This window comes from Leucopleurus acutus, assembly GCF_964270905.1.
Source record: "Leucopleurus acutus genome assembly, chromosome: 15".
NCBI classification, from domain to species: Eukaryota; Metazoa; Chordata; class Mammalia; order Artiodactyla; family Delphinidae; genus Leucopleurus; species Leucopleurus acutus.
Genome location: NC_139157.1, coordinates 32,095,861 through 32,345,527, shown reverse-complemented (window position 1 = coordinate 32,345,527; position 249,667 = coordinate 32,095,861). Strand labels below are relative to the sequence as shown.

Here is a 249,667-nt window from a genome sequence, read left to right as displayed (position 1 = left end):
TCAGGAACTTTTAGGAGGATGTTGTCCATGGGCACGCCTGTGACATGACACCTCTGGCCTAGTAACCAGCTGGGAAAGGGGCAAGTAAAAGAGTGAACCTAATAATTCACATGATAGTATTTCCTTAAGTCACTGAATAAATATTCATTGCATACTTAACTGTGTGTAGGTACAAGTCTGGGTGTTAGGAATATTGCAGGGAACAACTCAGGCAACCCCCAACTCACAAGCTAACATTTATTGATTACTAACCACATGCCAAGGTTTAGTCTTCTATTACTCCATTAAATCCTAACAACCTCATGAGCTAGGTACTGTAAATATTCCCATTTTACAGACGTGGAATCTGAGGTAAGAGAGGTTCAGCAACTTGCCCAAGATCACACATCAGCAGCAAGTGATGGTGTTGGGATCTGATCCTTACCGTCTGGCCTGCATGTTCCACTAATGGGCACCAGGTGATTGGGTACTGGGCTGACTACACTGACTTTCTAACATGGTCCCCTTTAAATCTGTAAGATTCAAAAGAAGAAGTCATACGTTCTGCTGTTGCTGGGGGTCTTTTGTTTATCTACTCAATTCAAAAAACGACTCAATTTTTCATAAGGGATGGGGAGCTATCATAGTGATACTAGTGAAGACAGAAATTCTAGCTATGTAGGTGGTTTTCATGATGTCCCAAAGTGGCCAGGCCTTTCCAAGACTAGAATGACATTTGGGGATAGGAGGTCATGTAGAGCCCAGGGCAGCTCTAGCACCTTTATCTGGCTGGCTAACTTCTGCTCTGCCCTACCGTATGATTTCTACTTATGCATAGTTTCTAATGCCTAACAGCTAAGGTACCTGCACTCTACCTTTTTCTCTTTGTGAATCATTTAGTTTAGTTTTTGTAATGCCTATCAATTAATTTCATCTTCAATATTTCCGGTTCAAGCGTGAGAATAGACTGTTCCATTTCATCACTTTTACTCACATGGGGAAGCACTCCCTGCTGACTCATAGGCCACCCCTACTTGATTCAGTCCTTGGATTAAATGCCCACTTCTGGACCAGTCAGCTGTGGCCAGGAGGCCAGGTCAAATGGAAAGAACATTCTAGAACCAGGGTCTAAGTGTATCAGAGGCTACTGTCACAGACATGTTCTGAAGTCTGGCTTGTTCCTCTAATACTGTTTAGTTATAAGGCTTTTAAATTTAGGCTTTAAGTGAGTAAGTGTGTTATGGAAAATTATAAACTCTCTTTCCTTTTAATTTAGAAGTCAGTTTATAGTCCCATATTATTCCACTCTTTTGAATATGCCTGTCATATTTCTAACTTTACCTTTGCATCTAAACAAAATTATAATAAATATTCACATCTATCCAGAATTAATTTCCTCAAGATGTTGAGGATTTAAGATTTACGTTATGATCCTTTCCTTACCTGATGAGTAACAGATCCTTTTTCTTTTACTCTCAGCATTTCAATTACATCTCACTATCACAAGCTCTCTGCTAAGAATGTATACAGATGTGTCACAGTAAAGATTACCAGTATTACATTTCAGTGTTATCTAGAACACTAACAAGAAAATCAAACTCAGCTCTTATAAATAAATATCAATAATAAGAATCTTGGCCAAATCAATGTTAATGTCATTTTTATACTTGGAAAAACATGGAGCACACAATTATATAGGCTAAAAAAATAAATAACGTGACTCACACTTAAAAGTAAGATAATACATTGAAAGAATGATTTCAAGTATTGTTCATTTTAGAAAATTTCTATGGAAAGATTCAATTTTACCTTAAGAATTGTGACCAATAGCACATGTTACAACATGGGAAACTGGGGTTAGGAAAGAAGTTTGTGGCTATGAAACAGATCAAAACTAACTAGCCATTAGGGAATGGAACTCATGACCTTCATCTCATTAGTACCGGGCCTAAACCAACTGAATGAGCTATAAACTGATAACATTCTGATACCTAGCAGATGGATGGATTTTTCACTCCTTACTTAAAATTCTTTCCTTGGTTCCATATTATTTGTACTAAAATGTGGCAATGTTACTGTTATGTGGAAGGATGGAAAGGGACATGGCTTTCAAAGAGATCTCAGAAATCAATTACTACTCTCTTTTCTTTGTGTAACTAGTGAGAGAATTCAAACCCTGAAATATGAGGTGACCTGCCTAATAGTTCCCAGTGGGTGGTGGCAGAACTGGATTACTTGGACTTCATTCCTGGTCACTTTCAATTTATGAGGGGCTGGCTGGTGGAGGAGGTCCTCCTTGAATTGTTCCAGGAAGGAGGAGTGTGTCCTATCAATGCAGAACAAGCTTCGTGTTAGGAAAAGGGAATGTAGGTTTCTAAATTGAATTCACACAGAGTAGAGGTTACAGGATGGAGTATAGTGAGAAAGGTTTTGAATGACCTTCATCTGGGAGGTGATGAGAAGCCTCAAAAAGTGAGTACAGTGATTTAAAACATTTCCCATGTAAAATGGCTTAAGCTTCAGAATATTTAGAAATGGAATAGCCTGAAGTCATGGGGGCAGGGCACAAGTATGGGTATAAATAAATAAATATAAAGAAAAGTAAAGGAGTGGCTAATACTTTAGTTTGGGACATCAGGGAAGTTACAGACCTGGTCTGAGGATGGATTAGGTATGTTCGTGTGATAGGGTAGAGCAGGGTGGGATGGGAAGTGGGGAGAGTGGTGGGGAGTGATGCGATTAAGGGATGCTGGAAAGAAGGGATTCATCGTGAATTACTAACCAGTGACTGAATGGTGGAAGTGTGAAGGAACAACAAAAAGCTTCTACTAGTATATTACCATTTAGGGAACAGATGGAGAAAGGTTCTGTAAATACTACCAATTTATATAAAGAATAATGCAGTGTTATTTAGATTCTAATATCTTATTCTGCCTCTGTTTCAGGTGGTAACACTGATGAATTCTTTGTAGAAAAATCTGGTAGCATTACCCTTACATATGAGTACCTTCAAAATATTTCCCATCCAGAACCACATCTTGGGAACAATTTAGATTAAATCTTTGAGATTTTACTGATGATCTCTGGGGGAGAAAGACACATATTGTAGACAGCCTCAACTAGACCTTATTTTTGTTAGTGAATCTCGACATGTGCATAGGTCTCAGGCAAGCCTTGCTCTCCAAACCCTTGGACCTTTACTCAGGCTTCCTCTGATTGGATCATCTTCCCAGAGAAAAAAGTAGAACCACATACCCTGGACACTTGTCCTTCACAAATCAGGTTAGTTACCACCTTTTCTGGAAAGCCTTTCCTATTGCCATAGGTGCTCCTCAGTTATAATTGTTCTGCATACCCCTAGTACAACATCTTCCACGCTGTACAGCAATGCCCAGTGCACTAGACCGTCCCCTTTGCCAGACTGAATTCCTTGTTGCCTAGTTTTGATCATCTGTTTATCCCCAACACCTTGTAGCATGATTAGCACAAGGTAGGCCTTTAAGATAAATTTATGGACTGTGGAAATCTCTGAAAATATATGTGAAGTAGAAACATCATCCAGAAATTATCTAGAGAGAACAAATCTAAAATGGATTTTTAGAAAGAGGAATCTAAAATTAATTTTAGTTTCTTTTGGGGTAAGGTCTTAGTTTTGCACATAGCCCCTGGCTTTGCTTCCTTTCTCCTCCTGTAGTCTCTCTCCCTTTGGCCATTTCACTGCTTATTCAAGGGCTAGGGAGAAAAGGAGAGAAGCTGAAATTCAGATCAGTTAATTAGGCTGTTTGGGAGCAACTCAGAAAAAGGTTGGATGTGGTGGGTGAAATCAATGATATTATCTATAGTTCCCACTAAGCCAGCCTTCCCCACTTCTCATCCCTAAACCAATTGTTTTCCAAAATATGAAGTGTATTTTATGAACTCATTTCAGCTTCACAGAGTTTGTTCCTTTGTTTTGAGTACATGTCAAGCCATATATCCTGGGTTTTGGTTTGGAGAATTTGGTCACTATACCAACAGAAGACATTGTCGGGTAGTCTGCTTCTCTAGGGTAATTTCATGGTCCTAAGGAAAGAATTTAACAGTTTATTTTCTGAAACTGGTTCAAAGAACATTCTTTAAGTGAAAAAATTCAATCAAGAATATTATTACTTACATTTTGGAGAAGGATTTTTAATACAGAATTTCCATCTGTGATATATTTAAATTCTAGGCCTCAGGCAGCAATTTTGGAAAAGGGCCTCCTTTACCCTTTATTAGATGCAAACTAAATAGTCCATTCTGAGATGGGGGCATTACTTTATCTCCCTACCCCAGCAAAATGCAAGACCTGCTTCCACCACTCCTGAAGTGCTACTTTTTTTCTCGCGAAGCAAGCTCCGTTATTGACATAGAGGTGTTGATCACAATTTCAATTTCTTTAATTATTTTCTAAGTACTTGTATCTAGTAGAAAAGGAGAATGGTGAGCGGCCCAAAAGGGGGCCTGTAGTCAATAAGTGGAAAGCCGTCAATACCGAAATGCAATACCCTCGCTTGATCTAGTTTTGATGCCTTAGCAAAGACAGGTTTTGCTATTTAGGACCGCTCAGCAATCTTGACTGAATACATTCAGAGGGTCGTCCTCGACCTGCTTATTGCCAGAGGACAGAGGACTTGAACACTGATTTCTAAGTTGACATACGTGTCCCAACATATTTCACAACAGAGGCCTAACACGTTTAAGCTGTCAATAAAGACCAGCACTTAAGAAACGCAAAGCACGTGCACACCTCACATGCACACTTTATAATGTATTCTTCCAGTCCTAAAAGCGGGGGAGGTTCTAGGGCGTAAAAACTTCAAACTTTCTTATTTTTCATGACCTGTAGCATGCATTTAGCCTTTGGGTTGTGTTCCTATAAGACTAATCCCACTCTTTAATGGCTGAAAGCATACGTTTAACAGTATATGGTGGATTAGCTGCTCTGAGAAATGCCTTTTTAAAAAAGTAAAGTGAAAAATACACAAAGAAATTTATAACCTTAGCAGTCTTTCATATTTGTTTTGATTGTGCTTGAACCAGCCCCGAGCCGGTGACAAGGGTATTGAAAAGATGCACCTGAAACAGTGTCTGCGGGCTGCTGCATTTGCCAACCCGCTTTACTGCTGCTTTCCAGCGGCGAAGGCGCAGCAGCATTCCCAGGGAAGCCAGAGCGAGCTTTCCCAGCAGTGGCGGCGGCGGCGGCGGCGGCGGCGGCGGCGGTGGCGGTGGCGGCGGCGGCGGCGGCACCGGCACCAGCGCAGTTTCCCCTCTCCCCAGCCCTGACTCTACGCGCACATGCGCAGTGCGCCCGCAGCCCTGGACCATTTGTCAGGACTACTCGTGAGACGGAGAAAAAAAAAAGAGAAAATTTGGGGGTAAGAAGCGGTTGATCGGATCTAATCTCTTATTAATCTGAAGATTTGTCCCTGCAAAAGCCATTCATTTATTTTTCTGGGTGAGGATGAAAGTTAAGAGACCTATAGAGAGAAGGAAGCGCACCCTCGTCTTGTGAAACAGATCAGGGGAGGGGAAAGGACAGAAGGGGTTTCTCCCCCACTTCTCTGCGCCTCTGGGAAAGAGAAGAAAACTTAATCCTGGGGAAAAAAGTGGGCAAGTGACTCGGAAACGGCTGGAGGGGGAGTCTTTGGGCATCTCACTCTGAAGTAGTGAGTGCGAGTGTGAAAGAGGAACAAAAGAGAGAGAAAAGAGAAAGGAAAAAATGGGGGGAGGAGAGACTTGTATTTTTTTCTTTGCGCGCACACGGGGAAGGGTGTGGGGGGCCGTGCGGAAAGGAGCCGGGGCGAGGCGGCCGCGTCGGGCTCTCGCCCGCGCGCAGGCGGCCAGATGCGTGTGTGCCCCCTCCCCCGCGCCCCCCGAGCTTGTCACTTTGGTCGCTTTCATGACACCGGGCGCGGGGTGGGGAGCGCGGCGGCGCCGGGCTCCGCCGGGGTGCGTGCCCGAGTGGGCGCCGCGGAGCCGCAGCCCGGGCGGCGAGCGCGGCGGCCGAGGCTGGGGGCGCCGGCGGGGGCGGCCGGGGCCGCGGATCGGTGCGGCGAGAGGCGCGAGCCCCGCGCGCCGCCCCTGCGGCCCCCTCCGCCCGTGTGGCCTTTGTGCCGGGCGCGCACCGGAGAGCGAGCGAGCGAGCGCGAGAAGTACAAGTACGGGAGACCGAGGCAGTGGGAAAAGAGGCCGGGCCACTTTCTACCCGCTCGGGCTGCGGAGAATGGACTGGTTGAATGTGCAGGCGCGTCTCCCCGGCGTGTGCTCTGTGTGTGTGTGTGTGTGTGTGTGTGTGTGTGTGTGTGTGCGCGCGCGGCGGAAAGGCCTCCCCGACTCCCACCGCGCACACGCACACTCACACGCACGCACACACTCACGGACCCGCGGCGGGCTCGGCGGCCGAGAGTTTGCGTTTTCTTCCTCGCCGCCTCCCCCTTCCCGACCGACTGTGTGAGAATTTCATATAGATCAGCTCCAATTTCCGCCATTTTGGGAAAGTTGCACAAAAATAAACCCTCCGGTTTATTTCTGCCCGAGGCAGGAAAGTGCTTCGGGAAGCGAGGCGGCGCGGGCCCGCGGCGGCCGTCCGCGCGGGGGAGGGCGCAGGGCGCGGGCTCGCGGGCCGGGCCGGGAGCCCGTGCCGTCGCTGCATTCGCCCCGCGCCGTGCCGCGCCGGCCCGGGTGCGGGCGCGGGCGTGTGTCTGGAGGCGGCGGCCGCGGCGGCGGTAGCGGCGGGCGGCTCTGGCCGCCGCGCCGGGGAGGCGGGCGGGGGTGGGGGGGGTGGAGGCGCGGGGCTGCTTTTCCTGCAACTTGTTTACGCTGTGCTTATACTGGGGAGGCAAAGAGGGGTCCGAGGCGGGGCCGCCGCCCGCCTCGCGCCGCGTGCGTGTGCCGTTCCGGGATAATGGGTTTTGCACACTAGCGTCCTGGGCCCGGCGGGCCGTCCTCGCGCCGCGGCGGCCCGGCGGGGGGAAGTAGAGGCCGGCGGGGGTGGGGATCGGGAAGCGCAGGAGCCGAGGCATCCGCCGCGCGCCCCGCGAGCTGGTGGGGCGGGTTGGGGGGGGGGAGGAGCGGGAGGAAAACTTGTGAGCCCTGGCAGCGGGGGAGGGGGGCGCAACTTCTGTGCTGGTGGTAAAACTTTAATTACCTTGAAAGAAAAAGGCCCTCCAGTCTCCCCCACCCTTTCTGGTCAAAGCCCGGCCCAAGCGCGACCGTGAGAGAAAGTTTAAAAGCGGGCACTTTCCTCCCCGCCTTCCCCGCGGAGGGGTGGGGGTATCTGTTTGTCCGTCTGCGCTCGGAGAGAGGTGGGGGTAACGAGCCGCCCTCCGGGGTCGCGAAGATCGTGGCTGTTACCCCACCCTTACACGGGGAGACGAAGGTAAACGTCGCTTCGGTTTCCCTCCTACCTCCCCCCTCCCCGCTTCCTTTTCCTCCCCCTCCCTGCCGATTTTTTGAGGGGACCCAAAAAACGGAGTCTCTTTCCTTATGCAACTTCCTCGGGCGCTGTGAGCACGGCCCTTCCCCCTCCCTGCATCCCTCGGCCCGCTCCTCTACCACCTCGGGTCTACCGCCAGAAAAATGCGTTAGAGATCGTTCAGAGTGCACCGAAACAAAAATAGATTTTTGATTGTTCTGAGTTTAAGTTCAGGGAAACTGAGATGAGAAATAAGAATGGGGCGGGGGGGGAGCGGCTGGAGCGAGTGCGTCGAATATTAATTTTGATTTTCCTAGAGGGTTGTTTGTAATAGCTTTATCGGTTTGGGGAGCCCGAGAGTCTCTGTACTGGCTAGCTCGGTCGCGTGGATTTTTGCGCAAGTTTTTAGAAAAACACTGACTCGAGTAGAGCATTTCTCCGGAAAGTTTCAAGTGCAGCAAAATAGCGAACGTACAAAACTGGCCAAGGGGAGACCTCTAGTGGTTAAACGCATCTTTTTAAGTTCGGAAGGCCGAGAGCAAACTTTGGCCTTTACTTTTAGCTACGTAGTCCGTTCAGACGTGGAAGTAATTAGACGACCCGAGTGAGCAGCCAGATGTTGTATGAGAGGATGCTGATCAGGAATAGAAAGTTTAGTACATTGGAGAGCAAATGAGATCTGAGGACCCAGACTCTACAACTTCCACTCTTCATTACTTCTATGGGAAAAAACACTTTGCTTTTATGCTGGGATTTGAGATTGGTCACTCTCTGGATTAGAAGCAATTTGTTTGTTTTTTATATTTATCGTTGGCTACACATTTGATCTACTTTTAATCAGGAGTCACAGCGGATAATTTCATTTGAACGTTAATAAAAATGCAAAGTGCAATTTGTGTTTAAAACTTCGAAAAAATGAGAAAGACCTTTGGTTGAAATGTGCCTTTTATGTAAGCTGATCATTTTATTCTCTAATAAATATAATTTAAGGCTGGTATTTAGTTGCTTAAACATACAGTTATATATAGTCATAAAATAAATGGCCCCTTTTAGTGCTAAGAGTGTAATTTTGTTTCACTGCAAAATACATTATTTCTGAACGCTTTGTATAGTTTGTGATTTAAACGCTTAAATATTTGATATACGGACAAAACTTGCTTACATAGAATCTATTCTTTTGCCAGTGTGTGTTCTGCGTAGTAACTTTAGTTTTAAGAAAAGCAATGAGAGAAATGGAAGTTGAACCAAATGACCCTTGTAACTTTCATCTGCTTGTCATACAATGGGAGAGACTTTAATGGGGGAATTTAGGGGAGGGCAATGATATAAATGATAAAATCTAGTTCATCTCATCCAGAACTAGTTTTTTTTTTAACATATCAAGTGGTAATGTATGAAATTATGCAATAAATCAGCGATTCAAAATTTATACATATTAGTTGCGGGTTTGAAGGCTTTTTTTAATGACAATATTTTGATTTTATTTGTCCTCCTTTTAAATCAATGCTAGACCTCCGGAAGAAGTCTTGAGGGTGGACGACAGTCTTAAAGACCATCAGACAGTTATTTCTTCACTGCAACTAGGTAAGAGTTGCATGTTGAAACAAATTCCTTGATATACTTGCAAATGTTAAAAGCTGCATTTGGGGATGAGGGAGGAGAGTGTGGAACAAGGTTGGCAGAAAAACATCATTTTGTGAGGGCCGCTTTGAACGCATGGAAGTCTTGACACTGAGTGGGCTTGAGGCTCTAATTAAAACATTAGGAAAAGTTAGGAGATTGTTCTGGATAACCTTTGGACTGGCTTTTTGCTAGATTCTTAATTCACGCTCCAATTGCACCTGTTTTCTGCTGAAAATAAATAGTTTTATTCTTTGGAGTTGAGAAAGTGGGAAAACTAGAACAAAGCAATTGTGAATTAATATAACTGTTGTATAAGTACACAGTGATATGGAAGGTTCTGGAACTTGGTAAAATTTTGTAGGTGAAATTCACAACAAGATCTTTGGGGATATTTAAGTAACTTATATTCTGTGACTCAAGTCCAACGGTGGTCTGACTTGTGCCAAATATCGAATCATAGGTTATAGTGAGTTTCCAGTGTGTTAGCATAAACTTGTCAACTTTTAAGCATATCACCACAGGGAAGACAGCTGTTGTCCAGTAAAGATCCCTTTGGTAATTTTGGAGGGTGCTGGTTTGTCTCCAATAATCCAGGGCCTACTTTCAGGACAAAGGTCATTCTCAGGCAAAGGGGGGCCCTCTCTGGGTAGAGCATCAAAGTACATTTGTGCTACTGTAGTGCTTTCTACTATGTATACCTTTTTTCTTTTGATCTTTCCCTTTCTTTTTCTGCCTTTCATTTTCCTTCTCTGTCTTGAGTATTAAAGGAGTTACTAATTCTTGTTTGGCAAAAACAAAAGAAAACAAAATAAATTAGCAGGACTAATAATCCCTATTGAGCCACCTTATAACCAGGGTAGATGTGGTCTCGATGTCATAACTGAATAAATACCAATATAAAAATGATTGTTAAAAGGGAATTTATTGTCATTTTCTGCTTGTGGATTATCTTGAGTAGTATAATTTAGCAAAATAAATAGATGTCCACATAGGTGATGCAGCAGAGACAAGGGGGCAAGAACAGCTCCAAGAAGATCACCCAGACAGAAGTAGAGTTCAGGCAGAGTGAAATGTGTTTCCTAGGGTGGTGAGTTTCATGTTTAGATGTGCTGAGTGGAAGACAGTGATTATTTTTTCTTCATTTGGGGAATCACCGTGAGTGTAGATAGAGTACTAGAATAGGAATCAGAAGACAATTTAGCCACTGAATGTACCACTTTGTGTAAGTCACTTTAACTCTTTCAGCCTAGATTTCCCCATCTGGAAAAGTGGAGCAACAATGCTTGCCTTGATTTCTTTGTTGAAGGGATCAAATAAAATAAGGTTTTGAGCGCTATGAAGAGCTATTCAGATGTTTGAAATGGTTGTCATATTACCATTTCACCTTAGCCACGTTTTCTGGAAAGGGCAGGAGGTAGGTTTTTAAGAGCCGAACAGAGTGATTTAATTCCTGGCTAAAATTATTAGATTAGTTTTTGGTGTATATATTATACGGACTTGTCACAGTACTTCTGGGGGATATTTCTTTTCTATAGGAAATTAGTAGTTTCTCTTTTACAACTTTGGCTCCTTGAGAGAAGGGACCATGTTTTTAACATGGTGTGGAATACGAATTGATATTTATTTATCCCAAACTAGTTATTTGCTAGGTAGGAGTAGATGAAATAAATACTTTTAAATATAAAATGATGCCAAACTGTGGAAATGGTAGGGTGATGAAAGTAGAAGGGTTGGTGTGAGGGGAATTCATGTGCTGTAATTAATAGTTTAGTTGTGTGAATCTGCTGGGAAATGAGGATGAGAAAATAGGTAACTGGAGTAGTAAGAATTTAAACTCTCGGGGCCAGAAAATGGGTACTGCAAATGACTGGATTTAGGGGAAGCTACCTGTAGGGCTTCCCCCCCCCCCATGTTTTCTAGACCTCTTTGCTGCTTTATTCTAATTCTAATCAACTGTTATCTAGATAGAAAAAAGAAAACCACAAGTACTATCTGTCATTGTTTTCAATTTGATGATACTGAACTTGACAAACTCTGAAAAGTTTTAGTTTATCTCACTTCTCTTGTAAATTATCCAATCAATATGCTAAGAACCCAAAAACCCAATAGTGAAGGAAAGAAAAAATATATGTCCTGTTTAATTCATCCCTGAGGAACTGAAGGTTGGTTCTTGAAAAATTCCACTGGTTTGTTTTGTTTGGTAGTTTATTTCTAAGAAATACATATATCAACAAAAGCTGTTTATAATAGGATGGGAAACTTACAAAAGAAGTTACTTTATGTGGTGTGGACAAGGGTACCTTTGGGGTCCCAAGGCTGGGTAACCTGAGTAATCTCTCTAGCGATGTTTCTACTAGTTAACTCATTTTTATTGAGCTCTTACAGTGCTGAACACTGAAAGACTAGGTCTTTGCCCTTGATGAGTTCCCTACACGCTTACCCCAGGAGTTTGATTTATGAAGTCGAATTGAAAAAAGCCTTTAAGAGAAGTCCTTTTGTAGGAGACAGGGTGGTTTGAAGGAAAGAATGAGGACTTTTGAGAGGAACTTGTATAAAGTTGGGTGATCCTGGATGTGGCTCCAGTTTCTTCCTCAGAAGTGGATGGACTTATAGTTAATGACTTGGGTAGTGATTAGAAGAATTACATGTGTATTATAATAAAACCTTTTTTTTATTATTTACTATTCTTTCTGTAAGTCAGTGTTTTATGTCAGTCCACAAATATTTATTGGTATCTATTTTGTGTAAGTCTCCATTGGGAAGTGCTTCACATAATGAATACTGAGAATAGGGTGAAGTGAATGAATTTGTTGAGGCTACAGAGAAAGCAACAGTCTTTGGCCTCAGTGTGTTCATAATCTAGTTGAGGAGATGATCTATACACATACAATGGTAATTACCAAAACAAAGCCATGGTTCAGTGCCAGTGAAAGGTAGATAGAGGTAAGTACTGTGGTGGTACTACTGGATGTGTTTCCTAAGGTACGGTCCTGGAAGGTAGGGTGTCTCTGCAAAACACTGTGAAGTGTTGATATAGTCAATGTAATTGTGTATCGAGTGCCTTCTGAATGTCAAGCATTAAGCTAGATATTTTATATTCATTCATTGATTCACTCATTCATTCATCTAACAAAAACTTACCGAGTGCCTTCTGTATGCCCAGGTATTGTTCTAGACACTGAATATTATCCCTAATACTCTCACTAACCTTGAGCATTTGGTATTATTAATTCTCTTTTAGAGCAGACTGGTGCTCAGAGATACTTAGTAACTTGTCTTAGTTCATATCATGTACTTTGAAAGGGGTGGGACCAGGGAAAATGACACTGGGTTTTGTTTTGTTATGTCTTTAACTTTCTAATATTCCAAATAGTAATTCTTAGAATATTTCTAAGAAAACACATTTCCAGATTAATGTATTTGCTCTTATACGTTGGTTCACTAAGATGAGCAATAGCAAACTGGTGTAAGAAAAAATTACGGGAAGAAAACACTATCTCTTCACTTTCCTCTTTTTTTTCCCTTTTTTTAAAAGTTGGGGAAAGGCTGAGTTATACTGAAAAGAACACCTTGGTCTAGTTCATGGCCTTGAAATGATCACTAACTGTTAATAAAACATTACTCAGATTAGTTTTGGGAATTACTAGGCTTATATATAAATAAGATTTCACTTGTTCTGTATAGGAAGAGACCTGATAAGGCAGTAGGGTGTGTTATCAAAAAGTGTAAATCAATCAATCAATCATCAATCAAAAGATTGGGACCTAAATTTACCATTTTGTGAACTCAAAACATGATGGAATTTATTGTGATTATAAAAGAAGAAAATTAAAATGAGGGATAGAGATAATGGTGGTGAGAAGCTGGGGGTAGGGAGGAATGTAGTGTTAGGATCAAAGTTTAATAAAGATAACAGGGAATATGACTAAGAATATACTCACCAAAATACGATAACTACTGACATTATACTCTTTAACCAGAAGAGTAGGCCCATTTACAAAATGAAGTGAAGAGCTTTTGATTCATTGGGCGGTTCTGGATTACAGTGGGAGTCACATAATATTTCTATCATCTGAGTCGTGGTCCCTCAAGCAGAGCTTTTGTCTGACTTAGAAGGATGCTACTGCAGGCATTGATTATAGGGTGATGGGCTGTTTCTCCTTTGTTTTTCTTTGTTTGTTTTTGTTTTGTTTTTTACATTTGTATTGGGGTATAGTTGATTTACAATGTTGTGTTAGTTTCAGGTGTACAGCCGGTTTCTCCTTTGTTGAAACACTGTCATCCAGTACATTTTTTTGAGTACCTGCTGTGTGCCAGGCCTTTTCAAGATTGGACTATAGCTTTATGTTATGTGAAATTTTATAGAATTAAACCAGTTCAGTTCCTAAAACACTTTTGGTAGGATGGTTCAGGCACCAAAATCAGTTGATTATTTTTCTCCCATCTGTTAACACTGCTTGAACCCTGAACTGTGAAGTGAAATCCCTGGTCTGGTTGTTAAATGGTCTTAGATAATTTCACCCCATTGGTTTGTGGTCTTATTTGTCAGATTGGAGGCCTAGCTGTTCAATCTATTGATAAGGAGTTTAGCTACAAATGGTTATCAGGGTAAGCCCTGTAGACATGACTTCCGTGACAGAAATAAAATCTGGTCAAATCTAATTTATCATATACAAAAGAGAAATCAAGTGTAAATCTTTTAATTCTAGCTCTATGTTCTATAAAAATATGAAGCAGAATAAGAAAACAGATACTGCTTTTAGCATTTAAAAAATTACGAAGTGAAATAAGAAAAAAGAACAAGATACTACTTTTAGTTTTCTTTTTTAATTTAAGTTCATGCATATTTTGCATAAGCAGGGAAATATCTGTGTGAGACAGGTTCTTGCTCTTTTTATTCCCCTGAATCCCTCTAATGGGTGTAAAATTTCTATTATTACGCTACTAGTGTAATATGTTGATGACGTGATAGCACTTTTCAGGATATTTTTGCCTCAAATTGAGATATAGTCTGTACACTGAAAATGAACTTCAAATAAAAGCATTTGAAGAGAGTGTATTAAATATGCTGTAAGACTGTTAATGTCAGTTTGTGATTTCATTTTCTATGTACATTTTTTCTTCTTGAAAGGCATTTTTAATTTTCTGTTCCTCCTTCAGAGGAAGTAAGTAGGTTAGGCCACAGACTCTCAAATAATTCATCCTTCTTACAGTAACAAACGGAAGGGCAGGAAGTTGAGATTTCGTAAAGGTTGCCTTCAGTGACTACCCCTTTGCATGTAATCTCCGTGGCAGAAAAGGTAGCAAATCAGAGAAACCATCAATACGTTATAACTAGGGTCATTTTCATTAAAACATGACCAGTAGATAACTACTGGTGGTGGTGGGGTGTTTCTGAAAAAGTATCAATAAGAAGGAACTGTCCTAATAACTGATTTCATATTTAAAGGAAGGCATCTACTATATAAGCATATATATGGACAGGAGACCCAGATTCTCAAGGATTTGTTCTTGATGCTACCGAGATTTCAATTCTCACATTGAAATGATCTAGAGTTTTACCTGCCTAAAAATCTATGAACTTGGGCCCTCAGGGCAAAATTTCACATCTCTCCTCAACAGATCTCAGTTCCAGTATGTGTGCGATTCAGAGTTCTTGCCAGTCAGGGTGAGTAGAATATCAAAGCTGGTATCTGTCATGCTTGATTTGAAAGGAAATTTTTTCTTTGTAGCAAAATGTGTTTGTTGAGAGATGCTTCAGGTGTGAGTTTAGATTTTTCTCTTATCCTTATTGAATAAGCCTGTTTAAGAGGTTTGAATTTAACTTCTTTTCATGTATTCTTCACTGACACTTAAATAAGGAAGGTTTCTTGGAGCAGGAATGTTATCCTTCTGCCAAAGAGGTAAATAAATACTTAGCAGCCTCGTTGTTAGTTAGAATTTTCACTGGAGAATAAGAGATAGATGGACAAATGAAGATCGTTTCCTGATTTCCTCTCTCCCCAGTGCCTGCCCACAACTAGTCTGTTATATTTTCCCCTTCTATTTTATTCATTCATCTGATAAATTTTTATTGATTCCTACTGTGGATAATCACATCGGATAGGGAAATGAAGAAACCCAGTTTTCTTTCCTCCAAAACCTCCTGTAAGTAAATGATCATGATATGATGTAATAAGTATTATAATTGGGGTATAGATTCTGCCTTTCCAGCCCCTCTTCTCCTGGCATCTTACGTACACATATTCCAGTATTTGTACAGAGAAAGACTCACTGTAGTCATTTGAGTCCCCTTTGGAGAGGATCCATAGCGTTCATCACTCTTTCCTCCTGGCCTCTTGCTGGGATCTCTTACGGTGCTTTCTGTTGGCCTCTGCACCAGCTTTCTTGAAAGCAGGTCCTGGAACCACAGTTGGTATGCAAGGAAGCTTTTATGCCTCCTCAGCAAAAATGTCACAGTAAGGTTGCCAGTGGCTTAGTCTTGGGTCGCTGTTCAGAGATTATGTCCTTCATACTTGGTTCCTTGTTAACATGTTCTTTGTAAGAGCTTGGGAAAACTAATACTTATTGACCTTTCATCAGCTTCCCAAATTCATTTTGAAATTTGATTTGTCCATGAAATCCCAGAATCCTACCACAGTTCTTAACTTCCACTTTTCTCCACCTTCACCCCTGGACTCTTAAGAAATCAAATAGGACTTTGTGATGCAAAGGTATTGGCTTTTGCAGAGTTATCAACTCCTCCACCCTGGGATACTTCAGACATCTGGTAAGCCCATGTTTGGAGGGAATGTGGACACAGGAGAGCAGCTTGTTTCTTTTCTTCAAAATAACCGTAACTGTTGTGGACTGAGTGTCCAAAAAGTACAAACCACTTTAACATGCATGATTAAAACATTTTTTAATCCATATGAAGTAGATATTTCTATTTCATTTTTTTAGATGAAGGAGCTGAGGCTCAAGAGAGGTTGGGTACCCTGCCCAAGATTATACAGCGAGTAAACTGTGAGGCCAGGATTCAACCCAGGCACTCTGGCTGCTGTGCTTTTCACCTTTACATTAGGCTGGCTTCTTTATTGACTAAAATACAATGTGTTGGGCAGTATGGTATAGTTTGAGGGGCACTGTCTTGGGAGGTAAAAGTCTGTTGATTGGTTGGGTGATCTTCTCTTATCTGTAAAATGAGGCTAAGAATTCTTGGCCATCTTAAAAGGTAGCTGTGAGGGTCAACTAGTCTAGTATTGGTAAGAGCCTTTAAAATGGCAGAGCATAGAAGAAAGCCTCCGGCTCCAATATGTTTGTGTCTCTGGAATGGGTTAGGTGACTACTCCTACATGGCCGTGTACTTGTGGGTATGTGAGTTCCCCCGTTATAGGCTGTGTACCTCTCTGGTGTCATGAAAGTACATGGGAGGCCATTAGAGAATAAATCAGAAAACCATAGATGGGAGGCAGAGGTTTTGCCTGTCTCAGGATCACTTTCTCCAGCCTGGACTCTAGGTCCTGAGGGCATTCCCCAGGGTTAGACACTACAGATCTCCACACATGCATGCAGATGGCGAGCTCAGCCAGGAGGTAGCACCTCTGTAGTCGACTCTAACCTGAAGATGGATAAATTCTACCCTGTAAAATACTGCCTGCTCTCCTGTTGTTTCTTGAATTTATTTTCTGTAACTCAGCATCTTCCGAAAAGGGGATTCCATGGACCTCGCTATACTGTGATAACAGAGCCACAAGGCTAAGTGACTGTGGGAAACTTGGGCTCAGACAGCGCTACACAGATTGCTGCGCTGGTGCTGACGTGCGCCATCCGTCTCCTAAAGACCCCGGGGGGGGGTTACACATCTCCCTCACCACAAAACTTTTATCACGGGACATGCAGAAATGGTCTAAACGTTTTGAGGGGCAGACTTTGAGAAATGTGGCCCTAGCCTTTCATCTCGTCCTGTTTACGTGCCTTAGCCTGGTGCACAGTGTGGTGCCAGCCCAGCATGGTGGCCGAGAGAGCCTGGCCTTCGGATCCAACTCCCTGCGCACACAGCAAATCCCTCTCCGTTACTTCAGAGGCATTGTTCTATGAAGAAAGCTAGTCATTTCTGGAGCCATGTAAATATAGGCATTATTATTATTAACAATGAAACATGTCCTTTTATGTAGTGATCTTGACATCTTCTGATGGAGCTTTGAATACAGGTGGCTTACTATAAGAGATGCCATTGAAATAAAATGAAGGGAAAGGGGGAAAAAAAGCCACTGACTAATCTTTTGAGGTCACAGAGCGACATTCATGAGCGCAAATAATTGTTAAGCCAGGTAATTAGAGCAGAAAGTTAAGATTTTATTGGCTTCTTACTATGGGATGGGCACTGTGCTGAGGTATTACCTGGCTTCTCTCATGTAATCCTCACCATTGCCCAATGAAGAAAAGTTATATTATTTGCCACATTTTACAGGTGGGGAAATTGGGGCTTCAAGGGATTAGTTGGTCTTACGTCACAGAATAGGTAATTGTTAATCTTTGGAAAGTGAATTGAAGGGAGGAAAGGAAGGCTGTGGTTTGTTTAGGAAAGGGAGAGGGATGGAAAGAGGAACTTGAGACAGTGTGGCAGGTTTTGAGGATGATACATGACGTGTTTGATTTGCGTCTGTCTATGAAAGGATGACCAGGGGCAGGGTGAGTGGGGATGCGGAGGCCCAAAACAGTTTTATACGCCACTTTAATAATGTGTTTAGCAGTGGGCAGAGGCCTTCTTGATGATATTACCGAAGACGACGCTTAGGACGTTTTTGAGAACGTCACAATGTGCCGACAGCGTTTGGTTAGTGATCGATGATTTCTACAAAGTACACCAAAAGCCAGCTTCAGTTGATGGTATTAATGTGGGCATCAAAGCAACAAGGCATTGAATCCCCACAGTGAAGGCTGACTTTTCTTATTGCCGTCTTACTCTTCTGCATAGCTCTCACTTTTGTTTCTTTCGTGGTCATGGTTTTAGGGTTAACATTCCTGACTTACACTTCACAAAAGATAACATTGCCCTCTTGAACCCCAAACTGATGAGTTTAGTCCGTTGACACCAGGCACTGAGATCTCAGCCCCGGCATCTCTCTGAATGACAGAATTTAAATCTGATTCTCAGATGCTGCTTCTGAGGTCATGTCTACCCCCATTATACAACTACTACCAGCTCTTGGCCTTGTCATCTCTTTAACTCATTTTTGAAAAATGCACCTATTAACTGTAAAGCTGTAAAATGGAATTCTAAAAAGGCAGCTTCACGTAAAATTATTAAAACTATTTAACTGGTCTTAGTGAACAGGAACTAGCCGTTCTTTTAAATACTGTAATATTTTGAAAACAATAGTTTGAGCAGGCATGGCCAGGCTACAGTTAGTACACTTTCTTTAGTAATCTTTAATTCTCACCTTATCTGCAGATCCAGACTTTTGGTTTATAGGCAAGGCCCACTCTCTCACTTTATGTTGGGACGTACTAGATTGGGTTGCTTATCTTTCAGGGGACTGTTCTCTCCATCACAGCCCCAGGAGGCCTCTTCACCTTGAACTCACTGTAGAAGTGCAGCCCTGGGGGAGTCTCTGCTCCCACTCTGAGCCACCATTTTATCCTCTCCTGGTAGTTGTGAGGGAAGGAATCATATGAAGGGAGGATTGTGAAGGACTCTGTTTATCTCCAGTCAAAATAAGATACAGTAGATTCTTGACATTTGTGAGGGATACAGCCCAAGACCATCGCCAAGCCTCAACCTGAAAAAAATCATTGTAGCGTGTAATTCCTCCCTTCAAATTACTAAAGTATAACTGAAAAATGTAAATGATCTCTCTAGACCTTAAATACTTATCTCACTTAATGAGCAAATTTTGTACTGTCGAGAGCACTTGTGGAAACAAATTCACACATCTTTTCTACTTATTTCCTTTTGGAGCATTTGGTAGTTTTGTTCACATAGTGTGTCTGAGTCATCATTGCATTTGACATTTCAGCCTTTGATTTATCCGAAACTTCTGTTTTGTGGCTGGGACCTATCACTTTCATAAACATTTCCGTATTCTCCTCGTTCTGTCATCAACACTAGAATCAACTAGCACTTGCTTTTGTTTCATTTCTTAACAAGAAACAAAGTTTTTATCACTTTATTTACAGTGGTCATAGCACTCAGACAAAGCACTGTGACTCAGAGCACACCTGGACCTTGGCCGGGACTCCCAGTTTATGGAGTGTTATTCAGAATCATGTCTCTGCAAAATGGCAAATTACTAAATGTCATGGGAACTTCAGCTGTCACTCAGGAATGGTAGAAACCATAAATAGTCTGTGAATGCCAAGGTTCTACTGTATGTTTTGGATACCTCAGTTGTGGAGAAGTGAACCCGACCCTTTCTCTCTTCACCCATCTGTGGAGCTGATACATTTGCATATATAGTTAAATACCTACTAGTTAAATTACCCAAGAGCTTTGGGGAAGTTGATTTTCCTAGCACCTTCTAGTCTATAGCTTCATTTGTTGGCATCAGTAACAAGCTAAGTATTTTTCGTAAGAAGACGTGCCTTTCAAAACATGGAGTACTTTAAATAAATGTGAAACAGGATTTTAAAACATTTTTTTTAATGTAACTTTTTTTCTTCGAAAAACCCCACACGTTTAAACATTCAACAGGTACTAAAGGGTACACTACACAGAGAGAAGGTTCCCTCCCTTGGTTGTCTTTCAGTCAGTCGTTTCTCCTTCCTGGATGCAGCCAGTGTTACCAGCTTCTGACAAATCCTGGCAAAGAGAGGCTATGCATATATAAGCAATACATGTATTTATATATACCCCATTTGTTTTACACGAATGGTAGCACACAGTTTTTATACCTTGCATAAAATTTTAGTATTAATAGTATCTTGGAGCTCTATCTATATCAGAATGTGAAGAGTTTCCTCATTGTTCTTTGGGGGTTCTTTTGGTTTTTGTTTTTTTATTTATGGCTGTGTTGGGTCTTTGTTGCTGTGCGCGGGCTTTCTCTAATGGTGGCGAGCGGGGGCTACTCTTTGTTGTAGTGCACAGGCTTCTCATTGCGGTGGCGTCTCTTGTTGCGGAGCACGGGCTCTAGGTGCACGGGCTTCAGTAGTTGTGGCACGCAGCCTCAGTAGTTGTGGCTTGCGGGCTCTAGAGCACAGGCTCAGTAGTTGTGGCGCATGGGCTTAGTTGCTCCGTGGCCTGTGGGATCTTCCCGAACCAGGGCTCGAACCCGTGTCCCCTACATTGGCAGGCAGATTCTTAACCACTGCGCCACCAGGGAGGTCCCCCTCATTGTTTTTTAACCATTGTATTTGGCTGTACCACAACTGTCCTTTACTGATGGACAGTCAGGTTGTTTCCAGTTTTCTAACATTACAAACAGTGCTGTAGTCCATGAATCACCTTTTACCTTTTTTTATACATGTAAGTATCTATAGGATAAATTTCTAGAGGTAGAAGGGCTGAATTGGAGGATATGTTCTTGAAAATTGATCTCCATGGAGGTTGGTTCAATCAATAGCACCACCATCGGTATGTGAGAGGGCTTGCATCTCCATATTCTTATAACATAGGATTTTAAAATGTAAGGAGTTAACTAATTTCATCACCGCCTAATGTTTCTAGATTACTAGTGGTACAGGGTAGGCTAGGGCTTCCAGAGATTTCTTTGCATGAGAGATGGAGGAAGTGCATCCATTCGATACGTGATTCCCAGGGAGAGCCACGTTGCACAGCTTTGGTTTAGAGACAAGGAGCGGTGCAGGAGAGAGAGAAGAGGTAATTCTGAGGACAGTGTTAAAATGTCATTTAGTCTGTCCTCCAACCCTTTTGCTGAATTCTTAGGGCAAGGAAATTGTAATAAAAATGAGTAAAAGCTAAGTGAACTGTTTCACAAAAGAGGGACTTTGGGAGTATAATACATTTGCATTGGAACCAGCAGTAATGGTCTTCACCTTCAGTAAAATTACCAGCTCCTTGATGAGGCCTCCGCAATGGGCATTGGTGGGAGCACATTGGGTGTCAGTACCCTTGATATTAGCCATTGTCAGCCATAACATAGGTGAGTGGGAATCAGAAGCTGCGTGGATGCAGTTGCTGGGTATCTGATCTCGAAAGCTGTCGCTTTTGACATCAGCAGTGGCTGGAGACCATTAGCATTTAGAAGAGGTTAGGAGAAAAGTGGTAGATCTTGGCTAATAACACAGAGAACCCATCATGGTACATATTTAAGATACTTCCTTAGGAAATCTCAGCAGCATTAACAAGAGATTTGGGGTATGATTTTCTGCAAATGAGAAATTCTGTTTGTGACTTTTATTGTGAGTGACCGTTACCTACCTGGTTTTCAGGCCCGTGGAATACAGGTTACACGTGGGATGATGGAACAGTACCAGGTGAAATTTAAAGAAAATATAAAGCATAGCATTTCTAAGTACTAAAAAAAAAAAAAAAATTGCTTAACTCTTAGAAGCACAATTTGTTGAAGTGAAAAGGCTTTGTATGTTTGTATACAAGTGCACACACTTAGAGAAGATGAAAAAGGAGGATGACTTAGGGTGTCATAAAACCAGCTTCTGTTCAAATAATATTGGTTGCCGGTTGTTCTACCTGATTAGGAGATGGTGGGAAAATGCCTAATCTATTGTAGCTGTTCAGACTTCATGCGATAGTGAAAGTAGCCAGTGGCTTCAAAATTGGATAAAGGAAAGGACAATGTAGTGAATATTTTTATGCTATAATATTTTATACAAAATGTCCACAAGCCTTAGAATGAAACAATGGATGGAAACAATTTTTATAAATTTTAGATATGTGCTTGCAGGCAGAGCATACTGTATAACATTACCAGTGTTTTGTATAGCAAAAGCATATTCTAATTATTTCCTAAAATATGTCATAAACATTTACTGCAGCTTTTGTACAGTGATAGCTTTTAGATTACCCCGATTTTCTATTCCTCCTCCTGGTCACAGTCAGCATTTTTGCTCTTGTAAATTTCATACCTTTATGGTTTTTAGGTAGGAAAAGACCAGAAATCTACTTGTGTTGAATATGTGTCTCAATGACATTTTGTTAATGAGCGTGTATTTGATGGCACTTAACTAAAAAGGATACGTGTTGTACTGATGTACATAAATCGAGAACTTGGGACCTAGTAAACTGCTTTCTGGACTTGCTGTGTTCCAAGGAGTAAAATGGGGAAAAGTAGGCTCAGCCAGATTCTCGGAGGGGGTAAGACTTTGAGACAGCACAAGACGGTGGTTGAGAAAAAGGCCCAGGGTTGGAATCAGACTGACCTGGGTTAAAATCCTGGGTATGCAACCAAGTGTGGTTTTGGGTGAGTTACTGAACTCTGCACTTTTTTCAGTGTCGACTAGAGGGATGATAGAACCCATCTTTCTGTGAGAAACAAATAAATGAAATAGTTTGTGTAAGTTTTCTGATGTTTTGAATGCTTTTCTGGAAGAAGATGCGATTGAATTAATAAATGAAAAAATTTTCTTATTAAAGGATCACTCAGGTTTTACCTGGTTTATCCACCAGGGGGAAAATTATTCTGTCACTCTACTATCTATCAGGAAAAGCTGCCACTCCTACCTTAGAAAGTCAGGTTTGTTGCTGATCTTTATGTATTTAGTGAGGTAGGAGTCATAGAGAACTTCAGTATGAGTCTTAATTTATTTCATATTTTTACTGTTTCTTAGATTAATTCTTCCTCAGGCCTTTACAACCTATTTCCTGTTTTGAGGATTAAGTCTTAATGATAAAGGAAGAAAGAATATTGAAGCATCTAGTAAACTCCAACAGACGATAGCTGTAATTCAAAGAAACACAGGGTTTTGTTTTGGTTTTTTCCTATTGACTATTTAAAATGTGGAATGTAGTGTAATAACCACCCTGGACCCTTCACTCGTCTTTATCTTCACAGTTTCCAACATGTTGCCGGTCTTATTTCACCATTTTACCCCTTAATTAATTTGTAGCAACTTCCGCACCTTATATCACTTCATTTCACAATTTCAGCTTGTATCTCTAAAATACAAGGAAGACCTCCTCTCTTTAAAGTATGTATCATCATCATCCCTCAAAAAAAAGCAATGGTATTTCTCTAATATCATCAAATAGTCAGTTGGTGTTCATATTTTTCCTCCTGTCGAATCATCTTTTTTTTTTTTTTAAGATTTTTTGATGTGGACCATTTTTAAAAAAATTTTCTTTATTTTTATTTTTGGCTGCGTTGGGTCTTCGTTGCTGCGCATGGGCTTTCTCTAGTTGCGGTGAGCGAGGGCTGCTCTTCGTTGAAGTGCGTGGGCTTCTCATTGCGGTGTCTTCTGTTGTTGCAGAGCACAGGCTCTAGACGTGCGGGCTTCAGTAGTTGTGGCTCGCGGGCTCTAGAGCACAGGCTCAGTAGTTGTGGCACATGGGCTTAGTCGCTCTGCGGCATGTGGGATCTTCCTGGACCAGGGCTCGAACCTGTGTCTCCTGCGTTGGCAGGCAGATTCTTAACCACTGCGCCACCAGGGAAGCCCGATGTGGACCATTTTTTAAAGTCTTTATTGAATATGTTACAGTATTGCTTCTGTTTTATGTTTTGGGTTTTTGGCCCCGAGGCATGTGGGATCTTAGCTCCCCAAGCAGGGATCAAACCCACACACCCTGCATTGGAAGGCGAAGCCTTAACCACTGGACTGCCAGGGAAGTCCCTAATAATCTTTTTTTTTTTTTTTAAATAATTTAAATCAGGGTTCAAGCAAGATCTATGAAATGCAGTATTGCGATTGGTTAATATGTCTCTTAATCTAAATTTCAAATTTCCTCTTTCATTTGTTTATTAGTTATTCCTTACAATTTTTTGTATGTGCCGAAAACAAGTTTTTAATCCTGTATAGCAGTGGCTTTCAGACTTTTGGTCTCAAGTCTCTTTTATGCTCTAAAAAATGAAAAACCCAAAGATCTATTGTTTGGTTATATGTATCAATATTTACTGCCTTAGAAATTAAAGTATATTGGTTATTTATTATGACTTATAACATAGTAAACTGATTACCTTAGTATGTATAAGCACAATTTTTATGAACTTTAATCACAGTTTCCAAAATTTAAAAGAAAAGGTGAGAGAAGTAAGACTTTTACATTTTTGAAAATCTCTTTAATGTCTGCTTAATAGAAGAGAGCTGGATTCTCATACCTGCTTCTCATTCAGTCAGTTGCAATATTTTGTTTTGGTTGACGCATATGAAGAAAATCTGCTTCACACTGGTATGGGGTTGGAAAATGGAGGATTATTTTAAGTTTTTCATTTAATGATGGACACTCTTCTTTAATATTACACCAAAACTTGACATGTGGTAGTTTCTTAAAGGTTAGTTGCAGTGTGCAATTTGAAATCCTATCAGTGAGCTTTCTGTACTCTGTCACATTAAAATCCATCAGTCTGTGTTGCACTTTGAATGGATCCTTTAGCCATGCATAATTTTGTAACTGTAAGCATTGGTCATTTGGAAAAATCACTTCACTGAGTTATGTAGATCTTCCAAATGTTGACGTATTTCATTATGAAATATTTTAAAAAATCATATTCATGAATATCACCACCCATCTCCTTAGAAAAGTCTACAGCTTTGGGGAAGCTGTCAGGCTCATGGTGGTGGATACAGGTTTTCCAAAATGCTGAAATTGTATCATTAGTAACGAATGCTGTCAGTGTGACAGAATATTTTCCAAATATCCAAACTTGAATAAACATCGTTTTTTAAGTAAAAGTGGGATTCCATAAAAAAAAAAGCAGCTTGTTCAGCTTGCATCTCAAACAGTTCACAAGTGCTTTCCCTTGAGACAGCCTTGGTATTTTGCCATGCCCGAGCACTTTGTGTGTACTTCTGTTTCATCACACAGAATATTAAAAAGATATATATTCAAATATCGACGTAATAAAATTTATTATTTTACTTCATCAAAGGTGGTTCTTAGTGAATCTGACATTTGTTTACTGTGAGTGCATGCTGCTGAAGAATGAAATGACTGCTACTGCAGCTGGGTACCACAGCTTCAGCAGTTTTATCCACTATTGCTTTGCACCATCAGTGTAAATATCAACATAGTGAAGAAGGCAAATAACCTGTTAATATTTTTATGAAAGTAATTTTGACTTCTTGGACCTTTTGGAAAGGTCTCAGGGTTCCCAGTACAATCCATGTTTTGCTTCTTATGTCTTTATGGTGTGATTTCACATGCTCCTTTGTCTCTGGTATTTCCTGTAAATAGACTTGATCACAACAGATTTGATTTAGTTTTTTTTCTGGCAAGAATACTTCATAGATGGTGTTGGGTTGGTAGATATTCTTAGAAGGCATTGATGATCGTTGCTAGAGTCATTATTTTAATGGTTGCAAATGGCTATGTTTCAGTTCTATCATTCCTTCTCTATTTATTAGCAAGAATTTTTTTCTGAAAGGAAACTTCTTCTCACCAATGATTTGGTTACCCTGAGATACACTTTTTATCGATCTCATGCAATATGGGCAGGATAAGACCTTGTTTATTTTTCCAAATAATAAGTTGGTTGGTTCCCTTGTATAATCAAAAGGTGATCAATGAGGTGTTCTTTGTTGGTTTGTTTGTTTTGAATATCGTTGTGAACTCATAATGATTTAAACTTATTTGATGTGTTTCAGTTCACTGCAGCTAATATCCTTACTTTGGCCAACAGAAGCCTCTTCAAGTTTGCTTCTGAGTCCCTTTGGTATGACCTCTGCTGTCTTTGATAGCTTCCTTGCTTTTTTTTTTTTTTTTTAGCGGTACGCGGGCCTCTCACTGTTGTGGCCTCTCCCGTTGCGGAGCACAGGCTCCGGACATGCAGGCTCAGTGGCCATGGCTCACGGGCCCAGCCGCTCCACAGCACGTGGGATCTTCCCGGACCGGGGCACGAACCCGTGTCCCCCACATTGGCAGGCAGACTCTCAACCACTGCGCCACCAGGGAAGCCCCTTCCTTGCTTTTTTATTTGACAAGATGTTCCAGGCTCACCTTGCACATTTCCTGCCACCTCTGGGAAGGCCTGGGAGAAATGGTATTTAGAGACCACAATCTGAATACTAGGCTGTTAATTACTATTGATTGGTGGTTGTTTCTAGAGTTTGTCAGTGGGCAAAGCTAGAAAATATGCATATTTTTTAAACATAAAATGCATCATGAAATTATACAGATACTTCCATTCAGATTTAGGACCCATTGATCTTCGATCACTTGTCAGTGACACCAACATAATTATTTATTTGTTTTATCCCATACCACACAGACAGCAGTTTCAGAATAACAATACTACTGCCAATGGATATATGATTACGAAAAAGTTTGTTTTGAAAATGAAAATGAAGAGCATTATCACAGTGTAGCTAGCCAAATTGGTTATCTTAACGTAGCCTAATTGTGTTTGCTGTACATTTTGAGACTGTTTTCCTGTTTCTCAGAACATCAACTTGGCAGATATTTCAACTGAGTTAAATAAATCAATTTCATGAAAGAATCAATCATACTGTATATTCATTGTATTGATAGAACAGACTTACCTGTCAAATTTAGTGTAGATGGCATTCAATAATGGACTGAATTTTCTTGTTCTTTTTTAAAGTCTAAATGGCCTCTTTTTCAACATTTTATACTGGATACTATCCTTTAGCCACATCTACTCTCTTTTGAATGTCTTGGGGTGGGGGGAACTCCTTAGAGGGTGAAGAATTCTATCCATATGTCATCATGATTTTTTGTTCTAAGTGAATATGCTATGAAACAGTGAATTCCTCTTCTAACAAAGCAAAAATTTACCACGGCACTTTTTGTTTAACCTAGAACTTTTATTAATATATTTTCTCCTGTAATTTACCATGGATTGCACTAGGAAAAATATGTTTGAAGCAATTATTTCTAAATCTCTGGGTATGGGATATTACGATCAAGAAAATTATGTAATTAAGGGAAATTGAAGCAATGACCACTAAAATAAAAACTGATTTGTATGTAGAATATTTAAGTGATATGCCCTTTTTTCCTTTTCCAGGTTAAAAAAAAATCATGACTGAATCTGCCTCTAGCACAAGCGGTCAAGAGTTTGATGTATTCAGTGTTATGGATTGGAAGGATGGAGTAGGTACATTACCAGGAAGTGATTTAAAGGTAAGCTGTCTTTATTACATAAAATTGTGTGTGTGTGTTTATTATTAAAATGAATTTGAGCACATATGTGAAATAAGGATTAAAAGCATTAAGCATAGTGGCTGTAGTTTTATATGATGCTTGGTCCTCAGCATCTCAAGATGATAAACTGCTGGTGGTTTGGCAGAAGCCTTTGTCAACTGGGGTAGGGGACTTAGAAGTATTTCTGCAGTCTGTACGCATTTTGTAGAAATTCATGTATAGCTTCAAGGAAGATGGTTTCAGGTTTTAGTCTATCAGGATGGCCAATAAATGTAAAAGTGGTAGACTTAGAAGGTCTAGCTTTGTATATTTTTTGTAGTAATGGGCTTTGTAACTTGAAGTGAAAAACCACACTCCCTGTGTCCTAGTTTTCTTATTTTAAAACTGGATAATGTTAAAATATTGAATAAACAGGACTGTTCACCTCCCTTAAATTATTTATACTGTAAACTGTAAATATGGATTTTTGTGTAATCACTTGTTCAGAAGCTGGTCCTTCCTGTAAATGAGACTGCTTTTGTATAGCTGAGAACCCTCCTCAGAGAGCACTGCTTCAGTCTGCTCCTTTTCCCCAGCCCCCCAAAGCCACTCCAGGACCACATCTGCTGCACCCTGGGACAGGGTTGTGCAAGCACCCACCTGGAAAGTCAGCCACCCCACCTCTCATTTCTAATTTGCTTTTGCTCTGATCCTGTCTCTGGGACCTTGAACCTGTCCGTGGCCCTTTAGACTTTGTGTTTGTACTTAGTCACTCAGGTGTTTGAACATCCGACCTCCCTCACTGGCCGTCTCTTGGCTTGCCTTGCTGATGCTTGGCGTTTTGGCCTGTTCTTGAATAGAAATTCCTGCCCCCTAATATTGACTTCTTGGAATCCAATCCCTTTTAGTGGCCGCTTGACAAGTATCTGAGCCAAAACTGTTCTAATCCATCCTCAGTGGTGAGATTTGGACAGTTCACCTCTTGTTGGAAAAATACTTAGATTTTAGTTGGTTTAGGTTTAATTAAGTGCAGTGTGCCGACACATCTATCTGAGTTTAGTTTAACAAAAATATTGCAGTGAGGTTTAGTGAAATATGGAAAGGAGATTCAGTTTTTAGTTTTAGTTCTATGTGACCTTGAACAAGTCAGTTAATCTCTTTGGGGCCAATTTCCTCTTTGGTAAAATAAGGAATTAAATGAATGCCAAGGGTTTTATCTTCTCTAACATTCTCCAAATGTTCATCTGGATTAGATATGATGGAAATAGAGTGCTGAAATTTTTGAGAAAGAAAAACTCTTCAAGATTCTGATAGTGTCAGCCACATAATTAGCTAAATGAGCTTTGTTATTTAAATTCTAAGTTTCACAATCTTTATCTGTAAAATGGGGTTATAGGATCTATGTCATAAGCTGGTTATAAGGATTGAAAAACATAATATATGTAAAACACTTAACAAATTGTATCTTTTCTTGCTTTATGGTATATTATGTAAACTGCCTTTTTTTTATTGCTTCAGCGTCTTATTTTTCTTATACATTTTTATTCCTTCTGAATGGCTTATTTTTTTTCCCATGTAGGTGGATGATGAAATTTATAATTTTTGTTCAGTTAGATTTTGACAGTAGAGGGAAGTCTCCATCCCTAAGAAATTTAGATTGCCTAAAGGTTTTCTAAGCAATGGATTTTAGGAATTAACCTATTACTTTTATAAAGGTAATCAGATAATTAAGCCACTTAGTGGGTATTATCATCTGGGTTATTTGATTTGACTTTTAGACTCATCTAATTACTTGGGTAATTGCCATGTATCCAATTCACTTTATCTGCTGTTGACAGATACCCTATTTAAAAAAATAATTTAAAAAAATTTTCTACTTTATAACCCTTTTTATCTGAGGAGATTCAAAGACTAGCCAGTTGATTATATTGCTTAGGATATCTGACTCATTTGCTCCTCGTATTACAGTTTGAGCTGCCTAAGAGAACTGATTAAGCAATTGATTTTTCATAATTAAGTTATTGGAAAGAACTTTGAATAAATCATGCAGTTTACTCTCCTGCATCATGCTCTGCCTATTTGACACTGGAAGCTTCTCTTTTTTAATGGGCGAAGGCATGTGGCTTTCTTAATGTGCGATCCCTAAGACAACCCAGCTGAGGTTAATTCAGCTAATACGTAGAAGTTGGTTTCTTATCATGGGAACAGGTTTTAATATGCTTCAGTTTATTGCCATTTTTTTTTTATTGCCATTTTGAAAGAACTTTTCTCTGTAAAAGCCTCATGACTGCTGGTCAGTCAAGTGATATCGCTCTTCTGCTTAAAATCCTTTAGCAGTTTCCTGTATCCTTCGGGATAAAGTTCAAACCCCTTAAGTTTAACACAAGAGTTTTTTGGTGGTCTAGCCCCTACTTTCCTCTCCAGCTGCATCTCATTTCACTTCTCTGTGCCACCCTGTTTCCAGCCCAGCCAACTAGCTCACACCTTGGTCCCTTTTTACTGGTCCCTGTTGCTGGCATCCCCATTCCCCCCTTCACACTGGGCTAACCAACCCTTATATAAAACAGAGCACAAAATCTCCTTATTTGGGTGCAGTAGCAGAAAGAATAGAGAATTTATTCTCTGGTGGGCACTTAACCTATGTCTTTTAATTCTCTTATTTAACCCATTTGGGGGAGTTTCTGTCACTGTTGTCAGTTTACAGATGGGGAAACAGAGGCCCGGAGTGCTTAAGTCACTTGCTCAAGCAAGGTCAGACAGTGCGTTACTGGCAGAACTGGGTCTTAAAACCAGGCTTTTCTGATTTTAAAACTGATTTACTTACCACTACTATTCTACTAACAAGAGAAACGTTTTCATATCAAAAGAGATGAAAGGGAAATGTTACAGCAATTTAGAGGAGGTATTATGTTAGCTGGAGGGATCAGGAAGGCTTTGGAAGCAGATGTCATGTGAGGTTTAGGTGCCTGAAAATAGGTGGGAAACTGTGTGAAGACTTTTGGGGGCAGGGATGGGAGGAGGGAGAGAAAGGGGCATACAGAAGAGGGGCTAGCATCCAAAAGTATAGTGTTAGGGAAGAACAACAAGTGTCCACCGGACCTCTTGAAAATATTGTAGTCATTAGCAAGACATTTTTACTTAAACAAACTTTGTAAACTTTACTGTTGCCTAATTTGTTCCTTTAAAATGCAAATCTGTGTTTGTAGATTAATATCTCAGGGCCAGCTGTAAGAACAGGCAGGCGACTAAGTGGTAAGGCTTGTGGAAAGATGCATGGTAGGGCTTGCTGTCCCTAAGCGATTCTCTGCCTAAACTTCTTATGATTTCTGAAATTTATCTGCAGAGAATTATTCCTCTGGGTTATAAGGATTTAGTCTTCCAGAGTCCCTCAGTAAAATGTCAGTACACTCCTGAGAGTGATAGCATCTTATCTCAAAAGAATAGTTGCCACTTAACCAAGAGCAAGACCCAGCACCAGTGATGCAGAAACCCAACTGGAAAATTCACTGCGCTCTTATTGCAGGGTTTTGCCTTGTCTTGTTTGACGTTCAGAACAGTGTAGTTACTAAATATCTTTGTCCTTGAAACAGATTGCTAAGTAGAACTCCTATTTCAACACTGAAAGTAATGAAAACAGTAATCTCAGCAGTGTCTTTTAATGATCTATTATTAAAGATAGGCACAAATAGGCTAAAGATCCTTTGCCTCTATAAGCAAAAATAAAGAGAATGAATCAAATAAAAGGTAGCTTAAGCCAAGACAAACAAACGAAACCTTTTCAACCCCTTATATATTTCAGGCGTAATTGTTTTCTGATTGACCTACATGTATCCACTAACCGAAGTTACAGTGTCAGCTGATATGCTTGATTTGCTTAATAAAGCCCTTTTGTAAAGTTTATAATTTTGACATTCTTGATTGTAGAATGGAGTCAGTTGCTAATTTTTTATAGTGCTTTTTAGATGTCTAGGTTAAAAGAACTAATAACTTAAAAAAAAGTGATTATATCAAGTTTCTATAGTTGCAGCACCATTCATAAAAGCATTACCAATTTCAGAATTTGAGTATTTTATTGGGGAAAAAAATGTTAGGAAATGTGTCAGTCTTTCTGGAATTTCATCAGTGGAACTCAGTAATGTTAGCAGCACCTAACTAACAGCCTATGCTGTCCAACATTTTTTACAGTAGTAATATTGTGGAAGACAAAAAAATTGAGTTGTCAAAAAATTGATCCCTGTGTCTTTTTTGCATATGATAGGATACTTTAAAAACACTTTGAGGTTAATTTTTTATTATAAGTTACAGGTGTACACTATAGTGATTCACAGTTTTCAAAGGTTATACTCCATTTATAGTTAATATAAAATATTGGTTATATTACACATGTTGTACAATATATCCTTGTAGCTTATTTTATACCTAATAGTTTATACCTCTTAATGCCCTACCCCATGTTGCCCCTCCCCCCCCACTGGTAACCACTAGTTTGTTCTCTATATCTGTGAGTGTGGTTCTTTTTGTTATATTCACTGGTTTGTTGTATCAATATTTTTTAGATTCCACATATGAGTGATACCATATAGTATTTGTCTTTCTCTGTCTGACTTGTTTCACTTAGCATAATGCCCTCCAATTCCATCCATGTTGCTGCAAATGGCAAAATTTCATTCTTTTTTATGGCTGAGTAGTATTCCATTGTGTGTGTGTGTGTGTGTGTGTGTGTGTGTGTGTGTGTTTTATATGTATATAATATATAGTATGTGATATACATATCTCCCTCACATCTTCTATATCCATTCATCTGTTGATGGACACTAGGTTGCTCACATATCTTGGCAATTGTAAATAATGCTGCTATGATCATTGGGTTGCATGTATCTTTTCAAATTAGTGTTTTTGGGTTTTTGGATATATTCCCAGGAGTGGAATTATTGGGTCATATGGTAGTTCTATTTTTAGTTTTTCGAGAAACCTCCACACTGTTCTCCACAGTGGGTGCGCCAATTTACACTCCCATCAACAGTGTAGGAGGGTTCCCTTTTCTTCACATCTTTGCCAACATTTGTTATTTGTATCCTTTTTGATGATGGCCATTCTGACAGGTGTGAGGTGATATCTCATTGGGGTTTTGATTTGCATTTCCCTGATGATTAGTGATGTTGAGCATCTTTTCATGTGTCTATTGGCCATTTGTATGTCTTTTTTGGAAAAATGTCTATTCAGTTCTTCCGCCCATTTTTTTAATTGGGCTGCTTGTTTTTTGGTGTTGAGTTGTATGAGCTGTTTATATATGTTGGATATTAACCCCTCGTTGGTCATATCATTTGCAAATATTTCCTCCCATTCTGTAGGTTATCTTTTCCTTTTGTTGATGATTACCTTTGTTGTGCAAAAGCTTTTACGTTTAAATAGGTCCCCCCTTTTATGGCCTTTATTTCCTTTGTTTTAGGAGATAGACCCCCCAAACTATTGCTATAATTTATGTCAAAGAGTGTTCTATGTTTTCCTCTCGAAGTTTTATGGTATCCAGTCTTACACTTAGGTCTTTAATCCATTTTGAGTTTATTTTTATATATAGTGTTAGAGAATGTTCTGATTTTTGAAATAAAGTAACTTTGGTTAGAGTAGATTTTTAAATATTTTTCAGGGTTATAGGATGCCTTTGAGAATATGATAAAACTTATAAACTCTATCCCCAGATAAATATATATGTGCCCTTGGGCTTCCCTGGTGGCGCAGTGGTTGAGAGTCTGCCTGCCGATGCAGGGGACACGGGTTCGTGCCCCGGTCCAGGAAGATCCCACATTGCCACGGACTGGCTGGGCCCGTGAGCCATGGCCGCTGAGCCTGCGCGTCCGGAGCCTGTGCTCCGCAATGGGAGAGGCCACAACAGTGAGAGGCCCGTGTACCGCAAAAAAAAAAAAAAAAAAAAAATATATATATATATATATATATATATGCCCTTAACCATAATTTTGCATATATTTCCTGAGATTTATCAACCCCTTAAGTCCGTCCATGGGTCCCTGGCTTACGGGAGTTAACTGTTTCCCTAAGTGCACTGCATCTTTACTTTGTGCTTAGACTGTAGGTCAGTTACTGTCAATAACTATCACGAGAGGGAAAAGATAACTGGAATTAAGTGTTGTGATGTGGGAATATTACCTTTTAACTTTGAAAGTATTGGAACCTAAAACTCCCAGGTGTCATAGGTCTGAATTTTGATTTGAAGATTCCACTCAGCTGTGTTCTCTTTCTCAGTGTTTGAAATGCCAAGGTGTAGTTTAGCAGCAATTTGAAAATTTAAGCCACAGGACACTTTCTGTGTAATGTAAATGTTTTGTGCTATTTCCCACATTTTGTATTTGTCAAAAAAGTTTAAATTAGCATCAGCATATAATAAAAGTAAACTTACTTACCTGGGCTGATGCCAGTTTTTAAAAATTTTTCATTCAGAATTGATTTTCTGCCATAGTTTTTAACATCATCAATTAATAATCATGATGGCTTGGCTTTTCTACTCTTGCCCAGTAGATGGTACTGTCAGCTTTATTTTGAAATATTCTGGTTTCAGAGTTGGTCATTTAAAATTTTATTTTTTTTAAAAAGTAAAGTTATTTTTAGCTCTTTCCCTTCCAATTGACTTTTTACCACCTCCTAAACTGACATTTTTAGGTGAACCCACTAGGTTTAGTATATACATGTTACCTGGGAACTTGTATCTGGAATATGAAATAGGGAGAAAACATTTTCACCTTCCGTAACTATGTCACTTGTTCAGTCTAGAAAGCTTTTAATAATTGTAGACTATGTGCAGAAAATTGTTTAAGGTGCTATTTTCACCTGGTGGAAAGAATAATTAGTTGTAAATTTTGCTTATGATGTTTCTGACTTGTAGTCTGAATCTAGTTTGGTAAAATAAATCATTCTGTTGGCATGTTGACCAAATAGATTTTTAGACTGGGAAGTGGAAGGCCTTATTTAAATACTTCATATTTGCATGCTCATCTATATTTCTGTGAGAGATCTAAAAACTTTAAGCCGAAAGTTTTATAATCCTTTTGAATTTTGAGCTTTCTGGCTCTTCATCCCGTCAAGATTAGTGGATCCCTAATGTCATTCTGTTTTATGGAAAAACAGAAGGAATACAGAATAACTTTGACCTTCATGAAAGTGAGAGTAAACCTAGCTGTTTCAAAGAGAATGGGGCCCCTGCACACAGGTAGTGGTTAAAAGTCTTCAACACGTAAACTGTATGTCCAGGAGATTGCAGAAGAATACTTGGTTTGAGGCTCTCCATGAGGTGAGAGGAAATTTTCAATATTTGGGGTCAAAAATGCCCATGAAATCAAGATGCCCTTACTTTTTAGTGATAAAATTGGCCTGAAGCTAGTAAGCTTATTCACATCTCATAGATATTACCAGTGGTTTAGTTTAGGAGGACTAGAAGTGAATGAATATAACAGAGAATTCTAAAGAGCAGTGAAAGAAAGAGGAGGTAAGGGCCGGGGGTCCCATGACTCATGCTTAGCCTTCCTTCCTCATATCTTGGAATATGGGGATAGGGACATGCAAGTCACAGTTTCTAGAATGATGATTTTCCTGCTCTTTGAACTAGGTGAACTTGGGTGAGACAAGTTGATTCCTGGGAAAACAGTAATTCTCCTTTTACTAACTTTGATCATCAAATAAGCAGTAATATGAAACAAGAAAAACAGTCGTAGCAAAAAAAAAAAACAAACAGTGTTTGAAATTATAAGCCATATAAGTGAGCTGGCAACTCCATAGGACAGTGCAGGGGTGGTTGTTTGTATCCTTAAGAAGTTCTTTGTTGCATTGTTCTATTCCCCCTTCCTGAAATTCCAAAATTGGTCAATGCAAAGGGCTTAATAGTGGTAGTGGGCTTTTCTGGATACAATTGTTGAAATTAACTTTATAAAAACGTAGTTCATTTGCTTAAAGACTACATGTGCCAGCCATTAAATGATGACTTTTCTGAGCACTTTTGTCAATTTTGCCTCTTTCTACTATTATCGCTAGTTCCGTGTAAATGAGTTTGGTGCCTTGGAAGTTATTACAGATGAGAGTGAGATGGAAAATGTTAAAAAAGCAACAGCTACCACAACTTGGATGGTACCAACTGCTCAAGAAGGTAAGAACAGGTCATCTGCATTGTCCTTTCTTTTTTTTTTTTTTTTGAAGAGTTTTAATGTAAGAATATCTAAGGTTTTATGATAGGCTGGAACTTTGAAAATCCTGGGTGATCTTTGTGTCACATATTCTTAGGTAAATTTCTATGACGAAACTAATATGGAACCAGCTTTTATATTTTAAAATAACTATAAAGTGTCTTCTTTCTTTATGCCAGATCTGTCATAGCATTAGGTTAATTGGAAATTATCAAGTAAATCCATGTTGTGATAGCCTACCCAGGTGATTTAGCCAAAAGCCTGCCACTTTTTTCTCATCTACTCCGATGGTTGTAACTAACACCTATATGCTGATGACTCCTAAATCTATATCTCCAGCCCCGACCTCTCCCCCGAGCTCCAGGCCCGTATTTCCACCTGCCTACTGGACATCTCCACCTGGATGTCCCACAGGTACCTCAAACTCCACATGTCTGAAATGCGATTCACTTTCTATTTCTTTCTCCCCTCCCCCCAACCTGCTTTTTCTTCTGTAGCCCGTAATATCAATTGATGGTAGCACCATCCACCCAGTGGACAAGCAAGAAGTCTAGGAGTCATCCTGAATTTGTTCTCTCCCAGCCCCATAGGCTGTTACCTAATCCTCTTGGTTTTTATTTCTTAAATACATCTCAGATCTGGCCTTTTCTACCTGTTATCACTGCCACTGCCTTAGTTGAGGGCCTAATCACCTCTCACCTGAATTACTGCAGACGGGCTCCTAAAGAATCACTCTGCTTCTGATTTCCCCCAATTTATCCCACACACCGAAGTCAGAGGACCTTGTGTAGATTGCTTATCTGACACTTCACCAACTTCTTATTGTCTCTTTAGCAAAACAGACAAAGATCTGGGTGACGCGCACCCACCTGCTTGCTTTGTGTCTTTGCTCTCTGTTCTGTTCTTTGTATGCTGTGTTCTGACAGGGCCAGCAGCACTGAATTACATAAAATTCTCCCAACGTATCATGCGGTTTCATACTTTCTTGCCTTTTGTGCTCATGCTGTTTCTTCTGGCTGGGATGCTGTTTCTCTCTTTGTCCAGTTGGTAAATTCCTCTTTGGCCTTCAAAACCCTGTTGAGGCTTTATATCAGAAAATCTTTCCTTGACCTCCCCCCGGGAAGGATGAGTCACTTCTTCCTCTGTACTACTTCTGGAACTTGTTCATGCTTCAATTATTGCATGTATCACATTTTATTATAAATATTGGTTTTCTTGTCTGTCTTCTCTTCTAGACTGTGAGCTCTCTTGGGCAAGGTCTCTACTGTCATCAGTGTCTAGCGTAAATTGGTGCCTAATAAATGTTTGCTGAATGAATGATTAGCCTAACGATTCAAGCAAAAGGAAATGTGAGCTCCTAGACAATATGGATAATTATGATTTAGGAGATCTTCTGCATTAAAAGTAAAATAGAAAGATGTTGATTCAGCCCATTAAGTAAAAGAGTCACTCATCGAAAACACGATAGAACATAGATAACCCTTTTAAAATTTTGTCAAAAAGGTACAGCTGTATAGGATTCTATGGATGGTTGGTTTCATCTTCTGAATTTAGTGACTAATGAAATTTTCTTCATTTTACTTTGAACTCTGTAGAAAAGGCCTTGGACAAGCTTTTGTTTACCTGTTCTGAAGAATTTTTTTGTGTGTTATGTAAATAATTTGAGTGATTCCTGTCAAGCCCATCCTCTTCTCCCTCCCAAGCGCTGTGTGGTTTGATCATGCATTCATTCATTCAACAAACATTATTCTTTTATTGTGTTGCTAACAAAATTATTAGAAGAAAAAGTCTAAATGTGTTTTGCAATGATTTCTGTCATGGTTTTAACTTTTTTTTCTTCTTTTCGTCTTCTAGTCTTTTCCGAGAAGACTGGGATGCCTTTCAGGTTGAAGGATCCAGTGAAAGTAGAAGGGCTTCAATTCTGTGAGAACTGTTGTCAGTATGGCAACGTAGATGAGTGTCTTTCTGGAGGAAACTATTGCAGCCAGAATTGTGCTCGGCATATCAAAGACAAGTAGGTTTTTGCCCCCATTCCATCTATAAAATGAGTTTTAGAGTCCAAGGTCCTGGTGCTTGGGAATACAGAGGTTTTGTGCTCTCTGATGTCTGTCATCCAAAAATATCTTTTTTCCCCCAGAGACTTTCCCTTTGGAGACACTTGGACCCTGATCCCACTACTGGACTGGTGTCTTTGGTCATGTCTGAACTGAGTTGTGCTGTTCACGTCCTAGCTGCAATACAACCTCTGCCTCTTTCTTTATAGCCTTTTGTTTACATTAATTTTATCGCTCCCCAGCCAAGAGTATTTAGATTTCTTTGGGCTACATACACATTTTAATGATACTCATGCTTGTGGAAACACACTTTTGTTTATATTTTGGGAGGTCTTAGGTAATTCAGCTAAAACTCCACAAATGGACTGAAGCTTCCCCTGACTGAGAATCCGCTGAATGGCCATATTGAGTAGTGTGGTAGTTGTGTTACTGCTGATCTCAGGATGGACTGAGGATTCCGAGTCAGGGCCGTCAGCTGTGACTGACGGTGGTGTGACTGCCGTTGGGAACTGTCTGACGAGGTCAGCTTATCGCCAACAAGGTGTATTTCCTGTGCCTACTTGTATACTACAAATGAATGACTTGGCATTTTATGTTTGAGTGGAGTTTCCCATGTGTTTCAGTCAGAACAGGCTGGAGAATTGTCTGTTTTCGTTAGCCACCTGATGTTTTACAAAGTTACACTTGGCCTTTTTCAGTTGGACTTGGCATTCTTAATAATTGCTAGATCCTTGCTTTAAAATTGCCCCTGAAGACTAGAATATCTCTAAATAATCGATTCTTTCATTAGTATGGATGGCAGCTGTGGAAGACAAATAATTTTAAACTTGTTAGAACCTGTTTCACCTGTAGTGCTGGTGCCCTTTTAAAATTATATCATTAATTACATAATTATAATAATTATATAAATTAATACGTAAGCTAATTTCCACTTTCTGTCTTGACAGTGTTATACATGAGGGTGGTTTGAAGTGTCTCTTATCTATGATCTGTACACCATTCTCCTGGTGGTTAAATATTTTTTTTAATGAGTTTTGCGTTGCTAATCAGCGCGCAGATATTTGATGGGTATTGTCTCCTGTCACTTTTTTGGGTTTATAAATTCAGCAGAGATCAGAAGGAAGAAAGGGACGTGGGAGAAGACAATGAGGAGGAAGATCCTAAGTGTAGTCGGAAGAAGAAGCCCAAGTTATCTCTGAAAGCGGACTCCAAAGAGGAGGAAGAGCGAGATGAGGAGACGGTTAGTACCCACAGGGCCGCGCCTTCGCGGGTAGCACCGCGGCCCAAGGCACCGGCTCTGGAGCCAGTTACCCGAGTTCACATGTTGGTTCCGTGACCTTGTTTTACCATCAGGAGGTTACCCACCTACCCTCTCTATGTCACTGTCCTCATCTCGAGGTGGGAGTTATAAATAGTAGTACCCCTTCCTCAGGGTGAAGAAGTAGGATGTTCTGGAATTTACTGCTGCAGTGAGAGAGGCACCAGGAGAACCTTCAGTTGCGCGAATGAATTTTAGATTCCTCTTGACAGCAAAATGCCAATCCCATTTTGGTAAATTGCAGACAGATCTCATAAAACGATGTGAGTAGGTATAAAATGGCAGATGAATGTCAGGTATATTTAGCTAAAACTAATTCACAGTATGCTAATTAAAACATAAACATCTCCTCTCTAAAATATTTATTAGTAACTCTATATGAAAAGAGAGCTTTGAGGTCTCAAAGCATTTTCCTTAAGATCAATATTGAGCAACGATGATTGGCTAGTCACTGTTTTAGGAGTTGGGAATGCAGGGATGAATAAGACAGCAGGAAGACAGGGTTTCTTTTCTCAGGGACATTACATTCTTGTTAAGGGGACATAAAATTAACAAAATAAACAGGGGCAGTATCAACCTGTGATGAGCGCTATGCCGAGAATTACAGTAGGGCATTAAGATGATCTGACTGCTCTAAGTTGGGTTATCAGGGAGGCCTCCTAGGGAGGGTGGCTTGGACAGTGTGATCTGAATGATAAGAAGGAGCCTGATGTACAGTTGGGAGTGAGAAGCCCCGTGGGGCAGTGGAATTGCTAGGGAAAAGACCATAAGGTAAGAATGCGTGTAGCATGTTTTGTTTAAGGAAATAAAGAAGACAAGGTAGTTGAGCCTTGAGGGCTAGGGGAGAAGGGAGTAAGATGAGGCTGAAGAGTTGTGTGTGGTCCAGGGCTTTATGGTAAACCAGAGTAATGGGTTTGCACTTTATGCTGAGTATGATAGGAAGCCATTGGAAAGTTGAAGGCAGGGGAATACTTTGATAGGATTAATGTTTTAAAATGATCACTCTAGCTTTGACATGTGAGAGCAAGAGTAGAATCAGGGAAACCAGTCAGGAGTTTATTGCAGTGACTAAATAAGAGGGCTGTTTAAGATAGAAGTCGGCCGGATTTGAGATAGATGCTAAAGGTAGGGTTGTCAGGGTGTGTGAGGGAAAGAGAAGAATCAGAGATAACCCTTAGCTTTGGGGCTTGAACTACGGACTGGCTAATCATGCCATTACTTGAGACTGGGAAGGCCAGAGTGCAGTATAGCGTCTAGAGTCCTTTGGCCATCGTGAGTTTGAGATTCTTGTTAGACATCCAAGCGAAGATCCCAAGTAGGCATCTGGATACATGACTGTGGAGCCAGGGAAGAGGTCAGGGCTGGAGATGCGGATGAGGGATGTTCGGCAGACAGACGATCTTTAAAACCTAGGGAGAATGATTAGATAAAGAAGAGAAGGGGATTAGGTTGCAGGAGATGTCAGCAGAGGGACTGCGAAAGAGGGGCCAGTGAGGTGTGAGGGAAGCCAGAACAGAGTGGTCCAGGAGCTGAAAGAAGAAAGTGTTTCAAGGAGGTGGGAGCTGTATCTGTACTATAACAGAGTGTAATTCTTGGAAATGTTCTTATTTTGTAAGGACCTCAGGCCAAAAGCAACACAGTTCTCAAGTGACCTATATTCTTACTTTCTTTTAAAAGTTATGAAGTGAAATTGAAGAAGAGTCCAAAAAAAAAAATAATGCTTTCTGACAGCTCTCTAACTTTTCATTGGTGCCAATTTCATGAACTTTTTAAAATCATAAACTTTTCTTCCTTATTGTAGGAAAACAAACAAGATGGAAGAATCCTGAGGGGTTCGCAGAGAGCCCGAAGGAAAAGGCGAGGTGATTCGGCTGTATTAAAGCAGGGTGAGTTGATGAAAGGAAGGTTTTATTTGTAACTTTATGAAGCTGAAAATATTTCACACAGGTACACATTTTAGTCTTAATTGTAATGCACACTATGGCAGTTAAAGGATTGTTTGGGGGTTCTCTTTGATTAAATTGTGTCAATAAAAATTAGAGTTTAGAAGAAGTAGATAAGGGGGAAAAGTGGAAATTAGCAACTTTTGAGTAGTGTCAGGGCAAACTTGAGACCACTTTCCATTATTTATTTTTCCATCCAGTAGGTATCTTTCACTTACGCACTTTGACTAAAACCTCTGTTCTTATTCATTTCCTAAGGTTGTAGATTTTTAAAGTTTCCTCTCAACCATGACCTCCTGACCTGGTACCTTTTTTTTTTCTTTGTTCCTCAAGGAACACTTTATTCTCATGAGGAATCTAGTCCTTTATGCTCATGAGGCCCTGCCCTTCAGTACTTGGTGGATGAACTCGCTGCCTTACTCATCGTGGACCTTGGGTCATCTCCATAGAAGCCTCCGTGTGCCCCACTAGGCTGTATCCAAAGGAAGGACCTGCCACATCTGCCTGGCCGGTCCTCCACGTTAGGTCACTGTACTTTGCACAGTCCCGTTCTGACCTGCCAGTCACATTGTCCCTGCAGATCAAGGCCTGAACCCAGCGCTCCTCTTCTGGGTTTGGCTGCGTTCCTCGCTCATTCTGCTCTTAATTCCTCAAAAAGAGTTTGAGATATTTCTACCTGCGTCAAGCACACAGCCTAACTTTTACATTTGGGGGCAGATGACCTTCTATCTTACGTCACTGAAATTAAAGGGAGTAAATTCTCAGTTACTCTGCACTCTGCCTCAAAAGTGTCTTTATCCTGACTCTCCCTTCCCCTTCATTTCTACTCTCAGGGCTCTGGCCCTTCTGTGACCTTGTTCCTTCAGTCATTTCCCCCTCTAAGGTGTTCCTTTTTTTTTTCCTCTTCATGAGCTTCATCATTGCCTGTTGCAATCTCATCCCCAAAATACCATTCCCCCAATTTTAATACCCATCAAGCTGTTATACCCTTCCTTTCATTTTCATTTTTTGTCAAATTAATCCCAAATAAAATGGATATTAGCCGACTCCATATGTTTATCATTTATGTATTCTTTTGCTACTTCAATTTGGCCTTTGGCACCTTGATTCCCCCCCCCTTTTTTTTTTTTAATCTTGGAGAAAGATTAACAGTCAGTCCCTAACCACTCAGTGCACTGACCTTTTCTCAGTCCTCAACTTCCTCATTGCTTAGGAAAAAGAAATTTGAGCATCCTGCTTCTAGAAGAAGCTCTTACTTGCTATAGCTTCCATGGTACTGTTCTTTCTTGGCTTCCTACTACATCTTCTTCATTAACCTTAAGTTCTTCTGCTTCTTTTCTCTACACTCATACCTGGATATACACACAGTTCACTTGTTAGCTCTCATTTCTTTGGAAGAGGAGCCAGGAAAAGAGATTGAGAAATACCCCCCATGGAAGTAAGAGAAGAGCCAGGCCCGGGGATAGTTAGGGAAGTGAGAGTTCATAGCGCACCACTCTGATCTCTTAGATTTGGAAGTTCTGTCATTTTAGTTTCATTCGATTTTCAGGTTTGCCTCCTAAAGGAAAGAAAGCTTGGTGCTGGGCGTCCTACCTGGAAGAGGAAAAAGCTGTGGCAGTGCCAGCAAAGCTGTTCAAGGAGGTACAGGCCCTTCTAGAAACACTGTCCATAACGCTTCCCTGGAATTGGTACTGCCGTTTCTACTGTCTGTTTAGGAAACGTGACTTGGGATAATTTCTCAAACATATTATTTTTCATATGTGGAGGGGTGCCTCCGAGGGCAGCTAGCATTTATACGCACACCTTCCCCAGTGCCATGTGCGTGAGCACACCTCATGCGCGCACACGCGTGTGCTCTTTCTTCTCAATATTTACCAGGCTTTCTCACTGATTTTAAAAAGGATGTTTCTACTACTACTGAAAAACTAGTAGATGAAGAAGAACTAGCGTAAAATTTCATGTCAACATCGTGTCTTTGGGAGAATAAAAATGAGTTACTGTGGTTTATGTAATATCACAACAAAACATTGAAAGATGGGTTACTGTATAACTATGGAAAAATATTTTATCATGAGTGACTTAAAGTCAATAAAAGTAGTTCTGAGTGGGAACTGCTGTCTCTGGGCTAGACCACGGGTCAGTAAACTTTTTCCATAAAGGACAATAGAAAATATTGTAGGCTTTATGGGGTATGTGGTCTCAGATGTAACAACTCAACTCTGTTCTTGTAATGAAAGTAGCTAGAGACAATACATAAATGAATGAACATGGCTGTATTCCAACAAAATCTTATTTACAAAAACAGGTGGTGGGCTGGATTTGTCCCTTAGACTGTAGTTTGCTGACCCTTGGTTTAAATGATTTAATTATATTGAATCATGGTATGTAATAAATCTGCCATCAATACTTTGTTATATATATGTATGAACACAGAGTTTTTAAGAAGTGGTGAGTATTCAATAAAATTTTTTTTAAAAGTGGTGAATAGTAAATGTTGGGATGATTACATCTACATTAAAATATTTAATATGTAATAGTAATTGCATATGACTTGTTCTGTATAATTATTTTCTGCAACTTTGGTCCTTTGCAGAATAGACTTTTTTACAATTTTTTTAAAAAAGCTTAAATACAGCTAATTACTTGAATCAGTAATACATTCATGTGATTAAAACATGAAGGAGCTATAAGAAAATTGTATGCATATATAAGCAATATATAGACACAAATCCTCCCCTCCCTGTCTTTAACCAAATGATAACATATGTCACATACTGTTTTGGACTTTGCTTTTTGTCTAACTTAGCTTGGAGATTATTCCATCTCAGTTCATCTAACCACTTCATCAGTCTTTTATACTGATGCATCGTATTCCATCTTATGTTTGTTCCATAATAATGTAAGCTGCTCCCTATGGATTGACATATATGTTATATATGTATGTCATATATATTACATGAGTATGACACACATATATGTGTCTGTCGGTAGGGACCACCTTAAATTATCATGGAACAGATATAAGATGAAATGCTATCTGTATGTATGGACTATATAATATATATACATGAGTCTTTTGGTAAATAAATGCTTTGGTGAATAACCTCGTACGCCTCTCCTTTAGCACATATGTGGCTATCTCTGTTGGATAATTCCCCAGGATTAGAATTGCTGAGTCAAAGAGAATGTTCTTTTTTATGGATATCATGAGATTGCTAGAGGTCGTACAAGTTTATGTCCCTATTAGCGATGTATGTGTGCATCTCCTTCCCTAGAGCCTTGACAAAGCACTGCAACCAAACTTTTTGCTCTTTATCAGTCTGACAGGTGAAGTATATTTTACTGTAATTTTACTTTGTATGACTCTTATGGGGGAGATGGAGCATCTTTTTAAGTCGATAAGACATTTAAATTTCCTCTTCTGTCACCTGTTTATAGCCTTCGTGCACTTTTCCATGAGATGACCCAGTGATCCTTTTCTTCTGGATTTTTAGGAGTTGTTTATGTATTTGGTTATATAGTCTTTATTGAAGAATGGTGATCACTCACTAAAACTGCTGTCATTTTGCATTTTAGTATCAATCTTTTCCATATAACAAAAATGGGTTTAAAGTTGGCATGAAATTAGAAGGCGTGGACCCTGAGCATCAGTCCGTGTACTGCGTCCTCACTGTGGCTGAGGTAAGCTTTGCCTCATCTTTATTTTTAAAACAAAATAGTGATTATAGGGACTTAATAATGGGAAAAGGTGCCATTTGTTGAGTGCTTACTTTATGCCAGGCGCGGTGCTTAGCATTTTGTAAACATTACCTCATTTAATCTTTGCAAGAACCCCTTCTCATCCCTGTTCTATAGATGAAGGAACTGAGGCTCAGAGAGGTTAAGTGAGGTATACAAGGCCACACAGCTTCAAAGTCGTAGAACCAGGATTTGACCCCTGGTCTGTCTGACGCCATAGGCTTTACCATACCATGTTCCTTAACATAAGGAACAGACCAACGGATATTTATATTACTTTCAGTATTTCAAGGTATCTCTTTGAAATTTTTCACGAAAAGATGTCCAAGTCAATTAGGTATATCTTAGTCCAATATATTACTGAAAGCTCTTAGAATTTTTTTTTTTCCTTTATGTGCTTCCCTCCTTGTTCTCTTCCTTGAGTCAGGGGTATGTATCTTTTAGAATTTTCCTCAAAGAATAAGACCATCACGTGTATTAGTTTTAGTTATCATAGTTTTCCGTCAGTGACTTAGTGGATTTGTAAGAAGTTTGGCTCCTACACAACACAGTCTCATCTGATAGCTGGATGGTGACAGTCACCATACATAATAACATACCGTCACATAGTGTGTACCATGGGACAGATGCTGAGCTGAGTGTTTTCCATGTATTAGCTTATATAGTTCTCAGAACAGTTGAGATTTATGAAAACATTCAGTAAGTATAGACTGCTTTTAAGAAGTTGGCTGTAAAAGACAAGGGAAACTTTTTAAGGGAGGGGTGTGTGTGTGTGTATGTGTGTGTGTGTGTGTGAACACTCGGTTTTCAAGGAAATTTATTTTAGTTTGTCTAGTTTTTTTTTTTTATCATTACAGTAATGTTTGCTCATCCTGGAAATGTCAGCTGGTGTAAGAGTATATATAATTAAAAAACAGAAGTTCTGTGTCCACCCTGTTTTCCTCATTCTGTATCCCAAAGATAACGACACTTATGAGTTCATGGTGTTCCTTCCAGATGTTTTCTCTGCATGTAAAAATATGTATAAATATATTTTTCTCTTTTTTACATGTAAGTGATATCATACATAATATTATGCAACTTGCTTTTGTGACACTGTATCTTATATATTATATTATACATATATAATATTTTTAACCAGTGAGTAGTATTCCATTTCACTGAATTGCTGCAGTTTACTTAATTGTTCTCATATTGATGAACAACTGAGTGGTCTTCACTTTCTCATTATTACAAACAGTGCCTCTGTGAGCATCCTTTTATATTTCGGTGTTTTTTGTTGGCTTTTTAAAAATTTGTTTTGTTTTGTTTTTTGCATAGTGAGTATGTCTGTAGGAGCCATCCCTAGAATTACCAGGTTGAAAGTTAAGGATGTTTAAATTTTGATGCATATTGCTATTTTGTGCTCCAAAAAAGTTTATCAGTTGTTAGATTGTCACCAAGAGTGTACAAGAATTTGTCTAAGCCTAAAAGATAGTTTTTTCTTTACTTTTTCTTGCTCTCTCCCTCATCCCTCCCTTTTTGTTGTAATGAGAAGAGACTGGCTAGAGAATGCTTGAATTCTGAAGAAGTCATTGGGGAGCAGAGGATTGGAAGGCTCAGAGAGAGCAGATAATTGACAAAGAAGGGATGGGAGAAGATGGGATCCAGAGTATATGAGGAGATCCAAGCCTTCGCCAGCAGGGGGAGTCTCTCCTTGGGTTCTGCAAGGGAGAGCAGGAAAGGATGGGTGTGGTGGGCGTGGGCAGGTTTGCCAGTTTGGAGGCAACTTCTGGAGGTAAAGCGTCAGCTGAGATTGAGGACAGAGATAGTGGGATTGGTAGCTGAAAGAGAGGGAGGAGGTTTAAAAAGGCCATTGTGAAGAATGGGAGAGGGAACTGGCCAGGCATGTCTAGAAGGATTGCTGTGCAGTAGGGAGAGTGCGGTAAACAGGTACATTTGATTCACGTTATTTATGGTAGTTATATTCCGTAAATACTACTGAACCATTGCACTTAGGGGAAATACAGGGTTAGGTTCCTGGGAGCCTCTGGTCACAACATTCTCGTCAGCCGATCAGCACTAACTTGTTTTATGTTTCTGTGTGAAGACAACCTGTATGTCTATTGTTGATTCCGTAACATTGAACTCATGGCCACCAGCGCTGTAACTTATGCCTGATGAAGCTTATCTGTTACACAGATCTTCCCTGTCAGGCATTTGCGGGCCTTCCTGTACTTAGGAACACTTCCTAGCGCTTCAGTACTAGGCTTAGGGCCGGTTTTTTTTTTTTTTTTTTTTTTGCGGTACGCGGGCCTCTCACTGTTGTGGCCTCTCCCGTTGCTGAGCACAGGCTCCGGACGCGCAGGCTCAATGGCCATGGCTCACAGGCCCAGCTGCTCCGCGGTATGTGGGATCTTCCCGGACCGGGGCACGAACCCGTGTCCCCTGCATCGGCAGGCGGACTCTCAACCACTGCGCCACCAGGGAAGCCCCTAGGGCCGGTTTTAAATAGCAAGATCACAACAAAAAGCACAAAACATGAAAAAACGTGACACTAAATAAGTAGGTAACATAAAGGACACTTGCTCGTAGGGTGAGGTACGAAACACGAAGGCAGAGCATCTTGCCTTGTTCAGCCTCAGCTGGAAACTCGCATGATGGGTGAGTCAGATTTTTCACCACTCTGTGCATGCACATGTCCCAAGACCCCACAAATATTATTTTGGGGTTACAAATGTATGTAATCAAGGTGAATTTGCAAATACGGAAACCATGAATAATGAGGATTGACTGTGTGTCATCTTTTTCCCTTAGCGCCAGTCCCTAGACCAGGTATAGGTGCAGACTGGGTGGATCCTTGGGATAATGGAATTTTGTCAGACAACATTTTAGGGCAACAATTTAAAATGTTGATAAAGTATTTTAAGTGACTGCTAAGGAAGGAGGCTCCAGAGAAAGGAGGATGCTAGGGAGAAAGTAGAGGAATCAAGGTGAGATGCTAGAGTTTTCATTGAGATTCAGAAGGAAGTGTATCGGGAGTAACTGGGTTAGCAAACTGAACGGATGTGTTAATTTAATCGTTGAAAGGCAACGCAGTTTCTGATGGGACAAGATCCATGGGAGAAGAGGAAGTGCAGGGAGAAAGAGCTGCGGTACTGGCTGAGTCACCCATGTGCCTGGTGGAACTACTCAGGATGGAAAGGAAGAGAGTGAGCCAATGCTTAGTGTGATGAGTGACAAGGGATGTTTGGGAGGTAGTAGGCAGGATGATGAGGGCGAAGTGGTGCAGCCACAGGGCACAGGCCTCAGAGGAGCAGGGTGGAGAACAGGCCCAGGAGCGTGGTGTGGCCTGAGGCAGGAGGCCACGCTTGGGCCTCGGAGGGATGGAGAGTAGGAGAAAGAGCAGCCTCCACTTGAGGGAAGGCTTCAGAGGGAAGAAGCAGATGTGCCTTTGGGCAAGGAAGTTGAGGGTGGAGGAGGCTGTTTACCAAAGGGTTTCGGAGGGCGTGAGCTATAGTAGAGAGATTAGAGGGGGAGTAGTGGGAAGTTGACAGTGCATGGGGCAGAAGCTCAGAGCAGTATGACCCTGAAGAATTGAAGGGATAAATTACTGAAGGGGCTTGTTTCGTAGGCATTGACCAGAGACAACTGAGGGTAAGGCAGGGTGGGCCTGCCTAGCTCCAAGGATTGTAAGAGAAGCAGCCCCTGAGCTCCTCCTTGGCACGGGATGGGTGGGGGGCAGCCACCTACGCTTCTCGAACGATCGTGCTTCTAGAGACCCCAGTCTCGGCTCTGCAGGGTGTTCTTATCTCTCTGGGGGGAGTCAGCTTATTTTAACTTTTATATATGTAGCATTAATACCTTCTATTTTTTAATTTTTATTAATTTTTTTTTTGTTTGTTTTTTTGCGGTACGTGGGCCTCTCACTGTTGTGGCCTCTCCCGTTGCGGAGCACAGGCTCCGGACGTGCAGGCTCAGCGGCCATGGCTCACGGGCCCAGCCGCTCCGCGGCATGTGGGGTCTTCCCGGACCGGGGCGCGAACCCGCGTCCCCTGCATCGGCAGGCGGACTCTCAACCACTGCGCCACCAGGGAAGCCCTACCTTTTTTTTTTTTTAATGCTAATATATAAGATAAAATATTTAAAAATCCATCTTTCCCTTTTGCCTCTTCTTTCCCACTTCTCAAAACAAATCATTGTTAATATTTGGCATCTGTCCTTCCAGACTTTTTTTTTACTGTGAATTTACATATATATGTAAGTATTTATATAAGTGTGTGTGTCTAAATACATATACTTTTGTGTGTGAGTCCATATATGTATTTATATATGTGTGGGCATATGTATATATGTATACACACATAATAACATACATATACCCACAGAAACATACATAAATACATACATGGACTCACATGAATATCATTTTTCTCATAAACTGTGACTCACTCTGTAAGTTTGTTCTGCCACTTGAATTTTAACAGTATGCCCTAGAGAACTCTTCATGGCAGTAACCGTACAGCTTCCTGATTACTTTGGGATTGTGAATTGCCCTGGCTCCGTGCTCTAATCTCAAGCTTCTTGTTCAGACTTCTGCAAGGCAGGTGCCCTGGAGTGGTTAGAGGTCTGATGTGGCGTGTGGTTCCACTTGAACACATCTGCTGTGCTAGTGGGAAGGAGACTGAGAGGCTGAACTGTCTTGAGAGCCCAAGGCCAAGTGTGACCCAGCAAAGGCCCCAGAAACCCACATAACCTTTTTTTTTTCCAACTGAGAACTCCCCCGAGTGGGGCCCTAACTTAGGCAGATATGTGGCATCAGCATTCGGCATGCATTACACAGAGTGAGTTTTCACTGGATTCCAGGGAGCCTGTCTCATCTGAGTATGAACTGGGGAGGCTTTTCTTTCTTTCTCCCCACTCTGCTACTAGTGGAGAGGAGAATAAGTTGACTTCTCCCCGTGTCTGCACCAGCCATGGTCTGGCTGGATATCGCTGTGTGTGGAGCTTTATAAAGGACAGAGAGCTAGCACTAAGCCAGTGCACGGCAGGGCACCCACTCCGGCACCCTGCAGGAGCTGTGCACCCTGTGCTGCCAGCTCCCCTTGGTAGCATGTGCTTGTACAATGTAGGGAGTGAACAGAGGACTTGTCTGCATAGGAGAATTGTCACCCAGGATGCATGTGCTCCTGGTGGAACTGAGGATGATTCCAGAACACTGTAGCTCAGCTCTTCCCAATGTAATAGCCTTTGCTTTTAGATTTTGTTATTTGTTCACTTGTTTTTGTGGCTGTTAACAAGGGTGCTTTGATTAACATAATCCATATCATACTTGATATCCATGTTAATGTATTTTTGTACATGTGCAGAAATATTCTGGGCTTTTTGTTTTGTTTTGTTTTTTAATCGACCTCCTTTACCTGTTTCAGGTTTGTGGGTACCGGATAAAGCTGCACTTTGACGGATATTCTGATTGTTACGACTTCTGGGTAAATGCAGACGCTCTGGATATTCACCCAGTTGGGTGGTGTGAGAAGACTGGCCACAAGCTCCATCCTCCAAAAGGTATTGTCACTTTTTAGTTTCACATTTTATATTCTGAAACACTTATTTTCTTATATCTTAATTTAGATTTTTAAGAATTCAGACTTTATGATTATTCAGGTGGGCCCAAATTTAAGCTTATTGTTAATGATGAAAAATGTTTATTAAAGTGAAGGAAATTTAGGGCTTCCCTGCTGGCGCAGTGGTTAAGAATCCGCCTGCCAATGCAGGGGACATGGCTTCGAACCCTGGTCCGGGAAGATCCCACATGCTGCGGAGCAGCTAAGCCCATGCGCCATGACTACTAAGCCTGCACTCTAGAGCCCGTGAGCCACAACTCCTGAAGCCCATGCACATAGAGCCCATGCTCCGCAACAAGAGAAGCCACCGCAATGAGAAGCCCATGCACCGCAACCAAGAGTGGCCCCCGCTCGCCGCAACTAGAGAGAAAGCCTGTGCGCAGCAACAAAGACCCAACACAGCCAAAAATAAATAAATTAATTAAAAATAAAATAAAGTGAAAGAAATTTTAAAAATAGGATCCTACTTAAGAGAATAAACTATGTCCATGTACTTACTTGCATGTCACATAACATCTGCTTGATACTTAATTTTGACTACAGGTTTTAGCTACAGATTTCTATTTCATACACACACACAACACACGCACAAATACATCCTTGAAATATGATTGAAAAGTTAGTTCTAACCTGTTTACATAGCTAACTGTTTACTGACATTTCAGTAAATAAAAAATCTTGAGAAATTATGCATTGAACTTACATATCTGAATATTTAGGAGACTGGAAAGGAGAATATAACACTGAAAATCAGTTCAGCTGGGGGCTGGACTAATAGCAGTTATTCTTTTATTATTAAATTCTTTATATTACAGTCTGCCAATGCTTCTGTCTGTTTCATGTATACAAAACATCCAAGAATAACAGATCCTATCTTTTTCAGTTCATCCCTAATATATTTAATAATTTCTTATTTCCTTCCTTTTCATATTACATTCAGTATTTTTTGCTTGATGTCAAAGAACCAGGTTACTAGTTTGATATTTTTGGCCTGTCTCAGGGTTATTGGGTTTTAATGGACAAGCTCTCCTTTGGTTTTAAGTGAAAAATTAATGGCAGAATGGCATTTTCAGATAACTGAAGGATCAAACAGAAGCACCTAGAAAAGTTAAGGATGAAAAAGAGAATCTGTAAGCCTTTGTATAAATTGGCCTGTTATATATGGTGAATTATTAGCTGTTCCTTTCACACCAGCCTCTGGACTTTGATGGAAGTAGAAGCGAGCACATGAGTAGATAAAATTAAACGCTCAGTTTCCTTTTTGAAGAAAATGTTGGTTTTACCAGCATTAAACATGAAATTGTGAAAATTAAGACAAGGACGTTTCCATTGTTGTAATTTGCCAACATGCTTACTTCATAAATCTTGAATTGTCATTCTTGTGGTGACAGGCCAGAAAGATTTTATCTGTTGTTATTACCATTTTTTCCAGCTTCCCTCTTGTTCCTACAAGTTAGTCTCCCAGAGTAGAACGGTGAGGGAAAAACAAAGAACTCAACTACTCTAGCTCACTGCTGAGGAATTCTACCTAAATACTGGTAGAAATGGTCTGGTAATAAAAAGAAGTCCATCTGAGTACAATATATGTTTGCTTTCTCACACCTTTTCTTTTCATCCATTACCATTCATTCAGAATTGAAAAACATAATATAATTTGTTGGAAATAAATACCTTGTGTATAAAAAGACATAGATGTAAGTTAAATACTGTCTATTTAAAGAGTCACCTGATTGCTTGATTTTGGCATGTTGGAGTTACAGATAAAAGTAGGAAGGGAAAGCTAAAGTGTGAAATATTTTGATATTTTACTGTGTGTTTATATGTGCTTACCCTAGGGTATAAAGAAGAAGAATTTAATTGGCAGGCTTATCTCAAGACATGCAAAGCTCAGGCTGCTCCCAAGTCATTATTTGAAAATCAGAATATAGTAAGTACCTCCAAAATACTTCTCCTTTCACAGGAACTGGCTTTTGAGTGTTTCACTAGATAAATTACAAGGGATAACAAGAAACTATAATAAATTTTATAGCTTTGGTAAATACAGTGCTCTTGTCTTAATTAAACTTTAAAATTAGCTTAAAATCATCCTGAATAAATATCTGTTTTTGGCCATAACATGGCTGTCTTTTTTTGTTAAGTAATAAAAGGCAACATAGTATAAAACCTAGCTATAATTTACAATTAAGGTGCATAAGAAAAATTGTGACATTTCATTGTTATTGTCACTTGGCTTTAGGAGTGCTGTTCAGATGGGATTCACATAGTGAGATGCGTGTAGCCCCATTTAGGTTTGCATGCTAGGGACTATCATTTAAATCTTCTCTCCAGCTTCTAGCTCTGTTCCGCAGTGTAACAGAAGCGAAGTCTGGATGTGTTTGTATTTTCCACTTCTTGACCTGTTGGCGTCTCTGAGGAGGCCTGATATGTTAGTCTTCTTCCCTGCCCTAGTTCTGATCTCATTGGAAAGAACAGAGAGCAAGCAGGTGGAAAACCAAAGTCTCATCTTCGTAGTTGGTAAGGGCTCAGTTGGCGTACATGCATGGCCTGTATCTGCTGGCAGATGTGTTTCTCGATTCTGAGCCCTGGGGTTGAAGAGATTTACTGGCCCTTCCCGCCTCACCAGCCAAGCCCAGGAGCGCTGGACCAGGGCAGACTACCCTCCTGTAGGACAGCTTTTGCTCCTAGAGGGGCAGAGTGGAGACTGTTATGTCCTGTAGGCCAGCTTACTCTTAAAGGTGTGACCAGTTCCTCTTTCCAGATTCACCAGTTAGGGACAGTGAGTGAGAGCGTAGAGAGAGGCAGCCATGTTTCACTAGGGATTCCCTCCAAATAAATATCAGGAGTGGGGAAAACCTTCTCACACACCCCAAATACCCTCATTTGGGAAATGACATTAACCGGGTGTTTTGAGGTCATCAGTCATGGCTGAAACATTCTCTAATCGAATTGTGAACATAAGCCAGGTTGAGTTAGAACTGGAGAGGGAGTGTGTGTGTGTGTGCGCATTTAGGTAATTAATAGAGATAATGAGCCAGGCTATTATTTTTAAATGTCTTAATTGAGAGGATAACTTAATTGCTGAAATGTAAATACTGCGTAGTCATTCGGCATCATTCTCTGTCAAGACAAGGAAGGAAGATCAGTCAGGTGGAAAACTCAGCAGCCTGCTTGCTGTCACTGCTCCAAGTTTCCTAATCCTTGTCTGGTTGTCTGGTGATGAGTTCAGTCAGGGATTTGATCCACTGCCTTGAACCATCGTCTTAAATTCTGTGCATTGCTAGCACAAAACTTAATCTTGGGCTGTGTGTTCGGTATCTAAGAGGCAATTAATTTTTCTATTTCTAGATTCCTCTACCTCAGAATACTCAAATATTTACGGTCAGAACATTGATAAATAATTTCAGGGCTTAAGTGTGTAGTAACAGTATCTGTGTAGCATTAGTGCCTGATCCTTCGACTCAGAACTTCACTCTAACATATTCAGATACATGGCTGTCCACGTTTTTCTAATGATAGCTGTATAATTATAGTAAAAAGAGAGATAACATCTACTTTGCTTAAAGTGATTAGAATGGTATCTGTGCGCTTCAGTCTGGACAGAAGGATTTTTTTTAGAAGGGCTGAAGTGATTTGTAATGTGTTGTGATTGGTATAACTGATATTCACGTACTTCTCTGAGATTCAGATACTTTTCCTCACAAAAGATTGTAAGGAATGTTTACACCTGCAGCACCTCAAGCACTAAGTCTTACTGAACTTATTATTGTCTTAGTCTCATGTCCCAGATGGCTGATAATCTGTGGATTTCCTTATGTTACAAACTATTTTGAATGGCTGTATGTGTTAACAGCCAGTTCTTTTCGTGCTATTGTGAATAATATCTGTATTGTTGAATCAAAGTTGTAATAATTTGTAGCCTTTTGTATAGGAAGATGACCTACTTTAAATAGAGTACTCTTTTGAAAGACCTTTTCAGAAGTGGGAGTGAATTTATACTGACTTACACACATTTTTATCTTAAGTGCTTATTTTGTGTGAAATAATTTTCATTGTTAAGTCTGTAATAAAGAAAAACTGAAAGTAAACTCTACAGTAAATAAAACTTGCCTAACTCGTGTAGTCATCTAAAGTATCAGGACACATGTTAAAATTAATTAACTTTGCGAGGCTGTGGGTGTGTAAGTTTTAAAGGTCCAGATAGTTAATTGGGTGTAGCAACAGGACATTTTTCTTATTGCTACTTGCTGGAAAGCAACTCTGCTGTAAAAGTGGTTCTTGATTTTTAAATTATGTGAATACAGTTGATGGATGCCAGGCCTTCAGGCAGAGGTGCAGAGAGGGTGCAGGTCCTTGCTGTTAAGTGTGTAAGTGTGTGCTTATCTCTAATTAAGTCTGTATGTTTCATAGACAGTGATCCCATCAGGCTTTCGAGTTGGAATGAAGCTTGAAGCTGTAGACAAAAAGAACCCTGCATTCATCTGTGTTGCTACGGTAACAGATATGGTGGACAATCGTTTCCTCGTACATTTTGACAACTGGGATGAGAGCTATGACTATTGGTGAGACATTTTTTCCATTGCTGTGTGCTTTATTAATTGAGTGTTTATCCAAGTACATGATTTAAAAACAGTAATAATGCAAAGCTTATGACTAAAGTAACAGTGCTCTGTCCCACTCTTTCCCATTTCAGATTTTTAACTTTTTACCTGTTCCATATGGCGTATATTTCTAAATAACATCCTTTAATTCTACTTCGTGATTTGTATTTTAGTTGACTTCCTCCTGTGGAAGTGCAATTCATACCACACTCCCAACAGATACTCACATGCGAATGTATGCATGGACTCACACTTCCCCTTCATCTCATTTTTCTGGAAAATATTTTAATCTTCCTTTCATGTTTTCATGCCCAGTAGCTAACTTAACTATTTATAATTGCTGAAATACAAATTATTAATTGAGGAATATTGTTTTTAATCCTTATGGGTGTTGACTATACTACATAAAGTGGTGGGAGCAACATAATTATAAAATTACATAATCATAAAATAATTATAATAAAACCATGAGATTTTGATTAAGCAATTGAAATAATGACTTTTCATACCAAATTCATGTTCGTTGATGAAACTACAATTCATTTTGCTGGTGCAAGTCATTTCTGCACTGTTTGGTTCCTTCTGGAGAATACTTATAACGAGAAGTGACAGACATCTTTATAAAATAAGGCTAATGTTACAGTAGCAAATGGAGTTTAATTTTTATAAATGTAGCTCAGTTTCAGGAAAGCTTGTTTCCTGTCTTTTTCAGTGTGTGTATATTTAAATATTCAGTAGAGCCATCAATAATTTCCATTAATCCTCAAATTGGATTCTCAGACAGGCATCAGTTTTACTTGCATTGTTTTAAAAAAGGAGAGACAGTGAAAGCCATTTGCTATTCAGACTTTTAAAGGGTGAATTTTAAAAATCTGAATTACATGTTACATATGGTTTTCACAGAATTTTTTAAAGTAGTTCCATGATCACATCGCATAGAGTCAAGTACTTGTCAATATTTTAGTATGTTTAACCCAGCTTTTTTCTGCAAAGCCTAATTTTCCTCATAGGATATCTTTTTATTCAGTTTGCTATCAAATTTATTATTGAAACATAAACCATTTCAAGTATATACAAAAGTGAGAATAATAGCGTGACCCTCCTGCAGCCATTAACTACCACCAGCAGTTACCAGTTTACATCAGTCTTGTTTCCTGTGTTTTCCTACTCCTAAATTCCCAACACCAGGTTGCTTTGAAGCAAATTCCAGATACCATGGCATTTCATCTGTGAATGTCTCTTCTAAAGATATTCTTTTTCTTTCTTCAAATATATAAAGTTATAAATGGCATAATGTCACTAACATACTTAAACATTCTCCCCCAGTTGTCTTGGTTTTCTTTCTTGCTTGCTTTAGGTCCAAATAAGATGCACATTTTATGATTGCTTTGATGTTTCTCTTGATCAGTTTTAATTTATAGATTCCTATTCCTCCATCATTTTCTTCCCCTTGTAACTTTTATTGAAGAAACCGGGTGGTTTTTCCTGTTGAGTCTCCCACATTCTGGGTTTGCTGATTGAATCCTCATCGTATTGCTTACCATGTTCTTCTCTTTTTTGTATTTTCTGCAAACTGGTGGTTTTTGTTTCATTTAAAATTATGTGTACCTATCTTGAGTGAGTGAATAGATGAGAAAGCTGTAAATTTAGAAATATTGTAATCTGTCCTGGGAGGAACATATTTCTCCCTCCTGTGTTTGATGTGCTGTGATGGTGGCAGTACCAACTTGATGACTAGGATCCAGTCCTTTTATTAATAAATGATACTTTAAAACAGTAGTTAGAATTTGTTGAAATGAGAGCTTTTTGTTTTTAAAGTTCTGATTCATTTAGGGAGAACTTTTTTTTAGAGCCTTTGCCTGATTTAAACAAAATGGGTGGATGTTAGTTTCAGTTATTTTTGTGGTCTTATAAGTATTATAGGGTTTAAAAGTTAAGTTGCTTATTTGACGTAAGATGCATTTCCTTTAAAAACATTCTTCTGGAAAAAAGTAATGAGGAATTCTAGAAGAATTTGTCACATTTTTCTTTGATGGCAAATGCCTAGGGACTAGGAAGCATCCTGGGTTCTTATTAGAAAGAGCAGGGGGGAAAATTGATCTCTTTCAGCTCTGATTTTGCACTCTTATGAGCACAACCAAATTATTTTTAGAATGGAATGTACTTTGAGGATATACTTATACTTCTAACTCTTGAAGTTATATTTTATTAATTGTCAGAAAAAGAATAGCAGTGTGTTCTCTGCCTCAATATACAATTAAGGCACATTGAAAATTGCTTAAGTGCACTGGAATTTCTCCAGCCTTATTAAATATTATGTTCTTTGATCTTCGAATTTTGGAATGGTTAGTATCTGCATAAATTACTTAGGTGTGTAATTGAGGATACAAATTGGATTGCTTTCCCAATTTAAAATAGTTTGGAAATGAGATTTTTTCCCTTTGAATTGGACAGTGATCTTATCTCTTTCTACCTTAGTGGGAATTTGAAAGCGCTCACGCACGCATGCACACACACACATTTGTGGTACTGCATGTTTAATTGCAGTAAAACATTTCTTCCTTCCAAAGAGGAGTGCTACCTGGGATTTAAATTTATGTAGGATTGAAGTAGTTTTTAATGAAAGGAAATAATATACATATATTAGAATAATAATTGGTTTACCTCTGGGTTTCCTCTGTGCTTTTATTACTGGTAGTTGGTAGTCGTTTAATTCTATCCCCTTGACAGTGATTAGACTTAGGAATAATCCTAAATATCACAGAATATTGGAATACTGGAAAGAACTTTAAGGATGGCAGAAGGAAAGCCCTCCCAGTGAGGATGCCACCATCCTCCAGGCGCAGCGTGTGGCCTCTTTCCCTCAATCATCTTCCGATGCCTGAGGGCTGGGCTCCACAATGAGGAGTCACCCCCTCTCGTCCCTCAGGCCCTGGGAAGGAATCTTGCTTTTAAGAAATGTTATTTTCGGAATAGATACATGTATTTGTATAACCGAATCAATCGCTTTGCTAGCACAACATTGTTAATTAACTATACTCCAGTATAAAATAAAAAGTTAACAAAATGATAATATTAATAATAATAATAAATAATAGCAATATGTGACCCAACCCCACCCCCCCCAAAAATGTTATTTTCACGTGACCTTGTCTTTTGGGAACCAGGAAGCCATGACAACAGGACTTAGGCGACTGTGGACTAGCATGAGGTTGCCACTTCAGCCGTCTTTGAATTTCAGTCCAGTATCCCAGTGAGTTAGGCTGAAAAATCATCAAACAGATCTATGAAAAAGAGAAGCATTGAGTTAGTGAATTAGAACAAATATGGGGCTGGGACATTTTACTGTTGTTTCCAAGTGGATTGCACACTTCTTCTATTTTTTTTTTAGAGATGGGGCTCTTTCACATTTGTACAGTGAGAGTAATATTAGTTTTATGTGTCTCCCCAAAATAATGTTGAAAAGCTGCATTGCGTTGTCAGTTTCTTAGAGCATTGTCAAAGTTAACAGTTTGTCATCAACCATTAAATTTGGAAAGCAACCCTTGATGGTGGTGATGAGTCTCAGAGATGACAGGGACCTAGGTAGCTCTGCACTTCAGTCTTGAGGGGCTCAGTGTCTGGGAACGGAGAGAAACGCAGCACTACTCTCTTGGTTGCTGGAGAGAAACGCAGCACTACTGTCTTGGCTGCAGAGTTGATGGTGGTTAGTGCTTAATAGAACCAACTGCTTGCTGTCTCTGGTGGCAAATGGAAGGAAAGGCTGACTGACTCACTGGAGGGTTCTCGGGGAGGTCTTCCTGGGGACATGGGATTTGAACTGGACCATGAAGAATGATAGGAATTAGTACTTAGATGTTGGGATGAAATATTCCCGGAAAGCGCTGCTTATGTTTAAGCCCATGGGGCAAAAATGGTATGTTTGGGGTATGGCAGCCCGAGGATTCAGTAAGTGACTTAACTCCTCTAAGCTTTAGTTGCCGCCTTTGCAGAAAGGATTAAATAGTCCCTATCTCACAAGGTGGTGTGAGGATTAAAATAAGAATTTTAGAAACAGAAACCAGTTTGCAAAAGGTTAAAGAGATAGCTGTAAAGGACAGCAAGCAGAGAAGTTTGGCCCTGAAGGTGAAAGTGGATTATTGCCTGAGGGGGAGTCAACCCTTAAGGAGAGTTTCCTGCACACAGAGAGTGTTGAGCTTAGTTGAAGGAAGGAAGCCACCGTAGAGGGAGAGCGGAGATATCTGAGACTGAATAATTGAGGATACCGCGTCCTGTAGGAGGGGCTAGCCTTGGGAAGAAATAAGCTTTATTCTCACTCATGGAGGAAATGAAGACATGAAAGGAAAATTGACGCTAGAGTGATGAGGTGGTGGGACCTCCTTTATCTGTTCCTAGTAGTCACTGTGTTAGTGAAATCAGATTTTAATCTTGAAGCAAATTACGAATATTGAAAACAGCCACTGTGGGGAATGGGTTTGGAAATGAGTTAGGGATGAAAAGAACTACGATGACTCCGTATGATGAGGTTCGGGGTTTAGTAGTAAAACAGAGTGTTGGAAGCCCTGAAGAGTGAGCGCAGAGTGGGAGCCAGGAAAGTGGGCCCTGGGAAATAAATTGACAGTCGTCATGCTCTGGATTTAGGGAGTGAGAGAGACCAAGTGTGCTGTATTTCTTCAAAGAATCTAAACCATTGCTTGAATGAAGACTTTGAGGTTTTCCTTAAGTGAGCGTCTTGAAATGTTCTTGTTTGACTCTCCGCCGAGATCTGGGGAGCCCAGCGTGTGCGCCTGACTTTCGTTTAGCTTTTGGCTGTGACTGATAGAACCAGGGTCCCTTTCTTCTTAACCCCAAATCGCTTAACCTCTCAGTGTTTCCATAAAATGAGGATCTTAATGTTTGCTCGCTTTATATTACAAACATGGATTTTTCATGAATTATTATTTCTATTATTATCTACCAGTCTAGGTCTGATTGGATCTTAGCAGCCTTCATAAATAATTTGCACTTACTTGTGAAAGTGGACTTAAAAAAAATATTTTTTGGAGATGGAGTTCTTTAACAATACACAGAAAAACCCCAAAGAAAGAAAGGAAAGGCACAGGGAGCAACGGTTTGCCAACCTTTTCACCATTAGTTGTTCTTCAGTATCTTTTCTTGGTTACATTTCTGCTTCTGAACACTAGATGGGACTAAGAGATGACTTGTGTTTCAATAGTAACAAAGGATTTCACAGCCTTCCAACTTCTGAACGAAGTGGTGTTTGTTTATTGAGGAGCTATAAGCAAACTAGATAAAAATAGGGCTATTTTTATTTTCATTATTGAGACAGTTTCCTGGTTTATTTTAGACGGTGACTTTGATCAATATTTAAATAATATTAAAACCTTATATAAGGTTCAGGCAGTACAGGAATGAGTGGCCAAAATACGCTACAGTCTTTTCCTCGCTTATAATTTATAGAGAAATCCAGTAAAATCAAAAGAGTTAAGTATGTCTAATGCTTGTATTTCAATCAACGCGAACCTGACAGATAATTAGAAGTACTTGATAGTTGTCTTAAATTGGGAAGGAAAAAAATTAAAGTATTATATACTTATTTTTTCATTTTTAAGGATCCCTATATCAATTAACAGCTTTCCCTAGAATAAAATAAAAATTTCCCTAAAATAAAGGCTGCATCATTACTAATAATGCATAACCAAATAATTGTCTAGGAAAGAATAGTACAGCTGGAAATCGAGCGCCACAGTTTTGCTTATACAATTTATAATAACGCCTCAGAAGGAATTGGGTATTCAAATATCTTTTATGACAATGTATAGTGTAAGAAATGTACCAATTGCCATATGAACGGCGGCATTATGTCTTCCTTTCATATTTCTAAAATAATGACATACACATACACGTGTAACCCTATATAGATTAAGAAAAATAATAGTGTCAGGGAGGGTGGGTAGGAGATATTCAATAAGTGAATAAAAACCTTCAACTATAAATTTAAAAGTATTTTATACTGAAATAATTTTGAGAAAAATCAGCATTAAGCTGGGGTTCCATCAGCTCATCTTGTGTTACTGGTCAGAGCTGCTCACTTGGAAAGATTGACTTGGAAAGTGGTGACTGGATGTTAGTTCACTTGCAGCATTTCCTAGAAAGTTCTCTGTAGTCTGTTAAGTGTGCAATAGCATTATGTCTAAAAAAGCAATGTATATACCTTAATTTAAAAACACTTTACTGATAAAAAATGCTAACCATCTTCTGACAACACAGCATTGCCACAAACCTTCAATTTGTAAAAAACGTGATCTTTACAAAGCACAGTAAAGCAAAGTGAAATAAGGTGAAGTATGCCTGGTGTGGAATAACTTCAGTCTTTAATATGCCAATGATGTATTTTGTAAATCTCTAAGAGGGAGATGTGTTATTTTCCTCAAATATTTGATCATAGGGTCCTGATGTTTTTTTTTAAACTTCATGATTCCTATCATCTTTGAGAACACAGATGGGAAATGTTCTACCAACTTTTTTTTTAAGGTTTTAATTGTAATATGCCTCTAGATGCTTGTATATTTTGCAATACTGTTATAACTACTCCCTTGTAAGTATAGCCTCTACTTCCTTATATTGTGTTTGCCTGGCAAAACCCCAATTCTGGTTGAATCTGACTTTCTGCCTACTCTCTGCCTGTGCCTGAGCGGTTGAATATAGCTGGAGAAAGACGCAACATGCTGACTGGCCTAACTCACTTTCATGGCTGCTAACCTCAACGGGGCCCTTAGTCCTGCCCCATAATCGTGCTACATGTCCTTGTCTATTCTGCCAGTAAATTTCATTCCCCTTTTTATTCCCTCAAATCTTTCACAGCCCCTCTCGTTTTCTCCCACTCAGTTGATAAGTTTTCTTCCTGTATCACTGACAAAATAGACATGGTCAAAAGAGAGGTCCACATGCTCCCACCATGTTGTCTCCACACCTTTCTGATCTCTGTGGAACCTTCTCTCTAATTGTGCCTGATGTCCCCCTGCTCTCACGCTTTTCTGTTCCCTCGCACAGAGTGAGTTCTCTTCTGCATTGATGGGTCATCCCTCTCTTTTGAATTATTCCTATGGTACCCAAGCAGGAGAAAGGATTTTTGTTTGTTTTGATAGTTGTTGTAGCCCTAGCACCTAGAACAGTGCCCTGATCATGGTAGTCGCTCAGCATATATGTCTTGAATAAATGAAGTAATATTTCCCATCTTTTTAAAAAAAGTTTTATTTTGAAGTAATTCCAAACTTAATGTACAGAGATATCCATATATGCCTAATCCAGCTTCCCCTGAGTATGTCCCAAATTTAAAAAAAACCAACAACCTCCCTTTTTCTAATTTCTCATTTCTCTGCTTCCTTTTAAAACACAACCCCTTAAATGTATTTTCTGAGTTAGCTATTCCCATCTCCTTCCACTCTCTCTCTCTCTTTTTTTTTTTTTTTGGCTTTCCATTTTGTTTATTTATTTTATTTTTTATACAGCAAGTTCTTATTAGTTATCTGTTTTATATATATTAGTGTATATATGTCGCACCCAATCTCCCAATTCATCCCATCACCACCACCACTGCCCCCCAGTTTTCCCCCTTGGTGTCCATATGTTTGTTCTCTACATCTGTGTCTCTGTTTCTGCCTTGCAGACTGGTTCATCTGTACCATTTTTCTACATTCCACATATATGCGTTAATATACGATATTTGTTTTTCTCTTTCTGACTTCCTTAACTCTGTATGACAGTCTCTAGATCCATCCATGTCTCTACATATGACCCAATTTCGTTCCTTTATATGGCTGAGTAATATTCCATTGTATATACGTACCACATCTTCTTTATCCATTCATCTGTTGATTGGCATTTAGGGTAGCTATGACCTAGCTATTGTAAATAGTGCTGCAATGAACATTGGGGTACATGTGTCTTTTTTCTTTTTTTTTTTTGCGGTACGCGGGCCTCTCACTGTTGTGGCCTCTCCCGTTGCGGAGCACAGGCTCCAGACGCGCAGGCTCAGCGGCCATGGCTCACGGGCCCAGCTGCTCCACGGTATGTGGGATCCTCCCGGACCGGGGCACGAACCCGTGTCCCCTGCATCGGCAGGCAGACTCCCAACCACTGCGCCACCAGGGAAGCCCTACATGTGTCTTTTTGAATTATGGTTTTCTCTGGGTATATGCCCAGTAGTGGGATTATGGGTCATATGGTAATTCTATTTTTAGTTTTTTAAGGAACGTCCATACTATTCTCCATAGTGGCTGTATCAATTTACATTCCCACCAACAAGTGCAAGAGGATTCCCTTTTCTCCACACCCTCTCCAGCATTTGTTGTTTGTAGATTTTCTGATGATGCCCATTCTAACCGGTTTGAGGTGATACCTCATTATAGTTTTGATTTGCATTTCTCTAATAATTAGTGATGTTGAGCAGCTTTTCATGTGCTTCTTGGCCATCTGTATTTCTTCTTTGGAGAGATGTCTGTTTAGATCTTCTGCCCATTTTTTGATTGGGTGGCTTGTTTTATTAATATGGAGCTGCATGAGCTGTGTATATATTTTGGACATCAATCCTTTGTCTGTTGATTCATTTGCAAATATTTTCTCCCATCTGAGGGTTGTCTTTTCGTCTTGTATGTAGTTTCCTTTGCTGTGCAAAAGCTTTGAAGTTTCATTAGGTCCCGTTTTTTTATTTTTGTTTTTATTCCCATTACTCTAGGAGGTGGATCAAAAAAGATCTTGCTGTGATTTATGTCAAAGAGTGTTCTTCCTGTGTTTTCCTCTTAGAGTTTTATAGTGTCTGGTCTTACATTTAGGTCTTTAATCCATTTTGAGTTTATTTTTGTATATGGTGTTAGGGAGTGTTCTAATTTCATTCTTTACATGTAGCTGTCCAGTTTTCCCAGCAACACTTACTGGAGAGGCTGTCTTTTCTCCATTGTATATCCTTGCCTCCTTTATCATAGATTAGTTGACCATAGGTGCATGGGTTTATCTCTGGGCTTTCTCTCCTGTTCCATTGATTTATATTTCTGTTTTTGTGCCAGTACCATATTGTCTTGATTACTGTAGCTTTGTAGTATAGTCTGATCCTTTTAATGTGCTGTTGGATTCTGTTTGCTAGTATTTTATTGAGGATTTTTGCATCTATATTCATCAGTGATATTGGTCTGTAATTTTCTTTTTTTGTAGTATCTTTGTCTGGTTTGGGTGTCAGGGTGATGGTGGCCTCATAGAATGAGTTTGGGAGTTTCCCTTCCTCTTCAGTTTTTGGAAAAGTTTGAGAAGGATGGGTGTTAGCTCTTCTCTAAATGTTTGATAGAATTCACTTGTGAAGCCATCTAGTCCTGGACTTCTGTTTGTTGGAAGATTTTTAATCACAGTTTCAATTTCATTACTTGTGATTGGTCTGTTCATCTCTTCTGTTTCTTCCTGGTTAAGTCTTGGAAGGTTATACCTTTCTAAGAATTTGTCCATTTCTTCCAGGTTGTCCATTTTATTGGCATAGTGTTGCTTGTAGTAGTCTCTTAGGATGCTTTGTATTTCTGCCTTGTGTGTTATAACTTCTCCTTTTTCATTTCTAATTTTATTGATTTGAGTCCTCTCCCTCTTTTTCTTGATGTGTCTGGCTAATGGTTTATCAATTTTGTTTATCTTCTCAAAGAACCAGCTTTTGGTTTTATTGATCTTTGCTATTGTTTTCTTTGTTTCTATTTCATTTATTTCTGCTCTGATCTTTACGATTTCTTTCCTTCTACTAACTTTGGGTTTTGTTTGTTCTTCTTTCTCTGGTTCCTTAAGGTGTAAGGTTAGATTGTTTATTTGAGATTTTTCTTGTTTCTTGAGGTAGGATTGTATTGGTATAAACTTCCCTCTTAGAACTCCTTTTGCTGCATTCCATAGGTTTTTGATCGTCGTATATTCGTTGTCATTTGCCTCTAGGTATTTTTTTATTTCCTCTTTGATTTCTTCAGTGATCTCTTGCTTATTTAGTAACATATTGTTTAGCCTCCATGTGTTTGTGATTTTTACGTTTTTTTTCCCGTAATTGATTTCTAATCTCATAGCGTTGTGGTCAGAAAAGATGCTTGATATGATTTCAGTATTCTTAAATTTACTGAGGCTTGATTTGTGACCCAAGATGTGATCTGTCCTGGAGAATGTTCCATGTGCACTTGAGAAGAAAATGTAATCTGCTGTTTTTGGATGGAATGTCCTATAAATATCAATTAAATATATCTGGTCTATTGTGTCATTTAAAGCTTGTGTTTCCTTATTAATTTTCTGCCTGGATGATCTGTCCATTGGTGTAAGTGAGGTGTTAAAGTCCCCCACTATTATTGTGTTACTATCGATTTCCTCTTTTATAGCTGTTAGCAGTTGCCTTATGTATTGAGGTGCTCCTATGTTGGGTGTATATATATTATAATTGTTATATATTCTTCTTGGATTGATCCCTTGATCATTATGTAATGTCCTTCCTTGTCTCTTGTAACATTCTTTATTTTAAAGTCTATTTTGTCTGATGTGAGTATTGCTACTCCAGCGTTCTTTTGATTTCCATCTGCATGGAATATCTTTTTCCATCCCCTCACTTTCAGTCTGTATGTGTCCCTAGTTCTGAAGTGGGTCTCTTGTAGACAGCATATATATGGGTCTTGTTTTTGTATCCATTCAACAAGCCTGTGTCTTTTGGTTGGAGCATTTAATCCATTCACGTCTAAGGTATTTATTGATATGTATGTTCCTATTACCATTTTCATAATTGTTATCAGGTCTCTTTTGTAGGGTCTTTTCTTCTTTTGTGTTTCCCACTTAGAGAAGTTCCTTTAGCGTTTGTTGTAGAGCTGTTTTGGTGGTGCTGAATTCTCTTAGCTTTTGCTTGTCTGTAAAGCTTTTGATTTCTCTGTCGAACCTGAATGGGATCCTTGCCACGTAGAGTAATATTGGTTGTAGGTTCTTACCTTTCATCACTTTAAATATATCATACCACTCCCTTCTGGCTTGTAGAGTTTCTGCTGAGAAATCAGCTGTTAACCTTATGGGAGTTCCCTTGTGGGTTATTTGTCATTTTTCCCCTGTTGCTTTCAATAATTTTTCTTTGTCTTTTATTTTTGTCAGTTTGATTACTGTGTGTCTCGGCATGTTTCTCCTTGCGTTTATCCTGCCTGGGACTCTCTGCACTTTCTGGACTTGCGTGGCTATTTCCTTTCCCATGTTAGGGAAGTTTTCGACTATAATCCCTTCAAATGTTTTCTTTGGTCCTTTCTCTCTCTCTTCTCCTTTGGGGACCCCCATAATGTGAATGTTGTTGCGTTTAATGTTGTCCCAGAGATCTCTTAGGCTGTCTTCATTTCTTTCCATTCTTTTTTCTTTATTCTGTTCCACAGCAGTGAATTCCACCATTCTGTGTTGCCGGTCACTTATCTGTTCTTCTGCCTAAGTTATTCTGCTCTTGGTTCCTTCTAGTGTATTTTTCATTTCAGTTATTGTATTGTTCATCTCTGTTTGTTCTTTAATTCTTCTAGGTCTTTGTTAAACGTTTCTTGCATCTTCTTGATCTTTGCCTCCATTTTTTTCCCGACATCCTGGATCATCTTCACTGTTATTATTCTGAATTCTTTTTCTGGAAGGTTGCCTATGTGCACTTCATTTAGTTGTTCTTCTGGGGGTTAATCTTGTTCCTTCATCTGGTACGTAGTCTTCTGCCTTTTCATTCTGTCTGTGAATGTGGTTTTCGTTCCACAGGCTGCAGAATTATAGCTCTTCTTGCTTCTGCTGTCTGCCGTCTGGTGGATGAGACTATCTAAGAGCCTTCTGCAAGCTTCCTGTGGGTGGGACTGGTGATAGGTAGAGCTGGGTGTTGCTCTGGTGGACAGAGCTCAGTAAAACTTTAATCCACTTGTCTGCTGATGGGTGGGGCTGGGTTTCCTCCCTGTTGGTTGTTTGGCCTGAGGCGACCCAGCACTGGAGCCTACCCGGCTCTTCGGTAGGGCTAATGGTGGACTCTGGGCATGCTCATGCCAAGGAGTACTTCCCAGAACTTCTGCTACCAGTGTCCTGTCCTCACAGTGAGCCACAGCCACCCCCTGCCTCTGCAGGAGTCCCTGCAACACTAGCAGGTAAGTCTGGTTCAGTCTCCTATGGGGTCACTGCTCCTTCTCCTGGGTCCCAGTGCGCACACTACTTTGTGTATGCCCTCCAAGAGTGGAGTCTCTGTTTCTCCCAGTCCTGTTGAAGTCCTGCAGTCAAATCCCACTAGCCTTCAAAGTCTGATTCTCTAGGAATTCCTCCTCCCGGTGCCAGACCCCCAGGTTGGGAAGCCTGATGTGGGGCTCAGAGCCTTCACTCCAGTGGGTGGACTTCTGTGGTATAAGTGTTCTCTAGTTTGTGAGTCACCCACCCAGCGGTTATGGGATTTGATTTTATTGTGATTGTGCCCCTCCTACCATCTCATTGTGGCTTCTCCTTTGTTTTTGAATGTGGGGTATCTTTTTTGGTGAGTTTCAGTGTCTTCCTGTAGATGATCGCTCAGCAGTTAGTTGTGCTTCTGGTGCTCTCGCGAGAGGGAGTGAGAGCACATCCTTCTACTCTGTCATCTTGAACCAATCTCCTCCTTCCACTCTCTCTTAAACCCACTCTATTCAGGCTTTTGCCCTTTCCCATTCCCAGCTCCACCAAAACAACTCTTTTCAACTATACTAATGACATTTATGTTGGTAAATCCAGTGATCAGTTCTTGTTTGTCTCTTCTTTGACCTAGCAGTAGCATTTGACCCAATTGATTTCATCTTTCTTTCTCTCTCTTACTTTACTAGTCATTCCTTCTTGGACTTCTTTGTCTCTTCTCTTCTCTTTTCTGTTCTCTGTACTCATTTTCTGGATGGTTGCATCTCTGCTCATCTCTGCTCATCTCAAATGCTGATGACTCCTAAATATGTGTTTTTAGCCTTGATCTTGCCCTTGAACTCCAAATTTTTGTGTTCATTATCTACTTCTTGACCTGTTTATTAAACATGTTAGTAACAGAACTCTTCATTCACTGTGTGGAATGTCAGGCTGTGTTTGCATTCTTCGTGTCTCAAAAAATGGTAAGTATACTCTTCTAGTGGCCATGCCCAAAACATTGCAAATGTCCTGGACTTCCCGTCACTCATACTCACGCAAATTTATAATCTTTTAATTTTTGCTATTTTTGAAGTTGCGGAATATAACACAATTTGTGTGGGAACAAAAACTATTTCCCTGGTATCAAGTTTATACGATATGTATCTGATAAAAATCTACTTGGTACTAATATATTGGAAGAGTGAAAAATCCTTTGGTATAGCAAATATTTTTTTCAAATTAGATAGATTGTAAAAAATAGAACTCTGTATAAGGTGTTCACAATCTCTAACATTTTTGAACTTTTACTAGTATTTGAGAATTTATCCTGATAATTACGATTTTTAAATTTATATAACCTACAGGTGTGAAGCCTCTAGCCCACACATTCATCCAGTTGGTTGGTGTAAAGAACATCGAAGAACCCTTATTACTCCTCCAGGTTTGTGTTGATTATGGGTCTACTGTTTGTTATGTCAATTTGAGTTTATTTTCATGTGCTAAAGAACAGATTCTGTGGCTTCATCCTAAGGCAATGAGTTTTTGAGCATATCACTAATGTGCCGTGGCTACTGCTTATATGAAATGACGGGGTGGTTAGCTAACACAGAGCATCACTGTGGTATATGTGGTTGCTTGTGGATACTCCTGTGAGTGATGAAGACTGTCATTATCACAGGGAAAGGATGGCTCCTTGGTTTGTTACAGGAGCTGTTGTGTGGTTGTTGCCTGCAGCATGTAAGCATAAAGACGCAGCTTGGAGCTTCAAATACTTGTCTTATTCCATTCTACCAGCTGGTGTCAGTTTTAGGCTTGTCCCCAGTTCCTTGATACTGCGTCTCAGTTAGTACCTGATCATTTACTCACTCAGGGCACCAACCCTTCCTGTGATGGGAGAGGCGAGTCCCTTCCACTTTCTGAGTTTTCTTCTATGTTCACAGATAAAAGCTCCTGTCCTTTACTGATTTACAGAGCTGTTTTGAAGATGAAAAGAGCATTTACATAAACTGTAAAGTGTTAAAGCAAGGTATTAATGGTTTTGTGGCCCAAATGTGTTGCTGCCTGGAAGATTTCTCCCATTCAGTCCTCCTGAGTCCTGTGGCTTATGTCATATTAGGAGTGGTGAATAGTGATTGCCACTATCACCATCTGAATTGCTGTGAGGATTCTTTTGGATTTCCCAGTTTGATAATGATCTTCTTTTTCTTATCATCCTTTTAGTGATCATCAGGGATCCAGTAAATAAACAGGACCAGTGAGCAACAGGTTCCTGGCTGTGTTTTCACAGCACTGGGTTAGGTACCCTGGGAAGGGGTGGTGTGAGGCATTATTAGTGACTTCTGATGTGAGGCAGATTACCAAGTCTTCTGTCTCCTTTCATGGACTTTTATAATTCAGTAGAATGAACAGAAAAGTTGCAAGAACAGTAAATGGCCCATCTAAACCCTTGAACCAGAGACCCATTCAAGTTTGGCAGTTGTACCAGTGATGTCATTTATAGCCAAAGGATCAGGCATATTACTCGGTTGTCATATTCCTCTGGTCTCCTTCACTTGGCTCTGCTTGACTTTTATGACCGCCATATGCTTGAGAATTAATGACTACAGAGTAGTCATTTTGTAGAATATTACTTAATTTGGGCATGATTGGTGCTTCCTCGTGATTAGACCCAGGGTATGCATTTTTGGCAGGAATATCCCAGAAACAGTGCTGTGTTCTCATCGCATCCTCTCACGTGGCAGCTGACGTCCGTTTGTGTCATTACTGGTTGACTTTTACTAGTAATTGATCAAGGTGGTAGTTACCAGGCTTCTTCACAGATGTCACTTTTTTTCTCTCCGTAATTGATAAGTATTTGGGAGAGACACTTTGAGATTGTATAAATATCCTGCACTTCATTTCCATGTCACTCACTAGTTTTAGCATCTGTTGATATTTCTAGTGTGAATTATTATTCCGACAGTTGCTAAATGGTAATTTTTCTTATTCCATCATTCCTTGTACGTAATTAGTTGACATTCTTCTGCAAAGAATAGTTTTCTCATCTTCCTATTTATCATTCAGTTTATTTATATCAGCATGGACCCATACATTACTATTGTCATCAATGGGTTATAATCCATTACTATAGTACCTCATTTATTTTTATGGCCAGATTTTCTCAGATTTGGCCAGTGGGAGCCCTTTTAAGCTGGGTTCTGTGTCCTTTTGACATGTTTTTTTTTTTTTTTTTATCATTTTTTTGGAGAATTTCCTATTTTCTGCTACAGCTAGGCTTATCTTGTGCTTTCCCTGACCCAACCCTGAAGTCACCCATTTCTCCCAGACTCCATGGTTCCTTTTCATAGAGAATGCTATTTAGACACTAAGACCTAGACACTAGGTGTGCTCACTGCTACTGGACTAATGCTACTTCTGGCCTCTCAGTAGACATAGGAAATACAGTTACGTAAACATATAAAAAATTTATGTGTATTTCTATATCCATTTGTAGATATTGAAAACCATGAATTTATACGATTAGCTTCAGTTCACATCCAACACCACTGAATTCATTCTGGTTTTCCACTTTTCATATTTATACCTCTCTTTTTAGCTATTGAGAAATCTGGCTTCTATTGTCTCCAGTATATTTACTTATATTTTCAGTCCCCATAAAGGGGACTATATAAAGTAGCCCATTTCCTACCCTACTGGGCCAACATTAATTCCTACTCATGTCTTCCTACTGGGTTTTGGACTCTGGAGGAAGCAAAAGGAGGGTGGGAGGGAGGAAGGATATTTGTTTTTAGACATTTTGTTAATACTGTTCCATGATTTATTTTAACTTATTTGTTTGGCCTAACAATATGACCATCTGGAATAGTTCACATATTGATATATATAAACCTGCCTCATTCTTTTTAGTAAATGCTTTCTATTTTACACTTACTGTATATATATATATTTTGCACATTTCTGTATTGATGGTCATTTAACTGGTTTTTACATTTTCACATTTACAAACGATGCATTTTCTTTGTATACACATATGAAATTTTTCCTAGATTATTAGAAGTAAAATTGCTAGATTTTGAAGGGTAGTTATGTTTGTGTGTATTTTGTGTTGTAAGACTTTCCTTACCTGAGAATGAAAATTGTATATATTAAATTTTCATTTAAAAGTTGATAAAGAAATCATGATCTAGATGAAAATGATTTCATTATTACAAGTAGCTCTGAATGTGTAACCAGTTTAAAGTTATTTTGTGTAATATGAACATAATTTTCTTCATTATAATGATAACAATATCTCATAATTTTATAGGTCAGTTTGTGGTTCTCACTATCATCTTGGTTAAACCTGACAGGATTTACTGTTTTTATTCTTAGGTTATCCAAATGTGAAACATTTTTCTTGGGATAAATACTTAGAAGAAACCAATTCTTTACCTGCTCCTGCAAGAGCTTTCAAAGTGGTGAGATATTATATTTTACAATATTTGATTAATTTGTGTTGATGATAGTGTTCAGTCATTGAAATTTAAGAACAGAAAGAGTATTGGTGAACAGGAATAGGAGAGAAACAGAAGACCAAAGAAGTTGTTTCTGAATTTTTACAATTTTGAAAAGCAAAATTGTTACTGGGGGTTTTGTTGTTGGCATCTAAAAAATACTTCCATTTTGGACTTTAAAGTCTCCTTGGAAAATACTTATATTTGAATTGGTTTGCAGTGAGTTGGTTGTACAGCACACTTCTGTTTTTCCAGCTAGATATTCTGAAAGACCAAACAGAACGAGATATTGCTTTATAATGAAAATTATATTTGATCATTCCTTTGGGTTTGTTTATGGCAAGCTGAGATGCTGGGTTTTTTTTTTTTCTTTTATTGCTGTAAATCAGCATGTTTGACTACCAAAATGCAAGGTCGTCTGTTTTTATAATAGTAACTTTCTAACTCAGGGTCATTGCTTCTTCCATATTAAGATTCAGAGTTAATCTCAGTTGTGTGCAAGGGAGGAGTAAGAAATGAAATGTATTTAAAAATTTTTTAAATCTCATGTATCTTTATAATTTGTATTTTCCCATGAATTTAAAGGGAAAGAAAGATATTTTAAATACTTTATTTAAAAAAAATGTGAACAGTCTATCATAAACAACATTTTTATTTAATGGATCCTTTTGTGCATAAATTTCCAGGATGTTTAATGATAGAATTAATTAGTAGGCATGGACCCAAATACATAAGAAAAGAACATCAAAATTTTTGAGAGAAAAACTATACTACATGAAGAAAAGCCATATCAAAGAATATGTATGATTTCATCTCAGAGTAAATACTCCATCTGAGAGTAGATTCAGGATTTATAAATGAGTAATGTTTAGAGTCATGTCATATTTATGGATTTTACCTGACTCTCTGACTTTAACGTAGCCTCGTACAAAGAAGAGCTCCTTTGCACTTTGCTTTGAACTGGATAAAATTACATCAAGCTCAGTCTGCATATCTAGTGTCACGGTGATATCAGAGGGAAAATTAAGATTTCTCTCGTTTGGTCTTTAGGTACCTTGCATTAATTGTTCTGCATCCTTTACATAATTTTCACACTTGATTTTCACAGTAAGACTTTTATTACACCCATTAGCAATCACCTTGCCTTCTGCCCGTAAATTTTTCAGAGGCTGATGGGCTTTTGCTGAGTATTGAGGTGTGGGTAGCTGTAGGTCCTCATTCTCATTCTTGTTCTTAGTAGAGCAATTCCATCTTGCATGTCTTGATTGCTAATTCTCTTCTTAAAAAGACATCTGTTGCTTTTTGGTCCCACTACCACCTCTAATCTCTGTGTCTTATCTTTGCCACTTGAAGCTTCTTCCCTCTTTTTTAAAAATAATTTTCATGTTTGTTGATTTTTGCCCAGACACCTCCAACCAATGAGAAGAAACTCGTCATCCCTATGGCTAATCAAAAAAACCATAGTATTTTGAATTTCATCTTAAGATCATTGGCTTTCTGTTTGCTCCTGTGACTAGTTAGTTGCCCAGGCTGTTTCTGTTGCCTGTGGGCTTGACCATGTGATTTGGGATTATGTTTGCAATAGGGAGAGTGAGGTCCAAAGCCATTCTAGGAACTTGAGTTTGAAAAGCTAGTTCCCTTAATAACTCATCTTTTTTTTAAAAAAATTCTGTCTTTGTGACATAGAGCTCACCTTCCCTTCCTCTGAATCTCACTGTATAAAATTTTCTGTTATGGCAGAAACCTCCACATGGATTCCAGAAAAAAATGAAGCTTGAGGTCATAGACAAAAGAAATCCCATGTTTATTAGAGTAGCAACAGTTGCAGACATGGATGATCACCGGATAAAAGTAAGTGTTCTGTTGTGGTTTTGTTTGGTCTTTTGTTTTCTTACAGGACATCTTAGACGAAAACTTTAGCAGATATTTAATTTGTGAAGTCCGAGAATTAAAGTAGGAAAGCCATAGAAATATGCAAATTAAGTGGCTGCGCACATCCTTGTGAGTCAGTATTTTTCCACTTTTTCACTTTACATAAGTATTCTCTTTAATTATGACTGACTTTTAATATTTTAAGTATATATTTGGAGGAAAAAAGTAGATACATCATATTAAGGTCATCTATTCAGGAGAAGATATAATATTTCATTTTCCAGTAGTGTGTTCTTTTTAAAAAATATTTAAGGTCAGTGTTTTCTTATGGTGTATAGTGCATGTCGACTTTTCAGAATATCCTGTTTTTTAATACAGGACAAGTTAAGAGAAATATTTTTATAAATAAAGTCCGATTTTATTAGAGTTGGATTAATAAAAGTCAAGTACCTCTCATAAAGTAAACAAACGTGTAAGAAGATGGGTTCAGCCCACGTCCAAATGTGATAAAGTGAAGTGTAGTAGCGGTTCCCAGTGAGGAGCCTCAGGCTCTCGTCTCTGTTTCTGGCTTCAGCGTTAACTTCACTCTCAAACCAGAATGATGTGCCTTCTACTTACCTCACAGGATCATTTAGAATTTCTGTTAAGAATAATACTAGTTATGAGAGCAGCAAGACGTTAGATTTACATGGAGTTTTACAGGGTAGGAGTATTCTTCCATCATCTGATATTTGTGGTGATAGCAGTGTGGGAGATTTATGTTATTGTCATTACTTTATCAATGAGGCTGAGACACAGAATAAATTACTTATTAATTATGGGCAGTGGCAGAACTAAGTCACGGTCCTAAGCTATAGGAGTCTAAGTTCATGTTCTTTAAGTAATAATAAATCAGATCTTCATGTATCTCTAATGAGATAATATATAGGAAAGTAAATTATAAAATAACATGGAAAACCTGTACACATGTAGTATTTCCATAAAATAGAACTTTTAGCATTTAATTCACTGTTTTTAAGATTGCGTAATCATATAACATTTTAGAAAATTTTATAAGTAATGGAAGACCTGTGTTAATCTTTTTCAAGTGTGTTTTCTTGTTAGTTTTCCTTAGAAATTTAGAATTAAGTAATACATTATTTTTATAAATCAAATTGGTCAGAATTGATAAAAAAAAGTGTTTTGGCTTGGGTGCAGAAAGTTTATTCCCATATACAGCTGGTGAAAGTATAAAGTGTCTCAGCCTTTCTGGAGAGCAGTTTGGTGATAGGCATCAAAAGTCTTAGAATGTTGTTTATCCTTTAATTCAGGAATTTCAGTCCTAGGAATTTATGTTAAAGGAATAACCAAAAGGAATATGCAAAGATAAAAGCTGCCAGGAGGATATAACAGAGCCAGTGGTTTATGGTATTTAGCATTGAGAATAAGCAGAGTGGGAGATGGGTAAATATAAATGACTATACATCTACATGCTGTTTCATATTTTAGAAAAATATTTAATTTTGGCAAGTGAGAAATTCGGGTTTAATACTATATATAATGTCTGGTATTGTCTTTTAAAAGAATATATATATGTATGTGTGTGTATATATATATGTATGTATGTGTATATATATGTGTGTGTGTGTATATATATATATATATATATATACACACACACACATACATAAGCAGTTATGGAAATAAACAAAGCAAAATAATGACAGTGATTTTCTGTTAAGATTATACGTGATTAGGTTTTTCTTTTTAATTATCAGGTTTCAGGAACACGTATTACTTTTGTGATTTTGATCCAGAGGGGTCAAATACTCTAAAGTGGATGGTTCAGTTAGTTAATGAGAAAAGTTTAGACTAGAAATCCAGCTCTTTTTGCTTCTGGCTGAATTCTCTTTCCAGTGCAACATCCGGGTCAATCTTTACTACACAAAAAAGAACTGGCTAGTGAGGTATATAGTTGACAATCATCTTTTAGAATACTGGAATGAATTTCATAGCTAAACATAAACCAGTGGACAAATATCTGTGTTTTTATGAAGTCCACAAAAGTTTAGTGAACAGGTGACAGTAACTCAATTTGAGGATTCATCAGAGACTTGTGAAAATACAGGTCGCTTTCAACAGTAGAAGTTTTTCTAATAATATGGGAGATGATGTAGCAAGAACGCTTATTTTTTGTTTTTCAGGAAGGACAAGAAAGCGGAAAATAGAGACGAAGTCATTAGTGTAGTGTAATATTTTAAGTTTCTCAAGGATAAAAATCAACTCTTAAGTTAAATAAAATCAACTTTTTAAGTTATGTAATACATAATATTTCACACTGAGTTATTACGGTTAAATTTTTTTAAACCTGGTATATTTTGCTGTTGAAGAAAAATGACAAGAATATTTTTGCTCTTGTCTTTTATGTTTTCGTGACAGAACGTAAGATTGTTCTGCCCTCCCCATCCCCGCCGCCAGGTCTGGTTCCCCAGAGGCAGGAACTTCCACCTCTTTTGGCTGTTGCTTATGACATTTGATCGGCAGTTTAAAAAAATAGTAGCTGCATTCTGCTGTTTCTGAATCCATCAATTTTAAATATATTTATTTCCTTCCTGTTTTGGTAGTTCAGGATTTAGGTCTTGTCATCCTTCCCTTCCGCTTATCCTTTCAGTAATTATTTCACAGTGTTTGTTCTTTTTTTTTCACTCTTCCATGTTTACTGTTGTAAACAAATCTTGTCCACTGCTGAGCCAAGGAGTCTTTTTCTTATGATACTTTGTTTTTCTTAGAGTCAGTAATTAATTTCTATTTTGATTTTAAATTGTCTGTGTTCTTACTAGATTTTAACAAATGCTCCAATAAATCTGACAAGTCTTTTGGTCAAAAAGCTCAAGTGTATTTTTGAATCTTGCATCTATATCTTTCTTTTTTTCCTGAACCCTTCTTCCCACAGCTTAACAGCCACCTATTCTGATCAGCGTGGTTAACCCTCTCAGTCTCACACACAGCTTTCATCCTGAGACTCGCCTTTGCCAACACACTATATTGTATATTCATTTTTCCTGAGTCTCATGCTTTATACTTCTTTGTATACTCTCTTACCTTGCTGAAACACATCTTCTGTAACTTTCTGAGGAAGGGTGTATGAAAGGCATATTTTTCGACTCTTTGCATATCTGAAAATGTCAATATACTAGCCTTTCACTTGATTCATACTGTGATGGGGTAGAGAATCATTTCCCCTCAGAAACTACAGGCATTGTTCTGCTGTCTTCCCACGTCAAGTGTTAGGTTTCTTTTGTTTTTGTTTTTGTTTTTTTGCGGTACGCAGGCCTCTCACTGTTGTGGCCTCTCCCGTTGCGGAGCAACAGGCTCCAGACACGCAGGCTCAGCGGCCATGGCTCACGGGGGCAGCCGCTCCGCGGCATGTGGGATCTTCCCGGACCGGGGCACGAGCCCGTGTCCCCTGCATCGGCAGGCGGGCTCTCAACCACTGCGCCACCAGGGAAGCCCAAGTGTTAGTTTTTGAGACATCCAAGGCCACTGGGTTCCTTCTCTCTGGGTGATGTACCTTTTCTCTCTGGAAACTCTCAAGACCATCTTTGTCCCTGATATTCTGATGTTTTGTGGTGACGTGCCTTGGTGTGAGGGTGTTTTTTCATTTATCATGCAGGGCACTAATACCCTTTCACTGTGGATTTTCATATCCTTTGGGTTTTAGAAATGTTCTTACATTATTGCTTTGATGACTTCCTTCTCTCTAACTGTTCTCTTTTGCAAGTCCCGCTACACTCTGGTATTAAACCTCTGGGATGGACCCCCTATTTTTCTTATATTTTCTTTCTTATGCTTCTCTGTTTTTTTTTTCTACTTGCTTAGAGATATCCACTGTTTTTTAAATCCTGTATTGCATTTTTAATGACAACTATGTTTTTTTTAATTTTCAAGAGTTTTTTCTTATTTTGTAGTCTTTTCCCTTCCCCCCTTTCAAAATGGCATCCTCTTTTTATTTCCTGAAGCAATATTGTTTCTTATCTGAGGACACCAGTGATAGTTTTCCTTCTGTTTCCTTTTATTTTCTCTAAATTCCTCTTTGAGTTAGTTTGGCTTCTGCTTTCACATTAGAGCCTCTCTTCAAACGTCAAGTCCTTGGTTGGCTGTTCACAGTAAGAAAAGGCGCTTAACATTAGTTGTTTTTAGTCAATAAGGTGGGCTTTATTGGCTGTTGGGCTTCATGTGGGAAAAGAGAGCAGAGAGTCAGCTTTTTCATAGGGAGGTCCCCATTCTTCAGCGTCTGGATTCTTGGTCTAGAGCCTTTCCGTTTCTTCTAGTCTCCTCCCTAGGGAGGGGCAAACTTGGGGGCCGCTGTGTGAGGCAGGGAGAAGGATGGGGTTGGAGGATACAGGCTCTCACTCAGTCCGTGTGCTTTCTGTCCTGCCCGTCACCATTGTCCTGGAGTTTAAAACCTCCATGCTTATGTCTCTAGAAAGTAAACCTCTACTCTTGCGGGGTTGCTGAAGGGGCAGTTACTTTGGTGGGTGGCATAGAGGATCAGACCTAGAGGTCTAACCACTCCATATTCAGAGTTTGAGCCAATCCTGTCATTTTCCAGACCTCCTCACATACCTGCTGCCTCCACATTGAGTCCTTCTGGGTTCTGCAGTGTGAGCCAGTTCACTCTGGGCCTGCATTCCCTCTCTAGGCATCTGGGTTGCAACCCACCCACTCTCTACCAGTGGGTCAGCACTCCCTCATCTGCTTCTGCCCTCCACATACATCATTGCCACTTCTCACCTATCAGCTACTTTCCTTCTCCATTTGTCCTTTGTCCTTCTGGGTTTGTACCTTTTCAAACATAACTTTCATTTCAGAAGAGAGCAGAAATAAGCACCTGGGTCTAAAATGTGTTTTACTGAGTTGCAGTTGAACAGAAAATACAACCAAATCATTTTTTTAAAAAAGAAATAGTGTGCTTTCTAAAAATATTATCTGTCTTAATCTTGAAATTTTCAATAACGAGTATTAAGTTTTTATAAAGCATCCAAATTACACTCCTAGGTTAAAAATATATTCAGTTTTCTAAACTATAATTTTAAATCTGTGTAAGTTAAATCATCTGTACTATGCTTTGATACATAATAGTCTGTTTTCTTTAGAATTTTAATTAAATTCAGCCTTGTTGCTGAGTTGCTTTTATATTTAATTGTTTTTATACTGGGACATTTCTATTATAAATATTTTTGGATGTCTTTTTATGTTCTGTACAATGTTCAAATATTTCGTGTCGTACGTTTATGTATCTTCCTCTCTTGCTCTGTCAGGCATTTGATTTCATTTCAAAATAGGACCCAGCAAGGGAAAAGCCATCAGTTGCCATTACTAGAGTGTCTGACTTTTTTGTTTGTTTAAAGCCTCTTAATGTGCCAGGGACTGAAGTAGTAAAGATGAAATGAAATTATATAAACGTTAATAAATTTATTTCATCTGGGCTTCCAGAGTAAGAATATTAATTAGGGTTAATGTTAATTTTGTATATATTATTAATGTTCACATAATTTCAGACAGCAGTTTTTTAATTGAAGTATACTTGACTTACAATATTTTATTAGTTTCAGGTGTACAGTGTAGTGATTCAGTATTTTTGCAGATTATACGCCAGTAAAAGTTATTACAAGTAATGGCTATAATTCCCTGTGCTGTACAATATATCCTTGTTGCTTATCTATTTTATACATAGTAGTTTGCATCTGTTAATCCCATACCCCTAATTTGTTCTTTCCCCCTTCTCTCTCCCCTCTGGTAACCACTAGTTTGTTTTCTGTATCTGTGGGTCTCTTTCTGTTTTGCATATATATTCATTTGTATTATTTTTTAGATTCCACATATAAATGATCAGGTAGCAGTTTTTAAGTGCATTTGCTACTTAGGGAATTGTATTGTTACCTCTGTTCATAATATCTAAATTAAGTTTTAACTCTGAAATTTAACCTTAAAGTACTAGGATTCTCCCGATTGCCGGCCAACCTAGTTTGTAGGAGATGTTAGACTTATTTACAGTAGTAACTAAGGTATATCTGTCATCTAAGATAGATGACTTTTCATTGCCAAACTGAGAGGTCAGTTTTAATGAAAAGTAGGAAGGGGTTATGGTATCACCAGATATAGTAGCTCCAACATATTCTTGAAGGTATATGGGAGGAAATTTTTTAAAGAACCCTATTATTATGATATTAAGATTTTTGGAGTCTGTATTGCTGTACAGTAGTGTCCTGTTTAGTGTCAGTGGGACTCAATTCTGAGTGCACAGCAGAGTTACTTAGAAGTTAAATAAACATATAGGTGCACAGAACCCAAGCTATAAGTTCAGAACCTCCTTGGTGGACTCAGCCATTTTTGTATTTTTTTTTCTTCTTTTCAATAATCATGAGTAATTCTAGTGTATATCCAGGTTGGAGAACCACTTACTTGTTAGGATTGAGTTTGTTTGCTATAGGAAGATAGCTAAATTTTGTAAAATTTAACAAATGGAACATGAGATATGGGGACATTGATTCCAGTATAGAAGAAGTGAAATTCAGGAACAGCAAGATGAGAAAACATAAGAGTTTCGTGTATCCAGTAAAATAGAGCATTATCACTTGATGATTAGTTGAGAATTAGAATGCTTAAAACTTAACTATAATGCTGTGAATTATGACTGCTCATTTATTGGTGGCATTGATAGCATAAACTTTAGAAAATTACCATGAATATCATTCTGTGTTATTTGAACATTATTTTTGATCAGAGGAAAGGAAAGGGTTGTTTCAAGTTAAACAACTTTAAGTGCTGCTTTTATATGCAGTGTATGTGAATGATGAACCAGTTTATTTTGGATCCATGAATTTTAGCCTCTTACTCCTCCTAACTAGCTCTGTGATCTTTTCTCCTCTTTAAAATATTATCCATGATTTCCTGCAGGTGTGGAATTCTGTGGGATTTAATTCTAGGATTAATTAATTTCTAAGCTTGAGAAAGTGGAGTCATTGCAATGGACATTATATTGAACCCATATATACATACCTTAATAACTCTGTACTATTCCATCATATAAATATACCATAATTTATTTAACCAATCTCCTGATGGTAGACACTCTGGTTGCTTTCTACTACAACGAGTTGAGTTATTTAGATTATCAAGTCCAAGATGATATATTTTAAGTGTTGATCCATTATTGCCAAATAACTCTCCAGAAATATCTCACCAGTCAAGACTCCTGTCAATGGTCTATGAGAACGTCCATTTATTCTCATACTTATCAGCTCTAGAAGTCACCAAAATGGAATATTTTGGCATATTGAAAGAAGAATTTCATCCTGTGATTTTAATTTGTAGTTTTTTAGTTATAAGTGAAATTGATTGTCTTTTCACATGTTTACTAACAATTTATTTTCTTGTTTATGAGCCGTTTATCTTTTCCATCTTTTCTGTTGGATTTTTCATCTTTTTATACTGATATATGGTGTTTTTACAAATTAAGGAACGAAGTACATTGTCACATGTTAACAAATGTGTTTTTCAGGTTTCTTTTGGGTTTTCCATCTTGCCAGCAGTAATATTTGCCATTGTGAATATTTAAATTTTGATGTATTCGAATTGATGCCTCTTTTCTTTTATGGCTTTTGAGTTTGGTGTCTTCCTTACAAAGGCTACTGCACTCTAAGATAAATATATTAATGTATGCTTTCTTCTAGAACTTCTATTGTTCAGTTTTCAGTGTTCGGATTTTTTTATCCATCTGGCATCTATTGTGTTTTTAGTAGTAAGAGATTCATAGACTTTAAGAAGGAAATCTAGCTGGCAAACTTGATCTAAAATAAAATATAGCTAACATTTTAGTATATCCTTTCCGTCTAAAAGATAAAAACTATGTGATACTTGAAAGAGATGTAGCTGATCCTCAGTAACCATGCCTGAAAGACTAACTGCCCTTTTACATGGTGGCCAATAAAGTTGGTAGCCCTGACCACCCTGTAAAATCTCTTTGAGAGATATTGTAGTTATTTATGAGAAAAAATATTTTAAAACGCATTTGATGGAGGCATATTTTGTAAATTGGGTGTCCATCTGCTGAATTTTTTTAAGTCTTCTTTAGCATAATTCTAGGAGACTTGACATTTATATGAAAGGTCCTGCCTCTCTACTCTCCCTCCTCCTCCCTCCCTTCCCTGATTTATTCATTACTCAGTAATATTTACTGGGTGTTTAGTGTTGCTCATATGAAGATGTTAGGTACTCAAACTGCTTATAGTAGTGGGAGATACATGTAATATGTCTGTAGAAGTATTACCCAAAAAGTGCCCTTGGCAAGACATTTAATTATGGTTAGATAATGTAGTTCAACAGTACCTCATTTTTTTTTTTTTGCGGTACGCGGGCCTCTCACTGCTGTGGCCTCTCCCATTGCGGAGCACAGGCTCCGGACGCGCAGGCTCAGCGGCCATGGCTCACGGGCCCAGCCGCTCCGCGGCATGTGGGATCCTCCCGGACCGGGGCACGAACCTGTGTCCCCTGCATCAGCAGGTGGACTCTCAACCACTGCGCCACAAGGGAAGCCCCAACAGTACCTCTTTTCTCATACTAGGATGAAGGAATTTGAATAATTTATCTGGATATTAAATGTACTAAATAAGTTAGAAGAGAATGAAGATGGTTATGGTGGGCAAAACTTTTACTGTAGGAATTCTCGTGACCTAAATTATACTATTAATTTCTTTTTGTTATCCAGGTTCACTTTGATGGCTGGAATAGTTGCTATGATTACTGGATAGATGCAGATTCTCCTGATATTCACCCCGTTGGTTGGTGTTCAAAAACCGGGCATCCTCTTCAGCCTCCTTTGAGTAAGAGACACAGTGATGACCTAAAGAGATGTTTCCATTTCCTTGTGTAGTGTGCTTAATATTTTCTTTTCCTCTACCTTCTCGTTCTATTGGGTTGGCCAAAAAGTGCCTTCAGTTTTTAAGTAAAAATAAAAGACACATTTTTCATTTTCACCAAGAACTTTATTGACAATGTATTCACCCTTTTTTTCCACTACCTTCTGCCATTTTTCAGGCAACTTCGTAATTCAGTCTTCCCAAAACTTAATTATCTTTTTGAGCAGAGAACTGTTCCAGGTGCCTTTTACAGTCTTCCAGTGAATTGAAATTTTTTCCATTAAGAGAATTTTGTAAAGACCTAAAAAATGGAAATCCGAAGGTGCAATGTCTGGTGAATACAACAGATGAATCAGAACTTCCCAGCCAAGATGTAACAGTTTTTGCCTGGTCATCAAAGAAACATGTGGTCTTGCGTTATCCTGATGGAAGATTATGTGTTTTCTGTTGACTAATTCTGGACACTTTTCATCGAGTGCTGCTTTCAGTTGGTCTAATTGCGGGCAGTACTTGTTGAAATTAATCATTTGGTTTTCCAGAAGGAGCTCATAATAGACGACTCTCTTCCAGTCCCACCATATATACATCACCTTCTTTGGATGAAGACTGGCCCTTGGTGTGGTTGGTGGTGGTTCATTTCACTTGCCCCACGATCTCTTCTGTTCCACATTATTGTACAGTATCCACTTTTCATTGCCTATCACAGTTTGTTTTAAAAACGGAATGTTTTCATTACGTTTAAGAAGAGAATCACATGCAGAAATATGGTCAAGAAGGTTTTTTTCGCTTAACTTATGTGGAACCCAAACATCAAAGCGATAAACATAACCAGGCTGGTGCAAATGATTTTCAATGCTTGATTTGATATTTTGGGTATGTCAGCTATCTCCCACCTGGATATATATAATGTTGATTGTTCTCAATTAATGTCTCGATTTGATCGCTGTCAGCTTCAGCTGGTCTCATGGAGCATCGTCCAGTGAGAAATCTCCAGCCCGAAACTTCACAAACCATTTTTGACATGTTCGATCAGTCACAGCACTTTCTCCATACACTACACAAATTTTTTTTTTGCATTTTGGTTGCGCTTGACCTTTCTTGAAATAAAAAAGCATAATATGCCAAAAATGTTGCTTTTTGTCTTCCATCTTCAGTATTAAAATGGCTACACAAAAATTCACCAATTCTGATGTCTTTTTTTAAATGCATGCTAATATGACAGCTGTCACATAAAATCTAACAAAATTGTTTTGAAATAAGTTAAAGACAACTAAGTACTACTAGAGACATCTTATGGGAAAAACCGAACAAACCTTTTGGCCAACCCAATACTTCTCTACTGTACATTTCTTCTTTGGTTAATCCTTTTGCCTCTTACTGCATTTTTAGTTACCTGATAGTCAAAAATACATAAAAGAAAAAATTTAATATTTGAAAAAGTAGAGTGTTTCTAGACTTTAACAGTATCATCATCTTTTAAAACTAGTACTAAATTTTGGAAGACAATTTGTCAGACTATCAGAATTTAATGTATCAATGTCAATATCCTAATAGTGATTTTATCTTGTAGTTTTGCAGAATAGTACCATTGGGAAAAACTGGGCAAAGTGTACGAGGGATCTCCCTGTGTATTATTACTTACAACTGCATGCGAAGCTACAGTCACCTCAATAAAAATTTCGGTTAACTTCAATTTTTTAAAAAAGGTACACTGAGAACTTGACATACCAGATCTCAGTTTTGGAGGAAAATACATACATTGTAGAAAGAAAAATGTAGCAAATACATTATTGTCGGGTTTCTTAAAAATTTAACATGCCTTCCCCACCTGGTGGCTTCACTTCTAGATGCCACATAGAAGCTACATAAGGGCACCAGAATACACAGACATGGTATCGGTTACAGTATGTTTAAAGTAATAAACCTTGGAAACAAATATTGGTTAAATAAATTATGGTGCACTCATGCTACAGCTACAATGCAACAGTCATAAAAATATTACTGTTGAGATGGAAAGATTTATAAGACGTGAAGTTAAAGACCAAAGAAGAATGTTTCAGAATCGTACATATCTATGTTGTGCCTTTTATGTGGCAAAATAAAACAAAACCAAAAACTTGATACATGTATATATACAAATATAGATACATGTGGGAATGCTTGGAACATCCAGGAAGGTTACACATTAACATGATTAGTCAGGAAAAGGAATGAAATGTGAGGAGAGTTGCTTGAGGGGATCTGTAACTGTTCTTCTGTATTCTGGTGTATTCTCTGAAGTTTTCACAGTGTGCAGGTATTCATATATTAATTATGTTATTTACTTGATCAGAATGTTCAGAATCATCTCATTATTTTAGATTTCGGTATCTCTGGAATTTGTGACATTTTGGAAGAGGGTTGGATCAAAGGTTACCATTTCACTGTTGAAGTGTGAGCAAAGTCCTAGGGGAAAACCTTTAGAAGTAGAGACTTTAGACATATTTTTAATTTTGTAGGACCTTCTTTTTCTGTTTATACATGTTGATTGAAAAATTGGATTTTTTTTTCCCTATTCTGATCCAAGACATTTGACTCTTATAGCCTTAAATTTTTGCTTTTTTTTTTGGCTTTTTAATAGGCCCCTTAGAATTAATGGAAGCCTCGGAACACGGTGGATGCTCAACCCCAGGATGTAAAGGGATTGGCCATTTTAAGAGAGCAAGACACCTGGGCCCTCACAGGTATGTGGTGCTGCCACTCAGGTGGAGATTCCTTATGTGGTCAGAGGGTGCCTGTCCCTTGTATGTGGAAGATAATGATTGCCATGAATACTAAATAGATATTAACTAATTCTGCATTCAGATCCATATGAAATGTGGTTACCATGGTGACCATGTAAAAATGAAGCGTGCATCTGTAGTTAAATTTGCCTGGGAAAGAATGCGTTCATGATTTAAAATAGATTTACTCTAGGTACTTGGCTTTTCTTGGCAACCTGATTAGTTTTATAGATACTGAACTTCTGAGATAGTCATTTTGGGTTGATTATTAATAATGAGAAGGGGGCAGGCCTTGTTGAAAGTATTTGGTAGAATATTCTATGATTGGGTGACTCAACAATTTGAATAACAAGAGGTGAGATTATTGTAGATTAGCAGCAAAGATCACAAAAGGCACAAATATAAGTAGACAAACATCAGAACACATTGTCAAAAATAAAGTTTTTCAATATTTTTCTCTCACATCTAAGTAACTTAAAAGAAAGAAACCAAATTTGTACATTTGAAATTTGATGTATTGTTTAGGCAATTTGGGATCTTTGTAGACACGTTAAGATATTACTGAAATAGTAAGAAATTTCTGTGATTTAACTGGGATTTTTAGAGGACAGAGGCATCACCTAATTCACGTACATAGTAGAATAATAATTTGTTGGTATAAGTATTCTAACTATGTTAATTGGATGGCCCAGTAATAATAATGATTCCTTGTTTACCTAGTTTATACAGGTTGTGAATCTAGGTCTTTAAAAAATCTGAAGATTTCACTACCTATTTCTCTAAGAATTAATAGGAATTGTTAAATTGGTGTGATTATTTTATCTTTATATAATTTCCTCTTTCTTAAATCTCTGCAGCCTCAAATGCTGCTTATCTTCCTTTTGCAACACTCCTGACAAGTTTTTTTTGTTGTTGTTGTTGTTGTTGTTTTTTTGCGGTACGCGGGCCTCTCATTGTTGTGGCCTCTCCCGTTGCGGAGCACAGGCTCCGGACGCGCAGGCTCAGTAGCCATGGCTCACGGGCCCAGCAGCTCTGCGGCATGTGGGAACTTCCCGGACCAGGACACGAACCTGTGTCCCCTGCACCAGCAAGCGGACTGTCAACCACTGCGCCACCAGGGAAGCCCATGCCAAGTTTTTTTATGGGGTTCAGTGTGTTCCAGAGTAAAAGTCTATGCATAGACAGAATAATGATTCCATTTGCAAATATCCATTTAAAAATCCTTTTCATGGCTTGTATGACTGCAAACCAACAGCTGTAATGATTAAAGGGACATAAAAATACTGCATCTTAGAAGTGATTCAGTATTGGCAAGTGAAAGCAGCTGGATTACTTTTAGGCATTACAGTAGTATCTCCCTTACCCCTCTTATCCCTGTGGGAGATATGTTCCAAGATCCCCAGTGGATTCCTGAAACCTCAGATAGTACCGAACCCTATATGTACTATGTTTTTTCCTATACATACATACCTGTGATAAAATTTAATTTATAAATTAGGCAGAGTAAGAGATTGGCAATAATAAAATAGAACAATTATAACAATATATTATATTAAAAGTTATGTGAATGTGGTCTCTCTCTCTAAATATCTCATTGTACAAATTTAATGCCTTTTCCATTTTAACTCAATGCTTATTATACACTAACTTTCGCAGTTTGAGGTGTGACAGCAGTACTAACATGAATTTCTGTTTCTTTCTTCAAAATTTCACAGATAGAAGATTTGTTCTTACTGTAGAGTTTAGCAACCTCAGCATATGATTTTTTTCTTTCTTCATGAAGTCGAGAACTGTCACTTTTTCACCTAAGGAAGCACTTCACGGCTTCTCTTTGGTGTACCTGGATTGCCAGCATCACTACTGTTGCACTTTGGGCTGTTATTAAGTACAGTAAGGGTGACTTAACACAAGCCCTGTGATACCTCGACAGTGGATCTGATAACCTAGGTGGCTACTAAGTGACTAACGGGCGGGATACACTGGACTAAGGGGTGATTTGCTCCCTGGCAGGTCAGAGTAGGACAGTGTGAGATTTCATCACACTACTCAGAATGGCGCACGGTTTAAAACCTATGAATTGTTTATTTTTGGAATTTTTCGTTTAATATTTTCGTACCTTGGTTGACCTCAGATAAGTGAAACCACAGAAAGCAAAATCACGGATAGGGAGTGACTACTGTATATATAAGTCCAAAAACTCATTAGTATGCTAAATTTCCATTATATATCTATAAATTCTTCCATTTAGTACATATTTTTGAGCAGTGGGTTTATTTTTTAGTAAGATTTATTGAGCATTTATTTACTCTCTCTGGGCTTTGCACTAATTGTTTTACATGTATTGGATAACCTTCAAGCGACCCTATAATACGGAACTATTATTTCCGCCATTTTTTGATGAAGCCACCATGGCACTCTAGAGGTTTTTCTAACTTACCCACTTGACTGCTGGTGACGGGGGAGCCAGGAATGGTGCCCAGTCTAACTGTGCCCTTGACCACCCCCCTCTCACTGACTCTCAGGGCACGGCTCCCTGAATTAGTCACAGATCCAGCCTTCAAAGAACTCAGGGACTAATGGACCTATAAAAGCTGTACATAATTTTATTAAAATATAAGATACAAAATAGTAACTAATATTGAAACTTTGACATATGTACCTCTCTACTGTACAACCCCAAGATGTTCATTGAACCAAAGGCAATTTGCTCAAATTATGAAGGAAAAAAAGAAATCTTAAAAATGGGTGAACACTGACATTATGTTTTGGGGAGTACAATGAAAAATGTACAAAGAATTTTTTTTTTTTTTTTTTTTGGTCTTCTGGGAAGAAAATCCACCTTGTAACAATGTCCATAATCTCTTTAGGAGTGCTGTAGGTCTGAGCAGAGAGGTTTGCCCGTCACAGCGAGGTCTGTGGTGACAGTCCTGTCCCCTGCCTGATGGCAGCAGCCATTCATTAAGGCTGCCTTTCCCTAAGTGTGCTGTGGACCTCTGAGGGTCCTTCACCTGGTCCACACCCATTTCACAAAGTTTCAGTGACTGTCTCTGGGATCTTTTTTCAAAGATGCAGTGTTGTGTTTGCTAAATGAAGGGAGAAATTATGGGGAGGATCATGAAAGATGTTATGGAGAAATGTGATCCAAAAAAAAAAAAATCCACCAGTATAATTGGAACCATAGTGGAGAATGACTCATTGTTTTCTGGAATGAGAGAGGAAGAAGTACACCTCATGGCTTAGAAGCCATGCATTGATAAAGAAGTCGTGTTCATTGTGTTCATTTCCTTGTCACGTATCAGACATAACCGGCAGATCTGTATATAACTCTGGGGCAGGGATGCGATCCAGAGAACTAGTGTCAGCTCCTGCCTGTGTCCTATATTCCCTTCTTTACAGCCCTCTCAGCTGGCTTTTCTTAGTCTCCCTGAATATGCTGTTCTCTTTTCAGCACTCAAAGCTCTTTATCTGGCAGGATATTAATCCTTACCAGTCACAGCCTGTTTTCCATTTCCTTGGTAGGCTTGTGGACGAGCTGCTGCATCATGGCTGTTCTTTAAAAGGTTCATTTCCCTGGCGCTTAGTTTTGTCCTTACTGAGAATGCTGTGCTTAGGAAAACAACGAGAAAATTCTGCTTGGATTAATCTACTGAGAAACCACATAAATCAAAACATGCATTCTTTGCTTAGATAACAAGGAAAGTTGCTCTTTTGGCACGAATAATCAATTTTATGGACGTGTAAGCAAAAGCCTGTGTTTTGACTAGCATGTGTTGTTAGAGTCTCCAGAAATTACAATAGTTGAATTTGATCTAAGAAGTGTTAGAAACAGAAATGTGTTCTCAACAATGAAATGTAAGAATGTGATGTTTTTAATGTTGAAATGTAAACAATCAGTGAGTGAGTTGGATGTGGATACGGTGTTCTCATTTCTAGGGATGTTCAGGAGCCAGATGACTTAATTCTGTCTCTAGCAAGGCAGCATTAATATTGGTTGTGTCATGGTGTTTCCCTTTGTTGATTCATTCATTTGGCCTACCGAGAGGTCATAATGGGAGGAGATTAAAGGATAACTAAAGTTATATAAAACTAAATGTTCTACATATCTAATGCCTTCAGAAGTAAATGTTTCCTATGTAAGGTTTATCTTGGTGAAATTAAATAAGAAAAGAAAAAAACAGAGTACTTCCTGCAACCTTAAAGGATATTTATAAAGTCCATGGAGAGTTTTAAAAAATTAGTAACTCTGGATTTATACCTGCAAACTAGAGTCATCATATTCGTTCAACATCCATCCATTCGTGGAACAAACACTTACTGAGTGTCTGCTGTATGCAGATACTGGGTTAGGTGATGGGCTGTACAGAGGAGAGGGCCCCTACTTCTAAGGAGAACAGTGTGGTACAAACAGATTTTTGGAGAGGCATGAATGAGTAGCACTCGGAGAGAAGCATCAACTTTTCCTGAGGGAAGCAGAGAGCCTCCATAAATGGGGCATATTATGGAGTTTTTAATGCTATTGTTTATTTTTGCTGGTGGTCTTTTACACAGTAGGGGTTAAGTGTTACTCTTCTTCTCCTTTTAAAATAATAATCCTAGGCAAGATTTTTTTTGTGGCTTCCTATTTGTGAGGCACTTAGATCTGTTATCTCATTTAATTCTCTCAGCAGTTCTATAACGCTGGCACTGTTCTAATCTCTGTTTTACAGAAGTGGGAGGAGAGATTTAGAATGCTTGAGAAAGTGCCCAGGATCAGAGAGTGGCAGACCAGGTATTCAGCCCGGGCTTTTTTTTTTTTTTTTTTGTGGTACGCGGGCCTCTCACTGCTGTGGCCTCTCCCGTTGCGGAGCACAGGCTCCGGACGCGCAGGCTCAGCGGCCATGGCTCATGGGCCCAGCCGCTCCGCGGCATGTGGGATCTTCCCAGACCGGGGTACGAACCCGTGTCCCCTGCATCGGCAGGCGGACTCTCAACCACTGCGCCACCAGGGAAGCCCGCAAGTTCCCTTTTTAAAGCCTCAGTTTCAACATCTATAAACTGAGCATTAGAATAGGAGTGACTTCCCAGGAGTTAGACGAGGTCATGCAAGTAAAGCACGCAGCCCGGGTAACGCGCTCAGTCTGTGGTAATGTTTGTCGTTGTCATCTTCATTTTACAAATGAGAAAACGGAGTCCTCCAAGTTGTGCCCGCTCGTTGTGGATAAAGCTGCAGAGCACATCTAGAATCCTGAGTGCTTATTCTCAGTTGTAAATCAAACCATATCATTTCTTTATTCAAAGGTCCTCCAATGGCTACAAATTGAACCTAAAATAAAAATAGGAACTGGTGACTATGACCTGCTAGGACCTACATAATACTTCCCTGCCTGCTTCTACACCATCTCCTGCCCTTGATCACTTCACTCTAGCCTAGCTGGTCTGTCCTTCCCTTACTCATGCCTGGCTTTCCCTGTGTTGTATTACTCTTCCCATTTCCTGGAATGCCTTCTTCAGAGAGGCCCTTCCTCACCGCCTCCCTTGCAGCCCCGCAGTCTCTCTTACGTTATATTCTGGCTTTTGTCACTATGCGGGGTTGTCCAGTTTATTTACATGAATCACGTATAGCCCATCCCCTTCTAGAATATCAGCTCCATGAGAGCAGACAGCTTGTCTTTTTCATTTTGACTGTGTTTCCCATGGCTAGAAAGGTAATTAGCACATCGTAGTTACTTGATAAATACTTGTCGATCAAATGAATGAAATAATTCAAGAGTGAAGATATCTAACCATTTTAAACTTAGTTTGTCACATGAAAAGCCTTCCTTGTGGGTTATTGTAAAGATCAAGTAAAATACTGAATGTAAAATACTTAGCATGGTGTTCTATATATAGTAAATGCTCCATAAATATCACTGGTTTTGTTTTTGTTATTGTTGGGTTAGCATTATATACATTTATGTCAACACATGGTCAAATGTTACTTACTTTCCTCTTTTGCGTAGATACCAAAGTAGCATGTAAGTAAAGAAAATAAAGATTGTACTTTTGCTTACAAGGTATCTGTGATAAATTTTATAGACCATTATCAGAATCACTTGGGAGCATTTGCAGACTCTTCTCTCCTCCCAGGAGGATGTGTCAGATTCTCTTCATAGAGGGCAGAAAGTCAGTGTTTAAAAATTTTCCCTAGGTGATTATCAACATTCCAAATAGTACCTCACCTGAGGAAAAGAATATGCAAGACACTAATATAATTTACCTAAGTCCCAATCATTTCCAGATTTCAGGAGGCTTCCTAAAAACCAAGGGGCAGGGATTCCCTGGTGGCGCAGTGGTTGAGAGTCCCCCTGCCGATGCAGGGGACACGGGTTCATGCCCCGGTCCAGGAAGATCCCACTTGCCGCGGAGCGGCTGGGCCCGTGAGCTATGGCTGCTGAGCCTGCGCGTCCGGAGCCTGTGCTCCGCGACGGGAGAGGCCACAACAGTGAGAGGACCGCGTACTGAAAAACAACAAAAAAACAAAACAAAACAAAAAAAAACCAAGGGGCAAGATAGGGAGTTAGTTGGAGGGGCTGATTATGTATTGAGATAGAGGCTGCCCAGTTTTTCTGGAGACTGGAAAGCTGAGGCCCACGCACATGAGTATGCTGACTTAATGCTGAATTAACAGTTAGTGACCTAGATTCCCTTTGCTTGGATAACAGGAGTGATCCCCCCATGGAATCTGAGAGACGAACCAGTGGTCACAGATAGAAGGGAAGGGAGCTAGATGGGTCATTATCCAAGTTGGCTTCTGGTCCGTTTTCATATTAGGGATGGGAATAGCTACAGGTTGATTTTTTTCTTCTAGGATATCAGGTATACATATGGGCCTGGAGACAGGAAATGGGGGGAACCTCCTTCCTTTGGAGGGTAGCAGCTGTTATAAAGGAAATTAAACAGTTTGTGATGGCCCTGGGCCTGGAAGATCACTTTAGGAAGGGATCTGCTCCATCTGTCAATCACTCTGTCTCTGTCCCACCTCTATCACCCACCCTTCTATTTAAGCATTTCTCTCTTGGGCTGATGGTTCCTAGAGATATGCACAGGCCCTGCCCTTGGACAACACAGGAGGGAGTCCTTCGGTGACCATCGCACACTTCCAAAGACTGCATTTAAAAATCTAATGCAAAGACATATTTTCTATCAGAATATACTTAAATTATGTTTGTTTGTTTGTTTTAATTAATTAATTTATTTATTTATTTTTGGCTGTGTTGGGTCTTCGTTTCTGTACAAGAGCTTTCTCTAGTTGCGGCAAGCAGGGCCCACTCTTCATTGCAGTGCGTGGGCCTCTCACTATCGCGGCCTCTCTTGTTGCGGAGCACAGGCTCCAGACGCTCAGGCTCAGTAGTTGTGGCTCACGGGCCTAGTTGCTTCCCAGACCAGGGTTCGAACCTGTGTCCCCTGCATTGGCAGGCAGATTCTCAACCACTGCGCCACCAGGGAAGCCCTTAAATTATGTTTTAAAGATAAAATATTTCATACTGTATGTTTAATCTATGTAAATATATATATCCAGTTAAATTTTTGCATTTTATATTTTTAGCTTGTCATTTTAATTGGAAGAAGTAATTATGCTCTAACAGGAGTGTTCTTTTCTTTCGTTTTTTTTAAAATTTTAATGTTTTAGTGCTGCCACCTGTCCCTATTCAGAAATCAATTTGAATAAAGACCGAATTTTCCCAGACCGCTTAAGTGGTGAGATGCCTGCGGCTAGTCCATCATTTCCAAGAAGTAAAAGGGCAGACACAAGTGAAATCTCTTCTTCTCCTGAAACCAGGTAATTAAAGTGGAAATATTAGTGTTATTTAGAGGTACTGTAGTTGGAAGATTTTTTTTCCTTAGGTGATTTATGTTCTGTAGTGATGTCTTCTAGTACATTATTGAAAATGCACCTGACTTAACGTGAGGCCGATGGTACTTATAAAAGTGTGTCCAAATCAGGCAGGATATCATATTACTTGTTCATCTTTTAGTTGAACTTGCTTGATGTTAGAAGTTTGGAAATCCCCTTTTTATTTCATGCCAATTCATACTCTGAATGAACGGATCAATATTTGTATAAAAGCATCCTTTACAAAGAAGACGGTAGATTCCCTGTGAAAAATGGACATTATTTCTTTTTAGTGCTCATTATATGCCAAGTACTTGCATCTACATTATTTCATTTAATGATTAGGATATTTGTTGTACTGTATGCCCAGTCATTTGGTTTTGATATAACTTGTAGAGTTGAGTTGGAATGTTTTAACCTCCGTGGATTATTAGGTAAAGAACCAAGTTTTGTTTGATGTTTTAAGTAAATGGTCTCTGCCTTTATATTAACTAAAGATATTACTAAAAGAAAGCATTAATAGAAAGATGATACTTAGGTTTTGGGGCTTTCTTTTATGGAGAGTTTTTAAAATCTAGGACAATGTAGTTCTTTGATTATTTTAATATTTTGTAACTTTTGTTCTCATGGATGAACCAAGTGAACATTTGAATTAATAAATCTGATTCTTGGACTTCCCTGGTGGCCCAGTGGTTAAGAATCCACCTGCCAATGCAGGGGACACGGGTTTGATCCCTGGTCCGGGAAGATCCCACATGCCATGGAGCAGCTAAGCCCGTGCACCGCAACTACTGAGCCTGCGCTCTAGAGCCCTCGAGCCACAACTACTGAGCCCATGTGCTGCAACTACTGAAGCCCATACACCCTAGAGCCCGTGCTCCGCAACAAGAGAAGCCACCGCAATGAGAAGCACATGCATCACAACAAAGAGTAGCCCCTGCTCGCCGCAACTAGAGAAAAAAGCCCGCACGCAGCAATAAAGACCCAATGCAGCCAAAAATTAATTAATTAATTAAAATTTTTTTTTAAAAATCTTATTCTCAGCTCACAGCAGTGTTATTGGAGTAATGGCATTTAAAGTATCAAAATCCTTGAGAGAAAAGCAGTTTCGCCCTATGGATCGGGGAGAGCTGTAACTTCTTTAATTATCAACAACAATGTTTTTTTTTTTTTTTTTTTTTTGGCTGTGTTTGTTCTTCGTTGCTGTGCATGGGCTTTCTCTAGTCGCGGCGAGCGGGGGCTACTCTTCATTGCAGTGCATGGGCTTCTCATTGCGGTGGCTTCTCTTCTTATGGAGCACGGGCTCTAGGCGCGTGGGCTTCAGTAGTTGTGGCTCGAGGGCTCTAGAGCGCAGGCTTAGTAGTTGTGGCGCACGGGCTTAGTTGCTCCACAGCATGTGGGATCTTCCCAGACCAGGGCTTGAACCCGTGTCCCCTGCATCGGCAGGCGGACTCTCAACCACTGCGCCACCCGGGAAGCCCCATTTTTTTTAATGTTCCTAGGTTAGACTTTGAGTAGAGAGTACTCAAACAGATGATTCTCATCATGCCAGATTACGGTCTCTCCTCTTTTTCCATAATCATTGCTCACGTAGATGGAATTTCCCAGTCAGGTTTTAACACATTTTCTTTGCATCCTTCTTAATAACTTGCTAAAAATTGGTTGCCAGACTCTACTTTTTAAAAAAAAAAAAAAAAAAAAGGCATTTGGCACAGCAAGAGACAGTTGCACCCCCAGAAGCAGACCTTGAGACAGAGATTTGACGGCAAGTGGTTTACTTAAGAGGTGAGGAAAACGCCACTAGGGGAGTGGAGAGGTGAGACCGGGAAGGAAAGGCAGCCAGTAAAAGCTTCATTGTCACCCCAGCTACCACTGTGGACAGCGGGAACACAGCCCTGCTGGGGGCACTGTGGGAGGCTGTGTAAAACACACATCTCAGGTTTTCCCACCATAGGGATGAGGGAGCTGAGCTATTTTAAAACACGAGTTCCTCTTTGGTCGCGGAGCTAGGCTTCCAGGGGAGGAAGGATGAGTTAATTTCCCCAGCACGTCCCCTGCCGCACAGCAGGCAGAGCGGTCAGAGCCCCAGTAAATCCTGTGGGAAGGCAGAGCAGGTGAGAGATCGGTAGGAGTCGGCCGCTGTGCACTGAAGGGGTAGCGTGTGGCTAGGAGATATGGGCCAAGCCCTGACAATGTCTGCTGCACCAGCCCATTCACCCATTTCAAATGCCAGCCGGTCCCCAGAATGAAGTATGCTGGCGTTGCTTGTGATCCAGGAGCAGACATAATAGGGCCAGATAAGTGAACAATGCAAGGAATATGTATGTCCTTTCCATACCATAAGTGGTATTTTAAGGGCCAGTTCACAGGCCACCTGCTTGGGATAGACCCATGGACAACCAGTGTTCCATAACAATGCTTCCCAAACCTGACTCCACGTCTGATTCCCTGAGATCTCTAAAATTCAGATTACAGGGCCCAGCCCAGGCCGCCAGAATCTTTCAGGCTAGAGCCTAGGAGTCTGCATTTAAAAAATTCACTTGGGAGTATATCTTCCTGCTTAAAATTTTCCACGACTTCCCCTTACCCTTGGAATTAAGACCCTAATTCTGAACATGGCCTACAAAACCAGTGTTATCTGGCCCCTGCCGAACTCTCCAGCTTTTTCTCTACTAGGCTGTTTTTTTTTTTTTCGCAGTACGCAGGCCTCTCACTGCTGTGGCCTCTCCCGCCGCGGAGCACAGGCTCCGGATGCGCAGGCTCAGCGGCCATGGCTCACGGGCCCAGCCGCTCTGCGGCATGTGGGATCTTCCCGGACCGGGGCACGAACCCGCGTCCCCTGTATCGGCAGGCGGACTCTCAACCACTGCGCCACCAGGGAAGCCCTCTACTAGGCTGTTTTTAAACTTAATGCTTCAGCCACCTTGGTCCTCAAACATTCTTTTGTCTCTACCTCGAACTGCCATTCCTACACTTTCCTAGCAAGTCTCTTACCTCTCAGGCTTCAGGTTAACTCCCGTTTCCTTAGGGAAGCTTTATCTGATCCTCCAGACCGTGGGTCAGATCCCTCATTATTATGTGCTTTTGTGTCACACATCCCAACACAACTGACACTTCTGCGTAAATACTTTCTCTGAGTCTGTGTACTTTGCTCGATGATAAGCTCCATGAGGGCAGAGGCCACGTCTTCTGTGATTCTGAGACGCCCTCAGCACCGAGCACACTACCTGGCACTCAGTGAGGTTGGAAGGCCACCATGAATCATCCACCAGCCTTCAAAGGAGATGTTATCAGTCACATGGCCTAAGAGGCAACTGCTTCATAACCTTCTTTTTATTCCAGTAAAACTTCCTACTTTCTCAACTTTGTGAAGTCCCCACACTGGATATCTAAGAGGTAAATCCCCCAAACACATACCTACGCTTGTATAAATTAGGGCAGTGTTTCCCAAACTGTTGTTTAACTACCTGCCCATGTAGAAAATGGTACTGCGGAAATGACCACATTTGTATGACACAGAGGGCTGCCTCTGGCTGTCAGGAGCTGGGGCCACAGGCAACAGTATCTCAGAGCACTGGTACCCAAGGGTCAGGGCATCCTAGCTGGGAAGCTCTGCCTCACATTAAGAGGGCTCTACCTTGAGTCCTTTTGTGGGTGTGCTGAATGTTTGGGTCTATTTTCCTACAGACACTTGTCAGATGGGTGGTCAGCTGATGAATGAATTCCCAGTGTGTATTTAGATAGAAATGTGAGGATGTAATCCTCTCCCAGTTATCCATTCATTCATCAGACGCATAAGAAGTGTCTGTGCCGCATCTAGAGCTTTCAGTGAGATGTTCTTACTTGGGAGAGCAGCAGCTCATCTCTGCCCTTGCCGTGCTGCTGGCAGCAAGGTGGTTAGTCTGGGCTCTGCCAATCAGTGGAGGAGCTTTTCCTGGGGACCAATAACCTTAAGTCTCTATGTGTCTACAGCTGAGTAAAAGAAAGTTTATTTTTCTCTGTATATCTGTATAAAACCTGTGGGTTTCAAACTTTGTGTTGCATCAGAAGTATCAGATGCTTGTTAAAATCCAACCTTGGAGGTACCATCTCCAGAGATACTGATTCAGAAAATGTAAGCTGCATCCCAGTTCATTTTTAACAAGCATCCCCAAGTGATTGGATGCAAGTGATCTATAAACCAGGCCTTGAGAATCATTACTGAATATAAAGACCCTTTTGCGGAGTAATAGTTCACAATGTGTTACCAAATAGAGAACATCAGCGTCTATCCCACATAGTCTTATACTCATGAAATATGTTCTAGAGGTGCTTGTAATTGTGTTTCTAAATTAGATGCTATCGCTATTAAAAACCACATCATGTTTTAAGGTTCCATGTTGTTTATGCCTGCTTAGGGATAACCACAGAAGTACAATAAAGCATTTTAAAAATACCTGCTAATACTTGTATTACCTTGCAAGGCAAAGGTAATTACTAACCTATATCCAATGAAAAAATTCAATTCATTTCTTTATAGGCCATTAAAACCTACAGCTTTTCAAGTTGTAGGTCTAGTGTTTGTACTCTCAGAATTACATGGAGCAGTTACAGGAATTGCAGCTTCAATCTAATTCATATATTTAGGATGCATCAGATTTGCCCATCTGTATACCCCATGAGAAGGGCCCTGTGAAACAGATGGGAATACAGGCTAACATAAAATATGGAACTATAAGCATATATACATCTCTTTATTTGCAAAACTGTAAAATCTAGTAGTATAAAATTAATTTAGAGCCAGAAGTTCTAAAAGATTACAAAAGTTAATTAGGACTCTTCAGAAACTTTGTTTTGCTTCCTAAGGTTTTCTGGTCCTGAGGGCTTGATGTTGACACTCAGAAAGTTCCTTTAATGATTGGTCATTCCCTGCCTATTGTAAAGCCTCTTTCCCCCTTTTGTTGATGGGCTGCCAGATACGGATTAGGAGCTGTGGAAATTTTCAAATATTCCAGTTCTTGGGAATCTGAGTCAAATCTATGTAGTTGTTTGTGTGCACCAGAGAGAAGCTGGGTTTTGGTTAAAACACAGTCCTGATGCCAACGGCTGTGACACAGGGCAACCATTCAGAGTGTAAGGAAGAGATGACTGTGTTACAGTTGATGCCCGGGAAGTTGTTAGAACAATATTGTAACAGAGTCTGATTTTCTCTCCTTGAATAGCACTTATTCTTGACTCAGGAGACTCTTGTATAAATAGTAGAAAAGCAATGATATCTGTTCTTTTTCCTATGACAGCAGCGTGAAAGCAGTGCAGTCCTGCTCTTCTTATGCTACATGATCTTTATGTCCCAGATCTCACCTTATTGGTTAGGGCTTTTCATTTTATAAGAGAACTGATTAATTAATTGATGAATTCATTTTACTGGGGAGTTTCCTTGGCATCTTGATAACATCCACTATTATTTACTTACTCATTATATCCCTTTCTTCACTAACATATGTTCCTTATGCTAAATTTTAATTTAATAGCCTTATTAATCAAAATGTTTTATTTGTAGTCATTAGATAAACAGTAAACTATGCTTATCTCTCCTGGGCTGTGTTTATGAAAACTCCATTAAAACTATTGTTCATGTATAGTCTCAAAAGGGATTTAATTATAAAAACTCTTTATTCGAATGTTACCTGTAGACATGGAAGTTTTAATTGCACTGGTTCTATTTGCCATCTTTTCCAAATCCCTTTGAAGATGGTGACCTCCTTATCCTGAAGCCATAAAGCACAGTCTTCTCTTTATTTGTAGGGGGCATTTTGGAGACAATTCAGGTTCTTTTACAGTACCTCTAATATACAACCTTGAGATTCCCATTCTCTGATTTTTTACCTGTGAGTGACCTCAGCCCAGAATTTTTTTTTCCAAATGCTGGGGGCATGCAAAGACACATCATTTTAACATTCAAAATAGGAAACCCTACATTTTTTATAGCTCTCTGTACATTCACTGTGTCCCCACTTGTTCCTGGGGAGTACAGGTACTCTGCAGCTCTGACAAAGCCCCTGTGAGACTAGAATAAGCTCTTCTGGAAAGAGAAGGATGGGGAGGTTTTAAGGTACGAGCCAAGCCAAACTCATGCTGGAGTCAGAGAGCTGGCTGAAATCCCTGAACTGAAGCAAAAGAATTGTTTCATATTGTTTCAATATTATTTTTAACAAACTGATGACTGATTGAAACATAACGGGCTAGGGATTGTTTTTAAATGAAAAATAAAATTGAAGAAACAGCTGTTGGCATTCAAATGTGATCCTGTTATTATGTATTTACTCTTCTAATGTTTGTTTCACTAATATTTACCAAAAATCTCATTTGAGTAAGATAGTAAGACATCTAAAGCATGACACATAATTACACAGAAAAAGAGAATGCTGACTCAAAAAGAAAACATTTTTTCATTTGAGTGTATTCCACTGTCTTAATTAAAAGCCTAAAGAGTATTGTTGAGTAAGATTTTAGTTATGATCATATTTCAATTCAGGCTAAAGAAATGCTGAAATAAATTGGTTGTTGAACATTCTAAAATCCCAAGAGAAATTGCTGTGTTCCAGACACTCTTCTAGGTGCTTTTAGCTATGTTAGGTCATTTAACCCTCATAATGCCTATGTGGGTATTACATCCCCATTCAGCAGACAGACCTCTCTCGGTTACAGGTTACACAGCTAGTAAGTAGCAGCCTAGGCAGTCTGACTGTAGGCTGGCTCATAACCATTACTCTAAAGGCTGTTTTAAAACTTGAGGGAAACAGGTTACTTAAAGAAAATAGGTGTCAGTAGATAATTTTATCCTAAAATATAAGTAATTCTTAAATAGTAATAGCTGCCACTTATCATGCTCCTACTTATGTGTCTGGCTGTATGCTAAGCACTTCCTATACATCGTTTTATTCAGTCCTCAAAAAGCCTGTGAGGTAAGGGATTTATTATCCTTGTTTCACAGAAGATGCAGCTGAGGATTAGGGAAGTTCAGTAACTTGCTGAAGGTCATATAGAACTTGTAAGTAGCAGAGCTGAAATTTGCACCAGGACTCTTCACTTTCAAAGACCATCAGCGTCACCACTGCTGGGCTGCTTTCTCCATGTTACGATGCACTCCCCTGTGCCTAATCAGCTTGTATTCCCTTCCTAAACAAAATTGTTGGTAATGAAAAATGTTGATCAACAGGAGAAGATAAAGGAGTTTTAAAGTAGAGGAAAATTGTCATATTAAAATACAACGAAAATATTTTTGGTTGTCATTAAAAAAAAAAAAAATCTGTCAACAAGCATATCTTGCACTCTGTTCCAGAGTGTCACAATATTATCACAGAGTTTTGACATTGTGATATAAACGTGTTTTGTTTATAATTGGAAGACTGTGCAGCTAGAATAACTTTTTGCTTGGGAAGTCGATATCCTAGATAAAGCATTTCATTTTTGCACAGAGAAATTAATCACAGTACCTATTCAGTGAGAATTAGCAGTGAAATTTCTAACCTTATAGGTGAGAGAAATATTGGTTGCCCAGTTGAGAAAGTGACTTTTATTTTAAATAAAATATAAAACAAGTAAGAATATTAGTGAGTCAGATTCCTCACTCCTGACCTTATCAATAAAAGACGGTTTGAAAATAAGATTATGACACCAGAAGGCCAGTTCCCTTTAACTGCATGTAACAAGGATATGGTACTGTATCCTGGAAAAACACAAGGGTAAAAAAACAAATAATAATTAAATCTAATTATAGATTTTGGTGTCAGTAAGACCTGGTGCTATACTTGCCCTGAAAATTTGGGATTAACCTCTTTAAGTTTCAGTGGATATAACAACAGAACATTCTTTCAGTGATTGTTATGAAATAATGGACATGTAAAGAACTCGGCCAATCTTTGGTGCATAATATGTTCTTAAGTATATTGTTTTCTTATTATTACTTCTTATTAATACTGTTTCCACATTTCTGGATGCGCTTGGTCAGGATTCTGTTTCCTTCAGGGGTTCTGTTCATCCATCTGTTTCGTAATACCCCTTCTAAAAGACTATTCATATTGACCCCACCCTGCCAACCCTCTAGCTAAAGGAAGCATCAGAACCCAAAGGGGCTTAGTCACTTTTAATTTTAAGGAGTTAGCAAAATCAATTTATTGATTGGAAATAAAACTTTCAGTGAACATTTCTTGTGGAGTCCTGCATTGGAATTGTTTTTCGGTGAAGATAAATATCCATATGTATATATTCCCAAGTGATATGGGTTAAATTTAATGAAATATCACGAGTTAAAATAAGGAAGGTAAGAGCTGAACACGCTTCTATAATGAAGGAACACGAATATACAAGCAGAAGGCTGTTTTTGTGCTTCTCTTCAGCGATGGATTATGGCACATTTAGGATGAAGAAACTTTTGGGGTCAATCATCTTATTTTCCTTTTCTATCTCTGTTCCCTCCTAGAAAATGATTCTTTTCCTACATTTCATAAAATAAGTCATTGGCATTGTATTTGGGCATAAGAATACAGAAGAACTTTCCTCATACTTAGGTCTTATAGCTTTAGTTTACTAAAGTTTACTTTAAAGGAAAATATAATATGCATTACTGAAACCACAAACATGTAACTGTTAATTATCAGTGGACAGTTTCAATCATGAAAAATGAAATATACAGAAAATTCTAAGATATAATTTTAGCCTTTGGGCTCAGTTTGGTTTTTTGTTTGTTTGGGGTTTTTTTTTGTTTTTTTTTTAACCATTCACTAAAGCTTTTAGGCAATCTACAGTAATTAATTGGGAATTTATTTTCTTTGACTCTGAAAAATGCCAATTTTAAGTTATGTCACTCTGATGTGTGATTGTTTCTAATAACTATTAATATAGCCATCCACAAACCACTTATTTCAGTGGCCACAGTACTTACTGGGATAGATTTGTGGGCTCAAAGGTTATTATTTCCAGTTTAATATGAAACAAATTCAGAAGATCACATAAGCTAATTTTAGCATAATAAGCTGATTTTAACATGTTGTAATTACCAAGTCTAACTTCAACACTGTTTTTACAGAGAAGACAGTTTTCTACTATCACTTCAACTAGTGTCCTTTCTCCAGTTATCAGCAATTTTCTTATTTTCACTCTACCTCCATCTCCCCACTTTCTATGGAGTAAGAGCCTCCATAGTAATTAATTGATTTCTCTTGGAAAAAAAATTTTTATTGCATAATAACGGTGATTCTTCCCATTCTCAGATAAGCAAATATTCTTCAGCAGTTGTGATAAGTTGTTTTTAGTATGAAGTAAGCCAGGGAGCTCAGATTCCAGTGAAATTTCATGTGTCCCTGGAAATGATCTTTCTAAGAACTAGTGAACATTTTATTTATCTCATGCTTACTGTGTTGGCATCATTGTGTTAAATTATTATTGTTACAAAAAGGGAGTAAATTAGTGCCTTGGTAATTAAGACTATAGAACTCCTTTATATTTTGTTGGGATATTTGGTTTCAAAGATATTATCCCTTTTCTTGACACTGAACAGAAGTGTGGTCTGAGTCTTCAAGAAACTAAGGATATATTTGTAAAGGTAACAGCATTTGAAACAACAGAACATCGTAAGTACAGAGTATTATAGAGTATTATAAAGGATTTATTTTGAACCCTGAGAACGGAATACATTAGGTTAAAAATTTTAAATCCCTGAAGTTTAGTTTTAAAGAAAATATAAGTAGCCTGTGCCTGGTTTCCTTTAAAGCCATTTTTGTCACTGACTTCAGGGTAAAGCTCTGAATTAGGATTGGAATGGGTCCATTCCACTTTAGAGCATTCTTGGCGTGGTTAGATTAGCATTAGTTCATTCCTGGTGAGAAAGAGGTGGAATCAGTTCAGCCTATGAATTTGACCTGATTAAGTCAGGAAAAGCTTCCTAGAATTGAGTTTGATTCTCCTGGACAATCTCAGCCTCAATCGCAAATTCTGGAGCTGAGTAGTATATAGTGACTTGATTAAATGGTATGGACTTTAAAACCATTTTCCTACTTAAAATTGTAGTCTTACCATACAGTACAAGTAAAATTCCTCATGGATACATGTCCCAATTTGAAGTTGAAATATTCAGTGGCCACATTTTCTGGAATAGTTAACCTTAATACCATTCTTAGCTTTAAAATCTTTCTGAACAGTAAATGAAAATTGATAATGAGGAAAATGAACATTTATAGGTGTTTTTATTTTTTTACTTTTTTGCAATACGCGGGCCTCTCACTGTTGTGGCCTCTCCCGCTGCGGAGCACAGGCTCCGGACGCGCAGGCTCAGTGGCCATGGGTCGTGGGATCTTCTCGGACCGGGGCACGAACCCGTGTCCCCTGCATCGGCAGGCGGACTCTCAACCACTGAGCCACCAGGGAAGTCCCTATAGGTGTTTTTAGTATTAACTGCTTCTTAGTAAAACTGAAAATCCTTTCTAACATTTTAATGGTATCATTTGTTTTTAAATTAAAAAAAAAAAACAGTTGCTGAGGTGCAGTTTTGAGCCATTCCCTTTTTCTTTGTACTTCAATTTTTATTTTATTTTTTTTATATACATCAGGTTCTTATTACCTGTTTTATACATATTAGTGTATATATGTCAATCCCAGTCTCCCAGTTCATCCCACCACTACCACCCACCCCCACTTTCCCATTTCTTTAAACGTTTCTATTACAAAATATTAAAACACCTGTTTTTTCTCAGAGACCAGCATGCTGATGATGTCAAAGAAGACTTTGAAGAGAGAACAGAGAGTGAAATGAGGACATCACATGAAGCCACAGGTACCCATAATAATCTCATATTATTGATGGGTATTATTGATGGGTATTGATGGGTATTACTATTAGTACTCAACAATCAAAACTTAACTGGAATGTAGCAGTCCCTTTTATATATTAAAGATAAACTTCATTTGGTTGGTTCTGTTACCACAGGCAATAAAAGTTTATTGTTCAGGATAAATTTGGTGTATACTTCACAATGATATGGGTCCATCTGTGACCTGTAGTTACAGTCTGTTTCACATATCTGTACAATATTGTATATAAAGTTTGGATAAGGCATTCTGTTCGGTCCTTGTCGTAAATTTTTTTGATATTGTTGATATCATTTGCTTCATATGTTTCAGACTCATCTCAGAATGTGTTGAAATTCCAATAGAACTAATATGGTCTTAATCTAATACCACAAAATGAAAAGGAAATTGCTTGAACAAAAGTTTTAAGTTGTATTGGAGAAAGTAATTTGTCTTACATCTTGGCTGAATAGATATTACAGTGGTTTAACTGAACAATGAAGTCGTAATGACTGTTACTCATAGTATAAATGGTATTTATAATTTATGCATAGTGTTATAATTATTTTTTATAAGAAAATGTTGTCCCGATTATGAGTTTAATGATTGTCCCTGGGGACTTTGCTTGTCATGTGCTTTATTTGGTTTAGACTGTTTATAAGATTGTAGAATGGCACCTAAGGACTGTTTGCCTATAATGACCTATTGCATAAGTGATGCTTTGATTTCCATATCTGATTGTCATAAATCAGTAATTTATGATTAATTTAAAAGTTATATTCTCTGCTGTCCTCAGCATGTTTTATGGTGTTTAGTCTTGCACCACATACAAACCCTTCAGATGGCCAGGGTTTGCATCCCTGATCTATTACCACCTGCTAGCTGTGTAATCTTGGACATTTCACGGAATACGTTTCAGTGCTTGTTTCCTTATCTGTCCAGAAGGTTAATGATGGTAACTCCCTCCCACAGTTGTTATGGGGATTGAGTACAGTAACATTTGTAACTTGCTTAGAACAGTGCTTGGCACATAATAAGTGCTATAATGTTTCTGGTCATTTAGAAAGGAAGAAAAACATTTAATTTACGAAGCTTTTGTCATCAGGGTATATCGGGTTCTTAACCAAAGGCTTCAGCCTTTCTTTGTGAATGGTGGTTAGGAGCATGGCCTTCATTCTCTTCTCAGCTCCACCAGTACTAGCTGTGTGGCTGGCTTTGGGAAAAGTATTTAACTTCTCTGTTCCTCAGTTTCTTAATAGTACCCACATCACTGGATTATTATGAGGAATAAATGCATCAGTGGCCAAAGTATTAGCTGCTAGTGGTAGTAGTAGTAATAGCAGAAGTAGTAGTAGTACTGTGAAATGAGTGTCTATTGCATGGAATTAGCTGATCATTGCAAGGTTTAGATAGATTCATAATAAAATCTTCTGGGCTCTGAACTTTTTGAGGGAGTAATAATTTGACAACCTTTTCAGTTTCTTCCTAATTTCGTGATGCAATTCACTTTTCATTTTATTTGCTGAGCTGATTTTGATCACTTTTTTCTGAACATAGTCTAATTAATGGAGAATTTCAGGTTTATTAACATGATATGCATGGTGTTCTCTCTTTTTCTGTGATAGTTTTATGTCTTTTCAAACTTTGTATATTTTTATCCTATTTTTTAAATTTGAATTGCCTGAGTTTTTCTGTTTTACAATTCTTTCCAAAGAAACATTGCTAGGATCCATATATAACTCTGTTATTTTTGTCACCCATAAAACCTATAGTTCAATATGCGTATTTTACTTACTGTCTTATTTTTCATTAGTGAAAGGGAGCCTCATAAAAACAAGCTGCTTTGAGAATTTTTGCACATATGTTCCTAAGGAAGGTTCGCATATTAATATCTCATCCAGTTTTAGCCTCCTAAAATGAGTCTGATGACTTCCCTTCTCTTTTGAAACATTTTATGTAAAACTTCCATAAAGTTAATTTTTACTGTAGTGAAATAATGTTATTATGATTGTCAGCTTTTATTTAACTGCTTTCTCAGCTTTAGATTTCCTTTCTTTCTTTTTTTTTTTTTTTTGAAAATTTTTTCCAGATTCATGTTGTATGGAAAAGATTTGAATTTCACTTCCTGACGTTACCATTTAAGAGTTCATTGGTTGTCTTTCCCTGGACCCCATGATCCTTCAGTCCAAAATGAGATCTTATGGTGTCTGAGGGCTCCTGTATCTTGGTGATGTTGGTGATATCTCAGATCCTAGTCAGTGGGTGGATGCGTTTAGTTTTTTCTGTCCTCCTGCCTCTCAGGTCTCAGTAGAGCCATGACCTAGTGTCTCAGATTGGGCTCTCTGGAAACAGACATTGGGAGTGCTGTGTGCAGGTTTTTGGTGGGTACTTTTGGGAATGATACCAATGAGAGAGTGAGAGAAGCAACAGTGGGCAGAATGAGCTGTGACGCAGTTAGCAGAAGCCTTAGTCGATCCCACAAATGAGCTCCAGATGACCCTTCTGAGTTATCCCGAATTTAGGCATGAGGACCAGGCCTTTGTATTGACCAGTCCTTGGATGTTGGCTGAGACGGGCCGTGTCCTTGGGCAAGGAGCCTCCCTTTGGCTTAGGGCAGTTCCTGGACAGGGAGGTAGCTCTGAGGCATCAGCAGTCAGCAGGTAGGAGAATGAATCTCTGGGTTCGGAAGGGGGAGCCCACCACAGTGTCCACTACACCTAGCTAGTCATTTGGTCTCTGACTTTCCTTTAAGAAAAATCAAACAGAACTGAAAAAAACTGAACAACAAACCAGAACATCCTTTCACATATGTGGGATTAGGCCCAATTCAATCCAGTCTTTTTGTTTTAGACAATGAATCTGGCTCCTAAATTCAGTCTTTTCATTATTTTGCCTGAGATGTCATGCGCTTTATATACTTTTTCTTTTTAGATCCAGGATTTTTTTTTTAATCCAGAAAAATTCCTTCAGTTATTATTTTTGTTATTACTTTTGTTCTTTTCTCCTTTTTGATTGGTAATACCTTTTACTCTTGGGTTAGAGCCAAAGGATGTTATTCAAAATATTTAACAATTGGTTTGACAGCCAACATTGCACAGGACAGTTAAAACAAACACCCGCCTTAGTGCTGGAGCAGAGTTTGGAAGCTCCCTGCTGTACTTCGGTGCAGCATCTGGAAGTCCCGCAAGGGCCTGACTGCTGAGGATGGAGGGGACTATTACCAGCCATTATGGAAGTATTTTAATATTTCAACAGCTTATGCATTTTTTGATATTCTAGACATATTTCTCAAGTTGAAATGTCTTACTCTAGCTCTGTCAAGTCACTAGTTACTGCCTTTAACATGAATTTTAATAGTGGTTTTTATTTTCCTTTAATTTCCTGCGCTGGCTTGTTTTTTTCTTTTCATAGCCTGTTTTGTTTTGTAGACGTCATGTTCCCTTGTGCCTTACTAAAATCATGAAACGCTTCTGTCAATAAATCAATGGTCCTCTCGCAATGTTTTGTAGAACTTATCAGAGGCCCCTGGTGATTGTTTTTTATTTTATCATTTTTGAGTGCAGAGAAGTTTCCCCAGGTTTTCTGTGAAGAACACTTACCCCGCAATGCTCCCATTTGGGTGCCAGTAGAATTCCTCTTTCACACCTGAGCCTGAGGGTCAGGTCGATATGCTGAGCCTAGTAGGTGCTCACCAGTGTTCATTCACAATATCATTCACCAGCGGTGGAATAGGGGAAAGGAGAGAAATCTTCTTGCAGTTTGTGCCCTATTTAGTATAGAGGAGTCTGAAAAGAAGCCGCCCTGTATTCCTTATAGCTAGTAGGATTTAAGATTCAGTAAGCCCATGAGAACTATTTTGTTTGGAGTCTTAGAGCAAATTGATTTTTAAAAGCACTTCCCCCTAGAAAAACATCTTCCTACCTTGTTTCTTCAGTTAATTCAGTTTAATTCCATACAATATGTGTGATTATGAGCCTTTTTGATTTTTTGATGATTGCCACTGTGCTACCGAATTTGACCTTTGGGGACCTTTACTGAATACAGTGCATCACTTTTTCTTCTTTTTGTTGGCTTCTGTCTCCTTTGCCTGAAAGATAAACTAATTCATTTCCTCCATTGTAGGAAGTTCCATTGATAAAGGATCCTATAAATTGACCTTCAAATTTAAACTCCTGTATTCCTGGGAAACGTGTAATTTTCTTTTCCCTTCTGCAAACATTCTCTCTCAGGGGTGCTGATATGCAGAAAGAGTTGAATTTTATTTTGTAATGTACTAGATTCTCACTTGAAGAATCAGGTTTGCCTTTTGCTTCCATAGCAAGTGGTTTTTATTTTGGTTGTTCACCTTGAAATGATCCTCAAATATTTTTCACGCCTGCGTTTAGGATCTTGGAGCTAGTTTTATCCACATTCCTTGATGCTGTGATCCATTTATTTTACCCAATCATTGTTATTGTTCATCCTTTTTATATTTAGTCACCAGTTAGTAACTCCATTAAAAAAAACTTGGTTGACAGATGTATCCCATTTCTCCTGGCTTTTTTCCCTTTCACATTAAGAGCATTTTTTTATAGGCTCATGGAATACTAGCTTAAAAGGGTCACTGATTCCTTTTCATCTTTGCCTTTTTATATCCAGGATACTCTCAGTGGCATGCCTTTCTTTCAAGATAGGAATAAGTTTTCCCACTTGCTGAGTCTTTACTATATGTCAGACACTGGAATAAGCATTTTTTAAAATATCATGTAGTCGTTACAGTGATCCTGTCACATTGATTTAGCCAAAATTTAGAGCTAGTTAGTGGCAGAACAGGGACTTGAATCCATGTATATCAGACTCTTAAACTCACCCCCTTGACCATGACCCTATACTTTCTTATTAGGAGACAGAAGATCCAGGGTCACTTTCTGATGCTTCCCCTATCTCACACGGTGGCTTTGGGCTTTGCCCTATCTCACAATGTGTTTTCCTCATCTTCGGGTTAGCTACCTCCTAGCATTGTTTTGAAACTAAAATGAAACAAGGCAGTTGGAGATTCTGGTCTCACTTCTGTCACTGGCTTCAAGGGATAGGAATGAGTCAGGACAAGTGGAAAGTCATGCTGTGGCTTGTTGATTTAGCATTGTTCAGACTTGGAAACAGGAAGCAGAATGGGATCTGAGTCCGAAAGCAGCAGGGAGCATGAAGAGAACATTTCCTTTTCTCTGGATCTTGCCCTCCCTGTGGTTCTACTGGGCCCGAATGGGAACAGTCCTGTAGGAAGCAGGTTCTCATGCTCCATGGTAGTGAAGACATCTCTTTCTACTGGGAGATTTCATGTTTGGTTTAGATGGTGGTCTCTATTCTGAAGATTTATTGTCTTGATTCTGCATGAAACATTGGAGGATATATTTCTTCAGGATCACCTTTATCAGACCTGTCTTCTCACAAGAGTTAATCTTCTCCTTCACTTTTTCCTACCCTATGCCAAATCAAGGATTTTAATACCTCTATTCTCAGCCAGAACTGAGAGACATTTGTATTTGCAAATATCTGCTTTGGATAACTACATTATTATCTATTAAACTTCATTTCAAGAAAGTCTACAAGAATATGCTGTATTGATGTAGCCCTCCACATTGCATTGTAAGTGCTGAATAAGTAATTGCTGAATGAGTGATTTCCATATTATAAACAATATATGTAAATGGTAGAGGCAGGGCTTTACTATCCATCCATAAAGTATCAACATAAGAAAAATATTCCTCATTTGATAATTGTCTAGAGAGATGAAATAGCAGTAAGACCAAAGATCCACAAAGTTATTTCTCTTAACGCTACTCCCATCTAATATTTTCTTGCTTCTGTTATTAAGGGAGCCCAGCAATTGATGTTTTAATAATTATTTCCAAAAAAGCATTAAATTGCTTTCCAAGTCACCAAAGTGAGGCTTTCATTTTTTTGTTATTATTTTTGAGTAACAATAAGTATGTTATCCAATATCAGCTTCTGGTTTTATATAACTTATTGTTAAAATAACATATTTATTATAGAATAATTAGAAAATACAGGGAATCAAATAGCAAAAAATCAAAATTATCTGTAATTTTATTTTCTAACACCATTTTCTGAATTTTGGGGAGTTTTTTGGGGATTTTTTAATATCTGAAATATTGTACTAACTACTTTGTAACCTGCAGTTTTCTAACTACGTAATATTGCAATCATTTTTACATAACTATTTATACTAATTACAAAATAATATTAAATATTCCCTCTGTGGATCGATGATCAATGCAGCATCATTTAATGGACCAATCTCTAGTGGGTATCTAAGCTAGTTATTTCCTGTCTCTCACTATTATAAACGCTCTTGCAGTAAACCTTGGTAGTGATTAGGATTAGCAGGGTGTGTGTGTGTGTGTGTGTGTGTGTGTGTGTGTGTGTGTGTGTGTGTGTGTGTGTGTGTGTGTGACATAAAACCCATACAAGTGGTTTATATCAGGAAAAAGCAGTCTCTCTCTCTCTCACATGGAGGAGGCTCAAAGGTAGGTGCTCCAGGATTTAATGGTGCTCAACAGTATTAGGAAGTCAGGTTCCATGTATCTTGTTGCTCTCCTTTGCAGAGTGTCTTTTCCCAAGGTCTTATCTTGGTCAAGGGTGGTTCTGGGGGGCTAGTTATTCAGTTACTGTTCTCCCCCAGGAGGAAGGAGAGTCAGGGTGTGGGAGTAGTGAGAAGAAGTTTGACCATATACCTTGGGTAAATTTTCTTCTTGGGAAACTTCAAAAAAATACATAGAACTCCTTAAAAAATATTATTTTTCATGCAGCTAAATCATTTGAGAGGAGGGTGGTGACAAATCTGACCCTCATAAAATGCTATTGGCAGAAATGTCTTCCAGAATAAAAAAGCTTTGTTTTCTAAAGCACATTATACACATTCAAGCCTACTCTTCCCTACTCTTTGCACTGAGCCAGCTACTTGAGCCAGAGTCTCTGTGCGTTTATTTTAGTCTATATCACATGTTAAAATAAAAACCTGGAGTCACATTTCTGTGCATTTCAAGGGATCCAATACATATCCACTCAAATGAAGTTGTTTTCTTTATCCTTTTTGGATTGGGAGCGTGTACCTAAGATCTTCTGAGGAGATGGCATATTCTGTGGTTGGTAAATGCTACAGTTGCCCCATTCGTCAGAAAATAACACTGGGCATCAGTCAACATGAAAGAATCAGCAAAAGGAAGGGGGGTCTTAAGGTGAAGGATGCATAGTTGGTATTAGTATTGGTGTATGAGTCTAGGCCTATGTATGATGTCAGCTTCGAAGGCATGCAAACGCTACCAGAAATATAGGAGCTTTAGGGTTTTTAGTCACTTCTTTAGAATGGCTCAGTTATTTTTCTAAGGAATAATGATGGAGGAGCATTAGAAATGAACTGTGAATAATACAACTTTAGCAGGAATAGAATGAACATAGAATGGAGCTTCAGTGAAGGGAAACAGTGCCAAGTGTCAACAGAACATAAATAGTTATAGAAGAAAGTGTATGGCTTTGGAAAAAACTGACACTCTGTGGCAGGCAATCCAAATACAAGTTACAAAGGAGACTGTGTTGTTTTACTCTAGTGTGGAACTAGAACTCTTACCATTTCATGTAAGTCCATCTCCTGAAGGATTTACAAATAATGTGTTGCAAATAATTGCTGAACTCTTGGGACTGTCTGAGATTAAGGAATGTTTTAAAGTTACCCCATATTTATGCAAAACAAAGCTTTCTTGAACTCTGGGCAATTTTAAAAGAATAAAAACAAACTGGTACACGTTTGTATATTTGGCTCATAATAGATTTTCAGTAAAATAGGATGAAGACCTAAAACCTTAAAACCAATTATATGAGATTCGGTGGATGAAATGTGGAAAGAGGGACCATGAAGGGATTTTTATAAAATATTTGAAGAACTGGAAGGTTTCATGGGGAGCAGACACAGTTTTCTATATGAGCTCACTCAGGTAGAGCAAGGACCAGTGGGTGTTAGCTCCAGTAAGATAGATTTTTTTTTCTTTTAATTCAGTATAGCGACTTTTCTAACATTCAGAGCAATTCAAATTTACATTAGGCTAGTTGAAGAGAAAAGTTATCAAAGAGCCACAATAAAACAGTAGGAAGTAGTTTTTAAAAAACTATTCCACTTATAATAGCAACAGAAAACATCAGACACACAAAAATAAATTTAACAAAAGACATGCAAGACCTCTACATGAAAATGACAAAACGTTGAAGAGGGGTATTTTAAGATCCAAAGAAATGGAGAGAGATTCCTTGTTCTTGAATTGAAAGGCTTGATGTTGTGAAGATGTTCTCTCTCACCGAATTGATGTATATTCAGTGGTTTTCCCAATGTAAATCCTAGCATTTTTTTTAACAAGCAGATCCTAAAGTTGGAAATGCAAAGGGGTAAGGATAGTCAAGGAGTCTTGAAGAAGACCTAGATCACAGATATCAGTACACTCATAAAATGAGAGTAATTAAAGCCTGTGGGTCGGTGTGAAGAGACCAGTGGAACAGAAGAGAATATTTGAAAACACATTTAGATTTATTTTTAAGCTGGCACTGCAGTACAGCAGGGAAAGGATGGTTGGTCTTTTTCATTAAATCATGGTTGGGCAATTAGAAATCCATGTGGAAAAAAACCATGACTATTGATCTTTACCTCATACCATAACAAAAATAAATTTCAGACGGATTGTGATCTCAACGTGAAAGGTAAAACATAAAGTGTTCAGAGGAAAACAGAGGAGGCTATCTTCAGGACCTTGGGGTGAGCAAAGATTTCTTCAAAAGTACTATCCCTAAAAGAAAAAATTAATAAATTTTACTACAATTAAGAACTTCTGTTTATCAAAAGACCTTTTTAAGAGAGTAAAAAGAAGACACAGAGTGGGAGGAGATATAAGTAATACATATTTTCAAGAAAGGATTCTTACCCTGAGTATATATATATATAGATAACTTCTACAAATCAGTAAGAAAAAGGCAAGGTGGCCTCATGGAAAAATGGGCATAAAATAGATGAGTACTTCACAAAAGAGGTTCTCCATATGACCCATGAACTTACAAAAAGATTGTCAACTTTGTCATCAGACAAATGCAGTTGTAACCACAATATGATGCCATGGCACCCGCACCAAAAGGGTTACAGTGAGCAAGATAGACAATACCACATGCTGATAAGAACATGTGTGGAGCATTTGGAACGCTTATGCTGTTAGTAGGTGTGTACTACACAGCTGTTTCGGAAAACTGGTGGAATTTGCTGAGACTTAATGTACACAAACGTCATAACCACAAAGTCCCACTCTTCAGTATGTATGCAACAGAAAGGCATACATATATTCAAGAAAAGATATGTACGAGAGCGTGCACAGCAACACTGTCGGTCTTAGCCAGAACTTCAAAACAACTCAAATGCCCATCAGCTCCAAATTAATTGTGAAATATTCATAACAATGAAAAACCACACAGCAAAGAGCAGGTGAGCTACAACTACATACAGCAATGTGGATGAATCACACAGATACTATTGAGAGAAAGAAGCCAGATACCAAGTTTCCATCAAACTTACAGTTCAGAACCAGGGCAAAAGAAGCGAGGGTGTTCAAAGTCAGGGAAGTGGTTTCCTTGCTGGGTGGGGTGTGATTGGAGGGGGTTCTAGGTGTGCTGCCGCCTTCAGTTCTTAGCTGAGCTGGTGGGCAGAGCGGAGAGTAAGTGTGGGGAGGTGCCTTCTTCTGATGGGCTTTGAGTCAGTAGTTTTCAGAAAAGATTTCCGTTCTAAAGGATCCGATCTTACGGAGATAGTGATGGACAAACTCTAAGTCAAGAGTCCCAAGGAAAAAAAAAAAACATTGGCTAGAAAACAGCTGTTTTAGAAGAGCAGCAGGTAAACTAGGTTTGGATACAGAAGAACTAGCAGATAAATAGAATATTCTGTAGTTTTAACTTTGATCTTCACAAGTGAAGAATGACAAAAGCCTTTGCCTTTATGCTCTTTTATTTTTATTTCAATAATTTCATATCCCCTTTCAAAAAATATAAGTTGGCTATTTGAAAAATCGATGTGATTAGTAAATAGAAATTGGAAGAACAGAACAGGGCTGAAGTAAAAGGAGAGAACAGGTATGGTAACTGCAGGGTAAACACAGCAGCTGGACTTGAGCCTGCAACTTGGCTCTTACTTTTAGGACATGCAAAGCCAAAAGGGAACCAAATATAATTTCGTAGGGTGAGAGTTATTTTCCTTGTCACTAAAGCTCGGGGGCAGATTTCTTATCTGAAGCATTAAAGAGGGAACGTTGAATGGTGTGATGATGCATGTCTTCAGTGATGGGTGATGTGGCAAACGTGTCAGTTGAACTTCAGGTTGTTTCTTATGGTGACTTTCCGTAAAGATGAACGAGAGTGTAATTATTCAATGAATGTAATGTTGAACCAATGCTTTACCTTGCTTCCATGCTACTCATTGTTTGGGGACGACACATGGCATTGGGGGCTTTTTTGGCTGCTTTTCAGAGAGTGAATTCCCGATTGTTTCTGTCAACCAGGTGCCCGGGAAGAACCCAGCGTACAGCAGGCACAGCGGCGGTCGGCGGTCTTTCTGTCCTTTAAGTCCCCAATTCCATGTCTGCCCTTGCGTTGGGAGCAGCAGAGCAAACTTCTCCCAACTGTAGCCGGCATCCCTGCCAGTAAAGTTTCCAAATGGAGCACAGATGAGGTATATTTTATTTTCTTGGTCTGCCAGGGGCCAGACGTAGGAGTACTGGCTTAAGGAGAGGGCAACATGAATGCATGTGGGATTTAGTCTTTTTTTTCTGAAAGAGAAGAAATTATTCTGAGAGAAACAATGGAAGTATAGGTTAAATATTTTGAACCTGTAGCATTTAGACTCTGGCTTCTTTTTTTTTTTTTTTTTTTTTGGCGGTACGCGGGCCTCTCACTGCTGTGGCCTCTCCCGTTGTGGAGCACAGGCTCCGAACGCACAGGCTCAGCAGCCATGGCTCACGGGCCCAGCCACTCCGCGGCATGTGGGATCTTCCCGGACCGGGGCACGAACCTGTGTCCCCTGCATTGGCAGGCGGACTCTCAACCACTGCGCCACCAGGAAAGCCCCCGGCTTCTTTTTTTAAACTGGAATTTTAATCATATTTTTAACAGGTGTCAGAGTTCATACAGAGCTTACCTGGATGTGAAGAACATGGAAAGGTATTTAAAGACGAAGTAAGTATTCCACTAAATTGCAGTATGTTACTTAAGGGGGGACAAAGCACTGAATGGCAGTGAATGGTGAAATGTTCTAAATTGGCAGAGGAAGGAAGAGACGGGTTATGTTGAAACTGACAAAGTGATATCGAGTTGTCTAACAAGCAGCATTAATCAGTTGTATAAAATTGTGTTTGTATAAAACTAGATGCAAAGGAAATTGTGCCATTTTATTGATGCCCCACAGCAGTAGCACTAAGCTCATTATTTAACAAAACAAACACAAAACTTAAAAACATGCATTTATATAGTGTATAGCACAGAAAGAAAGCAACGCAAGAAAGAAGCAACGTTTCATTTTTAACAAAGTAAAATTAGTTCCCATTATTTTATTTTCAAACATCATTTTAACACCAAAATTAACTTCATTTGATGCTGATAATTAATATTACCATTATTGCTAAAACAATCCCTTAGATCTTATACAGTTCTCAGTGATGTTTATTCTAACTGATATTCATTACATCTATTACCGTCTGCTGTTGGAAGATGATTTTATTAGTTGTTTTCATCTGCCTGTCCAAAACTTCAATTATAAGGGATGATTAATAATGATACCACCTCTAGTGAGCATTAGGACAAAAAAGGAATTCTACTTCTAACTACACTAGAAGCAGGAGACTCTTTTCACTAGAGACCTTTAAAAATAAGCCACTTGCCTGTCATCTCCTCCAAGCAGACCAATCAGTTATCACCCTGATCTCAGAAGGTACAATGAGGACTAAGTCGTCTCAGAAGGCTTTGTCTGGCATCTGCTGTCTGCAGCTATAAGATACCTTGTTTGCTCCCATGCTTAGCCTCCACTGTTCAAATAGCACACTTTCAGTTGAGAACACTGCAAGAGTGTCAGCACAGCCAAGAATTGAGCCGCCGGTCGCCAGTGTCATTATACTGTTAGGGATCATTTCTGCTTTATGTGGGTGCCTGTTAAAATGCACAAGGATCTGATTGTCATCAGCCCGAATTGAGCCGCCGGTCACCAGTGTCATTATACTGTTAGGGATCATTTCTGCTTTATGTGGGTGCCTGTTAAAATGCACAAGGATCTGGTTGTCATCAGCCCTTTTCTGATTTATGGTCTTACGTTCAGAAATGTTCTGTCTTCTTTCTAGTTGAAGGTCAAATTAAAGGATTTGCAGTTATTCAGATTTTGAGTTCCTTAAAGCCCAGGTCCCAGGTGTCTTTGTGGGTTACTCTCAGTCGATTTTCGATCCCTGAGCAGACTTAGATTCCTGCAGGGAGCTGTTGCTCTTTCTTTGAAAGAGCCATGTAGTAACATTACCTTTGAAAATGATGAAACAATTTTAACAATGAATTTCTAGCACATCTATTTTATAAATTCTACTTTTGCTTCTGTTGATATCTAGCCAATCCATATAGATTTGCTCTGTTATTTAGGTTAAGTAGGATTCAAATTCAAATGATATTTCTTTGAATAACTTTTTTCTTCATATTATCTTTGGAGACACTCCCCAGGCACCTAATATCATCAAAGACAGAGCCTTCTTTTAAGAATGAGGCGATGAATGTTCTCTGTCAACATGTATCATTCATGTGTTCATTCCACTATTCACTCACCCTGTGAAATCTTGTTAAATTCCTACCATTTGTATGATACTCCATGTAATGCTCTAGTAAGAGGGTTAATTCAGAGATAATAGGACATGATCCTTGCTCTCACATGTCTCACCAGGTCAGCAGGTGTGGGTTTTGAGTCCTAGATGAAAATGAGAAAACAAATCTAGCTGAAGTCTTGTAAGTCATCTCTAAAAGGCAAAGTGCAGGTGTGGGCTATTATTTGAAACCATCCCAGATGACTCCTTCTCTTACATACTCCGCATTTAATCTGTTGAAAACCCTATTGGATGTATTTTGAAAGCATTTAAGGGTCCCAGCTCCCTCTCCCCCCTCCACCGCTACGTGTGGTCAGAGCCACCATCCTCTCCTGCCTGGATTAAAGCAATAACCTCCTAGCCGGGCTTCCCGCTTCTACTTCTGCTCCTCTGTAATCTTTTTTTTTAATAGTATTTTATTTATTTATTTTATTTTTGGCTGTGTTGGGTCTTCGTTGCTGCGCGCGGGCTTTCTCTGGTTGTGGCGAGCGGGGGCTACTCTTCATTGCGGTGCGCGGGCTTCTCATTGCAGTGGCTTCTCTTGTTGCGGAGCATGGGCTCTAGGCATGTGGGCTTCAGTAGTTGTGACTCGCAGGCTCTAGAGCACAGGCTTAGTAGTTGTGGCTCTTGGGCTCTAGAGCGCAGGCTCAGTAGTTGTGGCTCGCGGGCTCTAGAGCGCAGGCCCAGTAGTTGTGGCGCACAGGCTTAGTTGCTCCGCAGCATGTGAGATCTTCCCAGACCAGGGCTCGAACCCGTGTCCCCTGCATTAGCACTGCACCACCAGGGAAGTCCCTGCTCCTCTGTAATTTATTTCCAGCATAGCTGGGCTGATTCTGCTACAAGATAAAGTCAAATCATGTCACTCCTCTGTTCAGGTCTTTCCAGTAGTTAAATCAGAGCAAAAGCCAAGAGCCTCACAAGGGCGACAGTCTGACACCTCATCACCTCTCTCACCGCCTGACCTCTTCGTCCACTCTGTCCCCTGCTTGCACTGTTCCACACACAGACCTCCTTGCCATTCCTCAGATTATCCAGGTACACTCTGGCTCCCCCCTCTGCCTGGGATGCTCTTCCTCTAGGTGCTCACGTAGCTTACTCCACTTCTCAATATCCTATCCTATCCTCCTTCAATCTGCCACCTGCCACCACACATCCATCCTGGCCCTACTGTCCACTCATCTCCCCGACTCGCAGTTTTTTCATACCACTAATCACCTTTTAGAATTAGTTACTAATTAATTTGCTTATTATGGTTTTTCTTAGAGTCTGTCTCCTACTGCTAAAATGTAAACCCTACAAGGAGTTTTTATTTGTTTGCTTAGTTTTGTTTTTATCTGTTTTAGTCTGAGCTATATGCCCAGGCCCAAGAATAATATCTAGACTCTAATGGGTATTTAATAAGTTTCTGTTGAATGAATAGACTCATACCTTTACACTCTGAGAAAGACATTCAAAGAGCATATCGCTGTGATTTGCAGAGTTACAACACTGGAAAAGAACCATGAGTGCACAGTGGAAAGAGCAATGAAATGGAAGGCAAGAACCCCAAGTTCCAAATCCTCCTTCAGAGTTTTGGGCCTTTAGCAAGATACTTAATCTCTGGAGCTAGACCAGTTTATATACATTACAAAAGCATAAACCAAAAATAAACGCAGCAATCCATTGCAGTAATTAGTTTTCAGAAAGTACTTTCTTAAATTATTTACTTCTTTCCAGTTGAGGCCTATCCTTATGGCTACACATCAGAGCAGCTTGTATGTAATATACTAAAGTTTGGCTCTAGCCTCAAGATGACTTTTTTCTTCCCAGGTTAGCTTTAAAAATGATAATCTACCAAAACTTATCCTTCTCATCCCACTCCTAGCTTTTAGACTCCAGCCTCGTTCTCTGCATGTTCCTTTTCATCAGTCATCTGTCACTTTAAATTCTTACTTAGTCCCAGAAGAAGACTCAGTAGGGCCTAAGGTTATAATAAACCATTCACTCTTTGTAGTGAGCTCCCTGGGAACCCAGTATGTTGACATTTTAGTTAATGTCTTAGACGACTTCTATCAGACCCTTCATTCTACCAAGGTCTGTCTGGGTTGAGTGAAGTGTTAGTAGATCTGCCTCTGTGCTTGGACTTGTTTATCAGAGACCTGTCACAGCACAAGCAAATGAGACCAAAGCAAATGTTTCCAAAAAACAATAGAACATTTCTCATAGCTGCCACTTAACTTGTCTTACACTTAGAAATTAACACTGCAGTGTCTTTACTTCTAGTTTATGACAGCAGGGTGTTTCCTTGCTGAAAATTAGCAAACTTTTTCCACATGATTGTTACTTAAAGTTGTATAAGATGACTCTTGTTCTTACTGATTAAGCATATAAGCAATTTAGACTTACAGGTTTTTATTTTTAGAGGAAAGAGGAAAATTTCAAGAAACGGCAACTTAATTACATTAGGCTTTATTTAGTGAACTGCTGACAGAATTTATAGTAGTATTTGTTTGCTAGGGCTGCTGTAACAAAATACCATAAACCAGTAGCTTCAACAGCAGAAATGTAATGCCTCCCAATTCTGGAGGCTAGAAATCTGAACACAAGAAATGATGGCATTGGCAAGTAGCTTCCTTCAAGGTCTGTGAGGAAACGAGCTGCTCCAGGCCTCTCTTTGTGGCTTGCAGATGGTGTTCTCTTGTTGTCTTGTGTGTGTGTCTGTGTCACAATTTCCCCTTTTTATAAGAACACCAGTCATCTTGGATTAGGGACCCACCCTACTCTAGTATGACCTCATCTTAACTAATTACATCTGCAGTGACCCTGTTTCCAAATAAGGTCACATTCTAAGGTTATTGGAGGTTAGCACGGCAACATAGGAATTTGGGAGGAACACAGTTCAGCCCATAATAGTACACTGCTGTCAAGGTTTCTAATGTCCTCCAAGGCAGAGAGCAAAAGTGTATTTTACTTTTTGTACAAAATGAGAAGACTGAAAGAGAAGTGAATTAATTTTTTTAAGATGGTGGACTCCCCAAGAGCTGAAAATTATACAAAAAGAAGACTACTCCTTTGCTCTACCCACTGAACCAGACATCATCTTCACAGAGTTGTATCTTTGAACCTCATAGTATCCTATTCTGTAGAAATGTAGACTTTTAGTCTTAGAAGGGACCCAGAGAGAGGAAGGATGCTTCTCACCGTTACCCAAGTAGTAGAAGAACCAGCCTAGAGTGTACACCTCTTCCCACCAGGCTTACATTCCTTCAGCTATACTGGTGGTTGCCATTGTTGGTTGTTAGTAATTCCTTTTCTTCTGTATTTGAAAAATAACTGTGGCTACTCTAAAAATGAATGTTATCACTGATTTTCTTTTCTTCATGGTGGAAGGCATGTAGCCGATGTGTTTGCCTGAGTTCCTTTGTTTATCCACAAGTATTTATGTACTTATTCTCATCTCTCATTTTAAAACCTGCCCTGATAAGAACTGGATTTGAGGCACCCTGGATTTTCCCAAATTATTCTTGACTCAGCGCCTACGTCAGCATAATCACAGAAAGATACGAGACCTTCCACTTTCCTATGAGCTGATTCTTCAGATGAATGAATTTGACTTTGTTCCCAGTCCACATTTGGGGGTGTTGTTGTAGATAAGAAAGGTCCACTTATGAGGAACTGTTGTTTGTACACATGAACTGCCCATCTGTGCCGTTTTAGTGTTACTGTGTAGAAGAGAGCTGATAATTGAACCTTGAATATGTCCCATAACCCTACATCCGATTAACTCACAATCTTTTGTGTTTTTCCTCCCATTTTAGCAAATTGATGGAGAAGCATTTCTGCTTATGACCCAGACAGACATTGTGAAAATTATGAGCATTAAGTTGGGCCCTGCCCTCAAAATTTTCAATTCTATCCTGATGTTCAAAGCCGCAGAGAAGAACTCCCACAATGAACTTTGAAGATGGTGAATTTTGAGCACCATCAGCTTTCTGCTTTAAAGCTCATGTTTTACTCAAAGCACAAAGACAGCAGTAACTCCTAAGCGAGAAGTCTCCAAAACTCTAAAGAGCAACGCTGTCAGATTATTTATATTCCTTAAGGGACAATATATACGAATTCTTACGAAAGTGCTTGAGCTTTTAACCAGGTACTGTCTAACAACAGTACAACAGTCCTCTTTCGGTTCTGTTCACTGAGCTAAATTTATCTTTGTAAATCTTTTTGAGGCTGGGGGGTGGGAGGGAAGGGGGACTTCATTAATTATTTATGGAAAAAGCGGGGGTGGGGGAGGGCAGAGTAAGAACTTTTGGCATTTTGTAAACATTGTTGAATTCTCTTTCATGTACACTGTTTCTTTTTCAACACTTTCAGGAACCTTTTTATATAATCAAACTTCAACTTAAACCAAATTTGTGAAAACCTGGCTAACTTTAGCCAGTGGGACTGTTATCTGTCTTGTTAATTCTGTGCCATATTTTGAATTGCAACATTATGCTAAGTATAACTTTGCAAGTCATGATATTGCCTAACTGCTTGTCATAATTTGTTGGGGCTGAATAGTTGTAAAAATTACCTTTCTTTAAATCAGTGTTTTTACTTTTGCACGCAATTATGAAATGTTAAACAAATTACTTTTCACCAGCATCTTGACTTAATTACCAAAAACATGTATATAAATAATGGAATTGAAAAATAAAATATATAAACATAAATAAATTAGGTGATGTATTTGAATGACATCAGTCTCATACATCGTGGTGCCCTGTGTGTTTACAGGACTCCAGTGATATCAAAGGAATATGCAGTTATATTGGGGGGCTGTTTGTATGATCTTAAACTATTTATGAGATGATCTTGAGCTTCTAATTGTCATTGAAATAACTGTGGTGCTCTTCAGAGATGAAGGGCTCATTCTATTGACATAAACACTAACCTGGAAAGAGCTCTGTCTCAGACCTTGCAATGTCCTCCAAACCCAAAGGTTTTTTTTAGGATTGGCTGAAGAGAGAGTGTATAGATTTTACCCAAGAGGCAAGATTTGAGGGAGCAGCGCCAGTCAACACAAAGATTCTAAATGCTCACAGATGAGGGAGGCGACCTTCCCAGAGCAGTTATTCAAGGAGCTCTGTTTTGGAGAGACTCTTTTCTCCTCAGTATAGAAGCATACAGATGCACTTTAAATGAAAGCCCTTGATGACCTATAAACTGATAGCTGGTAGTGTTACTTTTGCAAGAATGCATCTCCAACGCAAAAGGTAAATTATTTTATCAGCCTATGTATGTAACTTTTAATTCCAGGATTGGATATTTATTTAAGAACTATTTTAAAAGTAGAAAGTAAGTTTGTAGCATGTTGTCGGAATTCTGGGGAAAGGTCCACCTCTTTCCTTAGTCGCTTTCATTTTTTCTCATGTAGGATTCCCTTGATATTCTCCCCTGCATTGGAAGTCTATGAGTGGTCCTTTGCTTTTGTCATAATTCAAGGTAAAACAGGGCCCATGACCCCCCCACTTCATTTCTTTGCATAAATCTGCTTTAAAGAAAGTTTTTTGTTGTTCTTTTCTCCTTTTTTGTTCAGAATTTGTACATTCAAGTTGCACTTGTTATACCTGACATGAATGAAATAAAATCTTAATTGCAGATACATTTTTATATATGTATGATTCTTAAGAAACCTTGTCAGATAGGAGGGGCATATGAGAGCAGGAACAATATCAAACATATGGGCATTAGCTACCTGTGTAATGAATGGACCTGTAGGATTTGGAATTGTTTGTCAAACTATGTCCCAGATGATGTGAAGAGTGACAAAAAGGAAAAAAAATCAATTTTATGGTTACGTCAAGTAGGATTCACACGCATTGAGAACTTTTCCCTTCTAGTTTAAAGCACATATTGTAACAGAGGAGCCTTTTAAATCTTACTAAAAACATCTACTCATTCTAAGAAGCATGTTGTTGTATGTTAGAGGCGAGGCATTAAGCATCCCTATTAGGGTGGAAGAGTCTTCCACAAGAAGAGGAAACCTTTCACCATTCCATCCCTGGGATATAGTCTAAGTATAGTCTAAGTTTTAACAGAGGAAACAGGGAGCTGTGATGACAGGGAGGTCCCTGAAATGAGAGAAGCAGGCTTGGAGTAAGACAAGAGGGAGGGATGGGGAATGTGGAACTTGACAGAACCTTCCCATCTCTAAAGGCATTTTAAAAAATTACAAACACTCTGCAAGCCAAAGGAGTCCGTCCTGTCTACCGGTTGAAATATTACCCCAGGTTGCTATTTTGCAACTTCTAGATTCAGTGGACTCAGCTTCCAAAGAAAATAGGATTAGGTTGGTCAAGAAATATTGAATATTTGCCAAGTGGCATGGCCATGCTGTCCACTGGAGACAGATACACCACTGAAAGAGACAATAAAGAGACAATAAAGCTCATGGTCAGACAGAAAGCTCATGGTCAGCGCATGTCTGAGCCAAACTTCACTGCAGTTACCTTGCAGCTCCACCCCTATCTCTCCGGCCCCCCCCCCCACCCCTGGCCCAAAGGAACAAAGAGAGGCTTTCTTTCAAGGCTAACCCTAAAAAGAAAGATGATACAAATGAACTTATTTACAAAACAGAAACAGACTCACAGACTTAGAAAACAAACTTATGGTTACCAAAGGAGAAAGGTGGGGGGAGGGATAAATTGGGAGTTTGGGATTGACATATACACACTACCATATATAAAATAGATAATCAACAAGGACCTACTGTATAGCACAGGGAACTCTACTCAATATTCTGTAATAACCTAAATGGGAAAAGAATTTGAAAAAGAATAGATGCATGTATATGTGTAACTGAATCACTTTGAGGTACACCTGAAACTAACACAACATTGTTACAACTGTACTCCAGTATTAAAGAAAAAAAAAGCCAGCCGTAGAGACTGTGGACCTCCAAGGGAAAGGACTCCTTAAGAACTTGGTAAATTCATTTGGGAGAAGAGGAGTAAGATTTTGAAATTTAAAAAAACGGGAGGGGGAGGTGTAAGCTGGGATGAAGTGAGAGAGTGGCATGGACATATATACACTACCAAACGTAAAACAGATAGCTAGTGGGAAGCAGCCACATAGCACAGGGAGATCAGCTCGGTGCTTTGTGACCGCCTGGAGGGGTGGGATAGGGAGAGTGGGAAGGAGATGCAAGAGGGAGGAGATATGGGGATATATGTATATGTATAGCTGATTCACTTTGTTATAAAGCAGAAACTAACACACCAGTGTAAAGCAATTATACTCCAATAAAGATGGTTTAAAAAAAAACACAAAAAACGGGAGTGGGGAGAGAATAATTGGAGGAAATAAAAGAAACTTTTTTTTGTAAGGAACTAAAGGCACATTGTAGTGAAAGGGAAGAAATGGAAACTGTAGAATTGGGACTAGTTATTCGAAAATGAAATGTACCAAATTGTTATTGCCTGTCCATTTTCTCATGTAAGGAGCGAACAGTCATTGCAGAGGTGAGCAGCTGATCTTTCATTTTCTTTTATCTCTCACTGACTTAAGCATTTTAATGAACAGTTAGATATTAGTATTTTGCAGTATTTCTAGAGACGTGCTATAAAAATATTTCTTCAGTAATTCATATGAGCCCTTTTCTTATTAAACTTCAAAAAACATTTTATTTGATGAAGTAACCCAGGAAATGTCCATCGCATTGTGGTGCAATATTAGCACACTTAAATTCTTCAGTCTCTAAACCCACCAGTTCTGTCAAAACTAATGTTGAGATTGTGATGATGACAAGGGGCACCTTAAAACTAATGTTGGATGAATTACAACATGGCGCTTTGGGCTGGGTGAGGCACCAGGACTAGGGCTCCTGAGAGAGGCTGGAGAGCCAGTCTAGGAAGGGTCCTAACCTGGAAGCTAGAAGCTGGGGCCCAAGTGGTGCTGGGAGTGAAAAGCAAGATCCTTATCACAGATCAAAACAAGCCCAAGGGGCAACCAGGGCAGATGAGGTCAAGGTGAAGGAAAACCGGAAACCGTGTGGGGAGACAAGAACCAGGCACATCACTGTATCTCAAGGGAGGGAAGCAGAGAAAGATGAAGACGGGTCACAGATGATCAAAACCTGTGCCAGCGAGATTGGCCAGAAATGAGACCTCAGGAATGAAGCAGCCCGGGTTCTCAACAGGTCTGAATGAAGGAAACCAAAACACCCCCCGGGGCAGGTCAGCTGAGGGAAAGAGGAACTGGGGAGTGTAAGCATCTTCTTAAAATGCTCAAAATGTTTCCAAGCAATGTTCAGACCAGAGGCAGAACCGCAGGCCCCAAGTGTGCAGCTCCTGGACATTAAGTCTTTCAAAAGTGGGCACGTTGACTTAAGTGCAAGGTCATATCCTAATCTGAAGGATTTAAGAAAATGTGAAGCGTAGTGTCTTTTAAAAACTAATGCACCCTTGAAAGTGTTAACTTGGACTGGAATTGCTTAGAACTCAAAATAAACATCTCTTTAAGTAGTATTTTATTACAGAATTTCAAGAAAGAAAGTATTGAAGTGTAAAGATAGAAGGCATTGATATTCATTCAAATCCTAGAGACAAGATGATTTTCTAATACCTACCTCTACTAAATCAAAACAATCTTTAATAGTTTCAGCCATCCCAGAGATCAATTCTGATAAAATATTTGGCATGCTATTAAGTGACTGGGTGTTGAAATCCTACTTCCTTTTCCTTTCCTTTCACAGAAGGAAAATATGGACTGTGCGTATCAAAAATCAGTGTCTCTAGGAAGTTGAGGGTTTGGGACAGTCTTCTTGGACACTCGATCCCAAATACATGGAAGGCAGCTATGAGAGTGGCCAAGGCTGTAATACAGTCATCCACCTTTGTGAGTCTCTCTTTTTCTAAATACAAAGAAAATTCACAGACATCCATGTTGAAAGGGTTCTTAACTTCTAACACGGGAGTGGACACTTGCACCTGGAAAAAAAAAGATTACAGTAGTCACCACCCCATGATGTGTAAACTAGCTAAATAATACAAGATGCCTCAATCTAACCATGATATTACAATATATGAGCTTGTTGCAATTTAGCATTATTTGTAAATATGACAAAACATAACTTCAAAATAGGCCACCATCCTGCTTCAAATAAATAATCATATAAAGATATGAAATCTCAAACCAGTGATCATTGAAATACCGCATACCTTCTCATTCACAATGACAAAAAGGCTGGGATCCTCCCCGAAAACATCTGGTAGGAGTAAACAGGTGGCTGTCATCTTCATATCTGTCAAAGCAAACAGGCTCACAGTCCAAGTAAAAATAAGCTCTTACCAATTGTTGTAAGTAAAGCCAGTATCAAAACATGTGGATTATTTTTTGTTACCTTCTACAGAGAACAAACGAGACTTCTTAGATCAGTGTTTCCCTACCATTTTTTAAACCAACATCCCCTTCTAATAAACATTCAAGATCTCCTGTTCTACCCTCCAGATCACTGCCAGGAGAAGAGAAGAGTTCTGTACTCTCTGTCCCTCAGCCAGGGTGATTTCATTGTACTCTACCTTGTGGCTTGTAAATTACCTTGTGTATGAAATTGACAGGTTACTAGTTTCCTAAATATAATTTTACAATATCAAGTGTACTTTTAAAATCTACACCTCAACTCCTCCTAGTTGAGAAATTCTTTTTTCTTTCCCACATGTTGTTTCACTGAATTCTACAAAGCATGGCTTTCCTAATTATCCTGAATTACACAGATAACTGAGACCAGAGCACCCTATCCCTTACGTTTACTAACGTTTCAACGTGTCTTCATCCGTATGCTGTTTCATTTTTTCTTGCAATGCAATATTGATTGGATTGTCCACCAAAGAAAAAGAAGCCAGTATATTTTCTGAATAGGATTCCAAAATGTGCCTTGTTTTCTTATAAATATCTGTTCTTGTAAGAAGCTGGAATTCTCTGAACAGCTGAAAAAAGAAAAAGATCACAAGAAAAGCTAATGTATAGAATGTAAGGAAGTAAATTACTCTTTAAAATTATATTAAGCTCTGAATGTTAGTTTATATACTAGATATTTGATTAGCTTTAGTGGAGAAGTATAAAGACTTAGGACGGAGGAGGAGAAAAGAATGAAAGCCTGAAGTGAACTGTCAGATTTCAAGAAGCAAACCTTGAAAAATTCCTGACCATGGTATCCTAAAGGGAAAAGAGCTTTAGAAACTGTAAGATCAGACAGAACTAAAGGGTGAAAACCAAAATGAGTCTAGGAGATTTGACTACAAGGTGAAAGCAAAAACAGTTTACCTGTGTGGAAACCCCTTTACTCAAAACCACCTTTTCTTGCCACTGCCTAAGTTCTTCCCTGCGGAGAAGTCCACCACCACTGTCCCCCTCCCAACTTTTCTGACAGAGTGGCATTATAAGAAGACTGTTCGTCACCAACACTAGTAGGAATTATGTAATTATCACTTTCCTTAAAACACTATAAGGAACAGTTATATACTACCCACTGGGTCTCATCATTTCCTGAGTATCTTGGTGGATCCTAAATTGCCCAAAGATTAGGTCCAAAAGTTAAGTTATTGGAAAACTGGCATTCACATTCTCATAAAGACATAGCGGCTCTACTATCAGGCAACACTCAGTGGACGACTAATTTAGATTAATACCCTACAAAGAACCTCTCTCAGCAGGGAGATGTGAAGTGAGGCATGAGGAAGGTAAATATTGTCCACTTTCCTGGGCGCACAGCTTAGGAATTTTTTTAACCTTTTTCAAAAAAAATTAATCTCAGGTCGACCTTAAAGTTGCAGAAAGAGTAAACAGAGCTCGCAACTTCCCCCAAGGCTAACCCTTCTGATCCATTTGAAAGTACGCTGTAGATACCCCTTAAAGCTTCATTGCATGTTATTATTCCTTGTACTTAGCTAGAAGTACAAGGATGCTCTCCTATATAACTACAGCATAACCATCAAAATCAGGAAAATCGAATCCATTCAAACTTGCCGGTTGTTGCAGTCATGCTCTTTATAAATCCAGAACCTAATCCAGGAACACGTGAGATTTAGAGATCATGTTTCTTTAGTCTCCTTCAATCTGAAGCAGCATCTTGGTTTTCTTCAATTCCCTGACATTTTTGAAAAGTAGAGGCCGATTACTTAGCAGAGCGCCCTTCATTCTAGGTTTGTACGATGTTTCTTCATGATTTATGAATCATGGCAAGAATGCTGGCACCCCTCCATCAGAAGGTGGTAACTGGTGCCAGTACTGAAGACACTAACTTATCACTCGGTGGAGATGGAATCTGACGGGTTAATTAATATATGTTATTAACATATAGTTGTAAGTGTTTTAAGGGGGGTTTCCCTTGAGTTGATGTAAATATATTGTTTTTCCTGTCTTTCAGCCATAAGATTTCACATCCACCAATGATTCTTGCCTGAATGAAGTATTACTGTTGAATATGATAGTTGCCAAATGGTGATTTTCTAATTCCATAATTCTTTCTAAATTTATTGGCTTTCTACTCTACGGTGTAGCTTTCTCTTCTCCTACATTAATTTATTCATTTATTTGTATCACTACAGAATAATAAATCCCTCTTTACTCAAATGATCATAACTCTAATCCTTTCATTATTTATATTAATGCTCAGATTGTCCGCATTCGGCCAGTAGGAGTTGACCCCTGAATCCTCTTGACATAGCCTCTTGGTCTGTGAGCACTTCCTTAGTTTCTGGCACTACACAATATTTCAGGCTCGTCTCGTATTTTTTCTGCCTCAGCCTTGGAGTCAGCTATTTCTCCAAAAGCCCCGGGTTCCTTTTAATGGAGAATGATATTTAAAAACTAAGATTTCAGCCCTTGATGTGCTCATTGCTTCACTGGTGTTCTAGGATTTCTTACAGAACAAAGCTAGGAAATACATATCTGCATATACATGCACACATACAGACATACATCTATCTGTTTAAATATCTATATATACGTATTAAAAACCATGAGTTCACACTGATACCTTCAATTCCAACCCAGCAACACAGGCCTTATTCCAACCTCCCTGCTTCCCATACATCCTCTCTCAACAGCGAAAACCTGGCTCCCATTATCCCGGATGTATTGATATTTACTTATTTGCCCAAATCTTCCCCAAACCTCATGTAGCCAAACCCCCAGTCGTGAATGGTCAGTCACAGAATAGCCCCTCTCTCTACAACCCCAGGTTTTGTCCCAAAGGTTATTAACCTTAATCATTTTTCCTTTTCTATTCAGATTGGATCATTTCTATCTTCAAGTTCACAGACCCTTAGTTTGCATTTCCCAATAAGCATTTCCCTATCCAATGATGTTTTCATTTCAGATAAATGTTCTTTTCAGTTCTGAATTTCAATTTGGTTCTTTTAAAATATACATTCCATTCTCTGCTAAGATGCCCCGCAGTGCTGCTGCAAGGAATTCACTGGTTTTACCGTGTTCCCACCACCCTGAAGCAGCTGGCTTGATAGAACGGTGAAATGGCCTTTTGAAGACTTCGTTACAGCACCAGTTAGGTAGCAGTTCCTTGTAGGGCTGGGGAAAGGTTCTCCAGGAGCTGTATATGCGCTGAGTCAGAGCCCAATATATGGTGCCGTTTCTCTCATAGCCAAAATTCACAGGTCCAGGAATCCAGGGATGGAAAACAGAGCGGCACCACTCACTATTACCCCTAGTGACCACTAGCAGGGAGTCTGGATTAAACTGTGTTCCTTTCAAGGGTGTTAAATTTTGTTGTGGCAGGCAATTAAATTTCTGGTTGATCCTTCTGGTTCTGTCAGACTTAATCTTGTTGTTTGTTTGAATGAGTTTGTTTCGGTTTATTTTGGTTTTTGTCCTTATTTCTAGTCAATGGCCCCAACTCAAATCTAGGACATAAAGTATGGACTTCCTGGAGTCTCAGATGGACGCCAAGACTCTCAGCAAGGTCTTCCCACTCTGATTGGGCCGGAATTCTTATTTTTCAACACCGTGTCGCCTCTGCTTTCAGGTTGCCATCCTGTGGCAGCCCCTCTTCGCAGCTTTGTGGGGTCTTGTCCTGTGCAGTCCAGCTCTCAGCCAAAGACCTGTGGGGGATCTCTCCATGGACTTCTGCCCTCCATCTTTCCTCTAGGACCTTCTCTCGCAAATACCAGCTACTTCATCATTCCCAAACTCCCACCTCTAACTATTCAACTCTGTGAGACCACCATTCTGCTTGGCTTTCACCTTTTTGTGCCATGATCTAGAAAGTAACCCCAAGGAAGAAAACTGAGGCACATCCTGTATGTTCCCCTTTAATCAAGATCAGAGTCCTACGGATACAGAGAACAAACTAGTGGTTGCCAGAGGGAAGGGGATGGGGAATGGGTGAAATACATGAAGGGGACCAAGAGGTAAAAAATTACTAGTTATAAAATAAATAAGTCACAGGGATGTAAGGTACAACACAGGAAATATAGTCAATATAATTGTAATAACTTTCTATAATGCATAATCTATAAAAATATCGAATCACTATGTTGTACGCCTGAAACTAACATAATGTTGTAAGTCAACTATTATTCAATTAACTTATTAAAAATAATCAATTTCATAAAACAAAAACAAGAGCAGAGTCCTGCGATGCCTACTCTCCAATGCCTGGAAGCAGTTGCCTCATAGATATTTTTCCCAGTTTTATCCATGTTAATGATGGGAAGGTAGGTCCAGGACCACTTTCTCCATCATGGCCAAAAACAAAACTCAGATTCTCTTGTTTTCCTTTGAAACTTTATATTAGCTGGTGATTCTTAGGCACTTCACTTAAGTTTTAAACAATGATTGTTGAAATAGTTTCTCAGTAATGTGAAAACTATAGCATTTCAAAGGATTTACTGGAAATTTGAGGAATTATTTAAATTTGTGTTTGGTATTTTCCCCTCTTCAACTTTTCTTACTTGTCTTGTGCCACATCCACTAGGTCCCAGTAACAAATTCCTAGTTGATAATATTCTACTCTCAGGAAGTACATTTTAAAAGTTTAAACTTTTAAATTTTCTGTTGAGAGAAAGTTTTTTGAGAGGAGGACGTTGATGAGTACAGGTGGTAATTGAGGGTCCTGGGACCAGCTTCCCACACTGGCTGCTTCTCTTCAACCACCCTGCGTCCACCAGCTCCCTAAGCGCCAAGTGTTTTCACATTGGCAGTAGAAACAAACAGGTGATGGGGGAGGTCTGAAGCAGAGGCAGCTGTCCTACTACAGGGATTGTTTGTTAGCCGGGTATTTGTAAGCAAGGTCGAACTTGCTTTTATTTTCAGAAGCACCACAAGGATTTTATGAATTGTTAATCCCAGCTAGCTACCCAAGGCTGAGTTAGGGACGTACTTCCTGAAGAAGCCTAAAATGTTTAATCCTTTTTTTTACAACAATAAATAGGGCAACTTTATTCAGTAAGTACAGCCATTACCAAAACTATACCCCAATCCACATTTTGAATATAAAGGTGAAAGACCTGAGGGAATAGGAAGAAAAGACTTACAGATGCCACAATGGGAGACTTAAACAAAGCAGGAGAGATACAGCCTTAGGTCTGAAATGTCTCTACTCTTCATTAGAGCTATAATGAACCCCAGATTCACTATCAACTATAGTTCTTTGAAACGCCACTGAACCATAGCTCATCTGTTTTAATCACTAAAACTTTGTAGGCTGCAGTCCAGTGAAAACCTCAAAGGTTGCCACATCAGTGACCAGAGCAGCCTTACCAACCACTGTTGTAAGTGGGGAATGGGGAAAATACATGAAGGGGACCACGAGTCCCCTTGGTTTGTGTCCCCCACCAAATGTTTGTGTCCCCCACCAAATTCATATGTTGAAACCTAGCAGTGTGATGGTATTAGGAGATGAGGTCTTTGGGAGGTGCTTAGGTCATGAGGGCAGAGTCCTCATAAATGGGGTTAGTGCCCTTATACAAAAGCCCCCAGAGAGCTAGCTTGCCCTTCAGCCATATGAAGTTACAGCTAAGAAGCACCATCCATGAACCAGAAAGTGGACTCTCACCAGACACTAAATCTGAAGGTACCTTGATCTTGAACTTCCCCGACTCCAGAACTGGGAGAAATAAATTTCAATTGTTTATAAGCTACTCAGTCGATGGTATTTTTGTTTACAGCAGCTACTAACTCACCTACTAACTCATCCAGCATTCAAAAAAATCAATACTTCATTTATATTTTACACACAGTACTCTGCTAGGTATTCTGGGAAGTACTACAATGTTCAGAACATGCTCCTTACATTTAAAGAGTTTACAGGCTATCAGTTTAACAGTTTTTCGCTTTAAAAGTATACTTTGTACGTGTGTCAATCTGGCATACTCTTCTAACAGCTAGAGGCTACCGTATATTACTGTTCCTAGCAACCCAAAGATTAAGGAGAAAGCAAGCAATAAATAAGGTAGGGTTGCTGAGAAAAAATTAAATAAAATAATCCATGTAAAGCACTGAGAACATAGCTGCTATGTAGCAAACACTCAGATGTTTGCTATAGACATTATGTTTAAAATAAAGCATGTAGGCAAATTCTTATTTCCATTTCTTTTGGAAGAAGAAAAGCCTGTAAAACTTTTCATTTCCAGTTTGGTTGACTGCACCTACAGAATTCCTCCATGAAATGTATTCTCAGATAAAAACACTGAAAAGTCTTTCATTATACACTACAGCCAAAATTACACTAAAATTGTACCAGGACCCTTTAATGTCCACCTTAAATAAACTAAATGGCAGGGTGTCTGATCTACCCATACACTTCGTATATTTTAAGACCACTTTATGAAATGATTTAGGATCATAAAGGAAATAGATTTTGAGTAATGTTGCATGCTAACAGTTATCTCATAAACTATCTTGACTGTCTAAATGCATGGAAAGGGAGAATGCTGCCCACTGTCAAAATACCCCAAAGTAGTGGTGCCCCTGCCTCCACAATGTGTCCAGTGATAGAGAACTCTTCAAAGCTGAAGGCAGCCAGTGTGCGCTATCAGAATATGATTCCAGAAATTTTTACCAAATGGTCCTACTTGTACCCCTTGGGCCTCACGCATTCTCCTGAGATTCATAAGCACCGTCTTGCTGCACAGTCTTGTTAACACTCCAAGAGGAAAGAGACAAAAATCAGTTTGGACATTATAATCAGACTATTATAAGCAAATAAAAATACCTGATAGGGGCACTTCAGGAAAGGAAACATTTTAAGAATGACCTTGAGAGGTGCTCTGCTGCCGATCAACTTTCTTCTTATTTCCAAAGTCTGGCTCATCCTCTTATCAATTTCACTCCAGTCCTTTTCTGTTTTCACATATTCTTGCTGGAACCAGTTAATATGTTCATCTACCTCAAAATCTAAACAAACAGCTTCCTCCTACAAAATATTTTCAAAATGTTAATATGTTCCATGTTTCAAGTGGCAGTTTAATGCTTCATGAAAACCTGAATTATGGGCTGTATGACATACTCAACGATTCACTCATGGGGTGAGCACGACTATGTAGCATTATGCTTGGCTTTGAATGTGGTTAACAAATGTCTTTGATGCTGTGAACAAATCAAAGAGTTAATTACTGACTCTGGAATTATAATCTGTTCTCTTTTTTAAAAATTTTATTTATTCATTTACTTAATTTTTGGCTGCATTGGGTCTTTGCTGCTGCAAGCGGGTTTTCTCTAGTTGCTGAGAGCAGGGGCTACTCTTTGTTGCGGTGGGTGGGCTTCTCATTGCGGTGGCTTCTCTTGCTGTGGACCACTGGCTTCTAGGTGCACGGGCTTCAGTAGTTGTGGCACATGGGCTTCAGTAGTTGTGGCTCGCGAGCTCTAGAGCGCAGGCTCAGTAGTTGTGGTGCACGGGCTTAGTTGCTCCGCGGCATGTGGGATCTTCCCAGACCAGGGCTCGAACCCGTGTCCCCTACATTTGCAGATGGATTCTTAACCACTGCACCACCAGGGAAGTCCCATAATCTGTTCTCTTGACAGATCTAAGAGTTATTTCATTTCCTACATACCTTTTTACGTGGAAACCTAGATTACCCAGAATGTTCACACTGAATAGAAATGTCATTTATTTCTATGCATTTAAATTTTAGAAGACAAAATATTAAGAAGAGATAAAAGGTTTTAAATTAAGTTTTTGTTATTGTTATTGCTTGTACTTTTCCTTCTTAAATGCTTTTTTAGGGCTGCAGTACCATGCCATATAATCCAAATTCAAAATAATTATGGTGGGTATTTTGTGATGCTGAATCATGAAGCTGTCAGTTATATTCGCTATGCATTTGGGTACACTGGATGGGGTGGGGTGGCTAAAAGTACCTCACATATTCTCATTAAGAATCTAAGGTAGGGACTCCCCTGGTGGCGCAGTCGCACCTACTGCCCGCAAGCCTCAACTACTGAAGCCCGTGCACCTAGAGCCCGTGCTCCACAACAAGAGAAGCCACTGCAATGAGAAGCCCATGCACGCAATGAAGAGTAGCCCCAGCTCGCCGCAGCTAGAGAAAGCCCACGTGCAGCAAGACCCAATGCAGCCAAAAATAAATAAATACATAAACGTATTTTTAAAAAGTCTAAGATAATCAACAGGCTTTGAGAAGAAAAAAATCTTTCTAGAAAAGTTAGTTGAGCGGACATTTGGCTGAACTACACTTGAATCAACAAGTTGACAAACTGTCTAGCTGACCAGAATGTGAGCAGATGTTACCTGTAAAAGATGGAAAAATGGTAAAGAGCCTAAAAGGCTCCTATATCAAGACTTTTACAAGCATTTTAGGAAAGCGTCAGGTAGATCCACTATCTGTGAACATAGGATGATTAGCAAGACACAGACCAAGTGAACAAATTCCTAGAAAAATATACAAACAGACTAAAAAGAAATTCCTAGAACCTTACATAAATTTTATTAGAAGACAAAAGTCTTTCCACAAAGAAAATACCAAGACCTGAAGTTTTCACAGACAAATTCTACTAAACTTTCAAAACAGAGGGCATACCAAATTTATGCAAATTTTTTCAAGGAGTCAAAAAGAAAAAGAGATTCTATGAAGAATTCCAACCCATTCTATGAAGCCTCTATGTCTACTACATTGATTCCCAAACCTGAAAGAACTGTATGAGAGAGGATAATTACAGGTCAATCTCATTCATGAACAAAGTTGCAAATATTAGGAACAAGGAACAACTAACTTGGATCTACCCCAGAAATGCAACAAGGGTTTGACGTTAGTAACTGGTCATGCTCCCTGCTAACTATGGTGTTCCCCAGAGAGTGTCTTTAACCCTCTAACTCCTCTAAGGGGGTATTTACCTGAGTTATCCGGTCTAAAAGCCACTAGCCACATATGGCCATGGAGCATCTGAACTGTGGCTAGACCAAATTAAGATGTGTGCTGGCAACACTGAATTTCAAAGACTTAGGATGAAAAACAAGAATGTAAAACATCTCATTAACAATTTTTCATAATGATTACATGTTGAAATGATAATATTGGGTTAAGTAAACTATACTCTTAATGTTATAATTCCGCCTGCTTCTTTTTACGTTTTTTAATGTGGCTGCTAGGAAACCTTAAATTATATCTGTGGTTTGTATTATATTTTTATTGAACAGTGCTGTGTTAGATGCTAGAGTTTTCTTCATACCAAATTCCAGTCATCCCTGTTTCCACTTCTATTGTCATCGGAAACGATATTTCCCTGTGTAACTTGAACAGTCTCTTTCCTTAACATTCAGTCACGTGTCTTAGTCAATCAGCAGGGAAACTGCTTTGACTTTGCCCCGTGTTTCCGAGTGCACGGCTGACTTGTAAAACTTCACAGTATTAGCAAATGTGCCACCTGCTGATGGCAGTAATTGCATTATATCCAGAATGCAATTAACTGTCAACGTTTTTCTTCAACTTTTGCTTCTTGTTCAGTTTTGCACCATGAGAGAAACATCTGTGGAAAAGGCTGCAAAAATGATTAGTATTTATACAATAAATCATTATGTCAGGTGCAGTAAGAAACAAACAGTAAATGCCCTAAAAGAAATTAAAAGAAACCTAGTGCTATGTCCTTAGCACTGACTAAGCAGTTTTTGCATGACTTTCAATTTCATTGTATTTGTAAGCCAAAGAAAGCTAACACACAAAACTGTTTCATGACTTTCAAAGTCACTGGGTACATATATACCCAATAAGTAGGAAAAGAAATGTTTTAAGAGAGAAATGAATTACAGTAGCCCCCTACTTATCTGCGGGGGATACGTTCCAAGAGCCCCAGCGGAAGCCTGAAACCACAGATGGCACTGAACCTTATATATACACTATGTTTTTCCCTTAATACGTACCTATGATAAAGTTTAATTTATAAATTAGGCACAGTAAGAGATTAACAACAATAATAATAAAATAGAACAATTATAACAATACACTGTAATAAAAGTTATGTGAACTCTCTCTCAACTTAAAACTTATAAATTGTTTATTTCTAGAACTTTCCATTTAATATTTTCAGAACAGAGTCGACTGAAGGTAACTGAAACCCCAGAAAGTGAAACTGTGGATGTTGCGGGGGGCTACTGTATAAGTATAGTGTTAGTAATTTAACACCCGGCAGTTTGTTTATTTATTTATCTATTTATTTATTTAACAAAAGTCTGGAGGACTTTGGATGCAAGGACACCCCACAATCACTTATTAAATCCCTGTGTTCCTGTCCTAGATATAGCATAAGTTTAAAAAAAAAAGCATAAATTAACCCCTCTACAGAAACTGCTGCAACATTCCCAGTATATGTTTGATAAGATATTTCACATCAGAATCGGGCAAAATATTGTGTTTTCTTCATGTTTCAGACTCTGAGAAAAGTCCATAATACTCCATCACTTGATGAAGCCTGCCCTGGAACAGGAGAATCACTGAGATGTGGATCCAAAGCCTGACGTGCTGTACTTGGAGCCGCTGGTATTACTCAGGATAGGCAAGATGCTGCTGCTCTATCTAACAACGCCCAAACGTCAGAGCAACAGACGTTTATCACTCATGTGAACGTCCCTCTCGGGGCCCAGCTTCTCATCCTCTTCACCCAAGAAACTGGCTCCACCATCTAGAATATCAGTCATCATTGCAAAAGCAAGGGGAAAGATGGGGCACTGCATACTGGATCTTCAATGCGCTTGACATTTCTTCTCACGTTCCATTGATCAGTCAGTCTCATGGCCACATCTCACTTCAAGGGAGTGGAGATGTACCAACCTGCTGATTGTCTGGAGGAGATGAGCTGATTAAATTGGTGAGCAGCAATCACATCCACACTCATCCACCTCTGCGTTTCTTACTATGTGAGAGCACAGCTCTCCTTATAGCTTTAGCCAATTTCAGACAGGGTTTTCTGGTAGCTATAGCCAAAACCATAATAATTGAACACTGGAACACCCAATTCTCAAACCAGAAATCAATTCCCTAGATGAATTCTATGTCTAGCAATGAATCCTTCAAATACCAAGGAGAGATTTAAGACATTCGCAGATAAATAAAAAGTGAGAGGATTGATCACTAGCGGATCTGCCCTACCAGAAATGCTAAAGATGGTCTTTCAAGCTAAAATGGAAGAACACTGACTGTAACTCAAATCCACAAGAAAAAGAGCAGTGGTAAAGGTCACTACATAGGTAAGTACAAAAGACCGTATCAATGTATTTTCAGGTTGTAACTCCTTCTTTCTCCCATCTTGTTTTAAAAACAATTGCATGAAGCAAGAGTTATAAATTCTGTGTTGATGGGCATACAGGGTATAAAAGGAAGACAAGTGTAGTTATACAGGGGCAAAGTTTTTATATGCTGTTATAATTAAATGGATATTAATCCAAACTAGATTATTATAAATCAAGATGTTAGCTGTAATCCCCAGGGCAACCACTAAGGAAACAACTATGAATGTTTATTTACTAAAAGAAACAATAGGGAAATTAAATTAATACACTAGAAAATATTTACTTAACACAAAATAAGGCAGTAATTAAGGAATAAAGTAACAAGAAAAAGATGACATATAGAAAACAAATAGCAGACATAAATCCTAACTTACCAGTAATCGCATTAGGTAACTGACAAAATGGATTTTAAAAAAATGATCTAAATATATACTGTCTACTAGAGACACACTTTAGATTCAAAGACATAAGTAGATTGAAAGTAAAAAGATGGGAAAAGATATACCAGTAAGCAGTAACCGAGAGACAGAATAGCTATACTAATATGCAACAAAATAAATTTTAAGACAAAAATTGTTCCTAGAGACAAAGGAAGATATTTTATAATGGGAAGAGGGCCAATCCATTAGGAAGATATAACAATTATAAACTTATATACACCTAGCAACGGCATCCCCAGTCACGTGGCAAAAACTGATAGAATGGAAGGGAGAAAGACAATTCAGTAATAATAGTAGCTGGAGATTTTAATATGTCACTTTCAATAATGAACAGAGCCACTAAACAGATGGTAAACAAGGAACTGGAAGACTAGAGTGACTGCTATTCCTGGAGAAGACATGGATGGTAAGAACTTGAAGCTGGATATAATAAATCATGCATGAAATGAAAACCTCCAAGAAGATGGTATCAAAAGGAATTTTGAAGAAACTGATTGATAGGATTAAATTATTTACTTAAAACTCTTTACAAAAACCAAAATATAGACTACATTAACCGATAAAGATAAAATAATCTGTGCACTTAAAGATCACATTAATAGCCTCCAAACTGAGAGAACTTCATTGCAATTAGGAAAAAAAAAAAAGAAAGAAAGAGAGAAAAGCAAAAGCCCCTGTGGGAAATTCAAAGTCCTTCCTGCACTGCTTCAAGAAACCAAAATAAATGTTCACCACATATCCATGTCAGAGTTAATCTACTCCATAAAGACAGAGGAGAATCTTTCCAAAGTGGATGAAAAGATCAGGCATAAATGTGAAGGACTGGACACATGAAAGATTCAAGCCAGGTTTTTATCAGAAAAATTTGAAAGAAGCAATGACTATTATTAAAGTCAGCTTATATCCCAAGAGTGAAAAGTTTATGGTAGTAAGTCAAAGCCTCTATTGGCTGAAAGAAACCTCAATAACTTAAGAAAATAAAATGCGTGCATTAGTCAAAAAGCATTAAAGACGAGTTTAAGCATTTCAAAGTATGTTTGCATCCTGATGTTTCAAATGGGGCATGGAGGGGGGAGGGATAAATTAGGAGTTAGCAGAGGCCCAAAGGGACCACCAAGGAATCCTCTGGATGGAGAGATTTCTGAGAAATGATGTGCATCAGGCTGGGTGAGTGTGAAGATCGGGGTCCAGGGCCCTATGTCAACTGGCTGCCATCCCCACCCCACCCCAGGGTCAGGATGACAGGAGCAGGATGCCTCCACAGGCCATCTCCATCCTGCCATAGCAGGTTCTCCACAAGGGCAAGACAGAGCTTATCCTGGTGCTCCTTGCACTGGCAGAGGCTCGGAACCTTCCTTTGGTCCTACCCTCCCACCTGAGCGCAGCACCCCTAGGCCAGGCTCTAGTTCTCCTATGAGAAGGCAGGTGCTACAAAGGAGTCCCAGGGTTGGTTCTTGAGACAAGGAGCCCCTGTCCTTCCCCTTATTCCAGAAACTGAGGGTGAACCACCCCAGAAATGTCTGTACACTAAGTGCTAAGTGATACTAAGTAATAAACACTAAGTAATCAAATGTAATGTGACAATGGCATAAGAGTAGACTGAGAGACCAGTGGAATAAGGGACAGTGCCCAGAACACACCTAAGTCTTTTGGGGGAACTTAACATACAATAAAAGTACCACCATAAACAAATAAAAAAAGGATGGATTGTTTAGTAATTGGTGTTGTAAGAGCAACTCACCCTATGGATACCCTTACTTAATAGCATATACAAAGACAGACTCCAGATGACTTAAAGATCTAAACATGAAAATGCAAACTATAAACTTAATAAGAGAAAGAGTAGGAGAATATCTCTGTGACTTAGGGCATGGGAAGGACTGCTTCCTACAAATTAACAAGAAAAAGATGCCAACCCATTAAAAACTGGGCAATGGATCTAAAGAGGTAATTTTCTAAAAGAAGAAACTCAAAAGTCTAACGAACACATGAAGAGATGCTCAGACTCATCAGTTATCAAGGGAAATGCAAATCACAAGAATCAGATTGCACTTTATACCTATTAGACTTGGCAAAACTCACAAGGCTGGCTAGTGCCAAGCAATGGCAGGAAGACAAGGATATGCAGTATTATGGGAGTGAGACTAACAAAATCATCCTAGAAAGTAATTGGTCAGATTAACTACATGCATGCCCTCTGCCCCATCAGTTCCACTTCTTGGTGGACAAGCCAAAGGAATAACACACAGGTGAGTCCATAACCAGACAGGTATAATGGCGTTCTCTGCAGTACAATCTGTTGAGGGGCTTGAGGCAAGGGCTTGTAATAATCGTTACAATCATGGGCTAGAAATATACATAGTAACATGAATGAGTCTTAAAGAGTGTCGGTGAAAAAGTGAAACACGAATGAGGTATAGAGTACATGTTCACTGGGTCAAATATGTATAAACCCAAAATCATAGTACACATTTTAGAACACCTTACAAACAAAAAGATACAGATGAAACACAATAGAAGGATTGCCCAAGAGCAGAGGTGGGGAAGAGGGCAGAGAAGAACGAGCACAAAAAGAAGTGAATAGGGCTTCCCTGGTGGCGCAGAGGTTGAGAGTCCACCTGATGATGCAGGGGACGCGGGTTCGTGCCCCGGTCTGGGAGGATCCCACATGCCACGGACCGGCTGGGCCCGTGAGCCATGGCCGCTGCGCCTGCGCGTCCAGAGCCTGTGCTCCGCAAGGGGAGAGGCCACAACAGTGAGAGGCCCGCGTATCGCAAAAAAAAAAAAAAAAAAAAGTGAATAGAACAAGAGAAAGGCCTGGCACAGAACAATGACAATAATGTGCCATGAGGTGAGGAGTTTGATTCACTCAACTTTAACACCTGAGGTTTTGCACAAAAAATAATACAGTACAAAGTTAATTCCACTACTCTGCATGCAGCTCCACACAATTCCTGTAAGCTTTTATTTAAAACCAGTGTGTCTTCATCATTTAAACAGGACAGTGTTTTCAGCAACTTAAGAAATTACTCAGTTAAGATACAAATGAACTTATTAACAAGACAGAAATAGACTCACAGATATAGAAAACAAACTTATGGTTACCAAAGGGGAAAGGGGCTGGGGGAGGGATAAATTAGGAGTTTAATAAATACACACTACTATATATAAAATAGGTAAACAAGGACCTACTGTATAGCACAGGGAACTATATTCAATAGCTTGTAATAAACTATAATGGAAAAGAAACTGAAAAAGAACATATATATGTGTGTATATATATATATATAAATCATTTTGCTGTACACCTGAAACACTGTAAATCAACTAGACTTCAATAAAAAAAAGAAATTACTCAGTTAATTCTGTTTTGAGAATCTAATTATGTCTCCATTTATAAATACTAGAAGAAGTATAATAAAAGGCAATTAAGCAAAGGAAACAGATTTATCAATTCACAGGGCTACAAGTTGCTTGGACCTAAAGCTAAAAGTCAGATGCATAAGAAGCAATGTCACTTATGTTGCATTTGACAGCATGATTTACAAGCAGCAGTGACATGAGGCCGTGAGGTTGGCAAAGGATTTTTAAACATTGCATTTAAAACCAGTATTTTGTAGGACTGATCTGGAAACAGTCTGGTATTCTGACAAGTATAGCCATCTGCATACCATGGTTATAAGTTTCTTTAAGAGCAGAATATGAGGAACCCAGGCATTTTTAAGACTCATGGGTGGATGCTTTGATGCTGCTGAAGCTTTGGGTTTTGTAGCACAGTTTAAGCAGTGCCACGCTGACCTTGAAGACCGAGGTAGGAGGAGGGTTGGGGACAAAAGGTCTGTGACCTAGGCTCAAACTCACACAAATTCTGCAGCTGCTTGGTTATCTGCAGAAGCCCACGTGACAGGACTAAGAAACACACTGTCCTTCGCTGAGGCATCTACCATCAGTTCTTTGGTAAATTCCTTCCAACCACCAAAGGACAAACAACAGAAACAAAACAAATGAAAAATCTCTTCCTCTCCCTTACTCCTTCCCAAAACCTTCCTCCAGTTTAGCCAAACCCACTTCCCTGCCTTTGAGGGAACGGCCTGCCTCCTGGCTTCTTGCCTACATCAATATTTTCCATCTCTACAGCACAGGAGATAACTTTTTTTCTATATTATGGAAATGCTGTGCCCAGTCAAGAAATTTGAAAAGATGTGAAAGTTGTCACAGTGTATCTTAATTCAACTATCTTTAATTTTCAGAAATCATAAAGACATTAAAAAGGAGCTATCAGAAATTCAAAATGAAGCCCAAAATAATTTAGGCAATTCATCTGAAGTCTAAAATCCCATGAGATAAGTGGTATATTCAATGGATTTGTCCCTCTGCTCTTCTTAGTGTTTTTCCATTTGCTTAATCACCATGGAGGGTACAAAACACAGAAACACACTGTAATGTAATATTCTAGTGTAAAGTCTTCTCCATCCTGTAAAGCTTTTGGCTTTACAGAACCAGAGGTCATAAACAGGGATGCTACAGTGTTTAAAAGAATCAGCAATTTGTAGCTCCATTTGTAAGAGGGAGGAAAGTAAATCCTTACGAATTAGATTTGCTTGGCAGGAAAAATGTTGCCTCTTCAGATGTGAACAAGGACCTCTTTTTGCCCCAGTTGGCAGGAAGGTCAAAACTAAATTCTGTTGCAACTTAACTCATCTTGGGCCCTGGTACATTCAATCCCTGTTCTTTTTGTAGCAAAGACCCCTGCATGGGCCTTAGTAGGATTCAATTTAGAATTCTGGCACGTCTACGAGACTCCAAGATAGGAACAACAAAAGGTGTAGTTACATGAAGAATTGAGGTGGTTTTGAGAAAGAACGGAAAGATGATTGTACAAACTGGGTCAGTGATGATGTGTCAACATAGGAGAGGAGCTGCCATTTAGCCTGTGTCCCTCAGGGTGGCCTGTGACCCCCTGGGCTCACCCTTGCTGGGGATAAGTGCTACTTTTCCGATTTTACCATTCATCCATTCCAATGAATTTTGGTGGGACGTGCATCAATTTTGGTGGGATGTGGTGGGAAAGAAAGAAAACTGAATTTGTAAAATTTTAATTCATTTATAAAGGAACTCCATTTGTAGTATATGGAAAATCACATATTTTGAAAATATGCACAATATAATTATGTTCCTTTACAAAGTGGCTTTTTATTTTAAGAATATAAAAGATATTTTAAAATGAACGTAATTCTATCTTATCATGATTTTAGTTTATAATTGCAATATTGCAGTTAAAGTTTCTATAAAATTACACTAAATTTAGGTAACTTTCATCTGTCTTGTCTTTTCATCAAAGAGCAGACATAAAATTATATTATCTTAACTGGCTGTCATTTGAAAATCTCTTTGATTTTATAATTATATATAAAATTATATAAAAAACTATAATAAGGTATTTCTTTTTATTTATTTGGATCTTTTAGTTGCAGCATGCGAACTCTTAGCTGCGGCATGTGGGATCTAGTTCCTTGACCAGGGATTGAACCCGGGCCCCCTGCATTGGAGTGTGGAGTCTTAGCCACTGGACCGCCAGGGATGTCCCAATAAGGTATTTCAAAATACTCCTTCATCTAAAATTTTTCTTACTTCTAATGTTGGGATGAACGGTTTACAAAATATGTTAAAAAATATTCCCGTCCCCTGGTGCTTATAAGTAGTGATAATAAAATTGAGATGATCTGACAGGTTGCTCTATTAATATCAAATAACTATACCAGCTGAAGAAGAAAATAGAATATTTACACCAAGTATATTCACTAACATAAATGTGTCTGTAGTGAAAAATTATATTTACATATTCATGTTCGATTGATGTGAAAATAGGTTTTGGGGAGGACATGAGATTTAGCTTCTATAACTTGATAGTTTGGACATCCTTCCTAAGGAGCTCAATCTACTTTATTAGCAGGGGACATTTTTGTTTCTGAGAACACTTGGGGGCTGTGAGGTAGATAAGGAATATTTATAAAATTTCAGATAATTAGGACCCACGTGAACAGTATGTACAGCAAACCCACTGCAGAGGGAGGAATCTCCAGGCCCTGCCTGGGGCCCTTTGCCTGTAGCTCCTCATGGCCGCCTCTGTACACAGCGAGAACAGTGTGGGGTTTTGGACCCATGCATGTGGAGTAGCTTCCACCCTGAAACCTTGAAACCAGAAGCAACTTGACCCCTACAATATGAGTATCAAAAACACTTTCTGTAGCAATAAGAACAGCAAGAATACCGGATACATTTTAGGATGAGAGGAAAAGAAATTATTCAAAGATCCAGAACTTTAGGGTTTCTCCAGGTTTTTTGAAGACTGTGAAAGAATAAACTTGCGATGCTCAATAACACTCTCTGCTCCGTTTTTGGAAGTCCTCTTTTGGAAATATTCTCATTCACAAAAACAAAACAGATTTTTTTTTTTGGTTTCTGACCCACACCTCAAATTTTCAAAAGGATATTTTATTTTGTTTTCTTTTAAATGTTAGTATTTATTATCCCTTAATCAATCAACCAACCAATACATTGTCAGAACAATTAAAGATTCAATCTTACTTTTATCTGGACAATTTTAATTTCATCAAATCTTGTATCAGCAAGAGATTTCCTTGTCTGGCCTCTTCGGTGTCCAAATTTACACTTATTTCTCATCACTTGTTCATCATCTTCTATGGGTCTTCGAACATATTTAAAACGATCTTTGAGGGCTCGTTTCCATAAAAACTGTGTAAAATTATAAAACAGGGCAGTTAATCTTCAAAGAGATTGGAATAATCCTATATAAACAAAATCTCTGTCTACCACCTTTGGGCTTGAAATTATTTTCCCATCACAGTAATAGAAATAATATATCTATTCTTCTATTTATCCTCACAATAATCTTGTGATAACACTATAAATATATACATATATTGATATTTTGTATAGTACATAGCTATATATGTGTGTGTGTGTACGTGTGTAGTTATATACAATGTCATATAGCTAAATATACTAGCTCTTGAGTCTAGATTTCCTAATTCCTAAAATTGAATACCTTCCACTTTACTCTAGTGTCTCCACAATGCACTCCACTTTCCTGTTGGATTCTAGAAAAGAACTGGTACTGGCTCATGCATATATGGACTGACACGCTTTCTTTAAATGCATCATCAGATGAAGCAGCCTGTGCAACAGAGGAGAGGAAGAGATGGTGCCATTTGGGGAACTGCCAAGAGTTGTGCATGGCAGGAACAGAGAGCTCAAGGTGTGGAAGGGTAGAAGATGCAGAAAACAGAGAAGTCAGCCCCATCCTGAAGGGCATGGTTACCCCAAAAAGAGCTTCAAGGTAATCTGGAACCAGATCCTTCCAAACCCCTCTCTGTGGACAGAGAAGTTCTCTTCTCGAGCAATGGTTCTCAAACTTCCGCCTGAATCACAATTCTTGGAGGATCTGTTAAAACACAGGTTGCTGGGTCCTACCCTCAGAGCCTCTAATTCAGTAGGTCAGGGGCAGGGCTGAGGATCTGCATTTCTTCCAAGTTCCCGAGGGGCGATGCTGATGCTGCTTACCCAGACTCTAGAGGTTCTGCTTCCGCAGGTCTGAGAGGAGCCCAGATGTCTGTAGCCTTTAAAGCTTTGTAGAAAATGGCTGCAGAGCTGGGTTAGGAAGTCCTCTTAGGCCACATTGAGTGGGAAGTGTGGATGGTCAGACTGTGCTCTGGGAGAATCTGTCTGGCATGTGGACAGCTTGGAAGACCAGAGACATGTTTAACAACTTGGGGACACACCTGGGCTTCTTCCTCAACATACCAACACTGCTAACATTCTTTCCCTCTGCTGGGCCTTTGGTTTTGGCCTGAAAAGCTCTGTCCCTCTCCTCGCCTACCCTGCTGGTATCTAGGTAAAGCTTGCTCTGTTTCCAGATCTCAGCTCAGCCATCACTCCCTTACAGCCTCCCTAACAGTTCACTTCCCTTGGTTTTCAGGCTCACCTTTCCTTGTCAACACTTATCACACTGGTAGTTTACCCTCATCTATGTGATGTTTTTGTTTCTTTTCATTCTTCCTCTATTCAAATTTCGCCTTCCTTTCTTCCTTCCTTCCATTCTTTCCTTCCCGTAGGCTGTGAGCACATGAAGAAGGTCTTCAGTCTACTTTGCTCACCAAACCCAGCACAGTGCTTGGTGTATCTTGGAAACTATAAACACTAGATGCCTTGTGTCTGTCCTCTGTGAAGTACATGGGCCCAGGTGTTGAGCAACAGACTAGAAGCAAGACTCTGAGTCTTGATCTTGCTTGGTAAGTATTTCACTGTGTGAGGAGTGGCCAAATCTAGCCTCAAGGCTTCTTTTCAGCCCATCTTCCCTGCAATGCCATGCAGCACTTGAATAGGCCCAAGAGTGGGTGCAGGGAAAGAAACGGCCATTTGTAGCTACACAGGCCCATATTTGCCTCCTAGTCTTGGCCACTAGATGGGTTAAGTCACTGGGTGACTTTGGGCATATCTTATGAGCTCAGGCAAATGGGAATGCCACTGAGATCACGTTAGTCCAGTGTCTGGCACTTAGATTTTGTCATTCCCGGTTCCTCGGTTTAAGTCTCAATAAGAGCTATTCCCTGCCCCTGAGAAAGCACTGGGACCTAAGTTGGAAAGACCCAGGATCCTGGACTAGCTCCAGTACGTATTAGCTAAGAAATCTTCAACAAGTAATCCCTCAGCCTTAGTTTCTTTAACTATAATGGAATAAGAAGATTAGTCCTGTCAACTGCACTGGGTTAGGGGGAGACTCAAATGAAGAGCTACTTCATGGAAGACATTTGTAAACTAGAATGTAAAACCCTTGGCAGCCCTGGTGAGGAGTTGGGGCTTGGGGGTTGGGAAGGCAGCTTCGGCCCCAATTAAGCGCCTGGGTATGTATGAGTCAGAGATGCTTCCTCACCTCCCACAGGCTTGTGGGTCTGGACACTGCCGCTGCTGTTTCACAACAGCACAGAAATAATGGATGGCTTGTGTTTTTCTTAGCCCTGAAATCTCAACTAGTACAAATACATTTTTCCCCCTCATGTTTCCCACAGCTCTTAAGGGCTTCTACACCTGCGGATTTGTTGGGAGGTATCACAGCAATCAACTGCTAGGACAGTTTTAAATTGCCAATGTCTTCTTCCCAGCCTCTCCCTTCTCTCCTTAGCAAGTATCGGATAGGAACAAAAAAAGGGCCAGTCAATGCAGTGGTCTACATGAGCACTCGATCAAGGGGTGCGCCCTGAGCATCTGCTACCTGCGTGGCACAGGGAAATCCTGACACAGATGCCACAATAGAAAATCTTTTTGTCATTGAACAGTCATCCTTCTTCTCCATGCTTTTCCAGCTACAGGGGGTGTGGAAAGAGCTACATAGACACAGCTCTCCTCCAATCACTCTGAAATAAAACACAACCCTGAAGTTATGGCCTCCTGAACGGATATGTGAAAAGTCCACATATCACCAGCAGATCTTCCCCTAACATTGTAAACCCAAATATAATCATTAGGAAATATTTAGACAAACCCAAAATGTGAATCATTGTACAAGGCAACTGGACTAGGCTTGTCCAAAAAAGAAAATATCATGGGGAAAAAAAAAAAAAAAGGTAGGGAAACTATCCTAGAGGCAAAAAGAAATTAAAGAGACATAGTAACTACATGGAATGCATAATCTTTGATTAGATGTTACAGCCAAAAATCCATTTTAAAACTTTGTTTCAATAATTGAAGAAACAGGGATATGGATTGTATATGACATTATGCAATTATTGTTAATTCTTTTGGTATAAAAATGGTATTGTGGTTAGGTAGGAGATTGTCCTTATCCTTATAAGATATATGCTGGGGTATTTAGGAGTGGCAACTGTGACTTGCTTTTTTTCAGATGCTCAGTCAAAACAAACAAATAGATATGAGAAAGGAAAAGTAAATGTGGCAAAATGGTGATACCTAGTGAATCTAGATCAGCGAGTTTCAGTCATCGGAGACTTTGCCCCCGCCAGGATACATTTGGCAATGTTTGCAGACACGGCTGGTTGTTACATCAGTGTGGGTGAAGGGGTGCTATTCACACTTAGTGAGTGCCAGGGATGCTGCCAAGTACCCTACGAGGCAGAGGACAGCCCACACCACAAAGAAGTATCCACCCAAAACGCAATACTGCCCAGACTAAGAAACCCTGAGCTACATAAAGGGGGCTGTTCACTGCAGCAGGCTTTCAACTCCTGTGTAGATTTGAAAACTTTTGAAATAAAAAGTTGAGAATATCAGTATCTTGTAATAACCTACGGTGGAAAATAATCTATAAAAAATATATATACATATAAATATAACTGAATCACTTTGCTATACATCTGAAACTAACACAATATTATAAATCAACTATACTTCAATTAAAAAAACTTGAGAATAAAGTTAGTCCTAAAAATGACCAAATGCTTCCTTGCTGTGTGCATGCTCTCTCTCTCTCTCTCTCTCTCTCACACACACACACACACATACACACACACACACACACACGGTGTGTATCTTGAAGACACACACTATGTCTTCAAGAAAGTACAGCAAAAAATTTTTCTCAGAGATATCTGCTATATTAGGTGCAAAAGACATCTATCTTATTTAGATAAGACTACCAATGTATGCGCATACAGCATATAGAGATATAAGGACTAATAGACAGCAAATCTTATGTACACAAAGCTATAATTCCCCACAATTGTCCCTTAAATCATATAGCTCCAGTGTCACAATACACTCAATTTTTTTAACCATCTTAACTATTTTTAAGTGTACAGTTCAGTAGAGTTAAGCATACTCACATTGTTGGGCAATGGATATCCCAGGCTTTTAAAGCCAAGAGACTTGCAGACCCAGAGAACAAAGCTTGTATTGAAACCTCTAGAGCAGTGTTTCCCAGCCCTGACTGCACATCGGAATCATCTGGGGAACTTTAAGGTGCCAGGGTCTCTTCTCCAGACCAACTAAACCAGAATCTCTGGGGATCCTGATGTGCAGCCCGAGTTGAGAACTGCTGCCCCGGAACACCTTCAGGATCTGTTTTTGTCAGAACAGCAGAGATGTGAGAGGGCCAGGTGAGGCTGCAAGTCAAGACCTCAAAAGCAGACCACTTCTCCACTGGGTCTAAACAAAGGCAAGAACCACTTTATTGATGAAAGCACTGATGTAGGTGCAGTCACAGCCTTCTCTTTCCACGCATCGCATCTCTTAAAGACCCTTCCTAGAGACTCATCTTTACACATGAGATTCCAAACAGCTTTCAGAGAGAGACAGAACGATGATGACAGAGAGACAGAAAGAAGATGAAGAAGGATGAGGTGGGATGAACAGGGGCACACAGTGGATTTTTAGAGCAGTGAAAATAGTATAGATATACATGATACAATAATGATGGATACATTTGTCTAATGGCATAGAATGTACTACACCAAGAGTGAAACTTAACGTAACCTATAGACTTTGGGTAATAACGATGTGTCAGTATAGGTTCATCTACTGTAACAAATGTACCCCTCTGGTTGGGGATGTTGATAATGGGAGAGGCTGGCATGTGTGGGTCAGGAGGGAGATGGGAAATCTCTGTACCTTTCACTCAATTTTGCTGTGTACCTAAAACTGCTCTAAAAAATAAAGTGTTTTTTTTTTTTTAAGAAGACAAAGGAACACAGAGAGACACAGAGAAGTCATCAAAAAGAACAGAGCTAGAGGGGATAGAGAGAGATAGAAAGAAAGACCAAAACTTAGAACAAAACAGGGACTGACAGCAAGAGACAGAAGAGACGGCCAAAGGAACAGAATCAGAGAGAGACCAGACACAGTCAGAGAAATTGACAGAGAAAGAGAAACAGACAGACCCAGATAAACAGACAGAAAGAGATTGAGCAAAGGGGAAAGAGGCATGAGATTACTGGACAATACAAGGTTCTTATTCTAAGAAAGGTTGAGAGAAACAGAAGGGCCCCACGCTGTCACTTACAAAGCCACAGCCGTCCTCATCCAGGAAAGGGTGGGCCTGCAGCAGGGCGCTGACCACGTCGTTATACTGCTGGGTGGTGGGGTACCTGTTCGGTGCGACAGGGAGGATATTTTTCAGTTCAAGAAGCCCACGTTCCTCCTCATAAGATGAGTCTAAATTATATTCACTTTTCTTCAAATCGTTCTATATGACAATGTAGACATTCAAATATTGGGCAATGTTGGACTTACTACCAATATGTCATGCAAAATCTGAAGAGAATTGGTTCCAAAGGAATTCAAGTCTACTCTGAAAACACACCCTCTACCGAAGCAGCAAGTCTGCCCTGTTATTACTCACAGCGAGCCTTCCAGATACTTCGTCATGTCAGCCTGGAGAAACTCAATGATCCGTATCCTCATGCTGTGATCAGGACACTTCTGTTCTGCTAACATGCATTTGACATCATAAGGAAACTCTGGTAAAACATAGGACTTAGTCCATTGTAAGGCTTTATTCCCTGTTAGAACCTGTTTCACATTCCTTCTGTTAAATAAAAACACACAAAGAGTGAAATTCTGCTTCAAATATATGCAACTTATTCTCTACACCCTGAGAACTTATGACAGAAACCACTTTCTTGAGACCTAAATATATGGAAGTCATCAATCCATCTTCCATCCAATCATCTACCTGCAAATGTTTGAGGCCTCATCGGGTATCTCTGTTTTCTTTCCCTTTGCACACACACGAATACTTGTCATCCTGGAGAAAAATGTCATAACAGTATAGACTATAGAATAAAGTCTGAAGTTGGAAAGAATATTGATCCATATATCTTGAAGAGTGAATATGCAATGCATAGCTCAAAACTAAACAAGGTATCTAACTAAAAGAGAGTAAATTGCAATTCAGCAAAGCAAATGAGGCATACGATAAAGTCTTAGCCCCTGATTCAGAAAATTCTAACTTATTTGGCTTCTGTTTGCAGTGAAATACAAGAGTCACTTAATTTAGTTGTTCTTGGCTATTTTAATAAGGTAAACTTGGTCTCTAAATTTAAAATAAGTATCAGATATTCTGATCCATTCAGAATAAGTTGCTACAAAAGGCTATAGAAAATGATAGCTACAGAAAGCAGATCATTTTGCAATCCATGGTTGCCTGGGGCTGGGAATGGAGTGAAGATTGACTGAAAAAAGGACACCAGGGAATTTTTAGGGTGATGAAAGCATTCCAAAATGGATTGTGACAATGGCTGCACACCCGCGTAAATCTGCTAAAATTAACTGAGCTGTATACTTTAATGGGTGAATTTTAGGTTATGAAAATTATACCTCAATAAGGTTTTTTATAAAATTAAATATCAGAACCACTTTAAAACCTTAAAGTTAGTGATTGATCCAGTGTGTAAAAAGTAAAATTTCCAAGCAAGTTACCAGAGACAATAGATAGCTTTTAATCCATTTCACTAATAGGATTGATTGGAATGGAAGTGAAGTAATAGAGGCAAACCAAGCAGAAGACAAAGAAAGATTTCCTAAGTTAACTTAAGCAGGTTAATTTTCTGGTACAGGCGTGGAAGCCTTAGTAGTCCAAATAAAATTCAGATGAGCTTTGAAAGGCCAGGTTTCCTTTAGAATTTTAGGTCATATTTTGTAAGAATGCAGGAGGTATAATGAAACATGGGGAATAAAGAAAAGAGGAGAAAGAACTCTCCTCTCTTTTCATGATAAGCTCTTTCTCCTTTTTTTCCCTCTTTGGCAATAACTGCATCAGCAATGAAAATATGTCCTGGCTAAATGAGCACACCGATAATTTCAACGCTGGCTTCAGTACAGCAACAGGCCGTTCCCAGAAGAAATTTTTGCCTCAGCCCAAATTATTTTCCAGTGTTCCTCTCTCATTTCATTCATTTACTCAACCAATATTTATTGGGGGTGTACTAGGTGGCAAATACTCTTCTACAATCCCTATTTCCTTTACTATTCTATTCTATTATTTCTTTCTCCCATGATCTCTCCCTTATCTTAAACCGAGGGTGTAACGTAATGGCAAGTTTTGTTTGCTGTATTTTGTGCCTTCCCAAGATTTTTGAAAGGTGCTGCAACTGTGCAGGTGTTACACTTGGCTTCAGTACAAGATTTTAACATCTATCTCCTTTTCCTCAGGAGTTTCAAGCTAATTTAGCTGCATAACCCCTTTAGACTTGTGAGGTTGCCATGTCTTATTTAGTACCACATCAATGGATAACTTCCACATTCCAATGCTGTAAAATAAGGCTGGAGGCAATTTTTACCTTCTTGTTCTATATATTTTTTCTGTATGTCTTTTCAACATCAGGGTAGGCACTATATAGCATGGTCTTATTTCTGTCAAATACCTAGAATGTAACTAGACACATACAAGCTCTATCAAAGCCAGATAGTCCATCTTGCTCCTAATTAGACAAAATCAGGGGCATCAAATTTTCCTTTTCTTTACATTAAAACAATTTAACAAGATATTTGGGGAGTGAATAGAATACAAGCTATGCTAACTAATACAAGTCAAAACTAGTATTACACAGAATACTAGAATCAGAAATTAAAAATACACTCTAATTTAGGTGCAGATAACTGCAGGCACAATCACTTCCCATCCATAAAACAATATTTGCACTGGATTTTAAAAACTTTACTGTGAAGTTAAGATTATTCATATCTTTATTTAGGTAGAGTTGGGCAGAACACCCTAGAAGTCAGCTTAAAGTAAGTGCACAGAGCGGAAAAAATTCCCAGACTAAGAGGATGCTGATATCTCTGTTCCTACCTCAGAACCAGTGCCCTTCAACAAGATACCACCACAGAACAAAGATCTTTAATCCAGTGGGTCTCAACCCTGGGTACACAGTACAATCATCTGAAGAGCTTTTAAAACATGTTAATGGCTAGGATTGATCCCAGTCTAACTAATCAGAGTCTATTGCACTAAACACGCAGTATGTATGTAGAGTTTGTATTTGTTATAAAATAAAACTTACAATAAGGTTAAGCTGACACATATGATAATTAATAGTATTATTACTGCAGTATGTGCTAATTAAAAAAAATTATGAGGTGGAGGTTCTCATGAAAAAGCTCATTGACTGAGTGGAGTCAAGACGGTGTACTAGGAGGACGTGGAATTCGTGTCTCCTCACAACTAGGGCACCTACCAGGCACCAGTGGGGGACCACAGACACCTAAAGGGATGGGAGGAACCCCCAGTGTCCGGGTAGGATGTGGGGCATGGGGAGTGCAGGAGGAGGAGAAGTGGAGGCAGGATTGGACTGGTGCCCCTGAGGGGTGGCTGGGGGAGGGGAAGGGATCCCATGCCTGCAGGGGGAAATTCGGGAACCACTGGGAGGGCAGAGGATCAAAAGGGAGCATGGCCAGGTTTCCCCTGCCCACTTGGACCCCCAGGAACCTGCTAAGATCCCAAGCCTGATCCTCTGCCCACCTAGACTCCCTCCAGCCGCATGGGTCCTAAGGGAATGGGAGGGAGGGAGGGGGAGCAAACGTAAAGGCCGGTCCTGCGGGACCAGCACCCCTGAGGGGTGGCTGGGGGATGGGGGGAGTTGCTACACCCAGCGGGACCCACCCATGGTTAGGGGTCCAGGGTCGACAGGGGAGACCCTGGTGGAGACTCTGGGGGAGGCGTGTGAAGAAATGGAAAGGAATGGAGCCAGCGCTTTCCCTGTCCACTTAGGCTCCGGGGAGCCTGTTGGGTCTAAACCCCACCCACACACCCTCACCCACGGCCCTACCTCCAAACTCGGAACTCCACACTCCAGAGGCCCTCCTTTCCATGCACTGCCTCTCCCCTCCCATTCTGAGCAGGTCCTAAGCAGAGGCCTGGCCCCACACTCAAAGGTCACCCCCTACCTGCCTAGGTCCCGCCCCACCTTAAACCCCACCCCCTGCTTAAATTCCCCGCCCATAGCCAAGGTTTTCTTTGTTTCTTTATTTTTTCTTCTTTTAGACTGGGGTTCTGTTTTACCTTGTTGATTCATTGTTGTTGATACTTTTATATTTTTATTTTTCCTAATAAATCTCTTATTTTTCTAATTTTATTTTATTCTTTTTACTTTGTTAGTGATCTTTCCTTTTGGCTTGTTCCCCGCCCCCACACACACACCTTTTTTATTTTATTTTTTTCCTTTTTTCTGTTGTGGTTTTATTTTACCTTGTTGTAGTTGTTTCAATTATAGTTTTATTTTTCCTGATATATCTTTTATCTTTCTAATTTTATTTTATTTTTATTCTTTGATATTGCACTGGTCCTTTTTTTCTTTCATTCTTCCTTTTTTTTTTTTTTTTTTAACCATGCCAGGAAGCTTGCAGGATCTTGGTTCCCAGGCCAGAGGTTGGGCCCGAGCTCCTGTGGTGGGAGCTCTGAGTCCAAACTGCTGGACTAACAGAGAAACTCAGACCCCAGGGAATATCAGAGTGAGGCCTCATGGAGGTCCTCATCTCAGCACCAAGACCCGGCTCTATCCAACTGCCTGCAAACTCCAGTGCTGGACGTCTCAGGCCAAACAAGCAGTAAGAAAGGAATACAGTACCACCCATCAAAAAAAAAAAAAATGAAATGACAAAAAAATTTATAACAGATGAAGGAGCAAGGTAAAAACCTACAAGACCAAATAAATGAAGACAAAATAGGCAACCTACCTGCAAAAGAATTCAGAGTAATGATAATAAAGATGATCCAAAATCATGGAAACAGAATGGAGAAAATACAGGAAACATTTAACAAGGATCTAGAACAACTAAAGAGCAAACAGTGAGGAACAACACAATTACTGAAATTAAAAATACTCTAGAAGGTATCAATAACACAATAACTGAGACAGAAGAATGCATAAGTGAGCTGGAAGATAAAATGGTGGAAATAACTGCCAGGGTGAAAAATAAAGAGAAAAGAATAAAAAGAATGGAGGACAGTCTCAGAGACTCTGGGACAACATTAAACACACTAACATTCGAATTACGGGGTCCCAGAAGAAGAGTAAAAGAAAGCGTCTGAGAAAATATTTGAAGAGATTATAGTCGAAAACCTCCCTAACATGGGAAAGGAAATTGTCAATCAAGTCCAGGAAGCACAGAGAGTACCATACAGGATAAACCCAAAGAGAAACAAGACAAGACACATATTAATCAAACTATCAAAAATTAAGTACAAAGAAAAATATTGAAAGCAGCAAGGGAAAAACAACAAATACCATACAAGGGAATCCCCATAAGGTTAACAGCTTATCTTTCAGCAGAAGCTCTGCAAGCCAGAAGGGAGTGGCAGGACCTATTTAAAGTGATGAAACATAAAAACCTACAACCAAGATTACTCTACCCAGCAAGGATCTCATTCAGACTTGACGGAGAAATCAAAAGCTTTACAGACAAGCAAAAGTTAAGAGAATTCAGCACCACCAAACCAGCTTTACAACAAATGCTAAAGGAATTTCTCCAGGCCAGAAACACAAGAGAAGGAAAAGACCTGCAATAACAAACCCAAAACAAGAAAATGGTAATAGGAACATATATATCGAGAATTAACTTAAAGGTAAATGGATTAAATGTTCCAATCAAAAGATATAGACTGGCTGAATGGACACAAAAACAAGACCCGTACATATGCTGTCTACAAGAGACCCACTTCACACCTAGGGACACATACAGACTGAAAGGGAGGGGATGGAAAAAGATATTCCATGCAAATGGAAATCAAAAGAAAGCTGGAGTAGCAATTCTCATATCAGACAAAATAGACTTTAAAGTAAAGACTATTACAAGAGACAAAGAAGGACACTACATGATGATCAAGGGATCAAGAGGAAGATATAATAATTGTCAATATTTATGCACCCAACATAGGAGCACCTCAGTACATAAGGCAAATGCTAACAGCCATAAAAGGGGAAACTGACAGTAACACAATAATAGTAGGGGACTTTAACACCCCACTTTCACCAATGGACAGATCATCCAAAATGAAAATAAATAAGGAAACACAAGCTTTAAATGACACATTAAAGAAGATGGACTTAATTGATATTTATAGGACATTCCATCCAAAAACAACAGAATACACTTTCTTCTCAAGTGTTCATGGAACATTTTCCAGGATAGATCATATCTTGGGTCACAAATCAAGCCTTGGTAAATTTAAGAAAATTGAAATCATATCAATCATCCTTTCCAACTACAACGCTATGAGACTAGATATCAATTAAAGGAAAAAAACTGTAAAAAATACAAATACATGGAGGCTAAATAAAGCACTACTAAATAACCAAGAGATCACTGAAGAAATCAAAGAGGAAATCAAAAAATACCTAGAAACAAAGGACAGTGAAAACACGATGACCCAAAACCTATGGGATGCAGCAAAAGCAGTTCTAAGAGGGAACTTTATAACAATACAATCCTACCTCAAGAAACAAGAAACACCTCAAATAAACAACCTAACCTTACACCTAAAGCAATTAGAGAAAGAAGAACAAAAAAACCCCAAGGTTAGCAGAAGGAAAGAAATCATAAAGATCAGATCAGAAATAAATGAAAAAGAAATGAAGGAAACAAACTGAAAACTCGTTCTTTGAGACGATAAACAAAATTGATAAACCATTAGCCAGACTTATCAAGAAAAAAAGGGAGAAGACTCAAATCAACAGAATTAGAAATGAAAAAGAAGTAACAACTGACACTGCAGAAATACAAGGATCATGAGCGATAACTACAAGCAGCTATATGCCAATCAAATGGACAATCTGGAAGAAATGGACAAATTCTTAGAAAAGCACAACCTTCTGAGACTGAACCAGGAAGAAATAGAAAATATAAACAGACCAATCACAAGCAGTGAAATTGAAACTGTGATTAAAAATCTTCCAACAAACGAAAGCTCAGGACCAGATGGCTTCACAGAAGAATTCTATCCAACATTTAGAGAAGAGCTAACACCTATCCTTCTCAAACTCTTCCAAAATATAGCAGAGGGAGGAACACTCCCAAGCTCATTCTACGAGGCCACCATCACCCTGATACCAAAACCAGACAAACATGTCACAAAGAAAGAAAACTACAGGCCTATGTCACTGATTAACATAGAGGCAAAAATCCTCAACAAAATACTAGCAAACAGAATCCAACAGCACATTAAACGGATCATACACCATGATCAAGTGGGGTTTATTCCAGGAATGCAAGGATTCTTCAATATATGTAAATCAATCAATGTGATACACCATATTAACAAATTGAAGGATAAAAACCATACGCTCATCTCAATAGATGCAGAAAAAGCTTTTGACAAAATTTAACACCCATTTATGATAAAAACCCTCCAGAAAGTAGGCATAGAGGGAACTTACCTCAAAATAATAAAGGCCATATGTGACAAACCCACAGCCAACATCATTCTCAATGGTGAAAAACTGAAACCATTTCCACTAGATCAGGAACACGACAAGGTTGCCCACTCTCACCACTCTTATTCAACATAGTTTTGGAAGTTTTACCCACAGCCATCAGAGAAGTAAAAGAAATAAAAGAAATACAAATTGGAAAAGAAGTAAAATTGTCCCTGTTTGCAGATGACATGATACTACACATAGAGAATCCTAAAGATGCTACCAGAAAACTACTAGAGCTAATCAATGAATTTGGTAAAGTAGCAGGATACAAAATTAATGCACAGAAATCTCTTGCATTCCTATACACTGCTGATGAAAAATGTGAAAGAGAAATTAAGGAAACACTCCAATTTACCACTGCAACAAAAAGAATAAAATACCTAGGAATAAACCTACCTAGTGAGACAAAAGACCTGTATGCAGAAAACTATAAGACACGGATGAAAGAAATTAAAGATGATACAAACACATGGAGAGATATACCATGTTCTTGGATTGGAAGAATCAACATTGTGAAAATGACTGTACTACCCAAAGCAATCTACACCTTCAACGCAATCCCTATCAAACTACCAATGGCATTTTTCACAGAACTAGAACAAAAAATTTCACAATTCGTATGGAAACACAAAAGACCCCGAATGGCCAAAGCAATCTTGAGAAAGAAAAACAGAGCCTGAGGAATTAGGCTCCCTGACTTCAGACTATACTGCAAAGCTACAGTAATCAAGACAGTATGGTACTGGCACAAAAACAGAAAGATAGATCAATGGAACAGGAGAGAAAGCCCAGAGATAAACCCATGCACATATGGTCACCTTATATTTGATATAGAGGTAAGAATATACAATGGAGAAAAGACAGCCTCTTCAATAAGTGGTGCTGGGAAAACTGGACAGCTACATGTAAAAGAATGGAATTAGATCACTCCCTAACATCATACACAAAAATAAACTCAAAATGGACTAAAGACTTAAATGTAAGGCCAGATACCATAAAACTCTTAGAGGAAAACATAGGCAGAACACACTATGAGATAAATCACAGCAAGATCCTTTTTGACTCACCTCCTAGAGAAATGGAAATAAAAACAAAAATAAACAAATGGGACCTAATGAAACTTAAAAGCTTTTGCACAGCAAAGGAAACCATAAACAAGACGAAAAGACAACTCTTAGAATGGGAGAAAATATTTTCAAATGAAGCAACTGACAAAGGATTAATCTCCAAAATTTACAAGGAGCTCCTGCAGCTCAATATCAAAAAAACAAACAACCCAATCCTAAAATGGCAGAAGACCTAAGTAGACATTTCTCCATAGAAGATATACAGATTGCCAACAAACACATGAAAGGATGCTCAACTACACTAATCATTAGAGAAATGCAAATCAAATCTACAATGAGGTGTCACCTCACACCAGTCAGAATGGCCATCATCAAAAACTCTACAAACAATAAATGCTGGAGAGGGTGTGAGAAAAGGGAACCCTCTTGCACTGTTTGTGGGAATGTAAATTGACATAGCCACTGTGGAGAACAGTATGGAGGTTCCTTAAAAAACTAAAAATAGGGCTCCCCTGGCGCAGTGGTTGAGAATCCGCCTGCCAATGCAGGGGACACGGGTTCGTGCCCCGGTCTGGGAAGATCCCACATGCCGCGGAGCGGCTGGGCCCGTGAGCCATGGCCACTGAGCCTGTGCGTCCGGAGCCTGTGCTCTGCAACAGGAGAGGCCACAACAGTGAGAGGCCCGCGTACCGCAAAAAAAAACAAACAAAAATAAAAAATAGAACTACCATACGATGCAGCAATCCCACTACTGAGCATATACCCTGAGAAAACCATAATTCAAAAAGAGTCATGTACCACAATGTTCACTGCAGCTCCATTTACAATAGCCAGGACATGGAAGCAACCTAAGTGTCCATCGACAGATGAATGGATAAAGAAGATGTGGCACATATATACAATGGAATATTACTCAGCCATAAAGGGAAATGAAATTGAGTTGTTTGTAGTGAGATAGATGGACTTAGAGTCTGTCATACGAAGTGAAGTAAGTCAGAAAGAGAAAAACAAATACTTTATGGTAACCTACATATGGAATCTCAAAAAAAAAAATTGGTTCTGAAGAACCTAGGGGCAGGACAGAAATAAAGATGCAGACACAGAGAATAGACTTGAGGACACGGGGAGGGGAAGGGTAAGCTGGGACGAAGTGAGGGAGTGGCATGGACTTATATACACTACCAAATGTAAAATAGATGGTTAGTGGGAAGCAGCCATACAGCATAGGGAGATCAGCTCGATGCTTTGCGAACACCTGGAGGGGTGGGATGGGGAGGGTGGGAGGGAGACGCAGTAGGGAGGGGATATGGGGATATACGCATTCATTTAGCTGAATCAATTTGTTGTACAGCAGAAACTAATACAACACTGTAAAGCAATTATACTCCAATATAGATGTTAAAAAAAAAAAGTCATTGACTAGAAAAACTTTCTTTAACCTTACTAAGCAAGAAAATTCACCTAATTATTTTACTCGCAAGGAACAGACAATATGGGGCTCACCTAGGATAAAGAAGATGGCCCTATGCAGAACAGGGCCAATGGAACTCCAGCTCTCCTAAGAAAAAATCTCAATGTACAGAAGGCAGATGTTGAGCCATGGCAGGGAGCAGAAGAGACATACATGAGGGTAGGGATTACTTGTTTCATCTCCAGTTTCATAACTTACTTAATAATTAGGACAATTCATAATATGGTCCAATTTTGTGTGCCATTTTATTATCAGCTAGTATCCAATGTGAATTCTCAGATCCAAGGTTCAAGCCTACTAAGTCTCCAGGCCACACTATGCATGTGTTAGCAGTTGTTTCTCTCACCCCAATGCCCTAAGTTTCCCTCGATCTTCTAGGCTCGTCTTAGCCCTGTTCCCAGGTGGATTTTCTTCCCCACTCTCCTGCCTCTTGGGTGCCCTGTCCCCAGGTGGATTCTCTTCCCCACTCTCCTGCCTCTTGGGTGGTCTTTCTTGTCTGAATCTCCCACAGGGCCTGGTCCAACACTGGCCCTGTGAGTAGTCATCTTATGTCTTGGCTCCTTATCTGTTTTGATTTCCCTGTGTCATTGTTGAGTGGAACAGTTTGTAACAAAAATGTTGCAGAAAGTTTTAGGAACATTTGAGAGAGATATAAAACATTAAATGTAACATTTAACATCACCAAGTCCAGAAGTTTGAGATATGAAAACCAGTGGGACCCAAATGCAAGAGAGGCAGATCTGGGGATTGGAGTAGAGTTGCCTGTATACACAAAGCGTACCTAGGAATTAGACTGTGGCTGTTGAGAATTACAAAATGATCAAACACCACCGAAAAAACGTCCCAAAGATGTTTTCTCAGTTTCTCACCAGGCTTCAGCTGCATCGCATGTGGATTCTTTACAGAACAAAGGGCAGAGTTCACATCACACTCAACTGACTTCCGGTTGACTTTTGGAGTCATTATGAATCATGCCTGCTTTCCTAGAATTCAGGTAACAAATGACACCTTTTTCTAGCGGCCCCAGCTTGGAGATAATCTGCTATCTTGAGGGATTGTGATGATTTTCTAGTCTTGTAAAATGGTATTGCTTTCTGGTCCTCAAGGAAGAAGGGCAAGAGACAAGTGAGTACTTTGCTGTGAAGAACAGCCTTTCTTGCTACTGGTCTGAGTCTTCACATCTAAAGTACCATCAGCAGTAGTACTCCCACCCCCGGAAGAGAAAGCAGCGACAAATACCATGCTCTCCAGGGACCTAACTGAAAGACTGTGTTCCACAAGCCTACATTCATTTTATTCTTTTCCACACCCAGGCTTGCAGACTTTATACACTGAAAATGGTATATATTGGGATGCCCAGTTTTTATATTATCAACTCTGGAACTAAGTGGCATGTAACCACAGCAACATCTAAAAGTTTCAGTGTTTTTGGAACATAGAAGAGAAAGGAAGCTACAGAAGGCTTAGACATTTGTTTAAAGAACTTGCTATCATCTTACCATAGGACGGAAAAGGACCTCATCATACATATCTTCAAAAGAGGGACCAAATTTCACCAAACTACAAAGTTAAACAGAAATATTGCTTCTGTGTTCTGATGCCAGTACTCTGAGAATTACCTGCTTTGCTTTACCTAGGCAAGACTTTCCACTGCTAAGGAAACAAAGTAAACAAGAAGTTCTGAAAAGCCCAATAAAGAGATACATGCCAATGAGCTGGGTGAGACGCCATCTCTGAAGATAGTAAAAATGTCACTGCAAGACGTGCAAGGACCATGAAGGAAATGCTGCTTTCTTGCTGCAACTGATGGTAATGACCACTACTTCAGACAATGTTAGCTCCACATTCCCAGCATTTTGATGATTGCTTTTAATTTATGTTTTACAGCTCTGGGCTATCACAGCTGCTATTTAATCTATGAGACTTCCAGAAGAATTTAGTTTCTGAAAGGCATGTGTGAACACATAATCAGGCACAAAGTAGAGGTAAAGATGTGGATGGCATCAGGCACTCTGCTGTGGCACAAACAGGCACCTCTCAAATCCTCCCGGTCCCTGCTTGCCAGTGCGAGATTCAAGACCCCAGGAACTTTTGGGGCCCTGACTAATCAAGCAAAGAAGCATAAAATACATAAATCTTTTATTTCTTCCTATTCCCCAATTCTTCTTGGTATTGAGAGATGGACAAAGACCCAGAAACTTCTGGCCTTTACCCTCAATATTTACACTTATTAGCATCAGAGTCACAAAAACAGATCTCATGGAGCTATCATGTCTGAGTCCCTCTTTCTTTTTAATTCCTCATTCATACAAAAGAAAAATTAATGAGACACTACCTACACAATTGTTGCAAAATGGCTGAGTACTACTATTTTGTAGTTCGGATTTATCAAAATCTGGTAGTTCAGGGTTGAATGGATCTAGGGCAGCTTTTTATTAATCCACCTGTATACTACTAGATTTTGAATCCTGACCTCACAGTGAACAGCATACATCCTCAGAGCATCTTCTAAACGGGGATGGAGGTGTAAAATTCACTTCTCAAATCTGGCCCAGAGTGCTGGTTTTATGTGCCTCATGGAAAAAAAAAAAAAAAAAAAAAAAAGACTGACAGTCTTCTCCCAACTGTGTGTCACCTAGGCTGTGGCTTGCCAGTTCCTCCACTATGTAGCATCATAAAAATAAAAGTTTCCTATTTGTAAGGATTCAAGTAACTTGATTTATACCAGATTACCATTAAACTGGGCGGCTTAAACCATAAACATTAATTTCCCACAGTTATGGAGGCTGGATGTTCCAGATGAGGGTGACAGCAAAGCTGGGTTCTTGATAAATGCCCTCTTCCGGGTTTACAGAAGGCTGTCTTCTTGCTGTGTCCTCATGTGCCAGAAAGAGAGCTAGCTAGCTTTCTGGACTCTTCTTATAATGACACTAATCCCATCCAAGAGGGGTCCACTTTCATGACCTAATTACCTCCCAGAAGTCCTCTCCCTCCAAATACCATCATATTGGGATTAGGGTTTCAACATAAGAATTTTGGAGGGACACAAGCATCCAGTCTATTGTACACCTCCAGAAATGACTTGCTACTACTACACAGGGTAGTCCTAGGACAGCTTGGCATTTCTTAGGGGGTCTGTTAGAAATGCTGAATCTTGAGGCCCACCCCGACCTACTAAATTAGAATCTGCATTTTAATAAGATTCCTGGGTGGCCTTTAATTACCTTTGAGTTTGAGGAACACTGACTGGTCTAGGGCCCTGCTATATTTTGTTTAAGTCCTCCAGGAGAATCTAATGTACAGTCACGGTTAAAAAGCACTGTCTTGTCCATTGACACAGCACAGAGGTTCCTTACCTCCCTAACAGCACCTCTCATCATTCCCAGAAAGTCCATTTCCTCTGCCTCTGTCTCTCACATTCCAAAAATACTTATTCCAAATAGAATGCCCTATTCTGTTTCAGGTGCCTGTACCTTTGCACATCCTGTTTGCTTTGCTGTGAATGTCCTTTGCTTATCTTGCTCCATCTTCCTTCAGATGCAATTCTAATCATGTTTCAAAATCCTCCCTCAGTTTTTGTGCAGACTTCCCCCAGGGGCCTTCTCCATACTCACTTCCCTGAAAGTCTTATTTATCCTTCTTCTGTGCTTTTTCTGTACCCTGTGCATATCTATTTCTGCATCTCTTTCTCAATATTGCAGTTATTAACTTATGTATCTTTCTTGTCAGACTCTGAGTTCCCCTAGGCAAGGATAAAATTGCCCCCGCTTCACCCACTGTCTATATAATACCTAACTCATGGGATATATTTAGTAACTTTTGGACTGAACGAAAGGGAAAAAGAGACTAGAAATCCAGCTTATTTTGATCTCTCCGAAGACGTCCCATTAGATTTAATGGGAATGGGCAGCAGTCAGAGAGTTATTTATCAGTCATGTCAGCCCAACTGTCCCTGATTTTGTAATTCCTGTTTGGCTGGGTCCACAGATATCTTCCACTGAAGGAAATTTCGGTTCTAGCTCATTTCATTTGGGTCTCTGCTCAAGCATTACTTAGTCAAAGTTGAAGGACTTAACTGAAAACCCCATCTGAAATAGAACCCTCCTATAGCTAACACACACATATGCACATACACACACTGATCACTCTCTATCCCCCCCCCCTTTTTTCTTGGCATTATCGGCCTTCATAGCTCTTAAACATATTTACAATGCAATATCATATGTATTTGTTATTCCCCCCACCATTAGAACGTGAACTCTGTGAGCTGGGAGGCTTGGTCTGCCCTGCTCACCCCTGTACCCTCTGTGTCTACCACTGCCTGGCACAGAGTAAGCACTCAGTAAGTATCTACTATGGAATGAATCCTGACTTAAGTAAGACAGCTTTAAGTCAGTATTTCCTAAGGTGTTTCCTGAAATGCTAATAGTTGTTACACAAATAAAGAATTCTGGGCCAGACACAGTGAAAGGGGTTTTCTTACTGTAGGACTCCTCATAGCATTTACTATGTTAATGTACACTGGGAATCTCCAATCAAGGACTAGAGTTACAATATAACACTTCCAAACACACAACCCTTAGGTGTGGGGTGTTCTATACACCTGTGGGGTAGGAGATGTGGGATCCTGCACTTCACTCTGAGGGATCCTTGTTGTTTCACTGACCTGGGATTCAGCATCTAAATGTGACAATTTATCACCTATGTTGTCTTTGGTGCAATTCACTGAACCTCGCTTTGTTACCACGTGCTGGATAAGACGTGCTGCCCCTTATCTGAGCTGTGTGTGTGGCAGTGACTGCAAACAATACATTAAATGCGGACCCACTGACATTCTCCCTCCTGAGCATAGGCGGGCAGGTAAATCACTCTACAGCATCTTACAGCAGTAGCCAGACCCAGAAAAAAATCATCGTTAAAATAATTTTTAAACAGGAGTGAAACTGTGACTTACTTATAATTACACCCAAAGGCTGAAGCAAAATCTCTGCACGCATGTATTTAAAGTTCAAGCCAAGTGTTTTTAAAGTGACATTTAGGAAACCTCTACCTCTACATTTATCTGATTTCATGCCTTACTGGGTACTAAAAGGGAAGCAAACAGTTTCAAATAGTGTAGAGGAAAAATGAAGCATAGCATGGAAAGAAAGTCCTTCTAAAGGATTGCCAACACCTGCTGAGGATGGGACCTTATAAGCCTTCCATCAAGAAAGGGCATTTAAGCAATTCAGTAAAGAGCACGGGATCACCTATCACCAAAGAAAACGGCACTATGTCACAGCACCCTAGTGTTTCCTTGGGACTTGGAATTTATCCACTGGGACACACACATCTTTTCAAGGGCCAAAGTCACGTGAATGTCCTGCCTCTAGAGCCTTCTTTGACTTCTTGTCTGCAAATAATCTGGATGGAAAACACATGTTCATTTTAGGGAACTTGGGAAAAAATATCACAAGAATGATGACGGCCACCTTGTAAGGTGTGATAACAGCTGCCAGGTACCTTAATTGTCATCTCACGAGCAGGTGGGTGTCCCCATCACACACTGTTCAGAGACCACCTGGAGAAAAGTGAAGAGTCGGGATTCCCACCCATGTGTGTGGACCCCAAAGCTGGCACTTGGTCCACCATCCCTCCCTGCCTCGGGCAAGCAGTAGCCAACCATCAGCTTTCTAGCCTGTGATGTGTGAGTGGCATAAACTCCTGGAGTTGAATTCTGTTAAAAAAAAATTAGCATATTCAGCAGGAATTGTATCAGAAAGGTCTAAAAAGAAATTGATGCTATTCAAGTATTTATCCTGTCCCATGAAGATACATTCAGTCTTTCACTGGAACATGCATCCTCATCTCAATTAAAAACTCCTGTTTAGCCCCTGTGTGTCAGGAACTATGCCAAATGCTGTGTTTACAAGGACAAAAGGGTATGGTCTTTGCCCAGGAGGTGCTTCTAAGGAAGGAATACAAACTTTAAAGTGATCAGTTCCATTATCTAGTTTTACAAGGGAAGCAAGAGAAACGTAGAGGATAGAAGGGCTCCTTGCCTGACCTGGAATATCAATGGAGGGGCTTCCTTCCAAAAGAGGGATTTTGTGCAGAGTCTTCAAAAATGAGCAGGTAGGGAAGGGAAGGGAACAACACAGCCTGACCCAGGAGCCATGCAATAGGCTCTTAATCAACACCTGTTGAATGAATAGCACCCTAGGCAGAACGGCAGGACGAGGGGATCAAGGGAGCCTCCAGTGATTTTTTTTTTTTTTTTTTTTTTTTTTGCGGTACGCGGGCCTCTCACTGTTGTGGCCTCTCCCGTTGCGGAGCACAGGCTCCAGACGCGCAGGCTCAGCGGCCATGGCTCGCGGGCCCAGCCGCTCCGCCGCATGTGGGATCCTCCCGGACCGGGGCACGAACCCGTGTTCCCTGCATCGGCAGGCGGACTCTCAACCACTGCGCCACCAGGGAAGCTCGACTCCAGTGATTTTTAACTCACACGGCTGGATGATGGAGCCACTGTGTGAGATAGGACTTGGGAAGGGAGAGAATCTTCTGTCCTGCTCCATTCCGCAGCCCTGGACAAAGGGCAGGACCGCAGTGAAAATATTTAAAACAGGGTCCCCTGCCTTGTCCTCATCTGCCCACACATAGCTGATTGCCCAGGAGGGGACATCTGATCCACCACAGACCCCTCAGGTCCTCTTCCCCAGATGCTGAACTAAGCAACACTGAAAGGCTGAGTCTGTTGACTGGAACGACCTGCGCTGTTTTCAGGGAGAACTTCCTCTGGAGGCAGTGCTATGACCAGCCAGTCTGAACGGGGCAGAGCAGCCATGAGTAGTAGGATAACCCATCCTCACAGGAAGAAGCAAGGGACTGAAACAGATGAGGAAGGCAGAAGAGAGACGGAGACAGCCATCGTGTGGATCCGTGAGAGGGAGGGACGGCTTCACCCCCGGCTTTCTCGCCCCAGTGCTTCTGTACCCAGGGCACTGGGTTTGCGTACATTTGTATTTCTTACACCTATATATATATATGCTAAGGCAAGGGACATGAGCTCATTTCTGGACATGTTTAACTCTGCGGTGCTTGTGGACAGTGATGGGTAGAAGGTGGTCATACAGATTAGGAGAGACTTTATGATTAGAAGAAAGATCCCAGAATATTGGCTCTGGTTTCCAAACCCTCTTACTTCTCTCCATTTCTAACCCAATTCTGTTTTTTTCCATGCCAGACACTATAAAGAATGAGAAATACCCCGAAGCACAGGCTGTGTCTTTGATCAGCCTCGTGAAAAAAAGGGGAATAATAACCCTGCCTGGCCAGCATCGCAGGACCGTGTGAGAATGGAACACCATCAGAGGGCTGAGGAAGAGAAACGACCTAGAGAACTTGTAGAAGGTGGCATCCTCATTTCCCACAGGCAGCAGCAGGGAGAGGAAAGAAGTCCTCAGGCAAGTGGGATTACTGCCTGGAGGAGTGCTGTGTAGATGGCAGTACACTGAGTGCTTTCCAGGTGCTCCCACTGTGCTTAGCACCGAGCAGGTATTATCTGCTTTTAGGTAATGGTCCTCACAGAAGCACCATGAGGCATGTGTTCACGATTCCTGTTTTGCTGTTTGGATGCTGATTCACAGCGGTGTTAGGGCTGGACCACTGGGACGAATCATCACTCCTCCTGTTTCTGCAGGACAGTCAGAGAAGGCCCGGCTGCTTTGGGCAGCTTCCTGGAGGGGTCGCTGAGGACGCGGGGCTGACTCTGCACACCTGGATCCACGTCAAAGACAGCACTTGGGACCAACAAGCACCCATGAGTAGAAAGGAGGTGAATGAAGCCACCACTGAAATGTATTTACATCTTCTGAACCATAGTTCAGACCAGGAAGACCACGTAGGACATCGCCCTCTACCTCCTTGCTCACCACCCCAAATGGGAACCAACGGCACGGAGGAAGATGGACCCTAACACTGGGACATCTTGGGCGGCTGGAGACTTTGAGCCCGGGGGTGAGAGTGCGAGGTTGAAGGTGGTGGAGAGAGAAAGAGAACAGAGAGGACGCCCAGAGCTGAAGCCCATTTGCAAGAGCTCCTGATCAAAGGTGCGGTGTTTCCTGCACTCACGGGGCCTCTGGGGGCAGGCAGCCAGGGACTGAGGCTGCTGCCGCCTTTGGTCCCCTGAGCTCCCACACCGATGGCGGTAGATTCTGTGCTGAGGTGAGAACAGCCCATTTGGGAAACCTAGCTAGAGGCCCCTTGACTTCTCTAAGTCTCAGTTTAACTCATTCACATAAAAGAGAATAATGCCCACCTTGCAGGACTTCTGTGTGGGCTAAACGAAATGATAAACTATAAAGGGCCACACCCCGGCTTGACTGTTGCCTGACTATTCTTCTACGCCAGCTGACATCTCTCCTTTCAGGGACAGTACATTTAACAAAAAGCATTTGCTCATCAGCTGCTGCAAACAATAGGTATCATGAGTGATGCGTGAACTGCACAGGCCAGGTGGCTGGAAAATGCTGTATAGGCCACCATGACTCTCGGACCTACAGTCCCCCTCAGAACTTTGTCTGAGTGCTACATTTCTGGGTCTGGTTCTCTAGGTCTATAGTTTTCCTCTGTTCCAGCATAGCCCATATATTGAAATACTACAGCCCCAAATCCCAGTGTAGGAATATGAGGAAATGTTTACCAAAGCAGTGCTTCCATCAGGAGCTGTCGAGTTAAGATACCAACTACAAAACTCAAATCCGAAACAAAGACTCCACAAAAGGCATATTCTATAGGACACTATTTACTGAATAAATTCCATCTTTGTGGCTACTGCCAATCACCCTGGACAGTGTAGGGCAGAGAAATCATCTTTTTCCTTAACAACATGTAATTGAAAGATTGAAAGATGATATCATCTCAACATGTAATTGAAAGATTGAAAGATGATATCATCTCAAAACTTTACTTTTTCAATGTGAAGATCAAAAAGTTTAACCTTCATCTCTTACCAAATATCTTCATCACCTGATTTACAAAAATCCCTTCCAGAAAAACAAATAGCTTCCACTCAGAAATACATTTAAACACATGAAACCTCGTAAAAATAAAGGCAAATATTATCATTTGGATTTCAAATGTTTAGAAGTTGTCAATCCCACCTCTGTTTCAGTACTCTTTGGTCAATCAGATCATTATTATGGTTTTCAACTGGATAGAAAGATGGCATCTGCTCCCCATGACTGGCTGGACTGGAGGACTGTTCATCCCTGTCACCAAGAAAGAAAAGGTGGGTCAGGGGCTATTCAACAGGGGTCACAACTACTGCTCTCACAGAGAGTAGGAGTCAGCCCGTAGAAACACTATGATCTGCGTCCACTTTTTTTTTTGTGTGTGTGTGTGTGTGTCCACTTTTAAGCTCCACTTTAGAGTCCTGACTAAGAGAACTGAAAGAGAAATCCTCTGAGGTCATCTCACTCAGTTCATACATGCCAGGAGAGAGACAATGCCAGTTCACAGTGCTGTTTTCACCAATCCGTCACATTTATAAATGGTGTTACGATAATCCTTTCCTTTATGAAATAATAATGATGACAGAATGTACTTTTATTGGTTAATATTCTTATTTGGCAAAAAAAAAAAGAGAAAAAAATGAACTCTATGTCAGATCCTTTCTCTATTCCCTGTCATTTTGGGGGACCTTTTATTATCTGTAAAATTTCATGATCTTTGAACCACACTTCACGAACACCCTCATTTTCTAAGTGATACGACTAAAGCCCTGAAAGGAAAACAACTTGCTCACCACTGCAAGCTACTCAGTAGCAGCACCAGTTGAGCTCAGTTTTCCAACTTCCAACTTTCCAACTTCCTGTCCAGTGATTTTTCTACCAGCTTCAACAAGAACGACACCAAAAAGCAACTGCAGATATTCCTACCTATTACGTATTCCTATCATTTGCCTAAGTCTGAACAGGATGCCAAATAGCCTGTCCAGATGTGGCCTGTAAAGTTTTTTTCAAAATAACATACCAGGCAGCCATTAGCCATTAAATGAAATTTACATGCAAGTTGAAACCCATCTGCAATCTCTGATCTAGAATGCCATTTTATAAACCATTTAGAAGGTGGAGTCTTAAGCATCATTTATCCTACTCACTTCATTTTAAAGTTAAAACTAAGAAAATTCAAGCAAATCTCCAAGTTTAGATGAGTAGCTAATATCAGAACAGGGATTTAAAATCAAGTGTTTTAATACCTAGCTTCAGGGTTTTTTTTACTATGCCAAGTTTCCTACCTTTATTAAGCACTTCCTAAAAGGGTTTAATTAAGTAGCATATTAAATAAATAGCATATTCTCATACCTTTTTCTATTATCATGATTCCCATAGGACAATATATTTGTCAAGTGACTATATATTTGACAATAAGCAAATATAGCCAATAAACATTTTAACAAACTATAACCTATAAACCCACCTGCAATTGTGATTTTGCACCAGAATAATTTAATTTGAATGCAAGACAACACAAACCTTAGAGTCAACTATTTACTGGGTGAAAAGCCCCCACTCGGTCCCTGGAAAACCAGTGTTCCAAGTCTTGGTTACATTTGAAAATGGCTTTCTTAACCAGGTTAACAAAGCTTAATATTTAGCAAAAGACTATTTTGGTCTGGGAGAAGGAGGAGAGGTTTTCTCAAAGACTGTGATACTCCTAAAATCAGTGTGAATTAACAGGGAGTTAAGTACTGTATTACTTTTCACAACCTACAGATGAAGCAACAGGAGTGTCAACATTTAACATAATCAATCCAAGTCAGTGGTGGAACCAGGAATGATGCCCGGGTTTCCTGGCAGTCCAGTTAGTTCTCATTTACTAGAGAACATTATAAACTGATTTGCAGTGGAAACAAGGGTGTCTGTTTTCTTCCAAGCTCTGCCTAAGGCAATATCAAGATTCCAGTCAACTGAGGAGAACTTCCAGCTCAAAAGTCCAACTCATCCAAGAATGCTGGGAAATTACTTTGAGCTCTATTTGAGGTTTACACCCTCCCTTTGCTGGAAAGGAGTAAAAGCATACAATGTGCACTTCAACAAAAGTCACGTATCTTTTACATAGATATGTCAAAACAATGTTTAGAAGAAATCCTTCAAATAAATCAAGTGGTAGAACCTCCAGACCAACTGTGGACCATTCCTTCAAGTCTACCCATCCCCCTCCTTGTCCCAAATATCCAAATATTCTAGAAGTCAAATTACTTAAGCCAGGGCACTCTAACACTGTATTGCTTATAAAAGAGCAAGACAGAAATATATAGTTTGACAGATAGAACCTGAAAAACTTAAAGTAAAAACTTAGAATGAATTTCACCAAACATCATAATCTTACTTTAAAAATTAATAATTGGTCTGCGGTAATTATTTAAACTTAGAAACCTTGCAAAAAAAAATTTAATTAAAAAATTTAAAAAAATTATTTAAAAAATAATTTTTTAATTATTTTTTAAATATTTTTTTAATTATTTTTTAAATATTTCTTAAATATTTAAAAAATAATTATTTAAAAAAAATTATTTAAACTTAGAAACCTTGCAAAAAAAAAAAAAAAAACAGTCCTCAAATATGGAAAAACCAAAACAGAATGCCGGAGATGATCCTGGGGCATAGAATTGCAAAGTGCAATTTTTAATTTTATAATTCCTGTTATTATTCCTTTTTATTGCAGAAGTCAGTGATAAAGAACAAACAGAAACATCACTAAACCTCAAAGCCATCACAAATTTTTCTACATGACTTTTGTGGGATGCTATCATAGCATTCAGTACTCCAAGAATACTCTTGAGAAATTAAAAAATCCATTGCAGCAAGAGTCTTTAGCAAATTATATTATGAAGGCCTCTAGAGGAGAATATAAATTAGTTACTATAAGGAATCCTTGGCAAATAAATAAATACACAAATAGCTTTGGGAAAAGCAAAGGAGCAGAAAAAGATGCCTTTCTCAAACACTAATTTTAAGACCTAAGCTGCAGGAGTTCATTTCTGCTGGTGTTATATGTACAGTTTAACTGCTTGTTATAGAGCTTTCTATGTAGGAACTCTGGGCTTACAGGTCTTCCTTAACAAACGGAGTAAGTGTTTAAAAAACTGGTGCATTTAAAAATAAAAGTATCTTGACTCATAAAACTTTGCAAAAAGTTACACTGCACACACAATCTGCAAATGGCCACAATTTTCAAAGAGGTTTAAACCCCAGATGTCACGCTACAGCCATCAACAGGAAAGCACAGCAAAAATAAAGCCATTCCTGAACACTTACTCTGGCGGTGCTTCTGCTTGCGTGACCGGGGCTGTTTCTCCAGGGGACTTCAGTTCTTGACTCTTCTGCTTATATTTTTTAATTAAATCCATTAGAACAGCCTGGTGCCCAATTTTCTTTACTAGTTGCTGAACCATCCGATCATTAAGTGCTAGAAGAGCGGCCCCACTTACTTCTTCCTCTGGGAAAAAGAAAAAAAAAATGTCTCTACCTGTCTGCTGGGTAAAACACAGCACTCTGCGCAGGCAGAATTATCTCCGGTATTAAAAGATGCATCTAAACTTGTGCTTTGCACTTATAAAATTATCTGTGTTTTTGACAAAAATAGAACACTGATATTGCATAATTCCAAATACATGTTTGCTCCTAAGAAAGTACCACAACCTAGAGTCACAACAAAAACTTTTTACTTCCACATTAATGCCTCCCCTCTCCCGATTCTTTCTAACACACACTGTTTTGATAAGGAAAAAATATTTTCGTTAAAGTATTCTTCATGGTACCTACCAGGTAACATTCCATACTTGTAAATCCAACACTATGTAAAACTGCACAGAAAAATGCACAAGCTGCATATTTAAAGACAAAAGCAGTATCAAATGCATATATCAAATATGATTTTAAGTTACTCAAGATTTATCTTATTTGAGATCTTTTTGAAATACTAGATTCTCTCGTGGATACCAGGTCAAATGCAAACTCTGCTACAGTCAGTAGAGAAATGAGTTTCCCACTGCAGCAACACCACATCAATGTTCATATGCATTAGGAAAAAAAAAATCAGTAACACAGGACACTCAATATCTAGGCTGCTCAATTAACATTTTTGAAAGTGTAAAAACTCACCTTGAAACCTATGAACTAGCTCTCCTAAGTTTTTCTCCACCAACCAACTGCAGACCTGATCAGCTGACCAAGTTTCCATTGCTGTAGCCTGTAAATACACCTGTAGAATAAAAACAGGAGTCTTCAGTTTTTCTTTCTGACTGTTGTTCTATTTCTTTATTTTTACCAATCAGCTCTCTAATCTCAGCCCTTTCTTTGCCAGACTCTTTGAGACTCTCAATACTAAGCTTCTTTAAAATTATTCTTTTCCCAATACACATTTAAAAGTTGCTAATAAAACACTCTTTTTAAAGATGAGACCAATTTGAACCTATTTCCTCGTCTCATTTCTCAAATTTCTTCACCTTCTCCTACTTTTTTTCCACAGGCATCCCTCAGCTTTACTCACAGACAGCCACAGAGTCATACAATGGTACCCAATCCTGTACCATTAACACCCAAGTTTCTTCACAAAGAAAAGGAAGGTGTGAAATTCACCTCTACCAGGCTGCTCAGGAAGTTGTTGACATTTACAAAAGGGGTGGGCAGGGGAGGAAGGGAGGAAGGATCAGATAAAAGCCTGACAGATACTTAGTAAACCAAGACTGGTTAACCCCTTGCTGCTCCCCATGGAGGAGAGACAGCTCGCAGCTGCTTCTGATTGCTTTGCTTTAACAAGCTTAGGAAGTAGGAGCCAAATTCTCAGGAGAATCTGTTTCTCTCCTTCCTTTCAATAATATTCTTACATATTCTATTCAGTTCTAGAACTTTATTGAACACCATTATGATTGGTAAAATAACTAGTACAAACTAACAAGTTGATTAAAACCATTAGTCGGTAGATTCAAAATGTGAAGACAGGGCTTCCCTGGTGGCGCAGTGGTTGAGAGTCCGCCTGCCGATGCAGGGGACACGGGTTCGTGCCCCGGTCCGGGAGGATCCCACATGTGGAGCGGCTGGGCCGCTGAGCCTGCGCGTCCAGAGCCTGCGCGTCCGGAGCCTGTGCTCCGCAATGGGAGAGGTCACAACTGTGAGAGGCCCGCACAACGCAAAAAAAGAAAAAAAAAAATGTGAAGAAAATTCAGTATGTCAATAACTGTAAGTGAAAGTAGTATACAAAGATACTGGAAGTATCCAAAGCAACTAGTATATGTAAGGCCAACTGGCCCGAGGCAGGGGAATGCAATCAGACTCACAGGTTGCATCAGACCAAAACTTTCCGGATCACCCCGTTCCAGAAACTGACCTGGAGACTTTTCGGACCACCCAGGTCCAGAAACTGACCTGGGGACTTTCCACCCCGACTAGCCTTCCCGCCTTTCCGCCCAGCCTTCCCGCCTTTCGAGGGGCGGGACTAACGGTCCCAAGACTGATGCAATCGGCACCGGATATTGCCACGATACCCGAAGAGACCACCAAATAAGGAATACCCTGCGCCCTCCCAGATTCACCACACCCCTTTCCCTTCTTCCCCTATAAATTCTGCCCAAGCCCTCGCCCGGGCGCGACTTCTCTGGCCCCCTTCTCTCGGACCAGTGAACCTCGCCCGGGAGCCCGGGAGCGTTCCCAAACAAAGCTTGTTTAAGTTCTCCTCCGTTTCTTGGTGCCGTTCCTTACATTTGGTGCGGAAACCCGGGAAGGGTACCAAGCCCCGCGGGTTACCACGCGGGCCGCTCCTCCTCTCCCCCAGGAGACAACCAGGGAACCTCTACTCATCCACCCGATCCGGCAGAAAACGGGGTAAGTCCCCCTCCCTTGTTCCCTCCGACCCCCAGAATCCCTGCCCACCGGACTCCCTGTCCCTAATCGCGGCAGCGTCAGGGACTCCTCCGTCCTCTCTCAGGGCCTCGGGCAACTGTGGAGACGTCCCAGTTGCCTGACCGCTCTCCGACCCGCCGGGCCTCGGGTGATTGTGGAGACGTCCCAATCGCCTGACCGCCCTCCGACCTGCCGTGAATTGGAGACTGAGACCAAGGACGCCTCTCTCGCTCTCCATTCACTCAGAGACAGACTGGGGGTCATGGGAACCTCACAATCGAAACCAAATCCTAAGACGCCCCTGGGGTGTCTCCTAGCCAATTTTACAGCCCTCGGTTTCTCCCAAGATCTCCGTCGCCGACGGCTCATATTCTATTCCACTGAGGCCTGGCCACGATATCCTCTAGACAATCAATCCAAATGGCCTCCTGAAGGGACTTTCGATTTTAATATCCTCCGTGATCTAGATAATTACTGCCGCAGGACGGGCAAATGGTTCGAGGTCCCCTATGTCCAGGCCTTCTGGCATTTACACTCCCGCCCTTCCCTCTGCGTCCATTGTTCCACTTCCCAGATCCTTCTTGCCAAACAGACATCTCCTACATCCAAGCCCCTAGCTTCCTTTGACGATGACCCCTCTCCACTAGCCGACCCACCCGAATCTTTCGCCTCTCCCCCCTCCAGAGCTCCTCTCCAACCTCCACCCTACACTGAAGCGGTCACTCCTCCTCCCGAACCCGCTCCAGCCCCTCCCACCGCTCCCCCGCCTCCCTCAACGGTTTCTCCTCCCACACCCCTTGCTTCTCCAATTAGTGCACATACGCGCTCTCACGACTCCCAAGATCCAAATCTCCTCTGCCCTCCGAGGGAGGTAGCAGGAGCGGAAGGATTAGTTAGAGTTCATGTTCCTTTTTCCCTCCAAGATCTCTCTGAAATAGAAAAGCGATTAGGCTCCTTTTCTGCCGACTCTTCCCGCTACATCAAAGAATTTCGCTACCTCTCTCAAACTTACGATCTAACCTGGCACGATATCTTTGTGATTCTATCTTCTACTCTGACCCCTGACGAGAGGGAAAGAATTCAGACTGCTGCCCGAAACCATGCAGATCAGGTTCACCTTACCGACAACTCCATGTCTGTCGGAGCGACTGCCGTACCTGGCACCGATCCAGGCTGGACTTATCAAGATGGCCGTCGTAAACGCGACCTCATGATCCAATGCCTCCTGGCTGGCATGCAGGCTGCCGCTCATAAGGTAGTCAAATTTGAAAAACTAAAAGAGATAACCCAAGAACCTAACGAAAATCCAGCGATCTTTCTCAATCGCCTTACAGAGGCCTTAACTCTTTATACCCGGCTGGATCCCGACACCCCGGCGGGGGCAGCAGTCCTAGCCACCCATTTTATCACCCAATCAGCCCCGGACATCCGAAAGAAATTAAAAGGGGCAGAAGACGGCCCTCAAACCCCTATTCGAGATCTGGTAAAGATGGCCTTTAAAGTCTACAATGGCCGTGAGGATTTGGCAGAATCCAGCCGACAGGCTCGGATGCACCAGAAGGTGGCCCTCCAAACCCAAGCTCTTGTAGCCGCCCTAAGGCCGTACATCTCCCATGGATCACAGCATCTGCGGGATCCGCAAAAGGCAACCCCGCCGGGGCCCTGCTTCAAATGCGGAAAAGAAGGCCACTGGGCTAGCCAATGTCCCAATCCCCAACCTCCTTCTAAGCCCTGTCCCAGCTGCGGGCTAACGGGCCACTGGAAGAGTGACTGCCCTACGACTGGCCCTCCCTCAGCGTCTCCACGCTGGGGGCAGGCCGACCCAACGGCATTACCACTCGAACTGCTGGGATTGGCTGACGACTGACGGTGCCCGGACTCGAAGACCCCCATCGCCCTCGCCGAGCCCAGGGTAACGCTACGGGTAGCGGGTAAGTCCATCTCATTTCTGGTGGACACGGGGGCTACCTATTCGGTCCTGCCTACCTATTCTGGGCCAGTTTCTCCTTCCCAGATCTCAGTCATGGGTATTGATGGCAAACCATCCTTCCCACTCCAGACTGGTCCACTCCCGTGTCATATCAAAGGACTCCCTTTTACTCATTTCTTCTTAGTCATACCATCCTGCCCAGTTCCCTTGCTAGGCCGAGATGTCCTTTTCCACTTAGGGGCCTCCCTCCAGCTGGATAGACTTGACCCTAAGGTCCCCTTCTCCCAACTCCTGCTTCCTCTTCTCGGCCTGTCTCTAGAACCCTCCCCCTCCTATCCCCCTCTTCCAGTCAACACCGAACCCAATCAATTCCCCAAGTCTGGGATACTTCTAAGCCCATAATAGCAACACACCATTCCCCAGTCCTCATCCACCTAAAGGACCCCTCACCTCTCCTTCCGCCGTTTGACAGGCCTTTCTCACCCTCCGTAACACTGATATCTTCTCCTCCCTTTCTCTGCCCAACCCAAACCGACCTTTTCACCTTTTCGTGGATGAACGGGCCGGAATAGCCACTGGACTCCTTACCCAGCCTGTAGGGCCTTCCTACCGCCCCGTGGCTTACCTCTCCAAACAGCTAGACCCAGCCATTCGGGGATGGCAACCATGCCTTTGGGCCCTAGCAGCGGCAGCCGAACTGACAAACACTCAACTGACTCTGGCCCACCCACTGACCGTGTTTTCCTCCCACCGGCTGGTCGACCTTCCAGGCCACAAGTCTCTCTCCCTCCTGGGCCCCTCCCGCATCCAGGAGTTCCACCTACTGTTCACTGAGAACTCTGCTATCTCCCTCGACCTCTTCCCTCGCCTAAACCCGGCCTCACTCTTGCCTATCTCCGATACCGGGACCTCCCCTTCCCACTCCTGCCGCCAAGTCGTAGAGGCCCTCCGCCCGCCGGGAGAGGGACTCTTTGACAAATCTCAAACCCGGACCGCACCCTCTTCGTAGCATGCTCGCTCCCTGCTTTCTTAGGTTCCTTCGCAGGCGCATGGAGGAAGTCTCTCGGGTGGCCACAAACCATAATGCTCCTCGGCCCTTACACCTTGCTTCCTACAGAACCCCCCACTGGTCTCCTTAAGCCTCGGACCTCTGGTCGCCCGACTCCCCTTTCGACGCCCCCATTCAGCAAGAAGTAGCCAGAGATCAGAACGCCGCCCCATTACACCAAAGATGTCGGGATGTAAGGCCAACTGGCCTGAGGCAGGGGAACGCAATCAGACTCACAGGTTGCATCAGACCGAAACTTTCCGGACCACCCAGTTCCAGAAACTGACCTGGAGACTTTCCGGACCACCCAGGTCCAGGAACTGACCTGAGGACTTTCCACCCGGCCCAACCTTGCCGCCTTTTGAGGGGCGGGACTAACGGTCCCAAGACTGATGCAACCGGCACCAGATATTGCCACGATACCCGAAGAGACCACCAAATGATGAATAACCTGCGCCGTCCCGGATTCACCACACCCCTTTCCCTTCTTCCCCTATAAATTCTGCCCAAACCCTCGCCCGGGCGCGACTTCTCTGGCGCCTTTCTCTTGGACCAGTGAACCTCGCCCGGGAGCATTCCCAAATAAAGCATGTTTAAGCTCTCCTCCGTTTCTTGGTGCCGTTCCTTACTGTATATATTTACAAGATATATTCTTTAACTATGCACTTATGTTTGTATGCCCCTATTCGTCTCTACCACTTAGAAAGCTTAAAACAATATGCCAATTACAATAATTTTTCTAATTTCCCTTAGGTAGCTCATCCCTGTGTTTTACAATTCAATCCAAATGACTTTCAGTAGACTGGGGAGAAACTGAAAAAACTTAAAACATTTAAATCTTTTTAACATTACTTTCAATTTCATCTTTCAAACTAAATGATATAGATTTACTTGTACAGTAAGATACTAACTCTCCCATAAAGACAGAGAGAAAAGCTACTCTTAGAGAAATGGAATCATAAGGAAAGCTAAAAACACTTATTAAATCATATATTTAAATTTTATTGCTAGAAGTTCTCAAAATAAATATTATTGTATTTTTCACTTTTGTGTGTTTGAATGTCACAATTTCCAACAGTTAGAATGGTGGAAAGGGAGAACCTGTTTACCTTTCATTCTTGACAATCTGAAAAAACAGACTTCAAAAATCATTTCCTAAAAAAAAAAAATTTCCTAAAAAACAAGGACACTCAAAGTAATAAGACACATTCTCATAAGTATTCACAAACACCAAGTTGCAAAATTGAGAACAGGGTTAAATGTAGACAAACGTCACCCCAAATTACAGCAGTGGATTTAATTTGCTACGACAGTAGCCTCAACACTCCTCCCCTAGGCTAAGCAGCAAGAGCAGGGTGTGAAAAGTCATTATTTGCGAGACTCTGGTGTAAATTAAAAATCACACCTTCCTGTCACACTTCTGGCTTCCTTGCAAAGAGTGGGACTTACAAAAAAAATAGAAGAGGGAGAACAAAAAGACAACAATTTTCTAAACTTCAAGATTAAAAGGTATGCAGAGCAGAAGATACTGCCCTGCAGCCATCGATGGATAAAAGGAAATTTGAAAATGAATCCTTGGAAACCTTTTGGATTTTTTAATTCCCAGATTTCTACAAAATCTACTTCTGGGTAAAACAAAACAGTTATCAAATTATAACCTCATACAAAATAATAAAATAAGTATAGTATAACCCATTTGTTTTTCTGAATATTTCATAAAATAAAATATCACGGCCTAGGCAATGTAACATCTTTAAGTACCAACATTAAAACTTCCTCTCACATAAATAATGGATATATTATTTAGGATCTTATACATCATAAAGGAATAAAAGATATGGCAAATGTGGAAAATTGTATCCAGCAGCTTTACTGCGTATCAAGCAGTTTCAGAAACATCTGAAGATTTTGAAATGTGAGGGCAAGAATGATCACTAAATATTTTAAGACACAATAATAAAAAAAGAATAAAGATAATAATAGTATTCTGTTGGGATACTCCAGCCAAACCAGTCTTATTATTATTATTATTTTTTTTTTTTTGTGGTATGCGGGCCTCTCACTGTTGTGGCCTCTTCCGTTGCGGGGCACAGGCTCCGGACTCGCAGGCTCAGCGGCCTTGGCTCACGGGCCCAGCCGCTTCGCGGCATGTGGGATCTTCCCGGACCGGGGCACGAACCCGTGTACCCTGCATCAGCAGGCGGACTCTCAACCACTGTGCCACCAGGGAAGCCCCAGTATTATTATTTGATTAAATTATATTTCAATTAAATAAATTGGTATTAAATATTAAAGGATCTCATCTAATTAAAGCCAGGAGAGGCAAGACTTTACCTAAAGCAACCTGAATGTGGGCAAGTCTTATTTAATAAGTTTGTTAAAACTCCAAAGGAAGATGATAATGCAAACTGTTGTGGATGTGGTTTATAATCTTCAAGAGCAATGTAACATACAACAACATCAGCCACAAATAAACACTTTTTAAGAAAATGTAAAAATATTTTGTCTCTTTCCTTTTTGTTTGCACTTTTATTTTCCCAGAGTTCAAAAGCTGAGACAAAACAAAAAGATCTTTAAAAGCGCTAACTCTCTTGGATCAATTCATCGTCCTGCTCTGGGGAAGGACATCTCCAGCCATGGCTGTACTTGAAGGAACCAGACATCTAGCAAAAATCAGGTCCCGTTGGTGAAAAAGAAGGAAAATCGAGGGACGAAAATAGGGATGTGGCTGTCACATGGAGCGATGTCCAGACAGTTCTGTTGGGTAGCAGCCTTGCTTTGACATGAAGCAATATCATTGAACTCCATTGGAGCATAACATCTCATCTGCTTTGGGCAGTTGTTCATTCCAACTATCACCAGACCAGGAGGAATGAAAACTGGAATAGTCAACTAGAATACCTTGCATACCTTAGTCATCAAAAGGTTTACTGCCTAGATAACTCAGAGCTAGGTGAATGGTGATACACCAAAGAAGTTAGAAGCCTTACCAAGAAGATATAAGACATGTACATAAGCAGAATATAGAGTCAATTATAATGGGTGCTGTAAATAACTCTAGGGGCTGAATTTTCCCACTCTCCTGGAAAGGAATGCATCTTGATTTGGAATCTGAACAGAAGATACAGTTTAGGTAGTGAAAGAGCCAAAAGAAATGGGATCAATAGAATGAACTACAGGTAAAAGATCAGAAATAAGCAAGTTATGTTTTGGGACCTGAAAATGGACCACACTGCAGAGAATGGTGAGCACATCGCAGAGAATGGTGAGTAGGGAGTGACAGCAGAGAGGGTCAGAAAGATTGCTGGAGAGCTTGGAATACTGAGTTCAGAGTTTATAGATATACTTAAGCTTTGAGAAAGAAGTCATTGAGCTGATCATATACACCATGTTTTAGAAAGATTATTTATGCAGCTGAGCCAGATAAATTACAGGAAAGGGTGTTCTTTCTTGAAGTAAATTGCATATGAGAAGGAACGGTTTAACTTTTACTAAACATTCCCATATGGACCAATTTTTCTTCCTTTTAGAAAGATAGATATTTATATTAGTCTTTCCAAAAAATTTGGAAGTAAAAGTTTTAATTTTTTTCATACATCGTGGGTAAAAAGAGAGTGAGATGTACAAAGCTAGCTGATACCAAGCAAGTGAAACACACCAAAAGGAACTGTCAGTATACATTAAGCTAAGCCACATGAAATTGACATTTTTGTACATACAAGAGTCTAAGATCAGTAATTTCTTATAGTTGAACTTATTGATTGAATCTTGATTTTCTGAAAACTACTAATCTTGGTTGGTTCCTTTTGTTCAGCAAATCTTATCAGAGGTCTCTGTAGTTCACACCACCTCCAAAATTTGAGGGAGAGGAGAAGTGGGGAGCACAATAATAGTCATTTACATTTTTTGTTTTTACACTTATAAAGAAAATAAACAGCAATCTATCTGAGAGGTTTAATTAAATTAATGAACAAAAATAGCAATGAGTCAGAGTTTCAGGTCTTTTGGGACTTTTGCGTCACAAACACCCAGGTCTTTTGGCTTTTGAGTCAGACTTCTCTGGCATCCTTGCTTCTTCCTAGTTGACTGTCAAAGCTCATGAACAAAGCAACATGTCAAAGCAACATGAACTACATCCTCTGGGTTCTTGCCAGAGAGGGTAACTGTGAGCTGTGCTGTCAACTTTTATCAAAAACTGAATCTGTAACTGAGAAAAGTCTTCCAGAATTAATCTATAAATTCCAATTAATATTTAAATGTGTTTATATCCTGTTACTTACTATAGTAGTGGTACTGGATAAATAGACAGAAAGAGCTAGAAATGCCTGGCAAAAGGACTTGCACTCCCAGATGTTCAAAGTATAAAATTATAATAAATATAAAAGCATGCTATTGGAACAAAAGAGGACAGATTATTGAAACAGAATAGAAACCTGAAAACAGAAATATATGGAAGTATTAAGATGTTTTCTCAAGTTGGTGGTGAAAGAAGGGATCATTCAACAAATTTTGTTGGGACACTACCTTATATCACCTATAAAATAAATTACTCGGATGAGTTAAATAATTAAATATGAAAAATTAAATTTAAAAATTAAATGAATCTGAAATAAGTTTATAAAATAAAAATAAAAGATTGATAAATTTGACCACAAAAAAATGAAAAAGTGTATATATACATATGTCATATAAAATTGTAGAGGCTATAATAATTCCTTAAAACCAACAAAAAGATAAATATACCAATAGAAAAATAGGAACAGGCAATTCATGAACAAAATTTTAAGTAATTAAATATCTAAAAATGTGCCACGTTGTTTGAAATAAAATAATTAAATTAAATATCATTCTTATTTATTCTACTGGAAAACGTGGGAAAAAAGATTAGCAAGGGCTTCCGTGGTGGCGCAGTGGTTGAGAGTCCGCCTGCCGATGCAGGGGATACGGGTTCGTGCCCCGGTCCAGGAAGATCCCACATGCCACGGAGCGGCTGGGCCTGTGAGCCATGGCCGCTGAGCCTGCACGTCCGGAGCCTGTGCTCCGCAACGGGAGAGGCCACAACAGTGAGAGGCCCGAGTACCGCAAAAAAAAGAAAGAAGAAGAAGAAGAAGAAAAAAAAAAGATTAGCAAGAGGTCTAACATTCTCTTACACATTGCTAAGGGAAGTATAAACTGGTACAATTTATTCTGACGTATTATTCTCATTTTATAGATGAAAACCTTGAAGTTTACAGAAGTAATTCACCTAAGACCTCATAGATGGTGAGGGGAAGAGTAGATTTGAACCCCAAAATATCCAACTTTAAAGGCTACTAATATACATCAAAAATCTTCAAAATACTCTAATGCTTTGACCCCAAAATAATATTTCTAAGAATTTACCCTGAGGATATTAACAGAATGAGCACAAAGATGTTTGCCAAAGCAATAGTTAGATTTGCAAAGAAATCAGACAAAGTTTCAGCAATAGGAACTGACCAATAAATTGTGGTCATTTATATTTAAGATGGAATATGTAGTGATTAAAGACTGTGTTTTAGAGAAATAGGTGTGAAATATACATAAGTGAAAATAGGTTTAGAATAGTATGATTCAACTTGTACAAAGAATAAAATAAAAATAGAATAACACACAAAGGTACCACAAAGACTGGGAAAACATACCCATAGGTAGAAGTGATTCTTCCATTTTGGTGGAATCAATGTATTTTATTTTTTGATTTGCTACTCTCAAAATCGTTCACATTAAAGAATGTTACTGTTATTTTCAGGAAAGTTAGGGTTTTAAAGATAAAAGGTAAAAAGTGATATTTATAGATCATTGCTGGAGAGGCCTCAGTCCATCTGTTCTACACCAGAAAATTAAAAGAGAGAGCACTGGATCAGATGCAGCCCATCGAAGTGGTTTTGGTTCCTTTATTCCACTTTAAAAATGGAAGATTTCACCTATAAATCTGGAATCTTAGTTTCTTTTGAAAACTCAGATGTTCTTGCAACACTGAGTTCGTATTTCTGAACGGCAAGAATTTGGGTAGAGGCTGCTCCCTTGAAAGAAGAGTAAGACACTCTCTGAGGAGGTGTAGGGTATAGGAAGCATATAGCAAGTTTGAAACAGGCTGGATCTCGGAAAGCTAATGACTGTCAGCTCTTGAAGGACAAAGGTTTTGAGAAGAGTGATAAATACCTATATATACATGTATATATATATGTATGTGTATACATATATGTGGGTACATATATGTGCACAATAGTTATCTTTGAATACACTTAGTTCTTAATTAACTTTTTGTTAAGTCCTAGAAGAAATAATACCTATCAGAAAAACGTGTCACAGCAAACTTAAGGCGGAGATGATAATACATATATTAGAATTTAGGCCTTGAATCAAAGGCAAGGACTCAAAGCTTTGTGCTTCAGGAAGCCCTGGTATGTTGGGGCTTTTGTTTCCTGGTAAATATACTCTTGAAGTAAAAGGCACTTTATTGATCATAGACCCTGGCTTACTGTAATTCTTCTTACGTAGCTCAATGTGTATGCAATAGTATGGGTGAGAACTGCTTACCTTATAGCTCTGTATGGTAGCAAGAACTGATGCTATTAAAACATTACAGTTATTAAACTGTTTCTTCGGAGCCACTCATCTGTTAGAGCACGTGACAGTTGATTTCTGCAGCCTCCTAGAAGGTTTAGCTGGTAGAGCCAAGCTGGGCTGTCTTGATCTGTCACACCAAGCATTGGTCTGACTTTTTAGGTCCCTTCTGGAGGAAGAGGACACAAGGTGGAGGGTCTTCTTAATGCGTTGTCACTGCAACCACAGGTGGGAGGTGTGGGGATGAAAAAGGCACAGGACTCTGTAGCTCTCCTACAAGATTTATACAGGTTGAGAGACCAACACTCATGCTTCTGTCACCCCTGGGTTTCTCCGAAGACAGATTGGAATGTTCAAACATTTTGCCGATACCAAGCTACTCTTCCTAAAAAATTGGCCGAAAAAGCCAAAGTGGTACCAATTGGTAGTCTATAGTTGACTGGCTAGTCTGAGTGTGTGTGCTTGAATTGTGTGTGAGGTGTGTGTGTGAGAGAGAGACAGAGAGAATGAAACCAAAACTGAACAAGGGAGCAAGCCAGCCTAGGGGAGAGAGTAAGGAGGAGAGGAAGAGATTAGCGTGAATGTTAACAAATAAATGATAATGTTACCGAACCAAACTCGAGTCCGCTGGCTCACTCACAGTAAAGCCAATCTACTGACACCGGGTTGTGGTGAAGGCAAGTGCAGTGTTTATTGCGGGGCACTAAGCAACGAGTTCAGGGCAGCTAGTGCTCAAAAAGCCTGCACTCCCCATGGGTTTCATATATATGGAATCTAAGAAAAAAAAAAAAAGGTCATGAAGAACCTGGGGTAAGATGGAAATAAAGACACAGACCTACTAGAGAATAGACTTGAGTATATGGAGGGGGATGGGTAAGCTGTGACAAAGCGAGAGAGAGGCATGGACATATATACACTACCAAATGTAAAATAGATAGCTAGTGGGAAGCAGCCGCATAGCACAGGGAGATCAGCTCGGTGCTTTGTGACCACCTAGAGGGGTGGAATAGGGAGGGTGGGAGGGAGGGAGACGCAAGAGGGAAGAGATATGAAGACATATGTATATGTATAACTGATTCACTTTTTATAAAGCAGAAACTAACACACCATTGTAAAGCAATTATACTCCAATAAAGATGTTAAAAAAAAAAAGCTGAAAGACAATTAAAAAAAAACAAAACATTTTTTAAAGGCCAGGTGAGGGAGGGGTGTCCCAGGTCGTGTGATCAGCTCACGCACATTCTCTGATTGGTTGATGGTAAGGTAACAGGGCCGTGTCACAGGGATTAGTTATCAATCTTTAGGCTCCAGAGGGCTTGAGGGCTATGTGCTCATGGTCATCAGGTAGTTAGCATCTTCCAGTTGGTAGGGGGGGTTTCACATCTCTAAAACAACTGGTAAATGTGCATCAGATAGTATTATCTAGGTACTTCAGAGAGGAACTAGAGCAGAGGATATGGGGCAAGGGTCTGTCCCAGAAAGGCCCCATAGGGTCCTGCTCGGTTACAATAAGATAATCACAATAAGATAATCATATTGGAAATAAAGATTGTAGGAATGTAATAAAGTTTTCATGTTAAACATGGTAAACACGTTTTTAAAATTTGTTTCATGGTAAATTTGTAAAACTCTCTACATTTCAGTCTTAACTCTTATCCTACTCACTTCTACCATTCTTTGATTGCATTTGAGAACAAATGTGGCACACCAGAGTAACGGTGAGAGTAGTTTGGGGGAAGAGGAAGAAAAATAAATTGGATTCAGAAATTAGGTCTCCCCCAAAAGATTAAAATATGAAAAAACAATCCATATTTCTGCAACCAGGCCTAAAACTAATTTGTCATTTCAAATTTCTTGGCATTTAGAATACAGCTTAAAAAATGCTTGCCTGGGCACTTGTTCCTAGTAGAATACTAAGAGATGCCTAAGTGAATTAAGCTGTCAGTCTGCTATTGGTTTAACCCTAGATTCATTGTCTACTGATCACATTACTCTTTTAATCCAATTGCCCAAATCCCCTGTTGAGTTATTCACATCAGGATGTTCTCTTCCTAATACAGTTTTCCATCCATTGTTGCAGAAATATTTGCAGTTATTCAGCACAGCATCAACTTTCTCGAGAAAGAGTATTAGTGAAGCTGTCACCTGGTGGGGTCATAGGCAGACCAGGGACGGAGAGGGGTAAGAGGTGCTGCTGAGCGGTGTCTAGGTGCTGCTGGTAACCTGCTTCTGTCTCAGTTGAACTCAGAATTTGATCTCAAAAATGTATTTCCCAACTTATCTAATATAGGATTCAACCAGGGGGACTTCATGAAAATATTGACTCCCAAACTTTTTCCCAGAAGATTCTGATTCAGGTGGCTTGGGGTAAGACCCAGTAATAAATATTTTGAATCATTTCCAGTGGCTCTTCTTATTAGACAAGTTTGAGAAGCAATTGAAATATGCATTATGACTTATTTCCAATTTTTAGGGCACAACAGGTCAATGTTTACAAACCATCCTAACATGTCATTAGGCATAAACTATATCATAGAAAAACTTTTTAGCAATTTATAAAAATAATCATGTAAATATCACTGAAATTCATGTAGTGCTATTGTATTTACAAGGATTTTTCATAAAACTAAGAATGTAAAATAAATGTAGTAACCTCATTTTAAAAATTATTTTTTGTTGTGGTTAAATATATATATATATATAACATAAAATTTACCATTTTAACCCTTTTTGTCTGTGCAATTCAGTGGCAGTATGTACATTCACACTGAGCACAACAATTACTATGATCAATCTCCAGAAATGCTTTACCATCCCAAACTGAAACTCTCATTAAATAATAACTCCTATCCTTCACCCTGATAACCTCCATTCTACTTTCTCTCTCTATGGATCTGACTATTCTAGGTACCTCATATAAGTGGAATCATAGAATATTTGTCCTTCATGTATCTGGCTTATTTCACTTAGTATAATGCTTTCTATGTTGTATTATCCTTCCTTTTTAAGCCTGGATAATATTTCTTTGTATATTTATATCACATTCTATTTATCCTTTCATCTGTCAATCGACATTTGGGTTGTTTCCCCCTCTTGGCTGCTGTGTGTAATGCTGATATGAATATGGGTGTACAAATATCTGCTCAAGTCCCTGCTTTAGTAACTTGATTTTCATGGTTTTAAACATCAGAGGAATCATTCAACATACTCTGATTTCTTTCTACTTCATTAGTAGACATGGAGACCTGACAAGGATCATCCAGATCTGGCAAAATCCTCTCATTTCCTAGATGGAGAAAAAAAGCGTTTCAGAAATGTTAAAGGACTTGCCCAAGGATGCACAGCTAGTTTAATGAGGATGCACTTTTTATCAGGCCCAGTAAGGCAAGTAAAATGAATTATATATATATATATAATTTATTTTATTATTATTACTTTTTTTTTTTTGCGATACGCGGGCCTCTCACTGCTGTGGCCTCTCCCGTTGCGGAGCACAGGCTCCCGACGCGCAGGCTCAGCAGCCATGGCTCACGGGCCAAGGCTCTCCACGGCATGTGGGATCTTCCCGGACCGGGGCACGAACCCGTGTCCTCTGCATCGGCAGGCGGACTCTCAACCACTACGCCACCAGGGAAGCCCCCAGGATTCTTTTTGAATTATGGTTTTCTCAGGGTATATGCCCTGTAGTGGGATTGCTGGGTCATATGGTAGTTCTATTTTTAGTTTGTGAAGGAACCTCCATAGTGTTCTCCATAGTGGCTGTATCAATTTACATTCCCACCAACAATGCAAGAGGGTTCCCTTTTCTCCACACCCTCTCCAGCATTTTTTTTTTTTAAATATATTTTTTTGCGGTACGCGGGCCTCTCACTGTTGTGGCCTCTCCCGTTGCGGAGCACAGGCTCCGGACGCGCAGGCTCAGGAGCCATGGCTCACGGGCCCAGCTGCTCCGCGGCATGTGGTATCTTCCCGGACCGGGGCACGAACCTGTGTCCCCTGCATTGGCAGGCGGACTCTCAACCACTGGGCCACCAGGGAAGCCCTCCAGCATTTATTGTTTGTAGATTTTTTGATGATGGCCATTCTGACTGGTGTGAGGTGATACCTCATTGTAGTTCTGATTTGCATTTCTTTAATGATTAGTGACGTTGAGCCTCCTTTACAATAGACAATTTGAAGCCTCACTAACCTTATGAGATGTGTTATAAAAGCATATGAATAATTGATATACTTCTCAGGTAGCAATTTTCATTAGAAAGCAGCAAGTATAGTAGTTCAGAATGGACTCAAAAATCAGAATGTCTAGGTTTGAATCCTGGCTCCTTCCTTTACTATATAATGTATATTTCACCAAGTGCTCTCAAGTAAGTATTTAATATCTCTGTGCCTCCTTTTTTTATTCACCTGTAGAATAGCACAGTGGTATACCAGCTTTATAGGATTGTGTGATTAACTGAGTGATGCTGTGGAACTGTGTAGGACTAAACTGAAGAATTGCGCCCCCAGTAAATATCCACTGTTTTTACTTCCAAGCCATGTTCTAGGGGAACACAGCTATGAAGAATGTTAGCACCCATGCTTGGAGAGCAGCATTGTGACTGAAATGCTCTGACATTCTCATGGGCTACATGATTTCCTCTACAGGGTGAATCTCTGTAGAAGTTCCCAAATTCATTTGAATTTGGAATATTTTGGGTACATGCCTACAAATGCCCACAGGAAAATGTTCTACAGAACATTGGAAAAATACAACGTAAGGCATACCATCTTCTATAAAAAACTAAGATTGTGTGGAAGGTGCTAGCCTAATTTGAAAAGACGTTAAAAGGTGTTTCTGCTGGCAAAGAACAAGGAGAGAATACACAACATGATCAGAAATGTGTAGAAACTTTTAAGACGCTTAGCATGGAAAAGAGCCAAGTGATGCTATTTTGATATGACATCTCTATATTTCACCAGTAGATCACAGATTCACAAAGTTCAAATCTCTCACTTTTGTCAGGGCACCATGTATGCTCAAGCATAGTTGAGAGGAAGTACTCTCTCTCTCAACTACTCCTCTGTGATAACGTCTCAATTCAGACTTACACTGGACTCAAACAGAGGAAGTGATATTCCATTTAGATCAGAGGTCACTGCATTCTGCAAGGAGGATGGACGCCACTGCACTGTGTGTTTTATAATCATAAAGGGAATCGCTCTCCAAGAGCACATTGGTGGTCACAACACAGTTAAGTGGAGACTCTTGAGAATATAAGCCTCTCAACCTCCTTTGGAGCAGAGTCATGAACAGGCCTCAGAGAATACAACAAACCTCTTGAAATGTGTATAAGACTGTACATAACAGGGTAAGGCAGAAATGGTACAGAATGCCAACCGAGGTGGATATCTAAAATTTATGCCAGCCTCTCCCATGTCTATTTTGTGGCAAAGCACTTGTGTGGTGTCTCTTAGTTACATGAATATAGGACAAGGTAGGAGGGTGGTAAAGGTGTAATAGACACTTCAATAACTTTCAAATCGACACATTGAGATTTTGTTCATGCAAAACTAGTCTCAGGAAGTGTAGATCAATCTGCAAATGGACTCGGTTGCCCATCCAACAGCTATTCCTGCAGTACCAGTTAAGCTTCTTAGTTGAAAGCAACAGTAGCCAAGCCTAGTAGACTAAGAAAAAAAAAAAAAAGAGTTTATTAAAAAAACATTCAGTAGCTCAGCTCATAGAACCACTGAGAGTCCTGGAAAACCAAGATCAAAACTAAACTTCTACAGGGAGATCAGCTCGGTGCTTTGTGACCACCTAGCGGGCTGAGATAGGGAGGGTGGGAGGGAGATGCAAGAGGGAGGAGATATGGGCATATATGTATAGCTGATTCACTTTGTTATAAAGCAGAAACTAACACACTATTGTAAAACAATTATACTCCAATAAAGATGTTTAAAAAAAAACTAAGCTTCTAGAAAATATATAAGAAATCATGACACACAAAATTTAATATATATATATGTATATACACATATATGTATACCACATTTTGTACATTTAACTTTGAAACCATGTAAATATGTTACATAACTATAAAACAGAATAAAAATTTTAAAAATCATCCCTACAAACTGAAAGCAAAGCAAAATGAAGTAAAGGAACACAATAGTATGTCAAGTTGGCAAACTGCACAGAAGAGAAATTATTTCAAATGACTCTAAAATACCTTAATTTGACTATATATCATCAGTGGACGGACTGTAAGGTCAAAGAGAGCCCCCAAAATTATAAACTATTTTCAGTAATCATATCTTTGGTGGTAGTGTTGGTATTGTTGGTATTGAGACTGCTATGTGTGTATTAAATGGGTAATTATGTTGATTTTAGAAAGTAGAATTTTAGGTGTGGGAAAAAGCAGATAAAAATATGAGATTGGAAAAGCTAAGTAAAATCCCTCTATCTGTAAATTTGAGCTTGAAATTCCAATACGAACTCATGATTTATTTTAAATATACATGATTATATTATATATTTATATATTATATTTACATATATATCATATTTTATATAATTTTGACCACCAAAAAGGCCTAGAAACATTGACTGCTCTTAGAATGCAGATTTTATCTCTAAAATCTATTTCCAAAGGAACCAGTTCTCCTTGATGAAATGACTATGTTCCAACCTTGGGTGAGAGGTAACTCAGTAAATCTGAGTCATCCTGTCACATCAGAAATTGAAGGAGAGGTTAAAGATTCTTGTTATCGTGTCGAAAGGACTCAGGAATCAACTTGAAAATGCTCCTAGTGAACAAAGATGGGACAATTTGAATGTCAGTGTGAATAATACCTTTACTGGATCGAAATACATCAAGCATATTTAAAACCATGAGTTCATAATAGAGTAAAACAAAATCATGGGGTCAATCACCTTTGGAAGATGCTCGATGAACCACCCATTATTTTGCAAACTGGTAAGTCAGAGAACAATAATGAAGTCAGGAGTCTATCCTGTTTTTCTGGTATGACATGCATCTCAGGATAAGCACGTAGTTGATGAGAAGTTCCATTTTTTAAAAGTATTTGGATAAAACATGAAGAAACTACTAGGTTATTTAGTGTTTCTAGTTCTCTACTCATTTTTGGACCATTGATCCATCATAGTCTGAGTGAGTTGCATTACAATTGTCTATTGCTAGTGTTTCTGGGTATTTCTGTTTGTATCTTGTTTCTTTTATGATTGTTGTTACAGCATTTGGTTTATAAGTATTCATAACATATTTAGTATGAAGTATATCCTGTAGCATTATAAACTGCCCCTCATTTTGTTGTTTGATATTTTGTGCCATATTTCCGCCTTGCTGATATTAAGAGTCACAGATACACTTTCCGTGTGTTAACATTCATCTGGTATGCTTTTGTTCCCCTCCGTTATTTTGAACTGCTATGAATCCTTTTGTTTAAGGTATCTTTTGTGTTCCAATCTGAAAATTTTGATTTGTGTGCTTCTTTGCCTTTATTAACAAAAATCACTTACAGCATTTCAAAATTTATTCAAATACTGTAGCCAGTGACTCCAACAAGGGACCACCTAGTGTCTGGATCAAAGCCGCACTGCAGGGAGCTGTGTCCTCTCCAGTCTGCCTCATAAGCATCTTCATCTCTTCTTTTCTTTGATCTAATATGCCTGATAGTTAGAAAATGTGCAGAAACAACGTCACAGTGGAGGAGTTGGGGGTCCACCTCATTAACAAGGGAAAATGTTAGATGTCTGATGGAGCAAACAGGAAAAGCACTGCTTGTCACCCAGGGGATGGCAGTCTACCCACTGAATCCGGCTGCCCCATGCTCAGCCTGTCGATTCCCTTGGTCCCAGTAGGGACTCAGCCCAGAGAAAGAAGCAAGGAAGATACTCCAAGTGTGGCATTATCCGGCACTGAAGAAGTTAATGCTGATCCAATCAATGGACAGAACTCTGCAGTAATAAGCCAGCCTCTCCTTGAGAGGCAAGGGGTAGGGAGAGAGGTTTTAGAGGAAGGACCTGGGCTTCATTTATCAGCAGCTCAGCTAAGATGCCTCTTAGAAATCTTAATGATGAATCCTGCCCTTATTCTTGGGGCACTGGGAAATTTTAAATTAATATTAGATGGCTAGCAGGATAAAACTTGATTAAAACCATCCCTCAAGGGTAGAAGTATCATCAATGTCTGTCTCACAGAGCATCTGGTATAGGGCTCAATACCAGGTTTTTAAAACAAGATTGTAGAGGACTTCTGAAAAGACAAATAAAATAAAATGTATCAATGAGCTAATTGTTCTTATATCTGCTTTTCCAGACCTCCTTTCCCTTTCCTGGAAAACTTGGTAATATAACTTGGGTAGGGACCAGATGCATACCCCCCAGCCATGAGTCTGGGCCACCCCAGGAAAGGAAATAAAAAGGTTGGGGTCTAAACCATCAGAATTATTTGGACACATGGCCCTGAATGTAGCTTCTCTTTGTCTTCATGACTCTAACATTACTCACTCTAATTGTCCTAAGAGTACCTCTTCCAAAGCCATTTGTCTTACTCTAGCAGAAAGAGCTTTTTAAAAATTTTTCATTTTTTTCTCGAATACGTCCAAACCTCATTTTTGAGAAAGAATGGTGTCTGGGAACTTTTAGGAAAGAGGCGATGATACGCTCACTCTAATTTATCTAACATTTTGCAGCTACGAACATCTTGGGCATTGGCTGGAGTTTTGCCACCCCAGCATCTATAATTTTAGTTGCTTGTATACATGTACGTGTCATCAGACATAACTGTACTCCAAGGTATACGTTTTTATCCTATTGTACAGGCTTAAGGAAACAAGGAATGAAAGAGAGAAACCAGCAGAAGAGAGTTGTGCTAACTGGGCAGAGTAATACAAGAAGCTCAAAATATATTTGACATAGTTTATACTAGTTTCTAAAAATTATCAGTCTAGACCCAACTCATAAGCACATGAGCTGTGGGATATGGAGAACCACTGATATAAAGGTACTCAGGAGGACCAGTCTCAGGGCAAGTCTTTCATCAAAGAAGCATTCCCCAGAGAAGTTATACTTCTGAGTAGGACTTGACATAATACTGGAGGTTATCCAGGGGAAAAAAAAAAAGATTCTTTGGTTATTTCATGTTCAAAACAGTCTCACTGAGACCCATAAGCTCTAAGAGAAAGTCCAGAAACAAGCTCTATGTCACAATCTTAAGGATAGTTTACGATTTACATCACCCAACCCTGGTCAAGCATGAGGTTTGATGCTAAAAACAGGGCGATCCCAGGAATGAAGTGATGAGCATTAGGTGGGGATGGAAATGCACATGAGCCCTCAAACTGCTGTGCAACACATACATACAGTTATGGGTGTAGACTAGAATCATCAACACCACAATGAGACAAGTTTGGCCAAGTTTTGTAACCAATAGGAGGCACAAGCATAGTACATTTAATAAAGGTACAGTCGACACTTGAACAAGAGGATTAGGAGCGCTTATCCCCGTGCAGTCGAAAAGCCATGTATAACTTTTGACTCCCCCCAAACTTAACTGGTAGTAATAGCCTACTGTTGACTGAAAACCTTGCTGATAACATTAACGGTTAATACATATTTTGTATGTTATATGTATTATATACTGTATTGTTACAATAAAGTAAACTAGAGAAAAGAAAATGTTATTAAGAAAATCATAATGGGGCTTCCCTGGTGGCGCAGTGGTTGAGAGTCCGTCTGCCGATGCAGGGGACACGGGTTCGTGCCCCGGTCCGGGAAGATCCCACATGCCGCGGAGCGGCTGGGCCCGTGAGCCATGGCCGCTGAGCCTGCGCGTCCAGAGCCTGTGCTCCGCAACGGGAGAGGCCACAACAGTAAGAGGCCCGCGTAATGCAAAAAAAAAAAAAAAAAAAAAAAAAAAAAAAAATCATAATGAAGGGAAAATACATTTACAGTATGTACATGTATTTAGTAAAAAAACAATCAGTGTATAAGTGGACCTTCGCAGTTCAAAACTGTGTTGTTCAAGGGTCAAGTATATTTCCAAAGACAGTCACAGAAATAACACCATTTTTTAGACACAGCAACATAACTCATTTGACACCTTCCAAAGTTTTCCGCTTCTTGCTCTAAGCTGTCAAAAGAAGGCCTACCAAGTGCCCTTACCCTTGGTCTAGCCCAAAAAGACTGGGAAGAGAGGGGGTAAGGAAAGGCTGTAGGAGCAGTTATACCTGCTAAATAAAAGCCTCCCTCCTATTACATCTTTACTGAGATAAATTTCACATAACATGAAATTTATCCATTTAAGTGTATAGTATAGGTGTTTGGGGTATGTTCACAGAGTTGCACAATCATCACAATTTAATTTTAGAACATTTACATCACTACAAAAAGAAACTGCACACATATTAGCTGTCATTCCCCAATTCCTCCCTCCCAACTGCTCCAGCTGGAGACAAGCACTAATCTACCTTTTATCTCTTTGGAGTTGCCTATTCTGGACATTTCACATAAATGGAATCACATAGTGTGTGGCCTTTTGTGTCTGGCTTCTTTCACTTAGCACAATGTTTTTAAGGCTCATCCACATTGGCGCATGAATCAGTAATTAATTCCTTTCTAGACTGCATAATATTACAATGTATTAACATAGCATACTTTGCTTATACTTGTTCATCAGCACTGGCGTAAGTTATGGTGCCTTTGTTTCTTCTCAGACAATGGAGAAAGTCACATTAATCAACATAAAGCCTCCTCTTCCTTCACTGCCTCAGAGTCAGATTGCTTCCTGAAAACATGGCTGCCTGTGTGAATTTGCCATTTTCCTCCACCTCCTTAAAAACCAAAAAGAGCTCAGGAATGCTCCTGTCAACAGCTATTGCACTTCACTGGGTGTCTTTTACCTTTAAGAAATGTAACTTTCTAGGCCTGCTGATATCTGAAGCTAATGAGTTTTCTTGCCTGCAAATTATCTTTGGGTGTATCTTCTCTCCACTTCTTTCCTTATAATTCTTGATTTCCCTGTTCAACCTCAGCTATTTTCAGTAGCCCTGGTCTCTACTGGAAAATTCAGCTTCTTGCAGTTTTCATTTTTTTTTTTTTAAAAAAGTGGTTTGAAGATCTAAGGGGATTTCCAAGAGTAAGAGGGAAGAACTTTTAATTAATGCCACCATGTATACACAAGAAGTCAGCTAATAACATTTTACATAGGAAACTCACTTTACCTCACTAGGCTTTATACATTCACTTGTGATTATTAAATGCCTACTGTGTATGAGGTCCTTTCTTAGTAAAATGAGGCTGTGAATCTCTATCACTAATGTTTGGACACATTTTGATTTTAATACTTATTAACTGATCTTACTTTATAAATATTTTTCTATATCTCTAAACAATTTCATTTTAAAATTCCTGTCAGTCTGTAAAAAACATTAGCCCTGGAAATGAGGGACTAAAAGAATGTGAAGATGAACCTATAAAGAATAAGAAAACATTTAAATGTATAGTTGAACAGAAACCCTATCCTGTTAATAATATTCATGTGCTAACAGAGTTGCTTTAATATAATAATGGGTATCATTTATTCAGTGTGCTATATGGATCAGATAACACACAAGGCTTCTATATCCTTTATGTCTAATTTTTATATGAATTTTACAACATATACATGATTAATCTTTTTTATGTATGAGCAAACTAAGGATCAGAATGGCTAGCCTAGGCTTACAGAACTAGTTGACAGTGCAGAGTGAGGATTCTAATAAATTCTGTAAGATATCATAGCTATGCCTGTCAATTCAACTATATTCTTTCACTTACCCTACTCTTCAAATTTTTACAGTGAGAGTGTAGCAGTCGTATTCCCAAGAGTTATTTTCCCTCCTCAACTCTGTTCCTTGATAACAGAATTTTCTTCCTATTAGGAAGGCTGATAATATCAGATACTTCCCTTCCTGCCCATCCTCCTCTTGTAAAGAACTTGGGGATGTGGCTTAATTCTAATCAAGGGGACTGAGGAGGAACCTGTTGTTTCCTCTTCAACAACCAAAAAATGATGCCTAGTAGGAAGTACTCTTATTTTGTTCAGTCGAATTTGTGTCTATAAGTCTGAGACTGTAGCAACCACATTGTAACCATGACAGCCAATGTAAGTACCAAGCAGGTGAGCTGAAGATGGCATACTGGAAAGATGGAAAGGGTTTGAATCCTTGACTTCATTGATGAGCTGCTTAATGGAATTACTGCATAACCATGGAATTCCAGGCTTCATGTACTTTAGCACAATTAGGAATGAGATCCTTACACCAGAACCTCTTCTGTAGCTAGTAGTTGTAACATTAAAATATAGAAGAATTTATTGTTTAAACTATTTATATGCCCTTTATATTGAAATGTAAGACAATCATTTATAATTGTACTCCAGAGATTTTTCTGTTTTTTAAAATTAATTAATTAATTAATTTTATTTATTTATTTTTTGGCTGCATTGGGTCTTCATTGCTGCACGCAGGCTTTCTCTAATTGCGGCTAGCGGGGGCTACTCTTCCTTGCCGTGCACAGACTTCTTATTGAGCTGACTTCTCTTGTTGTGGAGCATGGGCTCTAGGCACACAGGCTTCAGTAGTTGTGGCACACAGGCTTAGTTGCTCCGCGGCATGTGGGATCTTCCCAGACCAGGGCTTGAACCCGTGTCCCCAGCATTGGCATGCGGATTCATAACCACTGCACCACCAGGGAAGTCCCCAGTGATCTTTCAAGACTTTTGATGACTCTGTACTAAATCTTGACTATTTGCTGCCATGTAAAAATGAAGGATTGTTTTTTCTTATGCATACCCATTATTTTTTTAAAGCCACTTTATTGAGGTATGATTAACATGCAAAAAGCTATACATATTTAATGTATACAACTTGATGATGAGTTTGGAGATAAGTATACACCTAGGAGACCATCACCATAATCAAGGCCTTAACTTATCCATCATCTCCAAAAGTTTCCTTTTGCCAGTTTTATTTATTTACAATGTTTTAATTTTCTTTTTTGATGTAAGAGCATTTAACATAACATATACCTTTTTGTAAAATTTAAGTTTACAATACATTATTGCTTATTGCATAATCCGACTTTTATGAAGAATTTAAAATAGTCAACTCGTAAAACCAGGGAGTAGAATAGTGGTTCCCAGGACTGGGAGGATGAGGAAATTGGGAGCCATCAGTCAAAGGAGACAAAATTAAGATGGATCAGTTCTGGAGATCTGCTGTATGCCATTATCATTCTTTGTAGAGTATTTCCTTGCCTGCTATGATTCTTCTTGAAAGCAAATCTTCTTGCTCGGAGATCTCTCTAGTTTTTACTGCTTCATATCATTCCCTTTTCATACCAGAAGAGTCTTTGTCTCCTGACTCGTCTGTTTATGATTATATGTTTTGTCTATATGCACTCTTCTCCAATTTTTAAGGAAACAGATGTTGCCTAAGCTCTTTCCCCAATGTAGTAAATGAAACAGGATTAGAATAAAAAACAAAACATTTTCTGATTTCAAATTTATTTTAAACATCCAACCCAGATGTTCCAGCTGATCCAGATGTCATTAAATGGATGAGTTCACTTTTATATCACTCTGTAAGACGCTTAATTCAGCTTTATGAAATTGCATGAAACAAAGGTATTTTACAAGCACTCAAAAATCATTAGTTAGCTAGCTCACATTCTTTGGGGAATACCTACTCTGTTAATAATTCTCTAAAACTCTATTTTTTCCGCCTGGTGTACAGGTGTTTTGGCCTCAACACTGCATTGGTCTGATCTAAAGTATTTTTAAAATAATAGAGAAATTGAGTTAATAAAGTAGTTGTCATTCATTTAATCTATTTTTAAAATAAATTAAAAGAATAACTTAACTGCTGATAGATTAAGAAAACCATCAATTTTCTATCCCTCAACCACTATTCTCACCACCTCTTAACACCAACTCTCCCCCAAGTAGAATCAAACTTTCTAGCAATGACTCATATCTAATTTACTCAAAATGTTATAGCATTAACTGAGTTTTTAATTTAAAATTTTACTCACTTTTAAAATATTTTTAGTTATAACATACACACAGCAAAATGTATGCATTTTAAGTGTATACCTTGATGATTTTTAATGTAAGTATATACACCCAGCAACCTGGCTTTCAGATCAAGATATAGAATATTTCCAGCTACCTAAGAGACTCCCTGTGCCTCTTCCTGCTGATACCTGTGAGGTAATCATTATTCTGACTTGTATTATCACAGTTTTGCCTCTTCCTGAACTTCATATAAATGGAATCATACAATCTATGTTATTGTCTATAGCAATGCATGTTATTGCTTGTTCATGTTCATACAATACATGTTGTTGCATTGTAGTAGCTTGTTCTTTTTTTATTATTGTTAGTATTTTATTGAATGAATATATGGCAGTTAATTTTTTCATTCTGCTGTTAATGGTCATGTGGGTTTTCTAGTTTTTTTCCTATTATGAATAAAGATGTTTTGAACATTCTTGTGTATTTCATTTGGTCTACTTTGCCTGATATTAATATAGTCATGCCAGCTGTCTTATTTTTATTGTTTTCATGGTATATTTTTTCCCATCCCCTTACCTTTTATGTATCTCTCCTTAAATATTTAAAGTTTCCCTCTATTCCTTACTCACTAAGAGCTTTTATTGTCAATGGGTGTTTTATATTATCAAATATTTTTTCTGTATCAATGGATATGATCATGTGATTTTTCTTCTCTAGCCTGCTGATGTAGTGGGTCACATTGATCAATTTTCAAACGTTGAACCAGCCTTCCATACTTGGAATAACTCCCACTTGGTCATGCCATATCATTATTTTTATATATTATTGGATTCAATATGCTAACATTTTATTGAGAATATTTACATTTAAGTTTATGAAAGATATTGGTCTGTAGTTTTCTTTTATTATACTGTCTTTGTATAGTTTTGGTGTTGGGGGTAATATTTGCCTCATAAAATGAGTTTGGAAGTTTTCTTCCTCTTCCATTTCCTGGAAGAGATTATATAAAATTGGTGCTAACTCTTCAAATGTTTGGTAGAATTCTCCATCTGGCTCTGGAGAGCTTTTAAAAAATATGATGTTGATTTCTTTCATTGTTATAGAACTTTTCAGATTATCTATTTCATCTTGGTTGAGTCTGAGTAGTTTGTGATCTTTGAGCACTTGGTCCATTTTCCCTAAATTGTTTCATTTATAAACATAAAGTTGTTTGTAGTATTGCCTTACTATCTTTTTAATGGCCAAGGATTGGTAGTTATATCCCTGGTTCCAGTCCTGACATAGATGATTTGTGTCTTCTCTCTTTTTATTTTGTTATCTTGCTAGAGTTTTACTGATTCATTGATATTTTTCAAAGAACCAGCATTTTCATTGATTTTCTCTATTGTCCTGTTTTCAATTTAAATAACTTCTGCTCTTAACTTTATCATAGCCTTCCTTTTGTTTGTTTTGGGTTTATTTTGTTCTTTTTCTTCTTTATTGAGGTAGGAACTCTCATTGCTTGAGACGTTTCCTCCATTCTAATATAAGCAATTAATGCTGTAAGCTTCCCTCTTGGTTTTGTTTTACCTGCACCCCACAAATTTTAAAATTTCCATTGTGAGTTCTTCTTTGACCAGTGGACGATTAACAAGTGTGTTGCTTAACTATCAAACATTTTCTAGGTATTCGTCTGTTATCAAGTTTTATTTTAATTTCATTGTGGTACAAAAATAAACTCAAATGATATCAACCCTTTGAAATCATAACTATGGAATTTTTAAGGCTATGAAAATACTTTAAAATAATTTTGTGCAACTCCTCATTTTAAAAATGAGGTAACGCATTTTTATAACTGAAATAGATAAAAATGGAGATAATAATGAGATTGAACTAATTTTCTGAAAGTCTCACTAACTGAATAAAGTTGTGATCAGAACCAGACCGCAGGTTTTCTGAATCTTTAGCCATTTTCTACAATCCCGTGCTTCCTCTTCTTCCTGGTTAAATTCATTCATTGACTTCTTCCTATTCTCTCCATTAAAATGTATGTGACTAATTCAGCCTTTCTTCATATACCTTTTCCCTGAAATCTTATTGTAGACTTTTAATTACCATGTGGGTTAGCTCTTATTATTATTTTTAAATTTAATCTTAGCTGTCATATATATATATATATATATATATATATATATTTATTTATTTATTTTTGCGGTACGCTGGCCTCTCACTGCTGTGGCCTCTCCCGTTGTGGAGCACAGGCTCTGGACGCGCAGGCTCAGCGGCCATGGCTCACGGGCCCAGCCGCTCCGCGGCATGTGGGATCTTCCCGGACCGGGGCACGAACCCGTGTACCCTGCATCGGCAGGCGGACTCTCAACCACTGCACCACCAGGGAAGCCCTGTCCTATATTTTTTAGAAGGACTGGCCTCAGGTGTTTTAATTCTTCTGTTTCTCCTACCGTACTGAGTTTAATTCTGGGCAGATAACACTTGGTATATATTTATTAACTAATTAAATCCCCATGCTAGTTTTTCATTTTTCAAACAACTTACTTTTAAGTTTTTTCATAGCCAAGAAGTTACAGTTAAAATTTTTGTAAAACTTTTGGATTAGAAAGTAACTCCCTTAAAAGTCCTTAACTTGAATATAGATGAGCAGAATTTGCTTATTTTCCCCAGGATAGAAAAGGATGCAGTAAGAAACTAAATATCAAAAAATATAATACATTGATTAAATGTCTTAAATGTATACTTTATGTATACATTTGTATACATTGTATACATTATGTATACATTTAATGTATACATTAAAATGTATCAAAAGAAACTTATATTGAACATAAGATACTAAGGAACAATCATCTTAATTAAATCATACTAATATAATAAAAAGTACCATATACTACTACTATTAGTACTAATAGCTAACATTTACTGACTGCTTTCTGTATAATTGTTTTAAAATTCCAACAACCCTGTTAAGAAGGTTGTACGATATCACAAGTCTTATAATTTGGGTGTCACTATATTTATTTTGTGTTTGATGGGGATTTCACTTTGAGCATAGGCTGTCTACAATCATGTCAGAATATAAGGCAAACTGGTTATATGGGCCAACACAGTTCTATTTTCATGGAGGCTGAAGTGTGTTCTGCGAAGAGCAATTTTCTAAGGGAAGGAAGAGCCAAACATATTGAGCAGAAGTTATAAATAGAAGAAGAAAAGGAATTCTGAATACAATATGAGATTTATCACTTGCATTAACTTCTAGAACAGCCTCTATGGAAGGCTTAGTCTTACAGAAAGTGGGTGGTCTGTAAATTAAGGAAAGGAAAGGAAGAAGAAAAAGAGAGAATGAGATGCAGACAGGGAGGAAAGGATGGAGAAAGAGAAGGAGAGAGAAGAAAAAGGGAAAAGAAGGAAGGAGAGAATGAAAGAGCTCTGTCACTGGCACACAAAATCATCACGTTTTTGGAAACTCTAACAGAAAGTACTGCCCAGGGGAGGGGAACCTCTTCTCTTCAAATCCCCAAGCAACTTTGAGCCCCCGAGTGCAGTTGTTTGGGATGGCACCTAGAGGAGCAGCAGAGGTTGCTGCCAGGGCTAGAGGTCTAGTGGTGGCAGGTGGAGTTAGCACCAGGGACTTACTGTCTCATGTGGAGTATTAGTGTTACTCAGGAATCCACTGTAGACAGAAGCAAGGCTGGAACCCGGGGGAGTAGTAGGGCACAGTGGAGAGCTGCAGTGCCCATGGAGCAAGGTAGTACCCAGAAGGAGCAAACTTGAAACAAACACCTGGGGAGAAGTGTACAGGATAGTGAGGTTTTGAAACTAGCATGTGGGGAAAATGAGCCAATAAAACTTGCATGATCCTTATTAATGAGAATTCACATGTGCCCAAAACGGCACTGAAAAATGTTGGCAAAGCCTGGGGGGAGTATAGTTTCTCCATAGATGAGAACATTGACTTGCTCTAAGTCACACAGCTAGTGAGTAGAAGAGCCAGGATTGGAATCCAGTCTGTCTCATTCCTAAGACCATGCTCTTGGACCACTCTCCTCAAATAATTAATTAATTCTAATATTTATTGAACAACTATTAAGTGCAAGACTATGTATTAAACTCTGTGAGGGAAGTCCCAGTCTTCAAGGAATAAATGATCTGCCTTGTGGTTTTGAAGGTTTATTTGTGGCCCTGAATGGAAGCAGATGGTTAGACTAGAATTACTTCTATAAGTGCCTTGAAAGCATAGGTTTCTATATTTCCAGATAACTTGGTGATCTTGAGATTCTACTTTATCACTGTTATTCATAAAAGAAATCTCTTTAACAGCCATAGCAACTTGGACAGTGTACAAAAAACTGTTGCCATTTTGTTCAGAATAACCTGTAATTATGAACAACAAGTCTCTGATCATTTAAACAGCTCTTCTTCAAGATATTAATGTCATTTCATGGCAAAATGCAAAGCATTCCATGAATTATACATATGATACTGGCTTTAAAGTCAAATTAAAATTGCTTTGAAGTCAAATTAAAATTGCTTTGAAGTATATGGCTTTGAAAATTTGTTAAGACGCTATATACTATGCAAATGAGCATCAATTATGACTGGTTCCATAAATATTCTTGGACCTCCAGTTCCATATCTGTAAAGCCTGGAGCTATAGCTGGATATCTTAATAGTTCCCATGAAACCATGACTCAGAGGTTAGCTCTAGATCTCATGATGTTTGCTGGGACCTTTTTGGCCTGAAGGAATCTCTTCCTCCTGTTTCAACTTCAACATCTTTCCCAGGGATTTTAGGTAATAGGATTAAACAAATGAGAATTTGCCTATGTAGTTAAACCTAAATCAAGATGTGATGACTTACAAATGTAAACCATGGACAGTCTAAAAATCACTTTTTCAGAAATTTCCTCTCCAAAGTATTTTCATATGGTCTTCATCTGATCTTGTAATACGTTAATACATAGACTTATTCATTTTAATAATTATACAATGTTTCTTTGTATGAATAAATAACAATTTATTTAGTCAGCATTTTACTAATGGGTTTTAAGATATTCTCAGGGGTACAGCACAGGGAATATCTCCAATATTTTACAATGACTTTAAATGGAGAATAATCTATAAAAACATTGAATCACTATGTTGTACAACTGAAATTAATGTAACGTTGTAAATCAACTATACTTCAATAAAAAGTTTTTAACAAATTAAAAAAAGATTCTCAGGGGGTTTTGTTATTATAAATAATACTACAGGAAATATTCATGTACATATTCCTTGGAATATTGTATGAATAAATCTGTCAAAAATTCCTAGAAGTAGAATTGCTGGGTCAAAGTACATGAGTATTTTAAGTACTGTTGGATACTGCCAAATTACCTTCCAGTCAAATTGTCACATGGATTTCGTTCCTGCATCTCAAATTTAGTGTGCCCCAAATTGGATTCAGTGTCCTTTTGGCAAGTGTTCATGCTCCTATTTTGACATGTATCCCACAGTGTCATATTGTGGTTATTTGGAACATTGTATTGCAGGTTACGAATTCCTTAGGACATTAATTGTTCAGTCAATATTTTTGCTTCTTTTTTGATTCCCCTCTCCACTTTTGTATAAAGAGTCTGTAATCATTCATCTCTATGACCGTCAAGCATCTATTTGATAATTATAATATGTGCAATAATATACTTGGATATAACTCTTCACACTAAAAATGTGGTCTAACATAACTGAGCACAGGAGGAATCATCAGAGTACAAGATGATAGAAAAAGACTCTTGCTTATTGATTTTATAGTATAAAATTATTATTTCCCCTTTATTTAAATTTCAGGGCTATCAAGCATGCACCACCGTGGATACTATTTAATTGGGGTTAGAGGTGCACTGCTGCCAAGGTGGAGAAGACGCAGCTTGCATTTCCCAAAAGAACATAAAAGCTAGATAACAGCAGCCGCATCCCTGGAGCATCACCAGTTAGAGCTCATCATCTGGGATAAAGTGGGTTTTGTTTTAAATTTAGAATATCACAATCGTCATGCTGTTTCTCTCCCACTGGAGTAGGAATAGAGTGATAAACACCTGCCAGGCTCAAGAGCTTTGCCAGATTCGTCTTTACAGACAAAATGGGAAATCAAGACAGCCCAGATTGTTTCTTCTGGCAGGAACGCTGCACTTTGCCCCATATGAGATTTCTATCTCTGTACCCATTGAGATACAGCTACAATTACATTAAAGAATTACTTCTTTCTAGTCAAAGCAGTGTAAAGCATTAATTACATATCATTATGTTTGTTCATTCTTTTTCTTGTTGACTTTATTTAAGGATGAATTTTCAGTGATGCTGATGTATCAAAGAGACCCAATCAGAAAGATAGTAGCAAGAAGCAGGGGGACACATGCATCTGTCATGCGAATGAGTGAAAATGGACATATCTAAAAGCTTTACCATTATTGACCGCAACATATCACAACTGATAGCACCAAACTTTTATCCCTGTTTCAGCATTTCTTTAGCTTGGCCTGCATTTTTCTGGTCTAAATTTCTTGGACTTTAACCAAACTTGGATACTGGCCTATGATCCAGTTTTGGCAACCTCATGATTCCTCTTCTGGCTCTCCTGGACTTCAGACCCTCTGCCCAGCTTCCCACCTGATCCTTCCTTTGGCTTTTGAGTCCTTGATATCAAGTATCTGTCCCTGGCGCTCTTTCTCTTCATCTCTTCCCTTCCTTGACATCATCTGCCCCCAGATGACTCTTTATGGCATGGGGAAAAGACACATGGATTAGTGCCAGGGTCTCTTGTCGCCCTGCATCTGTTCTTCATATTGGCTCTCTATAGAGGAAATCTAATCATGTCACTCTTCTGCTTGATATCCTTCAAGGGCATTCAATTGTCTTTAGGATAAAATCTAAGCTTCTTGGCATGGAATTAAAATGGATTTATATCATGCATCCCTAGAGTTCGACCATTTCCCCATGTTCAGCTTATGCTTTTATTGAATGGACCTCTTACAGATCACCAAATAATCCATGTTCCCTTAAGTCTTTGTGCACTTACAAATGCTGTGTCCTCTGCCTGGAGCAGTACTCCTGTGCCTGTTTAGCAAATTTTTCTTCTCCCCACTCCTCAGAAAAGTCTTCTCTGATGGAGGCTTATTTTCACACACTTATCGCATTCATACAGCCATACTTGTGTCTACTTGTACACACACACACGCACGCGCACAGGCTTGACCTTCCTCTTTGCCCTAATGTTGGCTTCTATACCTGGGGAAATGGCCTTGTTTTCCAGCCTTACAGAGGTTGCAGCAGCTTTAAAGAGATTGGACAGATGGAGAACAAAGAGAAGCAGGAATTCTCCTACTACCAGCACCTATTAAATGCTGGATACATGTTATAAAGAAAAAGTTTTAAATGCATAGTTGAGCATACAAAGGAAGAACAGACTACTCTGGTGGCAGAGTGAAGTGTGTGAGACCACGAGCTACTGTGGCTGCCCTGAGGTATTCTTTGTCTCCGTAATCCAGAGTCTCAGAGTTTAACATCCTCAGAGGGACAGAAATTGAAGCTTTGTATTCAAAAGATGAAGGGGATTGAAACTGAGACCCTTGAATAAATATTGGACCCTCAAAGTACTAAATCTCAGGAAAACTCTCAGAGAAAGAGTATTCTTTAAAAAAAAAAAATCCACCCATTGGTGTAGAAAGAAGATAAAGAAGCTGAAATGAAAGAGAATTTTCTGCGACGTCAAACCCTAAACTTGCATTTCATGCAGGGTTAGGGTTCAAAATAATATTTCTCGCAAAGTTTGGAACTCTCAAAGGAAAGAAGTTTGCATAAAAACTGGAGCCAGCAGGGTGGTACCCTTGGGGGCACCTGGAAGAAAGAAGCAAATGCAAAACTGTTCTAGAGACAATCCTCAACCTAGGCTATAGAGATACAATTCATCTTGAGCAAAAGACAGCAGATGCCACAATGAGGAGCACTGAAACCCCAAGAATTTCAGCTCCTGGAACACTCAGGTAGAACCTATAAAATAAGTTTGTTTGAAAAGAATATAACAAAACCTGTGGAATATAAATCCTAAGAAAACAAGAGAACACCATGAAAAATTGTACATTTGTAAAAGAAGAAATAGAATTTCTAGGAAAAAAGTCAATAGGTACACTAGATAGAAAAAAATACAATTAGAAAGAGGATTAGTGAACAGAGAGATTGGTGAACATTATGCGGACTATAGTACTGAGAGATAAAGAATTGGAAAACGGAAAGGAGAAATTAGGAGACGGATGAGAACACAAGATGGTAGGAGTTGTAGGAGATGATTGAGAGAAAGAGAGGGGAAACGTATTGAAGTAATGACTGAGAGTTTTCCAGAACTGGTGAAAGACATGAATCCTTTGATTAAAGAAACACTATGAGTCATGAGCAGGTTAAATAAATGTAAATCATACCTGAAACTTTATTGTAAAACTGTAGAAAACCATAGACAAAGAGAGGATCTTGAAGTGATCACAGAGACAGGATATATTACTTAAAAAGAAACAAAGATAATTCTGGCACAAACTTTCAAGAGCAAGAATAAAAGCTAAAAGACAATGGTATTTTAGAATACCATTTTTAAAAAGAATATATATATATTCTTTTTTCTGATTTTTTTCCATTATAGGTTATTACAAGATATTGAATATAGTATCCTGTGCTATAGAATTATTAATTTTAGTCCCTGTTTAATCAAGTATATATGTTAACAATTTCAACATAATTAAATAATAAAAAATTGATTGTATAATATCTAAATACTTAGAGGATAAAAAGGAATAAAAATACCTTGGTCAATATTATAGAAGACAGGGAAAGATAAAAGAATTTTAAAGGAAAGAAAAAGAATGAGAAGATAGAGATGAACCTCCCCAATTTCATTAATCACAAGAAATATCAAAATTCTCCAGGTAAAGGACAGAGGCTATAAATTGGGTTTTAAACATCCAATAAAATTCTCTTTATAAGCGAACATAAATATATTGATGCTGAATAATTCAATGTAAAAGGATGAAAAAAAGGAGACCAGGTAAATAATAATCATAAATAGGTTAGTGTTGCTATATTAATATAAAAAATGCACTTTGAGGGGAAAAGCATTATGAGGGATAAAGATGTTTACTACACATTGGTATATTTCAGGTCACAAGTAAGTAATAACATTTCAAAATGTATATGCCTCCACAAGATATACAGAGAACATTGTACACAATTAGAAGGAGAAATGGGCAAACCCACAATTATACTGGGAAGTAAACACTCCTTATTCCACAGCAGCAGACATGTGAAAATTCTTTATTTGCAGCTCTGTAATAGAAATGTAGGAACAACTGCCCCAAGTCAAGGAAATATACAGCTAAGCTGTGGTTTATTTCTACATTAGATTAGCATTCAGCGGTTGAAAACGGACTAGATCTCATGGATAAAAGAGATAGTTCTCTAAAACATGATACAAGATGACAAAAGATAGTTGAAAAATATCACAGTATGATGCCAAGAGGAGATATGAGTTGGTTATGTGGACAATGGAACTTGGAGATGAGATTTGGGTTAGAATAGTATGAAGTTGACAGTTGTCTGCATTTATCTCTTTAAAGCATGAGAAAGCATAAACTTGACAAGGAGAGTTAAGTAGAGAAGGTCCCTAGAGCCAGGCTTCCCAGCTTTTACAGAGCAAATTGAGAGGAGGAGACTCAAGCAAATGAAATCCAGAAAAGCAGCCTCACTGATAAGATAAAGAGAGAGACAAATAAGGAAAGCTCTCTTGTTGCTTGTCCTCATGGCTTCCTGCTTTGAAAGTGGTCCTATGAGGTCACAGGATGCCCAAGGCTACAGTAGCCATTTGGCATCGTGAAGGAGAAAAGCTTGAAGGTGAAAAGTCAGCACACTGGGGATGGTGGATTAGGAGAGAAAGAATTTGACATCACAGAGTCACTTGACTCATCTGGAAACTTACTACCTCTAGAATTCTGTTACATGGGATAAGCATCTATTTTGCGAAGTCACTGCTAGCTATATTTTCTGCAACATGAGGCCAAAAGCATCTTATTCTATCCTAGTGGCAATGTAACAATTCTATTTCCTAAATAAAGAAAGTTTGTGTTGAATAAATGTATTAAGCTATTCACTGGGGTTACAAAGATGACTACGACAGTCCCTGGTCCAGGGGAGACATAGTCTAGGAGAGAGAAATCTATGTTTAAAGTAGTAAGAAATAGTAGGGCCTTGAAGGCTTTTGGTCACGGATGTAGAATAATAAAGGCTGTGTTCTAGGAACCTTAGCTTGGTATCATAATAAAAATGATTGAGCACCTTGTGTGCATACAGGTGTCTATATAACACATTTTATTTCATTCGGACATTACAACAAACCAATAAGGAAGTCTTGTCTATGTTTTAGGGATGAAGAAACTGAAGGCCATGGAATTTAAATAATTGGCTCAAGACCAGACAACAATAAGATTGAAGCCAGCCTTCTTCACCTCCAGACACCAGGCTCTTATCCACTTTCTTTCATGTTACCCTGTCCCTCCTGTGGCACCCGCTGCCTTTAAACTCATTTCATCATCCACACAGAATGGCCTGGAGGGAGGAGGAATGGCAGTCGAGGTGACAGATTAAAGCAGGACAGAGGCAGGTATAGAAAGGGAAAGGAAGGGTCAAGACAGACGGCATCTGTAAGAGGAATAATGAGCCTTAGTGACGGACAGATGTGGGATGGAGGAAGTGAAGCATCCCAGGGACATCAGAGGTCCTTCTCAGTACCCTTCTTCCTTGAAAGAAGACTTAGTATTCCTTGCTTCCATTACTTCACACATGTCTTAACACATGAGAATCTAGGTTCTGCCTCAACTATTTTTTTGGAAACTGTTCTCTATATATTCAGCCTTTGCCTAAAAAATTGAAGATATATATACATACATTTTTTTTTCCTATTCTTCTTGACACATCTTTACTTTCTTTAAATGTTCTTCATAGGTCTCTCCACAAAACTGGGTTTATCCCTAGAGAAGCTCATTGTCTCCTTTAAAATCTCTCTATCCTCCACCTTTTGCTTTCCAGAATTATTGGTGGTTGCCTCATATCTTATCTATCTTCTTACTTGGCTCCAATTTTTTTCTTTTGTCCTCTAAATGAGCTCTTGGAATATGTCCTTTACTACAACGATCTTTATCTACATTTTGTCTCCTCTTGGAAAACTTCTAAAGAATCCCAACCTTTGGGTGTCCTATCTCCATACCTCCTTGCCTATAACTGTCACATGGCTTTATATATGTTTATATGTACATGTTTATGTGTACCAATTTATGTTTTGTTTAAGGAGTAATTTTTATATTTTTCAGTAGCCTTCATAGTGCCTTGCATTTTTGCATCTAGAAGACTCTCCATTCATTCATTTCTTCACTCATTTGAACAAGTATAAGAATAGGAGGCACAGAAAGGAGAAAAACAGAATCAATAATTCTAAAAAGTGTGAAACAGAGAAGAGAAATAAGGTGGTAATCTGAAGATGCTGCAGAATTCATATTCTATTTTTTTTAACCTGATGGCTTACTCTTATTTAACAGCCAAGGAGAAGTAGAACATACAAGGGAGAGAAGTAAGCAAAGAGGTAGGTGGGCAGGGCCTCCCTCGAGGAGTGTACAGCTAAAAATTACAGATGTGCAGCTTTTTAGTACAGCTAAAAAGTCACGGTGTCTTCAGCTCCAGGTAGGAGGAGCTTCCAGCCATGAGCAGCCAGCGTGTTATAGAAATATTATTGTTTTTATACAAGCCATTTTGTAGACGGTAGATGGGGACTTTTATTAGTCAGAGTTCTCCAGAGGAACAGAACTAATAGGAAGGATGAGGGGGCAGATTTTAAGGCATCGGCGCATGGTATTGTGGGAGCTGGCAAGTTTGAAATTTGCAGGGCAGGCTGGCAGGCTGGAACTTCTGGCAAAAGCTGATGGTCTAGCCCTGATTCTGGAGGCAGAATTTCTTCCTCATCTGGGGACCTCAGGCTTTTCTATTAAGGCCTTCAACGTCAGTTGGATAAGGCTCACCAGAATATGGAAGGTAATCTGTTTTGACTCGAAGTCTACTGATTTAAACGCTAATCACTTCTAAAAACTACTTTCACAGCAACATGAAAACTGGTATTTGACCAAAAACTGGGTACCATAGCCTAGCCAAGAGATATAAAACTCACCATCACAGGATGGAAGCCGAGGAACCAGGGGAAGGTTCAGCTCTGGGTAGGAGAAGGGTCAGCTCCTCCAATGTAAATGGGAGATGAGGGTGTACTGATGTGGGGTTAGGGAGTTCGCATCAGATGGCTCGCATTTGGCTATGAAGTAGTTGAGATCTGGGATTGGAGGAAGAGACTGAAGGTCTGAAGGTAGTAGATCAGGTTTGCAAAATTCAATGAAGTAAGTGGGAGAGTGAGTTTCCAAGTGAAATAGATTGCTGAGCAGAACTAAGGGCTGGCAATCACAATCTTATGTGTAGTACAGTCTTCTTAATAAATACTCATGGCATAACTATTTCACAGAAGATGACATATTTATGAGTGTTTACACAGTATTGCTCTTTCTGCTGGCAAACACCACTCTTCAGTTAAGTACTCTGCACTATGGTCTCTTACTCCATCTATTAGACCTAAGTAGTGTCACCTGTGGTCTGCTTGTTTGGAGACCTTATTATTGTTTGCCTTGTAACACTATGCATATAATAAATATTAAATTTTAATATTTTAAACAGGTGACATGGTGTATCAGCTTAAGGAGAAGGATACAACTATAGGCACTATTTAAGTGCTAGAAGTATTTTATAGGCTTTTAGCATAGACCCACTGCCCTGTAACTCAATACTAACACACTCCTCTTGCCATCTTTCAAAGGACAAGCTTACATACTGTGTAACAGGCACTCCATAAGTATTTAAATAAACAAATGAAGATATTAGTTTTCTGGATTCTATTTCCTACATCTTTGCCTATTTGCATATCATGCCCCAGAAACTGGCTAGAAGGCAAAGTATATCTAAAGCTTTTGATTCAGTGTTCTCTTCTGCCTCTGTCTGAATGATCTGGTAAGTGGTACTTGTTTATTTGAGAGGTAGTGTGAGGTAGAGGAAATATTTTTAAACCATGGAGTAGGAAGACCTAGGTAGGTGGTGGAAAACTCAAATCCCTACAGAAATATAACACATCTGCTACAGACAGACATAACACATCTGCGGGCAGATCTTGTAATCTTTGACTCACGTTTTAGTTCAGGCTTTATTACTTACTAGTGCTATGATTTAGAGAAGTAATTCACCTTCTGCTGGCTTCATTTTCTTTATCTCTAACATGTTAATATTACTCGTTTTACCTAGGGCATACGGTTATAGTGAGGGTTAAATACAATTATATAACACAACTTTCAGGTTATAACAATACACATCTATTAGTTCAAGACAGAGAGAGAGATTGATTTTAAAGAATTGGCTCATGCATTTATGAAGGCTGGCAAGTCTGAAATCTGTAGAGCAGCCTGGCAGCGTGGAAACTCTAAGAGTTGATCTTGCAGTCCTGAGTCTCATACCTGCAGTTTGGAAACTCACACACGGTTTCTACATTGCAGTCTTGAGGCAGAATTCCTTTTTCTTCAGGAAACCTCTGTCTTTGCTCTTTGGGCCTTCGACTGATTAGATAAGGCCCACCCACATTATGGGTGATAATCTGCTTTACTTAAAGTGTACTGATTTAAATGTTAGTTACATCTAAAAATGACCTTCACAGCAACATTTAGACTGGTGTCTGACCAAACAACTGTGTACAATAGCCCAGCCAGGTTGACACATCAAGTTAATCAACACAATACAGCACTAATACTTGGCTCTTGAGTTAAGCTGCTTAGATTTAATTCTATTGTCACCTTTTGGGGGCTGAGTCCCCTTGAGCAAATACTGTATTCTCTCTGTAAGTCACTCTCCTTTCCTGTTAAAGCTCCTTACAGAGTTGTTATGAGATTAGATGATACACATGATGTGTTCAGAATAGGGTAACGCAGACTAAATGTGCAGGAAATTATGGCTATTATTATTAAATATACATCAGTATTATCACTGTTTTTTAAAAATATTTATTTATTTATTTTTGGCTGCATTGGGTCTTCATTGCTGCATGCGGGCTTTCTCTAGTTGCGGCAAGCGGGGTCTACTCTTCTTTGCGGTGCATGGGCTTCTCATTGTGGTGGCTTCTCTTGTTGCGGAGCATGGGCTCTAGGCGCGTGGGCTTCAGCAGTTGTGGCACTGGGGCTCAGTAGTTGTGGCTCACAGGCTTAGTTGCTCCGCGGCATGTGGGATCTTCCCGACCAGGGTTTGAACCCGTGTCCCCTGCATTGGAAGGCAGATTCTTAACCACTGCGCCACCCAGGAAGCCCATCACTGTTTTAAAATATGGAAATATACCAATACCTCTGGTATACCAATCAGAGGTATACCAATATACCTCTGAAATGGAAAATAAAATTTCACGTTTATTAATCCTATTGCTTTCCTTCCCCAGTAACCTATCATCCTGGATTTATTGGAACAATCACAATTTCAATATTCTGCTCTAATATCTCCTTTAGCACACTCTGTTTTTCAGAACTTTCATTGTGATGTTTGGCTTACAAAATATTTGTGCTATAAAAAACAATTGACCTTTATAAGATGGTAGTTAAGCCTGGCTGCTCAGACTCATGGTTTATTCTATAGTTTAATAGAGAACCAGCAAATTAGTTAGCCATCTGCCAGATAAGAAGCCTCATTGCTTTGCAGGCAGTATCTTAGTAATTGATTCTTAATTTCATGCAAAGTTATTCATTAATTTTCTGCCATAATCTCAGAGGGTTATAGTTTATTTATTTCTCTGCATCTGAACATACCAGCATCATCTAAAACAATTTATTGATATGTGATTTTATTTGCCAATACTCATGTGGATTTACCATTTCCAACTCTTATTGGTTTTTCAGTTACTTAATTAACTTTGAGATTTCCTTCTGTCACGTAAGTGTATATTCAATAAGTTCCCCATTCCATTAGAGTAACTGTATGTAGGCAGATCTATGGGTTCTTAATGTGTCTCTAAACCAGTTCTCTTTAGATGAAAAATAATTTAGCTTAGAAAAAGAAACTAGAAATTAAGAAAGGAATTCAAAATTTTAAAAGGTCAGTTAAATGACCTTTATTATTAGAACTAATCTAATACTTACCTGTTTTTGAGACAAAACTTTAACATGGATTTACTAAGTTATGAATGAATAAGAAGTCATTTTCTGTTGCATTTACAGAGCTGAGATCAAGAACTGGCCACCAAGGAAGGCTATCACAGGCTGGCAGTGAGTTGGCAATGCCACTCTGACCCAGGGCCTGGATCCTGGATTTTATGTTTAGAACCTCAATTTCATCAGATCCTCAGTCGACTTGATTCTCAGGAACAACCTGTAAAAATCAAGCTCATAAATGATTGCTATGTAATTTAGAACCTTGGTTTATCTATTTACACTGGAGGCTGTTTCTATCGAAAGATTAATCTAAGGTACTGCCCTCTTCTGGTATCAAAGTCCCTGAAAACCTGAATTAGCATTTAAAATTATATTTAGAGAATTCACGGTTAGGGTAAAAGGACGTGAATAGTCGCATCTATGTTAGAGGAGCAATTTAGTTTTATGTTATGACCCATCTCTATTTCCTTGGTGTGATGGGTTGAAAAGTGTTTTGAGACAACATTTGATGCCAGTGAAAAAAGAATGCTATGCTTGAACGACAATGCCTTACGTCTGTCCAAGATTTCTGGTGTGAGCCGAGTGTGCCATGTATCTGTCACCTTTGATCTAAGCTATTTTTTTTAACATCTTTATTGGAGTATAATTGCTTCACAATGGTGTGCCAGCTTCCACCTTACAACCAAGTGAATTAGCTATACATATGCATATATCCCCATATCTCTTCCCTCTTGTGTCTCCCTCCCACCCTCCCTATCCCACCCCTTTAGGTGGTCACAAAGCACCGAGCTGATCCCTGTGCTATGTGGCTGCTTCCCACTAGCTATCTATTTTATGTTTGGTAGTGTATATATGTCCATGCCACTCTCTCACTGCGTCCCAGCTTACCCTTCCCCCTCCCCATGTCCTCAAGTCCATTCTCTACATCTGCATCTTTATTCCTGTCCTGCCCCTAGGTTTTTCAGAACATTTTTTTTTTTTTTAGATTCCACATATATGTGTTAGCATACGGTATTTGTTTTTCTCTTTCTGACTTACTTCACTCTGTATGACAGGCTCCAGGTCCATCCACCTCACTACAAATAACTCAATTTCATTTCTTTTTATGGCTGAGTAATATTCCATATGTGCCACATCTTCTTTATCCATTCATCTGTCGATGGACACTTAGGTTGCTTCCATGCCCTGGCTACTGTAAATAGAGCTGCAGTGAACATTGTGGTACATGACTCTTTTTGAATTATGGTTTTCTCAGGGTATATGCCCAGTAATGAGATTGCTGGGTCATATGGTAGTTATATTTTTAGTCTTTTAAGGAACCTCCATACTGTTCTTCATAGTGGCTGTATCAACTTACATTCTCACCAACAGTGCAAGAGGGTTCCCTTTTCTCCACACCCTCTCCAGCATTTATTGTTTGTAGATTTTTTGATTATGGTCATTCTGACTGATGTGAGGTGATACCTCATTGTAGTTTTGATTTGCATTTCTCTAATGATTAGTGATGCGGACAACTTGTTCTTTCATGTGTTTGTTGGCAATCTGTATGTCTTCTTTGGAGAAACGTCTATTTACGTCTTCTGCCCATTTTAGGATTGGGTTGTTGGTTTTTTTGATATTGAGCTACATGAGCTGCCTGTAAATTTTGGAGATTAATCCTTTGTCAGTTGCTTCATTTGCAAATATTTTCTCCCATTCTGAGGGTTGTCTTTTAGTCTTGTTTATGGTTTCCTTTGCTGTGCAAAAGCTTTTAAGTTTCATTGATCTAAGCTATTGAAAAAAGGCTCCCAAATATCCTTGACCCATAATAAAATGCCGCATTCTACTCATTTCACTCTAGTCATTAGAATGCAGATATCTTCCAGATGCATTGCCCATTTCCCATAGGCAAATATTGAAAAAAATCTTATTATCCAGCTAAGTACTCTCTTTCACAGAAAACAATATGACCATGTTTTTCTGGCAGGTGACAATATCCTTAAGTAGCATATAGTTTTCTTTAGTTATATCAGAGTCCTAAGAATAGCCCAGAATTGTGATGTTTCCATGGTCTCCATAAACAACATTTAAAAAATAACATTCTTTAAAGATTAATATATGATATAGACATATTATTAATTCAGCGTGGACTGACTCTATTAGAAGTGAGTTTGCTCTATCCAAGTTTAAGGATACTCCATGCCTCCTTATGCGGACAACTTGTTTTTAGTGCTTCATACTACAGAAGACTTCATAGTTTGTCTCTTAAGTCTTCCAACTTTCCTGGATAAGGACTGAATTTATTTTCCCTAAGTTTTCTGCTGGATAGACAAGGAGAGAAGCTCACAGCCTTGGCTTTGAGTTTGGCTGAGCATGGTTTGGCTTCAAGACTGACCAGAAGAGGGCAGGCAACCTCTTGGGTTGCCTTAATTTAAATGATCTTTCATATTCTGTAAGGAACACAGATTTCACTCCCAAGACATTTTTTTTTTTTGTGGAGGGGGACAGGAGTAGACATTGAGGGATATGGATTTGAAGACCTGGTGTGTAAGAGTAAACTATTTATTTTTAAATTGTAGCTCATATATATATATATATATAAAATAAACTGCTTAAGAGAATACTTTTTTGGGGTTTTTTTTGGTATTTCAATTGGGATTAGCCTAAAGATGACATATAATATATATACACTAGACTTCAAAATGGTTTACACAGTCTGCATGACTCTAAAAATTACTTCAGAGAGCTGTGAATAAATTTTTCTTCAGGGTATTTCAGACTAATCTAAGAAAATCTTTGCCTGAACAGTCCTTTGCGTGTATTTTTTTAGAAAGAATTCTACTCTGTCTCCAGTTATTAATGTTTATTTCTTTTGTGAAGTTATTTAGATGCTTCAAAAAGAAAGATTAATGATTAAGTACCAAGGTAAAATGTTATTATTCCTTTTTCATTCATGCATTGCATTTTCTAATACCATATTAATCATTATTATTACATATTTATTAATGTTTCTACTTCCAAGAATTTATTTTAATTTTTCCGATGACATTTATATTTCAATATGACTGTGAGGATGGTCTCCAAATTATATAACTCCCTGATGTTTGGTTCTTTAGAAGATTGTACACTTTTGAGTATCCTGACTGTCCCAAACATCTCCAAGTCCTTCATCTCTAAGGTCAATTTTCTCTTCAATATCTCACAAACACAGTCCAATCATTCATCTAGATTTTTTGCAGGTAGTTCAGCTCTTGTTACTGGAGTTTCTTCCTTTCATATTTTTGAGCTCCGAGAATTTTAATTTTCCCATAAATCCTTCTGATTATTGTGTACCTACATTAGTTTCAGTTAAAATGTTTTCAGCTTCAACCAGCATGAAATCCAACCTAAACTGGGTTCAAAAAAGTAAGTGTTGACTCATATCAGACGATCTCCAGAGTAAGGCATGTCTTAGAGCCAGTTGTTTGATGAGAAGGACTGAGTTCTTGCTGTGTTTCCCCACTACATCCTCTGGATCAATTTCATCCCAAATTTTTCTTGTGATCATAGGATGGGGGTTGATAACAATTGAAACTACAGAGTTCCATTTTCAACCCTAGGAAGAAGGAGGTTGAACTTTTATAGCTTTCTCTTAAGAGGCAAGACACTTCTTTCCCAGAAGCCTATAGCAAAACTCTCCTCACTTCTCATTGGTATAAACTGGCTTAAGCATTTCCACCAACAACCTCCAGCAGGGAAGATAAAATAAACGTAACGGGTGCATATTAATCAGTGAGTCTTGCTGCCTCCCCCAGCCCCTGCCTCAGACAGAAAATGGATACTGAGTAGTCAATCATTCCACAGCATGCTGCTATGGACTAATGTTCTAGGTTTTTCTACTGGTTTCCACTTACTACATTATACCTACTTTCCCAGACTGCTGTTACTTCTCTCCCTGCTTGGCCCTAGCCATGGACACAACAACAAGCTTAATTATCCCCTACATAGGCATTCAGTGAAGACTACTGCTTGGGTAATAAAACTTAATACTATCATATATTACTGTTCTTGGAGCTGATCAACTCAGTGCCATCTCTGCCCATTGAACATTACTGTCTTTAATACCTTTCTTGTCTTCATCATCTGGGGAAGCATGTCTCCTCCAAGGAGGGGTGATTTTCACTTTTTCTTTCTTCCCCAAAATCAAAACCCACAAAATTCTGTCTTTCAGGTCACATTGGGGTTGGGGGGGAGGAAAAGGTACACTTATACCATACAAGGCCATTGACCTCCAAATTAATATTTTAAGTTTGATCTCTCTGTTGTGTTCTGAGCTAAAGCAGCCAATGTCTATTTTAATGGAGCCACTGTCTCCATCTAGATATCTAATGAGCAACTCAAACTTGACATGGCCAAAAGTGAATTCTTGATTCCTTCTCAACCCTACACTTTTCCTCCCTCAGGCATGTTCATAAATAGAAAGACAATTTCTTATTTATAGAACCCCATTTATCCAGTTTAAGAAGCCCAAAATCAAAGTAGAATCATATCAGTTTTTTTTTTCTTTTTCTTCCAAACACACATACAGTTTGTCAGCAAGTTCTATTGGCCATATAGGCAAAAACATATCTTGAATCTGTCTACTTCTCTTTTCTTCACTGCTACTACCCCAGTCCAAAATTCCATCATTATTCACCTAACTTGCCTCTTAACCTTTCTCCCAGTTTTCACTTTTGCACCTATACAATTTATTGAACAAGCAATGGCCTAGTGAGCTTTGAAAACCATGTGTAAAATCATGTCACTTCTCTCCTGAATATACTCTAGATTTTAATTCTTATTATTTATATGTGTTGCAACTATACACTCCCAGTTTCTGTCCAGCTTTTCATCTTCTAAAAATGTTTTGATAACATAAAACTTTAATTTTAAAGTGGTTGAATATATCAATATTTTCTATTAAAGTTTGTCATCTCTGTTTTTCCTTAATAAATGCTAACTTGAGTTTCTTAGCATAGTTCTCCATATTTTCTCCTGAAAATTCTTAATGTTTCCCCTTTCAAATTTAAGTTTTTAAACCTCCTGGGATGGATTTTTGTGTATCATGTGAGTTACATATCAATTTTCAACTCCCTCTTGAAAGAGCACCGGAATCACAACTAACTGCTGAATAAACATCAAGAGAAAGACACTGGAACTCACCAGAAAAGTTACCCCACATCCAAAGACAAAGGAGAAGCCAAAATGAGACAGTAGGAGGGGCGCAATCACAACAAAATCAAATCCCATAACTGCTGGGTGGGTGACTCACAAACTGGAGAACACTTATACCACAGAAGTTTACCCACTGGAGTGAAGGCTCAGAGCCCCACGTAAGGCTTCCCAACCTGGGGGTCCGGCAACAGGAGGAGGAATTCCTAGAGAATCAGACTTCGAAGGCTAGTGGGATTTGATTGCAGGACTTCAACAGGACTGGGGGAAAGAGAGACTCTACTCCTGGAGGGCACACACAAAATAGTGTATGCATCAGGACTCAGGGGAAGGAGCAGTGACCCCATAGGAGACTGAACCAGAACTAGCTAGTGTTGGAGGGTCTCCAGCAATGGTGGCTGTGTCTCACCATGAGGACAAGGACACTGGCAGCAGAAGTTCTGGGAAGTACCCCTCGGCATGAGACCTCCCAGAGTCCACCATTAGCGCCACCAAAGAGCCTAGGTAGGCTCCAGTGTTGGGTCACCTAAGGCCAAACAACCAACAGGGAAGGAACCCAACCACACCCATCAGCAGACAAGCAGATTAAAGTTTTACTGAGCTCTTCTCACAAGAGCAACAGCCAGCTCTACCCACCACCAGTCCCTCCCATCAGGAAATTTACAGAGCCTCTTAGATAGCCTCATCTACCAGAGGGCAGACAGCAGAAGCAAGAAGAACTACAATTCTGCAGCCTGTGGAAGGAAAACCACATTCACAGAAAGATAGACAAAATGAAAAGGCAGAGGACTTTGCACCAGATGAAGGAACAAGATAAAGCCCCAGAAAAACAACTAAATGAAGTGGAGATATACAACCTTCCAGAAAAAGAATTCAGAATAATGACAGTAAACATGATTCAGGACCTTGGAAAAAGAATGGAGGCAAAGATTGAGAAGATGCAAGAAATGTTTAACAAAGACCTAGAAGAATTAAACAACAAGCAAACAGAGATGAACAATACAATAACAGAAATGAAAAATGCGCTAGAAGGGATCAATAGCAGAATAACTGAGGCAGAAGAACGGATAAGTGACCTGGAAGACAGAATGGTGGAATTCACTGCTGCGGAACAGAATAAAGAAAAAAGAATGAAAAGAAATGATGACAGCCTAAGAGACCTCTGGGATAATATTAAATGCAACAACATTCACATTATAGCAGTCCCAGAAGGAGAAGAGAGAGAGAAAGGACACGAGAAAATATTTGAAGTGAGTATAGTCAAAAACTTACCTAACATGAGAAAGGAAAGAGCCACCCAAGTGCAGGAAGTGCAGAGAATCCCAGGCAGGATAAACCGAAGGAGAAACATGCCAAGAAAAACAGTAATCAAACTGACAAAAATTAAAGCCAAAGAAAAATTACTGAGAGCAGCAAGGGAAAAATGACAAATAACATACAAAGGAACTCCCATAAGAATAACAGCTGATTTCTCAGCAGAAACTCTACAAGCCAGAAGGGAGTGGCATGACATATTTAAGGTGATGAAAGGGAAGAACCTACAACCAAGATTACTCTATCTGGCAAGGATCTCTTTCAGATTTGATGGAGAAAGCAAAAGCTTTACAGACAAGCAAAAGCTAAGACAATTCAGCACCACCAAACCAGCTCTACAACAAACGCTAAAGGAACTTCTCTAAATGAGAAACACAAGAGAAGAAAAGAACCTACAAAAACAAACCCAAAACAATTAAGAAAATGGTAATATGTACATACATATCAATAATTACCTTAAATGTGAATGGATTAAATGCACCAACCAAAAGACACAGGCCCACTGAATGGATACAAAAACAAGACCTATATATATGCTGTCTACAAGAGACCCACTTCAGACTTAGGGACACATACAGACTGAAAGCGAGGGGATGGAAAAAGGTATTCCATGCAAATGGAAATCAAAAGAAAGCTGTAGTAGCAATACTCATATCAGATAAAAGAGACTTTAAAATAAAGAATGTTACAAGAGACAAGGAAGGATACCACATAATGATCAAGGGATCAACCCAAGAAGAAGATATAACAATTATTAATATATATGCACCCAACATAGGACAACCTCAATACATAAGGCAACTGCTAACAGCTATAAAAGAGGAAATTGACAGTAACACAATAATAGTGGGAGACTTTAACACCTCACTTACACCAATGGACAGGTCATCCAAACAGAAAATTAAGACAGAAACACAAGCTTTAAATGACACAATAGACCAGATAGCCTTAATTGATATTTATAGGACATTCCATCCCAAAACAGCAGATTACACTTTCTTCTCAAGTGCGCCCAGAACATTCTCCAGGATAGATCATATCTTGAGTCACAAATCAAGGCTCAATAAATTTAAGAAAATTGAAATCATATCAAGCATCTTTTCTGACACAATGCTATGAGATTAGAAATCAATTACAGGGAAAAAATGTAAAAAACACAAACACATGGAGGCTAAACAATATGTTACTAAATAAACAAGAAATCACTGAAGAAATCAAAGAGGAAATAAAAAAGTACCTAGAGACAAATGACAATGAAAATACGATGATCCAAAACTTATGGGATGCAGCAAAAGCAGTTCTAAGAGGGAAATTTTTAGCAATACAAGCCTACCTCAAGAAACAACGAACAGCTCAAATAAAAAATCTAACCTTACACCTAAAGGAACTAGAGAAAGAAGAAGAAACAAAACCCTAAGTTAGTAGAAGGAAAGAAATCATAAAGATCAGAGCAGAAATAAATGAAATAGAAACAAGAAAACAATAGCAAAGATCAAGAAAACTAAAAGCTGGTTCTTTTAGAAGATAAACAAAATTGATAAACCATTAGCCAGACACATCAAGAAAAAGAGGGAGAAGACTCAAATCAATAAAATTAGAAATGAAAAAGGAGAAGTTACAACAGGCATTGCAGAAATACAAAGCATCCCAAGAGACTACTACAAGCATCTCTATGCCAATAAAATGGACAACCTGGAAAAAATGGACAAAGGCTTAGAAAGGTATAACCTTCCAAGACTGAACCAGGAAGAAATAGAAAATATGAACAGACCAATCACAAGTAATGAAATTGAAACTGTGATTAAAAATCTTCCAACAAACAAAAGTCCAGGACCAGATGGCTTCACAGGTGAATTCTATCAAACATTTAGAGAAGAGCTAACACCCATCCTTCTCAAACTCTTTCAAAAAATTGCAGAGGAAGGAACACTCCCAAACTCATTCTATGAGGCCACCATCACCCTGATACCAAAACCAGAGAGAGATACTACATGCTGCGGACCAGCCGGGGAAAGAGGATCTCACCACCCAAGGTCAGAAAGGAAGGGGTAAGGAACTGAAATAGCACTGATGGATGGGGTCAGAAGGACCAAGACAACTGATGGTTGCAAGGCAATTTTATTATGTTACAGTTGCAGATTATATAGACTAGTAAAAGGAAGGTTGCCAGATGGTGGTATACATTATCTAAAGACTGTCTCAGCTCAAGGTTAACTTCCCTGGGAGAAAACCCAGAAACCCAGAATCATCAAAAATAACCTGCACGTGCAGGGGGGAGACATCTTTGCTTGTCTCATTTTACATTCTTTCTGATCTCTGGGCCCTGGTGATTTATCTCCCATGGAATGGAACAAGGAGGAGAACAAGTAGGGACAGTCCCTTCGAGCAGCAGCAGCATGCCTGGCATGTCCACAGCCTGCTCTCAAGGCTGACTGCTTCCCACAGCTACAAAAAAAGAAAATTACAGTCCAATATCACTGATGAATATAGATGCAAAATCCTCAACATAATACTAGCAAACAGAATCCAACAACACATTAAAAGGATGATACACATTGATCAAGTGGGAATTATCCCAGGGATGCAAGGATTCTTCAATGTACGCCAATCAATCAATATGATACACCATATTAAAAACTTAAAGAAGAAAAACCATATGATCATCTCAATAGATGCAGGAAAAGCTTTTGACAAAATTCAATACCCATTTATGATAAAAGCTCTCCAGAAAGTGGGCATAGAGGGAATATACCTCAACATAATAAAGGTCATATATGACAAACCCATGGCAAACATTATTCTCAATGGTGAAAAACTGAAAGCATTTCCTTTAAGATCAGGAAGAAGACAAGGATGTCCACTCTCACCACTATTATTCAACATAGTTTTGGAAGTCCTAGCCACAGCAACTAGAGAAGAAAAAGAAATAAAAGGAATACAAATTGGAAAGGAGAAGTAAAACTGTCACTCTTTGCAGATGACAAGATACTATACATAGAGAAATGCAAATCAAAACTACAATGAGGTATCACCTCATACCAGTTAGAAAGGGCATCATCAGAAAATCTACAAACAACAAATGCTGGAGAGGGTGTGGAGAAAAGGGAACCCTCTTGTACTGTTGGTGTAATGTAAATTCATACAGCCACTATGGAGAACAGTATGGAGGTTCCTCAAAAACCTAAAAATAAAAGCACCATACAACCCAGCAATCCCAGTACTCTGGGCATATACCCAGAGAAAACCATAATTCAAAAAGACACATGCACCCCAATGTTCATTGCAGCAGTATTTACAATAGCCAGGACATGGAAGCAGCCTAAATGCCCATCGACAGACGAATGGATAAAGAAGATGTGGCACATATATACAATGGAATATTACTCAGCCATAAAAAGGAACGAAATTGGGTCATTTGTAGAGACGGGGATGGATCTAAAGACTGTCATACAGAGTGAAGTAAGTCAGTAAGAGAAAAACAAATATCATATATGAACGCATATATGTGGAACCTAGAAATATGGTACAGATGAACCAGTTTGCAGGGCAGAAATTAAGACACAGATGTAGAGAACAAATGTATGGACACCAAAGGGAGAAAGTGGCAGGGTGGTGGTGGTGGTGGTGGTGGGATGAATTGGGAGATTGGGATTGACATATATACACTAATATGTATTAAATGGATAGCTAATAAGAACCTGCTGTATAAAAAAAATAAAAAAATAAAATTCAAAGAAAAAATAATGAAAAAATTTTTTTTTCTTTTTTCCCACATGGTTACACAATTGTTCTGTCAATATTATTGAATATTCCCCTTTCCCCTCTGATCTAAAATGCTAAATTTGTTCATAAATCAAGTTTCCATAAATGTGTGGATTAGTGGTAGGGACTCTCTTTTTAGTTCCTCAGCCAAATTCTCTATCTCTGTGCTAATATAATATTTATATCTTAATTAATAGACCTTTATACATTTTTACTGCAGTTAAAGCAAATATCCCTGACTTATTCTTTTGCCTCAGAAGAATTTTGGCTCTTCTCAGGACTCTTTGATCTTCAGTGCCTAGAATCCCCTTGCTAAGTTCCAAACACAAAAAAATCATGCTGAAGTTTTAATTCTAATTCCATCCAAACTTTAAGTTAATGAGAGTAAAATTGATATATCTTTTTGATTATGTTGAGTCTTTCTTTCCAAGAACATGTTATGTTGATCTATTTATTCAGGTATTTAAAAATATCTTTCAATAAAATTTATTATTTTTCTACAATGCTTACACATTTTTATAGTTTTTTTTTGTTTGCCATTATAAATAGTAAAATTGCATTGTCTATTTGTTGCTGGTATAAAAAAATAAATGTCTTGTTTTCAGCAACTCTGGTAAACTCTTAATCCTAATAATTTTTCTATAGCTTCTTGGGTTTTCTGAGTAGACAATTAACTATATCATCCACGTCATCTAAGTAATGACAATATTCATTCCTTATTTTAAATACTCTATCCTTTTACTTATATTTTTCTTGCCTTATTTTCCTGCCTGTGATCTCTAGAAAAATGTTAAATAGAAATTGTCATAGTGGGAATCATTGTGACTACTTTAGAATCCTGATTCTAAAGAAAAGGTTTACAGCATTTCAATATTAAGAAAAATGATAGCTATGTAGGCCTTTGTAGATTCCCTTTATCAGGTTACGGACATCCCTTCTATTCCTAGTTAGATAACAATTTTAACCATGAATGGATACTAAATTCCATTAAACGTTTTTCCTGAGTCTATAAAGAAGATCATATGGTTTTTCTACTTTCAAATATTACTGGTGTGAAATGTGTTGATTGATCATCCCATATTCAACCAACCTTGAAATCTTGGAATAAACACAACTTGGCAATCACATATTATCTTTTTAAATACATTGCTAAATTGATTTGCTAATATATTTTTAGGACCTTTACACTCATACAAAAATGTTTAATTCTTTCTCAAACTATTCTTGGATGATTTAAGCACTAAGTCAGTATTCAAGCAGGAAAATACAGGACTATTCTAGATATTTCAAGAAGTGGAAACATAATATAGGGCATTAAATTCGTTACAAAGTTATTGGGTGGGTTAGAGGAACACAAAGGGAAAAATTAGTTACTCAATGATACCTAGTACCTACGATTGCTATGATTCTGAGGCTGCTGCAGTTGAAAGGGAGTTGAAAAATCACGTAACCCACTCTTAAAGGTGGCTGCCACTGCCCAGCTGAAGCTGCCATTGCTGGAGGAACTGCCAGAAATGAGAAATCACTTCATTTTTCTCATCTTTCAATCTCTTGTCAGTGCCTCAAATCAGCAGAAATTAACAGAAATCCAGATGACAAGGAGACTATGAGATATAGTTTGCAAGCTTCTAACCCCAGAGAAAAGTATAAAGGGCAAGTACAGAGTAGAGGGAGAACATTATCCAAAACAGGTATCAAGATTCATACTAACCTCATAAAATGAGCCAGGAAATGTTCTTTCTTCTATTCTCTGGAAGAGTTCATTGAATATTTGGTAGAACTAGCTGATAAACCATCTGAGCCTGTTTCTTTTTTGTAAAGATTCGAAACTACTGGTTTAAGTATTAACTACAGATTCACTACTGGGGTTCTATTTCTATAATGTGACAAAGGATAAGCATGATCTAACTATTGTTCTGACTTTCTCACTTTCTCTGTCTGCTAACTTCTTTGAATTATTTTAATCTATTTTCCCTGTATTTTCTGTGCTTTTGAACACACTTTCATGTATCTAAAATATTTTGTAATATTTATAAAATCACAAAGCCCAAATTTTATACACATATCTAAACTTACACATGCAGTGAAAAAGGAAGCATTGACTAACTATGAGAGACCGTATATGGGGTGAATACAGCTGTGAGCAGGGCTGGCTTCATGCACATGTCAACTGTGCATTGCACAGAGCCCCATGTCTGAAGGGCCCAGTCTTGGTTTATTGCTCTGCTGTTGCTGTCTTGAAATTCTTAATTTTTGAAGGTGGTGAGTATTGGTGAGTATTGGAGGATAGGTTTGGAGTTAAGCTTTCTTTTTTGTTTTTGTATTTTTCTGTTTTTGGTAATTGCTAAAAAGTATTCAATAACCATGAAAATAAGTATTCTTCTAAGGCCTTATTAAAAATATAACTCAAATCTTTAAGGGAGGAATTAGAGTATTAATTTAGGAAACCCAGGTTTACAATTTAATAAGGGAAAAATGGCTTAATATTCAGTTGGATTGTTCCACAAACAATGGGAAGAACAGAGAATTTACTTTTGAAAACTGAATAACTGTGATCCTCAATGTATTTTTGTAGGATTTTATTACAGAGTTAATTTAGGTCAGTTGGCTGTTAATGATTAGTCCACAAGTTAGAATAAGTTTTAAATAGCTTTGGTTATAAAATTAAGTAGGCCAATACTTTATTTAATTTGATCATTCTAATCAATTTTTAAAATATGAGCCAGTTATTCAGAAATGAAGATCTGTAAAAAGTCCATTTCCACATTGCCAGTTGAGACCTGTACTTTCATAATGTCTTTTGACATTGACATAAGTGGCTGACCATGAGGGAGATGAGTTTCATCTCATAGGGAGCCAAGGGCTTCCCATCCAATATTTTAAATTTAAGTTTTTAGGGAACATAAAGAATTTGTTGAGTTATATGTGATAAAATCCTAGGAGAAGAATGTGAGAAGTCTCATATTCTGCTCCACATTAGGCCTCCCCAGTCAAACAAGGTTTTGTTTGGTTTTTACTTTGTTCCTTTGGGTTTGCTTGGTTTAGCTCTAGGCTAGTTTTGATCAAACCAGGAACTGGAGTGCATGACCAACAAATTCCTGGGGGAATCTCCCTCAGAAAGTGAAGATAAAGTCCCAGAGGATTTTGAGATGTCTATAAATTCTGGAAAGGGCCAAGAGGCCTTCTTTCCATCTCAACCTCCTTGATTTGCCAAGTTCAAAGGTTCATGCTACTTTATATATACATATATGTGTATATATATATATATATATAGAGAGAGAGAGAGAGAGTAGAAAAGGTCCTAGGAGAGAAATTTCATCTGTAAAATGACCTGGAAAGATTCCAAGACCCCAATTTTGATGGTGACACAGCATACCTTGTAAAAGATACAAGTAGAATAAATTTGGGGGCTGGTGGGTAGGTCCTAGATAACTAGATTAAGACTCTGGAACAAGAGAATGATAATGTCTGCTTCAAATCAAGGCAAAAATTCCTTTTCAAAGAAGCAGAGTTACTTTGATGTAGAAGAAAATCAAGGTGCTGAAAATTCTTCCTAGATACTGATTCACAATGGCCATTTGACTTAGATCCGAGTAAAGGTGTCCCAACGTACTTGGGAGAGAAATTTGTGAGGCTATCTTTCAGGAGAAAAATACCAATATTAATATTAGAATAGCCAACATTTATTGAGAAATTAAAATGAGTATATGTTGTTCTTTACATGTTATAATTCTTAATTCTCTTAATAACTCTTGAAACAGATATGGCTATTATCTTTATTTTAATGATGAAGAATCATAGGCTTAGAGAGTTTAAATAACTTTACAAAATTAGGGAGTGGCAAAATGAAGACTCATATTCTAATCTCTGGTGGTAACACTTGGCCACTACAGCAGTCTTTTTACGTAATTTTGACCTCGGTGAGAAGAGATCCTTCTCCAAATCCACTGAAGGAGGGTCAGAGGATTTTAAACACTGTGGTCACAAATGGGAAGATGCAGGTGGAGTGCTTGATATCCTGCCTGGCATTTTGTAAACTGTCAGAAAATATCATTTCTCATGATATAGGAAATTAGAATGAAAGGCATAAGAGGTTAGGTGTGAGATTCTAAATTCTGGGTTTGTAACCCAGCTTGTTGTGTGACTTTCAGAAAGTTTCACATTTCTTTTTTTTTTTTTTTTTTTTTTTTTGCGGTACGCGGGCCTCTCACCGCTGCGGCCCCTCCCGCCGCGGAGTACAGGCTCCGGACGCACAGGCTCAGCGGCCATGGCTCACGGGCCCAGTTGCTCCGCGGCATGTGGGATCCTCCCAGACCAGGGCACGAACCCGTGTCCCTTGCATCGGCAGGCGGACTCTCAACCACTGCGCCACCAGGGAAGCCCGGTTTCACATTTCTTACTTGTAAAATAGGGACAACAGTATTCTCCATTTTGTAGGGTTGTTGTGGTCATCAGATAAGTTGGTGCTAGTGTTAGCACTCTGCCTGGCACACACACACGCACAAATGCTCAAGAAATGGTAGCTATTGTTGTTGAATGTTGTTGTTGTTTCTTTTAATATTGGAGCTACAAAGTTAGTGTTAGTGCTTTTAATATCGTTGACATCGGAAGCCACAGAGTCAATAAATGAGACCGAGAGGCACAGGTGAAATCCTCAGAAGCAGCAAGGCTATAGCTCACATAGCCACCAAGCAGTGGAACTGAAACAGAGTAGCAAGAAGTCTAAAAGTCACCAAGAAGTATGAGCTTCCTTGCACCCTCCCAGAGGAAGGAGGAGACTCATGGGATTAGGGGCACCAATTATTGTGTGGAGTGGGGAGTCCGAATCCAGACCATTTTCACGGCTATCGTGTGTGTTACGACGTCCTTGCGCGTTCTCTTCTAAGCTCCTGTACCATTGGAAAGTAAAAGCCCCATACCTGACTCCTTTTTAATTGTATACATCACCCTTCCCAGATTGCTCCTTCCGGCTCAGAAAGCAATCACCTAATAATATCATATGAAGGAGCAAAACCTTTCTGCTATTTACAAAATTGCAGGTAATTCTGTTGTTCAATTAAGATAATACCGTTTCTGAGCGTAACCTCCTGTCCTAAATTGAAACCCTAAATAGGCTGCAGACACATAGAAAGATTAGAGAGTAGTGTACCCATAGTTTCTCTCTCCTTTTTTTTTTTTAACATTTTTATTGGAATATAATTGCTTTACAATGGTGTGTTAGTTTCTGCTTTATAACAAAGTGAATCAGCTATACATATACATATATCCCCATATCTCCTCCCTCTAGCATCTCCCTCCCACCCTCCCTATCCCACCCCTCTAGGTGGTCACAAGGCACCGAGCTGATCTCCCAGCGCTATGTGGCTGCTTCCCACTAGCTAGCTATTTTACATTTAGTAGTATATATATGTCCATGCCACTCTCTCACTTTGTCCCAGCTTACCATTCCCCCTCCCCATGTCCTGAGGTCCATTCTCTACATCTGCATCTTTATTCCTGTCCTGCCCTTAGGTTTTCCAGAACATTTTTTCCTGTTTTTTTTTTTTTTACATTCCATATACATGTGGAATACAGTATTTGTTTTTCTCTTTCTGACTTACTTCACTCTGTATGACAGACTCTAGGTCCATCCACCTCACTACAAATAACTCAATTTCGTTTCTTTTCATGGCTGAGTAATATTCCATTGTATATATGTGCCACATCTTCTTTATCCATTCATCTGTGGATGGACACTTAGGTTGCTTCCATGTCCTGGCTGTTGTAAATAGAGCTGCAATGAACATTGTGGTACATGACTCTTTTTGAATTATGGTTTCTCAGGGTATATGCCCAGTAGTGGGATTGCTGGGATGTATGGTGCTTCTATGTTTAGTTTTCTAAGGAACCTCCATACTGTTGTCCATAGTGACTGTATCAATTTCCATTCCCACCAACAGTGCAAGAGGGTTCCCTTTTCTCCACACCCTCTCCAGCATTTATTGTTTGTAGATTTTTGATCATGGCCATTCTGACCAGTATGAGGTGATACCTCATTGTAGTTTTGATTTGCATTTCTCTAATGATTAGTATGTTGAGCATTCTTTCATGTGTTTGTTGGCAATCTGTATATCTTTGGAGAAATGTCTATTTAGGTCTTCTACCCATTTTAGGATTGGCTTGTTTGTCTTTTTGATACTGAGCTGCATGAGCTGCTTGTAAGTTTTGGAGATGAATCCTTTGTCAGTGGCTTCATTTGCAACTACTTTCTCCCATTCTGAGGGTTGCTTTTCGTCTGCCTTATGGTTTCCTTTGCTGTGCAAAAGATTTTAGTTTCATTAGGTCCCATTTGTTTATTTTTGTTTTTATTTCCATTTCTCTAGGAGGTGAGTCAAAAAGGATCTTGCTGCGATTTATGTCATAGAGTGTTCTGACTATGTTTTCCTCTAAGAGTTTTATAGTGTTTGGTCTTACATTTAGCTCTCTAATCCATTTTGAGTTTAGTTTTGTGTATGGTGTTAGGCAGTGTTATAATTTCATTCTTTTACATGTAGCTGTCCAGTTTTCCCAGCACCACTTATTGAAGATGCTGTCTTTTCTCCATTGTATATCCTTGCCTCCTTTGTCATAGATTAGTTGACCATAGGTGCATGGGTTTATCTCTGGGCTTTCTCTCCTGTTCCATTTATCTATATTTCTGTTTTTGTGCCAGTACCATATTGTCTTCATTACTGTAGCTTTGTAGTATAGTGTGAAGTCCAGGAGCCTGATTCCTCCAGCTCTGTTTTTCCTTCTCAAGATTGATTTTTCTATCCGGAGTCTTTTGTGTTTCCATACAAATTGTGAAATTTTTTGTTCTAATTCTGTGAAAAATGCCAGTGGTAGTTTGATAGGAATTGCATTGAAGGTGTAGATTGCTTTGGGTAGTATAGCCATTTTCACAATGTGGATTCTTCCAATCCAAGAACATGGTATATCTCTCCATCTGTTTGCATCACATTTAATTTCTTTCATCCATGTCTTATAGTTTTCTGCATACAGATCTTTTGTCTCCTTAGGTAGGTTTATTCCTAGGTATTTTATTCTTTTTGTTGCAGTGGTAAATGGGAGTGTTTCACTCCCATTGGTGGTGCTGAATTGTCTTAGCTTTTTCTTGTGTGTAAAGGTTTTAATTTCTCTATCCAATCTGAATGAGATCCTTGCTGGTTAGAGTAATCTTGGTTGTCGCTTTTTCCCTTTCATCACTTTAAATATGTCCTGCCACTCCCTTCTGGCTTGCAAAGTTTCTGCTGAAAAATCAGCTGTTAACCTTATGGGGATTCCTTTGTATGTTATTTGTTGTTTTTCCCTTGCTGCTTTTAATATGTTTTCTTTGTATTTAATTTTTGATAGTTTGATTAATATATGTCTTGGCATATTTCTCCTTGGATTTGTCCTGTATGGGACTCTCTGTGCTTCCTGGACTTGATTATTTCCTTTCCCATATTTGGGAAGTTTTCAACTATAATCTCTTCAAATATTTTCTCAGTCCCTTTCTTTTTCTCTTCCTCTTCTGGGACCCCTATAATTCGAATGTAGGTGTGTTTAATGTTTTCCCAAAGGTCTCTGAGAGTGTCCTCAATTCTTGTCATTCTTTTCTTTTTTATTCTGCTCTGCATTAGTTTTTTCCACTATTTTATCTTGCCAGTCACTTACCCATTCTTCTGCCTCAGTTATTCTGCTATTGATTCCTTGTAGAGAATTTTTAATTTCATTTATTGTGCTGTTCATTATTGTTTGTTTCCTCTTTAGTTCTTCTAGGTCCTTGTTAAATGTTTCTTGTATTTTCTCCATTCTATTTCCAAGATTTTGGATCATCTTTACTATCATTACTATGAATTCTTTTTCAGGTAGACTGCCTATTTCCTCTTCATTTGTTTGGTCTGGTGGCTTTTCCCCTTGCTCCTTTATCTGCTGTGTGTTTCTCTGTCTTCTCATTTTGCTTAACTTACTGTGTTTGGGGTCTCCTTTTTGTAGGCTGCAGGTTCGTAGTTCCCATTGTTTTTGTTGTCTTCCCCCAGTGGCTAAGGTTGGTTCATTGGGTTCCTTAGGCTTCCTGGTGGAGGGGACTGGTGCCTGTGTTCTTGTGGATGAGGCTGGATCTTGTCTTGTTGATGGGCAGGACTGCATCCCATGGTGTGTTTTGGTGTGTCTGTGACCTTACTATTTTAGGCAGCCTCTCTGCTAATGCGTGGGGTTGTGTTCCTGTCTTGCTAGTTGTTTGCCCTAGGGTGTCCAACACTGTAGCTTGCTGGTCGTTGAGTGGAGCTGGGTCTTAGCGTTGAGATGGAGATCTCTGGGAGAGCTTTCGTCATTTGATATTACGTGGATCCGGGAGGTATCTGGTGGACCCATGTCCTGAACTCAGCTCTCCCACCTCAGAGGCGCAAGCCTGACCCCCAGCTGGAGCACCAAGATGCTGTTAGATGTTAGATGCCACATAGCTCAGAAGAAAAGGGAGAAAAAAAGAAAGGAAAGAAAGAAAGAATGAAAGAAAAGAAAGTTATTAAAAATAATTAATAAAAATTAAAAAGTAATAAAAAAACAAGATAGAAAGAAAGAAAAAAGAGAGCAACCAAACCAAAAATCAAATCCACCAATGATAACAAACACTGAAAACTATATGAAAAAACCCTAAAAATGGACCAACAGAGCCCTAGGATAAATGGTAAAAGCAAAGCTATAGAGACAAAATCACACAGAGAGGCATACACACACACACTCACAAAAAAAGAAAAAATATATATACCTATATATACTAAAAAAAGAAAGGAAAAGAGCATCCAAATCAATAAACAAATATACCAATTCTAATAAACACTAAATACTAAACTAAGATAAACATAAAACCAGAAACAAATTTGATGCAGAAAGCAAACCCCAAGTCTACAGTTGCTCCCAAAGTCCACCACCTCAATTTTTGGATGATTCGTTGTCTATTCAGGTATTCCACAGATGCAGGGTACATCAAGTTGATTGTGGAGATTTAGTCCACTGCTCCTGAGGCTGCTGGGAGAGATTTCCCTTTCTCTTCTTTGTTTGCACAGCTCCTGGGGTTCAGATTTGGATTTGGCCCAGTCTCTGCGTGTAGGTCGCCTGAGGGCATTTGTTCTTTGTTCAGACTGGATGGGGGTTAAAGTAGCAGCTGATTGGGGGCTCTGGCTCACTCAGGCCGGGGAGAGGGAGGGGTATGGATTTGGGGTGAGCTTGCGGTGGCAGAGGCCAGCGTGACGTTGCACCAGCCTGAGACGCGCCGTGTGTTCTCCTGGGGAAGTTGTCCCTGGATCACGGGACCCTGGCAGTGGCGGGCTGCACAGGCTCCTGGGAGGGGCGGTGTGGATAGTGACTTGTGCTTGCACACAGGCTTCTTGGTGGCAGCAGCAGCAGCCTTAGTGTCTCATGCCCGTCTCTGGTGTCCGCACTGATAGCCGTAGCTTGCACCCATCTCTGGAGCTCGTTTAGGCGGCGCTCTGAATCCCCTCTCCTCATACACCCCGAAACAATGGTCTCTTGCCTCTTAGGCAGCTCCAGACTTTTCCCCAGACTCCCTCCCGGCTAGCTGTGGCACACTAGCCCCTTCAGTCTGTGTTCACACAGCCAACCCCAGTCTTCTCCCTGGGATCCGACCTCCAAAGCCCGAGCCTCAGCTTCCAGCCCCCGCCTGCCCCTGCAGGTGAGCTGACAAGCCTCTCAGGCTGGTGAGTGCTGGTCGGCACCAATCCTCTGTGCAGGAATCTCTCCGCTTGCCCTCCACACCCCTGTTGCTGCGCTCTCCTCTGTGGCTCTGAAGCTTCCCCGCTCCGCCACCCGCAGTCTCCACCCGCGAAGGGCCTTACTAGTGTGTGGAAACCTTTCCTCCTTCACAGCTCCCTCCCACTGGTACAGGTCCCGTACCTATCCTTTTGTCTCTGTTTATTCTTTTTTCTTTTGCCCTACCCAGGTACGTGGGGAGTTTCTTGCCTTTTGGGAGGTCTGAGGTCTTCTGCCAGCGTTCAGTAGGTGTTCGGTAGGAGTTGTTCCACATGTAGATGTATTTCTGATGTATTTGTGGGGAGGAAGGTGATCTCTACGTCTTACTCCTCTGCCATCTTGAAGGTCTGCCCCTGTCTTCTTATATCAGGGAATAGCATTCTACGAGAGTTTTCTGGCAGGCCTTTCCATTTGAGTCACAGAATCAGTTTCAGTGTGTTTCTAAGAAGGTAAAACACCATCACCATAATTGCCTCCCTACCTTTATAAATATTGGAACTTTTTAATATGAATGTAATCTTAGTAAAACCTATATTGCCTTTTGAGAAGACTTCATTTCATATGCAAAACATTTTAGAACCCTTCATGGGTAGCATTTGTATTAGTAGAAATATTTCATATATGTTATCTCATTATTGGCCAAAGGAATGATTTATTTTACAAGGTTAATTATCTTTGTCTTCTAAAAGTACTTGTTGGTTAATAAAACTATTTAAATTCTTTTTGTTTAAAAATTAAGTCACAATATACCACACTGTAACAAAATTCCTATACATTGTGCCTATACATAGCTCTGGTTTTGATCTAGGAAATACAATTTTCTTGAATGTTATAGTTTTCTATTCTATTTTAGTATTATAATTTTTCCTGGCAATAAATAATGTGCTTCTATTGAATTCAAAATTACAGTAAATGTGCTCACTGCAGATAATGTAACACCTGTAAATTCCCAAGCCCTACAATTGTAGATTGCATATCTCAAAGGCTTAAGGATCTGAATTCTATTGCAAAAGTAATGAGCTGAAGATTGATTGCAAATGTGTATCTGTTAAGACAGTCACTAAGTTTTTCTACTGCTTTGGATAGATCTGAGCATGAGGCATTCAAAAGCCACAGCAATGTTTTGGATTTAGCAGGTTTAGACCTTTAAAAAATAAACTAAAATCATAGCTAATACTCTTCTCCCAGGGATTGAGAAGGGAGAGTCGGTCAGTGGTAAACCCAATGGTAGGTACTAGCCAGGAGTACCTTCGGTATATGATCTCACATGGAGCAGTGCAGGGAGGATGGAATAAAGGCTGAAGCAGAGCCAGGAAGCCCTGACAAAGAACGACACGTTCTGTGCTCCATCTCACCTCTTCTGCCAAATCACGCAGCTACAGAGAGAAGGAGCTAGATTTAAAAAGGAAAACCAATAGAATAAGCAAATAGAATCGACCTCCTCCCCATTCTTCTGTTTCTCATACTTTCAGAAGTGATGTTAGAATTATTTGATTCGAATCTTTTCTTGTAATTCAGTCTTTTCTACTGAGTATTGATTTTATTTATCCAGTTATCAAAAGAGTGTTTTATTTTATTGTCAGAATCACAACATATTAGCCCTGGAAGTTTATTTAGAAATCACTTACATTTGATTAAAGATGCATTTGACAAGACGTGAGGGAACTGGGGCTTGGAGAAGCTATGTGCTCAGCCAAAGGCCAGAGGCAAGGGCAAGCCCCACCCCAGCGCACTGACCTGCCCTGGACTTCCGTGCAGCCACTCTCATGGTACTGGGTGCCTGCACAGCAGTATTCTGAGCCTTCCTGAAAAAGCGAGGGAAGCGTCTTCCAGGGGCTGACCTTCCTATACTTTTAAAAATCAGCTGAAACTTAGAGCAAGGGGAATGCCTGAAGTGTTAAAAATAAAATTTGTAAAGACAGTTGTTGGACTACTGCTTTCTTTTAGGCTTTTTCCTGATTCATCTCCTAGGTTCTAGTCTGGAAACATCCCATTGAGAAGGATCAAATATACATAAAAGGAAATACTTTGCTGAATACGCATTTCCTATCCTAAGGTTTGGATTCGGTCACACACTGGTGGGCTGACCCAGTTTATGGGGCTTCCAGTCCTAGATCCTTTTTCTCCCCAGACCATGACTGAGTTTTTAAAAGAGCAAACTACTCAGTCTTTAGCCAAGGAAAGTGTGGGTAGTTACAACCTGGAGTTGGAGGAGGGGATTTTTTAAATTTATTTTGGGGGCTGACTTACCACACAGTTCCTTGTTGGAGCTTCCACTTTCTTCCATGTGTATGATTGTACAAGTCTGTAAGAGTAGGATTCAATCTGCCTCATTGTCAACTTGGGCATCAGTACAATAGGTGTCAGACATAAAATGATTGAGGCAAATCCTCCCACGCAGAATTTATGAAGAAAATGTTTGAGAACTGATTCAATATTTTTTTGACCTCTTTGCCAACTTCAAATGTAAAAGGGCTGAGAGCAGGGCAACTATGAGAAGTTCTTAGAGAGAGTTGTTATACTGTCCCTTCATCCCCACCAAACACAGTGGGAGTCACTGACCTCCAACTCCACACTAGGTGAGTGAGGGGGCTGCTCAGAGAGCTTGGTGTCTGAGTCAACCTGAGAAAGTTTAAGCAGAATGGAGGTGGCTGTGTTGAGGACACAGGCTATGGAAGGGTTTTCTGTGGCCAGAAGCCAGCTGTGTTAGAGAGAGGGAGACGAAGAGCCAAAGGGAACTGGTCTGGAGCAGAATTTAAAGTCCTGTCCTAGAGGAACTTCTGCTTCTACTTGGTTGGACAACCAGAGGACCAGGAACCAAGGTTGGAGAGGTAGCTAGAGGAACGGATTCTATCTCCCATCAGGAGAGGGGCCTCTGATGAAACCAAGGAAGTGCCCAGTGAGGAACAAGCCTGTTTGAAACCTCCATTGAGCCCAGAGAGTGTCTCTTCCCCTCTTCTTCCTCACTTCCGAGACCTCAGGTGCTAAACCACTGTTAGCACTGGTGGCAGAAACAGAGCAAAAGAGAGGAAGCCAGAGCTAACAAATGCCTCTTCCTAATGAACACCTTCTTGCCTTTGTGAGTTGTAGCTGAAAGAGAGGGAGGAGAATAAATTTGGAACAAATAAATATGGAAGTGTTGATTGATATACTGGGCTGGACATTTCTTATGTGTAAATTGAGACTGTGTTTCGTGACTCTAAGTGATGGTGGAATATTTTGTTAGTTTAAGAGTGAGAAGACATTGAAACTGCTGAATGTTTTTTCTGAAAACAGGAGAAGACAACTTTCACTGAACAACTTTGAAAACCACAGCGGGAAACAAAAAGTTAAGTAGGCACTGATTCCCAAGTCATACATGCTCAAGATATTGTTACAAAATGCTCTTGCCTTGTCAGGAAAGACCTTCCTGGTCTCTAAGTTTTGCAGCTCCCCTCAGCCAGAGCTAGTGTCTCAACGTTTGAACCAACTATCTGTCTGGAATCAATTCAGTCCCTAGAAGATAATAAAGTCATTTAACTCTGTTCACTCTGGGATTCAGTATCAAGTTATCCTTGTTATAATTTGGGACCTAATTTTGAGGCCCCTGTTCTGATTCTGTGCCTTGTTTTTGAACCCCATCTTATTTTGTTGAATATTCATGTATTAATATTAATTACAGGTATACCTCATTTTATTTTGAGGCCCCTGTTCTGATTCTGTGCCTTGTTTTTGAACCCCATCTTATTTTGTTGAATATTCATGTATTAATATTAATTACAGGTATACCTCATTTTATTGCACTTCACAGATACTGTGATTTTTTACAAATTGAAGGCATCAGGCAAGACTATCAGCGTCACTCTTCAAACAGCGTTTGCTCACTTCATGCCTCTGTGTCACATTTTGGTAATTCTTGCAATATTTCAAATGTTTTCATTGTTGTTATATTTGTCATGGTGATCAGTGATCTGTGATGTTACTACTACGACTCACTGAGGGCTCGGACGATGGTTAGCAATAAAGTTTTTGTTAATTAAGGTGCGCACATTGTTTTTGTTAGACATAATGCTACTGCACACTTACTAGACTATAGTAAAATGTAAACCTAACTTTTATATGCACTGGGAAACCAAAACATTTGTGTGACTCACTTTATTGCGATATTTGCTTTTTTGTGGTGGTCGAGAACGAAGCCCGTAATATTCCGAGGTATGTCTGTATAAGATTTCAGTGTGTGTATGTGTGTGTGTGTGTGTGTGTGTGTGCAGCTGACCCTTGAACAACATGGGTTTGAACTGCATGGGTCCACTCGTACATGGATTTTTTTCAATAGTACATACTACATGATCCATGGTTGGTGGAACCCATGGATGCAGAACTGCTGATACGCTGGGCCAAGTTATATGCATACTTTCAACTGTGGGAGAGTCAGCATCCCTTACCTCCCTGTTGTTCAAGGGGCAACTGGACATATATGCACACGCATAAACCTTTTGTTTGTTTTGGTGGCTGACTTTCTCAATAATCTTTTGATGTATCTTGATGTTTGTTCTTTTTAAAGAGTAAAGCATTAACAAGCTGATGGTTCTCATGGGGTAGGAGTGGGTTTCGCATGTGATGAGAACATTGAGGAAGTGACAAGACTTTTAGGTGGAGGATCACCAGCTCTCAGCACCTGTAGGACTTTTTTCTTGGGTTGCAATTTCCTTAGAGCATTGGTTCAGCAATAGTTGTCATACTGTAGCTGGATCAGAATTACTCGGAGGGTCTGTTAAAAAGGAGGGCTGAGCTTCACCTCCCTCACCGCCACACACACAGTCCTCAGGGTTTGTGATCCAGTAGATCTATGGAGACATCTAGGGAGAATTTGCATTTCTGTCAAGTTCCCAGTCATTGCAGATGCTGTTGATCTGGGGACCACACTTTGAAAATCACTGCCTTGGTACAGAGTTTCTCAAACTCAGCACTACGGACATTTTATGCCACATAATACCTCGTTGTGTGGGGCTGGCCTGTGCATTTGTAGGAGGCTTAGCAGCATCCCTGGCTTCTACCACTAAGATGCCAGTACCAAACATGTCTCCAGACATTGCCAAAAGTCCCCAAAAGGGCAAATCACCCTGGATTGAGAACCACTGGCTACCTTATGTTTTTCTGTCCCCTGCCTGGAAAAGAAAAGCCCAGCTATAAGCAATCTGGGACACAACGGGAGCCTTGAGAGTCTCACCATTCAGTTAGGACATTCAGTTAAGACATTCTGTTTAATTCCCTTAGTTTTGGTTTTGCCTTTCATCAATACCAACACACTTTCCATTTTCAACTGTAAGTCTCTCCAAAGATAAATCTCTTCAGTAGAGGTAGAATAGGGCCAAACTCTTGGAGAGGGAACCTGGGGGTCTAACTGACTCTCACACAAACTTTCTACTTATCCTTCAGGTTGCAGTTTTGCTCTCAAGTTCTGCTTTCAGAAATATCTACTGTCTCTAGAATTTGTGCCTTTCTGACGTTTAGCAGAGCTAAGCAACTTTCTCTCCGGCAAGCTCACAGTTCTGTTATCTCTGATCTGTTAAATCAATTACTTTTCATCCATCTGCTTCCCTGAGCCCAAAGTTTTGTTGACATCTTTCATCTGCTGTTATCTGTTCTTCCATTCTTTTTGTTTTTGTAGATTTATGCCCTTTTATGCATTTATTTTCATTTTGCAGTATTAGAAAGGATCAACAGTAAATGCGTGTGTTTAATTCACTCTGTATAACCAGAATTCCCAGCTGCTTTTTTGATATTAGCTTTTGGTGAGAGGGAGGGTGGAAAGGGCATAAAAGTATGTGAATTGGGGAGGTATTATTAATGACTTTGGTTAAAGATGAAGAAAAGAAACTTAAAGATACAAAATACAGTCTTTTCACATGTTTTGGCCTAAAGTCCTTAGTGTTATATTTTGTTGTCATCTGTTCAATAAAAACAGCATTCGAAGTGGAAAATATAGGCCTTATGAGATTCTGAAATGGCGGAATCCAAAAAGCAAATATCTTTGAGCAAGACAATATTTATTAAAAACCTTTTATAAATTTCAAATATACACCTATGTTAAGCTATAATTCCTCATTTAAGAATACAAAGATTATAGGTCTTAATTTACCCACAAAATCAAAGCCATATATTCTTATAGTAGACGCGTTCTCTACTTTGAAAATAACACTGGCAGTGATCCAAGTGGCTTAAAAATGAGTTTAAAAGCCCCTGAAGAATTTAGAGATTTTTAAAATTTATTATTGTTATTAATATTCTAGTCCGCAGAACCACTTGGCTGCTTCCCCCCAGATATTAATAATCTGAAATCTGAACACAATCTGAATGTGTTATTTAGGTATTAGTCATACTTGCTCATGTATAACTCCTCTTATTGTTGAGAGAGCCCAACTTGTGACTTTTGGGGATCAGGTGGGATTTAGTCATAAGTAACCAAAGAGGTTATTGAATTTAAATTCAGTGATTAACAAAATGACAGGTGGAAATTCTTTATAGATACATATCTGGCTCTGGGAAAATTACTGGATCCCTCAGAAGTAAATCTCTCTCAGTAGGGGAACTGTACGAACATCACGGCTGAAATAGACTAAGTGTCCCATGTCTAAAACTTTGACCTTGCATTTGACTTCTTTTGAGCTTTCTGCAGGTATAGTTGTATGTGACAAAATGCCCTCCAGCTACTTCTAGGAATGATCAGTGCTTTTTGAATACTAGCACTTTAAAAAGTTTGGTTAGCACAGAATCATTAAATATAAGTGAATAGTTCCATGGCATTATGACTTATAATCATCTCAATCTCATCTCGATCTCAATATATGGACAGACCAGAGGGCTCCGTTAAAATTGTGTAGTATATCTGCAGGAATTCCCTGGAGGTCCAGTGGTTAGGACTCTGCGCTCTTACTGCCAAGGCCCCGCATTCAATCCCTAGTCAGGGAACTAAGATCCCGCAAGCCGTGCTGCATTGCCAAAATAAATACATTAATAAATTAATTAATAATAAAAATAAATTTATGTAGTATACCGTGCTTTCAAGCTAACAAGCATTGAGAAATAATACGGTGTTCTTGTCCTTGATTTTCACAACATCTGTTGACTTACAATGGCATGTTGTATAACTTGAATGTGCTAGGATGTAAAGTCAATAGAAAGTGTGGGAGGGGAGAGAAGAGGTCATTGCCATCCTACAGTGTGCCAGAAATATATATGGAACATTTATATATTCTCTCTATATACATATATAATATATAAATGTATGTAAAAACAAATATAATTATATGTGTATCAAAAAGAAGTCAAATGCAGAGATAATTTAGAATGTCGATGAAAACTTGGAATGGAGAAGGCATATATGGGAATATTTGTCATAAAAGCCAGTGATATATGGTGGTATATTCACTGGATTTGCCATTTGGAGATCCAGGCTTGTGACTTCAGATACAAGTCATCTGGCTTCTCTGAAATTTCATCTTTTCATCTGTAAAATGAAGATAATATTTGTCTTTCCAGGCTCTCAAGAGGTTTGTGAGGATTTATTGAGATAATAGAGGGGAAATCACTTTATAAACTATATATATTACATGAATGTATGTTGTTTTTTTTGAATTTTATTTTATTTTTATACGGCAGGTTCTTATTAGTTATCTATTTTATACATATTTTTGTATATATGTCAGTTGGGAGATTGTACGTTGTTGACAAGAATATAATCATAGAAAAAAACAGAACTGCTAGTATCCATAAGAGATTGCTTGGTTTACTCACCTGCCAAAGCCATTCAGGAAAGCAACTTATCTGTATATTCCTTTATTTATTTTGATGATATTTCAATTTTCTCCAAACATTTAACAATTGTATCTATTAAAACTGGGCACAGTATTCTTTTAGTATGAAATAGTTTCAAAAATAATTTTAAATTATTAAAAAAATAATAATCTATCACATGAATGGGATTTTTCTTAGACATAAAGATGAGCTCCCCAAAGCAGGATCCCTTGATAGACTCTGGGGAAATTTGTGGCTTCCTTGAAATGCATGTGAAAGTGTGTGTATGTGCTGAGAGGCAACTTCTTGGGAAGAAGAGCCTTATCTTTCACCATATTCTCAAAGAGATGAAAAAAATGGGATATTAGAGGGGAGAAGAAGGAAGGAGAAGAAAATGTAAGAAAAAAAGAAAGAGAAGAGAGAGGGAATAGAAAAGTGTGAACGCATTGATGGGAAGAGTGTGCTTTCAGTTGTCTGTGCCCATCCAGGACCAAGAAAATGTCTTTTATTTGAAAGGAGTGAAGGGCTTCCCTGGTGGCGCAGTGGTTGAGAGTCCGCCTGCTGATGCAGGGGACACGGGTTCGTGCCCCGGTCCAGGAAGATCCCACATGCCGCGGAGCGGCTGGGCCCGTGAGCCATGGCCGCTGAGCCTGCGCGTCCGGCGCCTGTGCTCTGCAGCGGGAGAGGCCACAACGGTGAGAGGCCCGCGTAACGCAAAAAAAAAAAAAAAAAAAACTTCCAACAAACAAAACTGCAGGACCAGATGGGCTTCACAGGCGAATTTATCAAACATTTAGAGAAGAGTTAACACCCATCCTTCTCAAACTCTTCCAAAAAAATTCCAGAGGAAGGAACACTCCCATACTCATTCTACGAGACCACCATCACTCTGATACCAAAACCAGACAAAGATATTACAAAAAAAGAAAATTACAGTCCAATATCACTGATGAATATAGTCGCAAAAATCCTCAACAAAATACTAGCAAACAGAATCCAACAACACATTAAAAGGATCATACACCATGACCAACTGGGATTTATCCCAGGGATGCAGGATTCTTCAATATACACAAATCAATCAATGTGATACACCATACTAACAAATTGAAGAATAAAAACCACATGATCATCTCAATAGATGCAGGAAAATCTTTTGACAAAATTCAACACCCATTTATGATAAAAACTCTCCAGAAAGTGGGCATACAGGGAACCTTCCGCAACATAATAAAGACCATATACAACAAACCCACAGCAAACATCATTCTCAATGGTGAAAAACTGAAAGCATTTCCTTTAAGATCAGGAACAAGACAAGGATGTCCACTCTCACCACTATTATTCAACATAGTTTTGGAAGTCCTAGCCACGGCAACCAGAGAAGGAAAAGAAATAAAAGGAATACAAATTGGAAAAGAAGAAATAAAACTGTCACTGTTTGCAGATGACATGATTCTCTATACATAGAGAATCCTAAAGATGCCAACAGAAAATTACTAGATCTAATCAATGAATTTGGTAAAGTTGCAGGATACAAAATTAATTGCACAGAAATCTCTTGCATTCCTATACACAAATGATGAAAAATCTGAAAGAGAAATTAAGGAAATACTCCCATTTACCATTGCAACAAAAAGAATAAAATACCTAGGAATAAACCTACCTAAGGAGACAAAAGATCTGTATGCAGAAAACTATAAGACACTGATGAAAGAAATTAATGATGATACAAACAGATGGAGAGATATACCATGTTCTTGGATTGGAAGAATCAATATTGTGAAAATGACTATACTACCCAAAGCAATCTACAGATTCAGTGCAATCCCTATCAAACTACCAATGGCATGTTTTACAGAACTAGAACAAAAAAACTTAAAATCTGGACACTATAAAACTCTTAGAGGAAAACATAGGAAGAATACTCTTTGACATAAATCACAGCAAGATCTTTTTTGATCCACATCCTAAAGTAATGGAAATGAAAACAAAAATAGACAAATGGGACCTAATGAAACTTAAAAGCTTTTGCACAGAAGGGAAACTACAAACAAGATGAAAAGACAACCCTCAGAATGGGAGAAAATATTTGCAAATTAATAAATGGACAAAGGATTAATCTCCAAAATATATAAACAGCTCATGCAGCTCAATATTAAAAAAAAACAACGCAATCAAAAAATAAGCAGAAGAGCTAAATAGACATTGCTCCAAAGAAGACATACAGATGGCCAAGAAACACATGAAAAGCTGCTCAACATCACTAATCATTCGAGAAATGGAAATCAAAACTACAATGAGGTATCACCTCACACCAGTTAGAAACGGCATCATCAGAAAATCTACAAACAACAAATGCTGGAGAGGGTGTGGAGAAAAGGGAACCCTCTTGCACTGTTGGTGGGAATGTAAATTGATACAGCCACTTTGGAGAACAGTATGGAGGATCCTCAAAAAACTAAATAGAATTACCATATGACCCAGCAATCCCACTACTGGGCATATACCCAGGGAAAACGATAATTCAAAAGACACATGCACTCCAATGTTCATTGCAGCACTATTTACAACAGCCAGGTCATGTAAGCAACCTAAATGCCCATTGACAGACGAATGGATAAAAAAGATGTGGTACATATATACAATGGAATATTAATCAACCATAAAAAGGAACGAAATTGGGTTTTTTGTAGAGACGTGGATGGATCTAGAGACTGTCATACAGGGTGAAGTAAGTGAGAAAGAGAAAAACAAATATTGTATATTAATGCATATATGTGGAAGCTAGACAAATGGTACAGATGAACTCATTTGCAGGGCAGAAATAGAGACACAGTTATAGAGAAAAAACATACAGACACCAAGGTGGGAAAGTGGCGGGGTGGTGGTGGTGGTGTGATGAATTGGAAGATTGGGATTGACATATATACACTAATATGTATAAAGTGGATAACTAATAAGAACCTGCTGTATAAAAAATAAAATAAAATAAAATTCAAAAGGAAAAAGACACTGTTAAAAAAAAAAGAAAAAAGACTCCTTGAATTTGTGACTGCAGATGGATCAACATAACTGGAAAGTGTTCATTCAAAGTACATTATGGGATGAATGATTTTGTGAACAAGCTGGAAATCTAACAACCACTCATGATATCATTTCTGTATTCAAAGGAGTTTTGTATTCCAAGCAATCAACGTATAAACAGAAATTGTAAAGAAGTGTGGCCTTGAGATACTGGCATTACAATTTGTCAATCATGGAGGCTGCTGCTAAGACCCACTAGGTGGCAGTGTGTTCGTGATTTGCTGGTAAACACAGAAAATGGAATAACTAGAGTTGAATCTCAAGCTACTATTTCTTTCTGACATTCATAAATGTACAATAGAAAATGTTCCCAGAATAGTAAATGGAAAGTCAAACAATGACTATCATGCCAACAGCCATTGACATATGAAATAAAATTGTTTTACAAGTAGTTAACAATGAAGCATTTTATAAAAGTCAAAACAGCAAAGAATGTTGCCTGTTATGTTCTTTAGTGATTCTTCTGATAGATGAATATTAGACATATCTGAAGTATAGACAGGTGAGAGAATAGGATGGTGAGTACCTCTTTGCCAACCGTTACAAAAGCCAGGTTGCCTAGCTGTGCCTAGCAGGCTTCAAGGGTTTTCTGTCCTCAGGCCACAATTCCTCTTAATCAGTCCACATTCCGTTTCCTTTTGAAATGCTATTGGAGACAAATCCCTGACAAGTCACTTCATCTGACTTTTTTTTTTTTTTTTTTTTTTGCCCTACGTGGGCCTCTCACTGTTGTGGCCTCTCCTGTTGCGGAGCACAGGCTCCAGATGCGCAGGCTCAGCAGCCATGGCTCACGGGCCCAGCCGCTCCGCGGCATGTGGGATCTTCTCAGACCGGGGCACGAACCCGCGTCCCCTGCATCGGCAGGCGGACTGTCAACCACTGCGCCACCAGGGAAGCCCCATCTGACTATTTTACTTCATTCTCTCCATTTGTATTTCTCTGAAGTTATGTACAAAGACACTCTAACATTTTGCACTGTTAATTTTCTCTATTCCTTTCTGTTTCTGAGACCACTACTTAACTAGCTAGCTGTGTGACCTTGGACAAATTACTTAACCCCTCTGAGCCTCATTTTCTTTATCTGTAAAATAGGATAACAATAGTACTAACTTCATAGGATTGTTGTAGGGCTTACATGAGTTAATATGAGCGCTTAAAATAGTGGGGCACATGGTAAACACCACACAATAGTTTGTTCCCCAACTGTTACTAAATCAAACTTGGGTCTGCTTGCCCGATGTACAGTAAAGCCAATCTACTGACACCAGGTTGTATTGTAGGAAATTACAGTGCATATTGCAGGGCTAAGCAAGGAGAATGGACAGCTCATGCTCAAAGGACCTGAACCCCACAATAGCTTTCTGGGAAGGGTTTTTAAAAGCAAGATGAGGGAGTTCCTCCTCAAGGGCTATAGATAATATACTGACCCATATCCTTGCATTGTTTTGCAGATACTAAAACCCCCACCAGGTGGAAGAAGTTAGCTGCATGCTTACCATAAGCACATAGACCCCAGACTGGTTGGAACCAGAAGGTTGATGATGTTGACTAGGTGAAATATCACCTAGTTACCTCACAACCAACCAATCAGAAGAATGTCCACAAGCTAATCACAAGCCTTGCAGGGTCCTGCTCATTTTCACCACCAGAATATAAGGGAAAAGGGGAAAAAAACGGCATTCTTGTTCCCTTTTATTTGTGCCTTATAAGTGCTGGATGTGCAGTATATGCTCAATAAATACTTAAATCAATGAATGAATAAATGAATGGCTAAAATATGATGGTGCATGTGAGACACACAAGGGAGGACTTAATAAATACAATCTGGCATTTAACTTTGGAACATTTTTATGAATATATTATTCTTGTATGATTTTTTAAAATATTATTTATTAATCTATTATTTATTTATTTATTTTTGGATGTGCTGGGTCTTAGTTGCGGCATGCAGGATCTTCGTTGCAGCATGTGGGATTTTTTTTTTAGTTGCGGCATGTGGCTTGTTAGTTGTGGCATGCGAACTCTTAGTTGTGGCATGCATGTGGGATCTAGTTCCCTGACCAGGGATTGAACCCGGGTCCCCTGCATTGGGAGCACAGAGTCTTAACCACTGGACCACCAGGGAAGTCCCTTTTGTGATTAAAAAATAGAACGTTTAAAAAAAATTTTTTTAACATTTAAAATATTTTTTTACATTTTATATAGATCAAATGTTATTAAACGTTAGGATAATAGCTAAGAAAGATGAGTTGAATCCCAAAATATTGATTTAGTAGACTTTATTAGTTAGAAACTAATTTTGATATAATTAGGTGAACTCTCTCAAAACAAGGCCTTTAAATTCAGTAATTTTTTTTTTTCCTTTTTAACCCATATTGCTGCCCCAATCTGGTAAAAGCCGTAAGTATGATGAGTATGTTAAGTGTAGTTGATTTTATTGTTTAAAAATACATGTGAGGAATACTCTTGGCATCTTATGTTTCTGTATGGTTATATCAATTTATGGAGTATCAAAACATAATTAATTTTGGAACTAGCTTCTTTATCATAAAAATATAAAATTTTATTCTTGGATCTGTCTTAGACTGTTTCAAATTATGAAGCACTTTCTGGATGTTTGTACCAATTTACTGTGTGCTTTCCTCTTCCTTGAAACTATTTCTCTCCCCTTGAGGAAACTGGGTTAAAACTCTGCTTATCAGGAAAATTAGGCTTGAAGGAAGACAAATGATCTTTTAAATATATCAAGTAAATTCCTTAGTTCAAAAGAGTTGAACATTATTCTTGAAAATAACTGGAACTAAAATAACAAAAGTTACATTTTGGAAAAAATTTCTTGGAACAGAAAAATGTTAATTCATGCATAAATCTTGCCCAGACGCCATCACCTAATCTGGTCTGGGTGCAGCCTTCACACAAGAACTAATCCTTTCCTTGTGTCTTACACTGGAACACAACCCGGCAAGTTTGCCAAGGAGTTAGGGCGTCTTGTGGGGCTTTTTTGTTTTTGTTTTTTTTTACCATTTTAAATGATAATCTTGTCATTTTTATTGAGTATCTTTTTATTGCCATAAATACCAGTGTAGCCTTAAATGAAATTCTGCAGGTGCAATTCATCCCTGGAGAATTGTATCCATTTGCAAACAAAAGTTGTACCAAGCAGGCTTTTAGTTTAGCAGAAATCTCACTGCTGTTCATTTAGAATTTATATATTTCTTTGTATTCTTGGTGTAGTTCAGTACTGAGATTATTCTTTAAATTTCATGGTTGAAGTGCCTCAAATTCAATGTGTCCTTTACGGAACTTGTCATTGTCCGTCTCCTTTCCAGTATTACTGACTTAAGGGAATGCACCTGAAGTCTATCCAGTTGTCCATTCAGAAATCCAGAAGCCAGGCTGCATTGCTTTTACTTGCTTGCTTCCACATTTCTCAGGCACCTAATCCCTGAGTTTGTCTCTTGTGTGTCTCCCCTGTGTGACTGCAGCTGGGCAGGGACTTGGTCTATGAACTCAGAGAGGCTATCACAGTCTCTGATGTTCAATAAATATTTGAGGAATGAATGAATGATGAACATTTATCTACTCTATTCCCTCTTCTCTATTTCTGCCATATTGACCCTAGTTTCACCATTCACCATAGTCGTATCTGGATTATTGTAATAACCTCTAAGTTGGACTCTCTGACTCTATTCACATCTCATTGCATTTGCCTTAAGTCTAGCCTCTTCTTTCTTTACTCCTGACCTTATTTTTTTAACTTAAATAGTATTGAGCTGCCTATAGCTCCTATATACCCTTATATTTCTTGCCTCTATGACTTTACCCATGATGTTTCTCTCTAGAAATGCTTGGTTATTTTTTTTTATTTGCAAACTTGGTCATACACATTGCTCAGTCCATGTGACAAACTTCCCAGTAATTCTTTTCTGCAGTCCCAGCTTTTATTAAATGTCCCTTTTCTTTTGTCCCATTGCGCCTTGTGCATTTCTCTAACTGAATAGATGTCTTATAGTCTATTTTTGTCTTTAGCTGCATTTCCCTAACCAAATACACATATTATAGTCTATTTTTCTGTTTATCTGTCTGGCTTTCCTTCTATGCTCCTTTTGGATGGGAATTCTCTCTTAGGCATTGTAATACGTTCAGTGGTACACAAAAGTCAGTCCATAAATGTTCATTAATTTGAAATGTAGGTATTTTTCTTTTTGTGGAATGAATAAACAGGAATTTAACATTGTTCCTAATTTTAAATGTGTCTACCATATCTTAAGGCCACTGAGTACATTGTATACATTGTGCACTGCACAACTCAAGGGGTGGGTACTAGTGCCATAGATTATAATGTGAATGTCTCTCTACCTCCCTTGAGTTGTATGTAAATTATACAAGTTACCCAACTACAGGCAGTTGCCCTGATGGAGACAGAGGAAGCAATGCAACTGCAAGATGATTATATTTTAAACTGAAATTTACTTTGGGTTTTTAAATATCAGATCTATATTCACTAAACAAATAAATTTGGTGATAATTTTTCTGATACTGTCTCTTTTCAAAGGAAAACATTTGTCTTAACACGATCTATTTCCTTCCAGTACACACCTCATAAATTGTGAAATGTTTTACCTTTCTTTCCTGGACCATAGTCTCATTTCTTTGATTGAATTTGCAACCCCTGGAACATAAAGTTTGTATAAAGGGACAGATATAAACCAATTGATTTCACTATGAAAAATAAACGTTGGCCTGTAAAATAGTTATTTCCATCAAACGAATCAGTCAAAATTAGAACATTATTTTTTTAATCAGAAGATAAGGAGTTGATTCTAAAAAAGCTGCCAGTAGAAAGATATTACCTTCCTCCAGATTCTAGAATTAGACTTAGTAATTGAATTTATCATTAAATTTCAAATTTATAGCTTTAAAAAAGACATTACTTTTCTCTAGGAGATAGAAAAGCTTAACTCTTAGAGAATTTAGGACTAAAACACATGAAATTCCATATTTAGTAGCTAGCAAATTATAAATTAATGGACCATAAACCAGATAACTATTTCAAGAAAGTGAATTTAGTAAAAATAGCCATTAAACGTGTGCATCAAGAAAGTATCAAAATAGGACTTCCCTGGTGGCGCAGAGGTTGAGAGTCCGCCTGCCGATGCAGGGGACGCGGGTTCGTGCCCCGGTCCGGGAAGATCCCACATGCCGTGGAGCGGCTGGGCCCGTGAGCCGTGGCCGCTGAGCCTGCGCGTCCGGAGCCTGTGCTCCGCAACGGGAGAGGCCACATCAGTGAGAGGCCCGCGTACCGAAAAAAAAAAAAGAAAGTATCAAAATAAAAACTGGATAAATGGTCAACTTGGCATAAGGCCTAGTGCAGACTTATTAAATGAACAGTTGGTATTTATAATCTGTATGGAACAGATACAGATATTAATATTTATAACAACCACTAA

At 39.3% G+C, this 249,667-nt stretch overlaps 2 protein-coding genes across 8 annotated transcripts; one reads left to right on the top strand and one right to left on the bottom strand.

The window, feature by feature from the left end:
* Positions 1 to 6,113: 6,113 nt before the first annotated feature.
* L3MBTL3 (L3MBTL histone methyl-lysine binding protein 3) lies at positions 6,114 to 120,586 on the top strand. 6 transcript variants are annotated; one of them, XM_082855703.1, is made up of 23 exons: positions 7,144 to 7,378; positions 8,925 to 8,998; positions 27,118 to 27,233; positions 35,274 to 35,385; positions 35,762 to 35,836; positions 37,277 to 37,436; positions 38,587 to 38,716; positions 40,596 to 40,680; positions 42,287 to 42,378; positions 44,314 to 44,418; positions 49,884 to 50,019; positions 51,914 to 52,005; positions 54,486 to 54,637; positions 68,167 to 68,243; positions 71,174 to 71,259; positions 73,036 to 73,146; positions 81,917 to 82,031; positions 84,688 to 84,790; positions 92,478 to 92,627; positions 103,412 to 103,491; positions 114,086 to 114,255; positions 114,696 to 114,758; positions 120,211 to 120,586. In XM_082855703.1, exons 3-23 carry the CDS (start codon positions 27,132 to 27,134, stop codon positions 120,352 to 120,354), a joined length of 2,340 nt encoding a protein of 779 aa, XP_082711829.1. In that variant the 5' UTR covers positions 7,144 to 7,378; positions 8,925 to 8,998; positions 27,118 to 27,131; the 3' UTR covers positions 120,355 to 120,586. The 6 variants fall into 6 exon arrangements, with proteins under 6 accessions (XP_082711828.1, XP_082711829.1, XP_082711827.1 ...); XM_082855701.1 differs by having other exon boundaries at positions 38,584 to 38,716; XM_082855702.1 differs by lacking the exons at positions 7,144 to 7,378; positions 8,925 to 8,998 and adding an exon at positions 6,114 to 6,158 and having other exon boundaries at positions 38,584 to 38,716.
* A 4,493-nt stretch (positions 120,587 to 125,079) lies between these two features.
* SAMD3 (sterile alpha motif domain containing 3) lies at positions 125,080 to 172,797 on the bottom strand (the record flags this gene model as incomplete). 2 transcript variants are annotated; one of them, XM_082855710.1, is made up of 10 exons in its annotated part: positions 172,704 to 172,797; positions 171,858 to 172,038; positions 168,699 to 168,806; positions 149,946 to 150,188; positions 149,607 to 149,691; positions 144,161 to 144,328; positions 132,609 to 132,809; positions 126,192 to 126,363; positions 125,596 to 125,678; positions 125,080 to 125,364 (listed from the first exon to the last, which is right to left on the bottom strand). In XM_082855710.1, exons 1-10 carry the CDS (start codon positions 172,780 to 172,782, stop codon positions 125,080 to 125,082), a joined length of 1,605 nt encoding a protein of 534 aa, XP_082711836.1. In that variant the 5' UTR covers positions 172,783 to 172,797. The 2 variants fall into 2 exon arrangements, with proteins under 2 accessions (XP_082711836.1, XP_082711837.1); XM_082855711.1 differs by having other exon boundaries at positions 149,946 to 150,131.
* Positions 172,798 to 249,667: the final 76,870 nt, after the last annotated feature.

Excerpts from the sequence above, each read along its gene's own strand:
- L3MBTL3 (XM_082855702.1), top strand. The coding sequence starts at position 27,132 with ATGACTGAATCTGCCTCTAGCACAAGCGGTCAAGAGTTTGATGTATTC. Across the intron at positions 27,234-35,273 it reads TACCAGGAAGTGATTTAAAG|TTCCGTGTAAATGAGTTTGG; the intron begins GTAAGCTGTCTT and ends TATTATCGCTAG. Across the intron at positions 84,791-92,477 it reads AGACACCTGGGCCCTCACAG|TGCTGCCACCTGTCCCTATT; the intron begins GTATGTGGTGCT and ends TTAATGTTTTAG.